Genomic DNA, 288358 nt, shown 5'->3' on the forward strand with positions numbered 1-288358 from the left:
TATGGAGCCAAATGGCTTGTGGGAAAGTCTTCCATCAGATGTGTAAGTTTTCCAGAGGTGAATTTAGTTCTCATTAATACCTAGAAAAAAAACAGAAGTTGTCTTAAGAATACACTCAATAATGCACCACATATAATTATCAATGCATGATCATTTTTTCTCTCTTGATGGAATTTGTGTGAAATTTATCCAAATGTCTATATTACGGCACAAAACCTGTAGCAATATTGAAGATACAGTACACCTGGGTGCGAAATCATGTTTTATGCATCCCAACATACCGCATCTCATTATCAGTAACAAGTTGTGAAACTGACGTTTTTTTAAAAAACTATCAGTACCATAACAAATTTCATCAGCCATCTTTCAGGCTGAATTATGTTTCTGTTACCTCTTTAGAGACAATATATCACAAAATTGTCAATATGAAGAACTGTTCACAGGTTAGGCAAACTAAGAAGAAGAAGTATAGTATATGTCAGGCAATTAGTAGAAATATGGTGTTTATATCGATTTTGTGATGTCTATATCGGCTTTGAAAAGTTTGTAATTTATTATAATTTTGTTTCTCATTCAATATACTCACTTCTCCAACAAATTTTGTAGTAATACTTTAGTGCTTCTTTTTCTCTTAAAGAGCACCCTCCCTGAATTGTATAAACCTCAAAACTCATAAAACTTGACTCTGCCTGTACGGTGAGTTAATGCAGGATAGAACAGTTTTTCCAGAAAGGGACATTAGTTCACTCCTAACACTGCTGAGAGCTTCCAGTTAATCACTAAACTCGAATGAATCATACCACAGACGGGGCTACTCTCAGAAATTGACTTCTTTTCTTTTACTACCTAGCTACAGTCTCTTAATTCTCCATAATTGATCAGCTGCATCCTGGAGCAGATGTTGGCCAAAGCCTTTGGGCATCCTTGCGCTTAATGACTTTCTCTTTCAAATTAACATGAAACCTCTGAAGTCTTGTTTCCTCCCAGCAAAATGGGGCAGCCAGGACACAGGATCTAGAGATACCAAAGAAAAGTTTGTGATGTTTCTGTTATTGCTCTAGGTAGAGAATTTCTTAATTTCTCTCTTCCTTTTTTTTTTTTTTTTTTTTTAATGAAGGCTAAACCTGGGAAATCCTCTTTATGTCTTACAAATCAGAAACTGGGCTTGAATTGTTTCTGAGATAAAAGTAGCTGCCTTTGTGCAGTGATTAGAAAACGAAATATTAATGTTGTGGATACTAAATTCAACTTTCATCTTTATCAAGGCTGAAACTATCAGTCTTTTTATTTTTTTAAAATATTTTTATTTTATTTATTTGAGAGAGAGAGAGAGCACAAGTGGGTGAGGGGCAGAGGGAGAAGCAGGCTCTTTGCTGAGCAGGGAGCCTGATGTGGGGCTCGATCCCGGGACTCGGGGATCATGACCTGAGCCGAAGGCAGCCTTTTAACCAACTGAGCAACCCAGCTGCTCCACCATCAGTCTTTTTAATAAGAAGATCTATGCCCTGGTTTCTCAACTCTGAAAACAAGCATGTTGAACCAACTTCGTGAGCTAGAAACCATGGGAATGAAAATACAGCAGAGCAAACATAAAGCTGCAGCATTTTGTTAATCTGTAAATTAAACAGTCCTCACATGGTCTATCTTCCTTCTGCCTGGATCAGACATCTGCTTGTTTGCTTTTTCCAATCAGGCAGTGTTTCATTTCTTCCCTTCCTCTCCAAAATGTTTATTTTCAGATTTGTAGAAAGGGCTTTACATAATGGCTATATTTATTCCTTTTGTAGCTCTTGGAATAAAATGTATCTCTGTATCTCATCTACGTTTAAGTTTAGTGATTTCCTGTCTTCTTGGTCAATGTTTGTATCTCAGGGTATTGAGTTTGTTTTATGAAAAAGATGTTGAGAACCTCTTTCCAAAATTATCTCAGATTAAGTGACCTACTTAGAGTCTTAAGACCTATATTTTTTAGCTGATCCACTCCTCTTCCTTTTCCCTCGATTTCCCTATTCTTTCTTCCTTTCCCTGGCCCCTTTATCATTCAAGGAAGGCTGGGAGAGCAAGAAGTTACTTGCTGGTTCTCATACTCTCTCCTGGGACGTGAAGAGGACTCGGTGCACCTTGACAAGATGACTGCTGATGACATCAGGCAAGAGAGCAGTTTCTTCCTAGAGACCATTTGGATCTGAGACTGGGTTGCAACCATTGGTGAAATCAGAACATCACACAAGCAAAGGACACTCTGTAAGCCACGGATAGAAGTGATTGTGCATTTAGGGAAGTGTTTCTCAGAATTGTGAAATGAAGTTTTAACTTTCTGCTTCTGGGAGAACTGCCACCCCAATCCTGCTTACGATGTCATTTTGAGAAAATGTTCACTCAGGGTACAAAAAAAACCTTTAGAAACTTTGGATTAAATTGTATGTCTCGCCAACCCCCTGAACTCAAGGTCCAAACTGCATTTGTATTTATGTTTAATCCACCTTCTTCACTTAGTCCCCAGTGTTCTCCTTAATAATTTGTCTCTTACATCTTCTGTCCTTATTCCAACCACAAGGGAAACATTTTCAGAGATCCAAGTGGCAACAAAAATGTGTGTATCTTGACTCCTTGATTACAGTATACTCACTGACCTGCACTACCTCTTATGTGACTATCTGAAATCAAGGCTTAATTTTTCCAGCCATGTACCACTACTATTTACATCTTCCATTTCCCCTGGATAAGGACGATCACCAACTATTTGAGCTACAATTATTTTTGTTCTGAACCTTATATAAATAAACTTAATACTACAGAAAAAAAAAATTAAGCATGCACAAAACTTAAGAAAAGAGCAAGAGAGGGGCGCCTGGGTGGCTCAGTCGTTAAGCGTCTGCCTTCGGCTCAGGTCATGATCCCAGGGTCCTGGGATCGAGCCCCGCATCGGGCTCCCTGGTCAGTGGGAAGCCTGCTTCTCCCTCTCCCACTCCCCCTGCTTGCGTTCCCTCTCTTTCTGTGTCTCTCTCTGTCAAATAAATAAATAAAATCTTTTCGAAAAAAAAAAAAGAAAAGAGCAAGAGAAAACACAACAACCATTAAATGTCAATACATTTTTGAGATTCTATTTAGCCAAGGCAAAAAGCGAAAGCTGATGAATTAACATTATCCCATAAAAGGAAATGTACCAATTCCTCCGATGACATCTTTTTCTAAATGTTGACTTGTTAATGCAACTGATCATATTACAACATCCCAATAATACCAGCACCTCCCATGTTTAAGACTCCCACATACATTCAAATCTGTAAAATGGCAACAGCAATAGTAACTATTAGAAATCACCATTTTTATAGGTCAGAATAGTTAAATATTGACAATTTCATATGGCATAACCCATATCTCATTAGCTTGTTAAAATTAGTAATATAGGGAAAATTGTTCCCATCCCTATCTCCATCCAAACCCATAGCTCCTTTTAATGGTAATTTTGTTTTCATCCAGAATATCTTTACATCAGTATAAGCAAAAACAAAAACAAAAACCAACATATTTTTTATTTTCCCTTTTTTTGCAAAAAAAAAAAAACATACTCAGTTATACGCTTTGCTTTAAAAAAAAAAAAAAAACACCACCATAATTTATGTATCAGTAGCTTATTGTCTTCCTCACCTCTCCTTTTTTTTAAAAAAAACAAGTATATAAATATTCCATTATAAGAATGTAATATGACTTATTTTATCACCCCCAATTAATAGATTTTTCAGGTTGGTGGTATTTTTAAGATGACTGTTGATATCATCATGCTAATCCTTTGCTATTATAAACAATGTTGTAGTAAATAACACTGACATTACATCCTATGTGTGCAGATGTGGGATTAAATACATTCTCAGAAATGGAGGTGGTGGGTCCAATTGTAAACATATTTGCACTTTGGGTAAACACCATCACATTGCTTCTACAGAGGCAGTTTCTGTTCCTACCAAGCAATGAATAAAAAAGCCATTTCCCTGAATCTTTGCCAACATAATATATCATTAAATGGTTGACATTTTTGCCTATATGATAGGAGGAAAATAGCATTTGTTTGGTTTTAATTTATATTTCTATTACTATGAATACAGCTTAGTTTTTTTTTCATTCAAGGAACTCTCCTCATCCCCCGCCTGGAAAGAGGCTATTCATGTCCCTTCTCCCTTTGCTGTTAAGTTATGGCTCTTATTCTTATCATTTTCTAGAAGCTCTTTATATATTAAGAAGATTGGCACTATACTTCTAATATAAACTATAAATACTTTCCCCAGTTAATTACTTATATTTTGATGTTGCTTATAGTTTTTTTAGCTGAGTAGTTTTTATTTTTACAGAGGGGAGTGTATCTATTTATTTATCTTTTCTTTAATAGCTTCTAGATTTTGAATCATAGAAACGCTCCAAGTTAGTAAAGGAATTTGCTCGATAATACTTGAAAACGTTTTTTAGACAATTATTTGATTCATGTGGAATTTATCATATTATAAAACGGAAGATTTGAACCAACATTTTTTTTTAGATGGCTATCTAGCTCTTCCAACATTATTTATTGAAAAGTCCATCTTGTCCCCTGTCATTTCAGATGCACTTTTATATAGGTCTATCTCCAGACATTTTTTTGTTCCATATTTATCTTGTTCCATTGTCTATTCTTGCACCTATACCACACTGGTTTCATTATGCAAAATTCATTATCTCCTTTAACATCTGATAGTTTTAGTTCCTTGTCAGTGCTCCTCTTTTTCAGAATTCTCCATGTTATTTTTCTTGTTTATTTTTCCATATAAGCTTTAGAATAATTTTTTTTTTTTTTTTTTTTTTTTTTTAGTTCTTGAAAGTGTCCTGTTTATACTTTTGAGATTGCAGTACATTTTAAAATTAATTTGGGGAGAACTAACATCTTGTTTTTCCCCCTAGATAAGCTATACCTTTTTTTTGTTGCAATTAGAAATGGGATTTCTTTCTATTACATTTTGTAACTTGTTTCCGTTGTATATGAAATCTATTGATTTGTGAATACTAATTTTCTACTCTACTACCTTATTGAATTCTCTTGTTGGTTCTAGCAGTTTTCAAGTTAATTTTATTTTCCAAGTATATAATCATATCATCTGCAAATAGTGACAGTTTTATGCCCTCCTTCCCATTTTATATAAGCAAAATATGAATATATTATTCATTGTATAAAAAAATCAAGCAATACAGAAATATTTTGAATCACACACAGGAATCCTTTTTAACTTCCCCAACCAACCATTTTTTTTCAAATGCAACCCACTGTTCATCTGAAGTTTTTTCTGCATATTTTCACAGGTTTCTATGTAAAACTATGCACAGTTTTGTTTTTCTATTTTCATATTTATAATGTACTTTATATACTATTTTACATAGTTGTCTTTAAGAATAATTTTTTAAAACAATCACAGATGTAGAAGTTTGCAGGTACAGAACAAAGACTTACTTTCCTGAATCATTTGAGAGAAAGTTACTGACCTGATAATACATAATCCTAAATACTTCAGTGTAAATTTCCTACATACTAGGATGTTATCCAAGAGAATCATCAAAATCAACATTAATACATTAAAGCCATCTAATATGAGACTCCATTCACATTTCACCAGTTGTCTCAGTAATGTTCTTTAATTTTTTTTTTTTAAGATTTTATTTATTTGACAGAGAGAGACACAGTGAGAGAGGGAATACAAGCAGGAGGGAGTGGGAGGGGGAGAAGCAGGCTTCCTGCTGAATAGGAATACCGATGCGGGGCTTGATCCCAGGACCCTGGGATCATGACCTGAGCCAAAGGCAGACGCTTAACGACTAAGCCACCCAGGTGCCCCTGTCTCAGTAATGTTCTTTATGGCAAAAGAATCCAACTCAGCCTCACTAACTGTTACATTTAGTTGTAATGTCTTTAGTCTCCTTCAGTTTTTCCTTGACTTTCAGGATCTTGACTTCTATGAAGATTACTGGCCAATCATTTTGTAGAATGTCCTTCAGTTTGGTTTAGTTTGATTTTTTTCTCCTGATTAAGTTCAGGTTACACACAGGACCACACTAGCAGGAATATCACAGAAGTAAATCTGTGTTATTATTGTGTCTTATCTGGTGGTATGTAACTCTCGTTTGTCCCATTACTGATTATATTCCTTTGATCATTTAATTAAGGTGCTGCCTGCCAGGCTTTTCCACTGTGATGTTACTCTTTTATACTTTCGTAAATAGGTATGCATTTTGTGAGGAGTTACTTTGAAACCAAGTACATATCCCATTCTTCATCATTTTTTTTTACTTATTTGTTTATGTATGTATTTATATCCATATGAACATGCATGCTTTTCTATTTTTTTCAGTGGTTTATAACCCATTACTATCATTATTTCTTTTGATGGTCAAATTGTCCCTGATCTGGCCAGTGAGGGCTTCATTAGGGTAACTTCTGTATTTTTTTGGCCAGGTCTCCTGGAATCAGCCATTTCTTCAATAACCCCAGTTCCTTTTGGTGGAGAGTGGTATTTAGAAGTCAGGATCTAGGTACTTTGTATGCTTATTGCTACTAGAGTATCTGTTCCCAGATCCTTTTCATGGAGAGCTAGAGAATATATATTTATGTATATGTATGTATATATGTATATGTGTGTACATTTATATACTTACATCTTTTTTCTATACTTATTCTATGCCCATCTGTATATTGAAAACCACAGGCTGACATCAATACTTCCAAATCCAATACCAAACCACATGATTCATTTTAGTGTTCTCCCTTTCGTAGCTATAGACCCCTTCTTTGCTAGTGATAAAACTGTCTTACATTATCCTTAATAGGTCTAGTTATTTCGTCAGTTGTCCTGAGTGCAATCAATCTCCTATCTGCACCACCCCCCCACCCCCCAAGTTTACACGGGCATCCTTTTCACCCTGTTCAGACTCTGACATCCCTCTCTGGGACACTGCAGTTTCTCCTTTCTCTGGTGTGGTCACCTATCTTGTTCTACCCACATAATGACTGTAGAATTGAAGTTGTTCAGGAAGGAGTAGGGGAATAGGAAGTATAGCTAGATATCTTTTAAAAATTGTTTTGTTGTAAAATAACCCAAACATCAATTTTGAAATCAAAACCAGTCTTTATTTTAATTTGCTTTGTATTTTACTTAACGCCTGCACTGGAAATCTTTCAGTGTGTATATACATATAACCACCTTATTCTTTTTAAATTTCCTTGATTAATTCTATAATATGGTTATACTATAGTTTGTCAATAGGATGATAAAGTATACATTTGGTTTCTTGAATTTTTAACTTTATACACACACACAATGGCTATTTTGTACATATTGCCTCTTTGTGTATATTTCCTTTTTTTTTTAAAGATTTTATTTATTTATTTGACTCACACACAGAAAGAGAGAGAGAGGCAGGCAGAGGGAGAGGGAGAAGCAGGCTCCCTGCTGAGCAGAGAGCCCTACATGGGGCTTGATCCCAGGACCGTGGGATCATGACCTGAGCCGAAGGCAGACGCTACCTACTGAGCCACCCAGGAGCCCCATTGTGTATATTTCCATGTAGAAAATACAAAGTGGAATTTCTGGATTGAAGGATATTATTGGTATTTTATTTTACTCAGCATTTTTGCTAAATTTTCTTTTGAACTGCTTATGTTTTTCTTACTAATTTGAAAGAAATTCTGTGTATTAAGACTATTAAAACTGTTTCATAAGTTGCAACTCTTTTTATTTTTGGTCTGCAATTTGTTTTTTCATTCTTTGATGGTGTCTTTAAGCAATATATATATATATAATATGTATATATTATATATATATAATACATATATATAAGAATTTTAAGATTAATCTATCCATCTTTTTCTGTAGCTCTCATTGATTTTTTAATTTTCTTTAGAAATTCCTTCTAGCTTTTTTTTTCAGATAGCTTCTCTTTTCCTCTGATATTTTTAACTGGATATAACTTACATAAAACAAAATGCATGGATCTTAAATGTACAGTTTAATGAGCTTATTTTTTTTAAAGATTTTATTTATTTATTTGACAGAAACAGGCACAGTGAGAGAGGGAACACAGCAGACGGAGGGAGAAGCAGGCTTCCCGCGGGAGCAGGGAGCCCGATTCGGGGTTCGGTGCAGGGCTCCATCCCAGGACCCTGGGATCATGACCTGAGCTGAAGGCAGACGCTTAACGACTGAGCCACCTAGGCGCCCCTTAATGAGCTTTTCTTATTGTCAACCTACCCCAATCATATTGAACATTTCCATTACCCCAGAAAATTTCCTCATACCCATCTGCAGCCAATCCTCTTGCTCCAGAGGCAACACCACTAATTTCTATCACCATAGACTAGTTTTGCCTGCTCTTGGCCTTCATATTAATGAACTTAGACAGTATGCGCTTTTATGTCTGGCTTCTTTCACTCAACATAATGCTATGGAGATTTATTAATATGTTGTGTGTATCAGTAGTTAATTTTTTAAATTTCTAAGCTGTAGTCTATGTTTATATAACAATTTATTAATTCTTCTGTTGATGCACATTTGAATTGTTTCCATTTAAGAACCATTATGGGGCGCCTGGGTGGCTCAGTTGGTTAAGTGACTGCCTTCGGCTCAGGTCATGATCCTGGAGTCCCGGGATCGAGTCCCGCATCGGGCTCCCTGCTCGGCAGGGAGTCTGCTTCTCCCTCTGACCCTCCTCCCTCTCATGCTCTCTGTCTCTCATTCTCTCTCTCTCAAATAAATAAATAAAATCTAAAAAAAAAAAAAAATAAGAACCATTATGAATGACACTACTATGAACATTGTTGACAAGTTTTTGTTTTGTAAGTTTGGAATATTTTCATTTCTTTTGAATAAATACCTATGAGTGGAATTAATGGATTCTAGGATCTGTGTGTGTTTAACTTTACAAGACACTAACCCACAGTTTTCCCAAGTGGTTGTACTTTTTTACATTCCTACAGCAAACTTTGAGAGTTATGGTTATTCCACATTCTTGCCCACATTTTTTAATTATTACCATTCCATTGTGTGTGAAGTGATATCTTTGTGATTTAATTGTTAAATTAATGACATTGAACAGTAACTATTGTTGGTCATCCATATCTTCTTTTGTGAAGTGTTCAAGAGTTTTGCCCACTTTAAGATTTTTTTTATTATTTATTTTATTTTATTTATTTTTAATACAATTTAATTAATGTATTATTTATTTATCATTAATTTTATTATTGATTTTTAGTTCTTTGTGTATTCTAGATACAAATCCTTTGCCAAATATATGTGTTTTTTTCATTTTAGTTTATGGTTTGTTTCTTCATTTTCTTTTAAAGGTTTTGGTTTTTTAATAAAGATTTTATTTATTTATTTGACAGAGAGCACAAGCAGGGGGAGTGGCAGGCAGAGGGAGAGAGAGAAGCAGGCTCCCTGCTCAGCTCATGCGGGGCTGGATCCCAGGACCCCAGGATCATGACCAGAGCCCAAGGCAGATGCTTAACTAACTGAGCCACCCAGAGGCCCCTCTTTTAAAGGTTTTTTATTTGTTTATATGACAGACAGAGAGAGAGAGCACAAGCAGGGGGACCTGCAGAGGGAGAAGGAGAAGCAGGCTCCCCACTGATGTGGGGCTTGATCCCAGGACCCTGGTATCATGACCTGAGCCTAAGGCAGATGCTTAACCGACTGAGCCACCCAGGCACCTATGTTTCTTCATTTCCTTAATGGGGACTCTCAGTGAGCAAAAAAATTTACATTTTGGTGAAATACCATTTTTCTATCTTTTAAAAGGTTAGTGCTTTTTGTTTCCTGTCAAAGAAAATTTTTTTGCCTGCCCCAAGCTCACAGAGACATTTTTTTCTTTTTTCTTCTAAAACATTTGGAATTAACTTATACAGACAGATTTATGATTCATTTTGAATTGATTTTTGTGAATGGCATGAGGTAAATGGTCAAGGTTCTTTTTTTTTTTTTAATTTCAACTGAATATCCTGTTGTTCAAGTGCTATTGTGCTGAAAAGACTTTCCATTACCCCACTGAGCACACTTGATGCTCTTTTGTTGCTGTTGTTAAAGTGAAATTTGCATAATATAAAATTAACCATTTTAAGTGTATAATTCAGAGGCATTTAGTACATTCACAATGTTGTGCAACCATCACTTCCATCTAGTTTCAAAACCTTTTCATCACTCCCAAAGGAGACCCATAACCATGGTTGCCCCCCACCCCCAGCCACTCCCTGAATACTTTTCTTAAAATTCAAATCATCAGCGAACTGACCAATATGTTCAGGTCTTGATTCTGTTCTGTTGAAGTATGTATCTATCTGTATGCCAATACCCCGATTCTGTGTGTGTGTTGTTATTGTAGCTTTATAGCAAAACTTGCAATCATGTGAAAGTTTTCCAGTTTTGTTCAGTTTGAAGATTGTCTTGACTAAGTCCTTTGTTTCAGTATAAATCTTGGCATTAGTTGTCATTTTCCATTGAAATAAAGCCTGGTAATATTTTGAGTGAGATTTCACTGAATCTATAAATAAATTTGAGGAACACTGACATCTTAACAATATTGAGCCTTCAAATTCCATGCATATGGTATATTTATTCACTTTTTAAGGCTTCTTTAATTTTTCCCAACAATGTTTTCTATTTTCAGTGTAGTGGTCTCTTATTATCTTTATTCCTAGTTGTTTGATCTTTTTTTTTTTTTGATGCTAAGATAAATGGTATTTTAAAAAATTAATTTAGAATTGCTTGTTGTTGTATTTAGAAATGCAATTGATTTTTGTAATTTGACCTTAAATCCTGTGACCTTGTCAAATAAACTTACTAATTCAAATAGGTTTCTGTAGCTCCATTAGGGTTTTCTTATCTGTATAATCATATCATCTGCAAATAACAATTTTTCTTCTTCCTTTTCAATCTTAATACAATTACTACACTTCCCTTGCTCTAATACCCTGGCAGAGACCTCCAGGACAACATAGAATATCAGTGGTGGGAGTTACATCCTTGCCTTAGCCCTGATCTGAGAGGAAAAGCATTCAATATTCATCATTAAGTTTGATATTAACAGACTTTTCATACATACCATTTATCAGATGGAGGAAGTTCATGTGTGTTCCTGGTTTCCAGCGTTTTTAATTATTATTATTATTCATTGGTGATTTATTTGATTTTCAAATATTAGAGATATTTATATATGCTTAAGAGGAATGTTGTTTTGTAATTTGCTCATCTTGTAATACCTTTGTCATATTTTGGAATTAGGGTTATGCTGGCCTCAGAAAACAGATTAGAAAATGTTCCTACTCCTCTATTTTCTGAGAGTTTGCATATCATTGTTTTCTTCCTTTCTTAAATGTTTGATAAAGTCATTTAGGCCTAGAATTTTCTTTGTGGGATTATTTTTAATTATCCACAATTTAAAAAATAAATATAAAGCTACACATTTTTTTTATTCCTTTAGTACACTTTGGTAAGTTGTGTTTTTTAAGGTATTTGTCCTTTTCACCTAGTTTATTCAATTTATTGGTATTATGTTGTTTATAATATCCTTTTAAAAATCTCTTTATGCCTGTAAGCTCACCTCCCCTTTGGTAATTGGTAGTTTGTATTTTATCTCATTTCATCTCAATCCAGTTTTACTCAATGATTATCCATTTTATTAACCTTTTCTAAGAATGAACTTCTGGTTTTATTGTTTTTTTTTTATTGTTTTTTTTTTTTTCTATTTCATTGATTTTGATTTTATCCATATTATTTTCTTTCCTCTACTTACTTTAGGTTCAATTTCCTCTACTTTTCATAACTTCTTTTTTCTTTTTCTTTTTTTTTTACTCTGGAACAATTTTTTTTTAAAGATTTTATTGATTTATTTGACACAGAGAGATAGTGAGAGAGAGTGCACAGAGAGAGAAACAGGCTCCCCACTGAGCAAGGAGCTCCATGTGGGGCCCAATCCCAGGACCCCGGGATCATGACCTGAGCTGAAAGCAGCCGCTTAACCGACTGAGCCACCCAGGTGCCCCATGCTTTTCATAACTTCATAAGGTGGAAGTTTACATCATTTATTTTATGTTTATGTCATTTTCAGATAATAAGCATTTAATTAACACTATAAATTTCTCTCCAAACACTATTTTAGTTGCCTCATAAGATTTGATTATGTTTTTATCATTTAACTTGAAATATTTTCTAATTTCCTTTATGATTTATTGTTTGAATCATGGATTATTTGGAAATGGGTTGTTGAATTAGCAAGTACTTAGGAACTTTCTAGACATTTTATTGTTACTGATTTCCAACTTAATTCCACTGTCACCGATGAACATACTCTGTGTAATTTCTTTTGGAATTTATCCAGACTTGTTTTATAGTGTAGCACATGTTCTGTCTTGGTGAGTATTCCATGTGTACTTTGCATTTGTTGAATGTAGTGTTCTAGTCTGGGTGTCACGTTCAATAAAACAAAATGTCAATTCTTGTGAAAGGAAAATTTTCCACAGACAATTTACTAGTAAACTTTTATTCAGCTATGTGTGAATCAGACAATACCCAATCTTAGCAGATAGGAAGGAGCTCTGAAGAGCTGCACAAGGCAAGGGATTTTTATAGAACAAAGTGAGGAGGGAACAAAGAAGTTATACTGGACATCTGCTGATTGGTTAAAACAGAATTGCTTTCCTCATGTGGAGCAAAGGGAAGTCCAGAAGCAGGTCCGGTAAGTTGTGCTAAGCAGACAAGCTGTTATTGGTTGACTTGAGCCTCCCTATTCTGGGTGAGCTGAGCATAGAAACTTAGTATTTGCTTTGCTCACATGGGGCTTAGCACAAGCAACTCAGTCTTGGGCCTACTTTAGATATCTTTAACAGTCTATTCCTGAGATACATATAAATTTTATTTGTGAATGTATGAAGAGGTAGGGATCTAATTTTTTTCTTGGTAATTGTTTCAATACCTATCATAGTTGATTTAAAATGCTGCCTTTTACATATCAGTAACTATTCTTGGCTGCTATATTACTTCCTGGGATCAGGTACACAATTACCTTATATGAGACCTGACATACGCAATTAATTCCACCAATTATTGACTGGAGGAAATATTTTTTTGCATAGATGTAATTCATGAACACAATTATAGTTCTTCTTTGTCTCTCTATAGCATCCTAGCCTATTTTTATATATATTCTACTTTATATATATATATTCTAAATATAAAATGACTACATATGTTTAGGGTGATATTTAAAATCCTTCCACAGCAACCTGGCTATGCAACAAATCACTAAGAGATAGCAGTCGGGGACTGTGCACTCTTAGAGAACTCATGACTTGTACTAAATAAACGCTCAACCTGTATCACATAATATGAAGTGGCTTGACTTGCTGGTATTTTTTATTAACTCCTGCAAATAATACTACTTGGGGTGCTAGCATCTTTCTGTAATTTAACTGTTAAGTTGTGACATGTTCCCTTGGAAGACTGTCTCATGAGAGAGGTGGTATGAGTGGTGGTGTTAGTTGGTCAGGGAAGGATGTGAGGCATATGGTAGTTAAGCTGACAAGTGTTTACTCTAGCTGTTTCTTCTTCTTCTTCTTTTTGACTTTTCCTATGCTGCCTTGGCTAGAATTAATTTTTTGCTCTTAGAATGCTTAGAGCTTCTCTCTTAGGATGTTGATCACATATTGATTTGCACTATTATTCAGAGACATGGCCTACTTGATCTATAAAAATGTTTCTCCTGAATATACTCACACACATACAACAATGGAATTCTTTATCCATTCATCTGTTGACAGACATTTGGGTTGTTTCCATATCTTAGGTACTATGAATAATGCTGCAATGTACTTGGGAGTACAAATATCTCTTTGAGATAATTGATTCTGTTTCCTTTGGATATGTACCCTGATGTGGGATTGCTGGATCATATGACAATTCTATTTTTAATTTTTTGAGGAACGTCTATACTGTTTTCCACAGTGGCTGTGAAAATTTATATTCTCACCAAAAGTGTACAAGGGATCTCTTTTTCCATACCTTCGGGAACCTAAAAACATTGAACTTGTAGAACCAGAGAATAGAATGGTGATTGACAGGAGTTAGCGGGGGGAGGCTAATGGGGAGATGTTGGTCAAAGGGTACACACTTTCAGTTAAAAGATAAGTTCTGAAGTTCTAATGTACAGAATGGTGATTATAGTTAATAATCCTGTACTGAATACTTGCAATTTGTTAAGAGAAGAGATCTTAAGGGTTTTCAACACCCCCACCCCACACACAAACAGTAACTATGTGAAGTGATGGGTGTGTTAATTAAGTTGATTGTGGTAATCATTTCACAATGTATATATATATTAAAATTATCATCTTGTACACCTGAAAAAATCACATTGTACAACCCAAATACATACAATTTTTATTTGTCAATCATACCTCAATAAACCTGGCAGAAAAAAATTAAAAACCATGATACTAATGCAAGTTTTATCATTATCATTTCTAAGCCTAAATGAACCAAAATTCAAATTTAATTTGTGATTAATTGAGGGTTTTGTTTTTGTGGAAGAAAAAGTTATAGGCAGTATGTCATAGTAAAGATTTGTGCAGAGATAAATATTTATGGAAAAATGATTTTTTATTTATTTAACCACCAATAGCTAGATGCCTTAAACAGATTTATATAAACACCATTTGAATATAGGTAGAAATGGTTTAGCTACAGAGTTCCAAATATACTCCCTTAAATAAAACCATCTCTCATGGCAGAAAAAGTCATGTATTATCTTGGTATGAATATGAATTAGTAATGTTCGAAGGCAACTTGGCAATTTCCATCAAAATGCTAAAAATAAGTATACTTTGCAAACTAGCAATTCAAATCCTATTTATCAATTCTTCAAAATCAATGTACATGCCAGTTTGTGTGTATAAGACTAGTCAATGAAACACTTTTGGAATGGCAAAAAATATAAATGGTATAAATTCCAGTTGATAGAGGGACAGTGAAAATGCTAGTCATTGAAAATAATATGGTAGATCTAGTGATACAGATGTAAAATATTTAATGTGTAAAAATAGCTTTAATATAAAAATAGCTATGTTTCAAAAAGGTCAGTCACAAACAATACCTAGTTCCTGACTTAATTGTTGTGAAAGGAAACCATATATGTGCCTATGTACATTTAGCTACATCCTGTGGTTACTTGGGAAGAAGAAAAGGGTCCTGGTGGAAAGTAAAAAAGGACCTTAGGTTTTTGCTACATACAGTTTTATGTTTCTTGAATATTTTAACATGAGAATGTTGTCTTTTGTGTAATTATTTTCATTTTAAGAATTAAAACATAGAGAAAAAATAGAGTAATGATTAATGTTGTCTTGCCCTGTTAAATTAAAGTCATGTACTATAGTGGATAAGAACATGAACTTTATAGTCAGACTAATCTGTGATCTGAATCTGATTCTAATACTTACCAGCTGTGACTCTGTATAAGTTATAATTTCTCTGGGTCTTTTGTTTTTTATCTGTAAAATAGCAATATCCAAATGAGATACTACGTATACAGCATAGACCACAATGTTTGGTGCATAGTAATTCTTTGATAAATAGTAGCTTCCTTTTTCCCACTTTTCCTCCTTTTTATTATTATTAGTATCATAGCATTAAAAACGATTTCAATTTAAATCATCCACATTCATGGACTATTTAAAGTCAGGGTATAGTGTGTATATGTGTCTATGTGCACATGCTGTTTAGATGTCCTAGTTTATGAATGTGATTGTCATGGCCACTTCTGTCTGTCAGGTCCCTATAATAATGAGCCAGTGAGCCAGCCAGCTAAGCTGAATGGAATTCCAGGGCACTGATGAATGCAGTATTGCCCTTATACCTGGGCAAGAAGGCTCTTTGGCTCTGAGCCTTCTATGTTATAGTACCCATATATCAGGTTCCTGAGATACCAATTTTCTTATACTATATCTCTGAAAGAATAGTTGATTGTGAAAATTTGGGGTTTGAGTCACTGCCAGCTTTGGAGACAGACACCAATTTGGAGTTTGAGGAAGACTTGGATTTGAAGAGCATTTAGATAAAAGAAAAGGTGAATAAATTCATTTGTCCTATCTTCCCTCTCTGATAGCATAAATGTCCTAGATTTTGCCTACCAAAATGTCTTTGCCTAGTAGTGCCCAGCATTCGTTTTCTTGTTTCTTCTTTTTTTTAAATATTATTTACTTATTTATAAGTAAATAAGAGAGAGAGGACCCTGGGATCATGACCTGAGTTGAAGGCAGACGCTTAACTGACTGAGCCACCCAGGCACCCCTATTTTCTTGTTTCTCTTTCTGTTCCAATTTGTGGTCAGGAGGGATTCATGAATTAGCACTGAATCAACCTCAGTTCACATAGTGACAGATACATATTTTGTTATATAAAATAATTTATACATAAATATTTTATGCATATGCACGTGCATATACATGTGTATTTAAACTATAGGATATATTTTTATAATCAAAAGAAACCACATGTGAGTTACACAACGAAAGTTACATGTCAATAAAATAGAAGAAAATTAATCAGAAATTAAAAACAAAAATGACTTCAAGGAGAAGCAAATAATATATGCAAATAATCCTGAAACTAATGTTTAAGAGGAGTATTCTCTGGGGGCACTTGACTGACTCAGTCGGTAGAGCATGTGACTTGATCTCAGGGTTGTAAGTTCGAGCCCCATGTTGGGTGTAGAGATTACTTAAAGATAAAATCTTAAAAAAAAGAAAGATTGTTCTCTGGCTATTATAGATTAAGATAGAGTCCTGTTTGAAGAGAGATCTGAGCAAATCTTACAAGATAATACAACTATTTTCAGGTTTCTTTGTAAATATCCCAATATTGAAATAGTTGAAATAAGAACTAAAGAAATATGAAATGGCTCTAAATATTGCTTTAAATAATGGCCAAAACTGTGATATATAAGTGACAACAATTTTAATAATGAAATTAAATATATTATAACTTTTTTCTGTGATAATGATAATTTTTCATATGTAAATGACTTATGTTTGAACATGATGTATAAAATTCATGGTCATGTCTGAATCTAGGCATTGTTTTAAGCATTTTGTTGAAAATATCAGTTGCTCTTGCCTCAGCAGAGCAATTTCTCAAGATTAAAATTCACAGAAGCTACCTAAGAACAATAATCACTTAAGAAATTTGGTCTAATTTGGCAATCCTGTCAATAAAACACAAATTATGTGAAAAGCTTGATAACAACAAATTAGTACATTTTCTGAAATTAAGGCAAGAAAAATAAATTCCATGGGATAAATATATGATAATTTATGGATTATGTATGTCTTTATTTTATTACTCATCCTAACATCACCAGTCCTTCAACAGAACACCCAGGTGTATCATCTTTGACACTTTGCTAACTTTCAGTTAAATCAAAACCATAGCTTTCCAATTCCTTTTACAATTTTGTAGTAATGATAGTATATTTGTCAAAACAAAAGAAGAGAACATATTTTATTTAACAATTTGTGGCATGAAATATAACTTTGAAATAATTAAACATATGTGATACGGGTCTTTGTATTCTTATCCTGAGCCCTGCAAATGTCAGGGGCAAGCTAGTGTGTTGTGATTACATTAGTGACCTCTCTACATATGCAGTGAATGAGTAGCTCTATGTGCCAGAGGTCTCACTACAGAGGATCAGGTCTGCTGGGAGTGAAGAGTGAGGGAGGGGAGCCGAGCCTATGGCACTGCTTGTTTTTGTGCACAAGTTATCATGGTGTTTCAAGCCTGACTCATGGTATTATTTCTACCAGAAATACCCGCTCCTCTATATTCATTTAGATGCTTCCTATTTATTCTTCATGTGCCAATGTTGTAGGTTGAATTGTGTCCCCCGAAAAGATATGTTGAGTCCCAACACCTGGTACATGTGAGTATGACCTTATTTGGCAATAGGGTAATTGCAGATATAATCCAGGTAAGAGGAGGAGGTCATACTGAGTTAGGGTAAGCCCTAGATCCAATGATTGGTGTCCTTCTAAGAAGACCATGAGAGACACAGTGAAGAAGGCCATGTGATGGCAGAGAGAAGCTAAGGAATATCAAGAACCACCAGAAGTTGGACGAGGAAAGGAAGGGTATGGTGTTTTCAAGCCTGTGGGCTGAACTTATGAGATTCTTCCTTGGAGAAATAACCTGTCCTCTTTGTTCATTTGGACACTTCTTATTCATCCTTCATGTACCACTCACTGCTTCCAACTTTGTTGGACTTTGATGACAGCCCAGGGCAGGTTTGGCTTTATGCCAAAGTAGAAGTGGCCAAGTAGAAGATGATGCTTCTTCTTCTAACTTTGCATCATATTATTGTTTCCCCTGCAATTGGGAAGAACCATGCACAGTCTTATGGCAGACACCAGTCTCCCTAATATGTTCTCGGTATCAAACTGTCTAACAAATCGGACTGGCATGGCCTTGGTTGATTCTTTCCACCTCCACCTTTTGTGAAGAGGCAACCTTGGCCAGTAGCTGCTCATGCTCTAGGAAGGACAGCTATCTTAGCGTTCATTCATCTGGGCAAAAAAAAACCCAGGCTTTTGCTCTGCAGATAATTCCACCAGATGCAATGGCTGAGCTTCTGTGTCTGAGCCCCTGTGTCTGAAGTCTTCAGTGCCACCTACCTGGCATTTAAGTCAGGAGCCGCATTTTCCAAAGGACCCTGGTGTCAGCAGCCGCTTGCGTGGGTAACACTAGCTGTAATCATCCACTTATGCTCTCAGATTAAGAGTTGATTAGGCCAATTGTATCCAGATCATTTTTCCCCTATGAACAATGGCAGCTGCAGAGCACGTTTTCAAGAAATCTAGTCCAAAATATGAAAAAAAGATATTGGTTTTTTTTTCCTTAGAAATAAAATAGACTGTACTTACCTCCTGAATTTTATTTTATTTCTCCCTGGGTTTTTATAGCAAGTCTATTATAGCTGTATTAGAAAAGAAGCATTTTAATCTGGAGGGAAGAGTTTGCCCTCTCAACAAATCAACATTTTCTTCTCTGAAAAACATGGAGCTTGAATATGCAAATGATCCTCTAGTAGGAATTATCATTAGTCATTCTTTCACAAAGAAATAATTGAAGAACATTGTAGTATATAACAGACAGCATTAAGATTCATCAAGTTCCAATTCTTGGAATCTGTCAGCTTGTCAAAAAGCAGATGTCTGATTTTGTGGCCCTGCTGGTGAAACATTGGACTGTTTCTCTTAGTGCACAATAGTCAGTTCCTATAATTTTCTTTGAAATGAATAAGATCTGGCGTGGTACATCTTCTATCTAATGGGCGATATTACAAACAAGATTAAAAGAAATGGCTATAAAGTTGTTGTCTTTGCAAATTGAATTTGGCAAGATATTACTGCAGGCAACTAATAAGCTTACTAGATACATTATCTGGACTGATCACCAAACTCAGGAATGGCATAGTTTTCTTCACAGGCCTTAGTAAATTTTGGGGGGAGTTTGTCATTCAAACACTAACAGTTAGAAAGAAATCTAGGTTGGATTCCAGCAAGAGAACCTGTAGTTCAATTTTAGATGCAAAGGAAGGAAAAAGAGATCATTATTCAGCATAACTTTTATTGTTAACTTGGATCTTTGAGATAAAGTTGAGGAATCTGTAAATTTGAAAAGTTATACTATTAATGTTGATAAGAGTTACTGAGTGGTTAATATACAGCAGCTATTGTATTTAGTGCTTTCCATCTAATCTTCATAGTGATAAAAGGAGGTAAGCAGCACTCATTCTCATTACCTAATGAGTAACATGAAGGTTTTATACATTAACTTGCCCAAGATCAACAGCTAGAAAAGGGCAGGGTCAGAATTCCATCTATGCCCATCTGATTCTAGAGCCTGCACTTTTTAGTCACTGGGTTAAATATCTCTGAGCCAAAGAAGACCATTCTATTATTGAGAACTTCTATTTATGAAGCCAACTGAGTCACCTGATTGCTTTGGGTGTGTAACCTAGATCTACAGGAAGCACAGCCTGAGGAAGTGGCCCAATGAGCACTTGGCTCTTAGGACAGATGTAACTTCTTCCCAGTTTTTGCTCTCTCTGAGCAAATAGACATTTTGTACCTATGGAAGCACTTCAACTTCTCAAATGGGAGGCTTTAGGAGTGTGGTATTGTGATTTATAATAAGAAATATATATTTGGTCTTTGTCCCCATTCCTGGCACAGAGCTCCTAAAACCCTTGGAATTTCCTAAGTGATAAGAGTGATAAAGGTGTCTTCATATTCATAATGAACTCCTTTCAACCACATCTGAGTTAATGTGAATAAGTTGACTTTTGCAAAGCGCATAAGGATGGGGGCTGGTTGCCAGAGGAGCCAACTATGTGACTGGTGGGTTGGAACTTTTCAATCCCAGCCGCCTGACCTCTGGGGAGGAGGGTGGGGCATGAGATTGAATCAACTGCTAATGGCTAATGATTTAATCAATCACGTCTGTGTAATGATGCCTCATAAAACCCCAAAAGGATGGGGTTTGGAGAGGTTCCAGGTTGGTGAACACGTGGAGGTTTGGGGAGTGTGGCGCACTTAGAGAGAGCATGGCACCTCCACGCCCCTTCCACATACCTTACCCTACACATCTATTCCATCTGGCTGTACCTGAGTTATATCCTTTTATAATAAAAGAGTAATCTAGTAAGTAAAATATTTCTGAATTCTGTGAGCCACTCTAGCAAATTAATCAAACCCAAAGAGGGGGACCAATCTATAGCCAGTCAGTCAGAAGTGCGGGAGATAACCTGGATTTGTGATTAACAGGTGAAGTGGTGGAGGAGGGATCAGTCTTGTGGGACTCAACCCTTAACCTGTGGGATCTTATGCTATTTCCAGGTAGATGGTGTCAGAATTGTGTTATAGGAAATCCAGCTGGTGTCAGGGAATTTTGGTGTGGGAAAAAACCCCATGCGTTAGATTTGGTCCCAGATTGTAGGTGTATTGATTAATGTGACTTTAATTCAAAGCTTTCTGTGGCAGAAATTTTAAATGACCTTCAACCCAAATATTTCCTCTTTTCTTGCCACTTGCTGACCTCCAGACAGACACTCTATTTTCCAGTCTCTCTTGAGCTAGGTGAGGCCATACAACCTACTTCTAGCCCATGAGAAATAAGTGCAAGTCTTTTGGGAGTACATTCTGGGAAAGTTTGTGCTCTCCTGATAAAGGGGGAAGATGAGACTATTGATTCTTGAACCAAGCCTACCCTAGATTTGTTCTATGAGAAAAATAAACCCAACTCCTAAAGTTACTGTGAGTTGAGCTGTTTCTTTTGCTCAGTTACACTAGTAACAGCTACAGCTCCCAATATTTAACTATATTAAATTTTTTTTCTTATTTAGTTTAATTATGTCAATAGTCACATACAACAAATAACATGATATTATCTCCATTTTGAAGATAAGGATAACACTGTCTATGGTGATAAAGCTCCTGGTACAAGAGCTGGAGCTGCAAGCCAGGCCCTCCAATACCTGCCTGGTGCCCTTTAAACACTCAGTGAAGAAGCTGTGAGTGCCGTGGGGTCTTTCCCGATCTTTACATTAGAAGTATTGAGGGGCTTCAACACCATTGCAGGATGATTTAAAATGGAGAAGAGGAAAAATTTTATTAGAAACAGTCTTCAGGAGATGAAAGGAGTCACTTATGGAATAGAGAGAAGTAGATTGCGAATGTAATGAATATGAGAGAGATTTCTTCAGAAAGAAGCAGAGGGGGGCACTTGAGTGGCTCAGTCGTTAAGCGTCTGCCTTCAGCTCAGGTCATGATCCCAGGGTCCTAGGTTTGAGCCCCTCATCGAGCTCCCTGCTCAGCAGGAAGCCTGCTTCTCCCTCTCCCACTCCCCCTGCTTGTGTTCCCTCTCTCGCTGTGTCTCTCTCTGTCAAGTAAATAAATAATATCTTAAAAAAAAAAAAGAAAGAAGCAGAGGATGGAGGAAAATGAATACAAACTTCCATTATGGTAGTGAATCAGCTGAGGATTTGCACAGAACAGGACAAGAGATTTATCTAAGTATTTTAGTGTGCTTCCTTTATTCAAATCTAAGCAAAAAGTTTTGATTAATGAATCAATTAATATGTGGAGAGAGAAAAGAAATGAGAAAGAGAGAAAGAGAGATGAGAATATGAGCTATCTCTAAGCTGGAGCAACCATGTAAGCTCCTCAGCTGAACAAACCATGCCATGGCTTGCCTAACACAGATAACCACCTTCTCTTCCTCCTATCCAGTACTCTATACTGAGCCTTCAGAAAGGATCCTTTTTCAATCTTCCCACTGGCTTTGGAGAAAGTTGAATGGTATTCTACATTAATGGTTGTAGGCAGTCACCTTGATGATATAGATGGAGGTTTCCCTTGGTGAACACATCAACTCCACAAAACCTAATATTCTGATTGACTCTGGCCCAAGGCATTGAAGGTTCTTTTTAAAAAGCAAATTATTCGAGAGGCAAAAGCCATTGTCACTCGGTGATATACCAAGTCAGAATGCATCACAGATGTATAAGTCAAAAGATGGATAGAGAATGAAGAGTTTGGGTCTGCATGCAGTGACACAGCTTTAGAGTCTGAGTGCCTGATTATCAAGCCTCACTGGAGTGCCATAAAAGGAGGAGCTAAAGATATTAAGATGAGATAAACTACCTGGGCCAGAGACAGAAGGATGGTTAGAGAAATTTTGTCCAGCCTTATCCTAAGTGGATGTGTTCAAAAATTTCATAGGAGTATAATCCTTGGGAGGTCTCATCTATACCATGGTTATAATTACCATCTACAGGTCAGTGACTCAAATTTAAGTCTCTTGTCTGGTCCTTTTCTTTGGCAATATTCCTTGGTTTTTGATGCATAACTTCAAAAGCTCACAGATCTTCAGATCAGCTAAGCAAGGCCCTTGCCTTGCCGGGCTCTGGGTGGCCCCCAGGCCAATGGCATAGCTATAGCCCAACCCCAACCTCATGTGGATTCACCTTTTTATGCCCTTGACTGAGACCTGCTGGAAGTGGGGCCTCAGTGCCTCTCTGGTCCCTGCTCAGGATGGGGCACTCAGGCTGTGTCTGATGCCTGCCAGAGCCACTGGGATGTGTCAGGAACTGCCTTTCAACAAGTGGGCACAACCCCCATTTCTGCGTGCCCCCATGAGCTTGGACCCGAAGGACCACTTTCTGCCAAGGTTCATCTAACCCACACCCCGTGAGCCCCACAGGTGGGCAGTTGCCAGGCTGGGGAAACTGGCCTGATCAATAAATCGCTACTTCTGCAGCCCTTAAAGAAAAAAATTAAAATTTTTTTTAAAAAAGGGGGGACATTGGAGGGAAAGGGGAGGAAATCGGAGAGAAAGGGGGGATATTGAGGGAGAGATGAACCAGGAGAGACTATGGACTCTGAGTAACAAACTGAGGGTTTTAGAGAGGAGGGGGGTGGGGGATGGGTTAGCCCAGTGATGGGTATTAAGGAGGGCACGTACTGCATGGAGCACTGGGTGTGATATGAAAACAATGAATCGTGGATCATTACATCAAAAACCAATGATGTAATGTATGGTGACTAACATAACATAATAAAAGAAAATAAAATTTAAAAAAAAAGGTCAGGCTGGACCTAGGCTTCAGGTTGTTCAGGTCAGCTCCATGTGTCTTCATTCTGGAGCTTAGACTGGAGGGCCAGGGGCTACCTAAAACATACTCTTCTCACAGAAGATCAAAAGAGCTGAATAAATCAAACATGAAAGCATATTTAAAGTCTCTTTTTACATCTCATCCACTAACATTATACTGATCAAAGAAGGTTACATGGCCAAAGCCAAGATCAATAGGAAGAAACGTCCCTCCCACGGGTGAGAGTCACTGTAAAATTACATGGCCAAGGGTGTGGGTGTAAAATTCTATTACAGGAGACTGAAGAATTGGGAATAAAAATCCAACCTGCCACAGAGCTCTAGCCTCATCTATCCAGCTGCCTACCAGAGACAAATGCATTTGGATACTGCTAAGGCACTTGAAATTCAACGTGAACAAAACTGAACCTGTAATCTATCTCCTCCTTACCCCATTCATGCACATGCAACCCATTGCTTCTCCAGTGTTTCCTTTGTTGGTGAATGGCAGCACTATCCATCCATCCACCTGTGTAAGCTCAACTCCAGAAGTCATCCTTGGCATCTCCATCACCCCTCCCTAACTAATCAATCACCAAGTCCTATTGACTTACCTCCTAAATATCTCTCAAGTCCATCCACTTTTCTTTGTTTCTAATACTGTCCTTTGCTGGAGTTACCATCATCTTTTGCCTGAGCTATTGTGGTACATCCTAACTGGTCTCTTCACATCCATTCTCACCTGTTTTCCTTTTCTTTTCTTTTCTTTTCTTTTCTTTTCTTTTCTTTTCTTTTTTTAAAGAGAGACTTTATTTTCTTTCATTTATTTTAGAGGGGGCAGGGAGAAACTTTAGCAGATTCTGTGTGGAGCCGGACACAGGGCTTGATCTCATGCCCTTGAGGTCAGGACCTGAGCTGAAACCAAGAGTTGGATGCTTAACTGACTACACCACCCAGGCGCCCCCATTCTCACCTATTTCTATTGTATCTTTGCCCTATAGATAGAATGATCATTTAAAAATGCATATCATCTTAGTTTTTTGCTTTAAGTTCTTGTTTCTTCCCATTGTCTTTATAATAGCTACAGAAAGCCTTAACATGGCCCACTATAGGGCCTACATGGTCCAATCTTTTCCTGACTCTGTTGCCCTGTTCTATGAGACATTCCCCTCTTGCCCCTGTACTCAGGAACCACTGCCTCAGTTTGTTTCTCAGAGTCCATAGTCTCTCATGGTTCATCTCTCCCTCTGATTCCCCCCCCTTCATTTTTCCCTTCCTTCTCCTAATGTCCTCCATGCTATTCCTTATGTTCCACCAATAAGTGAAACCATATGATAATTGACTTTCTCTGCTTGACTTATTTCACTTAGCATAATCTCCTCCAGTCCCATCCATGTTGATGTAAAAGTTGGGTATTCATCCTTTCTGATGGCTGAGTAATATTCCATTGTATATATGGACCACATCTTCTTTATCCATTCATCTGTAATTGACAAAGCAAGAAACAACAAATGTTGGAGAGGTTGTGGAGAAAGAGGAACCCTCTTACATTGCTGGTGGGAATGTAAGTTGGTACAGCCACTTTGGAAAACAGTGTGGAGATGCCTCAGAAAGTTAAAAATAGAGCTACCCTATGACCCAGCAATTGTCCTACTGGGTATTTACCCCAAAGACACAGATGTAGTGAAAAGAAGGGCCATATGCACCCCGATGTTCAGAGCAGCAGTGTCTGTTTAACTTTGACTCAGCCTTCATAGCTCAGCTCAAATGTTACCTCCTCAGAAAAGCTTCCTCTGACCATTAATATTACAACAGAGTCCTCATTATAAACTTTCTAGGTACAACATACTTTTCTCTTTTAGCCCTCATCACAGTTTTTATTATTATGTGAAAATTAATGAAGGGAACTGGTTATAAAGGTGCTGGGCTTGTGGGAAGCAAGTGTTGATGAAAACCACTACCATCCCTGGGGCTGGAGGGATGATGCGGAGAGAAAATATTATCAGAGCCCAAAAGTTGTGGATGCCTTCTGGGTGCTGGAATCTTTGGGGAGAAGCCACATAGTGGGAGTTAGAGCCACAGCCAGGACTGTCCAAAGGAGACATAGTGAGGGAGGGGAAATATCTCGTGGCTTTCCCCCTCTACAACCCTCCAATTCTGACAGTGTCTTCTGTTGGCTGAACTTCTCAAGAAACCAGAAGGCAAAGGAAATGCAATAGATCAGGGGAAGAGCAGAAAATACTCTGAGAGCAAACAAACATGGGCCCACAACTGGCAAGTTATATATTTGTTTATGTGATTATTTATATACTACTTGTCTCCCATCTAGACTGAGCTTCTTGAGCAAGGGCTGTGTTAATTTTACTGACCATTGATTCCTCAGTGTTTTTCATTCCTCAGTTAAGGACTAACACCAGTCCTTAATATTTGTTGAATGAATGACATCCAAGAGCACCTAAGAATGGAAAAAAATGATCTGTCATATTTTGGTAAGCATTAGCTTGAGACTGGCCATGCTTTCCTCCATCTCTTCCATTATGCTAATCTACTTCCCTTTCCAGAAGTTTCCAGTGAAGTCTTACTACTCTAATCTGGTGGTATGTTGCTGGGAGAATTGACAAAAAAGAAGAGACTTTGATGCTAATTGTCGACACTTACACACACACACTCACACATACATACACATGCATGCACACACAGACACATGTCCGTGCACACAGTTTCTTTCCCTTCCCTCAGCCACAGGAACAAGCCCCTGAGGAGGGTGTTTTGTCCTTTGCAGAGCCTATTCCTGTCACAGCAGAATCTGTGAAAAACTGGGCAGTTGTCAGGCTCCCATTTTCCAAGAAGAATATTAAATAATGGAGTCCAATCCCTCTGAATTTGAGCAACATGTAAAATCTGATAAAAATCAAAGTGCTTATCTCACAAACTGAGTGAAATAGATTATTTGCAAACATGTTTTTGGTCCTATTTCCAAAACTTGTCACAAAAGTATTTTGAACTGTTTTTGGGAAACGCTGATATTTTGGGTGAGCTGTTTTGGAAATTACAACTTCCAGGAGAGGTTACGGTAACCATAGCCACGGATAGCAGGTGGCAGTGGCAAAATCTGGAGGAAAGTGAGATACATGTCCAGGTGTCCTTTCTAACTAATTCTACCTGTTGTGAAAAATTGTATCTGAACCTCCCTGTGTTGGCATTGGTAGTACTGTAAGACAGGCAAAGACCAAGCTCCCTGGACCCATGATCATCCCTTTCATTCTGTGTTCTTTCCTTGATATCCTCATAAACAGTGTTGGAGAGAGAAGTGTTGGGCAAACATTCTGGTTGCTGTCCCACTTTTTCCAGCATCCTCACAGGTAGGCAGGGTTACCTGATTGGTTCTGGCTAATGGGCTGTGGTTGGGAATGATATGTGTTATTTCCAGCCCAAGGTATAGACAAGCTGCCACAGCACCTGATTTGGACTCATGTTGAGATGCCCAACTTGGTCACTGAGTCACACAAGGAGGAAAGTTCTCTCAAGAGTTATATGGACCCACAGTAGACTTTTTGTGAACAAGAAAGAAAACTCTGTTATGTTAAATTACTGAGATTTTGTTCATCAGTGTATCTCTAGAGCCTAAAGAATGCCTGGCACAGAGTAGATGCTTAATAGTGTATTTGTTAAATGAATGAATAGGAGAGAAGTTCTCTGTCCATGTTCATGGGTGGAACCCAAGGCTGGATAGGAATTGAGTTCTGCCTGGAGCATCATGAGAACTACGGGAGTCTGGAGGCCTGGCTGATTGGGAAGGTGGGAGCATGTTCTCAAAGAAAACATGTGGAAGTGGATAAGGAAAGCCTGACACCGCCACCCACCCCACCCACCCCCCACTGTGCCTTAGAGCCAGTGCTAGAAGTCTGACACTGGTTAAGTGGCTAAGAAATCCCTGGAATCTCCTGGTTAGCACTCTCTAGCAGGTCACCTTTCCTGATCAAGGGCACACAAAACCTATGGATGCAGAGCATAACACAGGGAAAACTCGGTTTTCAAATGTGGTCCCAAAAAAGCATTTCCTGAGACTTTGCAATATTTCTAAATATTTCAGAAGCTGTATGGTATTTTGGGTGCTCTGTCCATAGGACCTACAAGAATTAATAAGTGCACTATTTTGGATTGCCTGTTGACTATATTGTTATAAGAAGTGACAGAGAAAATAAATGCAAATGAATTACATTTTTGCAAAATAAAATAATCCCTAAAGTAAATATGAAGTCTGAGCTGCTACTGCTTAGGCACCATTTAGGAACCTTGCAGCCTTCCACTGGGGATTTGGGTGCTTGCTTGGCCCCAGGATCTGCTGCAGCTCACCCTGACTTCACACAGGTGCAGTCTGACAGCGCTCAGCCCCAGCGGGGGGCGGGAGGGCAGGGAGGGGCATGTGTCCTGGTTGCAGTGGGAGGTACTTGGGAGGTGCTTGGAATACTCAAGCACAATCTGCAGGTATGGGGGAGCAAACCTGGGAGGCAAGCCTTTGGCCAATGAGAAATGGAAGTAGAGAAGCAATACACCCCCCCCCCCTTTTCTCCCCCAGACAGCAGGCCACCCAGAGTCTCAGTCATTTACAAGGCTTTTTAAAAGAGTGTCCCTTGAGATCCAGTCTCTGGCAGCCATCTTGGTGACCCTTGTCTGTCTCACTTTTCTCTCTATTCCTGCCACCTGGGAATTGTATTCTCTGATAAATATTAGCATACACATTTTGCCTCAGGCTCTGTCCCCTGGGAATGCAGGATAAAACACTGTCTAAATATTGTCTCCCAGGAATTACCATAAACATCAAAAGAAAAATAGGACTTGGAGGTTAAATATTTATTGTGTGCACATTTGTTTTTCACATTTATACCAAATAACATAAAGAAAGGCCAGATGCTTTGAGGATCCTATGAAAATTCAGTTAAAATAAAAGTCCGAATTCCTGCCAGCACAAGTGTTCTTTCCCATGAACTAGAGTAGGCAGACCATATGAATTAATACTTTCATTAGCAAGCTCTTTATAATTTCAAGAATTTTTCAGATTACCATCTCTTTATACCTTTGTATTCATATTACTTTTACATAAGGGGAAATGGAAAGTAGGAGGTTTAATTGACATGTTCAAAGACAAACAGTAAGAAGGGCCCCAAACAGGGTGTAAATGATCTAAGTTTTCTCCTCTTCAACCCAGGTTCCTCCCCTTATACTTCCCTGTTTGCTTTTCCGGACCCAAGTCTGTTGAAAAGCACACAGAGAGATGCACACGAGTACCTGGAGGCAAAAAGCGAGCACACTGGCTGACATGGGTAGAAAAATTCAAATAATTTTTCACTTAGTAACTTTAATGTAAAAAAACCTCAAATTTCAAATATGATCCTGCTACCTGGAAGCTAACGTAGGTGTTCCATTTGAGCTGTTTCTGTTCAGAATGCTTTGTCCTATGACATAACATTAATAGCTTGGCTTGAAATGTATGGGGGTAACAAAAGAGTGCAGGTACCTTGTGCCAAATTATTGCAAGCAAAATCTGAGAACCAAGAAAAAGAAAAATATTAATTTAGAACATGAAGAGAAGGAAGAACCAGTAAAGACATCTACAGTTATTTCAAGATCAGGAGTCATGAGTCCAGAATTTTATTTTGCCATTTAAAGCGTTGTTCAAAAGATAGCACTTTCAGGTATATTCCTTGTGGGGGTGTTTGGTTGGCATTCACACTGAAAGCAAGAGAGTGATTTAGGGGTCACTGGTTAGAATGGGGAGGATGTGCCCGAGGGTACCCCTGGGGGACTTAGTATCTGAGCCCAGAGTCCTTCTGGCATCCTTGGATAGAAAGGACAAGTTGGAGACATAGAGGAGGTTTGTTGACTGCTTTCCTGGTGGGAAATACAAGGGTCCCAGGGGTCATCTTCGGGGGAACAGAGCTTCTCCCCAGCAAAGAAAGCAGGGTTTCCCCTAGCTCACACTAAGGTGCATCTTTGCATGAATTAGAAAAAAACATAATCCCTCCCAAGGGGCTCTGTTGCTGTTACCCTCATGTGATGGCTATTTTGCTAGTCCCAGCTCTCCTCTGACAGGAGACCACTCCTGAAATCCCCACTGGCCTTAGGAGAACCCACAGTGCTCTTGGTAACCCTCCCAGCACAGCTGAGACACACTGTGATGGGACTTCTAGATAGACTTGGCTGTAAAGGAAAATAGAAGCACGGCGCAGACTGAGCTTAACGACTGCTACTGCAAGGACTAATCTTAGCTTCCAGAGAGTCAGTCTAACTGAAATGTGCTTTGAATGGGTCCTTGTCACTTAGGTCCCGACTTGCAGCCCTGTGGCAGAGACCACTCAAAATGCTCCCTCCCCAGAAAACACCCAAACCCCCACTTTCCTTGGGATTTTGGCCTAACCATCTTCCCCAATATCGAAGTACTTGCAATCCAAGGGGGAGAGAGAGAGAGAGAGAGAGAACTTCCCAGACTAGCCTCTTGGAAGGATACTTGACAGATGATTTACTCCACTTGGAGAAGGCAGATCACCCCCTTACTCTCAAGGTGGGATCTGGCCCACACACAATTCCTTTCACTGAGCCATGCAGCACACCTGTGGAGACCACCCATCCAGTGTCAGGAGCAGGGTGCCAAGGGCAGCCTCCATCAGCACCAGTTTTCTCCAGCAAGAAGAAGAGAAAGCAAGTCTGTACTCATCTCCTGAAGCAACCCTGGTCTTGGTGCTCATTTCTTTTTCTTTTTTTTTTAAAGATTTTATTTATTTATTTGACAGAGAGAGACACAGTGAGAGAGGGAACACAAGCAGGGGGAGTGGGAGAGGGAGAAGCAAGCCTCCCACGGAGCAGGGAGCCCGATGCGGGGCTCGATCCCAGGACCCTGGGATCATGACCTGAGCCGAAGGCAGACGCTTAATGACTGAGCCATCCAGGCGCCCCAAGTGCTCATTTCTTATAAATAATTGTTGAGTTGAGAATTTACATGCCTCTCTTAGGAAAGTCACATGTTTCAAGCACAGGACAATCGATTCCTGTTTGAGTGTGAAGAATTTAACAATTCGGGGATACACTTTGCTAAAACTTCCAATTTACATTGCTATGCAGTTTGCTTGGTATTTCAGTCTTAAATATTTGCTACACACAAGGCTTTCCTGAGGGCAGTATCTGGGTGCTTACCTTACATTCGCAGGACTGAAAAGGGTTATTTCCAGAACAAAAAGGTAGGTCAAAAAGATAAATTATGATTTCTGGAGCAGAACACCAGAAACTGCAAAGAACCGCATTATAACAGGTTTCCAGCTTTAAAACACTGTATCCTCAGTTCCTTCTGGAATAATTCACATTTATCCAAAGAGAGCATTGGGGAAAGCCTTCTTCAGGGGTGTCTCCGAGGAATTGCTCCCTTTCTTTCCTGTCAGACCCTCAGTCTTGCTTCTTGATGTTTGGTGATTATTTTTGGCGTACACCCTGGTCCATATTTCACACTTTTAAGGACCTAAATATGTACTTGTGATATTCCAGGTGTAGGGAATTTTCTGTCTAATTCTGACACAAAGTGCAGAGTATATGTCAACTCTTTATACCTCCCTCCTTATTTCCCTGCTCTTGTATCAGGTGCGGCTGTGTGAGTTGCTTTGGCTAATGAAATGGGAATGTCCTGTGACATCTCCAAGCAGAGGCTGTAAGGGCCTGCATGCAGTTTTCTTTCTTTCTTTTTAGCTACCATTGTCTGTGTGTGTATCGTGAGAACACTTAAGATTTACTCTGGGGGCACCTGGGTGGCTCAGTCTTTAAGCGTCTGCCTTCAGCTCAGGTCATGATCCCAGGGTCCTGGGATCGAGCCCCGCATTGGGCTCCCTGCTCAGTGAGGAGGCTGCTTCTCCCTCTCCCACTCCCCCTGCTTGTGTTCCCTCTCTCGCTGTGTCTCTCTCTGTTAAATAAATAAATAAAATCTTTAAAAATAAAACAAAACAAAAAAACAAACAAAGATTTACTGTGTTAGCAATTTTCAAGTGTATAATGCAGTATTAGTTATAGTCAGATCCCCAGAACTTATTCATCTTATAACTGAAAATTTGTATCCTTAACCAACAACATCTCTCCTTTTCTCTACCTCCTAGCTCCTGCCAACAATTGTTCTACTCTCTGTTGCTAGGAGTCTCACTTTTTTAGATTCCACATTTAAGTGGAATCATACAGTATTTGTCTTTCTCTGTTTGGCTTATTTCACTTGGCCTCATGCCCTTCAGGTTCATCCATGTTGCAGATCACATGTGGTTTTCTAACTTGTCTTTCCCTTTGTCGAAAGACCTGCGGTGTTCCAGGTAGGAAGAAGGTGTACTATTAGTAGGTCCTTGAGTGAAGCCAAGTGGAGCTGAGCTGAGTCTATTGTATCAGACAGGTAGAAAAAAGGAGAGACAAATGAGTACTCCCTGTTGTAAGCCCCTACAATTCTGAGATTGTTTGCAATCCTTCTTTATCCTGGCTGATCATTCAGAAACACACTCATGAAAATGTTGCTTTCCATTAGCTACAGAATAAAAGCATAACGTCCTTAGCATGATATACAAGGACCTTCAAAGTTGGTCCAGTGATCTGCTCCTCAATCTACTTCTCCTGTCAGTCTGTACTGAGACAGTCTCTGTATAATCAACACAGAAAACTTTAACATCAGAACATCTCTCTGAAGCCCTAGCTCCACCTCTCAGAGATCCTGTGTGTCCTTAGCACCTGACTTACGGAGAAACAGCAATCTCTTCTGACTCTAGTGAGTTTAAGGTAGGACTTAGAGCTGACTGTTAAGTGGTTTACAGAACTACTGGAAGGACTAAGGGAACCAAGTAGCAGAGCTTCCTCGGAAGAAGGTCACACCCCAGAACTGGCTGACAGGGGGGCTGCTGCTGCCATTACATTCACAGAACTGCCTTTCCTTGTGGAGGCAGCCCCTCCAGCTGCCTGCACGCCCCTTCTGTGACCGCTGACACTGGCGACACTGGGCCCTTCGCTACACGCAGCTCCCCCCTCAAGCCTCTCATGTGCGCATGTGGTTGGCGAAGTACAAATCACACCCACAACCGCCAGCTGCAAGGTCATCTGAGAAATGTTGTTTTTAACTTCCAGGCCTGCAATCCAGAAAGGCATCCTAGAAAGAGGTTAGAGTAAATGCTGATTGGATCATTCCTCCATGGTGGGATTAGTGCTCTTATAAAAGGAGGAAGAGACCAGAGCTCACTCGCTCTCTCTCTCTCTCCCCCCACTCTGAGGATACAATGAGAAGGTGGCCACCTGCAAGTCAGGAGGAGAGCTCTTACCAGGAACTGAATCGGCTGACACCTTGATCTTGGACTTTCCAGCCTGCAGAACTGTGAGAAGTAAATGCCTGTTGTTCAAGCCCCCTACCCTGCTCCAGCCAAGGTATTCTGTGATGGTAGCTCAAGCTGAGTAAGACAACCCTCAATAAAGAACCTTCATGCATCTTGTCTCCTGAAGACCCCTTGAGATGTGTAGAACATTGATTCTTATTCCCATCTCTGAGATGAGAAATCTGAGACTCGGGCTCATCACATGGGGAAGCCAGGACCCAAACTCAGGTTTGCTAGCTGCTCGTCCAGTGCCCCTCCCAGCATGCCTAGGAATCTCAGGTTTTCTAAGTGTGAGGCCCTGAGACTTTGAAAATCTAGGGTGACAACTGCAGCTGAGGCTGTTTAGGGGCATAAGGCAGCACTATCAGGGGTGTGGAGAGCTCCCCCAGGAAAAGCCCGCCCTCCGACGGGGTGGGAGAGTCAGCTGCCAGGGAAAATAATTAATCCTTAGTCCTCTGATTCCTATTAGGATAGTGTCTCTCTCATTTGTTATCTTTAAATGAAGTGAAGTGGGCACTATCAGAAAAGTGGTGCTTCCTCCTTGGCTTGTTGGGAAGCTGGGGGAAAGCAAAAATATTTTCCACATTTTGATTTTCACTGGAAATTTTCACCGGAAGAGATAAGTCTTTGTGGGCCATTCATATGCCTAGAAAATTCAATTTGCTGTTATACAAATCTAACCAGAAAAGAGAATTATTGATTTTCCTAGGAAATAATGAAAAGTCATTAATGCATTTACGCCTAGGTGCATTTAGGCTTTCGGAGTGAGAACGCTATTATAATGTTTTCAGTGGCATTTCTAGAAAATGATTCACTCCCAGGCCAAAGAAGAAATAAATTTTAAAATTCAAGAGTCTGAAATATTAATTTCATAGCCTCTAAATCTAGAAATTATTAAATCCTAGAATGTTAGAGCCAGAGGAAATCTCAGAAATGATTGCTCTAGTGGAATTTAACCGAATTTAAAGCAAGAAAACTCTTTGTTCAAATAAGATTTTATGGAGAACGCCCAACCAGATAAGACCAACACTGTTCTGAATGACGTGAGGCTAGATGGTCAAGTCTGATGCATGTGGCCACATGCTCACAATGCTCCCACCCACCCCAAGTCTCCAAGGAAACCCAGGCTTCAAAAAACTCAGTTCCAAAGGCACAGAGATTGTCCAGCTCAAGGCGATATAGGTAGTACAAGCACGGGAACCTGGACCTACGCCTTCTGATTTTTGTTCTTTCCTTGAAAAATCCCTGGGACAATATATTCTTTGGTGACTTCTGCCGAGCTCCCTTTGCCCCATGTTCCAAGCACTCACACCCACTTCTCTCTGTAGCTTGAGTCATCCGTTTTTGCTAGTAGATCTGCTGGGATTCCTCTGTTCCTGTGGGTCTTACCTTCTAGGCCCAGCCACTGTGCAAGGGACTCAGGATACATGGGTGACAAGATATTGTCCCTGACCATAAGGGGTGGGGGGTGGGGTACAGTGGGTTGTTGAAAGGGGGAAACCCACAGACAACCAGAGGAATGAAAAGATAAAGACACGGTCTTTAGAGCAAATTCTAATTAATCTCGAACAACTCCTGGAACATGCTTTTTGTCGTCAGCTCGCCGTCTTCTTCTAGGATTGGGCTAGTTAAAGAGATGGAGTCAGGAAAAACCATCCTTTCTCTACCCAAGCTCTGCTCCAAATCCTTCAAGGCAATGGCATAAAAATAGTTAACTGATAGAATTTTCTCAAATTAAAGTTTATCTCCCAAAATATTTCTTAACTTGTGGTGTTTACTACTGCTTGTCTGTCACTGAGAGCTAACAGATGGCAAAATTAATGAACAAATAGCAAAGGAATATTTATGCAAACGTAGAAGCAACTGATCCTGCTCAGGTTAGCAGATTGTTTCTTTGCGACCGACCCATGGGATCATGGTTTTATGCTACATCCATCCGTCCAGTACAGGCTGTCCTATGTTCAGTGAAGATACTTGTTAATTCATATGATAATGAGAATATCAGTTTTTATCCTTACAGATGCTTAGGCTATCTCTGCATCATTGCCCAGAAGCTGGTGACAGTGGTAGTGTCTGAAAAGATAATAGGTGTTGGAATAGAATTGGGAGAGAGACTTCATTGCATATACTTGTTTATATGTAGACATTTTTACCATGTGCGTCTTTTCAGTTTTCAAAGGAATTAAAATTGAAATACATGTGCTTGAAACATACGATGCTGAGGTCTTACCTTACAGATTGTTTTTTTTTTTTAAGACAACTGCTTTTTTTTTTTTAAGATTTTTTATTTATTTATTTGACAGAGAGAGACACAGCGAGAGAGGGAACACAAGCAGGGGGAGTGGGAGAGGGAGAAGCAGGCTTCCCACCGAGCCGGGAGCCCGATGTGGGGCTCACATGACCTGAGCAGAAGGCAGACGCTCAACGACTGAGCCACCCAGGCGCCCCTTACCTTGCAGATTCTGAGTGTGACCTGGGCATTGGGGATTTTCAAGGCTCCCCAGGTAATGGGAACATGCAGCCAAGATCAAGAACCACTGTTCTCAGCTATTATCAGAAACTCTTTTACTATCACATACTGATAATTGTAAATTAAAAAATTGCTTTTTTTGAGCAAGGAAGGGCTCCTTGAATGTCAAAAACTTTCACAGCCTCTCACACCACAGTTGACATATTTTTGGTATGTGTTGATTGCAAAAAGATCGAATGTCCAAAGTTACTAACAATTAATTTCAATGAAATTGAACATATATTTGAAAAATAGTAGAAGGTATATAAATATAGGTGAGAAGCAATGCCTACGCTCTTTATGGGTAATTCTACATTTTTACATCTTCTCATCTACGAGTTGCGTATCTATACGTACAAAATCTCCTTGCAAAATTCCTGGTTCTTTAGAGGTCCACGGTGTACAAAGTAGGAATCACTGAATTTAGGAAATGCTTTTCCTGGACAAGACTGTAGGGAGACATTTTGACCTCTTAGGTAGTAAACAGCAAACAGCAGGTGTTTCCGTAGCGTTGACTTGAGATCTGCTTGTTTTTTGTTATTGCTTTATTTAAATTTCTACCCACCACGTTCCAATATTCTCTAGAATACAAACTTTGCCTTGCAATCCTATTTACAAGCTTTGCCTAAATATGCAACAGGCTTTTCTCTGTCAGTAAGTTTGCTGGGGACATTTGCCTTGCTTGGAATGAAATCCTCCTACGCCTCCTCCACCATGATAATGCCCCTGCTCAACCTACCTTTTCATCAAAACCCCTCTTTACACCCTTCCTTAACACTGTGAGGCAACTAGCCCTTTACCTGTTCGAAGCCAGTCTGACTTTTCTCTTTGAAGGTCTCCTGGTCCCCTTGAATTAGATGTCAATGGAAATGTACGGTGAAGATTTTTCCGGGCTACTGGCTGCTTTAGGGAGCCCAGGGAACCTTTGGACCTCCTCTGTAGAATGACAGTTTGATTATGAGAGGTTCATCAGAAGCTCATTAAAAGTGGCCAAAAATGGCCAATCCTGAATGCGCCATGCTATGTTACCCCCGGTTTTGCAGTTATGAATTACATTTACTCTTTTTCATTTCCAGTCAACCATCAAGTTTCATTCAACCAAAATTAACATATGCTAATCTAAGAACTATTCTATATATTGGATTTTCTTAGATATATTACCACACCATGGTACTTGGCATGATTTTTACTAAGCCTTACACATTTTCCTGTCAGTTCTGAAAACTATGGATTTTTTTTCTCCCTTGTGCATATCTGACTCTACCTTAAAGTTAAAAATCATTAAGAAACAGAAAAGCATTTCACCCCTTGAATGTGCAATATATACATAGTTCAACTTGTACTCACTTTGCAAGCAAGCAAGATTCCAGCCATCCATCAACTTGTAGTAACTTTTATTTAATTGTATTTTAAAGGCATATCAGGTGACAGTAGTAGCTGAAAAAAAGCCTAAAGAGCCACATCACAGTTAACTAATAGTGCCAAAAGGTTCACCAGAATTTGCTTCTAAGTCCTCGAGAAGAATGGCTTGTTCTTTTATAGATTTTCTTCTTTGGCTGTTCCTCAGCCGACCCTATGAAATTGTTTTATAATGAAGTTTCTCCCTCTTTATTTCTTTATTTTTTTTATATGATCATAAAAGTAATACCTGTCTATTATGGCGTATTTTGAAAAAGATATGCATTTAAAAAAATCCTTAAAATCCCCATTATAATTTACCATTCAGAGATAAGCGTTAACTTTGGTTGCATTTCCTTTTCTCCTTTTTCTGTGTAAATGTGTGTGTATGTTTATACATATACACACGCAAATGTATAAACAAAATAGGAGCATATAGTATACATATACATTTTTGTGTTCTGTTTTTTTCTCTTAAAATCTGTTATTAGCATTTGTTTCCCCATCCTCCATGTCCTCTATTCTCCCATTCATTCCCCCAATGCCTGATCTCATTTCCTACCAGCCCCCCGACTCAGAGTTTTCTCAGTCCTTACCTTGCTGCCCCCCAGTCTATCCCCAATGCTGTAACCAAAGGCATTTTTCTCCAGTATGGTCCCAATCACTTCACTCCCCTATTTTAAAGCCTTTGACATGTTGCCTCTTTGCTCACAAGGTAAATGCAAGTTCCCTTTAGTGTCCTGCATGACTTTCACTTCCTGACTCAGGCTTCTTTTTCAGTCATAGCCAGTTGCTCTCTCCCTCCATATATTCTGTGCTATTGTAGCATTTCTCAAAGTGTGACCCACAGGCTACCTGCTTTAACATACCACAGGAACTTTTAAACAATGTGGAGTCTGAGGTGACACTCTATTTTTAATTAGGTCTCTAAGTGATTTTTGAAGACCCTACAACATGGAAATTTCTTTGCTAAGACCAACTAATAGAAAAAGTTAAAATCAATCATTTAAAGGCATTTCTCATCCATTCCATACCTCATTTGATCCTCATTGCATTGCTCTGAAGTTGGTTTTATCATCATTATAGTCATTCCACAGATGAGGAAACATACTGATGAATTGAAGACGTGAAATTTGTCCAATCCACACAACCAGTAAGGTCTGCAGGTAATATAACATGCAAGTGTGTTCTTTCCAAATCCAAATCCTATGAGCTTTCCACTGTATATTACCAGCTTCCCACTTTGACCTGTAAAGAGAGAGACTTTGTTCTATGTGCCTTTAGTAAAGGTACTCATCCTTCAAAACCCTGGTAGACATTGCAGGTGCTCTCACTGTAGCCCCAAACACTCACCTTCCCAGTACACACGGTTGGTTGGCCTTCTACTGCAAGCACCTAAGATTCTCTGTTTAACATCTTTCTCTTGACCTGAGCAAGAGGTAGACTCAAAATGCCAGGGACTCAGAGCCCCCAGGAGCCAATGGCAGATGGGAGCTAGAGGTAAATACTCTAGGCTTGCCACTTGGGGTGTGGTGAAGGGACTTTGAGATGTGTTCTACAGCGGCCCCCAGAGATGTTCATGTGGTGCATGGCTTCACAAAGCTTCCTTTTATCCCCTCCCGTGTCTCTCCCATCTCACATTCTCATTCTGCCTTGGTACTTTCTGGGGATCACCTGCCAACTAAACTACTTGAACTCACATCTTGTCTCACTGTCTGCTTCAGGAACCCAACTTAGGACAAAGACCCAGCTTACACGCAAGGGATATATGCACCCCTATGTTTATTGAAGCATTATTTACAATAGCCAAATTATGGAAGCAGCCCAAGTGTCCATCAATAAATGAATGGATAAAGAAGATATGTATAAAAAAATGAAACCTTGCCATTTGCAACAATATGGATGGAGTTAAAAGAGTATAATGCTAAGTGAAATAAGTCAGTCAGAGAAAGACAAATACCCTATGACTTCACTCACATATGGAATTTTAGAAACAAAACAAAGGAGCAAAGGGAACAAAAAAGAGACAGAAAGAGACAAACCAAGAAATAGACTCTTAATTATAGAGAACCAACAGGTGGTTACCAGAGGGGAGGTGGGTAGGGGGATGAGGGAAATAGGTGATGGGGATTATGAGTACACTTATCGTGATGAGCACTGAGTAATATATAAAATTGTTGAATCATATATTGTACACCTGAAATGAATAAAACACTATATGAATATGGTATGTGTTGATTGCAAAAAGATCGAATGTCCAAAGTTACTAACAATTAATTTCAATGAAATTGAACATATATTTGAAAAATAGTAGAAGGTATATAAATATAGGTGAGAAGCAATGCCTACGCTCTTTATGGGTAATTCTACATTTTTACATCTTCTCATCTACGAGTTGCGTATCTATACGTATAAAATCTCCTTGCAAAATAAATTAATTGGGAATTAAAATAAAAAGATTAATAAAATTAATCTTTTGGGAATTAAAATAAAAAGATTAATAAAATAAAATAAAACACAATACAATTAAATTAAATAAGTAGGTACTCACTGCTCGTGACCACTTCAACAGAATCAGCCACATCTCTCTGATGGCATGATCTGTTCAATGGTTGATCCTGCTGCTAGTTTGGCCACATGGTTAGCAGCCCAGTCCTCTGCTGATGGGGACTGTTGTACCCTACCTGTAAGACTCTTTTTTTTTTTTTTAAAGATTTTATTTATTTATTTGACAGAGAGAGACACAGTGAGAGCAGGATCACAAGCAGGCGGAGTGGGAGAGGGAGAAGCAGGCTTCCTGCTGAGCAGGGAGCCCAATGCGGGGCTCGATCCCAGGACCCTGGGATCATGACCTGAGCCGAAGGCAGACGCTTAACGACTGAGCCACCCAGGCGCCCCAAGACTCTTGCTCATAGTCTCCTCCATACTATCCAGGCACCCACAACTTGAGCATATTTGGGAACTGGGGAGCTGGGATCTCTCCTCATCAGGATGGTAGCGGAAACTGTTCTCACTGAAGAGATTATTCCAGCAAAAAGATTTCAACCTAGTGCTCCCTCCTCTTGAGATGTAGAATTCTCTACATGAGGGCCAGAATTGCTCAAATTGTCCCATCCCCTCAAGACCTCACTGCCCATCTTCTTCCTGCCTTTGAACTCAGTATTTAGCCCAGGGTTCCGCAGAAAACTCTGCACTGATTTCATTAACAGGGATAACAACTGACACTTTGCATTAAGCTGATCTCCCCTGTGGAAGTAAGCATCCCTTATCCATGGGATTGCTTCCTGGGCCACACATCCAGGGCCACCAAGCAGCCCAGTGCCCTAAGCACTCTACTGAGCACAGGGAGAAGACAATCAGTTACCTAGGGCTCTCCATGACAAGTCCTGCTGCCCATCTTCTTTCTCAAAGGCAACTGCATTTCCTAGAATCTACCATCTTTTTTTTTTTTTTTTTTTTTAAAGGTTTTATTTATTTGACAGAGAGAAAGACAGCCAGAGAGGGAACACAAGCAGGGGGAGTGGGAGAGGGAGAAGCAGGCTTCCCGCGGAGCAGGGAGCCCGATGTGGGGCTCAATCCCAGGACTCTGGGATCATGACCTGAGCCGAAGGCAGACGCTTAACGACTGAGCCACCCAGGCGCCCCTAGAATCTACCATCTTTTGAGAACTCTGTTTAGTTTTCTTGGACATATAGTGAGTGAGAATATTTTTTAAAATTAATGGTATTTTTATATCTTAGGAGCCAATAGTCAAATTAAATTTAAGAAAATAATGTCATTTACAATAACATAGAAAAATATGAAATCCTTACAAATCCAGACAAAAGCTGGGTGAGACCAATACCCTAAAAACTAAACATTACTGAGACAAAGTAAAGACCTAAGTACATGGAGATGCGTAGCGCACTTATGGATTGGAAGACTCATTGTTGAGGAGTCCATTCTCATATCTATAGACCCAGCACAGTCCTTTTCAAAACTCTAACAGGTTTGTTTGCAGAAATTTAAAAGCTGATTCTAGGGTGCCTGGGTGGCTCAGTCAGTTAAGCGTCTGCCTTCAGCTCAGCTCATAGTCCAGTGTCCTGGGATCAAGTCCTGCATCGGGCTCCCTGCTCAGCGGGGAGTCTGCTTCTCCCTCTCCCCCTCCACCCTGATTATGCTTTCTCTCTCTCTCAAATATATAAATAAAATTTAAAAAAAAGAAATTTAAAAGCCCATTCTAAAATTCATATTGAAATACAAATGACCTCGAATGGCCAAAAGAACTTTGCAAAAGAGAACCAAATCAGAGAACTCAAACTTTTTGACTGCGAGTTATTATAAAGCTGCTGTAATGGGGGCTGTGTGTGGTATTGGCTTCCTAATAGGCAAATTAATCAATGGAACAAAATGGAGAGTAAAAAAATAGACCTATATACATATGATCAATTGATTGTTAATAAAAGTGCAAAGGCAATTCAGTGGAAAAAAGATACTCTAACAAATGGTGCTGGGACAATTAGATATCCATATGCAAAAAAATAAAATATGAATTTCCATGCATGCCTCACACTATATACAAAAGTTAACTTAAAATGGTTCATAAGCCAAAATGTAAAATCTAAAATTATAAAATTTATAGAAGAAAACATAGGTGATAATCTTTGTGGCTTTGAGTTATGGATTCCTTAGATACACCACTAAAAGCATGATCCGTAAAGTGAAAAATAAGTTGGTCTTCATAAAAATTAAAAACGTCTAGTCTTTGGAAGATACCATTAAGAGAATGAAAAGTCACACCTCTGTAGGAGAAAATATTTGCATTTGAAAAGCATATATCTGATAAAGGACCTGTATTTATATACATATACGAATTATTATATATAATATATAACATGTTTATATATATATAATATAATAACATGGATAAACCTCAACATAATTATGCAAAGTAAAAGTAGCCAGATTAAAAACTGGTATATACTTTTGATTCTAATTATATAAATTTCTAAAAAATGAATACTAACGTATGGTATTGAAAGCAGAGCCATGGTTATCTGGGGTTAGGGGATGGGGTGGAGGGGAAGGAATGGAGGTCAGGAGGGAGGGATCAAAGTAGCATGAGAAAATCTTTGGAGGTGATGGGTATGTTCATGTCAAAAGTTATCATACTGTGCACTTTAAACATGTGCAGTTTAGAGGCGCATGGGTGGCTCAGTTGATTAAGCAGCCAACTCTTGATTTCAGCTCAGGTCATGATCTCTGGGTTATGAGATTGAGCCCCGGGTTGGGCTCCACACTCAGTGGGGAGTCTGCTTGAGGATTCTCTCTCTCTCCCTCTCTCTCTTCCCCCAACTCGTTTGCACTTTCTCGCTCTCTCTGAAGTAAATAAATAAATCTTAAAAAAAAAATAAGCATGGGACACCTGGGTGGCTCAGTCGGTTAAGTGTCTGCCTTTGGCTCAGATCATGATCTCAGGGTCCTTGGATCGAGTCCTGCATCTAGCTCCCTGCTCAACGGGAGTCTCCTTCTCCCTCTCCCCCTGCCCATCCCCCATCCCCCCAGGCTCTCTCTCTCCTTCAAATAAATAAATAAAATCTTAAAAAAAATAAGCATGTGCAGTTGATTTTATGTCAGTTTAACTTCAGCAAAACTGTTTAAAACAAAACACACACACAGCACCCATCTTAGGATATTATAAAACAGACCCCTCTCTGCTTTTCCAAGGTTTTGATATAACATACATACTATTAACACCCCAAGGTCCCTTGGATCATGACCTGAGCCGAAGGCAGCCGCTTGACCAACTGACCCACCCAGGTGTCCCTTCTGTTCATTTTTTAAATATTGCATTTTGAGGATGTATCAATTCACAACCACTTGAAAATTAGAAAAACAAAACAAAGTGTAAGACACAAAACTGGACCTTTACCACAGATAGTTTGAGGGACGCTGACTTAATGGTGCTTGTTTATCTTTTCCATACATCTGTAAACTGAGCCACAAGAATGTTCAATGACTTGCTCAAAGGCTAACACGTGGCTAGATCATAGGACCGGCAGATCATAGGACTGACAGATCCCTGGACCTGGGCCTTGTGTTATTCACTCCCCTCTTGCTATGGAATCACTTGCCGTTAGCTCCATAATACATTGAGCTTCTTAGATCATTCAAACGTGTGAGTTGTTAAACTCTGGCTCACGGGGGGACCAACAGCGTGCCCTTACTCTGAATGTTTCCCCAGATCACTGTGACGGATGACACCCCAGAAGCTGTGCAGCAACAGCGGGGTTCTAGCCCTGACTGGCTGGCGAGCAAGGCCTGGAGTTTCATTAGTACTGGATTCGCCTTACTAAGTAAACATGCTTATTTGGTTTTAATATATTAGGCTTTGCTATTCAGAACTAGATTAAACTGTCAATCATCTCCCCCATATTTCATATTGTTTCCTCTGGGCAGGGACATGCGTGATGTTACACATGTCTCGCCAATAAAACAGCCCTCTGGATTGAAATCTGTTCAGGACTTATAGCAAGATGTCAAATTAATTGTACCGAAATAATGAGTTAGCACCAAATGCTAATTAAATATTGATGAAAGTCATACTTTCAATTATCTTCATTATGGCCCCATGTTTTATGTAGGCATTAAATGCTTGCAGTACGCCTAGGTCTGGTAATTAGCTCTGCACTGTTAAAAAAAAAAAAAGCTCGAGTTATTGCCCTCCATATTAAAAGCACTTAGAAACCACTTGGAAAATGGAAACTCTGAAAAGACGCAGTACTTTTTTTCTGAAAATGTTTGAAGTTCTCTGAATTCTGTACTTCCTGTTCATAGTAATGGATACTCTTTTTTTTTTTTTTTTTAACTTGGGCAGATTAGAAGTCAGAAGGTCCTTCAGAGTCCCCACTGAACTCTGCTGAGTCATGGCTTTTTCCACTCTGGTTAACTTCTGGAAGCCTCTCTTTTTAACCACCTACACTGCCTTTTACCCTTTTCCTGCCTGGAGGTACAATGGCTCCCTCTGGCAAATATGACCACTGCTCCCATTTATGGAGTCGTGATTCAGCTGTTCCTTAGAGCACAGTCCTGGTGCTGTGAGCATTAGAGTCACCGGGGTTAATATTTAACATGTAGACTCCCCAGCCCCCCACAGGGGACCCAACACAGAGGAGCAGGCCAGGGATGTGGAGGGTACAGTTTGATAACTCATACATCCCAGCATTTTCCATCTTGGCTGCATAGTTGAATAAACCTGGGGTCTTTTAATAGCGACTTCACCGATCTTACTAAGGGCCACGTAAATATGTATATGTGTGAACGTATGCGCGCACACAAACACATCTTACATGATTCTAATGTGTGGTTAGGGTGGGGAACCAGTATAATGGGTCCTTAAATAGTGTGTATACTCTGCAATCCTTTCTGCTTGGAAGGTTCTTCCCACTTCTATGCTTGAAGATTTCTCTTTCCATTCACTGTTAGTGATGCACTTTTTTTGGAAATGTGAACATACTCTGCACTGGTTGGTCATTGCCTGTCTGTTTTCAGAACCACTCCTTTCAATATAAAACACCCTCAGGGGGAGAATCAGGTGCCACCAGGACATCTTATCACAGAGCCATGGAAGCAAGCTTTGGGCACAGGCGGGGAATCCTGACTCTACCATTTATTGGCTGTGTGACCTTACATAAGTTATTTAACTTCTCTGACCCTCAGTTTCCTGATCTGGGAAAGGGAGGTAATAAAATCCACTTCCTCGGTTGACATGAGCACCAAATGAGATACTGTACAAGTGCGTGAGCCAGGTGGTTGATCTCCAGCTAAGGTGTAATGCAAGGAGGCTGCTATCTGAACCACTTGACATGTGTGAAAGGGCCTGGAAGAGATTCATAGTAAATACTCCATAAATGTCACTTAAAAAAATTAATTGGATTCTACAGCTGTTCTATATTCATTCAGTTGGGATAGAAATAGGGGGGAAAAAAGAGCATTAGAGAGAGCTGGTTTTGTTGATGAAGACTTCTGCTTCTGGCACAGCTAAAACATTCTGTCCTGTAGAACATGGCTCTTGCCACTCCCCAGCTCACAGTCCTCCAGTAGCTTCCGTGTGAAAACCAAAGTCCTCACCGTGTATGGTCCAACCCTGGCCACTTGTTTAGCATCAGCTCCACCAGGCTCCACTTGCTCACTGGTTTCAAGCCACACAGGTCTTTGTGCTGCTCCTAGAACAAGCCAAGCAAAGGCCTCTCAGGGTCTTTATGATTTTCGGTCCCTTCTACCTGGACCCCTCTTCGCCATCATTGCATTTATGGCTGGCTTCCTCTTTTCATTCCGGTCTGCACGTAACTGTCACCACCCCAGAGAGACTTCCTTGGCCATCTCTCCTCCTTACCCTGCCCTATTCGTCACTCATGTATCTAGAAGACTGCTCAGCAGGGATGGAATGAATTAATGACTGAAGGCTGGAGATGAGAAGGGAAAGCGAAGTACCAATCCTGAGCATCTGCAGGCTTTATAATCATTCTTCAGGATAGTCATGTTCTCACCATCGCACACATGGGCTAAAGACTCACAGGCAAGAAGTGGCTGCCACTGCAAAGTCACAATGTCCAAAGTCACGAGTATGATCTTTCCCCTCAGCCTGCCCTGCTCCCAGTGGATCCTATCTCAGTGAATGGTGGCAACATCTTCCCCATTGCCCAAATTAGAAAGCCAGGAGTCTAAAAACAAAAAAAAAAAAACAAATTTAAAAAACCCCAAAAACCCAAACCAGGAGTCTTGCTGGGGGCACTCCCCTCCCTCACTGCCTATGTCCAATTCATCAGGAGACTTAGTGACTTGCCTCCCAAATATCTCTCAAGTCCATCTGCTTCTCACCATCTTTAATAACATTAGCTCTAGTCCAAGAAATCATTACTTTTTTCTTGGATCTTATAGTGTTTTCTACCTGGTTGACCCTCTTTCCCAGGCTTGTTCTCCAACACCCCATCCTCTTCACAAAGACCTGAGCAATCATTACAAAATGCAGAACTGATTATGTCCTGTTGTCCTTCCCTTGCTTAAATATTTCAATGATTTCCCATTGTTCTTAGCACCCTACTGAAGTCCTAAATTTGGCCTGCAGTTTTGGAACCATCTTGCCCTTGCTTCCTTTCCACTGGTTTCCACTCTGCTCACTGTGTACTGGCCACTCTGGCCTTGGGCCATATTTCTAAATAATCCAGGCACCTTCCTAGCTCAACCTGCATACTCCTATCACCCTCCTGCCTTGTCGCCTGGTTTTGAATAATTAAGCTCTCATCCTTTAAGTTTCAGCCCAGTTATATTTCAGAAACGTTTTCTGATCCCACAGGCTATGGACCGAAGTGAACCTTCACAGAGCAAGTGGCTTCTTCATCAGGGAGTTTACTACGGTTGCAACCAAGAGCTTGTGAACTTATGCCTGTCTCTCTTACTAGATTATAAACTCCTAGAGGCATACTACACATTTATCTTGTGGGTGTTATTCCATCACTTAATATAGAGTTGTGCATAGAAAGCACTCAATAAATATTGTTGAATTAATTAATATGACCTCACTTTGAGTGGTGGACCTGCTGGGGTTAGAACTTGGCTTTGAACCTCAGGCTGTCCAACTCTTAACTACACTAATGTTCTTTCAACCAAGGGGCCAGAGAGAAGTGGGGGATTGGAAAGTCTGCCTGGAAGCTAGGGCTGGGAAGCATCTACCATGGGGGCCTGTCTCAGCCCAGGTGTTTGGAGGCTGCTTGCTGTGTTCTTCTTCATCCCTGTCAGACTCCCAGACTGCTTAGAGTCTCTCTTAGAGTTTACCTTTGCTTTTTCACTTCTCTCAACTTTTAAAGCCATGAGAGAATATCACCTTTCAGGAGGCACACTGCCTCATTTGGAGCTGGTAAGATAAGGGAAGAGAAAGCTTAATTGATGGAGAGTGACGAGGTAGATGCTCCTGTGTATCTGAAAATGAGGTGTGTGAGCCGAAATTGGATTTGCGGGGTTAGTAGCAGCTGAAACAGGGCCACGCTGCTAAAGAGCAGCTAAAATTCGCTCGTTCACTCATTCACTCATTCAGTCACTCCTTCAGGTAGTGATAGAGCTCCTATTATGTATGAGGCACTGATCTAGCATGAAATACACAGCAATGAAAAAAAAGAGAAAAAAAACGGCTGGCACTGTCCTCATGGATTTTATATTGTAGTGTGAGAAAGACAATAAACACATAAAAATTAAGTATCTTACAATATTAGGTGATGGTAAGCACTTTGAGGAAAATTAGTGTAAGGTAAGGAGATAATAGAGAGGGAAATGGGGCTAGATTAGTTTATATTTATTTATTTATTTAGGTGAGTTTAGATGAGTAGTCGGAGAAGGCCTCTTGGAGGAGGTGACATTTAAGCAAAGATCTAGTGAAATAGGTCACACGAATACAGAAAGGATTTTCCAAGCAGAGGAGGTAGGTGATATAAGAAAAAGTTTGGCTCACACTTTAGTTAGGGGAGGATAAATGTTTTAACAAATGTTGGAGGAGGTCACAGAGAGTATACGAACACTAGATAACCTTGGAACTGGGCCCCAGCAGTCAGAGACTCCTCACTCCCTTCCCTATCCTTGAAATGTGCGTTCTGCTTGCCCTCTCCAGTCCTGGAAACTGTCCAGGGACACAGCCTCAAGACGACGATGTGATGCTGAGACTATCTGGATGGTATACATGACTGAACCCAGTTAAGACCGCTATGTAAACTTCTAAGATTTGACAAGTGGATGCAGAGACCTACTTGTCATGTGGCCACCCAAGACAAACCTCGTAAATAAGTTCCCTGCTTATTAAACCTGCCACCTACCTCTCTGGAGTGACCTGCCTCTCTCTTTGGCCTCTCCTTGCCCTACACATGGGCTGGTTTTAGATTATACTGGGGAAGTTCCTGAAGAGATTAGGACCTATACGAATACCACCTGTGCCCATCATGGAAACTCAGTGGTTTCACACAGAAGGTGCTTATTTCTTGCTCATTGCAGAGGCCAGTGTGGGTCTAGGAGATGTGCTTCCCCATATTATTTCTGGGACCCAGGACCCTTCCCCTGGGGGCTCTACCACCCTCTAGCATCCTGAGTCCTCTGTATCCCATTGGCAGGTGATGGAAATGGGTTATATGGGAGGTTTCTACTGGCCAGGTCTGAAAATGGCACGTATCACTCATTTTCTTGTTTCATCAGCAAGAACCCACATGCCACTTCTACCAGCACAGGAGGCTGGGAAATACAACTTAGCTGTGTGTTTGGGAAGAAGAGGATCCAGGTTTGGGAAGCAGTTGCCCATCTCGTTCCAGCATACATAAAGGACATAGAGGAGCCAGAGTGACTGTTGCTGAGGGAAGATGATATTTGAGAGGTGGGCACGTGCTAAAGCAGGTACGGCTTCAAGTCATAGAATGGACTTTGTGTTATTTTCCGGAGTATGTTGGCATGATACCGAAGGATTTTAAACAAGGGAGTGATATGCTTGGATTTCAATTTTCAAAAAGAACTTGAAAGCTCTTCGGAGACCATAAAGTAGGGACAAGAAAGGCTATGATAATAATTCATGGGAGAGGGGCTGAGAGCGGGGACTCAGTCATGGCTGTGGTAAAGTGCTGAAAATGGTCTGACTGAACAATTTTGAAGGAAAAGCAAACAGGAGTTACTGTTAAATTGAATGTGGAGCCTGACAGAAAGAGAGGAATCAATAAAGTTTGCTCAATGTTTTGTCTGAGAAACTAGGTAAATCGTTTTGTCCTTTACTGAGATGGCAGAGACTGGAGAAGGAGGAGGGGACAGAAATGGAGACTTCTCTTCCAGACATTGTGTTTGTAACGCCTGTTGAACAGCCAAATGAGGCTATCAAGCAGGCAATTGCAGATGGGAAGCTCATGGTGGGAGGAAAGGGTGGATAGGGGCTGGAGATATAAAATTTGGGGTTATCAGGGGGTTGGTATATGAAACCATTAGGAGGTCCCTAATGTCAGTAAAGAAGAAAGAATTTTGAGGACCAAGCTCAGGAGCATTTCAATATCTAAAGCTCAAGTCACAGACTCATGGACTCAGAAATAAAAAAGCTCTAAGTAGTTAATAGGTCAAACCTCTCATTTTTTCAGGGAAGAGACTAAGCTTGAATGATTCCATTGCTTACCTAAGATCACATCATTTGTGTTCACGGAATTCAGCTACAATCCAGATGCTAATGGCGACTTACTCACTGCTTCCTCATCTATCTCATAATCAAAATATTAATTCCTGTGGTGAAAGATAAGAGAGGGGACTCAGTGAGATGCTAGAAAAAAGGAGGGAAATAAAATGTGCTGGAGAATATACTTGCCCCCCCCATCCTGCTCTTCATTGTTCTAATCACTGTAGAACACATTTTATGTAAAGGATAAAGTATTAGGTCACTTTCATATTATTTCAACTCTGAAGAGACTGAGAGAGTACCGAACAGTAACCAATCCTGAAATACATTTCGGATGAAAGGGGGGAAAATATGATGAGCTATTGGAAGAAAAAAAAAAGGGAAAACTGCATCCATTGTCCTTATATAGAAAGCAGAAGTTAATCAGTTTTGCCTTTTTTTCTGAGAGTTCTGGATTTGGGCTGTGGTTGGGGATTTAGGATGAAGGAAGGGAAGGCAGGCCAGACACGTGATGGAAGTGGTGGGGGAGCCCAAAGAAGTAGCATAGTCTCAAGGGGCCGGCCCCATTTAACCATACTGGGAAGGAGTCAAATTAGGGGACTGAAAAATAATACAGATGATAGTGAAAGCATAGATGGTCCAAGAAGACGATATCCAGAATGATAAAGAAACTACATATAGTGAAGAGAAAGATGAACCTTGCCAAGGAAGAGAGGAAGAATAACTCCATCTATCTGCTGTCTCTTTACCATAGTGGTTGAACCGTGCAATGTTGAATGGTCATTTTCTGACTCCATCATCCCTTCTAGATTTGCTAATTGGCAATCTACTGTAAGGTGAAACTTTCCCTTCTTCTTTTATTTATTCATTTCTATCGGCATGTACTCATGGCCTCCTATTTTACTCAAGGGGTTGCAGCATGTTACAATGATTCTTTATTTTCATATTCAAATTGTCCTGGGCTATACCAATGGGAGCCCCTTTAAACTGATTTGTGTGGCCTTTTGATGTCTCCATCATTCTTGAGTGTTTCATTACTTTCTGGCACAAAAAGTTTTAGTTTTACTTTGTATTTTTCTTGTCCTAGTCCTGGAGAGAGCCATTTCTTCAAGAAGCCCTGGTTCCTTTTAATGGAGAATGGTATTAAGAAATCTAGATCTAACCTTCAGAATGTTCTTGCTCCTAGAGCCTCTCATAGGGCAGCACTAGGAAATCTATATATATATGTAGACATATACATCTGCATCTCTTTATCTCTTTGTCTATCTATCTATCTATCTATCTAGTACAAGGCGGTTCAATTTAGCACTATAACATTTATTAGCATTCCCCTCTCCTTAATTGTAACTTCCTTATCTGGCAATAAAATACCTGGCTTCCATTATTCTCAATGTGTTTATTTATATGCTCAAACTCCTGACCATACCAGGTGAAAATTTGACCCTAGACACATTGCCCCTCCTATCATACCTCAAGCCCCACTGAGCACAGTACCCCAAAGCTTGGACTCAAAGAAGGGGAAGAAGGAAGTCCCCTGTGTCTTCTAAGAAAGGAGTCATTGAAGGGGTTTCTCAGATTTGTTGTCAGCTTTACTGACACATATCTACTATATGTTGTCAGTTGCCCTACTTACCCTCTGTGGTTCCTCCTCTATTACCCACTTTCACTGTCTGCAGATCCACCTGCCAAGGCCTCACTGTTACAACTGCCACAGGGTGCACAAGAGCTTGCCTGTCAGGAGCCAATGTTGCTCAGTGAGCCCCCTGCAACCATGGGGCATGGTGCCCACCTGCACTTCTCTGCCTTGGTTCACCACTCAGCCCAAGGCCACTCAGCTTAAGCTCAGAGGTGCAGGGTTCCATCAGCTTCTGGCTCTCACCAATGCCCTGATGACTTTTCAATGTTCTCATTAAATAACAAACACTAACAAAGACAGTTCTGTCTGTTCTTGCCTTTACATTTTTGTTGTAGACTCAAGTGTAGCTTACTGGCTGAATGGGGAATGATGTCCTTCTGCTCCTGGTTTTCTAACTTACCCCTCAGGTTCCCCCATCCATTCCCACTCTTAATAACATTCAAATTCTCCTGTCTTTTCTGAATAAGAAAATATGTGCCAAGTATATTGATGAATGTGAACAGGTCCTGGAAGAAAGAGGTTGGAGACACATCTGGTCTAGAGCTCGGCCAATCCCCAGTTAGGTCCCCATCTCCTTGATCTGATAATCTCTTCTACTTTTAATACTCAAAGGACAGGCTAACAACAGCTCCTAAAGAATGGACTGGGTAGCTTCTTATAACTGGCTGGGTTCCGTGGAACTCTCAAGAGAAACATTCCTCTCCAGAGCTGTGCCAACCGTACGTGACTCACACACTAGAACCAGGCTGAATGGAACAACAGAGGTGTGGGGATTGATGGATCATCCTTGGATCATACTATGATGGTGGTCAGCTTCCATATTTTTTTCACTTAAAGCATAGCTCTGCGTATGTCCTACATTTCAGACAGTGCTAAGTAATGAGGTTACAGAGTTGAATATTTATACTACCACTATTAATAAATCATCCTTTTCCTCAATAATAATTCACTGCCTAGTTTAAGAGACAAACAAATGAACAAATGATTGCAATGCATTATACCTGGTGAGGTGCCAGGAGTATGATAGAAATGTAGAACAAATAGGAGCTGGCAGAGACGGGTGAGGAATTGCTTTCAAGATGAGGTCATGAGCATTGGGAGGACAGCAGAATTAGTCAATATAAAATAGAAATAAATAGAATACATACCATATAATGGAATATAAAAAGTATATAATAGAAATAAATAGAAAAATAGAAATAGAAATAGATAATAAAGGTGACAGAGAACTTGACACCTGGAGGCGAGGGTGTTAATTAGCAAGAATGTCAAGAAACAGCACAGTCATACACTAAGGATCTGTTGTACAGTATAAATTGGTACACTCTTCCTGGAGGGCAAGTCGTATTTCAACAGTCTTGGCCTGTGACCCAACCAATTCTACCATTATGAATATATCCTAGGAAAATAATCAGAGAGGTAGAAAAATATGCACAAAGATGTTTATCTCATTATTATTTTTAATAGCTATTTATAATAGATAAAGTGCATAAAGTGAAGAGAGATGTTGGGATATTTCTTTCTCTGTTTCCTTCTGCTCCAGGCTAAGACTCTGGTGTGTCTTCATCCCTTTGTGGTTCTAGCTCTTATTTAAAACATCTCTTCTTCTGTAGTAGTTCCAACTCACTGGGTTTGTGTAACACTGTTCCCTTTCCTTCCCCTTCGGGCCGAAGAATAGTAGGCATTTCCCACCGATGCCTTCTCTGGGTACCTCAATATCACTTGGTAGCAGCTCTCCCCTTGCAACACCTCCAAAAATAGTCCTTTTATTAAATTTTCTTCAAAATACCTCCTCAGGGTATCTTCTGTTTCCTGCTGGAATACTGACTAATAGATACATCACCTAGGCTCTTAAAGAACCATTTTGAAAGGTAGACTTTTAATAATTCTAAGATTATCGTCCTAAACGGATGGACCCAAAAGGTAGTCCCTCTTATTCTCAATTGAATATAACACAAGTAAGTGAGCCTACCAGGGGTCGGGAGCTTTTCTAAGTGATAGGGAAGAACAATGAACAAGAACAACGAAGAAAATATCCGTGGTCCGAACAAGTTGACAGTCTAGTCACAAGGACAGTGCTTTGCTTATACAAATTATTTATCCCTTCTTTACCATTGCATCCACATTGTACCCTGGCCAGATATCATGTAACTAAGGTTGCATCTCAAGACAACATCTATTAACAAGCACATGGTCTCTAGACACAGCTATTGTGCTATAGATTGTGTTATTCATTACCACCTCATAGAAAATCAAGTAAAAATAATATTTGATGATTTGTAGTTTCATAGACCTGTCCTTGGACTAAGGTGCTAATATTCAGTGTGGGATCTTCTATGTTGATACTCAGACAGGATCTATGTATGAATCAGTTGGGAAGTTTGGGGATGAAAGAGTTAAAAATTTTCAGTGGGGGAAACACCAGGATGTGTTTTGAAATGTTTTATCCTTCACTTGTTTATTACACACATATTATTTGTGAGTGAGTTAATTGCATTTTGTCTTTTTTCTCCTCACCTCTCACTGCAGTGAAGAGAAAGGTGACCATTCTTTTTTTTTTTTTTTTTTTTTTTAGATTTCTTTATTTGAGAGAGAGAGAGCAGGGGGAGGGGCAGAGGGAAAGGGGGAGAGAGAATCTCAAGCAGTGTCCACACCCAGCATGGATCCCGACACAGAGCTCAATTTCACAACCCTGAAATCATGACCTAAGCCCAAATCAAGAGCAGGACGATCAACCAACCGAGCCACCTAGGCGTCCCAAGGTGACTATTCTTTCATTTGCAGCTGATAGAATTTTATTATATTGAGTTAGAAAAGACCTGAAGAAACAACTGTTTCTTGATTTTTGCCAGAAAGAAGGCTACAGTTTATTTCTTAACTAAAGTTGTCATTTTTGGTAAATGTCCTCCGTGAGTAAAAATGCTTTATTGTGATATATTGAAATATGATAGCATTAAACTGGAACCTTGGGGCCAAAACATATGGAACCTTGGGGCCAAAGCAAATGGAACTCTGCATGTTTAGGATGAGAGATATATGAAAGTATTGAGGGTTTGTGTTGATAGTAAACCTACATGATTTGTGTTGGGGTTTGTGTTGATACTAAACCTACATGATTACTAAGAAAATTGGTGTGATCTTGGGTGACATTAACTCAAGAAGAGCATTGAAGATGACTGCTATGGGGTAACTTTTAAAAGAGAAGCACAAATGCATTGTACTGCATTTGAGGAGAGGCATGGGAATGGATGAGGAGGCCTGAGAGTATGAAACACGGGGAACATGTGTTTTGGCTGCTCCTTCCCTCGTTTGGTCCTCTGCAGAGTTTCTCCTTGCCTGCAGTGGGGGGTGTTTGGACGTTGTCCACCACCCTATGGCAAGTTTTAACTAGGCGTGTTTGGTCTGCTTGTTAAAAGAAGCTAGACCTTATTTCCCCTAGAGCTGAAGTTTTGCAGCACTCTATGACCAGTAGACTTGGTGTGTGCCAGGGGTTTGTGCTGGTCTTCTGGGGGAGGGGCCGGCTGCGCAGATTTTAGGTGGCCCTGCCCTAGTGGAGATAAACCCGCAGGGTGCAGGGGCGTTGTGGCTTAGTGTAAGTGGCTCCAGCCTCCACTGGGGGGATGCCGTGTTGCTCACTGAAGTGGGTCAGTGGGGAACATGTGAAGGACAAGCAGAAAAGACAAGAGAGGGCAAATAAGAGAGAGGTTTTTGAGTTTCGTAAAGGTGGTCATGTTGACGAGTCTGCAGATGTGTAGTGTGGAAAGCAAGCACCATGACTACTGGGTGAGGGCTAAAGACAGGCAGAGAGGGGAAAAAAAGATGCCTTATTGCAAATAACTTTATTTCCCTTGGCATACATTTTGAAAATAGTTCGTTTTGTAGACTACATCAAAAAAGAGCATTGCCAAAAAGTGGACAATCGGTTCTTTATTGAAAGTTTGTTTGGTGAAGTTCAGCTGTCTGATTTCCTCTGCTTTAGAATCAATGATTTTGAGGTTCAAACTATTGCAACCACGCTTGTGGAATAAAATGTTGAGGATCCCAAAGCTCACCATTTTATGTATTGAAAAGAATTAAAAATAACCTTTGTAAGCTACTGTTCACCTGCCTTTGATGAACTTGTCCCAACAGGATCTTCTTTCATATCATCATTTTAGATGATTACACAAAATCCTATTGCATACATGTGCCTCATTTTTCTTAACCAGTGTCCTATCTGAAAATCTCAGTTGTTTTAGTATTTCATATTAGTAATGGTGCTCCAGTGAATATCCTTGTTGCTCAGTCTTTGCTCTTATCTATGACTTGCTCCTAAGCAGTCCACTAGCAGGGTCAAAGAATAAGCAAAACCGTAAAGGCTTTGAAGATATTGCCAAATTGCCTTCAGGAAAGGCAGACTATGCATAGTTTTCTTTCCTGTATACCTTTTAACTTGAATATCAAAATCTGTTTTTAAATTTCCAATTTGTTATGTGAAAAAAAATACCTTAGCTTGTATTAATTTGATTAATGATGAGAAAGAAAACTGTTTTCACATACTTATTGTCATTTTTCTTTCTAACCTTCCTCCTGCCATCCCTCTTAAGTTTTTTTCTCCTTCTTCCATCCATCCCTTCCTTCCTGGTCCCTGTTGGCAAGATTACATCATACTGCTTCCATAATAGCCCAGATCACTTACCTCCAGATTTATATTACATGAGAAAAATAAAACCTCTATTTCCTTAAGCCATTATAAGTTGGGTTTTCTATTAGGTGCAGCTGATAATATTCTCTATCCATATTTAATTGTGAAGACCATAATTTGGTTATTGATCTAGAAGAGGTCTTTAGACTTAAAGGGTGTGAATGCCTATTTAATAAGTTTTGTTAATCAATGATACTGTAATAGAGCTATAATGGGACAGATGGTGACTATGCTTGTGGTGAACATAGCATGATGTATAAACTTGTCAAATCATTAAGGTGTATACACCTGAAACTAATGTACCATTGTGTGTCAACTATACTCACATTAAAAAAAAGTATTGTCAAATATTTTTATCTTTTTTGGGGGGTCTGTTTCAATTAGCAATAATCGCGCCTTGGATAAACCTCATTGGCTACGATACTGCTACTGCGCAAAGCTGGGTGGTCTGTTTCAATATGAAAAAATTCAATTATCAATTTTACCAGTCTTTCTTTATGGTTTCTGCCTTGGTGTCATATTTGGGAAGACCTTTAGCACATAATCATTTACTTATATTTTCATTTGAAGCTTGGCTTCATTTTCTGCATTAAAAAACTAGGATGGCATATCCATATTTTCCCCTCCCACACTCACGGCAGACACTGCTAACTGAATGTACCACTCATTCTTTATTTGTCATTTTATTAGCCATTAGACCTATCTGGGCCTCTTCTACCAAACAATAAAGTTTCATGTAGCATAAAACTCATTTGCTATTCTTGATTTATAGTAGTTTATATTGTTAAAAAATCCATTCCTGTAAGCCACCTTAAATAATTTCTTTTTTTTTTTTTTAAAGATTTTATTTATTTATTTGACAGAGAGAGAGATAGCGAGAGCAGGAACACAAGCAGGGGGAGTGGGAGAGGGAGAAGCAGGCTTCCCGCTGAGCAGGGAGCCCGATATGGGGCTCGATCCCAGGACCCTGGGATCATGACCTGAGCCGAAGGCAGACGCTTAACGACTGAGCCACCCAGGCGCCCCAATAATTTCTTGGACAAGTTGGAGCATCAGTAAATTGAGAGATAGACTGATCTACTAGTATATTAACAACATTGGTCAGGCATCACTAAGAGCAGATGACTGCTATTAATATTTCATAGACCAGAAAAGAAACTGAGAAGAAATTTTTTTTTTTAATTGAGTAGCTTCCAGTTTAACAAGAAAGTCAGTACAATTCAAATGATGATATCTCTCAAATGACAAAATCACTCTTCCATCTAAGGGAATCAAAAGCAATTATTTAGACAGACGCATTTTCTTTTGGCCTCTTGCTTCTACTGTATATGCTAGTGTTTGGGTATTCTAAGGCTTTGTGGAGGAGTCTGAACACCTGGGTATTCAGAACCATGCCAAACTTATGGGAGGATATAAAGGGGAGATGAGCCTCTCTGCATAATAGTTCAGAAATAGGAAGCAATGATTCATGAATTAGAAACAGTAAGTACAAACCTTTAGGGAGCAATAAGTTCTTCAGCAGGATTCAAGAAACTAAAACTAAAGGAAACAGTGTCCATGGACCCTAGAAGTAAATTATCAGGATTATGGCATTTGTGAGTCACGGAGATTTTTCTTTGACCTTCAGTTTGGCTCATTCTTTTCCTTCTTCCTCTTGTAACCTACCAACCTCCTATTTAACATACAATATGCTCATGCTTATTAGATTTTCCTTCTTGCTTTTCTTAGAATGGCAAACAAATGGGCAATGTAGTTGTGGATAGACATAAAATGTAAAGGAAATACTTTTTTAAAATATGCATTCTATAGTTATTTTCAAGGTTTAATTTATATTACTGGGTCCTGAAAGGAAATGCCTAGAAAACCTCTAAAAGCTTCTCTCTAGCTAGGATCTGCCACTGTGCTGCTAACCGAAGATGAGTGGCTGGCTGGTCTGATGTTATCGATGGTGATACCACAGCATAAAGTAGGAAGAAATAAATGGGACTGGGCTTCATTGGTTTAACCTCTAGAAGAATCATGGAGCTAAGAAGAGAGGTTGTGGGAGGGGATCAATAGTTGACAAATGAAAAGAGTCTCGGTCAGTTGGAAAGGACATTTATTTTCCCATGACGTAGCAGAATAAATCACTAGTAGAATCCCACATCTCAGGATTGTCTTTTGCAAAATAACGCTCTCTGTTTTTCTTTACCTGAAATCTTTGAGTACTACAGTACAAAGTTTTTTCCTATGTTGAATAATCAGGGAAAATAGAAATAAACCACCTAAATTGATGCTGGAAGGGAAGCAAATCTATCATCACCGTCATTGTCCTGATCAAGTACTTATGTAACATATAAAGTGTGTGGAACAATGCTAGGGATCATGGAATCTGCTTAATACAATGTGATTCCTGTTCCCATCAAGTTGTTTTCCCCCAGTAAGGTAGCTGATAGCCCAGGGGTAACATGTGGTCTCTATGTTCTTTTCTATGGAGAGATTTATCTGAAATCATTATGTTTCTCTCATGTATTCTTTATGTAAGTCAAATTTATCTTTCACATTAAGAGGACTCTTGGTTGCATATAGTATAAATCTATTTGAGCTATTTCTTGGTTTATTCTGCACTTGCCATTCACACTGTCTATCAACCCAAAGTCATTTTGGTTAGTGGTTAGTGGCTGCCATTGTGTTTCTCTATGCTCTGGGATGCTGAGCCCTGGGGACTCATTCTCTTGGACTATCTTGTTGATCGACTTCTGGTTGGGTTCGGCAATGGGAGGCGCTGTCAGATATGAAGGAGGGCAAGAAGAGAGTGAGATCTGGATGTTCATTTCTTCCCTCTGTTCTTCTTTGAGTTGGTAGCTGCATTCTTTTCACCACCACACCCACCAGGCTACACGCAGCCCTTTCTTTACTACTCCAGCTCCGGCTGGCAATCAGCATACTATTTCTTTCCTTATTTCTTTAACCTAATGATGGTGATGGCTTCTAGCTGTTGTGCATCTATCACGATATTTGTCAGCTTTTAATGTGTTAACAAACAATGGCAAAATTACAGCAGCTTATAATGAAAGACTTTGTTTTTTTGCTCATGTAACATGAGGGCTCTGGGTCAGCTGTGGCTCAGATCCTGGGTGTCTTTTCATTCTAGATCCCTGGCTGAAAGGATATGATGTTTTCATGATAAAGGGCAGAAACTCAAGGAAGAGCCCAACCCAAACCCCACAATTACATGTAAAACTTCTGTTTGGCAAAAGTCAAGTCTACTCACATCTGAGTGCCCAAAGCATGTAACTTGACTAAGCTTAAAGTCAAACAAATGGGGACATATGCTTTTCCCACAGGATTCTTAGACTGAGTGATCTCTGTTTTCCGCTGGGACTCTGACTAATACAGTTATCTCTAGGGGGAAAAAAAGGACATTTATTACAATGATATATAGAGTAGACTTACTGAACCCAAAGGCAGAGATTGCAGTCTGCCCTGGAAATAAACCAGAATGAGAGACTTAAGTACTCTCAGGACTTGCCTTTTCTCTTCTCTGTTCCTTTCTGTTTGCTTCTCTCTTTCTCTTTCTATAGGATAACTTCATTTGCTTCTTTACCTGTATGTTAGAAAACATCATGGCCAACAGTCTTTAAGGGTAATATTCCACAATGAACTGTCTCTTGGTCCCAACTCTAAATTCCTAGAGAAGTCTTCTGACTGGCCTAGTAGGCAAAAGATGCTCATTCCCAGTGCTACTGAAACAATCCAATGGGCAAGGTCATATTGTACAAAATAGCTGCTGGGATCCAGCAATGTCACTAGGTCGATTATACCAAAATAAAATTGTTAGGAAAAGAAGGGCTGGCAAGATCATCCACTAGGTGCCCACTACATCTGGACATCATTTTAGTTAAAAGTTTTCCTTTTGTGATGATTATTTTGTTAAATAGCTTTTATTCATTAAATAAAATTAGTTTACTTCTGTTTAGGGCAATATCGAGTCTCTACTTAAAATAAATCTGGGCTTTATATTATGAATATTGTGAAGACAATTATCTCTTGTTTTTAAAATCTTTGATTTTCTTTATACAAGACACTATGTCTACATTTACATTTTTTTCTCAAATACAGAAAGAAAGAATACATCTTAAGTAGACATCTCTCTGCAGACACCTGAGAAGTCCAACTACCAGTCTACCTGCATATACAGTTTTGAGCCTCGTAATAAGGATGTTTTCACTGATACCAGGTAAGTTTGGAGATGGATTTTGAATAAAAAACAATGAAGTCTAATCATTTGCACTGACTTTGGCATATCCACAAGGTATAAAAGTATTGGTAGCAAAAAAAAAAAAAAAAATCATAAAAAAAGTGTTGTGCTTTAAAGTTCTTGTCATCCCTTACTGTTCACAATCTATGTGATACTTACTTTAACCTCAACACCACTATAAGCCAGGCATATAACTTCATTTTGTAGATTAAAAAAAAAAACCCAAGCTCAGAGAGGTTGAGTAATTGGTTCAAGTTCACACAGCTATGTGTGAATTTGCTAGTGGCAAATTCAAGTCATAAATCCAGGTTACGCTAACTCTGAACTCTGTGCTTATTTGTAAAGTATCTAGGATTGTACTGGACCCATAGCAGGCATTGATAGACATTAGCTCTCTTTCTCTGTGAAGACTCTCCCTTCTATAATACTATGATTTGCATGGTTCTTTCAGAAAATGAGTGGGGTGGGACTGTCATAATGACAGGCTCCACTTGCCATGTTAGATGCCACAGGGGCTCTGAGAGTGAGTTGGCTTCCTGGATTCTACTGTGAGTGGGATCCTCTTAATTAAGCTTTGTAATATATTCTTTGACACAGCAAGTTCTGCAGAACTGTTTTATGTTTCAGGGACTAGAATGCTTCTACACTCTATTTGTCATAGGGTAGAAGACAAAAAGAGAGAAGGCAGAGGGCTTCCCATTACATGCTTAGTCCCAGTGTATCCCATTTTTGAGTTCACATTAAGCCACACACTAATTCCTACATGGTTTGTTCAGGAAATGTTCTTAGTGTCTTTTTATTCCAGCCAAGAGTTTTTATAGATAAGATATAATGCTTTATTTATTAATTACCATGCTGGACATAATTACAACTACATAAAAGCTATTCACATATATTCACACATACCCATATATGTGGATAAAGATGAGAAGGAAAATAGAAGAATAGATTTATCAGTGATGGAATTATGGATAACATTTTTAATTTTAAAAATTTGGGTATTTGGAAGTGATTTATGAAATTAAAAAGGAAACAATAGCAAAGAAATGCATCATAATGCTTCAGCTAACCAGAATACACACCAAAGGGAGCATCATGGAAAACTGAAGAAAACATTTGTAATCATTTAAAACACTCCAAAACATATTAATATATCTCTGCCAAGATACACAAATAGTTTATACTATGATTTTCCTCTCGAGATGGGAAAGGCTGGCTATAGAAAAGGGGTAGGAGAGAGGTCTTACACTGTCTACTGTGTCGATAAACTGGGAATTATAAATCCATGTAAGTGGATTACTAACAAAAAATAAAATAGAAAAGAAAACAGACTTCTTCCCTGTCTCAGTGGGTGAAGTAGAATTAGCATGACCCTTAAATTGTTTCATTCTCTTTTAAGAATTTTCCATCACTATTTTATGTGGGTCATTCTTAACACCAATTTTTCAAGTAAATAACTTCCTATGTTATCTTTGAATGCAACTTATCATGTATATACCACTTAAAAGGCTTTATCTGGGCATTGTGGGACATTCAAATTAAGTACAAAATGTAATCTCTGGCTTTCCCAGAAGATTTTCTTTCTAGGACACATGAAGAAGTACAAATAATAAGACAAGCTAAAACTGTGTGTACACAATTATTACTGCAATGCCTAGCATAGACTGAAAGACACAATTTAAACAGATGGAGATCAGAATGGGCTCGAGTCCACAGAGAAGATTTTATGCAGTGTTTGTATTCGTTAGGTCAAGCTGAGGTGCAGTAACAAATCCAGCCTAATAATTCAGTGACTTCAAGGGGGATATATTGGTTTCTTTCTTTTTTTTTCTTTAAAGAATTTATTTATTTATTTATTTGAGAGAGAGAACGTGAGAGAGATAGAGAGAGCGAGCACGCGCACAAGAGGGGGGAGGGTCAGAGAGAGAGGGAGAAGCAGGCTCCCCGCTGAGCAGGGAACCTGACGCGACGTGGGACTGGATCCCAGGCCCCTGAGATCATGACTCAAGCCGAAGATAGACACTTAACCGACTGAGTGAGCCACCCAGGTGCCCCTATATTGGTTTAAGTCTTACGTCGCAGTCCAGGGTGGGCTTTTTGTTAGCTGGGTGGCTCTATTCCATGGTCAGAAGGGCACTCAGACTGGCAGTTGCTTTGCCTCCTTCACTCTTCAGTATCTCAGGACCCTCAGGTCATCTCTCTGAGGCAGCCAAAGGGCAGAGGGCACAGAGACGCCTGAGTGCACTGTTATTTGAGTCTATTCCTGGAATGAGCACATCCCTTCCCTTCCTCCCATATTCCATTAACTGTAGCTCACTGCATGAGAGGCAGGGGCACACAATCTAGCTGGCCAGACACAGACTTGACCTCCTAGTGCAATGGGACAAGGAGGAAGGTCCATTCTGGTGGGCAGCTGACAGTCTCTGTCACAAATGTGGGGAACATGGATATTGGGAAAAATAAAAAAGAATGAATGGCTTTAGCCAGGCAGGAAGGACAATAACAACCATGCTGTTAAACCTCATCAGGCCTCCATTTCTTTATCTAAGAAACAAAACGTATTCCAGATGATTTCTAAAATTGTTTCCAGCTTTTATGTTTCTGTGGTTCTGGGAGCTGGCTAGCATTCAATGGGCATTGCGTTCAGCTGGAGCAATGTGTTCATGTTAGAAACGGTGCACGATAACTCTTGCTTTATGTGGATAGAGTGGGTCTTGACTAATCCTTATATTGCGCTTGAAATTTTTTTAAAAATCAAGTGACAGATATTGATCAAGTAACCACTCTATACCAGCTAGGTGCTGTGGAGGACACAAAAGAGTTAATTCAGTCTTTTTGAGAATAGATTACATACTATTTATGAAGGAGCTGAGCTGGATGAAGAAAGGGGAGGATTAAAAATGAAGCAGAAGGTGGGGCGCCTGGGTGGCTCAGTCATTGGGTGTCTGCTTTCGGCTCGGGTCATGGTCCCAGGGTCCTGGGATCAAGCCCCACATCGGGCTCCCTGCTCTGTGGGAGGCCTGCTTCTCCCTCTTTCACTCCCCCTGCTTGTGTTCCCTCTCTTGCTGCGTCTTTCTGTCAAATAAATAAATAAAATCTTTAAAAAAAAAATGAAGCAGAAGAGGTTACATGCCTAGGATTCCGGACCTCACCATATGGGGTAGGAGATGAAGATAAATATAAAATGACCCTTTACCTTCTATAAGATTTTTGTGAAGAAACACATCTCTAATGAGACCTTGTTTCCCTATGATTTGTCTCTTACAATTGCACATATTACATTTCCATTCATTGAAAGTTCTGATTAATTAAACTGGGGTTAACTGTTTTTACTGCAACTAAAAATGCATGACTCTATTCTCTATTTTATAGACCAATTAATTTAACATTCTTTATAAGGTAAAATTGGACCTTCAAGCAATTAAAGTATTTCACACAATTTACCTAGTTCTATGAAAATATATTTTCAGGTGTTATAATCACTGGAAAATTCTGCCAAATGTGGCGTTTTACTGCTGTTAATTCTTAGCCAGTCATACCTCTAATATATCCCAGGACTCTTATCTTTGGATATAATCGCTCTATCCTGACTTTATTTTTCTATAGTGGTTAGTTTTTAAAAATTTTATGTTCATAGGGAAATTAAAACCCTGACGGTTTTGGAGGGTGAACATTTCATTTGCCTCCTGCATTGTGTCTTGTTATACATTCACTGCAGTTATTTTCGTTTTGTCTTGAATATCAGTTTCAATTACTTTTTTTATGTATCAAAACCTGAGATTAGGAGTCAGGAGACCCTCACTTCAGTTGGGTCTGCTACTGGGCATATTCTTTACTATGATGTGCCTCGGTCTCCTTGTCTGTCAAATGAGGGAGCTGAACTACAAGATAGGCGGGTTGCACTCTCTTTGAAATATTACTCTTCTATATCTTAATATTAGGTTGATCACTTTTTATTTGATTATCAATCTATTACTTTAATTTTTGTTGTTAAAAGGGTCTGTTCCTTTATTTATTCATTTATTTATTTTTTGGGAAGTATTTTCAGAAGCTTACTTGAACCAGCATAACCTAGGATGCTTATTAAGATGCAGATTCCTGGGTGCCTGGGTGGCTCAGTCGGTTAAGCATCTGCCTTCAGCTCAGGTCATGATCCCAGGGTTCTGGAATCGAGCCCCACATCAGGCTCCCTGCTCGGCAGGGAGTTTGCTTCTCCTCTCCCTCTCCCCTTCCTCCCTGCTCGTTCTCTCTCTCCCTCTCAAATAAACATAAAAAAAAATCTTAAAAAAAAAAAAAAGAGGTAGATTCCTATAGTCAATGATATTGTAATAGCATTGCGTGGTGACAGATGGTAGCTACACTCATGGTGAGCATAACATAATGTATAGAGAAGTTGAATCACTATGTTGTACATCTGAAACTAATGTAACATTGTGTGTCAACTATACTTAAAAAAAATTTAAAGGTTAAAAAAAAAGATGTAGATTTTCTATAAAAAGTATATGATCCCTGTAGCACATTCACTAAATCAGACTTTCTAGGGAAATACTTCTCTTAGTTGTTAAATGTATATACAAGTCACATGCAGATCTTGTTAAAAAGGAAAACTCCTAATTCAGTGTGTCGGGGGCTAGGACCTGACATTCTGCATTTCTAACAAGCTTAGAGGTCACACTGCGGATCTGCCCACCGCACTCTGAATAGCAGGGCTCGCTCTGGGAGCTGTTACTGCAGCTCCAATCCAGCAGAACCATGTCTTGAATGAAGACAGAATTAGCCAGATTGTGGAATGTTTAAAATGTAGCAATCATGCCTAAAATGTAGCACCTAGCATCTGAGTCATATAAAGTAAAGAAGAAAGGTGTTGCAGAATGAAGATTAAAGACTATCATGCAATATGTATCAGGTGCTCTTATGGGTGGTCATATCAGAGAACTACATCCTTTGTTGCTGTTATTCTAATCGTGAGAATGTATCCCAATCCAAGTACCGAGCAGTAAGAAGAAAATTGTTCCCTTTTTACTGATTGCTGCTTTGCTGCGTGCTGTCCACAGGCTCTTTCTCTCATTTCCCTTCCATAGATCTTATAGAGTCTGTGGCTGGTGTGATCACATTGTTCTTAGTCATGGAAATATGGTCTCTCTCTTGATTCAGTGTGGTGAGTAAAAAGATTGTTTCTGCTGAGGGTGAAAAGGTCTTCAAACTAGTTTGCTTTCTAGTAAGCAGCAAGCCTGGAGAGCCCCTGGAAAGACGCCCGACATCTCCCTGAAGATTAAATTTCTGCTGTTTTTTTTTTAACTTAAAAATTTTTTTATTGAAGTATAATTGACATGTAACATTATGGTAGTTTCAGGTGTACAATGATTAAATTTTCGTTTTTAAAAGCATCTATTCTTTAACTTTTGAAGAATTCGTAATTGAGTGTAAAGTTAGCTTACATGAATGTCCTTTCCCTCAATTGCAATATTCAAAGGCAAAAATGGTTTTTGTAGAAATGTATGCATTTGCATGTTTAAATGGGATCTGATTTATATTGTGCCAAGTACCATTACTGACAATTATGTAGTCTTTGAAATGAAATTATGACTTAAAAATGTATGTGGCATATGTTCTACTCCAATTAAAAAATATGCCTAGGGAAACTTTCTTTTTTTTTTTAATTCCACAAACCCTGCTAAAATCTAAGAATTGTGTAAACGGTGATCTCCATTTTTACCCTTTGCATGGATATGTTTATATCACTCAACATTTGAACATCAGAGAGTTCTTAATCATATTTCATGTTGTAATAATAATATTAATTAATATCAATCATAATAAAAGCTCACACTCGTAGAGTTCTCACCAGGTGCCAGGCTATATGCCAAGTACTTTATATGAATTATCCTTTTACTCTACATTAACATCTTCATAGCCAAGGTGCTTTGTTTGATATATACATAAGGAAAATCTTTTTTTTTTTTTTTAAAGATTTATTTATTTATTTGAGAGAGCGAGAATGAGAGAGAGAAAGAGTACATGAGAGGGGGGAGGGTTAGAGGGAGAAGCAGGCTCCTTGCCAAGCAGGGAGCCCGATGCGGGACTCGATCCAGGGACTCCAGGATCATGACCTGAGCCGAAGGCAGTTGCTTAACCAACTGAGCCACCCAGGTGCCCCTGATATATACATAAGGAAAATCTTAATGCTCACTTGGTGTTTTACACACATACACAAAAAACCCTTGTGAGAATGAAACCAAGAAGAGTCTTAGAAAAAAACACCCTGAAGTCATGTGACAGATTTAGCAAATTCCTTTTATTTACATAGAAATGTGTACACATACTTTCTCTGTACACAGAAAATTCCAAGTATATATACATATATGGTTCCCACATATTTTACAATAAATAGTATTTTAATCCTGTTTCTAGATGAAAATAAAAAGATGCCTTAAAATATTTCACACCAACCACAAAATTACAAAAGCACCTATGAACTCAGAGCAAAAACTGCAAGCCTGTGCTACCACACACTAAGCCTAGTACATTTTTTACAAAAGACAAAATCAAACACTGTACAGAGATCACCAGTAAACAGAAAGGAATGGAGATGCAGAATAGAGCTGTTGGCTCTTCAAACAGTGTAGTAAGAGCATTTTTGTTGGTTAGACTGGTCTTCTTTTAGTTTAATGTTTTACTTCAACTGATATTTTACAAATAAGGGGGCAAAAGTGAACACCTACTGTAAAAACAGTAACCACTCCTTGAGTCTTAAGAGTTCTAGAAACCTTATTAATGGCCAGCCAGACCCTCTTTCTGTGCTGATGCAAAGATCATCCAGTTCTACGTCACAGGATGCCTGTTCACCGCCCCCCCCCCCCAACCCCCTCCAGAGAAGATGATAAGGACTCCAACTGTGAAGCCACATTAATTTGGAAGTGATTTCAAAAGCCTGGTGAGTCAGGTATCTTGGTTGTTAGCACTTAATAATCAGTCATGTTTAAATATACTCTTTATTTCCACATAGAATTTGATCCCTCACTCAAAGAATTAACTAAACGCAAAGAGGATTTAATCTGGGAGGCTAGAAATAAGGAAACCATTATCCTGGAATTTTGTCAGGCCACTTCCAATTTTTTCCCCCCTGTCCTTGCCTAGGGAAGAATCACTTTCTCTCAATTTCAGAGATGTTCTCTGTGTGTATATAAACTCACATTATCAAATGAATAGAATGAGGTTACAGGTTATAGGGTAGAATACAGATCTTACGGTATTTTTGGCAATCTCACGGCATTGAATTTGGCAAAAGAATCTAAAAGCATCATGATCTTCATGATTGCGGGACTGACTTAAAATATATCCAGATTCGCTTTCCCAATGCGTCAATATTACTACTCGGATGAGAATCCTAAAGATGGTGACCCACACAGGGCTAAGTGTCTAAGTCACGCCCCAGCCTCACTCAGGTAACAATGTGTTTAGTTCGACTGTGGCACTGCAACTGCGCACATGAGTTTTGAAACAAATTTACCCCTTCATCTCTCATATCAATAACAGCACAGATGTGGGGGGAGAGACAGCGATAAAAAAAGAATTTGATGGCAGAAATGTGATTCATCTATCAAATGCAATCTTTTCAGTTACTTTACTGAATCTGCTATTTTTAAGGTAACCTTCCAAAACATATTTCAAAGCCAGGCTCATTTCAAGAGCAATGTTTATCACATGCATAATTTGGTTCTTTCTCATTACATGTTGCTAGCATTGATGCTGCTTTTAGAGAAACAACAATATTTCTAGGACTTAGCCATCCTACATGAAAGAGATGGCTTCACACACAGTTTGACTTTTTGGATTAAGGTACAATCGAAACAAACACATTTCACATTTAAAGGTGTTTCTTTCTCTTTTTCTTTCTTTTCTTTCTTTTTTTTTTTTCTTTTTTTAAATTTGAAAACCTAATAGGGAACTAAGGTTCACTGCCAGAAACAAAAGGGATCCTTTACCATGAAGAGTTGGGTTTGGTTCTTGGTCATTCTAATTAAATATATATTCACCTCTCATTTATATCACTGTGGAAAGATTCAGCCAGAAGATAAATATGGAGTCTCACTATGGTAATTGTAGTCAGGACAGACTTTTTGCACAAGTTTATAATCAACACTGTAAAAGGCAATGTAAATGCAAATGACCTTGAAGGGTTTGGAGCACAACCAAGACACATGGCTCTGAGTCTGCTCCTGGTAGCAGATCTTCGATGGGTCAAAGTTGCACAGGGCAGTCTTCTTCGCCCGATCTGTTTTTTCATATTCAATGCGACAATTGAAAGATTTGGATTCCTTGGTCTCCAAGGTAGACTGCGGGGAAACTTCAAATTCCACTACTTTGGAGGGGGGTACCAAACTCACTGAAACATTGCCTAGGCCTGTGGAATTATGTCGGAAATAAACACTGAAGGTTCCATTTCCATGGTCAACAATTTTCCCTGTGATGAGGAGGTTGAGTTTAACAGTTTTAATGTTGGAATGGAAGTCACCCCACCCAAACATCTTCTTAAATTTTCCCGTCTTTACTATTGGCCTCCGTTTAGTTCTTGCCAATGGCTCCTGAACCTCCGTGACATTGGCCAGCCAATCCCAAAAGTTTTCCATGCTGTCCGCATACGCCAAGTGTCCAGGCTTTGGGACTGGAGACTGTTTAACAAACAGGCGCAGAGGATTGATGATCCTTGAGTGCACCACGTTTCCGACCAATGTCCCGGGAGCATCTTTGTCTTCCCAGTCCAGCCCCTCTGTGGCATGCACCACCTTCTTACTGTCACAAAATAGCTGTTTGAAAAGAAGAAAGAGAAATAAATTTGAGTTTAGGCTTTGAGCACACATTTTAAAACCAAAGCACAGGAGAAGTGCTTGCAGTATTACTTCAATTCTTGATAAATAGCATTTCACACACACAGCTGGCCTCAACAGTGTAACAAGATGAGCATCTATTCAAGCAGTGTAAAATCGTGAGTGCAAAATTCAAATTAGGAAGAAAATATTGCCTTGTAATGGGTTGATGTGGTTTTAGTCCCTGTTTCCTAATCTTTACAATACTATCATTCCAGATTGGAGGAAGTAATATATTTTGGTATCTCATTTGATAAAAATATTCAATTTGTGAGGTCTTCTCTTTCAGGTAGAAGACAACTCCAGAATGCTGAAGGTTTCTACCAAGAAGCTAGAAACCATCTGAATGTAAAATATTGGTAAGTCTCTTAAGTATACTTGGAAATAGTATTATTATATTCAAAGGCTTATGTCAAATAATTTCACGGCTTTTGATATAACTCCATCTCAAACTCTGTAACAAAAAGAGGAGTGCGAATAGTAATAGAAAGTTCTACAAAAGTTTTAGTTGAAAAAACATAATTTCAAATTTTGTGGTCCTTACAGAAACAGAAACAAATCGGAAACATCTATTTTGAATTAATAACAGACTATAGATTATCCAATAAATTTTATTACAACAGAATTATATACACTGAAAGAATTGCTAAGAAAGAATACAAATGTTTTATGGATTCCACAGAATGTGGTTCGGATCACACCCACTGAACCATAGTACTTTATCTGCATCTGATGTTTCTTTTTATTCTTTCTGTAGTGTAAGAGTCCTCGTAACTTCTAAAAATCATTTAGTTAAGCCAATATTGATTTTGAGGGACAGAATCATTATATATGAAACTGTTGCCTGGAGTGAATATTTATGGATGAGTTATAAAATCCGGAAAATAGAGGTTTCTAGTGAAAACACAGATAGCCTCTTATCTCTAATGGCACAAACCACTCTGGTAATGATTCTCCAGAAAACTGTCAGCATGATGAAAAGGATGAGAGAGAAGTGAAGCTGTATTTATGAACTGTTTCCCCAACCCTTCCAAACTTGGCAAAGCACCTGGTACAACTTGTCTCAGATTATTACAAAAATTATTGCTTTCAATCCAATTTTTGAGAAAAAAAAGAAGACAGCTTGGATTATAAATATTGCACTCGAACATATGGTAGAGCTTAATGACATGAGGTTATCTTCCATAGATCCATGGACAAACGTTTAGGAGTTTAAGTTCTAATACAGCTTTGTGACAACCGTTTTCACCTATACCTCATCCCTAAGACGACGTTAGAGTCAGGAACCAAGGACTTCGATGTATCTGCGGGTTTTTTCTTTTTGTGTACTTTGGGCGGGGAGATGGGGGTGGGGTGGGGTACATAATATATATTTGCCTCTGATTAATTTCCTGAAGGCTCTTCTTAATGCCTAGTATTTTTAAAATTTTTTTCCCCTTAAATTACTAAGATTTGGCAGAAGGGCAAATTGAAATGATGCATTGTCTTACTATTTTGAGAACCTAAATCTGTATCCACCTTCTTAGGGGTTTAGGTATCCTGAGTTGATACTTCTTTCTTCTGCTGATGTCGAAAGGTGAGTATATTCACCAGGAAAGGAAGAATCCTTACTCTGGATTTCTGGCTCAAAATATTCTGGGTATTTTTGACACTGTAACTAGCTTCCTGATTTTGAATAGTCTTTTTTTGTTTTTTTTTAAAGATTTTATTTATTTATTTGAGAGAAAGAGAGAGACAGCATGGGGGGAGGGGCAGAGGGAGAAGGAGAAGCAGACTCCCCGCTGAGCAGGGGGCCTGAGGTGGGGCTTGATCCCTGGACCCTGGGATCATAACCCAAGCCGAAGGCAGACACTTAACTGACGGAGCCACCCAGACGCCCCTGATTTTGAATACTCTTAATTACAATGTGCAAATCTCATTCAAATTCTTTGGTACTAGCCCATGGGGTTCAGTGCTGGCTTCAATTATGACTTGAGTTTCTTAAGAACTGACTGATGAAGTCTGGTCCAACTGACATGGCCAGTCTCTCCCCAGTAAGACGTCCAAGGACACACGGGCAGATAAGAAACCCCTTGCTGATCAAGGTCTAATTTCTCTTTTCTGTGGTTGTGATTCTTGTTGCCCCGAGTCTGCTATCTATTTTCCATCCATTTCCAGTATTTCATGAGATGTGCCTTGCTTGGTCCATGCTGACAGACATACCTTCCACTTGCTGAAAAGCTCATCCACAAGAACCTTACTTCATGATCTCTACTCCTCGACTTGGTACAACTTGCAAACTTCTTTCCTCACTCCTGCCTTCCTTCCACTCCGGCATTTTCCCCTTCTAAATTGTTTTTTAAAAAAATCTCAGATCTTACCCTTATACACAGTGCTGCCGATCAATGCTTTATTAGCAGGACTAAGACCTATTTTCCATTCAAAAATATTTTTTTGCTCAGAAGTATGAGAACATTCTTTGTTCCCAGCAGCAACATGATCTCCCCCTGCCCCCCAAAAATGTTTGTTTTACATTATACATTTTCCTGAATTTTTTCTACCTGGATCATTTTTCCTCATTTAGTGCTTGGCCTGATTTTCTCCTAACTTTTCCATTATTGAAAACCTATAAACAGTGAACCCATCATTCAATGACAAATAAGTTTGCAAGTTAACTGGTATTGGCCTTTTACTCATTGTAGATGCCATTATGAGACAGATGTTAGAAATCCTCTTATCTCTGGGACTTCTGCTGAGCTGGTTCTGAGATTACTCAATGATAATAACAAAAACAAGAAGAATAATACTAAATGATTGTTTATTGAATGTTAAAGAAATATGAAGACTTTCTTTGTAGTAATTTATGTCATAACAATTTGACCCAAACATACGTGACTACCCTAAGAAATTAAAGTGTAAAAAAAAAAAAAAATTTTTATCAAACATAACTTAGATGCAATTATTTGCTTTTAGAAAGGCTCTTCAACTCTTCAGAAAAGATTTTCCATATGAGAATTTAAAATGTAATCTGATTTCTAAAAAATATATTCTAACACAATACTCTACTTGTTCAAACCCGTTCAAGGAGCTCTTGATTTTAAGGTAGGCTTATATAAAAAATAGTAAAATTTAACTAATAGCACAGACCTATAATTGGTCCCTGCTCTAAGGAAAATACTAACAGTATTTTATTTATTTTATTCTATTATTATTATTATTTTTAAAGATTTTATTTATTTATTTGACAGAAAGAGAGAGTACAAGTAGGCAGAGTGGTAGGCAAAAGGAGAGGGAGAAGCAGGCTCCCCACTGAGCAGGGAGCCCGATGTGGGGCTCAATCCCAGGACCTTGGGATCATGACCTGAGCCCAAGGCAGACGCTTAACCGACTGAGCCACCCAGGTGCCCCAGTTTTTTAGATAATAGACATTTTTAGATAAAAAGTAGATGTACATATATTTTAATTTTTTGCTTTGCCCTAGATCATCACATTTCTAACTTACTTTGACAACAATATTAAACAAGTTGAGAAAAGCTGTGTATAAGTTCATCTGTTTATTATTTTATTTTTTTAAAGATTTTATTTATTTATTTGAGAAAGAGAGAGAGTATGAGGGGGGGAGGAGGCAGAGGAACAAGCAGACTCCCCACTGAGCAGGGAGCCCAAAGCAGGGTTTAATCCCAAAACCCTGAGATCATGACCTGAACTGAAGTCAGACGTTTAACCAACTGAGCCACCCAGGCACCCCTCCCTGTTTATTACTTTAAAATACATGACAGTTATCATGAATACTGATTTCCAAATCTAAACCCGAATCTCAGAAAGTTATCAGATAATGAGAAGAGTGTAATTAAATGGGTAAATATTTTGCTAATTGTCCTAAAAAAGCTGACAATTATACCTCCTCTCCCAACTCACTCTCCCTTTGGTTTAACTTGTTCAGACTTCCCCCTGGAATATTTTGTTATGATGACTGCATCACTGCTCAGAGGGTACCCTCTCCTAGACCAGGTCTGCAAAGATGGTTGTATGATCTAAGTCCCCAAGGCTCATGCTTAACCTCAAAGACCTAATCAGGGATGACTAGGGGTTGGATGACCTATAACCCTGCTCCACACTCATCCCTACACTCCCAGTATGGAAGCAGCATGGTAGAAAAGGCACAAGGATCCGGTGCCTGATGACCTCACATCCCTCACTTGAGTGTTTGACGCGAGCCCATTTTCTCACCTATATCTTCCTTGCTGATTGATTGTAAGGACCAAATAAAAGAATGGATGGAAATTACTGAGCCCAATCTCTGGCAAAAGGCATTCAGTGACTGATGGCTCTTGCATGGTCCAGTGGATAGCACCATGTTTCCTATTCAAGAACTGTCTTCAAAGGGTTGTATGAACTCTCGGGCCTCCAGGAAACTGATTAATGGTTAATCAAGCAGCTTGTTCAGTGCCATATGATAAATTAGTGACCGAGTAGAAAACACCTTTCTCAACCTCAGAACATCAATCAATCGTTTCCTCATATGTCCAGTCTCACTGGCATCTGAGTCATAGCCAGATCACAGGCACAGGTGAGCTCTCTTTGCCAACAGAATGTGTTTGTCGATCTTTGATTCCAACCTACTGAATGAGTCAGCAAAAGGACACGCTGGGAGAGACTGGATGTGGTTCTGAACCTGTTGACAAACCACTCTGTCCAAGTCAGCGTTGTGAGATGTTATTGACAAAACACATGGCTGTATCTCTTTGGTTATTTTTGTATTCGCTGGGGCTTTCGATGGCTATCACCACTGCCATTGGTCCCATCGTATTACAGTAATAATGCAAAAACATTTAACTGCAAGCACAAAATGGAGTTTCAAAAAGGGAGAAAAAAGAGGAATTGCTGTGCTTTATCTGTTTGAACATTCCTTGATTTCCACCCATTTATCAAAGTTTAAGTAATTTATGTCTTGGCAGGGTGTACCAGTTTCACAAAGCACACACATTAGCGAGATACAATGATATCATATTAGCTTTTTCTGCATCTTTGAGAGGCGCTCAAAAAGATTAACAAAAACTCAAACCTTCATCAATTAAGTGAAGCAGGTGGAAGGAAGGGAGTAGAGGAAGAAGACTGTATTTCATTTCAGCTCTTTGTTTTTAGGGGGGAAAAAAGCTGACAGGTTCAAATCATTCATCATAACAAGCTGGAGTTGAATTTCGCTGATAATTAAATGCATTTTTTCCCAAGAGGCAGAGAAGCTGCAATGAATTTTATAGTAGCAGATGTGAGAACTGTCACGAATTATGGAAATAATTTATAAACTAAAAAGCATCTTCCTCTGCAAATACTATATCAGAAGATCCTTTTAAAAATTATATCTGTCATATATTTTCAGTAAACATTTTATTTTAGAGTAATTTTAGTTTATAGAAAAATTGTGTAATACAGAGAGTTACCGTATACCCTGCACCCCATTTCCTCTACTGCTAACGTTCTAGCACACTTGTCACAACTAATGAACTAATACTGACAGAGGACTATGAATGAAGTCCATACTTTACTCAGATTTCCTTTGTTTTTCCTTCCTGTCCTTTATCTACTCGAGGATCCCATCTAGAATCCCACATTATGGTCATCATGAATTCTTAGGCTTGTCTTGGCTGTGACAGTTTCTCAGTCTTTCCTTTTTTTTTTTTTTTTTTTTTAAGATTTATTTATTTATTTGAGAGATAGCAGGGGGGAAGGGAGGGAGAAAGAACCTCAAGCAGACTCCAGACCAAGCATGTAGCCTGACGTGAGGCTCCATCCCTTGACCCTGAGATCAGGACCTGAGCTGAAACCAAGAGTCCGATGCTTAACCGACTGAGCCACCCAGGAGCCCTGGTCTTTCCTTGTTTTTAATGAAACTGTATGTTTTGAAGAGTACTGGTTAACGGCATTTTGTAGAATGTTCTTCAATTTGACTTTGTCTGATTTTTGTCTCATGATTGCAGGTCTGGGGAGGAAGGGCCATTTTCATCACTTCAGCTCAAGGGCACATGTTGGCAGCACACTTCATTACTGTTGATGTTACTCTTTGTATTCTGGCGTAGGGAGAGAAGATCCTTTCTTTAAAGTTTTCCTTTCAGGATTTTCACAAGGCTTGTTCATTTTTGTTATCATAAGCTTAGTTTAATTCACATTTAGTTCAATGGCACTTGGTTTAGGTTTATTATTATTATTTTTTTAAGTCAGGAATTCTCAAGACTTTCAATTTATAACTATTGCATCACTGAATTATAAAATAAACTCAGAGTTGTTTAGGAAGTCATATGCTCCTTATGAAGTATTTCAGCAATATTGCATGCTATACATTTGTCTGTCCTCATTATTAGTTATTTTGTATTTATTTAATACTAATTTCTTAAACACTGGGTCCATTTCAGTAACTGCTAGCTCAGTCAGAAGAGCTTATTCTATCAATATCTTATAGAGAATGAGACGCTGACTGTATTAGATTCAAATGTCCCTTTTCTCAGGTTTGGAGCGAGCCCACCATACTTGACTTTACACACCCAGTGAGTCAGTACCAACTTTTAGATGGGGCTTTCTTCGCGCCTGTTTAGCAAGGGGCATGGAGCTAATGAAAGAAAGCCTCACAAAATAGCGTTCTATATTCGTGGTACTCTGGATGCTACAGGATCATGAACATAGCACTATGTCCTCTCCCTTGGGATCTGGGGACAGTGAGACCTGTGCCATAATTTTCTATATGTCCATCATTGTGACAGCTTTGTTTTTTCTCCCTAGCTGCACTATATAGGGCTGGGGAGTGGGGAAGAGGGGAGATTTCTTGACACACAGTGAATAACAGAAAGGAAGTGAAGGGCATTTAAAGCTTTGAGCTTCTGGGGTTCAAATTCCATTCAATATATACCACGCCATTATCAGTCCAGGTAGCTCTATCTTATAGCACCTCTAACAGATGGTGTTTTCATTTGAAGAAATGCCGACGGAGGAGATATGTCCACCAGCCTCGCTGTCCCAGTCCGGTGTTTAACAATTATAACTGATACGCTCATGTAGCACCCATGACTCTTCACTGATGTGACCCCAGGGGAGGAGGAAAGGCTTGAATTTCTTAAGTAATTGAAGCTTAGCACTTGAAGCTTGCTACCTCTATATGTAGTTCTCCTGACTTTGCAAGACCAGACTGGATGACATTAACACACCTTGTTTAAGAAAGGAAGAAGCGTGAAACAGCTTGGAAATATTTCCACAAAAATTATTTTACTTTTGCAGGAGTAAATTTATTTCCTCACTGACTTTTGCCTATCCCTGCGGTCAGATGAATGCGACTGGACTCCCACATTGCATTTGCAAATGACTGGACTGGGAGAAAAAAATGGGGAGTCCCAAACAAGTCCATGCATTGCAGAAAAGAATCTGTTGGCACATCATCCAGCAGCTGATTTTGCCCGAACTTTGCATCCAAGAGTGATGGAATGAATGAAAGAGGCAGGTACAAGGAATTCAATCAGAATAGGTTACAAATCGCAGGAGGAAAGAACGAGGCACAGAAATAGCCGTGCTTTGATTTGCTGGAAGGAGTTGGGGTCAGAGCACTGGGATGGCAATCTGGCACTGTCACTTACGGTCCCGGCATCCTGGGCCAGTCAAGACCATTTTCTCAATGGTAAAACAGTCGGGCGGGGGTGGGGGAGTAGGTTGGAGTTGCACTTGGGAGAGAAAAAGGAGGTCGTGAGGTAGAAAGTGAATCAGAGTGAGGCCGCTCTGTGGGCAGGGCACTTGTAATGAGGTGAGTTCTGTAGTCCAGAGGATTGAGGTGACACAGAACCGTGGCCGGAGATGCATGCGTTCATCTTTAATCACTGACTCAACACCTATTGATCGAATGCCTTCCAGGTGTAGCATTTATGCTCTAGGTATTGGGAGCACATTGCTCAAGGGGCAGATAGTTTCTGCCTTCATGGGATTTGTAGAAGAGCAGGAAAAAGAAGCATCAATCATACATAAATAGCTCACTTATTTATAGTTGTCAGAAGGGCCTGGAAATTTATCTCTATCTCTATATCTGTATCTGTGTCTATATATCTACACATATCAGCACAGCAGGCAGTAGAGAGTGCTGGTCCTCAACAGGGAGAGCAACAGTGCAGGGAGTGAATAGAATTGGCTAATTAATACCTTTATTCTGATGAGAGAAATGAAATCCAAGGTTTACCAGTTGATGGTTGATAATGAATCAATCAGTGACAAGAAAACGAATCGATCTTGGTATTTATACTCCTTTTTTCCTGCTCCAAAATGTGTATTGATTTGTTTATAATTACTAATGAGAATGTGATAACATTATAAGACAACAGTTATATTTCTTCAAGTGAAAGGTTAATTTTTTTCGTTTTCTTCCCTCCCCAGCTTTACTGAGGTATAATTGACAAACAAAATTGTAATATATTTGAAGTCTTCCATGTGATGATTTGATACATGTTTACAGTGTGAAAGGATCCCCGGCATCCAGTTAATTAACACATCCATCACCTCGCAGTTACCTTTTTGGGGGGGAGGCGGGTGAAGACCCTTAAGAAAGGGTTCTTCGCAAATTTCAATTATACAACACAGTACTATCAATTACAGTCACCAAGCTGTACATTAGACCCAAAGAACTTATTCATCTTATAACTGAAAGTACATGACCACTTCTGTTAACCATAAGTGGACTCCAACGTTCAGTCGGTGCTGAATGCCTGATTAGGAGGTCTAGTGCTCGTAGGTGGCAACCCTAGCGGGCCTTGTCTTTCACCCTTAAACCTGAAGGTTTATAATACCATTGACAATGGAACAACAGGGTTTGAACTCTGCGGGTCCATTTATATGCAGATATTTTTTGATAAATACCGTAGAGGACTGTAATTATGAATTTCCTCTTCCTTATGATTTCCTTAACAACATTTTCTTTCCTCTAGCTTACTTTATTGTAAGAATACAGTATATAAGACATATAACATACAAAATATGTGTTAATCAACTGCTTATGTTATGGGTAAGTCATCCAGTCAATAGGCTATTAGTAGTTCAGTTTTAGGGGAGTTAAAAGTTGTATGTGGATTTTTGACTGCATGGAGGTCAGTGCCCCTAAACCCCCCTGCTGTTCAAGGGTCAACTGTATATATTCTTGGGTTCTGGGAGAGTCAGACTGTTGCCATGATTATGTTATAACCCTTTCCTATAATACTATACAATTAATACAATATATATCAATGCTGATTGATAATGAACTAAGTATGTTCTGGATAAATAACAATATTCTGAAATAATGTAGGTTTGTCTTTATGTTTCTAGGTGTGTGAGAAGATGCTAATAGACACCAAATTTGGCTGATATCTATGATTTTCATAAGAAATAATGAATGTTCTAAATAAAAGGTAAAACAAAGCAAATAAGTTTTCTTTTTCCATAATCATAGCACTGAAGAGACATCTATACCTCAAGATGTTTTCAGTTTTCTGTGTTTACACTGAATATAAAATATTTACAGCCTATCCGGCTTTACCATGAAACACTTGCCATAATATATATAACACACAATGCACAGATTGAATAGATCATCTACCATTAACAGGGAAGGCCATACCCTTAACTGTTTTTTTTTTTTTTAAAGATTTATTTATTTATTTATTTGAGAGAGAATGAGAGAGAGCAAGCACATGAGAGGGGGGAGGGTCAGAGGGAGAAGCAGACTCCCTGCCGAGCAGGGAGCCCGATGTGGGACTCGATCCTGGGACTCCAGGATCATGACCTGAGCTGAAGGCAGTCGCTTAACCAACTGAGCCTCCCAGGCGCCCACCCTTAACTGTTTTATACTGCACTAAACATATGTCGTCCTCTGTCCATTAAAGGAAAAATAAATTACGACTTTCCAGGATCAGGCAGAATGAACTGAATGCCCCAAACTTGTGGATTTGTCCCAAGCTGGGAGGATTGGCTTTTCCTTCATAACAGGAGTGGCATATGCTACAAGAGAGAAATTGATACCGATCTGTACAAATATTTTTTAAAGGCAGCTGGCTTGCCCCCCTTGGACATCCTGGAAGCATTCATTCATGTTCTTTTCAAGTGACAATCATTGATAAGTGCCAGTTTGGGAGGAGAACTGGTTTGTTTAGTAGATCTGTTTATAATGTTGTTCAAGATGGAATCCACGTAGTTGGCCATTAATTATTTTACTTGGGGTATGAGTTTAAGCCAAGAACCCCCAAAGTGACCACTGTTAAACAACCTAGAGGTGGCCTGCAGATCCCATTATAGAGCCAATAACGAAGGTGGTCTAAAGCCTCATCTTTGTTGCATCGATATAGCTTATATAATTGGATTGCTTTAACAATTCTGTCCTGTATCCTGTAGTTAAAACTAAAATGACAACCTGCTCAGCAGGAAAAAAAAAAAAAAAAATCCCTGTCATGATCAAACTCAGCATCCCATTAAATTTTTTGCTTGTAAAGGAATCTTGGAAAGCATTTTCTCTGAGTAGAAATTTTACAGATTATTGTGGTTGCCGACGAAATAGGAGCACGTATCTGATGGACAACACACAATGCTATATTGATGATTAGTAGTCTGGCTGGCCCTAAAGTCATATTTCTGGGGCTCCATTACTGAACTGTCATAGCAGATTAAAAGAAGAATGACATAAAGGGAATGAAGGATGGTAGAATCAAACCTGTATCAATATACTAATTGTGCCTATTAATATTTTGTGGCAATAATGTGGCATTGTTTCAAAATTCATTTTGCAAGTTGGAAAACAAATGATTGCTTAGGAGAAGAAAGCTAAACAGTGGACATCTTTCCTTTCTGCTGAGAGTAGCAAATTCATTTTACCTTCCAGATATCTTTTAATAGCTACCCTTTACATTTTTCTAAATTGATACAGGAACTAACAGGAAACATAAATGTGAAGACAGAAATCTTAGCAGTAAGAGCTAAAAAGCTAGATTGCAATGCTTGGCAGTAGTTTTATTGCTAAGATTAAATATGGCAATTCCTATTTTATCTTGATGACAGTAATCTGGAAAATCAATGACACAACTTCTGCAAAAAAATGTACACACACACACACACACACACACACTCTGATACACAGAAATATCACGTGTATAAACACATGTGTGCATGCACATACCATAATTTCTGTAAACATTTAGGGGAAATGATGTGATAGGAAACTTAGATTTCATTTTGTATTAGCAAGCTGAATAAAAGGGGCTCTTAAACAAGCATGAACAGGCTAGAAACGAATGTTGAGGATGCCTCATGGAAGGGGGTTCCTAAGTGTCATGATATGACCATGTTCCCAGAGGGAAACGGGGTCAGATGTAGTCTCATTTACTGCAAGTTTTGCAAAGTCAAACAAGGTTTTTTTTAATAATCTAAGAGAAGAAAAGTAGTCCTTTTGCAGTTAAGGAATAAATGCCTTGGCATGCTAAGTGGTACTGTTTTCACCCATGTGTCCTTATAAACCTCACCCAAGTTTTTAATGAGAGAGAAGAGCTTCACGTGATAGGAAAACAAATACTTCTCAAATATAATGCCTGGGAGAAACAACATGAATCTGTGTGTGTGTGTGTTTTAAGATTTTATTTATTTATTTGAACGAGAGAAAGAGAGAAAGCACAAGCAGAGGGAGCGGCAGGCAGATGGAGAGGGGGAAGCAGGCTCCCCGCCAAGCAGAGAGCCCGACTCAGGGCTCAATTCCAGGACCCTGAGATCATGACCTGAACTGACTGAGCCACCCAGGTGCCCCATGAATCTGTGTCTTGACCTCTAAAAGTTGACATTTGAAAAGGAAAGTTACAACAGAGGTAAAAACAGTCAAATGAGGAGTGGAAATGCCAGATATTGTTATTTCTATCCTTTTTGGCAGAGCTTCAATGCGGGGCGAGGAAACATGGTGGGGGGAGGGGTGCAGAGAGAGACAGGAGATGGGGGTTAGAAGTGCCCTTGTGCAGGGCTGTGTACTTTACCATCAAATCCATTTGATATTTCAGTCTTCAGGTACCATTAGTCTGGCAATTAGCATATACTGCCTGTGATGGTTAGTTTTAAAATTTCTTATTTATTTTTATTTTTTTAAGTAATCTCTACACCCAGTGTGGGGCTCCAACTCATGACCTGGAGATTAAGAGTCACATCCTCCATGGACTGAGCCAGCCAGGTGGCCCATGATGGTTAGTTTTAAGTGTCAACTCGGCTAGGTAATAGTGCTCAGTTATTCAAACACTAATCTAGGTATTGCTGTGAAGGTATAATGTCGATGTGGTTAAATCCACAATTAGTTGACCTTCTCTTTTTCAGTTCAAAATGTTCAGTGCTTATTGGTTACCTTCTTTCAACAAACATGACATTTATTCATTTAAAATAAAGCTTCAAATGGTTTTAGATACATAGTATGTTATTTGACTTAAATGCAAACATTCACAGTCTATTGGAGATTTTACATGATCCTACATAAATGTGCTGCTTTATTATGACCCAATATAAATGTTTTATAAAATCACTGATAATTTCCATATGATAAAATACCTATTTAATAAAGAACACAAATGCATATTACTTGTGTATATGAAACTGATAATAATGTTAAAATTATTTTTTGCAATAATCATTCCTAACATTTATACTGAGAATTACGGTCTTTATAAATAACCTCATTTGATTCTTACACTTACTTTGTGAGGTGTGGAGGGTAGGAAATAGCCTTAGAGAGCTTAGGAGGGCTTGTCTACGGTCCAAGTATTGAAAGGCAGCAATAAATCTAGAAATCAAGTCTTTTTTTATCAAATCACTGTTTTTTCCACACTAATACTCTAATGGGTCTGACACCAAAAAACTTGCTCAATACAGTGCAAATAATATGATATAATATAACATATTTACCTTACAAATAAAAAATTTCTTTTCATTACGAAATGAGGTTTATTCTAGAAAATGAAACTAAGAAAACTGAAGAAAATTAAAGTCAGGTAACTGAATATTTTAATGTGTATTTATATTTTCTCCCTATGTAATATAGATAATACATCTTTTGTATAGTATCTTTAATTGCTTTTAAGAAAATATATTATATTCAGTTGCATAACAGTTTAAATGCTTTAGAAGAAAAATATCTCGCTATTACTAAGAGTAAAATCTAAATTCAAATCTGGGTCAATTTTCTCTAGACCTCCTCCCTAAATCTTCAACACTTTGCTGTTCCATCAGTTGTCACCCAAGTCCAAATCAGAATTATTTGGATCATTTTGGGCAGGAGCACACTCGCTGTCCTCTGGGGTGGCCTCACGCGTGAAGCCCAAGGAGGTCTTGTGGGCTCTGGTCTTTGCATCCATGGCTCTGCCCTCAGAGTCATTCTTTCTTCATCTTGTCCCTTCCCTCTCCTGTACCTTTCAGTCCAAGCTGGTGACATTTCTGGTGGTATGAATCTCTTAAAACCTCATCAGTTTCCTGTGTCATTCACTGGGGTGCAAGCCATTAACAAGAGTGCCCTCCACACATCTTTTCTGGATAACTCTATCTCTATTGGTTTCTGCTGAGATAGTTTATTGGATCCACAAGTCATACACCCAATGTCTTTAGTAAAAGTTGTCCAGCCACACCTTCGGTGTTTTCTCCAGAGCACATCAGTTTGACTCTAAGTAAAGGAGATTATTCTTGTTGGTGTGAGTGGGCATTAACCAATCAGTTGAAATGTCTTAAAAACAAAACTGTGGTTTGCCCGAGGAAGAAGAAATTCTGCCTCAAAACTGCAGCATTAACTCTTGCGTGGAAGTTTCTGGGGTCTGCCCTCAAATGTCGGACTTGCCAGCCCCCACATTTGCAAGAAGCAATCCCTTGAAATACAGCTTTTTAGGTTTCCATTTATCTACCCACCCATATATCTTTTATTTATCATCTATCTATCCTGTAGATTCTGTATCTCTGGAGAACTCCAATACACTACCTTTTAATTTTAATAATTATGTGCATGTGTGAATAACTTATTTTCATGACTCATTTATGCCTCTTGCTTTCTTATATTGTCCATAGAACCTAATAGAGGGGATACTTGATTGTGATTTCATCACAAGTTCAGATTTAGTGTCAAGTGTCTCCATGGTCTTCCAACAGTAAACTGTAAATCACTTCACACCTATCATGTTGTTTGTTATTATCATTATTATTTATTTTTTACTTGACTCTTCCTCCTGTAGACTCCTTGAAGGCAGCTACTCTATTTTGCCTGCCAATATGTCTCCAGTGCTTATCACAGTGCTGATTCATAATAAGTGCCCAATAAAAGCTGAGTATATAAATCTGACTGGCAGTGTGTAACATCCTGGACCTTTCACAACTTTTTATTTCCTTAGGCTTTATTCTTAGGCCACTTTGGAAAATGTTCCAAATCCTAAATAAAATGGAGTCGACAAAGTAGTCAAGTAGAAAAAACAGTGGAGATGGGGAAAGAGGAGCTATACTTTAGGAATATGGAACTGAATAAGCAGTAATGATAATGTGATAGAGGAAGTATGAAAACTAAATAGAAAAAAATTTCAAAATAGTATTTGAAAGAGTTGGCAGTAATTATTGAAAAACTTAATTTACAGAGTATTATAAAAAAAAGACTGAATTCTATTACTCTCAAGGGGTAATCATTACCGTGACTTTGTCCTCCACCTAGAAGCTGAGATTCACTCGCAGATCTCTACCTTTAGCCCTAACTTTACCTGGAGTTCAAGATCTATGGATCTAGCTTTCTAACAGACAGGTTCACTTTAAAAGTTTTTTTTTTTTTTTTTAAAGGTTTTATTTATTTCACAGAGAGAAAGACAGCCAGAGAGGGAACACAAGCAGGGGGAGTGGGAGAGGGAGAAGCAGGCTTCCCGCAGAGCAGGGAGCCTGATGTGGGGCTCGATCCCAGGACTCTGGGATCATGACTTGAGCCGAAGGCAGACGCTTAACGACTGAGCCACCCAGGCGCCCCAGACAGGTTCACTTTAAAGAAGGATAGTCAGAAGAAAAGCAGGCAGGGACATGGGGCCCCGTCCTAAGAGGAAAACTACCCTTAAAAGGAAAAAGACCGCATCCTGTTATTCTAGGCTTTACTCCATGCCCCAGCTTTAAGTTTTCCTACTGGGAGGACTTAGAACATGTATTTAACAGTATGGAAGGGAATGGTCTTGGGTGTTTTAACCCAGGCCCAGGGGCCAGCTCAACAGCCAGTGGGATATTTAAACAAAGAGCTTGATCTGGTGGCCCGTGGCTGGAAGGCATGCCTTAGGGCAGTGGCGGCCACTACCCTTTTGATCCCCAAGGCTAGGAAACACCACCTTGGAAGGAGCCCTCCACCCTGTCCCACGTGAACAACTACCTGATAGGTAGATGAGCTCGGGGACAAAAACCTGACTGGGTGACAGGTGCAGGGAGTGTTAATCAGATTAAAACAGCCCACACCAAAGAACCCATAAAACCCCCTAGATTTAAACACCAAATTGGCAACCCTCTCGGTCCCCTCCCTCTTCGGGAGCTTTGTACTCTCAATAAACTTTGCTTTGTTGCTCACCATTCTTCTTGTCTGGTCTACCTCTTCATTCTTCTAAGCGGCCTGACCAAGAACCGGGGGCACTAAAGGAAAAGAAATCCTGCAACAACTTTAACCATGGAAAATATACACCAGTTTCCCACTTTGTTTTTTTTTTTTTTTTTTAAGATTTTATTTATTTATTTGAGAGAGAGAGAATGAGAGAGAGCGAGTACATGAGAGGGGGGAGGGTCAGAGGGAGAAGCAGACTCCCCGCCGAGCAGGGAGCCCGATGCGGGACTCGATCCAGGGACTCCAGGATCATGACCTGAGCCGAAGGCAGTCGCTTAACCAACTGAGCCACCCAGGCGCCCACAGCAGTTTCCCACTTTGTAAAACATAGTATTCCTCTGTGATGGTGTAAGTAGCAGTTAAAAATGAGGATAGAAGGTATTTTTTAATGGGGGGGTAGGGAAGCTCTTTGTTACAACTCAAATGATTACAATGTTGCTTCATGTAGTCTCTACTGGGCAAAAGTTGTGCTCACAGGGCCCCATGGGCTTTGTACCTTGTGACAACTGGCACAGCTATGGACACCTAGGGAGCTGTCTTTCAGTCATCTGATAACAGCTAAGATCAGTCATGGCTTCTTTCTCAGTGTCTGCAATCATTTGCAAATAGGATCAAATCCAAGTCTTTTCTGTCTCTCTGGCAAATTCTTGAGTAGGCCTCTCCTCCGTTCTCTCCACCCCCTTCTCCCAACACATGGTTCAGAAGTCGTGGGGAAGGTCGAACAGGACTGTCCTGGGATGAGGAGCTGGTTTGGGCCCACAGGCAGTGGCCCTGGCTCCTTCTTGCCAACACTTCCAGTCAAGCCAGACCCATCAGGCATCTGGCCTAGTGCATTTTCTAAGATCTACTGTGATCTGATTGTGAGCCTTTAAAAAGCTCCCTGTTACCTAGGGCAATGTCTTCACAATTACAAAGCAATGGAGGGGCGCCTGGGTGGCTCAGTCGTTAAGCGTCTGCCTTCCGCTCAGGTCATGATCCCAGGGTCCTGGGATCGAGCCCCACATCGGGCTCCCTGCTCAGCGGGGAGCCTGCTTCTCCCTCTCCCACTCCCCCTGCTTGTGTTCCCTCTCTCACTGTGTCTCTGTCTGTCAAATAAATAAATAAAATCTTTAAAAAAAAAAAAAAAGCAATGGAGTCTTTTTTTGCCTCAAAGTAAGCTTTTGCAGAATTTTAATACATACAAGAGACACCAGTGTTATTTATTAATGCACAATTATATGTGAGTTCAAATGTGTAACAATTATTATAAGCTTCATGAATGAGAGTAATAAGGATCTTAAAACAAACATAAAACTTGAAATCAGAGGTAGTAGATGATTGTTGCAGTCATATTGGCCTCAAAATAGTTCATGGCAACATCTCCACCATAGAGTGTCTTTGACAATCTAATGGACTTGGTCATTCTGAGTAAGGGACAGGTGGTGCTAGGTAGGGAGAGACAGATAAGGACCTATGTGATCAGGCTCACTGAAATCCCCAGAATGTGGAGGTGTGGGGAAACCAGAGATAAGGGAACAAACCGGACCACCCTGCCCTAAGCATGTGGGATGGGTGTCTTTTTTATGATAATCACCTGTGACCAACAAAGAATAATCAGACCCTAAAAAGGACGTAAGCCATTGAAGGTGTTATCACTAGTCCTTGCTCAATGGTGATACCAATAGAGATGTTAAAAGGATTTAAGTTCCCTGGTTAGCTTTCTGTAAAAGACCAACCCTAAAGGGCCCTCGTTGGCAACCCTGTTGGGACCCCTCACTCTTGAGAGCTTTTTCTGTATCTTCACTTAATAAACTTCTATCACTTTACTCACTCTCCGTTGTCCATGAGATTCATTCTTTGACTCTGTGAGTCAAGAACCTAGCTCTCCAGCTTCAATTTCCCACCTCTTGGTGGGCACACCATTATACTCCTATGAGAGCACCTGAGTTGGTTGGTGTCCCTTCATTAGGCTGAATTATTTTGAGATACAGACATTTTCTTATCCTTCGTTATATTCTCAAGGCCCAGCATTTATTTTATGTCTAAAGTACACATGTGTAGTAAGCATACATTGCTGAAAAAGTGTAACCCTTCCCATAAAGTGCCAGTATAATTTCAATATTAACTGAATGACTTGGTTAAATTTTTTCAGGAGATTTCATATATTGTAAAATCATCCCTGGATTGTACCCAAATGACCATATCACATTTTTAGATTACTGGGGATCAAATTCAAAAAGTTTAACTGTTGTTTTTGTAGGGAACCTGGAAAGAAAAGCCATACTTGAGGAAGGAACAAAATGGGATGCTACAAACAATTTCTGATGGGATCCTGGCTACTCTGGGCCTTGGAGACTTAAGCATAATCCCAGCCTCTGGGATCCAGAAGACAAGGGTTGTTAGGTTTAGTTGAGGAGTACTGTCAGATTCAGGAAGGGATCTGCAAAAGGGATGTTGTGGCTTACCCCATTTAAGCAGGGAAAGGGAAAAGACTACTGTGAAGAGTGTCCTCCAGTGACAAGGGGAGAATTGGTGCAACATCCACTGAATTGCTAAGGAGAGAGTATACTTTTCTAGGAGTGGCCATGTCAAAGTAAAGGACCAGGAGAAAAGCTACTTAGATAAGTTACAGTGTTGTGGGGAGATCTGATTTTTTTCAGACTAAAAGTGCTCTGGACCTGAACCACATAGGTAAACGTTCCATTTCTCACTGTACTGCACTTGGCTTTGGTAGACATCTTTAACAATCTATGAAGTAAGCCAGAATACTTAATAACCAGTGGACACCTTCCCGATGTGTTATTGGGAAAGAGGAACAACCAGTGATTCACTAGGTCTTTAAGTACAAGTAAGTATTAAGAAGTAATCAACCTGTTAATTAAACTCGGTTCACATTAGTGCTTATTGAGCAACTATGATGTAAAGACCACTTGGGGAACATTCTCTCATTAAGAATTTGGCAGTGAAATGGATGGGGAGCCTGCAGGTGGTGGCAGAGGGAGGAAGTGGTCAGAAAGCAAATAGCTAGAGACTGAGAAACTTGAAATGTAAACTTATCCTCAACAGTGCCCAACCCTTATGCAATAACTGGACATTTGTGCTTATTTCCTTTCTGATTTCTTTCTTGCAAATGTATTCTCCTCCCTTTGCTGCCTTATCTTTCCCACCTGGTGCATCTCCCTACACCAGTAATTCAACCCAGATCCTTGTGTTATGCTTGAAGCCCTCTCCCATTTTCACCTTCCCCCATCTAATTCATCACTAATTCCTGTATTCTGTTCCCAAATCTATTTTATTTTATTTTGTTATTTTATTTTTTGAGAGAGAGTGCGTACATGTGAGTGGTGGGAGGGGGGCAGAGGAGACAGAGACAGAGAGAGAATCTCAAGCAGATTCCCCGCTGAGCATGGAGCCTGCCTCAGGGCTCAATCTCATGACCTTGAGATCATGACCTGAGCTGAAATCAAGAGTCAGGACACTTAACGGACAGAGCTACCCAGGTGCCCCCCAAATCTATTTTAAATCTGTCTCCCTCTCTTCACCTCTGCTGTCTCCTCCATCAACAAGGTGGTCTCTCTCCTGGACACCTTCAGAATCTCCCATGTCCCATCTTGACCTTTCACTCACTCTCTGCATGGTGACCTTTATACGACAGGGCCATGTCCTGCCACTGCTCAAACTCATCAGCATACTCCACTGCATTAAGAATAAAAGTCAGACTCCTCAAATGGTGAGCAAGGTCGTCCGGCTATGGCTTCTTTTGCCTTTCCAGTGTGCATTCCACTTTCTCCTGGGCAGATGCCTTCTGTGACCGACCTTCTGTCTATTCCTCTTGAAAACCAACAAAGAACTTTCCTCATGGTTATCTTAAGGCACATTAATAGTCTGCTTCATTTTGCCTTCTCTCATTAGATTGCAAGTTTACTTTGGGTCTCCTATAACATCCCTTCCACACACACTTTGGGAGCACCCTGCATTGCAGGCACTGGGCTGGGCAATGAGGTGCAGTGGTAAGACAGTCCATGGCTCCCACTTTCTCGAGTGTTGTGTCTAGTGGGGAAGACCGACAGGAAATTTCTAAACAAATGCATTTACAAAATAAATGCAAACTGTGGGGGAGTGCAGAGAGAAAAACCGACAGAAGATGCACCGGAGAATAGGGTAGGTCACTTTAGAGGGGGTGGCATTTAAGCTCATGTGGACAGAATTCCAGGGACATTGCAGACAGAGTGTTGTGGGCAGACGGGCAGCTTGTGAAAGGCCTCATGGCCAGGTAAAGCTCGGTGAATTCCAGGAATTATAATGAAGGCGGTTAGCGGCAGGAGGAAGGGCATGAGGTGATTTTGGAAGAGCAGGCAGGGGTCAGGTCATTTGGGCATCAAGTTGAGCATCTTACTTGTAAGAAGTGTTTACTAAATATTTGTTGAGTTTTCATGAGATGACTATACACCAACTGCAAAATTCTACAGGTTAAGAAATCGAGACCCTTAGAATTAAAAAAAATCTAGAACTAAGGTCACCTCATTCTCTGTTGAGAGCCTTTTCTGGTATCCTTATAGACTATCAAATATAAATGAAGACCCAGAAGTAGTGTGGAGATGTGATTGCTCAGCCTCTGCCAAGGACAATACCAGCTTCTATCACGCACAGATAGAACGTGACTGACGTGCATGAACCGACAGGCTCTTATCAGAATGTGTGACAGCTACTGATAGTTTTCCTGAGTCTGTCCTCACTCTAAAAGCAAATACTGCTCTCTGCCCGCACGCTCCCGCTTCCCCTAACTCCTTTGGACTCATATGCCCTGTGTTTTCTCTATCAGGAAAGTCTTTCCTCACTATTGGGACCGAGTTACAACTCTCTAATCTATGCACTCTTGGAACCTGAGCAGGCAGGTAACAAGTCAAATTACTGTGCTGGCAAGACTGTGTGTAGACGCTCTGAAATTACATGGTGAGGGCAAGGAGCCCAGTTGAGCCCAAACTTCCAAGGCCCTGTGCACATGAGTAAAGCCATCCTGAGCTCTTCACAGCCATTCCAGTGCCACAGAGTACCTCCAAGTGATCCCAGTAAATGCCACTCAAAGCAAGAGAATCCATCAACTAAGCCCTGTCCAAATCTTGGATCCGCAATATCACGAGATATAATAAAATGGCTGTTGCCTTAGGATTTCCAAATGTTGAGGATAGTTTTTTAAGCAGTCAGTAACGGAAACATGGAGGGCGTGTGTAAGTCTGTGAGGGGACAGAGTACGAGCCACAAGGTGCGAGTGCTAACAAGATAATCGGAACTTTGTCCTGTAGACGAGGTCGTCTGCGTGTGGCGCGAGCTGCAGCATTAACCTGGGTGATTCAGCCCCAAGTCAGTCAGATTTATGGATCCCATACAGAGCCCGAGGGCCTTCCTAAACTCTGCTTCCAGGATTTCACAGTCCTTGCTGAGATGGTTCTGGAAAAGTCCAGACTCAACCCCAGCCTCCCCTGAACATGACCCCCCTGAGTCCAGACTGCTGGTCTGACTTCCACAAGACATGTTTGTACCACCAAGGAACCAAGGCTAGCTCCTCGCCAGCCAGTGCACAGGTCTGGTCAACTTATATGTTTCAAGGATATTCAAAAATGTGTACGGCAAGCTCCAATGCTAAGTAACCATCTCTCTGTTTTCTTTTGCTTAAGAATTCCTAGCTATCTTGGGTCTTAATCAGGCACCTTTTTGCCCTGAAAAGGATTCTTAAAGGTTAATTCTGAATGGATATTTAAATAGAAGAAAATGATCGAGTATGTACTATTAAGCCAGGCCAGCAGAAAGCAGGTGAAATTCAGGATCGTTGGTTTTTATTTATTTAATATACTCACAACAGACATCATTTTTATACAGGGCTTATTTGATCTTTAACATATCTCACTTCTCATCTTGTTATGACCTAATTCTAAAAAGTGGGTGCTTCAGAATACTTGGAGATGTGCAATATTTATGAAGGAATCACATCAATAGAAAACAATAGCAGAGGAGAAAACATTTAGAAGAGGCCTGGTTTCTTGTCAGTTGTCAGAACCTCAAGAAAGTTTTTTCAAGTAAGTTAAAGTTTGTCCCCCTCTTACACAGTGCAAGTAAGTTGCATTTCCATTTCATGCATATTTTTTAAAAGACGAGTCAAGCAAGGAATTAATGATTAATAACATTTAAAAACCTGCCTGTCTCTTTTCCATAGTATCTCCTTTTTACTGTCTTTGGTTGATTTGCTTTCATTGTTTGCCCCGTGAATGTACTTATGCTTCTCATACTTGGTCTCTCAACATAGCTCAAACACGTAGGAGCAGTCACCTGCTCTGGCCACCATGGTCAATGAAAAGGTGGCTAAAAAATAGAAATCACCCACTTCCTCATGACCTATGCACCTGTGGGAGAGAACTCACTGTTACAAACGTGTGGGTGTTTCTCTATGACTGGCTTTTGGTCAAGTTAAAAATGTAAGGTTAAGGTCTATGCCTGTGAGTACGCTGGGTCAGGTATGATAAAGATCAATTCAGATACTCCAATATCATGCAAATCAGCAGAATTTGAGATTACACTCTAAGATAACTGGTGAGGATCAGGAAAAGGATATTGAAAACTCACAAGTCCTATCACCTAGCTTTATTATGTGCACCTCTGAAGTATCTTCTATCAACTGGTGATAAGGGGTTTCCATATAATTTACATATTCTTGATTGTGGCCAATTCTTGATGTCTTTCTTTCTTTCTTTCTTTTTTTTTTTTTTTTTTGCATCAAAGGTGTGACTATCTCTAAACAGTGAGCTATGAGGTTTTTGTACATCTGAAGGGCTGTCCAACAAAAGCCAGGTGAGATTTATAGTGGTTTGCCCTAGGTCTAAGTATGGAGACAAGAGGGAGGCAGACCATGGTTTGGTAAAAGGAAGGGATTTCTAACCAGAGGCCTACCCATTGATAGAACAGCCTGCTCCTATGGGAGTGTTATGGGTTGGATTGTGTCCCCCCAAAGACATGTTTGATATCCTAACCTCCAGTACCTGTGAATAGGATCTTATTGAAATAGGATCTTTGCAGATATAATCAAGTTAATATGAGATCATTAGGGTGAGCCCTAGTCCAACATGACTGGAGTCTTTATGAGAAGAGAAGAAAAAACACACAGGTAAAACTTGGGACGGCAGAGACACACAGATGCAATCTCTCAAGACGGAGGCAGAATTGGAGTTACGCTGCCACCAGCCAAGGAACACCTGAAGCTATCAGAAGCTGAAGCAAGCAAGAAAGCATCCTCCCGTAGAGGCTTCCAAGGGAGCCTACTCTTGCCAACACCCTGGTTTCGGACCTGGAGCCTGCAGAGCGCTACAGAATAAATTCCTGTTGTTCTAAGCCACCCAGTTGGTAGCACTTTTTTACAGACAGTGGATTCCTCTGTCCTCATCACTCCAGATATTAAAGCAGAGTGTCTGAGGTTGTAAGGGAAATTCATAAATTAAGCATTAACTTAGACAACCTTTATATTTTTTTTCCAGTCTCAAATTATCTTCATTTTTAATATACTTTCCTGTGGTCTGTAAATGATACCGGAGGCTTTGAGATTATAGAGCTACTATTACCGTTATTATTTAAAATTGTTGCTGAAGTTCTGACCAATTCAATAAGGCATAAGGAAGATAATTGGAAAAACTCTTGGCAATGAAATGACTATGTACGTTATCACTACCTGCTGAAAAAAATAAGTTGCATAAATAAGGAATGCAAGGGACTCAAATGAAAGGATTCAAAATTGATACTAGTCCAACAAAGTAGCTAAACGATCAATAAATAGCAAAAATAAATAGTTTTTTATATTTTAATATTAAAAGCACTAGAATGTGATTTGAAAACGATGCTGTTCATGGTAGCAACCTAAATTTTGACATATGTAGAAGTGGCTTTAACGGGAAATATCTAGGACTTCTATGGGTAAATTTACAGAACTCTACCAAGAGAAACGAGGGAGGTCTGCACTCAGTGGAGACGTAGCATGTGCTTGACTGGGAAGAACGGATTGTGTGAAGAGATCACTTCTGGCCAAATAAATGTATGTATTTTATGTCATTTGATCTACAAACCCTAATGGGATCTTTTGGAGAACATGAAAAAATGATTTTAAAGTCCATTCAGGGGGCGCCTGGGTGGCTCAGTCGTTAAGCATCTGCCTTCGACCCGGGTCATGATCCCAGGGTCCTGGGATCGAGCCCCACATCAGGCTCCCTGCTCTGCGGGAAGCCTGCTTCTCCCTCTCCCACTCCCCCTGCTTGTGTTCCCTCTCTCGCTGTCTCTCTCTGTCAAATAAATAAATAAAATCTTAAAAAAAAATCATTAAAAAAAGTCCATTCAGAAATAAATATTAAACACCTCTTGATATAAAAAAAGATTAATGAAGTTAAAATACAAGCACAAACTGATAAATTATTTTGAATAAATATGGTAGAAAAGAGATTCATATCTTACCATATAAAGAGATTTTATTTTATTTTTTATTTATTTTTTTAAAGATCTCATTTATTTATTTGTCAGAGAGAGATAGAGAGCACAAGCAGGGAGAACAACAGGCAGAGGGAGAAGCTGAGCAAGGAGCCCGATGCAGGATTCGATCCCAGGGCTCTGGGATCATGACCTGAGCTGAAGGCAGATGGTTAACCGACTGAGCCACCCAGGCGTCCCGAGATTTTAGATACCATTAGGAAAAGAGGTAAGAATCACGATGGCAAGACAAAGGATAAAAACATAAATTTCATAAGAAAAGATATACAAGTAGCCAATGAATATTGGGATAAATAGGTAAATATCCACTTAAAAATAATGAGATAGTGTTTTCCAAAAGTTAAGTTGGCAAAGAGTTTTAAAAGTGACACAATCAACATTGAAGGTTGGGAACATGTCTGGAAAAATAAGATGCCATTTTTCTAGAGAGAAATTTAGGCACATTAACTAACAGCCTTAAAAACTTTGATACCCTCAAGCCCAATATTTCATGTTTAGGAATTTACCCTAAGGCAAAATGATGCCCAAAGCAATGGGACAAAATAGAGAGCGCTGAAATAAACACATATACATATATCTATAGGCAACTGATTTGCAATAGAAGTGCCAAAGTAACTGAATCGGAAAAAAGTAGTCTTTTCAACAGATGGTGCTGAAAAACCTGGATATCCACAAGGAATAAATGAATCTCTTATACCAAACACAATAATTAGATAAATCCAATAATTATTGGATCTAATGGATCTTAGATGTAAATATAAAAGTTAAAACTGTAAGACTTCTAAAAAAAAAAGGAAATAATCTTCAACAACTTGGCATAAGCAAAGGTTTCTTAGGATATAAAAAACAATAAGTATAAAAGAAAAAAATTAAATTGTATGTCACCAAAATTCATATGGTCTGCTCTTAGCAAGATGCTGTTAAGAAAGTGAACGACAAGCCACAGACTGGGAAAACATATTCACAATACATTTATCTTACAGGGTTTGTATCCAAAATATAGCAAAGAACCCATGCAACTCAATAATAAGACAAACCATTCCATTTTTAAAAATGGGAAATGGTTGAGCAAAAGAAGATATATTTCACTACAGAGGTACAAATGGCCAATATGTTCATTACAAAATGCTCCACCTCATTAGTCTTTAGGGAAATTAAAATGAAATCCACAAGAGATAGTACCACATATTCACGAGAATGGCCAAAATGGAAAAGACTGACAGTATCAGATGGTAGCATTAGAATTAGATGTGGATTCACTAAAATTCTTGTACATTGCTGTTGGGAAAGTAAAATGTAAAATGCAGCTTCGGAATGCAATCTGACAGTTTCATATAAAGTTAAAGACATACCTACACTAAGATCCAGCAATTTTACTCCAAAGTATTTATCCAAGAGAAATGAGTATACAGGCATACCTCGCATATATTGTGGGTTTGGTTCCAGACCACTGCAATAAAGCAAATATCGCAATAAAGCAAGTCAAATAAATTATTTGGTTTTCTAGTGCATATAAAAGTTATGTTTGAAAAGAAAAGGTAATGTTTATACTCTACTGTAATCTATTAAGTGTGCAAAAGCATTATGTCCAAAAATAGGTATATACCTTAATTTGAAAATACTTTATTGGTAAAAAATGCTAACCGTGATCTGAACTTTCAGTGAGTTGTAATCTTTTTTTTTTTTTTAAGATTTTATTTATTTATTTGACACAGAGAGAGAGCACAAGCAAGGGGAGCAGCAGGCAGAGGGAGAAGCAGACTCCCCGCTGAGCAGGGAGCCCAATGTGGGACTCGATCCCAGGACCCTGGGATCATGACCTGAGCCGAAGGCAGACACTTAACTGACTGAGCCACCCAGGTGCCCGAGTTGTAATCTTTTTGCTGGTGGAGGGAGAGTGGAGGGAGGGTCTTGCCTTGATGTTGATGGCTGCTGACTGATCAGGGTGGTAGTTGCTGAAGGTTGGGGTGGCTGTGGCCATTTCTTAAAATAAGACAATAGTGAAGTTTGCCATATTGATTGATTATTCCTTTCATGAACAATTTCTCTGTAGCATGCAAGCTGTTTGATGGCATTTTACCCACTGCAGAACTTCTTCCAAAATTGGAGTCAATCCTCTCAAACCCTGTCACTGCTTTTAGCAACTAAGTCTGTGCCATATTCTAAATCCTTTGTTGTCATCTTAGCAATTGCCACAGCATCTTCCGGAGGAGTAGATTCTATCTCAAGAAACCACTTTCTTTGCACATCCATAAGAAGCAACTCCTTACCTGTTAAAGTTTTATCATGAGATGGCAGCAATTCAAATATAATAATAATGAAAAAGTTTGAAATGGTGCAAGAATTACCAAAATGTGACACAGAGACATGAACTGAGCAAATACTGTTGGAGAAATGGTGCTGAGAGATTTGCTCAACACAGGGTTGCCACAAGCCTTCAATTTGTTAAAAAAAAAAAGTGATTATCTGTAAAGTGAAATAAAGGGAAGTACAATAAAACGTGGTATGGTGTGCCTTTATATATCCAGACAAAGACTTTTACACAAATATTTATAGCAGCTTTCTTCATAATAGTCCCAAAGTGAAAACAATCCAAATATCCAAATAATGGACAATCAAATATGAATAATAAATAATGGATAATCAAATGGAAAATAATGGATAATCAAATTGAAAATAAAAACAATAAAACCACTAGATAAAAAAGTAATTCTCCAAAGAAGAATATAAATGGATAATTTCATACAATGAAATACCACTTAGCATAAACAACAAACTACTGATTCAGAAAATAAAAGAGTCTATATATACTGCATGGTTCCATTGATAAGAAATTCTAGAACAGGTAAAACTAATCTATAGGCAGATCAGAGGTTGCCTTTGAGCAAGGGGTTGGTGGTGCTGATTTCAAAGGGACTTGAGAGAAGTGTTCAAAGTGATGGAAAAGTTCTATACCTTGATTGTGGTGGTAGTTACACATGTGTACATATCTGTCAAAACTCTTGGAACTGTCCTCTTAAAATAGTTAAATCTATTATATGTAAATCATACCTCTTAGAAGTTGATTAAAAATTTAAAAGAAGGGGCGCCTGGGTGGCTCAGTCAGTTAGATGTCTGCCTTCAGCTCAGGTCATGGTCTCACGGTCCTGGGATCGAGCCCCACATCAGGCTCCCTGATCAGTGGGAAGCCTGCTTCTCCCTCTCCCACTCCGCCTGCTTGTGTTCCCTCTCTCTCGCTGTGTCTCTCTGTCAAATAAATAAGTAAAATCTGGGCCGCCTGGGTGGCTCAGTCGTTAAGCGTCTGCCTTCGGCTCAGGTCATGATCCCAGGGTCCTGGGATGGAGCCCCGCATCGGGCTCCCTGCTCCGCGGGAAGCCTGCTTCTCCCTCTCCCACTCCCTCTGCTTGTGTTCCCTCTCTCACTGTGTCTCTCTGTCAAATAAATAAAATCTTAAAAAAATAAATAAATAAAAATAAATAAATAAATAAGTAAAATCTTTAAAAAAATTTAAAAGAGGTGATGCACACAATTTATGTACAAGCATATCAATTATAGTATTATTCATAATGGCAATAATATACAGTATATACATTTAATGGAAGCAATAAAATATAATTGATATGAGGCTCCATTAAAGTAATGTAAATAAAGAAAATTTAATAACATGAAAAATGAAATACTACTAAGTGGGAAAAAGCAACACATTTTTGGAAAAAAATAGTTTATATACACATTAAAAATTATTGGCAGGACCAAACAAGACATACAGATGGCCAACAGATACACAAAAAGACACTCAACATCACTCATTATCAGGGGAATGCAAATCAAAACCACAATGAGATATCACTTCATACCTGTTAGAATGGCTAGTATCAAAACATCAAGAAGGAACAAATGCTAGCATGCATGTAGAGAAAAAGGAACCTTCATGCACCATTGGTGGGAATGTAAATTGGTGCAGCCACTGTGGAGAAAAGTATGGCGGTTCCTCAAAAAATTAGAAATAGAACTACCCTACAATCCAGTAATTGCACTGCTGGGTATTTACCCAAAGAAAACAAAAACACTAATTCGAAAAGACATAATGTGCCTCTCTGTTTATCACAGCATTATTTACAACAGCCAAGGTATGAAAGCAACTGAAATGCCCACTGATAGATGAATAGATAAAGAAGATGTGGTATATATGTGCAATAGAATATTACTCAGCCATAAAAAAAAAAGAGTGAAAATCTGGCCATTCACGACAACATGGATGGGCCTAGAGCATATCATGCTAAATGTAAGTCAGACAGAGAAAGACAAATACCATATAATTTCCCTTATATATGGAATCTAAAAAAACAAAACAAATGAACAAATAAAAAAACAGAAATAGATTAATAAATACAGAGAACAAACTGGAGGGGGCGGGGGGATGGGTGAAATAGGTGAAGGGGATTAAGAGGCACAAACGTCCAGTTATAAATAAATCATGAGGATGAAACGTACAGCATAGAGAATATAGTCAATAATACTGTAATAACTTTGTATGGTGACAGATGGTAAGGACACTTATGGTGAGCACTGAATAATGTACAAAATTGTCAATTCACCATATTATATACATTGTACACATATAACATTATATGTCAACTATACTTCAATTAAAAAAAGTTGGCAAGAGTAGAAAAAAAATATTGGCAGGACATATACCAAGACACTAATTGGTTGTCTCAGGATAATGAATTCTTGGTGTTTCTTCTTTGTAGTTACGCTATGTTTCATTTTCTACATTAAATCTGTATTACTTTTCTAATTTGAAAAAATGTAAAATGCTGGTATTGAAGAAAAAATAAAAATTGCAACTGACAAAGTAATTCTCTTTAGACTAAGTATAAATGGATAATATTAACATTTAATAAAGTATTCAACATTATTACTAACGGAACAAGTACAAATTAAACAACAGATGCTTTTGCGACTAACAAATCAGCAAATATAAAATGTATGAAAACAAATTATGCTTTCAGAATGAGAATATCTACTGCTGGAAAGGATATTTTCCCTACTTTGTTATGGCAATATAAATTAATAAAGCATTCCTGGAAAGCAATTTATAATATGAACAAAAAACCTTACAATTCCTTATTCCTTTTGATGTAATAATTGCACTTCTGAAGTACTAGCCTTAGGAAAATTTTTCAAAATACCAACTGTGATGTATGTACAGTGATGTCCACTACAGTGTTATTTATACTATGATAAACTGCACACAACCAAAATCTCTAAAAATTTAAGAAAATTGTTAAGTGATTTTGATACAACTATATAAAAGCTTATTAACTGACATTTAAAAATGATATGGATTTTAATGACATGGGAGAATGCTTACTTCTACAATGTTAGGTTAAAAATGCTACAAAATTGTCTACAGGTATTATTTCAACTACATTATATTAAAAATAAATGGAAAGAGGTTAGAATAAATATCCTAAAACACTTATAGGTTACAACTAGGCAGAAAGGTCACTGATAATTTTCCCCCATTTTTATAAAAAAGATTTTATTTATTTTTGCGAAAGAGAGAGAGCACGAGTGGGGCTGGGGGAGGGGAGGGAGAAGCAGACTCCCCGCTGAGCAGGGAGCCCGATGTGGGACTGGATCCCAGGACTCCGGGATCATGACCTGAGCTGAAGGCAGTCGCTTAACCGACTGAGCCACCCAGGAGCCCAATTTCTCCCCTATTTTTAATGTATTTGTATATTTTGAAAATAATCAACAATAAATATAGGTATAAATATAACTACTCCCAAGTAAAATTCTGGAGTTAAAATATGCCCAGACCAAGGTTAACAGATAGCAAATTGCTATCTAAGGTAGAATCCTTTAGTCTTCCAGAGTCTGGTGAAATGGAAAAAAGTAATAAATTTTAGGAATCGAACTACTTCAGTGCCTAGACAGAAAACAACAAGGCCTTAAACAAAGATTTGTATATATGATGCCTAGCATAATATCTGGGACAAGATGGTTAAATAAGTGTGAGTTACAATGAACAGAAATGAAAAAAAATATTGAAGATGTATATGAATGTGTATGTACATAAATACACACACGATATAAAGCAATCTCCCGAATGAATCAACAGTATGTAAAGGGTTTCAACCCTGTATGTAGAGAAAATTGGAATGAACACAAACCCCTTCCGCAGTTGTCAATGAGGTGCAAGTGTAATCTTTTGTGGGCAGAAGGAGTAAGTGTCTACTGAAATGCAGGCATTGCCCCAAAGCCCTGGCAGGAAGGTGCTTTTCCTCATCCAATCCCACCAGGGAGCTGTTGAAAGTAGAGGAAGTCAAAGAACAATACAACCTAGGTTATCAGTTGACACCTTGTGAACAGTTCATTAGGAAGAATCATCCTTAATAGAGCAGAGGAAGAGAGGGCAAAATATTCCCTTCTTTGCTTTGTGCTTTATCTAATCTAGAAAATACTTCCTGTTCCAACAGCATCCAGTCCCTGGGATGAGAGCTGGCCTAGAAACATGGCAGTGAGAACAGATGAATAGGGTTCAAGATTTAAGTAGGTTAAGGGAGCTAGTCTATAGTGGGGTGAGAGTGAGGACAGATCTTGCTGTGCCCAGCTTCTGAGAGGGCAGATGAAAGATGTCAGCACAAGGGGGCACTTTTGTGCGGGGATGAGACAGAGTCAGAATTTTGGGGGCGCAAGTATCCTACCTGATCCCAGCCAGTCTCCTGCTGAGGTGCAGAGCACGAGCTGGGAAATACATTCATTCTTATTTTTTTGCTCATAGCAACCTTTAATCCAAAATTCTACAGGAGGCCAAAACATATTCAAACATAAATTGAGGCTTTTGTGGCAGATCTCGTCAGTGCACACTCTATGCAAGAATGCCACACCGTTCCACACGTGTTGGATGTGTCCTCGCGCTGGCCGGTGCTGTTGGAGGACGTTACTTATTTCCATTTTCCCTATTTCCCAGTAAGCCATGTAGGCAAATGGTAATAGCCTCATTTTGCAGATGAGAGATCAGGGCACAGAAAGTTTAAGCAACGAATCCAAGTTCTCTAAGCAAGTGAGCCCCGGAAAACAAACAGAACCCTGCTCTTTTTATTGCCCCTACAGGGATGCATCTAATCGTCCATTTTAATCCAGCACTCAAACCATTTTTAACATGATCTATGCCTTTTCTTTTCATTGAATAGGTGGTATAACACCCAAGCCCTTAGTAAAATACGTATTTAGCACTATAAACATTTAAACCTTAACAATTTGACAATCTCTTCCCCTACTAGCATCTGGTTTCTAATATTTCTATTTTGCTGAAACAGTTTATAATATTGCTAACAGTTACTGCTGGGTATCAGGCCGCATAAATATTTAATGATGTCATTAATTTCTGAAAGAGAAAAAGAGAACCTTGACATTAGGCTTAAATGAAGAAGGGATTTATTTCCCTAGATTTTGCACTGATATTTAATTTGAAGTTCTTGGATTGAAGCCTCAGATCTATGATTGATTCGACTTTGACACTGGTCTTTAGGTATTTCTGTTCACCTTTAAATATGGGCTTTTCCCTGCCTTGTGCAGCACATAAAAACTGGAACGTTCAACACTCTTATCAGACCAGCACCTGCTGACCATCCGTCTGTTGGATTTCTTAGTTAACGTCCTCCCTCCTGCTCCTTTCTTGAAAGCCTGGGAGATTTCACTTTACATTTGCTAAGACTGGTTCATTAAAATACTAATTTTAAACTGTAATTATCTGTGGGTTCATATTGGCGATTGAACCGCAGTGGTGCTATCTCCCAACTGCAGGAGAATTTCACATCTGTTCTCATCCCCTGGAGCCTCGAGCAAGAGTTACCTTGGCACTCAAATAAGGAGGCAGTTTGAAAGAGATGTAGAGGACTGTGTTTTAAGAAAAGCAGCAAAGACAGGCAGGAAGAATTGTAAATATGGTAAATAGACTCAGTTGTAAAACTATTAATGATCATACCTTCTGGGGGAAAACAAAACAAAACAAAAGCAATCAAATAGGAAGCATAGCAGGTAATAGTCCTGTTGTCAAGTTGGGAGGATTTTAACTGTGCATCAGCTGATCTAACTCCTGGAGGATTTGCAATCTGCTGGCCCACGTGGGTGGGAAGTGAGGTGGTGTCGGTTATTCCTTGCTTTTGGATAAAAGTCAATGATATCTTTACCCTGGGATGGCATCAACCATCCTAGGAAATGCCCACTGGTTGGCAGAACTGAGTGCAGTTCTCAGAATTATGGTATAAAATATGTGAGAAAGGAAAAAACAAAAAGCAAACTAAGGAAAACAGGTTTTAGAGAAGGGACCAGGAATAAAAGATGGACAGCATAGAGGATGACTGCAAGAGGAAGGAAAAACACGTCCCTAGGAGCTGCTATAGTGTTTTCTGAGCACCCACTACTCACAACTCACTGCAGGTGTCAGACCAGTATGAAGGAGCACTTCCTGAATGTTCATTGTGTGCTTGATTAAGGTCTTTGGGTTAGATGAGAATTACCTGCATGGTACGGATGAGGAAACTGAGGCTTGGGGAGATGAGAATCCGGGTTTAAGACCCTGGTTGTCCAACACCAAATTTTAGGTGTTTTCCATTACGTGATGCTGATTTTCAATCTTTCAGAGAGAAAGAGATGAGTAAGACACAAATCCTTCCTTAAAGATCTCTTGGCCTATAGTACACATCTTTTTTTTTTGTTTTAAGATTTATTATTTTATTTTATGGGGGCGCCTGGGTGGCTCAGTCGGTTAAGCGTCTGCCTTTGGCTCAGGTCATGGTCTCATGGGTCCTGGGATCAAGCCCCACTTCGGGTTCCCTGCTCCACAGGAAGCCTGCTTCTCTCTCTCCCTCTACCCCTCCTTCCGCTTATGCACTCTTTCTTGCTCGCTCTCTCTCTCTCAAATAAATAAATAAAATCTTTAAAAAAATGTGTATTTAAAAAAAGATTTATTTATTTATTTGAGAGAGAGAGTGCACACACGTGTGCTCCTGCAGAGGGGAGGGGCAGAGGGAGAGAAAGAATTCAAGCAGACTTCACACTGAGCATGGAGCCCGAAGCGGGGTTTGATCCCAGGACCCTGAGTTCGTGACCTGAGCCAAAATCAAGAGTGGGATGCTCACCCCACTGAGCCACCCAGGCGCCCCTGTAATACACATCTTAAAGCAGTGTCATCTATATACTACAGAAACTCACCTCACGCAGCTGAGGGCTCTGGCCTGCTTATAGCACCTGTGTTGCGGCATTTAGGGAAATTCGCTAGATAACAATTCACTTCCATGTGAATGCTCACACGCAGGCATCTACAGAGCTAGCTTTGGGAGGGAGTAGGTCCTGCCCGTTGCCCATCACAGGAGAGGAGAGGTGGAGAGGCATGGTCTGTTACTCCGGTTTAGGGCAAGGCTAGTATGCAGGAATATTGAGAGAATTCTCTGCAACGCAGAGGTTACTTTATGATTTTTCAGAGGCAGTTTCTTTATCTTTTAATATATTCCAGACTTAGGTCCTGACTTGAGTAAAATTATAAATTTGGCCTTGGCGTCATATTGTCTCATGGCTCCTACCCACAGCATCCACTCCCAGAAGAATTACAGATGATTCAAAATTTTTCTTGAGTTTCCTTTCTATTCCACCCCCACCTGCCCCCCGTAACCTGAATAAATTAATTTGGGGAGTGAAAACTCATGGTGGAAGCCCAGAAACAATGGGGCCAGAGGGACAGACTACTTTCACAGGGAATATCCAAGGCTTCAAATACAGTGTAAAATGTTGCTGCCTTTGTCCACATATGAGGAGCAAGCTGCCAGGGAACAAGAACAAGAGGCATGAAAGATCTCTGCCCAGACCAGTAAGAACTTTAACAGTGGCCAACTAAAGGTAGGACAGAGAAGCCTAGGAGGGCAAAAGACCTCTCCTCTGTTGCGAGTATAGAATGTAAAGCAAATGAGAGTTAAATCAAGCTTAATGAGAGCTGAATCAAGGAATGTTCTATTGACCAATTAATTTGGAAATCATTCAAGAAAAATTGTGCCTCAGCCCTTATTTATATCTGCCAGAGAGAATGGGCCATGTTCTCTCCCCTGTGTTAGATAACAAGTATTTAACCCAGGAACTAAAAGTCCATTTTTCTTTTATATCTCCAGGACCCAGGGACTTGGTTGTTAATAATTTAGCTAATTGAGTAAAACCTAATGCTTCAAATCTTGAAGCAGGGAAATAGAAATTCAAGATTTCCTGTAGATATGGGATGCATAATATTTAATGCTTCAGAGATCATTAGTAAAAGAAAATATTACAGCCATACACACCCTCTGAGAGTCTAACTAATGAACGTCTCCCAGCTGCCGTTGAAAAATCAGCAGCAGCATCGGTACCAATTTCAGGACAAAGCACAGCCGACAGATGTTTGAAGGGATAAATCAGGCTGTACAAGGATTGAAATAATAAGTCCCCGGCGCCTTTTAAAGGCAGAGGTGCCACAGCAAACTATTCTCAGCCACTTGAGTACAACTGAAAGACCAGGGGTCATTATCCAGCAGCCTGGTCGGCGTGTGAGCAGTATACGACTAAAACCTAGCACAGGCTCTAACCGCACCAAGTTTTAAGTAAGAACAGCTTTTACTGTTACCTCTGTTTTAAGGGAGTCTCAAGGATTCTACTTCAGTTACAGTGTTTGGGATCTGACGTGACAAATGAGAAGAGGGCCGATTAACAAAACACAAATGACAGCGATCCTTCATACACATCGTCATGGGTGCTCAGCATGGTGAGGCAGCTATTGTCCAAAGGGTGGCAAACAACCTCCTAACTGAGAAACACGTGCCTACGGGGGCTCTGCTCTGTGCCTCTGCCTATTTATCATTTAACAAGGTGGGTGAGGGAGACTTTTGGAAAAATACGAATGGTTCGGCTTCATTCGAAACTTATAGAACCCTTGGGAGCTACGGGCCTCTCCTACCACAACACCCTGGATACGACCTCATTGCAACATGTACTCAGTTGTGTTGTGATGGTTCGAATGCATGCTAGCTACATTCCCCTCGCTCATAGCCCAGTTCATGCAGTGAACTGACCGTCGGTGAAACCCAATCAGAGTCACCTTGTGTCTCTCAGAGCCTTAGACAATGCCTGTGATGCAGCATATTTAATAAAGGGCTAGCATTTTGTGTCACAATGCGATGGTTAATTTTATGGTCAACTTGACTGAGCCACAAGGAGCTTAGATATATGGTCAGACATTCTGGGCATTTCCGTAAGAGCGTTTCTGGATAAGATGAGCATTTAAGTTAGTAGACGGAGTAAAGCAGATTTCTCTCCCCAGTGTGAGTGGACCTCATCCAATCCGCTGAATAAAACAAAAAGGCTGACCCTCCCATGAGTAAGAGAGAATTCTTTCCGCCTGATACCCTTTGAACTGGAGCACTGGCTTTTTTCCTGCCTTCAGACTTAGACTGGAATGTTGGCTCTTACTGGGTCTCTAAGGTGCTGGCCTTTGGACTGGAGCAACACCATGGGCTCTCCTGGGTCTCCAACTTGCCGCCCCACCCTGCAGACGTGGGGGCTTGCCAGCATCCACAACCACGTGAGCCAATTCCGATAATAAATGATCCTGACTGAAAAAAATGACTTCGGGCTATTGAAGTGTAAAATACAAGTAGGTACGTAAGAAGTTACATGGAAGGCAATGGCTGGCAGACAAGGCAGGCTCTCTAAACCTGTGGTTCCTTACTCCGGCTTTGGTTAGAATCAGCGCTTCTTAAAGTATGAGCCACAACCTGTTACCAGTCCAAGACAAACACTTCTGTGTTCAGAAACTTTTATAGCCATTTGACATTGCAACAACACTCAGTTGTATGGTTTTTCATTTTACACAAGTATCAGAACTTAAAACAAGCCACAACAAAAACAACCACTGGTCATTTACAAAGATGGTTTGAGAAAACTGACCTAGAAAGCTTATGTCACCTCAGACCGATTAAATCTGAATGAGGGAGATGTGGAGCTGGAGCATCTCCTGGGTATTACCCTTCTCAGGGGATTCTAATGTGGTGCTGCTAAATAGGTCCAACAACTGGTTCGGCACAGTTCCTAACCGGCCAGAACGGAAGCTGGTCAGCACCCACCGATCAGAGCTGACACAGCTGTAAACAATCGCACTACAGTACCGGTACCAGCGGAAGATCAGCCTTTCCTATTACAGGGTCCAAATGGCATGAATCACTTCATGAAGAAGTCTGAGTTAATATGGACAGGTGCAGCCACATGTGATGGGAAGATATTTTTCCAGTCCATATAGATGTGCTTTAAAGGGATTCAAAATTGGAAATTTATAGCTACACACTGGCCTTGAAGTAGAGTAAAACTCCATTATGGCACGGAGCGAAAGATATACTGGGGCTCAAATTATAGCCCTCCAAATGTGACAACCGCCCAGAGTTAAAGACTACCATAATGTAGCTATTGTGTCTTGTCTCCTAATAAAAAAGTAAAGGGATGTCTATGCTTTTAGATTTCTATACTCTGACAGCTGCAACTCTATCAAGTGGATTTTTTTCAACAGAGTAGGACCCATCATAGTTTTCAAAGTAAGCATGATTAAGCATTATCAGACTTATATATTTCTTTTTCAGGTTTGTAAGTCATTTTAAATTCATATAACAGATTCACTTAACATACCTTCATGTAGTGGAGATTTAAAACTACCCTATTCCAGGAAAAGATTATTGTTAATAATATTAATAGGATCTGTGTTTGTTTCTTTTGCTTTGATTTGAGATATGGAATTCTCATACTGAAAGAATATATACACACATAGACTCATACATATGTGTGTATACATATACGCATGTATAGTCTTAGTTATATTTCCAGTATCTTGACACAATAATTATTCTTTTGAAGAGAAGTTTGTTTTCTTTTATAAATTAAGCTAAAGCCCAGTGATGGGTATTAAGGAAGGCACATATTGCATGGAGCCCTGGGTGTTATACGCAAACAATGAATCAGGGAACACTACATCAAAAACTAATGATGTACTGTATGGTGACTAACATAATAAAATAGAAAGTGAAAAAACAAACAAAAATTAAGCTGAATAAGCAATGTAAAAGCCCAAGGAGTGTCTTCTGCTTAATCCTTTTTAGTACAGATTGTCCTGAGTTATGATTTCCTGGCATTGCCATTATGATTTGAGAAGTTACCGTCATCTAATTGAATTTCCCACGCTATCCTGTATTTGTTCTATATCATCGCTGCCAAGATGGTCATTCTGCCTGTGTTTGAACATATCCAGTGACAGATATCTCCAAGACAGCCTGCGTCATCTTTAAATTCTCTATTAAAATTCATACTGGTATGAGCTGAAATTTGTCTGCCTATAACGTTATTTGGTGATCTGTGTTCTCTTGCTCTTTCTTTCTCTCTCTCTCACTCTTTCTCTGGAGTCCTAGAGAAGAAGCTCAATGAGTCTTCCATGTAATAAACACTCCAACAGCTGAGGATATCTGTGAATCAGCCCCTTTTTAGACTAAATGCCTCCACTTGATCAACTATAAGCCGCCCTTCGATTGCCATACCCATCCTGGAGCCTTCCCTCTGATTACGATCCTGTTTCACAGTACCCTGACTGCTCACCCCTTGTGGGCTCTTCTCTGGTACCCACCTACTTCTTTTGAATTGTAGGTGAGACAGCTATTTGTCTCCATCTTGTTTATGCCGGTTATATTGGTCATTTTAATTATGTAATTTAATAAAATATTATATAAGCTGATGAAATATGAGTGAGAAAAGAAAATTATGTAAAAATTAAGTTGAATGCTTAGAGAAACTTTGCGGATGAGTCTCTTAAAATATTGCTGTTAAAATAAGTGAGAGCAAGAGAACTGTAAAAGGAAAAAATGTAAAAACTGTAGAATGATTTGGATTGATTAAAAGATGTCTTTAGGTACGTGCTCCATTAAAAAAAAAAAGCAGCAGCTAGAAATCTTAGATAATTCATTAAGGATGGGGTTTATTTAAATGAGAAAATGAAAACTCGGGGGACCCATATTTAAGGTGATGATATTACAAATACCGTTATAACCAACGAGAACACACACCTAGGGACAGAAGTCCCACCAACTGTAGGCATGGCCATAGCTGTGTGCACCGGCTGAAGGTACGATCCACCTCCAAAGGGAAGGTTTGACCCTACACCAAAAAATCTATGGAAGAATGAACATGCATAGTGTAATTTAAAAAGTTTAATGTACATTTGGTATTTTTATGAATCACTCCTAAAGAGCTTCTACTACACGATGAGCTGGAGATGATATCTGAAAAACGGTTGTCTGATCCCGAAGAGCATGTGCTTGACATCTGTCTATAGTGCCCGCAAAGGCTTTCTGCTCTCGCTGTTCTCTTACTAAATACCATAGTCTATTAATATAGTCTAGGATTGCATAAGCATTCTGGAAAGCTCAAGCACATTTGAAAAGTGTTCACCATATTGATGACTCACAACTTTAGTTTATTTCAGCTAAAACTTTTCCGTACTTGCTAACCATACATCTTTCATCCTCTGGTGGTGGTTCTTTCTGTATCCAAGTACCCGACTTCAAAATGGTCCCTTTAAACTTTCTTCCTTGTGGATTTGCCCCATCATTCTAACCTGCTGAGATCCTTTTGAATCCTGTCAGCTAACACATCCCCCCCCACCCTGCCCCGAGACTCAAGTCATCAGCTAATTTAATAAGTAAGACTTGCGTCTTGTCTGCCCTTTTAAAATCTGACCTTGTCAGAAGGCTCCCTGGGCAGTCAAGATGATTACTATAGATACTTCCTCCATTTCTTCCTCACTGGAATCATTTGTGATTACAGTCACAACTCTGGCTGTCCCAAGATGCCAGGGCTGTCTTCCGGCAGAGGCTCATGCATGGCTCTGTGCTTGTCTCGAGCACGAGTGCATGTAGTCTAAACACAGGGCATTTAATAAGTGTGTTTAAAGCAGAGAACTTAACTCTTTTTCTGGCATAGGATGACAAGGAGGGACTATTTGGAAAAAAAAAAGAAAAACAAAACAGCTGCTACCTTCTCCAGCTGTCATACACACAAACCGCTTTGTGACAATCACCAAAGCCATGAACCTAAACGCGGGAGAAGAATGAGCATAGACTAATTAAGATGTTTTAACAAGTATCTGAGCATGCAATTGAGCCAGCGCTATTTCTTACACCATGACTTGAATATCGTAGAAGACTGTATTGATTGCTTAAATCTAAAAATAATTTCATTAATGGAGGCAGATGTAATATGCAAATTAATGCTGCACTCACTGAAAAATACTAAATCACCCCATTTAGCAATTTGACTGAAATTAACTTATAAAATTCAAGACAACTTTGTTTTGCTTCACAATCTTACTGAAAACTCTTGAAAGACAATAAATGTCTTTATGTTCTGAATATTCTACACAACAGTCTAGAAATAGGCCCAAACTAATGTGAGGTATAGTGCTCATTACTCTTTGAATGTTGTTCTAAATTAAGGAGACAAGTTGTAGAAAAGTTAACTGCTGTGAACTGGAAAACCTCCAATTAAGTGGTTGGATTCCAACCTCTCCTTGACTCAGAGGCTGGAGGGCGAAGGGAAATCAAGACTGAAAACAAGGGCTGGTTTATATAACAAAAACCCCTGATTCACTTTCGCCATGTTGACAAAATATATTCTATGCCCACAAACGTAGGCTGTGTCCACGCACCCACAAACCAATTTGAAACAAAAACAAGTGAGTATTTAAATTTAGACCAATTATGACAGCAAAAGCTGTGTTCTCTGGCATTCTACCAAACAAAAGCTGCGGAAACCAGCACTTCCAATATTCCCCTGGTCCCCATGTGTATTCTAGCAGCAGGGACTGGCAGTGGAGCTAATTGCAATCAAGATGAAGCTATTTAGACCCCACAGGATTGACTCTGGGAGCCGGTGGGGGGAAGTTGGAATGCGGGCTGGTGGTTCCCACTGTGGGTTATGGTGGGACAGAGGGCGCCTCCCGTTCTCTCAGGCAATAGGGGCAACTGTGGAGCCCGGCATCCCTGAGGAGGGCCCCTCAGGAACTGGCAGGCTCAAACTGCATTTTCTCTCTCACTCTTCCCCCTACAAGCAGCCTTTGCAGCTTCTCTTTAAAAAAAAAAAGTTTTTAAATTGCAGTAAAATAGACATAACATAAAATTCACCATTTTAATGATATATAAGTGTATATAATTTAGTTGCATTAAGTACATTTCACGTTTTTGGGCATGGAACCATCACCAGTATGTCCAAAACTTCTTCATCACCCCAAACAGAAATGCTGTCATCTTTAAGCAATGAATCCATACCAAGGCCCTGGTAACCTTCTTCTGGCTCAAAGAATTTGCCTCTTCAAGATATTTTTTATATAAGTGGACGCATACAATATTTGTCCTTTTGGGCCTGGCTTATCTTACTTAGCATAATGCTTTCAAGATTCATCCATGTGGTAGCATACATCAGAACTGTATTCATTTTTATGGCCAAAGAACATTCAACCGTACCTATGTACCATGTGTTGCTTATCCATTCATCTGTCGTGGACACTTGGGTTATTTCTACCCTTGGTTACCGTGAATAGATTTTTCAATGAACGTTGGTATACAAGTATCTGTTTGAGTTCCTGTTCTCAATTCTTTTCAATTTTCTTATTTTTCAATATCTAGAAGTGGAATGCTAGGTCACATGGTAATTCTATGTTTAGTTGTCTGAGGACCGCCAAACTCTTTTCACAGAGAATGCACCATTTCACATTCTCACTAACAATGTACAAGAGTTCCAATTTGCTGCTGATCTTGAGACCCAAGCAGAGTGGTTAGTTCACCCGCGGGTTACTTTGAAGTTACCTGGCATCCTTACTCCACTTCAGACTCTGTAAGATACATTTTACCATAAATTATTATCGTTTACCAGCCCTACACCTACAGTTCTCCCCTGGAGTTCTCCTCACTGAGACCTCCTTTTTTGTGTTTCAGGTCAATCACTGTCCCACTAACACAGCCTTCATTTCCTCACTCTCCATCTGAAGTGTCTAATCCACCTCAGACTCGAATGCATCTAAACCACCCAGGCTCAACACAGATCCAACTTGGGACCCCCTCACCCCTCCTCAGGCTTTGCCTGATCTCCCTTGGGCTACTCAGTGCTTCTTGCTGATATGTTCCCTGCTCCCTAGTTCTATGCATCTTGCTGCCCTCTTCCTAGAGCCAGCTTCTCACCTACTAAAATGAAGTGAGATGCTCCTTTTGACTCTGATATTGCACAATGCTGTCTTATGACTGGCATAATTCTATTTAAAAATCTTAGCCTGAGAAAGAAGGCTGACTAATTAACGAGCACTTCGATAGGAATTTCCTTTGTTTCTTCTAGCATTTAGACTTTCCTTTCAGTCATCCATCCTACTTGAGCCCATAGTTATCTCACAACAACAGCTTCCAAACTTGTCCAAACTTGTCCCTTAGCCTCTAAACTGCACCTCAGTCAGATACATGACCTGAGCTCATGGAGCTGGTGCGTGTGTGTATGTATGTGCACTGCAGAATGTCATTACATGAATTAATTCAGTTGAATCCATCCTGTCGATGGCAATCATAGCATATCTCTTACAACACACATTCTTTTACTCAAACTCTTCAATTGTTCCTTAGTTCCTATTCAGTATGATTCAAACACCTGATTCTAGAGGTTCAGTCCTCCCACCGTGGCCCAACACACCTTTCCCACACTAGCTCCCACTATTTCCTAGCAGCTCCAATCTGCACAGCCCATGCATGTCCCTCTGCATCTGGCTCATGACTTGGCCTTTGGGTTCCCGTTCACCAAAGCCCTTTGCTTAATGAACCTCTACATTTGTTCAAGGGCAGAGCTTCTGTGCTAATTCCAGTTAGAGGAGAGATGTATACCCTTTGCTGGTCTCATGTACTTTGTAGCACTTGGTTTATGTTTTAGCTCGATCTGAAAAGCATCCAGTGAGCTTGGGGTGTCACTACAAAAGGGCAGATGGCTGTCTGCCAAATGGTCTCAATCAGGAGACCTTGGGGCATTCGCCAATGTCAGGGTCTAATCCTCAGTATGGTAGGTGGGGAACCTGACTTTGAACAGTGCATGCTGGGAAGAATTGTTTCTTAGGAATGGATGCACATTACATGAGCTCATGGAACTGGTGTGTGTGTGTGTGTGTGTGCACTGCAGAATGCTATTGCATTATAACCTACATGGATAGAAGCATGTATGTCACATGAGTAGGAAGATTCTCTCCCTAATGGATAGACTTAAACTAGAAGCCAATTTATAATCAGAATATTAAGTGAGTATAGAATCAAAACAAGGTGCTGGTTCACTGAAGGGATTCATTCTTCTGCCTAGGGTCTGAACTGCTCATCTTCTTAGGCCAGTGAGCACTGGATTTTGGAGTTCTCTCCTCTCTGGGCTGACTATCTTCTCTTGATTCAGTTTTACTCTCAACAGCCTAAATACAATTCACCACAATATTACCCCACCTGTCCTCCTCCCACCCTCCACCCTCCATCCTTGAGATATTCAGGCACCGGTGAGTCTTGTTTTACTTTTCCCCAAATCTGCAGCAGTGTACTATCTTTGGTTTATCCTCAAATCAAGTTCAACCTTGTGAATGTGGCTAAGTGTATCTTCCTAGTTTAGCTCCGAGAAAGCAAAGCTTATTTCCCTGTTCTTTATGTTCTTAGGTATTATTTTACTCTTCTGCCATGCACTGATTACTCTGTGCCACTGAGCAGAAAATCCATTGCACTATATGTGCTTGGGTTCAGCCCTTATTTCCATGTATGAATGGAAAACTCCTTGAAGACGAGGTCCATGTCTCATATATCAGTCTACACCCTACATGGCTTACCACACAGCAGGTATCCAGCCAGTACCACTGAGTAAAGGAACCACCGGAGACCATCATAGTAAACACTCTGTGATAAATTCCCTCCAATTTTCCTTCTCTCAGCTATGTCTACCATTACTAATTGTTTTGAGACAGTTTCAAATGTTGGTTGTTCACAAAAAATGCTCCGAATGAAAAATAAATTAAATAAATTATCCAGTGCTTCCAAGCCTTACATAGTTGACTGTGGAGAAACAACTGCTGCTAATTCCAAAAGGGGTTTCCTGCTGGGAGAAAACTGGATTGGGAGGACACTCGGGGTTTGTCTCCACCCTGCAAGGTGGCTCTTCCTTGGAATTGCCGCTGACCTTGACTTCTGCCCTTCTTTTTTTTTAAGATTTTATTTTTTTATTTATTTGAGACAGAGAGAGAAAGCACGCACACGAGCAAGGGGAGGAGCACAGGGAGAGGGATAAGCAGATCTGATGCTGGGTTCGATCCCATGACCCTAAGGACCTGAGCTGAAATCAAGACTCGGACACCCAGCCCACTGAGCCACACAGGCGCCCCGACTGCTGCCCCTCTGATTGGGGTCTGACCTGCCTCAATTCAAGTAGCAAGCCTCAGAAAGTCACAGGAGAGCATGCTGAATGTTCTTGGCTCTATGGCTGGCCCAGTCTGAAGAGGAACCCTTATCCACTGGGAGTAACAGATTAAATTTTATTGTTTCCTCTGCCATCTTTAGAAAAGCCTCCAAATGAAGGGAGACAAAATAAAAATGGAGCTAACTCTGGTCACAGCTTTGCTGCTTAGTGCTGGGTTATCCGGCGTGCTCAGTGCTCATCTCTTGATTTCAGTGAGGGAAAAGGAATGAATCGGAAATGAGAACAAGAGAAATATAAAACCCTTTCTAGAGACTGGTTTAACTGCAAAGTCAACAGTAAAAGCCTTTTTTTTTAAACTTGCAAAATTAGTGCAAGCAAAATCTCCATTTGCCCAGGATCCCAAGAGAAATGGTGCCATGATGTGTGTTCTGTGATTAGTCTGTGGGCCTGGACAATAGGACTGGGACAGGACGGTGGGCACAGGGGATCCTTCCCAGCCTTTTGTTTCGCACAGACTCACAATGTACTCGCCAGGGGAATCCAATGCGTTTCTTATCAAAGCTTTCTGTTTTCAGTGTGAATTACCAAACAATCCTCCAGATACTGATTTTTATCTCCTCACAAGATAAATTTTAGTTCCTACTGGCACATTCCTAGTCAGTGCACCACTCTCAAATTATGTAAAATCAAAACAGAACAAAACAAAAAAGCTACAGTCAGTAGAACAAAATAGGCCAGAAAAATCAGTGAGAAGGGCTTCTTTCTTTTTGTTGTTGTTATAAGAGTATATGAGCTTAAATATATGTCCTAATGCAATAGGTCACTCATTTGGACTATAATTATTGGTTATTTCTGGCCTCAAAATTCACGCTGGAATAAATTAAATTTATTTTCTATCCCTGCTTCTCTTGCTGTGTGTGTGTATGTATACGTGTGGTGGGGTGGGGGCATACTAAATAAAAGAGCAAATAAAAGAGCAAATAAAATCTCACCATGAAATCACTACTAGTAGGATAGTTTTGTATTATTGGTTCTCTATTTTAAAAGAGTCATTCATTTATTTTTTTCATTCATTCAACAAATAATAAATATTAAGTGTCTGTCATGTACCCTACTCCATGCTGAATATGCTCTCATTTAGGTAAAATTCATATCCTGAATTTCTTTGAATTCCCAGAAATGGAGCAACCCTTCTCACATTAATATAAGATTTCCCTATTCCCAGCACTTTAGGAAGAAATTTCAAATCTTTTTGAAGATGATGTGCCGAGAGAATGCTGGACTCTTCTAAATGCAGAGGCAGGAAGCAGGCTGTGTTCACTTCCCCACAAATTGGAAATGGAACACTTTGCTGTTAATGGCCTGATAAAAAATAAGAGGTGAGGTACTGAAGAACTAGGTCCACCTCTGAGATAATGGTGTTAAGTCATTTGGATTCCTTTACTTCCACCATGGGCAAAATAGCACAAGGACAAAGGTCTAGCACCTGAAAGAAATTAGACCATGTGCTAAAACAACCTAACTTCATGCCATATATTATAACATCAAAAGACATATATATATATATAAAATATAGATAGATACATTGGTGGATGCTGATACTTTTCTCTTTTCAAATTGTTGATGTCCATTAGCATAACCTCTATGGTTTTTTTTAACCAGAGAAACACAGAAATCAGAGGAAGCATTACATATGTGCCATAAAGTTACTTGCCACGTTAGTTAAAAGGCTTACTAGCACATTTTTGTCACACTTTTTAATGAAAATCCATAAAACACTGTGGCCAAACAAATTAATTTAGGAATTAATTAGAGATGTTAAAAAAAGAAATGTTGGACTGATACAAAAGAGCTCAGACAGAAAGTTATTTTCACTATATTAATATGATAACCAGCTGATTACAGTTTATCCTAATCACCAAGCACATTCTCCCTTGCTGTGCTCATTTACTTTTGATACAATCATGCTTGGTTCCCCCAGAACACTGCTGAAAATATTTCATAAAGATAACTGCTTCCAGCAATATGGTTGACTGTAATTGTTGGGAGGGACCCTCCTGCTGTAGAAAAGACCCTAGCTGGGGCATGCTTCCTGATGGTCACAAAACCCCAAACCACAAGCCATTGGGAGTGGCAGTGGCAGGGAGGGGCATGGTTGCCCTGAGGTCTTATGCCATAAATTAGATCTTGAGCCTTGGGCCAACACCATAAACAAGCTGAGCCTGAGAATCCTGCTTTGAACTCTGATTCTCAGAGGCACCACATGGTCCCAGGTTGGTGCAGATCCTTAGTTCACAGCAGAAGCAGATATAGGAACTCTCTTCGGGAAAACATCCCCACAGAGGAAGAACAAACAAAAAGCTTAAAATCAAAGAGCACCAAGCACAAGAGAAGGCAAGCTCCAGGAACAAGAGTCAGAGCAAATGACAAGGAACAGAGGTGACCCTTGAGGATTGCGGAGACTGGAACTGTCAGATATAAAATGTAGAACGGTTATGTGTGAACAATTTAAAGAAATAATATAGGAATTAAAAAAAAAAAAGCAAGAAAGAAGGAATTACCAGGAATGACTTTGTAGACTTGTAAAGGAATCAAACAGAAACTCTAAAAATGGCAAATATTTGGGGGAAGAAAAAGGCAAGAGTGCCATTTGGATAGAGCTAAAGAGAGAAACAGGAAGAGACATCTGAAGAAAAGATCAGCATAGAGAGAAAAAAGATGGGAATATGAAAGGTTCAAAAATATGAAGTGAAGAAAAGTTCTAGCGTATGTCTAATTAGAATCTCAGAAGAGGAGGACAGAAAGAATGAGGAGAAGAAACATTTGAAGAGGTAATGACTGAGAATTTCCCAGACCGGATGAAAGACACTAATTTACAGATAATAATTGAAAGGAAATGAGTAAAACAATTCCATGAGTAGACACATCATAGTGGAATTCCCAAATCAATGACAAAGATGTGAAATTTGAAGCAACAAGGCTGTTCCCTCAACTCTATGTACACTCATCCAAACATGCTGAAAAGAGTATTTCATTGTAGGTCCACTATAGTCACTTTGTTTTTAACTAGAGTCTCTGTATTTTGATTATAATTGACTATAAGCTGATAGCTCTCTTGGAACAAAAACACTTATCTATTAAGTAGATTTAGAATTTGATTTTTCACTCTAAACTCAATTTCAAAAGAGCAGAGATTATTTTATGCTAAACACGTACAACTATTCCATTCAGTTGTTTAGAGCAGGATTTCTCAATCCTGGATACAACTTAGAATTACTTGGGGAGCTTTTATGAGGTAAACAATATTGCACAATTTTTTTGTGCACAGCTGGATGAATTCTAACAAAGTGACACACTCCTGGTGCAGGCTGACTTACCAAATGCTTTCTGAATTGGAGGGCAGAATTCACCTGTGACAGTGTTCAGGCATTCTGACAGGCAGGCTTCCCAGTACGGCATGCTGGCCTGGAACGGGCAGGAGGCTGGGAATCCCACAACAGTCAAGGAAGAAGGGCCTTATTCTGATGGTTAGAGGGCTTTCCTGTTCTTATTGATGGGCAGAGCTGCTTCCTTTATACTTCCCTTTCCTCTCTGAAGTAGACAGACATGTATCATAAATCTCCATTTCTGTTCTCTCTCAGGTCCAGTACATGTGCTAAGACCCTTCCCCCATCTCATCAGCCACTTGTTCATTAGAGAATAGGGCTTCCATCTATGGCTGCACCATCCTGAATGTACCTGATCTCGTCTGATCTTGGAAGCTAAGCAGGGTTGAGTCTGGTTAGTACTTGGATGGGAGGATAGGTCTTCAATATTAAGGGCAAAACTTGCCATGCCAGCTCTGGAGTAGCCTCTGTATATTGGGGTGGGGTGAGAGCTAGCAAGGCAGCTGAATTGGCTGTTTCAAATTTAGTTCTTAACTTACAAATCTTGGTGTTTTCCTGATGATCTACTCTTGCCTTTGTCCTAATTAACTTTGTACTTGGAGTTTCCTTGGAAGCTATCTTGAGAAGAATTGCTTTCGTCTCTCGTGTTTCTGGCTATAGTTCTTCCTTTCCTGCTTCTTCTCTCCAAAATTTCCTTAAACTTTCAGGTCCACTGATAACTCCATTTTCATTTTGCTTCGCTTTATCTGCATATCATTTTTGCATTGTCTTCATATGCCTGTATCTGTTTTATTATTTCTGTGAGGCTATGGGGAAAGGGAGGCGGGTATTTAGTCCTTTTCCAGGCACTGATTCATGATATCTTGACTAGGCCCTGATGATCAATCAGTCCCACCAAGTTACCTGACATAGCTAGAGTCCCTGCTTGTAGAACCCAGTGAGAGAAGTGTTATACGGTGGAAGAAATACTGGATCGAATGTCACGAGGTGATGGTTCTGTTCCCCATACCAGCTTAAATATGCTATGTACCTGTTTTTAAGTCACCTCAACTTTCTGGGGATGTTTCCTCATGTTTGTTTGTTTTTTTAAATTTTTTAAAGATGTATTTATTTATTTGAGAGAGAGAGAGAGAGAAATTGCAGGAGAGAGGGGCCGAGGGAGAGGGAGAAAGAGTCTTAAGCAGACTCCTCAGTGACTTGGTGCCTGAGGTGGGGCTCAGTCTCACGACCCTGAGATCACGACCTGAGCCGAAACCAAAAGTCAGATGTTTAACTGACTGAGCCACCCAGGCGCCCCTGTTTCTTCATGTTTAAAACTGAAGGACAATTTGTCAATACTTACCAAAATTAAAAATACATTTTTTAATGTAGATTCTGTCTTTAGAGGATTTATTTTGCAGGTAAAACTGCACATGTACAAAATGACAGTTAGATAAGATTATTCATTGCAGCATTAGAGGAAAGAATTCCTTGCTCTAATATTTGAAAGAACTCAAGTGTTTCAGGTCGATAGGGAAATAATTCAGTAACTATTGTACATCCACACAATGGAATACCATGAAGCTCCAAAAAGGGAGGGATCTTTCCATACATTGATAAGGAAAAATCTGCAGGACATATTATTAGATGAAAGAAGACAAAGTGAAGAAGCATGTACTTAATCTTATACTAAAACTAAAAGGAACAAAGACTATCTAAAACCTCACCGGGATAATGACTGTGAATTTGGAATTCCATACTTAAACTATTATTTATGTAACATTCTCAGTCATACAAATTCTCACAAAGTTTATCACTCTCAAAAGCTCTCCAAAAGCATTACCCAATAAGGCTCTCCAGCAGATCAAACGAAAGAGAAATAATGAAGAAAGAGTATGCCATCAGCCACAAGGGTAGCAGCTGACATGACTTAGAAGAAGAGAAAAAACTCAAAAGAAATTAAGAGAAACCACTAGACCTCCAGGTTTGGGGCATCATCCTTGGAGTGGCTGGCCATTAGTGTCTTAACATTATATTTCTTTCTCTCTAAATCAAACAGCATAATTTGTTCTGTAGTAAATATTGATAGGAGCATGATCTCATCAATGTCTCTTAAATCTAGGTTAAAAGCTTTGCATTGACTGACAGACTAAACAAGTAATACATAATCATGGTCACAGAACAGCAGATGTAAGGAAGTGGAGGAGGTAGGAGACTGAGCAGACACTCAGTAGATGGTATAGTTTTTGTACTAGGAAGGCAAGAGCTACTCCCTAAGGTCAAAACAACAACAACAAACAAACAAACAAAAACAAAAAGCAAAGAAAGAGGAAAATGTCATTTAAGCTGCAATGGTAATCCCAGAACTATAACACAGATCCATTTTGTGTTTATTCCTGGGGAAGAATGTTGGAAATAGAGCCATAGGGAACTTGACTTTTCATTTTTGTTCCTTCTGTATGATTTGACTTCTAACGATATATTAAAGACAACCCTATCGATAAAGGACTACTTAAATAAATTGAAGTTAAAATCATATAATGGAATACTGTCTGTAACCTTTGGAAGGATTGAGATTTGTCAATATATATTTTTGTGGAAAGTCGTCCACAATAATACATGTAATGTAAAAAATATAAAATTTGTGAAATAATATCATGTCATCCTCATTAAGGTAAAAAAAAATGTCCCTTTGCATGTGTATATGTAAATGCATATAAAAATATTAGGGAGGAGAAATTATAAACTGAGGGTACTATAAAAAGGAGTTTTTCAGTATTTACTTTTATAACCTCTGAATTGTTTTAATGTTAGGAACATGTAATATACAATATGCAATATGTAAATATTACTTTTAAAATAAATTCTAATTCTTTTAAATTACAAAGGTAATATGTGTGGTAACAAGTCAAAAATGCAAATTTATAAATGTATAGTGCTATTCTTTCTTTCTTTGGTTAAGACTAAATTATTAAAATTCAAACTATTTTTTGATTTTGATAACCAAATAATGCCAATATTATTTATTAAATAAGCTCTCTATTTCCCCTGGAATGGAAATACTCTCATTATCATATAGTAACTTCCCACATTTACTTATACACGTTTCTAGATTTGATTCTATTCCACTGCTCTATTTGCTTTTTCTTGTGTAAATAGCATTTTTTTTTATTACATTAGCTTTAAAGTAAATTCCAATATCTGGTACTACCTGAACCACCTCATTATTCTCTCTCCCTCTTAGATTCTTGAGAATTCTTGCATTTATTTTTCCATATGAACTTTCAAATCATCTAGTCCCGTACAAAAAATAAATCTATTGAATTTTGGGGGGAATCACAGCAAACATACATTATCAGTTATAAAAAAATTTAAATAAAGAAAGCAGTATGTTTGAATCAACAGAGGTCATTTGAAAGGACAATGCAAAGCAGGTGTGAGGGTGACTGTATGAAGAGTACCAGCAATAAGTATTAGAGAACCCTATCTTCGTACATAAAGCAAAATCCTCAGTAACAGAAAAAAGTATGTCTATAAACTTCCTCATAGGCAGACAAGAGCAAGCATGAGTGTTTATGGATGGCTGTGTTCATAGATCTGTGGTCATCAAAAACTGAATGAGCAAACTTCCGTGAAGTGTGAGCATTTGTTAGCTCTGAATGGGTGGTGAGGGACAAGGCCACACAGTCAAGATGAGGGCTGACTGCCCCAAAGCTGTTGGTGTTCACACGTAATCCCTAGTCACACTCTTTTTCACAGATAATTAATCCTATTTATGCAACTGCAAAGTTGATGACCCTGGTCACTGAGGCACTGTAGCTACAAAGAGAACGAGAAAGCTCTGCCAGGAAGGGGCCTGCAGCGTTAGCAGGAGATGCGGTCATGGGCAGACGCGTGGCACCCAGCATGGAGGAAAGATGACACGCACTGGGGTTGTGGCAAGAAAGCGGGGCTCGGATCCCTGTTCTCCCATTGTTTAGTCATGGGGTCTTGGGCTCTCTGAGCTGCACGTCCTTTATCTGTAAAATATGGGCTAAACATGCTTGTGAGCAGCGCTGTTGTGAGCATGAAACAATATATACATTTATGTATATGGACAAACTCCACCTGATAGACGCCAGTGTTAATGACAACAGACAGAAATTGGGCAGAGAAGGTACTGTTTCAGAGTGTCTAGAGTAGAAGAAAGTGTTGAAATGTGACATTGAATGATGTACGCAGGGCCTTATAAATACTTTTGTGTTGTAAAATTAAAAGTTGCCAGAGGGGGCAAGCCTGGGCAGAGGGCTGTGAGGGACGTGGGATTTCAATTAGCAAGGGCCTCACATGCTAGTGTGCTAGGTCAAGCAATCATGATTGTAGATTATAGCAGGTTTTTTTTTTCCTTTTTCAAAATGGAGTAAAATAATAAGATTCATGTCTTATAAAGACCCTCCTGGCAAGAGTACAGAGGACGTGCTACAGGAATCTGGAGGGAGGGCTTTTCAGCAATATTGCAGGCAGAGGATCATTTATAAGAATAAAACAAAGTAAAAAAAAAAAATAATAATAATAATTCCTAAAATTTGATAGTTGCTCAAAAACTCAAGTTCACGTCCGTCTTCCTTGGGAGTTCCTTAGCCTCTCCAGCTGTTCGTAGTAGAACAGCACAAGGGGCAGAGGGGGAGAAAGAAAGAACAGTATGAAACCCCATATCAATTAGATCTGAGTTTAGATTTTTCACCAGAAGTTCCTCCTCATCAGTAGATGCCCAAATTAAAAATGACACAGAGAAGGGAGAATGAAATAAAGGTGGTGGGGTGGGGGGGAGTGCCATACGGCCCTTCTTTGTTTCTTGAGCTCCTACCTAACTGCTTCCTGTGTCTTTGACTGCTTGTTTTCTGGGTGAAGAAAAATGAAGAGGTTAAACACCACATTATTTAATATCTATCACTAGGGCAAGCAGAGACAAGAACTGCTCGAGACAAGATATTTTCTTTCCCAGAACAACACTGAGGAAATTCATTATAGGCTTTCACATTAAAGCACGGCCAAGGAAAGCAAACAGTGTTTCTCAAGGCTCAAAGCCTTAATCCAAGTGGCTTTAATGAAGCCTTGAAAAGCAACAATTGACAGTGGTAGTGGATTTCGTTCCAGAAGGAATCGATGAAAAAAAGAAACTCTTTGAACATTATAAATACTGGAAAATGGATGGAAAAGCCATGGTTAAGGACTTAGCAGAACACCTGGCATTCAGAAAGAAACCAAACCATTTGGCTCAAACCTGTCCCTAAAATCTAGTTTTCAGTGATTAAACTGTAGGGCCTCTCTTCTCCAAGTGAGGTTTTCATGTTAAGCCAAGTGTTAGGAGCACAGCCTTGGGTCTTAGCATCCTAGCTTTTCCTAGCTGTTTCTCCTTGGAAAACACTGAACCTGGCCCTTTCCTAAGGCATCTAAAAAGGTCCTTAGGTTTTACATCCAAAAAGAAAACCTACATTTACTGGGCATCTGCCTCCTGTCAGGTCCTTGGCATCACTCTCAGCTCTCACAGTGCCGCTCTAGGCTGACTTTCACTATCCCCATTTTTCAGAGGGGGTACTTGAGACTCGCCCCAAGCCTCGCAGCTGTTACACCATGAAGCTGCGGATGGCTGAGCTGACATGGAGCCCAAAACCTCTCCTCTCTGGCCTCACATGTCCTTCTCTCCCCGTGGCTGGTATTTACGCTCCCCAAGCCCCTGGATTCTTTCACCATTCCTCCAAAACCAACACTTCATGGTTTACTAATATTTTTATGAGGCACGACTTCAGGTACGTAAGGACATTTTATCAACTTTAGGGCACGCTGCATCACACTTAGCATGACTGTTTTCCCTCATGTCTTCAGTTTGCAGTGCGTGTCTTGCAGAGCGAGTCACGTGCTCGCGTTGGCCCTAACTTCACCAAACCCCCGCTGTCCGACGGGATGAGTGTAGGTGTGTGTTCTTCCGGACCTGGGATATGGCAGTGTGATGGCTCGGTGGGGTAGAGCTCAGCAGATCATTGCTCGCTGTTCGATACCTGACCCTTCCATCCTGATTGTTTTCCCCCCAAAACTATTTACTGTTATTTCTACCTGTAAGAAAAGCACAGCCTCCCCAGAGAAAGTGGGGGATACAGTGAATAGCTCATAATATGTGACTGCTTCAATACTAAAGGGATTTGGTGAGATGACAAAACTCCACCACTGATAATTGTTTGTGTGCATGTGTGTCTGTTTCTTGTCTAAATTAGTCTGTTAGTGGCTCAAGAAGATGAATATTATAATTGATTAATTAAACAAGCAGCAATGGAGAGCTTATTATGCTGTCTTTGGAACCAGGCACTCAGAACACAATAGGATTACACATAGCTGAAAATCAATCCGTGAATGGAAGAAGCTACACCAGACAGCCCGTTGCTGTGCTTGCTATCACTACTACTGAGCCCTCCCTGCTGGGGTCCCACGTTGTGGAGGCGCCACGATTTTTTTGTGCTAACAAGTGGGAACAGTGAAAGATGAGCTAAGACATAGCGTGGTTATAATACAATTGGTATTTGCTTTGAAAATGTAGTCTGAAAGATAAACATGGATTAGGTCTGTTCCATAACAAAAGAATTGAGAGGACAGTTAATTACTGAATATTTTATCCTACTGTTTTAGACCTCTGCAAGTTTTTAAATGTGCAGGTATTTGAGGCAACTCACTATAAATATTTACTAAGTAGCTGCTTTTTAATTTTTTCATCTGATGCTGTGTTAAATGGACTCTGCATCCCTATAGAGGTAAGACTAACCCATGTATCTACCCATCCTCTGCTCAGATTTTACCATATTTTACTAATGTTCCAATCTGGGAGAGATAGGAGGTCTGTGGGAGGGAATAGAGAAAGGAGATGAATCCAAAAAGCTATGATTTCTCATCTGAGGGTCTGAGTCAGTAAACGTGTGTTGACCTGAAGGCAAATAATTATTAATAGATGTTAAATTGTGACTCTTTGTTTTAGGTAAATTTCATGAAAGCAAGCTTTTTTACATAAATAGTTTTAATTCAAGATCGTAACAAAAGGATATTCTAGGCTTATGTTACATAATATTTGGCATTGTAGATACACTGCTTTCTCTTCTTGAATTTATCCCACATTTATTCCACCAAGCTATGTATATAGTTGCTCTTTGTATTTCAAAATAGTCTCTGACAATGAATTGTATTTTCCAGCTTCAATGATTAGTGGCTTTCTCTGACATTCTCTGTGCTTTTTTTTATTTTCTTGCATTAAAAAACCCATTTACTGTGTGTAAAGAATTTTCAAGCGCACAGGTAAGAAGTATTATCATTGTTCCAGTATGCCTGCTTCTAGTATTTACTGCCACTCACATTATCTACATTTATATTCTTTCATGCATGTATGAGTTTGTCTCATCTGTGCCACAATTTCCTGACTATACCTTGATACTGTAACTATTTGCATATTGACTCTTTCTCTTCAGCACCATTCATAACATCTCCCAAGGTACGGCAAACTAAGAGTTTAATTAACATAATGTTGATATATTGCCCTCTAGATTATTAACCTAGATACAGAAATTGTGTTACTGAAATGGACTATTATTATTACTGCTATACCTTCCTTAGGATTTCTGGAGATTAAAAATATTCAATCCATACTGAAGTAAGTTGCTTTTTTTGCATCAATTGGAAAAAATAAAACACACACACACACACACACACACACACACAAAATATCTTCAACACAGAATGAAAGACCAAATTGATTGGTTGAGTACATGAAACATGTTTTCATGTTATTTGACCTAAATAAATTTTTGCTGATTGCATTGCTTCTAATTTTTGTGTACCTGCCAAGGTTTCTGGAAGACAGAGACAGAGGTTACTACATCAGGCAAAGTGAGTGAACATGTAACACAGAGCTCTACAGTTAGCCTTGCCTGGGTTCTAAATCTGGCTCCCATATTTGCTGGGTATATGACCTTGGATGAGTTTCTTAATATCTCTGTATGGACTGTACTGGGTTCTTCAAAAAACTCACATGTTGAAGCCCTAACCCTCGATGTGACTAAATTTGGAGATAGGATTTTCAAAAAGGCAATTAAGATTAAATGAGGTCATAAGAATGAAGCTCCACTGTGAGGGCACTGGTGTCCTTGTAAGAGGAAGAGACTCCAGAGCTCTGTGAGTCTTAGACGCTCACCCTCTGAGGAAAGGCCACACAAGGACAGAGAGAGAAGATGGCCACCTGCAGGGCCATGTGGAAGAGAGGTCTCACCAGAAACCAACCCTACCTCGATCTAGGACTTCCAGCCTCCAGAACTGTGAGAAATTAATTTCTGTTGTTTAAACCATCCGGCCTGTTGTATTTTCTTATAGAGGCCCTAGCAGACTCACATAATCTCTAAAACGGAGTTTTTAATCCTCTGGATACAAAAATAGCACACACCTGATAAGAACTATTTGGATGAAAAAGAAAGTCATTTCAATTACTTAGCATAGTACCTGACATATAGAAATGTCCCAATAAATATTAGCTATTATTATTTTTAATGAGCAGGTGCTTAATCTAGCAGAAGTCTTTTAACTGAAATACATTTTTCCTTAAGACATAAAATGATGCTTATAAACATAAAGTATAAATAAAAATTCCTATCTGAAAATACCACTGTAACAACAATGTAGACATACTTATTCCCTCATAAAAAATGTCTGCCATTATCTAGACATCAAGCTGTGCATAGTGAACAAAGCCAAAATTATAGATTAAAATGGAAAAAAAATCAGTAAAAAAATCCAGATGTGGTTTTATAAAACATTTTAATCACTTCCGTTTTCATTTTTCAGTCTAAGTGTTGGGAATCATGTAGACACAGTTTTGCTAAAGAGTTTTAGCCATTTCCTTGTAGTTATTATTATTTTATGACTCTCATTAGTTTTCATTAGTTTTCTAGGGTTAAAAAGATCAAAACTTTACTTGTATTTCTTTTTTATATTTCCTTTGATGCATATTGGCCTAAATATTATACTAAATTACCTGCTTTCCAAAGAAAGTCATAGACTGTGTCTGGGTCCATTCTTCTCCCAATGTTCAGAGCTCTCCTTATGTTTTGCTAAGTATTTCATTATTGAACAGGTGATACCTGTTGTTCTTAAGAAGAAAACATCTTAGTTCTTCTTTAAAAAATGAGATTGATATTGAATTCTACTTAGAGTTCTATTCTTTTCTAGATGTATAGAGAGTTCTAATATATTCTGATTATTTTCCTGGACAAATTGGATTTATTTGTTTCTTAAAAAAGTGGTAGTCCTTCTTTTATAAAGTGCGACTGATATTTTTCAACAGGTCTAATCTTTTTTTTTTTTTTTTAAATTAAAAACACAGTTGTTAGTACTTACATACTTGGAGTCCACCTTCAACTGGGGATGAAGGCAGGCAGAGCTCTTAGAAGCTGGAGGTGACATTTGCCTTGGGTAGTTCCAGCTAATTTCTTTCTACTCTACTTATGTTAAAAGAGAGAAACAAGAATAAAATTATGGGGGCTTTTTCACTTTTGGATATTGTTTCCGGGGAGATTTGTTAAATTCCATTTGAAGAAAGTTCAAAAGATACTTTATGTGTCCAAAATAAAGCCTTTAATTTGCATTCACCTTCCTATCCAATCTATCTCATTTTTCCCATCCCAGAAAATAGCATCTTTAGTTTCTCAAGCCGGAAATCTGGTAGGTGATCCTTTGTACTCTCAGTTCCCTGCAAACTCACATCCAGTTCTTCATCAAGTCTTGCCAGTTTTACCTTCAAACCCTCTTTTGTACCTACCTGTTCCTCTCTATCTTCACCACCAGTCCCTTCCTCCAAGCCAACGACTTTGTTCACCTGAACCCCTCAGTTCACGTAATAATCAGTCACTCTGCTTCCAGTTGTCCTCTTCCTGACAGCTGCGTTAGTGCTTTTCAAAAATATAAATCAAAACATCCTTCTCCAGATTAACCTTCTAAAATCCTGCTGTACTTAGAGCACAATCTGAATTCTTTGCCAGGACAAAAAAGTCCTCAAATCGTTGATCCCTGCCTACCTCCTGGCGTTTACTTCTTCCCACATGACGCCTTGCCCACTGTGTCCAAGCTACACTGGCCTTTAGGTCTGCCAACTGCCAAGTTCCTTCCAAAAGGCTGCAGTTTTAAAACACTGCCCCATAACTTTCAACATTGCTGTCATGAAGAAGTGAGGTCCACATCTCCTTGTTTGAATTTCGGTGGCTTTGTGACTGCTCCGACCAAGAGAATACATAAGAAGAAATGCTATGTGATATATCAGTTTGCTAAGACTTTTGTAACAAAGACCACAGACTGGGGGCGCCTGGGTGGCTCGGTCGTTGGGCGTCTGCCTTCAGCTCAGGTCGTGATCTCAGGGTCCTGGGATTGAGCCCCGCATCGGGCTCCCTGCTCCACGGGAGGCCTGCTTCTCCCTCTCCCACTCCCCCTGCTTGTGTTCCCTCTCTCGCTGTGTCTCTCTCTGTCAAATAAATAAATAAATAAATAAATAAATAAATACCACAGACTGGGTGGCTTAACCAACAGAAATTTATTTCCTTGCAGTTCTGGAGGCAGAAAGTCCAGGATCAAGGTGTTCAGAGGGTTGGTTTCTTCTGAGGCCTCTTTCCTTGTCTGTCTACACATGGTCTTACTGTGACCTCACTTGGTTCGTCCCTTGGTCTATGTTGTCTGTGTCCTAATTTCCCCTCATAGAGACACCATTCATAGTGGAAGGCCACTCATATGATCTCATTTTACCTTAATTACGTCTTGAAAAGCTTTATCTCCAAAGCTTTATCTCCATTATCTTCATCTGAAGTACTGGAGCCCAGGATTCAATATATGAATTTGGAGGGACTTAAGTCAGCCCATAACACGTCTGAGGCCAGGTTCTAGAAGGCTAGGCATCATCTGTTGTTTACTCTGAGGCCCTAAGCCACTATGTAAGAAATACGACTCCCCTGGGGCACCACAGGTGGAAGTCCAAGCCATTGGACAGGCCACGCGTAGATGCCCGGGCTCATGGCCCCAGCTCCGCCTAGACCTTGTGTTGTGCCAACACAAGAGCCAGACATGGGAGCAAAGTCCTAAAAACTCCAGCTGATTTCAGCCCCTAGCCATCCAAGTCACCCAGATATTTTAGTCTTCCCAGATGAGGCCCCATACTTTGTGGAGCAGGAACAAGCTATCCTGGCTGCAGCCCATCCAAATTCCTGACCCACAGGACCTACGAACACAGTAAATTGGTTGTTTTATGCCACTAAATTCAGGGTGGTTTGTTACACATCAATAGATAACAGTAACACCATCTCGGGGCTTCACATATGTTCTCTTCTCTCCCTGGAATGCTCTTCCCTCTGCTCTTGGTCATCGTCCTCTCTCTCACCTTAAACATCACCTCCTTAGAGAGGTCTCTTCTGATGGCCAGTATAAAGTGTCCACCCCCTTTCATTTGTCTTAGAGTTCCTTATGCTTCCCATTCAGAGCATCCATAGACACTTAAATGGCATTTAATCATTTATTTTTATCAGTCAGTTTCTGCCTTCTCCATGATACTACTTGCTTTTTAAGAGCAGGAACCACTTTCCATTTTTTTTTTCCCGGATCAGATATGTTGTATGTGCTCATAATCAGAGGCTGTGCAATACTTGTTGAATAGATAGATGACTATCGGTTCAGCATTACTGTTTTTGTTGGAAAAAAATCATTGAAAGTAAACTGATGGTATTTAGGAAGAGGTTTGCTTAAATTTAAGCAGTGCACTTTGACTGAGGACCTGTTCTTGCTGGCTCTAATCTAGGAGCTGACAATGCAGTGACAACCAAAGAAACCCAAATGTCAAATAAATCCACCAGTGGATAGCACTGTGGCAACTCACAAATAGTCTGTTCTTTGGCACAGTCTCCCCAGGCCTTTGGCAACTTACCGTGGGAGTCAAAGTGATGAAAGTACTGGCTCAAAATGCCCATGACGGTCTGCCCTTGGTGGGTGAGGCTGTTTCCAAGTTCTTCCAGAAATACTAGGCTGAGCCTTTAGAAGTCTATGCACACTACGGATGATGAACGATTTAAGCAAATCTGTAGGGAGATCTGTTAGAAATCACAGAGGTCAACCCGAGGAGAGGGCTGGAGTCTTAGGACCCAATGGCAGCATTCTGGTCTTACACAGAGCAGCACCATTAAACCATCACAAGGAGGAGGCAGTATCATGGCCTTGACAGGCCCAGCTTCACGATTCCTAAAACTCACTTCTTTTTGTAATAGTACCTCTTTGTTGTTTTTGGCCAGAAGTTTTGCAGTTGTTTCTAGTTAAGCTTCTTAGGTCTCATGATTTATATATTGCCTCAACCTATGATCTGTGTGTATGCACCTCTGCCAAAATCTGAAAATGATGTCTGCGTAGGCTGTTATGAGTAGGCAGGTGTGGATGGATATGTGGATAAAGAGGAAACAGAAACAAGAAAAATGTGACTAATGAGGCAAAGAAGGTTAAGGAACTAGCTGATTCTTCTAGACATCTTGGTTTACATCCAAAGTATGTCAAATTAGAAATAAATCATGGACTACATTGCTTTCCAAGTCTGCTGATCTCGTACGTGCTGTGTCATAAGGGGGGGTTCTATGATTAGGGATACAATCATCTCAGGCAATCAAAAATGTTTTCAGAATCCTGTAGAGAAATTTGGCCCATGCAAAGTCCTAGAGAAGAGGAGGGGGTTGGGAAGCTCCTTAGGTGACCTGTCATATATATGGCCCTGGAGGAGAGTCAGATGTCTAACTGGACTTTTTAAAAGGCACCCGCATGGTGAGGTAAGGAGAAAAAGTTAAAAAAACTAACTTTGTTAAACTGTCAAGGAGGGAGCTCCTTTCAGGAGAAGGTCTCATCGAAAGTTCTGTCAGTGTCAGACCTGAGGATGTAGACTTCTTTCTAATGAGGGGAGATCCTCAGCTATGCTGACCCAGCCTTTTGAGTCCTGCACTTTAAAGCTTCACTAGGCGGGCTCTGCCCTTCTCCCACGTTGCCATGTTGGCTTTATGAATGTGTGCCGTGATCTCTTTGACCTATCTTTCGGAGCCCATGGTCTTCTCAGTGTTCCTTCTGCTGGTATTCTGGTTTTAGTTTGTGCCCTTAATCTTTTATTTGAAGTCTTAATAACTGGCTCTTCATAATTCTAAATAATATGGCTCTTCCTAGTTCCATTGCTTAGTCTTTTTATTTCACTTGTAGAGGTTTGCTCACTGTCATTGATTACATACATCATGGCATATTTGACATAAAGCCTCCAGATTAAATAGAAAAAACCTGAGGCAAATCACAAATATTTGGTATTGTGCAAAATAGGCTTTCAAGCAATTGACTACATTTCCTCCTTTTCAAAATGCAGCTTCTGTGCTCTTAAATCATCTCTCGTCCTGTTTAACGTGCACAAATCCTTCAAATACCTTACAGGACTTGTTTCTTTTCTCTATTTTTAAGAACTTGAGAAAAGTGAATTTATTGAAATAAGCTGTGTTGTATGTTCTAAAAATTCTTTCTCATTCCCTGTATCAACATGGCCTATAATGAAATGATATGAAGGAGAAATTCCCTTAAAGATGATTTTTCTATTGACTGAAAAATTTCTATGAGATTGTTTAGTAAGAGTGGTCCAGTGATAAGTGCATTTAAAGAAATCAAGATAAACAGAATTTTATCAACTGGGGATAGCTTAGAAAGAAAGAAAGAATGGAAAGTTATAAAGATTTAGAGAGAATATCTGACTTAAAACAGGGGTTGAATAAATATCTAGATATTTTATTTCTGTGTAAATCAAGGGGGAAACCGCTTATCAAATCTGCAGGTGACTCCAAGCTGGGAGAGATTATTAATCCATCAGATTACAGAACCAAGAATCAGAAAGATCTTGAAAGACAAAAAGGAAAGATAATGAAATTAATGGAGAGAAATGTGAAGTCTTTGCACTTAAACCTGGAAAATTTTTCTGTGGAAATTGTTATTTCATGTGAAGAAATATCTGTATGTTTGGTTGTCCTCTAGCTATGCTTAAGCAAGAAGGGGATATAACATCTAAGAAACTGTCCCAACTACTGGCTGCATTATATTTTTTTTTTTTAAAGATTTTTTTTTTATTTATTTATTTGAGAGAGAGAATGAGAGAGAGAGAGACAGCATGAGAGGGGGGAGGGTCAGAAGGAGAAGCAGACTCCCTGCTGAGCAGGGAGCCCGATGCGGGGCTCGATTCTGGGACTCCAGGATCATGACCTGAGCTGAAGGCAGTCGCTTAACCAACTGAGCCACCCAGGCGCCCCCTGGCTGCATTATAGAAGCAGATTATATGGGGCGTTCGAAGGAGGTTACTGTACCCATGGACTTCAGATCATATCTTGATATTCATACTTGGTTCTAAAAGGGGCATTAAGTAATGAGCTGTCTCCAGAAGATGAAGACCAGGATCTGGAAGTTTCCAGAAATTAAAGTCAAGGGTAGTGAAAGGATTTGCAGTTATACATCAGAAAGCAAAAAGACTTCAGAGACAATCAGAATGTTGTTTGTAAATACTAGAGGAAGTGTCAAATAAAGAAGGAGACATTTGGGTAGTTGTAAAGGGTAGGTCTAGAAGAATGCATGGAAGTTACTGAGAAGCAGAACTCAGCTTGGGGATATTTGATTTAATAAAAGCTTAACTACCTATTATGTTCTGAGCATCAGGAATACAAAGCTCAAGAGGGCTCCATCTCTGTTCTCAACTTTGTATTTTAGAAGGGGAGTAAAGTTCTAAGCACCCAATTTCAATGTATGTGGGCTTGTTTTCTCCCCACCAATAAGCAATGCTCTGGCACCAGCTGGGTGTCTTCCAATTTAACTCAAATCTGACACTATTGTGGAATTATATAAAACTTCCGGGCATGAGAGAAAAGCTTCATTTCCCTTTCTAAAACAAATGGCTAATGAACTCTTTGTGAACTGGGCAAAAAGACCTTTGGACTGGGCCAGAAACAGCAAGTATTTTACAAGCAATTGTTTATAAAGTCAACAGGACAATGGGCATTCTGATCATTAGACTGTGGGTTGTAGACTTTTTAAAAACATACTAGCTAAACTAATTAAGGTACACCAGGAGTAGCTTCATTTGTTAGCACCAATAGAATAGTTGATCAATTTGTAACCAAAAGCAGCTCTGCCTGTTAGTACCAACTGACAATTTTTTTCCTCTTTTATCCGAGTCATTAATTGTTCTCCTTCCTTTTTTCTCATAAAAACCCTTGCTTTCACACTGTAGGCAGGACATTTCCTGGTTACAGCTGGAATCCACGCTCTTGAATTACAATTCTGAGATCCCAGAAAAATGCCTTTGTTCTTTTTCAGTTTTGCCTTCTGTATAGGTTGACACTATCCATCCAGAGATAGTTTCACATCCCACAGGTTATGGGGTCAGTCCCAGGAGACTGCCCCCCTCCCCAGTTTGGGATGCCAGTTGCAAGTCCAGGTCACCACCTGTGCTTCTGACCAAGCACCTATAGGTTGGAGGTTCCAATGACCTTTTTTGGGATATATATATACTCCTTATAACTCACAATATCACAGGGAGGCAATGAGATAAAGTAACTATTCAATGTGATTGGTGACAGAGAGGAAGAAATGTCCAAGCTAGGGAAAGCTTTATGAACATGGTTGTGTTTAAGCTAAACCTTGAAAAGTGATTGTGTGCTTGTAGAAGAATGGAATATGGAATAGAGGGAGTGAACACCAGTTAGAAAGATGGCAGTAAAAAGCCAGATGCCAGGAGTGGGGGGGCGCCTGGGTGGCTCAGTCGTTAAGCGTCTGCCTTCAGCTCAGATGCCAGGAGTGGTAGGAGATTTGGACAGGGCAGAATGAATAGGACCTAGTGCTGGTGGGGGTGGCTAAAGGAAGTGAAGGAGAAATGCACCCAGGGTGGTTCTAAGGAATTTGTATTTGGATGCTCGGATGGCTGATGGTACCATTAATGAAGAGAGGCAATATGGTGAGCAGGGGATGTTCAGGGACAAGAAGAGTAAACAGGAAATTCACTGAGTTTGTGGTAGCTCAGCAGCATCTTAATAAAAATGTAGAATCAAGAGATGGAAATCAGAAAAATGGTCAAGGTCAGAGGTATAGATCTAGAAGCCCTCAGTTTGTAAGTGGTAACTAGTCTTGATAGTGGGTGGTATTATCTGGGGTGTGGTAGACAAGATTTTACTAAGTGAGAAAGCCAAGAATAAAATCTTGAGGAAGTCAGTTGTTTGAGGTCAGGTGGGAAAGGAGTTTGTGGCGGGCAAAAAGCCGTGCTTAAACTTAAATATGGTACTATTCTGGAAAATCCATGATATCGGATGTCTGAACTTGGATACTGGTTTTTATTGATCTAAAGGGTCATAAATCTCCTAGGTACTATAAATACCAAAAAAAAGCTGCTGGTTGAGACTGATTTTTGCAGGAGGTTTTAGAGTTAGCATCCCACTATGGTATCCTTGTTTCTTACTTTCCCACGTCACCAATCCCCACACATTTTACTACATATTTCAGAGCCAATCTGTCTCTGGAATGTCTTGGCCTTCCAGGGATATTCTCTCTCAAGGCGAGAGCAATGTGTTGGAATTAGTCAGAACTGGATGGCCCCTCCAGCCCTCGAAATTGCTGGTATCCTAATCAGTATCTGTAAAATACACAACACACAACTTTCAGGCAACTAATGAGGAGAGTGCTTCCTTGACTCATTATGTAGTGTGTCATCCTTTGAAAGACACTGCCAGTCTAATCTGTGGTTAATAATCCAGTGACCAAAACAAAGGAGTTGTTCTACTGTCTGGTTCAACTGAACACCTTCATTCTCATATGCAGACGAAGTCCAGTGTAGTAGAAAGAAAGCAGAGTTTGGATTAGGTTTTGGATTCCAAACCCACTTTATCACTTTCTAAAACTTATTTTCTTTATCTGGAAAATGGTAACGATATGGGGCTTATGGGCTTGTTCTTGTAATTAAATAAAATGATGAAGAAAAAAACACTTGGATAGTGCATGACAATTAATGCCCCCCCCCGCAAATGGTAATCACTATTTCTAATTTTATTTTCATCTTCCCTCACTGTGTGCAAAAATCTTTATCTAACCTTTAGAGATATACCTATTACCTCAGACTACAAGGGATAAAAGACTTTAAAGAAAACAAAACACTGTGGTTATTCAAAGGATTTTCATGGCACTGATAAACGGGTCTTTTGTCCAATATAGATTTCCTCGATCACTTCAATGCTCATTATAGAAGCACCTCTGTTCTATTCTATCTTTTACAGTTTTGTTCCTACAACAAAAGAAATCAAAGCACCCAAGTTCAATGTGATGCAGTGCAACCCTAATCTAACTTCATTGAAACAAAGAGGCAGAACCGAGGGGACTGCCTGAATTTGCTCCCCTTGCTCTGCCCGGTTAGTGCTGCTTGCGGGAAATATGTTATCACACATGCCGTGTGCTGCAGCATCAAAGGGGGCAGGAGCAGGTGAACTGGGCATTTTGTCTCTCATCAGATTCTTTGCGGATGGACACACTTGTGACACCATCCTAACAGACCTTATCTGCCTGCAACCCACAGACTCACTACACAGTACAATGGGGGCCAGCAAACCCTCAAAGGCTTTAAAGGCTTCAAAAATTAACAAACTCTGGGGAAACAGGGTCTAATTTGTTAAGAGGAAAAACTTTTTAAAACAATAGGTTAAAGTTCACACTGGATACAGGATGGTGAATAAGGTAGCAATGATTGCTTCCGTGAGTAATGTTTTATTGCCCGAGGAGCAGAAACTACAAAGCAACTGTATAGGCATACCTCATTTTATTGCACTTCAGTTTATTGCATTTTGCAGATATTCTGGGGTTTTTTTGTTTTTGTTTCTGTTTTTCTACAAACTGAAGGTTCGTGGCAACCCCGCATTGAGCAAGTCTATCGACGCCATTTTTCCAATAGCATTTGCTCATGTCGTGTCTCTGTGTCACATTTTGGTAATTCTCACAATATTTCAAATTTTTTCATTATTACTGTATTTATTATGGTGCTCTGTGATCAGTGATCTTGTGTGTTAATATAGTAATTGTTTTGGAGCACCATCAAACATGCCCACATAAGACAGCAAACAATATATAAATGTGTGTTCTGACTCTTCTACCAACCAGCCAGTCCCTTTTCTCTCTCCTTCCTTTTGGGCCTCCCTACTCCCTGAGACACAACAATATTGAAATTAGACCAGTCAATAACCATACCATAGCCTCTAAGTGTTCAAGTGAAAGGGAGAGTCACATGCCTCTCACTTTAAATCAAAAGCTAGAAATGATTAAGCTCAGAGAGGAAGGCATGTTGAAAGCCAAGACAGGCTGAACGCGAAACCTCTGGTGCCAAATAGCTAGCCAAGTTGCAAATGCAAAAGAGAAGTTCTTGAAGGAAATTAAAAGTGCTACTCCAGTGAACACACGAATGATAAGAAAGGGAAACAGCCTTATTGCTGAAATGGAGGTTTCCTTGGTTTGGATAGAAGATCAAACCAACCACAACATTCCCTTAACCAAAGCCTAATCCAGGGCAAGGTCCTAGCTCTCCTCATTTCTATGAAATCTGAGAGAGGTCAGGAAGCTGCAGAAGAAAAGTTTGAAGCTAGCAGTGTTTGGATCGTCAAGTTTAAGGAAAGAAGCCATTTCCATAATATAAAAATAGAAGGTGAAGCAGGAAGTGCTGATGCAGAAGCTACAACACATTATCCAGAAGATCTAGCTGAGATAATGAATGAAGGTGACAACAGATTTTCAATTTAGTCAAAGCAGCCTTCTACGGGAAGATGCCTTCTCAGACTTTCATAGCTAGAGAGGAGAAGTCAATGCCTGGTTTGAAAGTTTCCAAGGACAGGCTGACTCTCTTGTTTGGGGTGAATGCAGCTGGTGACTTGAAGTTAAAGCCAATGCTCACTTACCATTCTGAATCCTAGGGCCCTTATGAATTATGCCAAATCTACTCGGCCTGTGCTCTATAAATGGAACAACAAAGCCTGGATGACAGCACATCTGTTTACAACACAGTTTACTGAATATTGTAAGCCCACTGTTGAGAGACTTACTGTTCAGAAAAAAAAGATTCAAAATATTACTGCTCAGTGACAATGCACCTGGTCACCCAAAAACTCTGATAGAGAGGGACAATGAGATTAAGGCTGTTTTCATGCTTGCTAACCCAACATCCATTCTGCAGCCCTTTGATATTTTGCAAATATCAAAAATATATTTGCAAAGCTATGGCTGCCCTAAATAATGATTCCTCTGATGGATCTGGGCAAAGTCAATTGGAAACCTTCTGAAAAGGATTCACCTTCCCAGATGCCATTCAGAACATTCATGATTCACGGGAAGAGGTCAAAACATCAAGCATCTACTGGGTTTGGAAGAAGTTGATTCTAACCGTTGTGGATGACTTTGAGGGGTTCAAGACTTCAGTGGAAGAAGTGACTACAGATGGGTTAGAAACAGCTAGAGAACTAAAATTAGAAATGGAGCCTGAAGATGGGACTGAACTGCTGCCATCATGAGAAAACTTTCACGGATGAGGGGTTGCTTCTTATGGATGTGCAAAGAAAGTGGTTTCTTGAGATGGAATCTATTCCTGGTAAAGATGCTGTGAAGATTGTTGAAATGACAACAAAGGATTTAGAATGTTACATAAACTTAGTTGATAAAGCAGTGCCAGGGTTGGAAAGGACTGACTCCAATTTTAAAAGAAGTTCTATTGTGGGTAAAATGCTATCAAACAGTGTCACATGCCACAGAGAAATTGTTCATGAAAGGAAGAGTCAATCAATGTAGCTTATTTTTCTTATTTTAAGAAATTGCCACAACCATCCCAACCTTCAGCAACCACCTCCTTGATCAGTGAGTAGCCATCAACATCTTGCTGAAAGTTCAGATGATGGTTAGCATTTTTTACCAATAAAATATTGCTTAGTTAAGGTATGTACATTTTTTTTAGACGTAATGCTATTGCACACTCAACGGACCACAGTATAGTGTAAACATAATTTTTTTAAGATTTCAGTTTTAAGTCCTCTCTACACCCAGTATAGGGCTTGAACTCACAGCCCTGAGATCAAGAGTTGCACGCTCCACTGACTGAGCCAGTCAGGCAACCCCTAAACATAACTTTTATAGGCACTGGAAAACTAAAAAAATCATTTGACTCGCTTTAATATGATACTTGCTTTACTGCAGGGGTCTGGAACCGAACCCGCAGGATCTCTGAGCTATGTCTGTATCAGTGATAAAAACAAAGTAGCAACAATAATAAGCATAACCACAACGACAGTCATAATAATGTGCTTTAATTTATGCAAAAAGTAATCATAGAATACCATCTCAGGTTCCAGATTCCATTGCCGTACTAGGAGGCATGGGGGTGGGGGTGGGGGGTGGGGAGAGAAGGAGGGCCAGGGAGAGAAGGAGGGCCACAGCACCGGTGTAAATAAAACTAGTAGACACAAACAAACATTCACAATATTTGCCCCCCAAATTTTACACACACATACACACATTCAGAAGAGGGAGAAATAAGCATTGACCCCGATGATCAGAAAAGGCTTCCTAGGGTAAACAGCAATGAAATGTGGTGAGGAGCTACTGTGGAAATAGAATAGGGAATGAGCTAAGGTATGCAGGGCACAAAGGAGGAGGAAGGGAGTGGCCGAGGGAGGAAGGGGCAAGAAGTCCCACATGCCTGTCACCCGCAATGGGGTCATGCTAGGCAAGGCCAGAGGAGTATGGTGGGAGCAGGTTACAGAGGGACATGAACACCAGGTTGAACAAATGTGATTTTTTCCTCTGCAGTTTAGCTGATGAAAAGCCATCTGCTCTCAAGTAGGGAAATGACGTATGATCAAAGATGCAGTGTAAGATTAACCTAGCAGTAGTGAATCTGCCTCAGGAACGAGGCAGGAACTGTGCATATGCATAAAGAAACAAAAAGATATATAATATATATCGGCACTGTACGGAATAGGTTAGAATGTGAAGGGGGAAAAAAACACAAGCAGGGAGAACAGACAGGGAGTAGGGGAGAAGATATAGTTCTGACCCTAGAATTATTAGGATATGTACACTTTGAGTTGCTTTTGTAACAGCTGTGGCAATTTTTCCCTAATCCATCCATATCTGCTCCCTAAAATCCTCTTTTGCTGAAATGGTACAAATTTGCACACCGGTGTTGTTAATCCACAGAAAAGAACCATGCACACTGGGCTCAAGTTCATGCTCAGTTCTTCGCCTTAGGGCCCTGGTGGCATGAAAGGCCTGACCAGCTGGAGATCATGACGCAATCTGCAGTAGGAAAAGGAGGGACAAGTCAGGAGTAGATTTTAGTGACTAGTTCCTGGTTGACTTAGGAAGAGAGGGTCCTAGAACTGCAGACGTCTTTGAGAAAATCTGTCCATTGGAAAACAAAGAGTTAAGAGCTTGAGTTAAAGTATTATTTTTCAACTTTTTGGCTACAGGTACTCTGCTACTCTATTTTTTTTCTCATTTTCTCTATTAATCAACATGCCACATAGGTATCCAATTGTTCTTGAACTTTGCTTGTTTGCCTGCACACCTTTTCAGAAGATTATCAAAGTGTGATGAGGGGTTCTAGTCATCCTGAAATGAATCAGCTAATTAAATTAATTTTATCTCGGGTATATTGCTTTAGTTCAATTAAGTTGCTAAGCCAATCACATCAGAATAAATCAACCATACTGTTACATAATTCTTTTTAATAAACGGAGTTATAATTATATGAAGGCAATTCTGAGGATTCCATATGCTACAAAGCAGGGAACCTAATTTATTTCCTTGATTCGGAGAGACAAACTCACTCATGTGTAATAACTTTTATCATCCAAAATTTTAATTTTTATTGTATTATAAAGTTTAGAGTCTCTTGCTTGCTTTATAAATCGCAGTAAGAATGAGTTCACGATGGGGCTTGTGGGGGAAAGGGAGGCTTTGACACAGATCTGAAATGATGAGCATAAAGCCATGCTGCAAATTCGCTAGGCAGTGTCAGAAACCAGTGCTGGTGCCTCCTGTGCTTTTGAACAGCCAATGTAAGGAGAGAAGTGAGTGGGGGTTGGGTGGGGAAAAAATACGTCTTGAAACAGATCCTTAGAGAGAAGAGCCATGTTGGGACAATCCCCTTGCTTCCCACATCACCCTCCACGTTTTCCTGGCAAGTCATAGGCGTCATTATCAACTCCTGGTGAAAATGACTTATTTTAAAATATAACAAAACAGAAATCCACTTAACAGATCTGAGACCAGGAATGAAAACACCTTTGTTTAACAACTTGGCCTGATTCTCCGCGAATGCTGTTGACGGTTCGGCTTTGTTGTGGATGGGAACGAGTGAAGCTTGCAAGGGGAATCGGTCCATGGTAACATGATGTTCAGAGACAGCTACCGTCTCCAACCAAGATGGTGTTGGCAGAGCGGCAGACACCATTGGCCCAAGGGATGTATGGCCTGCACAGCCGTGCACACACTCATTCTTGCAGCCACTCAGACAGGGATGAGCGCTGGGGAGCTCAGAAAGAATGAAGAAATGGTAGGCCAGGGTCCCTGAGAGCTACCTTTGCTTACCTTCTCTTTGAAGTGATTTTTTGAGAATGTTAGAAAAATAGGCAGTGATCCCCCACTTTTTTGGTTCATATTTCTCACTATTGAAGTTCTGAAATTGTATGATCTAAATCCCAGTTATTTCTGGAAGAGATGAATGAATAACCCAATTTCTCAGTTGGGGATGGCATCTCTTATCATTTAATTTCCCTATGTGCAGAAGTTGTACCACTTGTAAATGAAATGAAATGAAATAACCTAGACACAAATATCCTAATTTCACGAGAAAAAATCTAGGTTAAAGCAACAAAAGTAGCAAAAATTGATGTGAAAGCAAGGCATTTAGTGTATTATATACTTTCTGTAGTGGTTACATTTAATTCCATTCTGGATTACTACTGGAAATGTTTGGATATCAACTACATTTACTTCTGTTTGCTTCCAGCCCTTATATAATTACCTAGATGCCGAACAGAGAGAAGTAGAGGATCCCCAAAGCAGAGAAAGCCCTGTGTTGCACTCGATTTGAGCATTAATGGGTAGAATGTTACCATGGTAAAATGCACTATTGTTAATTCACAGTTACACATTCCACAGAAGCTGGCATATTGCTCTCTATTTATGAGCCTGAAAAGTCAATCCCATGCCATCATTAGCCCATAATTCCAGCCAACTGTCAGCATTCCAAATGAAAGAGAGCAACACAAAATTTGGCTCGAATTGAACCAGTTCATTACTAAGGTATTAACCCCAGGAATAATGAGTCTTGGGCTCAGAATTCAGATTGTTTTATTTATCCTCCACAACCTCAGAGCTGGGTGTCTCACAGCCTCGTAGATATGAGATGTCTCTGAGCTAACACTTGAATCTATCTTCAGGTGCTCCTCTGGGATGAGGAGCTGGAGCCCTGGAGGAGGTGTGGATTTTTTTCTGGAATCTACATAGGTTAAAATACTGAGGAATCCTAGGAGAAAGTGAGTGCTCTCTAACAGAGCATAGTGAGAAAAACAGCAGTTGTTTTTGATAACGAAGAGATGAATTTGGATCCTATGGGAAAGTATCGATGCATTTTTGACAGGAATTTTCTTGCTAATATTTTTGCTGAATATTCATTTCAAAAACACTCTGGTATGGTATTGTAATAGCAGGGTATGATGACAGATGGTAGCTACACTTGCGGTGAGCTGCGCATAGCATAACACATAGACTTGTCAAATCACTATGTTGTATACCTGAAACTAATGTGACATTGTGTGTCACCTATATTTCAATTAAAAAAAAACTCTGGCATTATTATAGAGTCATATAAAATGGGATTAAAGGTTTCTTCCTAAGATTCCCAAAACATCGTAAGTGTCTGCTGACAACAGTCGATGCCATGATGTATGAACGTGACAGGAGTGTGTGTAAGACACCAGCAGGACACACCAATAGCAATGCAGATCCCTCACTTGGCTGAAACTGTATTCACCCCCAGCAAGGAGGCACCACCGCCACCCCGATCCCCACCTTTGCTGGGCCCAGAGCAAGCCAGCTTTATTCCATGAACTCAAAGAAAAGGAAATAGTGACTTTTTAAAATCTCGACTCAAGTTTTGCCATGCCGACAAAGTGTTTTTAAAGTTTAGGTTCCAAAGGTATCCAGGAGCCATACAGACTGATCTGGAACAGAACTGTCTACATCACAATAGAGACAAGAGATATGGTAGTGATTAAAAGTAACAAATATTGCTTGACCTTGGATATGGCAAACACGAACAGCAATAATATTTTTATCATGCCTTTTCACTTCTAAATCAATGTGAATTGGTATAAGTCCATGAGATCATTTCTTATTTGCAAGACTCTCTCTTCTGGTAAATATTGGTAATTCGCATTTCAAAGAGCTGGCCAAAAGAAAGCATTCTCAAATATATTTCAAGGGAGTTACCATAGCGTCAAAGTAGTTCTTTTGATTGCTTGTGACTAAGGCCGTTAAGTCTGTACCCAATGCAGGGAGAAATGGATTTACAAATGCCATGAGGTATCTCTTTGAGATCATAATTATCTGGACAAGATCCACTTCTAATTGAAAAAGACAGCTAATGTCCATCGACTGGTGAATGGATAAACAAATTGTGGTATATCTAGATAATGGAGTATTACTCAGTCATACAAATGGATAAGTACTGATATCTGCTATAACATGGATGAACCTTGAAAACATTATGCTAAGTGAAAAAAGCCAGCCGTAAATGACCAGAAATTATGTGATTCCATTTGTATGAAATGTCCAGAATAGGCACTCCATAAAGAAGTAACTTGAGTTGTCTAGGACTGGAGAGAGTGGGCGATAAAGAGTGACTGCTAATGGGTATAGGATATCTTTTGGAGGTAATGAAAATGTTCTAAAATTAGATAGTGATGGTTGCACAACTCTGTGAATATAATAAAAAAATACTGAACTGTACATTTTTGAAAGGGTGAATTTTATGGTCTGTGAATTACATCTTAATGAAACTGTTATAAAAATGACTAAAGCTAGGGGCGCCTGGGTGGCTCAGTCAGTTGGGTGTCCAACTCTTGATTTTGGCTCAGATCATGATCTCAGGGTCGTGGGACTGAGCCCTGTGTCTTCGGCTCTGTGTTCAGCGGGGAGTCTGCTAGAGATTCTCTCTCCTTCTGCCCCTCCCCCCACTTGCTCTCTCTCAATAAATAAATAAATAAAATCTTAAAAAATGACTGAAGCTATCCTGTTATTTTATTTTTTAAACCATATCTTTGAATATCTTACTCTCTTTATGATCATTACTAGTAGAGGAGTGGCTTGGCCATTAAAAAAGAAAAACTGTATGTTTTCAGTAGGCATAATGTTATGGAATGGCTGTGACTATCAGAATATACTGTTCTAAGGATTTTGTCTCCATACATAAAATAGATGACAGCATTTTTCCCCTAACTAGTACAGACAAATAATCTGTGAATTGGTGACTGACTTAAGAACGGATGTCTTTTCTGTCCAAAGAAAAGAAACTGAAAAAAAAAAAAAAAAAAGGACAAAAAGAAAGGCTCTCTCAGAGGGAAGGAGGGTAGTAATTCATTGTTATCTTTGGCACTGGTCCTACTGTTTCACATTAGTCTTTAGAGGCCTGTATAAACAGGTTGTTCTATCAGTGTCTACCACCCCCTCTTAGACTGAGCTTTGCTTTGATTAGCTCAATGTTTTGGCATTGGCTAGGTGTCCATCTGATCCTCCCTGCAGTTACTGATGCCCTCAATCTGCTACTCCCTGCCGTCATCTTGCCTAGGTCTCCCTCCTTCTGGTGTCCAGACGCCCTTCCTCCTCGTAAGCCTCCCTTCCTTTATGGACCAGCTTGAACCTGTTTCCGGGTTACTCTCTCTTGGGCACAACTCTGGTCCTTTCGGTCTGGCTTTTTCCACTGCCGTGAAGGGAATAGTTCTTCCTGGCTCTAGCCCCACCATGGGAGGACCTATGAGCCAGGCTCATTCTTCCCAGGTTGGGTAGGGATCTCTGAGTGCAGACTACCGCTTCCAGAGACTTCCTCCCATCTCCATGTCCATATACAGTGGACAATTAAGTGGTCACCTGTTCCTCAAGAGTCCAGGACTCTCAGGCATGCAGCCCTTAGGGTGCATATGCAGACACATGCATCCAGCGGCCACTTTTCCATGCGTGGCTGGCAAAGCTACAGAAACAGCTGCATCTGCTACGATGCCTCTCTTTTCTCCAGTTTTAACTTACTCTCTTGCTCTATCCTCGCTCAGACTTGATTCTGCCTCCACGCCGCTAGCTCTTAATCCTCTCACCCCGAGGCCCTCCTTGCTCCTCTCATTGTTTCTAGGTGATGTTCACAGCCTCCCTCTGACATGATATATTTGAGGTTAGGTGACTGGGTTTGGAATCAGATGCCATGGATTCCTTTTGGCCTTGACATTGACCAGGGCAAGTGACTTCATGAAGTCATTCATCCAATGTCGCAGGGATGCTGCTAGGTACCTGCTACCGTACTACATGCTAGTGACCCTGCCGTGTGTCAGGAAGGACGAGGAATGACAAACAATTAGTTTGTTTAACCTCACCAGCCTGTTTCCTCCTCTGTGGCACAGGAACAAAAGGGTTATATCAATCTCAGAGGACTGCTGAGAGGACTGCCAGAAAGTTCTTACTTAGCTTGGTGCTTCAGAGTGAGCCCTCATTAAAAGCTAGCTCAGTGTCATCATTTATGTATCCTTTATAGGTCTGCATGGCATGAGTATCCTGTTGCCCAAGGGCCACTCCCAGGGCTGCCTCCCCATCACGGTCCAGTTGCTGGACGAGAATGACAGAACAAACAACAAAAAGGTGTGCAAACGTTATGGTGTCAGCTAAAAAGATTTATTACTAAAATGCGTAGAGATGAGCTGGAAATGGAAAATGCCTGCATTTGAGATGTATGCTCACATGCGCACACACATACATGATAATACATGTGGAAAATGTATCAGGAGAGGAAGAAGAAATCGCCATATCTAAATAGTGGACATGAAACTTCTACTTACTACTAGATTTGCTTTTAGAAATCAAAGATGGTATCTTACTGCAACCCTAAGAATAAGGGGAGTCAATATACAAAACAGAGCTCGTGGAAAAAGGCAGTTTTTTTAGAAAAGTATGCACTGTGGTCAGCAAGCTTAAGACTTCTCTGTGATTATGTAATAAAATGGAATAAAAGAAATGTAGGTTTGCATTCTTGCTCCTACTTCTTCTCTTACCAAAAGGCTGAAATGTATGACTTCGTTCATTTAGTCCTAATTTTCAGATTTGATTTTGTAAAGTTATTAATAATACTTTATATGTTCCTTTATTTTTATCAAATTACTTTCATATACTTTGCCTTATGTTATCAATAGGCTTTTGTATTTTCTAATGATGGATCCTGAACATATATTCAAAGAATAAACTCTTTATTAAGAAAACAGAAAATCTAAAACAAATTCAAGAATTAGATGTTTCCCTATACCTTACCTTTCATTTGCCTCTTTATCCCAAGCTGAATTCTTAATTTAAAAAGTAAAACAGCAAAAACATTTAAAGTTTTGAGGACAGTTGCTTGAACTACAGGGGAAAAAGTGATAATTTTAAACCACAAATAGTTAAGAGTACAGTTTATAATGTCAGGATGCAATAATAAATTTTACTGACATGAAATATTTCTCTTATGAAAACACCACATTTAAGTTTTGTTCCTCATAAGGATGAATTTAAATGAGCAAACATTCCTCTACCAACTTAATTTAAGACCAGTGTGTTTCCTGATATCTTAAATCAAACCAATAGCAGGGACTGTGTTGCTTCTATAAAGGACTTGTTTTGTTTTTCATTTCAAAAGATGCTTACATGTCAGGTTGAAGCCAGAAACCTAAGGGACAGGTGTCCATTCCCTTTGAATCTCAGGGAAGATAGGGAAATGGTAGGCATTTCAGCTCAAACATTTTTTCCTTTTGGTCTTAAACAGGAAACACACAAGTGATACACACACAATGGGGTGATGTGAGGCTCATAAAGGATGAAAATAATAATGCAATCTTTTGTTGCATCCAAAATGTGGGTCTTATTTTATTCTTCTCTATGGTGATGACTGAAATGTTTCTTTTTATAGTTCACCATTTACTATGTTCAAAAGAAACATTTTGTGAATGTGAAAGTCATCCATGTATTCTGCTTTTAGTATCTCCCACGGAATAAAGATTTCAAAAGCCCCAAACTTGGAATGTATGCAAATGATCTAATTCTAAACATTAATATACAGTCCAAATTCAGCCACTGACATATGCAAATGAAGAATTAAATAATTCGATTTAGGCATTAAAATAAAAGAAGCTCATGAAATAAGAAAAAAATCCATTTGGAATATATTCTAGATATCACCAACATCATGGATTTAGCCCAGCAAGCAGAGCTATAACTGGGTAGCAGCAGAGTGGAGATTCATCCATCTGTCCATTCATTCATTCACCAAACACTTACTGAGGACTGCTACAAGGACAGGAACTATGCTTAGGTACTAGTGACACAAAGGTGAATAAGAACCAGTGTTTACCCATGAAGGCCTTCCAGACAAGTGAATGAATAGATATTGTCCCCAAAATCTATCGGGCAATAGTATGACTTCAAAAATTAAATTAAAGGGAAAAAGAGATGTATGCATAGCCTCAGCCACGTCAAGACAGCCAAAATTAAAAATCTAAATATTACAAGCTATGGTAAAATCAGAAGTGTTGGGGCCCTCATTCCAAGTTACAAATAATAGTGGGGGTTTCTATCGCCAGAGGCTATTTTGTGCCTTCTCACATTGTGTGGGACAGGACAGACCTTTCGGCTGTAGGACCTGGCAAGCCTCACTGAATGAGAACATTCTGTGGCCAAATGCACCCCCTGAACATGATCATACATTTTTAGGTTATTTAAAAAGCATACAGAAGAAACTAACCAAGAGTGAGTTGACTATACTGAGTTAAATTAAACAATTTATTTTACTCAATATTTTCTATCAAATGCTTTGTTACTTTAAAAAGTATAAAATAAACCCCCATGGGAGGCACTCGGCTTAACGCTTAGAACTGTAATAAGTTTGGGAATATATTTACTTGGTGAATGGTGTGTGACATAACCTTAAAGTAATGACATAAAGCTCTTTAGTGCACGGAAATATGCTTCAAAATCCATGGTCCTAAGCTTCTTGCTAGATAAGGCAAGAAGGCCTCATTAAATACTTCTTTCTGCTAACACCTAAACCCCTCTATTGGCCACTCGCAGATTATTTTCCTCATTTTACCCTTTAGTTCAGAGATAATTCCCTGAACATAAATTAAGAGTATAATTAAAATGACCATACATTTTGGTGTTTACAATGGTAAGCCCACGAATTTACTAGATTCCTTCAATACTGCACTTCAGTATTATTCCTAGCTTTCAAAAATTTTATTTTTAATAAGCAGCAAATTTACGTCTCTTGATCCAATATATTTTTTTTAGAAGAAGCAAGTCTGTTCCCATTAATATCTTCCTCATCTTATGGAAAAAATATTCCAAGAAAAATGTAAGTCTATTTACATCTTTCAAGGACACAGTCTCCTGTTTTATTAAACTTCTCTTTCAAAAGCTGCATTGTGATAACACCACCATCATGGGAGGCAAAAAGGCTTTCTGCTGAGCCAGATAATGTTAAAAGGTGCAGTGCCAGAATGAGTCTAAGCATCCTTTGTTTAACATTTATATTTTATTATTTCAACGTTGTTATGCAACTTATTAATGCCTAAAATGGGCAAAAATGAGCAAAATGAGCATCACTGCATCTTCTGTTCCCTCTTTCTGGGAACAGATTCTCTTTTCTCAGGTATTTCCGTGTCTGGCAACTTATTAATGCTTAAAATGGGCAAAAATGAGCAAAATGGGCATCACTGCATCTTCTGTTCCCTCTTTCTGGGAACACATTCTCTTTTCTCAGGTATTTCCAGGTCTGGCTTCTTTATTTCTCTCTGGCCTCGGCTGTAATTTAAGTCAGAGAGGCCTTGGCTTACTACCCTCTATAAAACTTTGCCACCTGCTAAACCCTCCATGCGTCCCCACGGCCACCCCCTCTGTCTCATTACCCTGGGTTTTTTCTTGCACAGCACCTTTTACTGTCTGCCGAAATCCTGAGGGCTTATTTACTTGCTCTCTTCTGTCTCTCTCACTAGAGCACATGCTCACGAGAGCAAGCGTCTGTTGTCAAATGAACCAGGATATCCTGGGACACCGAAGCTACTCTGAAAGAAATATTTGTGCAAGAAATCAATGAGCAGTACAGATCACATAGTAGAGAATATACCATGCTCTCTCTGAGACCTAGCTACTCACAGAAACCCAGATGAGAAAGATAATATTTAGAGAAGATAATTTTAGGAACAAGCTATATATATATATATATATATATATATACACTCTTACTTGTCTAACATATTTTCAAAGTGAATTAGAATTTGGAATCTCCTACACTATACATGGACTACATTACAATATCATCTCAAATAACTATGTGCATTGAATTACCTTTTATTTTTATGACTCCAATCTTTTAGTCAGTTTTTATGAGAAACAACTATATAAATTCTATTTTCATAATGGCTGTGAAACTATTGTGAACAATTCTTTTATTTTACCCCCTCAAAATACCCTAAATAATAAATTCTTTCAGAATCTGAAATAAGGGAAAGTTTTGCCTAAGTATCTGGTATGTTTCCTCTTCAAAGGAGACATATAACTTAATCACATTTCCTTGTTTTTCTTGGCCACCAGATAAAACAGTGGCAGCTTTCATGATGAATTTTAACAACTCTATTAACTTTTATAGCTAAAGTATTTGTTTATCCCCTCATAACTCTGTTCAGGTTTTTCTTAAATTAATTTTACTATATTCTTCTTTCTAGGGTAACTTCAATTCTTATTTGAAAGGTTGTGAGGAATACTGAATTTAAATTGTAATGCTAAATATTAAATTTAATACTCAACACTAAATACTCCATACTAAATTGAGTAACAGACATCATTGAGATTATGGGGTGATAACTTTAGGAATATTTGAGATGCCTAAATTACTTTGTGTTTGGTCTCAAAGATACATTAATGAAATGGAGGCCTGAAGGGATTAAAAAATAAATTTTGAGAATAGAGCAATAAAGTATGATTTAATTCTAGCTAACAACATGGCTTTAAAAGCTTCCTGTATCTAACAGAGTGAAAAGGAAACGTAAAGCGAAAAAGCCCACATATGATTTCTTTTCCACCCAAATCTTATTTGTTAGAAATAGAATTCTGACAAGTCCCCCATTTTCTCTCAGCATCAGACTCCTTATTCGTAGATCTGAAGAAAAACACTCTCCCCACGGTGTCGTGGCGGGGACCGAATAAAATAACAAAAGGAAGTCCTCTAGTAGAATTTCAGGTCCTGAATTAATGGCAGAGCTTTCCGGAGAAGGCCTCTGATCTGATGAGATTAGGCCCTGCCGTTGGCCAGTTTAAAAGAGATGGATGTGGACATTATACATCACAAACACCTTAAACGTTTTTTAAAGAAACTCTTTAGTTTATAAGTTTTTAATTTACAGAAAACTGTGAAGATAGTACAACATTCCCATCTACCCTGTACCTGATTTCCCCTATTATTAACATCTTCCATCAGTATGGCATATTTGTTGTATTTAAGAAGCCAATACTGGTACATTATTATTAACTAAAGCCCCTACTTCGTTCAGATTTCCTAAGTTTTTCCCTAATGTCCTTTGCCTATTCCAGGATTCCATCCAGGATACATGGTATTTTTAGTCATGGTGTCTTAGGCTCCTCTTGACTGTGAGTTCTCGGACTTCCTTTGTTTTTGATAACCTTAGTTTTGAGGAGTACTGAGCAGGTACTTTGTGGGATGTCCCTCCATTCAGATCTGTCGGATGTTTTTCTCACGATGAGACTCTGTTTTTAGGAGGAAGGCTACAGAACTAAAGTGCCATACGCACCCCATTGTATCAAGGAAATACACTAGCAGCATGACATCCATGTTGAGTTTAACTTGATCTGGCTGAGGTGGTATTTGTCAGCTTTTTCCACAGATCAGTTTTCCCCTTTCCATACAGTATTACTTAGAAGGAAGTCACTATGCACAGACCAAGCTTAAGGAGCGGAGCTACGCTTCACCCCTTCTTGAAGGTGGAGTATCTATATAAATCATTTGGAGCCGTTCTGCATGTGAGATTTGTTTATTCAGTAATTTGTATCAATAAAGACTCACTTATTTTAAGCCTTGGGTTACAATCTAATATTAATTTATCTTGTTGCTCACATTACCCAGCTTTAACCACTGGAAGTTCTTTCAGTTGGCTCTTGTGTCCTTTGGACATATGTTATCGTTGAGGATTTCTTTTTTTCTCTTTTTGAGCACTTTCTTAACTCTCTGGCACTACAAGATGCTCCAGATGTGAACTGTATATCTCCTGCCTTAGTTCTAGAATTGGTTGTTTTTCTAAGAACCCCTGGTTCCTTTTACTGAAAAAATGGTATTAGAAACTAAGATGTGGTTGATAGGTGTGCTCATGGCTACTGGCGTGTTGTTGCAGCAAGGTTGTCTCAGCAGGCAGAGCAAGGAAATACATGTGTGTGTGCTAACCTGTGTATGTACACACATCTATAAATATTTCTAAGTACAACCATCTATATTTATACTAAACATGAGCTCATCCTGATGACTCCAATTCTAATCCATTACCACATGGATCATTCTAGCCTCCTCCCCTCCCTTATCTATAGATTCCAGCTCCTAAGTAAGAAATCTAGCTCCCACATGCACCACACATTTACTTAGTTGATTGATTCCAGTGTACATGTATAGTGATGTAAGGACTATTGACTTGGACCTCCAGGGGAAACAACTTTATCAACTAGAGTACAGTGCTTATGAACAGTTTCTTGCCTTTAGTTTTGCAGACCCCACTCATTTGTAGTTACTTAGGTCAGCAACTCCCCCTGACCCCCATTCTCTTCAGTGAGGTCACTTCATACATTTGTAATGCAGTTAGATTGTCATATTCTGCATTCCATCCCAGAATCCCTTGACCTAAACTTTTTTTTTTTTTTTTTACATGCATGAAGATTCACTCTTTGTGCTGCAAAATTGTATGCACTGTAACAAAGGCCTGGTGTCATATATTCACCATTATGGTATCATATTGAATAGCTTCACTGCCCTAAAATTTCTCCTATGTTTTGCCATTTGTATCCTCCCCTGCCCCCCGAACCCTTACCAATCACTAATCTGTTTACATTCTCTGTAATTTTGCTTTTTCTGGACTGTCATGCAATCATAAAGTGTGTGTCCATTTAGCCTGGCTCCTTTCACTTAGCAATATACATTTAAGATTCATCCATATATTTTCCTAACTTAACCACTCATTTTTTTTATTATTGAATAATATTCTATTATACATATGTGCCATTATCTGTTTATCTGCTCACCTACTGAAGGACATCTTGTGTGCTTCCAGTTTTTGGTGATGATGAATAAAGATGTCATAAACATTTACATGCAGGGGTTTGTGTATAAGTTTTTAATTATTGGGTAAATATGTAGAAGCTCAATTGCTGAATCCTATGACAAAACTATGTTTAGCTTTGTAAGAAGCTGCCAAACTGTTTTCCAAAGTGTCTATACCATTTCACATTCTCATCAGCAATGAATGAGAGTTTCTGTTGCTCCACATCCTTGCCAGCAATTGGTATTGGAAGTTATTTGGATTTTAGGTATTTTAATAGGTGTATAGTGGTATCTCATAATTGTTTTAATGTGCAATTTCCTATGACAAATGATACTGAGCATCTTTCCATATGCTTATTTGCCATTTGTAGGTCTTCTATAATGAGATTCAGACCTTTTGCCTATTTTAAAATTGTTTTTATTGTTGTGTTTCAAGAATTCCTTGTATATTCTGGATACAATTCCCTTATCAGATATGCACTCAGCAAACATCTTCTTTCAGTCTGTGGTCTTTCTTTTCATCCTTTTATTAGTGCTTTCACCAAGAAGTTTTAAATTTTAATAAAGACCAAATTATCACTTTTTTCTTTCCTGGATTGTGCTTTTGGTTTTCTATTTAAAAATTCATCAATAGGCCCAAGATCACCCAGACTTTCTCCTGTTTTCTTCCAGAAGTTTTATAGTTTTGCATTTTATATTTAAGTTTATAATTTTGAGTTAGTTTTTATGAAAGATGTAAACTCTGTGTCTAGTTACATATTTTGCATATGCATATCCAATTGTTTCAGCATCATTTGTCGAAAAGACTGTCTTTTCTCTGTTGAATTGCCTTTGCTCTTTTGTTAAAGATTAGCTGACAATATTTGTGCAGGTCTATTTCTAGGCCCTCTATTCTGTTCTACTGATCTGTGTGTCTATTGTTTTACCAATTCCACACTGTCTTGATTACTATGGCCTAATAGTAAGTCCTAAAATTACAGTAGTATGAATCTTCCAACTTTGTTCTTCTTCAGTGTTATGTTGGTTTTCTGGGTCTTTGTCTTTCTATATAAACTTTAAGACCAGTTTGTCAATATCTACGAAATGGCTTGCTGGTTTTTTTCAATGGTATTGCATTAATCTGTAGACCAAGTTAATAAGAAATTACATCTTGGGGCACCTGGGTGGCTCAGTCGTTAAGCGTCTGCCTTCGGCTCAGGTCATGATCCCAGGGTCCTGGGATCGAGCCCCGCATCAGGCTCCCTGCTCGGCGGGAAGCCTACTTCTCCCTCTCCCACTCCCCCTGCTTGTGTTCCCTCTCTCGCTGTGTCTCTCTCTGTCATATAAATAAATAAAATCTTTAAAAAAAAAAGAAATTACATCTTAACAATATTGAGACTTCCAACCCATGAACACAGCATATCTCTCCATTTATTTAGCTCTTTTTTGTTTTCTTTCATCAGTGTTTTATAGTTTTTCACTGATAGATCCTGACATACTTTGTTCGATTTTTTATATAAGTACTTCACTAATTTTGGTGCTGTTCTAATGATATTATTTTTTAAATTTCAAAGTCCAATTATTCTTTGCTGGTATATAAGACAGAAATTGACTTTTGTATATTAACCTTGTATCCTGAGACTTTGCTAAACTCACTTATTAGTACCAGGATTTTTTGCTATTGTTGATTTTTTGGGTTTTCTAGTTATACAATCATATCACCTGTTTTATTCATCCTTTTCTAATATAAACACTACTTATTTTCCTTCTGTTAATGCACTAGCAAGGACTTCTAATATAAACATATTTTTATTTTGATCAAAATGTAAATATGCCAGTCTTTCATTGTAAGATCAAGAACTTTTCTCTGAGAATGGGCCCATGATCGCGGTTACATGTCATATTTCTTATAAAAAAACCACACTTTCTCTTAGATTTACAGTATCAATTCCTTTAAGTACCTCCCAAATGAACATACTCGCAAAGTAATCTGGATGCAGAACCTGCTGAGAGTTTTTAAAAAGTGTTTGCCTTTTTTTCCCAACAATTAGAAAAAATAATTAGCCCTTATTTACTCTTTCAAAGACACCTAACTAAAGTTTTATAAATGAAATTATCTTTCTCTTCAGAAATAATTTTTATCAATTCACAATAATAATTAAGTTACAGAATCACAATAACAATTGAAGGTGGCATGAACAAGCTGTGCAAAAGAAAACAGACTCAACAACAGAAACTCTGTTGTACTACGAAAGTGCTCAGAAAGGTATCTAATGGATTCAAACTCTCACTGTCCCATAGGATTTGTCAGTATGACAGAATTCAAGCCACTGGTTTGGCTGGTGAACCAGTTAAGTGGGTTAAAAGGTAATTTATTAAATTATAGCCTTAAATTTCGATCAATGAATAGTGAACAATGTGTGTGTTTACACACATATATGGCTGGAGAATGGGTATATATATATATATGTATGCATGTATGTATGTGTATCTATCTATCTATCCACTTACCTAATCTCCCATTGGTTCTGCTTGCCTAGTTGAACCCTGACTAATGCACACACCAATGAACTTTCTCCCAGAGTCATATTTCTGAGTGACAAGAGTGGTGGTCCAAGGAATGTCACTGTTATGATGTAGTTTTCAGCGGGCTGTGTGATTAGAAAAGGGAGAGGCACAGGATGAATCAGGGATGACTCTCAGATAGACTCAAGTTTTTAAGGAAATTTCTATCTCCTATATTCCACGACTAGATCTCAAAAAAAGAGACCAAAACCCTTTTAAGACAGAGAACGCCAGAAAAATGAAAAATCATAGTTGAATAGGACTGCCCTTCTTTTGAAAAAAACTGGCCACTAATCTTGAATGTTATCACCTAGGTATAATTGCCAAGGAGCTATTCAGGCACCTAGGAGACCTGTGCTTGAAATCTGCTCTGACCCGAAGGACCTGATCCTTCTGTCCTTGTGAAATTACTGTAGAATCATAGAATTTTAGGTCTGAGCATAACTTTAAAGTTCATGTAATATTTTCAGGGGAAAACACCAAGGTTGAGTGATATGAGTTGCTCAGAATCACACAGCTAGTCAACAAGAAGAATCTAATTTTCAAGTTTAAATTCCTGCCCCCAATCCAGAGTTCCTTACACAATACTCTTTCTGTGCTTGACACATGTCTCTACTTGATTGAGCCCCGTGAACTCCTACATAAGCCTTCTGGTTGAAACACGCCCTGCCTCACTACAAAACATCCTAAGTTTGTTAAGTCACATGCTTGTTTTTCTAAATTCCAGTTCTCAAAATTGAAAGACTCATAATTAGAGGTGCAGTTTGTAGATCTCTTTCTCTGACTGGTTTACCAAGTCTGGAGACTTCTTAGGTACTCAGATTTTGTTTATACCAATTGTACCTCACCAAGAACCCCAGCAAAAAGTTCACTGAAAAGTTGTTCTGGAACATTCCATCCTCAGTCTCCGAGTCTGAGGGGATGAGAGCTGGTCCAGTTCTTACATCATAATACGTTTATGTCATGAAAGCGTTTTCTCTGGCTACTTTATAAGATGTAGAACTCACCATCTCAGATCCTGAGACATTTTGTGGCCACTACCTCAAGTTACAAAGCAATTTACCACCACGTGTGCTATTAAGAGGAACAGATTGTCATTCAAAACTCCTTGTAATTCCTTCTGAATCCCACCAGGCTCTGGTGCATGGTCTGTAAGGACATTTTTCTTCCTTCCTTCCTTTTTTTTTTTTTTTAAAGATTTTATTTATTTATTTGACAGAGACATGGCGAGAGAGGGAACACAAGCAAGGGGAGTGGGAGAGGGAGAAGCAGGCTTCCCGCTGAGCAGGGAGCCCGATGTGGGACTTGATCCCAGGACTCTGGGATCAGGACCTGAGCCGAAGGCAGACGCTTAACGACTGAGCCACCCAGGCGCCCCTTCTTCCTTTCTTTTTAACTAAGGTGTGTCCTGTTCATAATGGTTCACAGCTATCTTTGATAATGGGTATTTTTATTTTTAGATTTTTTTTTAAGATTTTATTTATTTATTTGAGAGAGAGAGTGCATGAGCAAGGGGAGGGGCGGGGGGGGGGAAGAGGCAGACTCCCTGCTGAGCGGAGACAAAGATAATGGGTATTTTTATTAAGGTGGAACATTTCATGAAATGTTTTAGTATCCTGTATCAGTTAGGACAATATGTGGCTTAAATGGGCAGGTACTCAAGAAACAAGAAGTCCTGAGACAGGCAGGCAATGGCTGACACAGATGCTCCACAAAGCCATACAAGACCCAGGGTTTGTCACCATTCCTCTCTGTTGTCCTCAAGATGTAGTTCTCTGACCATGCTTGCTGCCTCATGTTCATAGGATGGCTCCTGCACCCCCGAGCTACAATTGTATAATCCAAGTGGAAAGGGGGTAAAGTGTGAAAGGGCAAAAGGCATTCCAACCAAATCTATCCTTGTTTTAATCAAAAAAAAAAAAAAAAGGTTCCCTGGAAGTAGCACTCAGCAAATTTTTACTTACATGCCACTGGCCATAGCAATGTCTTCTAGGAATTGTAAGAATTTTACAATTCTACCTGTGCCAGAATTTTACAAAGAACAAAGAGGTTGTAGACGGTGATTATGACAGCCAGCCAATAGTGTCTGCCACAGACTCTTATGCCACTATTCTTCTATAAAATGTTTAAATTAACAATCATCCCGAAAAAGGCTTCAAAATCATAACCCATTCTGAACTTTTTTTTTCCAAATCGAAAAGCTAAAGCTCACCTGCAATTTGTTCATTCTCAAAGACAAGTGAGACAATTAACAAGCCCAACCCTATGTTGGATAAATACCGTATGTCTAAGCAAGACAACAGTAAAATAAATGGGCCACCACCACACCAACTACTGGTGAATGATAAACCTATCTGCAAGACGCTCTCCTTTTTGCTCTGTTGCATATTCAGAGTCCGTCCACATACTCAATATCTGCTTAAGTTTTAAGATGACTCAGCCTGACCCTTCAAAACAGAAAGGACTATGTGTTAGAAACATGCTTACCAACAGTGAAATCCTGGGAAGTTATAATGAGTATGGGGAACTACATCTCATCCATTGCAGAGGGTCCCTGCTTTGGAGGACAAATTCTGTCAGGATCCTTAGGTAATGCTCTGTCACTAATGGGCTCTAGAGCAATAGTTTCTAAAACAAAGTAGAACCAGCTCCCTTTAGGCTAGTGTTTCTCCAATTATCTCTAAAACCTGCGTTAGAAACCCCTTAGATGTTGCTTAAAATTCAGGCTCCTGGGCCTCACCTTGCACACCTGGTATCTATCTCGTGGAGCGGCAGCTAAGAACCTGCAGTTTTAGCCATCTTCCCAGGTGGTCGCAAATTAAAAGTCGAGGACCACTCTCTTAGATTAATATGCCAGACTCAGGGACTGAGTGGACAGGCTGACCGAGTTCTCAGTCGGACCAGACCTGGACCTTCTTTCTGAAGCCAAATGCTGAAAGAGCAATAATTTCACTTTTTTACAAGAACCAGGCTGAGGATAAAGTCCTGAGCTCCCTTTGCTAAGCAAACGTCCAGGGCAAGGGCAGACACTAGACTAAACCAGGCGGTGGCACGTATAAGCCTCCAACCGACAAGCACTGCCACCAAGTAAACGCCTGTCCCACGGAGACTTTCAGGGTGCTGGAGCTAGTTCTACCTGAAGCTCAGAGACCCATACGGTCCAAAGCTTTTGTCTTCGTGCCTGACCTACTGCCACTACCTGCCCCAACCCCCCCCCCCATTTGAACCTCTCCAGATCATTCCAGTCTTCCCTGCCTATGCTCTGCCTAACCTCAGTCATTTCACCTGGCTGCCCATGGCTAACCCCCATGCCACACATTTTTTTCTGATCTGTAGTACCTGATCTTACCGCTCACCTATGGCTGCCTGTTGTTCTAGCAATGGGACAACCCTAACACACAGTTCCTTGGCCAGGTCCCCAACAGTCAGGGGCCACAGCATACTCCCAGTCACATTTATGCGTCGGAGCTTTTCAATGTCATGTGGCTGTATTTCTTCATAGTTTTGTAATTTCTGTGATTTACTAATACATCTGCTGTGCCTCCTGTTGGCTCTCAGCAAGAAGCTGAAGTGTGTTCTGTGGCACAGAAATGAAAGCTATTCTGAGAGAGCATACTGGAAATCTGAAGGGGGTTTCCTGTGCCATTTGAAGCTGAGAAAGGAGGATCCTGGCTTGGGCTTTAGTACCCAAGTACATCTTCCTCCACCCCCAAAGTTCACTAAAATAAAGTTGGGAAAGTGGTTTTCTGGCCGCTTGCAGATACAAGAATATTTAACTTTCAAAGATTCTGATTGAAGTACCTATCTAGAGCAAAATATGTTTCGTCGTGTGCATTCAAATGTATGGATTATCTGAAGATAAAAAAGAAGGTTGGCAGATTCAGCTAAAGAGAACCCTAGCAGCCCTGAGATTTAGAAAATTAAAAGCCAGGGATCTGAAGCTAACCTTTTAAGATGCTTGCCAGTGTTCAAGAGGGTGACACGGGAGTCGAGCTAACCACACAAAACGTCGTCCCATTTCCGAGTATAGGGTTACAAAGGTTGAAATCCTAGATTAGGCTTGTTAAAATCCAAAGTAGCGTACAGGTTAGGCACAATTGATATTTAGAAAGCTTTCTTTCCTGACTTAGAGAATTATGGTATATACAGAATTGGGAAATAGCCAGGACCACATGGGTCCCCGGAGAAAGAGCTTAGCAGAAGTTTCTGTTAGAAAGCATATTAAGTAGATTCAAAGCTGAGTGTATGTGAGGCGAGAGAAGGCAACAGATGTAAAGAGAAAAAGCATGACTTTTGCTTCTTTTATAGCACACCCTGTAACCTCTCTCTGACATATCTGGAGACACGAGCCTCGAACTACACTGTATTATGTCATCAACAAGGTCAACTCGAGGTAATGGGAGTCCACAAGCTACGACATGGATTACATCACTAAAGGAACCAGATTTCACACCAATACTGGCACATCTCTCCCCATGATTCACACTTTACCCAGAAGCCTCTAGCACCCCAGAATTCTTCACAAAAACTTTAAGTCTCTCATTAATAACATTCAAAGATGACAGTTTTGCTTCCTGCAGGCACTCATCAACTACCATTCTCCGGCTACAGGCATGTCATTTAATAACCACTTGGATACATTTGATTTGGTTCTACATCTCCCCAGTATAAACCCAAAGACAAACAAATCAAAACCAAATATTATAAAAGGAATTTGCTTAATGATTTGGTCACATGCCTTCACTGAGTCAATTTTGATGTGCTAACTTAAATGTTTTACAACATTTAAAAAGGGCTTCTTATACCATAATATTCTGTTGTTCAGAACCCAGAAGAAAAGCTGTTCCGGAATGAAAATGCAAGAACCTTCCCTGACAGCCTTTATGGGGATGCTGTGGATAAATAGAGGATGCCTTTATCACATGGAGTTGGTGAGCTGTATCCTGCTTAAACCGTAACTATCTACAAATAATACTCAGCTGAAAGTAGATCTGCTCCCTTATCTGCTAGAAATATGCTTGTTTAGTATAATGAGATGAGGCACCATTCTCTACAGAGCCATGCTTGGCTCCTCAGGTCAGGCCATGCCTACTTACACGCGCCATTATGTTACATTACATCTACTTATATACAAGGTGGGAGAATTGGGGCATATCTCATTGTTACAAGAAGGTTACAGTGCTTACTGATAGGTAAGGTGATGATTGTTAAAACCATATGTGGTCTTTGAAATTTTTTAAAAATCTCAATCATGAAATGATCACCTTAATTAACACTAAATAAAAATCTGATACATGGTGATTACAATTTGAAAAGAGGATAAATTAAACTATACTAAGAAAGTGGCCTTAGTATATAAATATCAACAAATTAAGCCTACTATCTCACAAAATAATAAATAAATGAAATAAGGAGATTCATGTGGAAAAGCACTAAAATAGCAGAATTAAAAACCAGATCAGAAAACTTGATCATAAATTTAAAATTGTTGGATGTCTAAATCCTTATTTTCATGATATTTTTTCTATCAAACGATTGATTCTAACCTTTAGAAATAAAAATTTTCCCATATTATCTATTTCTCTAATTATTTAAATACTAATATATTAAAAAGAACAATAGCAAAGCATACTTTACTAAAAACACATGAGTCACTGATAATGATAGGAAGAGATTATAAAGCATTATAAAGTGCATATTTGCAAACGAATGTCAAATTTTAATTGTGCTTATCTATATTTACTTCTAAAAGAGTAAACTATGGAATCAATCAGTTCCTTGGCTATTGAGAGTACCCTTCCTTCTTTCCAGTATAAGATAACAGACAGAGCAAATAAATAAATTTTTGTATGGTGCTGTAACCTAGGTGTATAAATTTTGTCCCAAAGGATCCTTATGATAATACCATTAAGAAAATGTAAGGGCCTTTTCCCATATAAATCCAGAGCTCCAAAACAAAGGGGGTTCAAGTACACTTTGAAGGAGGTCAGTGACACTGACATCTAAGGGCTTAGATTTAATTTGCCACTCAAATGTCTTCCTTGTAGTCTGTCACAGGTGGTTTTCCATTAGCTTTGGAGCATAGCTTAGCAGGGGGGTTACTGAGTGATTTCTCTCAATAGTTCATTCATTCAGTCACCTGAGCATTTATTGGATGCCTACAGGGTGGTTGGCTGTGGCATTAAGGATTGATGTCCACATGCTCTGTGTTTGTAGACTGTGCTAGAGTTGAGTGGAATATACAAAGGTTCACATCCGTAAAGACCGTACCATCACATAAATGCTCTCATGGAGGTGTGCCTCGTGTGCAGGAGCCCAGATAGAAGCACTTCACATGCCTTTGGAGGAAAGGTCTGCAAAAGCTGGGAAAACACCTGGTGTGTGTCCTGAGGGATCTCCTTCCTGTGATGGTGGCAGTGTAATCAGGAGAGCTGCAGCTCCTTCCCTTGGGGCGGGCTTATATTCCACCCACCAGGGGCCACGGCTCCCAACAGCATCATAAATTCATAAAGCCAAAGAACATCTAGGAGACCATCTGGTCCAGGGCTTCCTAAATCTGGCTGGGCTCCAGCAGCACCTGGCGCCTTGGCCCCAACCCAGAGACACTGATGTAACATGCCTGAAGGCTCCAAACTGAATCCAACCACCTCAGTTTTCAGAAGGAAAATTTTCGAGGAAATTCATACCTACGGGAGTGAAAAGACTCCCATCAAATTTCAGGAACGTTAGAACAGCAATGGAGAAACATCTGGCAAAGAAACTTTTAGCACAAATACTTTCAAAAAGTATTTTCAAGACACATGACCTAAACTATATATAATAGGACTGTATGTAAAAGAATAGAAGGTCAAGAACTATATAGTGGGAGAGAAAGACTTGAAGAAAATTGAGTTTAGTAAAGGTACTTGTTGCTATGAGCTGTAAATTAGCTCTGCTCTTCCTGGTAGAAAAAGTTAATAGGAAACACTGAATTGGGGGCACCTGGGTGGCTCAGTTGGTTAAGTGACTGCCTTCGGCTCAGGTCATGATCCTGGAGTCCCGGAATCGAATCCCACATCGGGCTCCCTGCTCAGCGGGGAGTCTGCTTCTCCCTCTGATCCTCCTCCCTCTCATGCTCTCTGTCTCTCATTCTCTCTCTCTCAAATAAATAAAATCTTTAAAAAAAAAAAAAAAGGAAACACTGAATTGAAAATTCTCATTCTTTAAGTAAGGATTTTTCTTTTTTTATATATTTATATATTTATATATTTATATATTTATATATATTTTTCTTTACCAGGAAAAATACTTTTGTCCCTAGGAATATATCCTAAGGAAAAGCTTGGTCTAGTACTATGCCTACAGTAGACCCTTAAACTGGCAAACAAAGCAATGAATGAAAATATGAATATATGTGTTACCAAAAATATGTTTTCCTACGGCTATTTCCTACATTAACCTTTGAGGGAAGCTAAGAGTATATCAGTAAATAATGGCCTGTTTGGGCATTTGTAGAGAGTGATATTAGCACAATATGAGCAGGTCTATAACCGCCAAGGTAGAGACTAAACATCCTCCTGCCAATGAAAAGATACCACTTTTGACTGGCATGATAAATTCAGAGCACTAAATGAGAAAAAATATGCAGCCAAGAATACTATATCCAGCTAGGCTGTCATTGAAAATAGAAGGAGAGATAAAAAGCTTCCAGGACAAACAAAAAATAAGGAATTTGCAAACATGAAACCAGCCCTACAAGAAATATTGAAAGGGGTCCTCTAAGCAAAGAGAGAGCCTAAAAGCAACATAGACCAGAAAGGAACATAGACAGTATACAGTAACAGTCACCTTACAGGCAATACAATGGCACTAAATTCATATCTTTCAATAGTTACCCTGAATGTAAAAGGGCTAAATGCCCCAATCAAAAGACACAGGCTATCAGATTGGATTAAAAAACAAGACCCATCGATATGCTGTCTGCAAGAGACTCATTTTAGACCCAAAGACACCCCTAGATTGAAAGTGAGGGGGTGGAAAACCATTTACCATGCTAATGGACACCAAAAGAAAGCTGGGGTGGCAATCCTTATATCAGACAAATTAGATTTTAAACTGAAGACTGTAATAAGAGATGAGGAAGGACACTATAGCCTACTTAAAGGGTCTATCCAACAAGAAGATCTAACAATTGTAAATATCTATGCCCCTAACATGGGAGCAGCCAATTATATAAGGCAATTAATAACAAAAGCAAAGAAACACACTGACAACAATACAGTAATAGTGGGGGACTTTAACACCCCCCTCACTGAAATGGACAGATGATCTAAGCAAAAGATCAACAAGGAAATAAAGACTTTAAATGACACACTGGACCAAACGGACTTCACAGACATATTCAGAACATTCCATCCTAAAGCAACGGAATACACATTCTTCTCTAGTGCCCATGGAACATTCTCCAGAATCGATCACATCCTAGGTCATAAATCAGGTCTCAACCAGTACCAAAAGATTGGGATCATTCCCTGCCTATTTTCAGACCACAGTGCTTTGAAACTAGAACTCAGTCACAAGAGGAAAGTCGGAAAGAACTCAAATACATGGAGGCTAAAGAGCATCCTACAAAAGAATGAATGGATCAACCAGGAAATTAAAGAAGAATTAAAAAAAAAATCATAGAAACCAATGAAAATGAAAACACAACTGTTCAAAATCTTTGGGATGCAGCAAAGGCAGTCCTAAGAGGAAAGTATATAGCAATACAGGCCTTTCTCAAGAAACAAGAAAGGTCTCAAGTACACAACCTAACCCTACACCTAAAGGAGCTGGAGAAAGAACAGCAAATAAAGCCTAAACCCAGCAGAAGAGAAATAAGAAAGATCAGAGCAGAAATCAATGAAATAGAAACCAAAAGAACAGTAGAACACATCAATGAAACTAGGAGCTGGTTCTCTGAAAGAATTAACAAGATTGATAAACCCCTGGCCAGACTTATCAAAAAGAAAAGAGAAATGACCCAAATCAACAAAATCATGAATGAAAGAGGAGAGATCACAACAAACACCAAAGAAATACAAACAATTATAAGAACATATTATGAGCAACTCTATGCCAGCAAATTAGATAACCTGGAAGAAATGAATACATTCCTAGAGATGTATCAACTACCAAAACTGAACCAGGAAGAAATAGAAAACCTGAACAGACCTATTATCACTAAGGAAATTGAAGTAGTCATCAAAAATCTCCCAACAAACAAAAGCCCAGGGCCAGATGGTTTCCCAGGGGAATTCTACCAAACATTTCAAGAAGAATTAATACCTATTCTTCTGAAACTGTTCCAAAAAATAGAAATGGAAGGAAAACTTCCAAACTTGTTTTATGAGGCCACCATTACCTTGATCCCAAAACCAGGCAAAGACCCCATCAAAAAGGAGAATTACAGACCAATATCTTTGATGAACATGGATGCAAAAATTCTCACCAAAATACTAGCCAACAGGATCCAACAGTACATTAAAAGGATTATTCACCACGACCAAGTGGGATTTATCCCTGGGCTGCAAAGTTGGTTCAACATCCGCAAATCAATCAACGTGATACAATACATTAACAAAAGAAAGAACAAGAATCATATGATCCTCTCAATAGATGCAGAAAAAGCATTTGACAAAGTACAGCATCCTTTCTTGATCAAAACTCTTCAGAGTATAGGGATAGAGGGTACATACCTCAATATCATAAAAGCCATGTATGAAAAACCCACAGCCAATATCATTCTCAATGGGGAAAAACTGAGAGCTTTCCCCCTAAGGTCAGGAACGCGGCAGGGATGTCCACTATCACCACTGCTATTCAACATAGTATTAGAAGTCCTAGTCACAGCAATCAGACAAGAAAAAGAAATAAAAGGCATCCAAAATGGCAAAGAAGAAGTCAAACTCTCACTCTTTGCAGATGATATGATACTTTATGTGGAAAACCCAAAAGACTCCACACCAAAACTGCTAGAACTCATACAGGAATTCAGTAAAGTGGCAGGATATAAAATCAATGCACAGAAATCAGTGGCATTCCTATACACCAACAACAAGACAGAAGAAAGAGAAATTAAGGAGTCAATCCCATTTACAATTGCACCCAAAACCATAAGATACCTAGGAATAAGTCTAACCAAAGAGGCAAAGGATCTGTACTCAGAAAACTATAAAATACTCATGAAAGAAATTGAGGAAGACACAAAGAAATGGAAAAACGTTCCATGCTCATGGATTGGAAGAACAAATATTGTGAAGATATCAATGCTACCTAGAGCAATCTACACATTCAATGCAATCCCCATCAAAATACCATCCACTTTTTTCAAAGAAATGGAACAAATAATCCTAAAATTTGTATGGAACCAGAAAAGACCCCGAATAGCCAGAGGAATGTTGAAAAAGAAAAGTAAAGCTGGCGGCATCACAATTCCAGACTTCCAGCTCTATTACAAAGCTGTCATCATCAAGACAGTATGGTACTGGCACAAAAGCAGACACATAGATCAATGGAACAGAATAGAGAGCCCAGAAATGGACCCTCAACTCTATGGTCAACTCATCTTTGACAAAGCGGAAAGAATGTCCAATGGAAAAAAGACAGTCTCTTCAACAAATGGTGTTGGGAAAATTGGACAGCCACATGCAGAAGAATGAAACTGGACCATTTCCTTACACCACACACAAAAATAGACTCAAAATGGTTGAAAGACCTAAATGTGAGACAGGAGCCATCAAAATCCTAAAGGAGAACACAGGCAGCAACCTCTTCAACCTCAGCCGCAGCAACTTCTTCCTAGAAAGATCGCCAAAGGCAAGGGAAGCAAGGGCAAAAATGAACTATTGGGACTTCATCAAGATAAAAAGCTTTTGCACAGCAAAAGAAACAGTCAAGAAAACCAAAAGACAACCAACAGAATGGAAGAAGATATTTGCAAATGACATATCAGATAAAGGGCTAGTATCTAAAATCTATAAAGAACTTATCAAACTCAACACCCAAAGAACAAAGAATCCAATCAAGAAATGAGCAGAAGACATGAACAGACATTTTTCCAAAGAAGACATCCAAATGGCCAACAGACACATGAAAAAGTGCTCAACGTCGCTCGGCATCAGGGAAATCCATATCAAAACCTCAATGAGATACCACCTCACACCAGTCAGATGGCTAAAATTAACAAGTCAGGAAACGACAGATGTTGGCGGGGATGCGGAGAAAGGGGAACCCTCCTACACTGTTGGTGGGAATGCAAGCTGGTGCAACCACTCTGGAAAACAGTATAGAGGTTCCTCAAAAAGTTGAAAATAGAGCTACCATGTGATCCAGCAATTGCACTACTGGGTATTTACCCCAAAGATACAAATGTAGGGATCCAAAGGGTACATGCACCCCGATGTTTATAGAAGCAATGTCCACAATAGCCAAACTATGGAAAGAGCCAAGATGTCCATCGTCAGATGAATGGATAAAGAAGATGTGGTATATATATACAATGGAATATTATGCAGCCATTGAAAGGAATGAAATCTTGCCATTTGCAACGGCGTGGTTGGAACTGGAGGGTGTTATGCTGAGCGAAATAAGTCAATCAGAGAAAGACATGTATCATATGACCTCACTGATATGAGGAATTCTTAATCTCAGGAAACAAACTGAGGGTTGCTGGAGTGGGGGGGGGTGGGAGGGATGGGGTGGCTGGGTGATAGACATTGGGGAGGGTATGTGCTGTGGTGAGCGCTGTGAATTGTGCAAGACTGTTAAATCACAGATCTGTACCTCTGAAACAAATAATGCAATATATGTTAAGGAAAAAAAAAAAGAAGAAGATAGCAGGAGGCGAAGAATGAAGGGGGGAAATCGGAGGGGGAGATGAACCATGAGAGACGATGGGCTCTGAGAAACAAACTGAGGGTTCTAGAGGGGAGTGGGTGGGAGGATGGGTTAGCCTGGTGATGGGTATTAAAGAGGGCACATTTTGCATGGAGCACTGGGTGTTATGCACAAACAATGAATCATGGAACACTACATCTAAAACTAATGATGTAATGCATGGTGATTAACATAACAATAAAAAATTTAAAAAAAAAGAAAAGATGCTCACCATAAAAAAAAAAAAAAGGAAAAAAAGAAAAGATACCACTTTTGATGTGGTGGGAAAAGTTCAGTAGGAGAGTGTTATCTGTGTACGTGTATGTGTGTGCACGCAAGGGCAGGAGCAAGAACGTACTGGCCTGCCCAGGGTGTCTGCAACACACTCACTCCAGAGCCTATGGGAGCCTTTGCAGACGCTCAGCCACCATAGATAGAAAGGCCTAGAGCATAGTCCACAGTGGTTGTCAGACTTTATCCCAATAAGTAAAGTCATTATTTATACATAGCTATAATTTCATGAAAATATACTGTACTTCAAATTTCAACACCAACAGGGGATCTGTTTACTTGTTTATTACCGTGTTTATCTCTGGGGGAGAAGATGCAACTCTTATAGTATACCTTCATAGATACCTTTTTTTAAAAAATGAGAATTGCCTTAAAGAAGAAATTTAATTAAAAGTGCATTCCAATGTAGAAGAAAGTGATTCATACCATTGATAAAAATAGAGTACCTCAGAGTTTACATTTTGGCAAATTTGAAAATCCCCAATTTTTCCATAAAAAGGAAACACATTCTAGCTCCTAAGAGCTGAATTTAATAGTTTTAAGCTACTTTTTAAAATCTCAAAAACACTGGATCAAATTTTCCATTCAAAAGTGCTACTCTCCAGTTTTGATACGCATAATATAATCTGGGTTTGTGATAAGGTCTTTGAAGACTGTAATCCCACTATGTTTTAATTGTAACAAATACATATATCAAGTGTGATTTAGTTCACATTTTTATTAGCCAACTATTATTGATGATCATCTTTTTCAGTTTTATTTGCTGTCTTTTAACTTCTACAAAGTATTTTTTATCTTATTGCTGCATTTTAAAATATTGAAATTCAAAGGCTTCACTAAAATTCTCTGAGCCAGCCCTATCAACTGGTAAGAGCTGTACCAGAGGCAAAATGAAATATGTGAATTTCTACTAAAGAGGGAAATCTTATCCAGGAGGGCAATATCAGGAGGATCACTCATCCATTTCCCTTAAAAAGGAAAAGTTGTTAAATAGAGATGTGTACCGTAGGCAGAGTGCCTGACAGAGCTACACTCAAAAACATTGTTTGAATTGAACTGAACTGAAGGAAACTGAGACGGGAAAAAAAAAGAAAAAAAGTCTTAAGAAACTAGGTCTATCTGTGCAAAATGCTGACCCCTTCCCAACAATGCAAAGACAAAGTATTTAATTGGAAAAGGCCCAAGAGGTCACTTGGTTCAGCTTCTCACAGCCTGGAATCTCCTATGGCAGTGGGCCTCAGTCTGGCTGTGTTTGCTCCCCAGGGCACATTTGTCAAAGTCTGGAGACATTTTTGGTTGTCACAATTGGGAGAGTGTGCTACTGGCATCTAGTGGGAGAGGCCAGGGACGCTGCTGAACATCCCACAATGCACAGGATGGCCCCTTTATCCCTACCCCTAACCCCTCACTCAAGTAATTACTTGACCCATAATGTCAACAGTGCTGAGATTGGGAAACCCTGCCCTACAGCATGACCCAAGAGATTGCCTCTGCTTACCCTTTTTTTCAGATCACTTTATTGAGGCATGATTGACATACAAAAAGCTATACATTTATCATGTATACACTTGGAGATGAGTATACGCTCATGAAACCATCGCTGCAATCTGTGCCGTTAACATACCCATCACAGCCCAGTGAAGGCAGATGCATGACCTCACAGGCATGCTTTCACAACTGCTGGGAAGCTCCCTCCACTAAGAAGACCTCCCTTATCTTGAAATTCATAGAGTGATAGTATTTGTCAAAAACACTACACAAAAAGAAGAGCACTTATACAAAATCACACTGGAAGGTCAAAATGCCATCTCCACTTTACTATTAAATGTATTCTTCTAATCTGTTTATATGACAGAAAAAGTAAAAGCGCACTGTAAATAAATTTACATGCTGAATTTTTGTTGGTTGTATTATTTTTAATTCTTCTATTGTTTGGTAGCTTTTAAGACTTTAAGTCTATTTCTTAGTTTTTTAACATTCGACAGCTTCTCTTAACTTCTTCCTATGAAAGATGAGGAAACCGGCATGCTTGCCTCTCTTCACCTGTGTATTCCTTTTACCTCCAAATTTTTATTATATTCTATTACTTAAGTTCATTAATATTCAGTATGGTTACATTCCATTCTTAGACTATATTTAAATCATTCATGCTTTGTGTATAAATCCATTCTAAACATTCTAAAACTGGAAGGATTGACATGGAATTCCCTTTAGAACCACAGTGTGACTAAACTAGACAAGGAAACGGAACCCCACACCTTTCCAAGGTCACAGGCTAACAGATCCTTTTCTAGCTTCCTTCACTTCTGAGTCATACTCAGACAGCACTCTATCCCACAGCATCCCCCTGTTCTATCTTTCTTCTTGCTTGGCTGAGGTATATCTTTGAAGATTGTTCCATATGGCATGAGTGGTAACTCCCCTGGGATCCTCACATGCCCCAAATGTCATTTTTTGTTTTCTCTGATTTTCTCTGCTTCTTCCTCCTCCTTTTTCCTTCATACTTAACAATTTGGCCGTTGGTTCAATATCCGTTTCCCCTCAGAACTATGAAGGCATTATTCCATTGCTTCTAACATCCAGTGTGGTTAATGAGATGTGTTTGTGTTTGCCAGTAATCTCTTGTTTCTCTGAAAACTCTTAGGATTTTCTATTTTTTCCTTCGAGTTCAGAAATTTCACCAGATTTTTTTTTTTTAAATCAGCCCTTTCAACACTGTTTTTTTTGTTTGTTTGTTTGTTTTGGTTTCTGTTTTGTTTTGTTTTTTGTTTTTTGTTTTTTTTTACTAGGTTCCCTCCCCTCACAGTCTCTGTTTCTGGAGCTTCTCGCTGGATTTTCTGAATTTGTCGTCTGTGTCTCTTCACTGTTTGCTCCTATTTCCTATTTTGGTCTTTTGGTTCTGTCATGGCAGACTTCCTCTTAAAAGTTCACCAGCATGGGGCACCTGGGTGGCTCAGTTGGTTAAGCGACTGCCTTCGGCTCAGGTCATGATCCTGGAGTCCCGGGATCGAGTCCCGCATCAGGCTCCCTGCTCAATAGGGAGTCTGCTTCTCTCTCTGACCCTCCCCCCTCTCATGCTCTCTCTCTCATTCTCTCAAATAAATAAATAAAATCTTTAAAAAAAATAATAAATAAATAAATAAAAAAAAAGTTCACCAGCATGAACTTTAGCCCTGTTCTTTTCAAACTTCTTCCCAACTTTTAAATTTTGTCAGTTATATATTTCATTTCCAGGAATTCTTTCTCATGACCCAGTTGATCTTTCCTCATAGCAGCCTGTTCTTATTTTCAGGATGCAATATCCTCCTGAGTTTCTGAGAATACTAATTAGGAATCCTTAAAATTGAAATCTATCTCCTATTATTATTTGTTTCCTCCAGGGTAGCTCCTCTTCTTCTCCTCCTCCTCCTTTTTGCCAATGATTTCTCTTAAATGTCTGGTGATCTTTGGTTGTGTAAGTTTATGAGTGAAAAATCACGCTAATTAAGATGAAGAGCTGGAGGGGTTTGGGTCTCTTTCTCTAACAGAGTTCTTCCTTTAGTGGGAGTTCTGATCACAAGCTCTCTAATGGAACACAGAGTGTTGATTCCCTACAATGTGTAGAACAGTTGATCAAAGTATACCACCTTTTTCAAGCCAACCAGATGCTCTCAACCTAAACATGACATCTTAAATGAAGCAAAACAAGGACTGGAGAAAAAAAAGGTTGGCATTTATTCATCCTCTTGCCTAACTGATACTTTCCTGATAGCCAGACCCTTGATTCTGCTCTAGACATGCCTGGTTCTCCAACCTTTTCTGTGAGTCACCCTGTTCTCATGAATTTCTTCTCTGCTTAAGTTTGTCAGAGCTCCTGTTGTTTGCATACCAAGAAGCTAAGATGTTGCAGATGGAAAGGAGCACTGATCTTTGTTAAGCTAATGCTAGGTACTAGGCATTTTACATTTTTTGTATATAATCATCACAACCCTATGAAATAGCTATAATTGACATTATTTTATGAAGAAACTGAAATTGAGTAGATGTATTGGCTTGTCCAAGATGCCAAAGAAAGCACTGAATCCAAGTCATTCTGACATGCAAATCTGGGCTTTCCCTCCACTCGGACATACTCATGGAGTATGAAGGGTACAGACCTGGCTGCAGTTTATAGTATGTGAGGAATATTGGACAAGAGATTTAAGGCTGAAAAACCAGGCAACAAAATGTAGATGCGATGCGTTAAGAAAACGGGAATCACAATCTCATTCTTAAAAGTTGAGCGACATAGTAAATCAAAAGAGGATTTAAGAAAGATGATTCTGTGGCATGTGGAGTGAATTTAGAAGGCTTGTTTTGGAATACAGTAGACCAGCTAGGAGGCTGCTGTAGTGATGAAATGGCAGCAGGTGGAGAGGAAGAGACAGTTTACAGAAGGATTTGGAAGGAAATTTCATAGGATTTTGCGAGTGAATGGATATTGTAGGGGATGAAGAAAAATGAGCCAAAAATGACTAAAAGATTTCCAGTTGCAATGGGGAAAGCTGAGTGAATGTATTTACCTTGCCTCCCTCCCAAATTTCCAATGACATGAACTAGGAATGCAAAAACAAGAATGAATGCATAGTGGTGCTAGAAAGAGGAAAGGATGCCAAGAGTCCACAAGATTTGAGAACCTCTAGAGGAAGGAAGGAAGAGTGAATCAGAATGATGCAAAAACCAGATGTGCTGAGCAGCCTGTAACCAATCAAAGGCAAAGGAGAAAAGCACCTGAGCAGAAGCTAGGGTTTACACCCCCACCCCAACTGAGTACCCTCTTCCCACCACCAAGCTCAGCCTAGGAGGAGCTCGGAGCACATACAGGCACCAGGGCAGCTCCCAGGAGGCTGCAACGTCCTCCAGTGAGCAGAAAGAGGGCTGAGGCTCTGGATGCTCACCTCTTAATGTGAGGCTCCATTCACCTTGGACAGCTTACAGAATTAACTATGGAATCTGCCACAGAAAACTTCTAGTTACAGCTGTAGATCTAGAGAGAGAATGAAGGCAGTCCCCAGCTACTACTGTTCCAAAACATACAAACTTGGGGAGGGGGGGATATGGTGTAAATTCACAGGTATGAAGTAAATTTTTAAAAATTAAAGTAAGAGTATATACTATTTTATGCTCAATAAATTTGAAGATGCACAAAAATGCATCCTTTTCTTTTAAAATTAATAAAATGGAATCAATAAAGGTTGAAAAAAAATCTAATAGCGATGAAATGTTTATAAAAGATCTCTCCTGAAACAAAAAGGCTCAAATGGATTAAAATGATTCCCAACAAACATCCAAGGGAGAAGCAATTCTCAACTATCTTAATTTCTCCCAGAACTGAGGAAAAAAATAGAAGTCTTTCTAATTATGATCCTAGAATAATCCTGATGCAAAACCTGATGTGTTCTACTTTTGCTATATTTTACTTATGAATAATCAATGTTCCTAAATAAAATACTAACAATATAAAAACACATGCACCAGTGTATTAAAATACAGATCATTTAACTTGATTTAAACAGCTTAGTATTAGGAAAATATTAGGAAATATATTAGGAAAATTATGTTTCATAATTCAAAAATATGAAGAGGTTAGCATTTTAAAAATATATGATCATTTTGAAGGATGCTACAACATATCTGAAATCCGGTACCTGGGTGGCTCAGTTGGTTAAGCGACTGCCTTCGGCTCAGGTCATGATCCTGGAGTCCTGGGATTGAGTCCCACATGGGCTCCCTGCTCAGTGGGGAGTCTGCTTCTCCTTCTGACTCTCCCCCTCTCATGCTCTCTCTCTCCCTCTCTCATTCTCTCTCTCAAATAAATAAAATCTTGAAAAAAAAATTTAATAAAAAAATAATAAAAATAAAAAAAACATATCTGAAATCAACCTCTGATCAACAAATTTATTCTAATGTGGAATATAAAAGTATATTCTTGATAGATTATCAGAAGCTAAAAGTAAACATCATATTCAGCAAAGTTTCCATTAAAGTTGGAAATATGAAAACGCTATCTTTCCCAGTATTGATAGTCAACAATATTCTGAAGGTTTTACTCAGTATACTAGGAGAATAGATTTTAATTCAAGAGGCATCAATGTTTAATAGAAAGAGCCAAATATAAGATTATTTATAGATAATATAATTATCTATATATAAAATCTCCCAGGAGAATCAAATTAAAGATCATTAAAAATAATCTAGTTCAGAAATAGAACTCATACAAACATAAATACACTAAAATAAATATCTTTCCTTGTATGCCAGCAAAAAATAATTTTAAAATGTCAGGCCTAGAAACAGTATCCACAACAACGCCATAAAGTATAAAATATCCAGGAATAATAAAATAAACAATTGTGCAAGAGCGATATAAAAAAATATAGAAGTTTAAAGCTGTAGAAAAAAAAGAATGGAAAAATTAAGAAAATTTATAAGAATAAGAAATACAAATGGTTAAATGTGAAAACACACTTCACCTTCCTAATAAACAATGAGGTATTTTACTCTAATAGATCGGCAAAGTTAAAAAGAAGGGAATACACTCTCCAGACAGGGACACAGATATGCAAATACACTGTGTGTGGGTCTGTATTTTGGTATAGTCAATTAGGGGACAATTTATATTTATCAAAAATCATATTGTACATTCCAAACATTGAACCAGTATTTTCAATTCTAGGAATTCATTTTGTATATTCACAAATATATTCAAAAAATTCAAAACAGTCAAAATATTAATAAGGGATTGATCAAATACATTATGGTATGTCAATGCTATAAAATACTATGAATCCTCAAAAATAGAAGTTGTTCTATATTGCATAAAAATGGCCACAATATATTATTGCCTTAAAAATGTTATAGAACATTATGTCGTGTTGATATAATTATGATAAAAGCATACATATCCATAATTTCTGGAAAAATACACATTAAATTATTCATAGTGATTATCTCTTACTGTGAGATGGCAGAATGCAGACAGGGGTGAGAATGGCTATTTTAAAAATTTCTGAATATTAAAAAAAAACATTTAAACAGAAATCTTAGGTTGGTTTCCCCAGAAGCAGACCTTGAGACAAGTGTTTGAATGCAAGTGATTTCTAATGAAGGGGTTCCAGGAAGGTCCGGGAAGAGCATGGGGCCGCAGGTCAGAGAGTGGAAGGAAGCCACGGAAGGGTGTGATCTCAAGCAAAATCCACTTGAGAGTCAACCTGCTGCCTCAAAGGGAACTCTGGAATATTCCACCAAGTCTCAGAGCAAGAAAACCCTGGCACCTGTGAGTCATTTGTTACGAGCTGGCTCAAGAAGGGGAGGGAAGGGACTGGAATGACATTCTGACTCTGAGTGCTTTCTGGCAAGGTGCATCCAACACCCACACCTGGGGGTGCTTCTCTGAAGGAGATTTACAGTTGCCCAGTGTTAGAACAGAAACCAAAAAGTGGAGGGGAGGGGGTTGTCCATAGAAATGTTAAAAAGAGATCCAAGGACATCTGGGTGGAGAGCCCACAAAATCCACTCTGATATACTATCTTTACAAATGTAGGAAAGGGAAGAGAGAACAAGAGGGAGTTTGCTACTGCTAAAGCACAATTATATACGAATGCTAGCAAGTTCCGCACAAGTTTAAGCACCTACTAGGTAGCCCCGCCCCATCCCCCAGGCTCCTTCTCATAGTCCGACCTGCCCCTTAGACAACCGGGATTAACTGGCCTTTAACAGAAATCAAGACCTTTTGCTCTCTTCCTGTTCATCTTTTCAAATCTCATGTGGTGCAGGTTGAGATCCGGAGAAATTAAAAGAACTCTCAAATCTTCTGTTGATCCTAACTGGAACTACATTTACTCGGCCAACAACAGCCCTAAAGCTATATGAAAGCCAAAATACTTGGCAAACTAAACTCTGGGAGGCTAAATTCTAAATGGAACTAGTGGTTAAGGGGCATGATCCAACAATCTGTTCCTTGTGTTTACCTTCTTTGACTTTATGACAAACTTGTTTAAAACTTTCCTAAAATGAATGAGTTGAGGTTTCTACCTCAGCATGGACACTGAACAGAATGAGACGTTCCCTAGAGATGTTCCTTGAGCCTATCGTTCTGGAGGTCAAAGACAGATCTCATGACCTTCTGCTAGAAATGGATGCTGCCCTGACCTAAGAGCTGGACTAGGTAGACAATTCAAGTTTTATCTTTTTCTGGTCTACAGCCCATCTCTGAAACTTCAATGCTTTTGTTCCTTCATCTGTAAAGTGGATGCAGTCACTACTGCTCTGCTTACGTTTCAGAGCTGACGTGAAGATAAAACACGAGATCACATATGTGAAAGAATCTAGTAAACCATGTAGCGCTTTATACCAAGTCACTTGTCTGAACGCAAAGACACCAGACATTAAAAAGGGGGAGGTGGTGACTTTAAAATCTGAACCCATGAATATTAGAAGGCACTTGTTCAGGAAAGATATGTGTGACTTTGAACATGGTGAGTGAGTGTGAGCTGGTAGTAAAACATCCAAGTCAAAATGAACAGGAAACTATGGAGATATGGTCTTGGAGCCTGAACAGCAGGGTAGGGAGTGAGGTACAAATTTGGGAGTCATTGACAAGGGATTAACAGGTGAACTCACGATTATGGAAAACACACCTTTGAAAACTTCACCTCCCTTTTTTTTTTTTATCCCCGTAGCAATATTCTTTACACCGATCCCAATTGTCTTCTGTTTAGATTATCAAAATGTAAAACTTTGTTAATAAAAATTATTGTTATCATTACTACAAAATGTTAAATAGTTGTTTAGAGTCCCTATTCTCTTATTGTATACATTATCCATTCAAAATGTCGTGCAGATTGTTATACTCAATCAACCACTTTCACTGGTTAAGTCTGCACACAAAAATGAGGGATAGAATTCTGGGATGGAAATCCCGTGGACTTTATAGAACCACATAAATTAAACATGTGGTCTCTCCCTACTAATAATCTAGACTATTTCTTAAGTTACTGTTCTGAATGAATAAATACACATGCTATGTAACTTACGGTAAAACTGATAAGATTTTAAAATTGTCAGTATTATTACAATGCTTGAAACTCACAATCTTGCATATTCTTGCATGGAGAATTAAACAAGTGTTTTTATGACCCTAGAGTTACTTTATTTGGCCCTGAACAGCAATATCACAAAGTCAGGGTTCATTTCTAAAGACATTTACATTGTTTAAAGTGTAATTGGAGTGAACCCCAGGACTAGTCCATCTGTTTCAGATGTTTCCTAATGTTAAGACCACTGACATATTCTCCATCTTTGATAGGGTCTCACATGCCAGCTCTTTGTTGGTTGTCTTTTAAAAATTCCGTACCATTTACATCTGAATTCCTGAAACCTTCGTATTTAGTTAAAAATATTTCTGATTTAAATAGGCTAGAGTCTATTGAGGCGTACAAAAGTCACATGATCATTTTCTGGTTGAAGTACAGTATTACACCGTTATGTTGTTTATCTTAATAATTAGAATTTAACTGAGAGTCAATTTACTTTTTATTTAAATTAAAGCAATGACTAGATGTTAGTAGTTTGCAATTTAAAAATAGTAGAGAGGGGAAAAAGCCTGAATACACCATTTTAATTTAAATTTTATTGATTTTGTTGATTATATGGGTTAAATAAATGCTCATCAATTCCCTTTGCCTACTTCCAACAATTTTCTCTTCCCATAAGCAGGGATAACATTAATCAATTTTGCAGTGTTTTAAATCTACTTCTAAATATACATATCATTTGTGATGTGGTTACACAGCATAAACTCCATGTAAAACTTCTATTTAGGGATGCCTGGGTGGCTCAGTCGTTAAGCATCTGCCTTCGGCTCAGGTCATGATCCCAGGGTCCTGGGATCGAGCCCCGCATCGGGCTCCCTGCTCAACTGGGAGCCTGCTTCTCCCTCTGCTTCTCTCTCTCTCTCTCTCTGTCTCTCATGAATAAATAAATAAAATCTTAAAAAAAAAAAAACTTATATTTAAAACAATTGTTTGTATGTAAGACATACCTCAAATTGTATAGTAATTAAAGATGTAATTCATAAAAAGAAAAATCCAGAACACTGTTACCATATAATAAAAAAAAGAAAGTGATGCTAGAAATCACTTTTCATCCGTTTATCATTAATGACTTCATTTATAGATGAGGGGTTGAGGTTGTTAAGTGATTTGCCCAAGACACGTACACACACATATGTGCGCACACATTCACACACACACACTCTCAGACCAGTCCTATTCTGCTTACTGCTATGTCCTCAACATCTGCTATAATCTCGGTGCATAGTCTGGGTCAAAATAGTCAATATTTGTTGAACGCGCAATTTATTTAGAAATGGAACACCAAACGCATTGTTCATTCCAATCTACAAATGGAAACATTTAAAATGTCCTTCTCAATCTTATAGTTTTATATAAGGAGAGAAGAGAACGTGGTAAACTGTATGGAAGAAACTTGAAAACAGTAAGAATATGCAACTCTAAGACAGCATTATTATTGTAGTTTAAGTATACAAAACTTCCCTAGTTCCTTACCATACGTCCATAAATCTAGGACAGACAAAATTTATAAGAACGGTAAGTTTAAAGACACTATTTTAACTTCTTGAATGATCTGGCCAGGAAAAAAGGAAAATACGTTCTATAGCTTTTGGGTTTAAATAATGACATTTTAATTTTTAATGGTCATTCTACAAAGAAACAGAATTCCTTACTACATATTGATCTTACATACATCAACCATACAGTTGTTTGAAGGTTTTTATCGAGATTTTCATAAATTAAAAATAACATAAAATGGAAGTTTTCAATCAATCATATCTTAGAATTCCTTCTATTAATATGAAAATCTATGCTGTAAATTGCTTTAAATCCTTTTTTTACTGAGCAGGGTTTTGAAATAAAGAATGGAGTTGTATTAACACCATTGGTCACTTCAAAAGTAGTAAAAAATTTCAAGTAGATTGTTAGCAAATAAAACTCACAAAAATAATCATTAGGGCATCTGAATTTGGCACAATTAAAAACATTTATGATGAAATAGTGTTTCAAAGTCTTACGATGGTGCAATAAATGGGTTAATTGGGAAAGGATTATTTTTAAATAATTTAAACACTATAACCTCTGTGCCAGACTAATACAGAAATTAGTTTGTTAAGTCATTGTCTTGCATACTGTACGAATACTGAGAGAGTAACCTCACATGGATGAGTGCTCAAAATCATTTGGACCAATTTTTTAAAGCAGCTTTAAAATAATTGACTCCCAAATCAAGATATTAAATGCCAACTTCTTACCGGCAATAACGCTTATGGCTAAGATAGAAATGAGATTCTTTACGGAAACGCTGACACAGCCCTAACTGTAGGCACTTGAGTGTGCAGCTATAATTCTTTTTTCAAATCTTAGCCAGCAATGCTTCAGGTAAAGGAGTCCGCAGAATACGTAAACAGTAAGAGACAGTCTTAGAGCTTTTACAAAATCACAAACCTGTGACACATTTATATTCACTTTTGGTTGCTACTGCTAAAAGTCTAAATCATTCAAAGTGTATTGATTAGCTCTTTAATAGGTAAAAGGTGGGCAACGTATTATAAAATCAACATTTCTTAACTCATTTGATTTGCAAGAGCTACACATTTTAAGCTGACAATGTAAAACCTCTAAAAGGGTTTTCAAAAAGCCTTGTGCCTTATTTAGCATTTTGATCATTAATCAAAAACAATAAAAAAAGAATATTAAAAAAACACAACAAAGATTAAGAAAGCTTTTCTTTTCCATTTGGAAACCTATTAAGCTATAAAATAAGTTCCCAAGAGGGGTCAGTTTCCTATGGGGAAGGCATTTAAAACTGAACCAGATAACATAAATCTCAGAATAGGCCAAGGGAACACAACTTACACTGAGAGGTGAGTGGCTAGCATAGAGGACTTAGCTGTCTAATCCTAATTCTCATTTTTAAGAATGTCTAAGATAATGATGCTTTTAATGAGGAATTAATTTTAATGGCCCGTCAACTCTAAGTCGTAACCATGATATGGTGGTACTTTTACTCCTGTGCGTTGTCATTTCGCCAAGAGACCATTGATCCTACACTAGAAAATACTGCTTTGATGTTTATTGATCAGAACTGTATGAGAGAAATTATGATTTTTGAATGGAAGACAGTCATGAGTTACCACTTTTTGTAAATACGGAGCTGAGAATAAATATATGTTATGAATATCATACTAAACAAATATTAAAATTATTAATTTGTTAAAAGATAAACAAAATACACTTAATAAGTTCATGTGGGATGATACTACACAATGAGGATGAACTCAAAATTGTAACACCTTGCATCACAAGTGTTCTGGTTTTATAGAATTCTAAAAATTCGCTAACTTACATCACTTCTAATTTATATTTTACTTTATAAAATCATTATATCACAGAAAAAAAGTTGAAATGTATAACAAACTTATTTTAAAAATCATCACTCAATTTTATCTTAAACTCAAGCTAATAATCCACTTAAATTCAAATTTAATCTTTTTACAATCTGCATTTTACTTAAAGGCAAAAATCACACTTATTATGAGTTCCAAATTATCATGTAAATCTGTAAGAAGTTGTCATCTGGCGAAGTCTTTACTTTGTATCATGTCAGGAAATAACACTCATTATATTGTAATATTAATTCCAAATGCTAATTTTCTCATCATTAGATGGCAGAAAAGAAATAATGTGCTGTTAATACTGTAATAAAGAATGTGTTGCTGAATAAGGATTTTGGAGAATATAATACATTCAGGATTGATATTTAAATTTTGCAACTGCCTAGTAATCCTATTAATTAGGTAAAGCAAGCTATCTGTTAAAACACTGGACAAAGGAAGGAGAACTGGACAAGGGCAGGTAACACACACACGTACTTCATAGGCTACCTGCAATATTTATCAATTCAGCTGACTGTTTTCTTACAAATTTTAAGTATTACAAAAACAAGTAAAAACATTCTAGTTATTGTACCAGTATGATGTGGTTAGTGACTTATTTGGACCCAACTCCTTGTGACTGTTTTCGATGAAACAGGCAATTTTCTTAAAATTAAATTTCAAAATCCCCAAATGAATCCACTACTGGTTTAAAATATTTAGCATGTTTTAAAAAGTACATTCTTCATGTTGCCAGGGTGGATGAAAAAATAAAATCCAATTCCAGCAATAACCCAACCTTGCCCCCGCCCCTGTTCCCCCAATGGCAGATCTACTAAATACATATGTTTCTAGTTCCTAGAAAATTAAAAGACTAGTTTCTAAATCAAGAAAACGTTTTATTCACTTGCTATTGGGACTTAGCAAATAAGTTCAATATCCGCTTGAAAAAGGTAGAATAAAACTGGGAGCCATCTAAAGGGCCAAATGATGACCTGCCCTCCTTGATACCTGCCAGGGTGGGGTACATGGTGGGATTGGGGAATGTTTTCATTGAGGTCTACCCTCCTCAGCCACTCTGTTTTCCTTTCACATTCTAACCCCCTTGTGTTATATGGCTGGAAACAGCTCTAAGAATGTGGAGAATGTAAACAGCCTTTTATTGTCCAAAATGATGGCGGTGTAAGGAATGTGTGCTTATCACACAGCTGCAGCTCTGACCTCACTTGCCATGATAAAGTGCTCCAGGAAAAAAACATTACAACCCAAGCACAATCCAAAAACGGATTAGAATTTGACATAAGCTTCCTTAAAAATGCATCAATCAATCCATGCTGTAATATTAGAATCTAGCTCTTAAAGAGGGTATATAATCCCTTCAATATGTATTTCCTATTTCCTGTTGACTATGGTGGTGTGAAAAAAAAATGTAACATTTCCAATACGGTGCCCGATAGGAGAACTTTTCCCATCATATGCCCAAATATATTTCCTCATCTTTAAGAGTCTAACACAGTGGAACAGATACACAGTTCATGATCACTGAATGCAAAATTAAATTAACTAAGAGATTCATGAAGATAACCTGAAGATCTTACCTAAGTACCTGATTTCTCCAGGCTTTTGGAGTTTTACTTACACACACCATACAAATGCTGCTGGTTAGACCATATTTTATTGGAATCCAGCTTAAACATTTTAAAAAGCAAGTGATACTAAGGTCTAAGGTGGTATATATGTTGCATGCACAATGCCTTAGATGTAAAATTTATTTTAACATGCAATATTGTATATAGGCAGGATGTGATGGCTCAGCAAAGGACATCTGGGAACATCACTGCATTTTCCTCTTGACGCCACTGAAGAATTTCTTACCTAATGCTGTGCAAGTGAAGCTAATCTCTGTTGTAACCAGAATGGACAAGGCTTTCCTTATCCTCTCCCCTTCACTAAGACCTTTTAGAATTCCCTTCCATCCTCAAAATTTGCAAGTACCTCTGCATCTACAATATCATACATCTCACAGAGAAACTTTCGTAAGTTACTGAATCTCACCCACTTAAAGGAAATAACAGAGATAGAGAAGAGGAGAGGAGAGGAGGAAAGAAAAAAAAAGGAAAGGGAGAGATCATCGTTCTCTAAGTGCTTGGTTTCCTTAACCTTGTTTTAACAGCCCAGAGCTAAGTGAGCAAAATCTTAAGTATAAGGACCAAAGAAACAGTGGAATCTGGAGAAAACCCTCTTAACAGCACTGTATCAAGGTAAGTGCCTGGAGAGCAGGAGAAATCCATGACACAGGCGAAAGCAGTCCCTTTCTCTAATTTTACTTTAAAAGTTGTCTTCTGCAAGATTTTACTTGGGATCGCCCTTAAGTATAATTAACTAACAATACATACAGTATGGAGGTATATTTCGGAAGGAGGAGAGTGCGGCGCCACGCGGGAAAAGCGGGGAGAGAAGATAGTTACAGTGCGAACAGTCGCCCAAAGCCTCGCTGGCGAACCCTGAACCACCTTCTAATACCCTTCATATTCCTCAGAGCCCCCTCGGCCAGATGAGGCAGGAGAGGTCTTTGGTAGCATACTGCTTAAGAGATTCCCGAGAGGGGGCTCCAGCGTGGAGTTGGGCGTGAAAGTTACATCCTGCATCCCCACCGGCACAAAACCCCATCCCAGTCCCCAGCGCCAGACGGAAAACGAAGAGAAATCCAATATGCCCCCCCACCCCATCGGTCTTTTGCCAAAGTTTTCTCCTAGCAAGGAGCTACTAACTGACCCTGAGAACAAGGAAGCACGATGCCAGGGTTTGAAAGGATTGCAGGCATCCGGGCAAAATACCATGTGAAACATAAAAACCACCAAACCCCTCAAACTCTGGGCTGGAGACAAATCTTTCAGACCATCCTCATCCTATCCCTCTACCCTCATCCCCTCTCGCACCTTCTTCCTGGCCACTTTCTGCCTACTTTACCCCAGCCCTCAAGTCCCAATCCTTGCTAAGCCCTTCATCCGCCTCAAGGTCCCCTCTATTAAATTCCGCGATTCTTCCCCTCCAACCCCTAAAGCAACCCCAAACTCCCTGCAATCCGCGCGCTTCCAGCCCCGAGGTCCCATGCAACCCCAGTCTCTGTTTCCGAGTCGGCCACGGACGCGGTTTTCCCGCCGAAACGCGTCCCCAGCGCGCGAGGCGCGCGGCGGGCCGGACACTCACCAGCTGCAGCAAGCCGGGGACCACGACGAGGGGCAGCGGCCGCAAGCGCATGGTGCCGGCTGGCGCGGCGTCTCACGAGCTGCACGCCCTCGCCTGCCTCTCGCGCATCTCCACTTCGAGGGGCAGGACTGAGGACGCCAGGGACACCGCGCGGCGCTTCCCTCCCGGAATCCGAGCGCAGCGCCGCGCCGTGCGGGGCTGGTGGGCGGGAGGGGAAGGGGAAGGGGGAGGGCGGGCTGGCGGGAGGTGCTTCTGGGGCCCCCCGCGCGCCCCTCCTTAGAGGGGGCCTGGAAAAGAGCGTGCGGGGCCGCGCGAGACCCGCACGCCCGGGGCTCCTGCGTTCCGGGGTCGGGGTGAGCTCGGGGGGCGCCCGCGGGCTGGAGGCGGCGGCTCCGGCGCTTTGGTGCCGGGTTCCCGCGCGAGGCTGCTCTAGTGATTCGGCCCCGCCGTGCGGCTGCCGGGCAGAGCGGAGAGCCCCCGGAGCTCGGGGAGGCCCGGAGCCTTCTCTGCCCCCGCCCCCGCCCAGCAGAGAGCCGGTCCGGTGGCTCGGCTGGGCCAGCCGCCCTGCCCACTGACCCGCTCCCGTTTTACTGGGGAGGTAAGGGCGGGGTGGGGGGGTCTCCTTACACGGACGCAAGAAAGAGGGCTCCGGGAGAACACCCAAGGAGTTTGGAGGGAAGGCGACAGCAGGGGTCTGGGCGGGGCGTGGGGGGGCAGCGAACAAGAAAGGCTGATGCGGGGAGGTGGGGCTGGAGCCCGGGACACCCCGGGAGGGCGCCCCACTCCACGTCAGCGCCCAGCTCCAGAGCCCCAAGCGAGGGGTGCAAAGTGTGGCTGGCTCGGCTGGAAGGATTTCTGGAAGTGGAAAATAGTGGGAACCGAGAGGCACCTGGAGGAGGGGTGGCGGCAGAGCCGTGAGAAACCGAGCTAAGTGTGCGGTCCGGGCTTGATCGGGTTTAAAGATAGTATAGACAACTGGGTGGCCCGGAGACCGACAGAGCTGCGCCACACAAACCTGCCAGGACGCGGGATATCTTGGAGAGAGGTATCTGAGCCCGGGCGTGGCTGTAAACCTGCAGCCAGTGAGCCTCACCCCCTTATTAACAGCTCGCCATTGGAGAGATCTTTAACCTTCAACTACCTCTGTGCTGGACGTTCGAGGAGTAAAGTCAAAGGGCAGTGGGCCTCAGACTCTTCCACTGTTTATGGTGGATGAGAATTTAACCATCGCTCATCAACCCATTTATTGAGCAGATGGGAAATTTAAGGTCCAGAGAGGTAAAGCCACTTTTCCAGGGATGAGTCTCTAAGCAGCTGCTTCAAGAGGAATGAGCAAAACAAGCTAATTTCCTACTTCCAGAAACACAAAGCTCTTACTTATGGAAGAAAAACATGTTGAGGCAAGGGAGAAGAATTGCGGTTGATTTCCAATCTTCAAAAAATAAAACAACAAAAAGTGAAGTTTGGGCTGAAATTTTAGGGGAAATTCCTAGGGGAAATTTAGGAAAATCTTTCTCCTCTTACAACCCACCTTCCACCCTAAAATAGAAATGAAGGGGAAGTCTGTAAGCCTTTGAATGGTTCAGGACCACGTTTGAAGCAGAGCGGCCTCCGAAGTAGGTCCCAAGGATAGTAGGATTGACTTGGGTATGGCAAGGTCCCACCTTTTCAGTGGGTATGCCAAGATTCTACAGATGGGGAGAGAGTTTATTCCAAAGTATTCTGGGATCCCAGTGTGACTTAAAAAGCATGTTGTCTCTGAGGCTGCAAGTGGGGTATCTCTCTAGTACAATTCCATTCTGTGTATGGAAGGAAGGGAGGAAGGTAAGTGAGGGCCATGTGTTCTTAACCCCTTGCCAAGCCTGACTGGGAGTTCCAGAACTCTATAGCAAAGGATGCACCAGCTCTGTCCCACTTCTGCTTGTCCTCAGACTCTTACTATTCCTTGCAACAAACTCTTAGACACAATCACTATTTGCATATTTAAATCTATAATTCACCTCCTATAGCTACCCCTGAGGTCCATAAAAATTATCTCTTTACCAAGGCTTAGAGGCCACTTCTAGAAAGTGATTTTATCTTAGAAGCATAAATAAGATCATTTCAAAAATTGGAAGAGATCTCTATGTGTTGATCTCCTTGTCCAACTTTAGGTCCCTGGATAAGGCTGCATGTTATTTACAGACAATCTCTGGGAAACAAGAAGGACTAAATGGGGAAGGGTTTGACAAACATAGAGGCACCCCCTTTTAGAGAGGTGCTGCTAGAAGAGGAAGGGGAGGGCAAAGGACTTTGCAAGATTTAGATTCATTTAGATTTGGTGTCTGAGCTTCAGCTGACTCATCTATAAAACCAGAAGGTGGGCTCCCTTCCTGACTTAGTAGTTTCTAATTCTTTTATCCCTAACTCTCTAAATGATGAGTGGTTGACTTAACACACGATTGAAATAAATAATTAAGTGATTTAATTACTGGAATACTTAACTCTTTAAAGTGGTTCATATTTCTTAGACCATTTCTGTACTTTTGGGACACAGACATAAAATTTTAAAGGGACCTAAACTTGGACATGTGTCCGATTAGTACAAAGTATTCTCACAAAGGAACATGCTGAAAGGTGTCAAATTCCAAGCTAAAAGCTAAGGAACATGAGTGAACTTTTGTGTTCCATTGATAAGGCTGTGTAAGAGAGAAGCACCAAGGGCCTCACTGACTAAGGTCTGGTATTACTGTGTTTTTTATAAGGTGCCTACTGGTAATTTACTGTATTCCCCAAATTTTGCTGTACATACTATGGGAAAGTAGGAGAAAGGAAGGAAGGAAGGAAAAGATAGAAAGGAAAGAAGAAAGGAGGAGAGACAGGCAGAAAGTAGCATTTAATATGTTGCTTTGTCCTTCAGAATATACAGTCTAATCAGGAAACATGCAATAAACAAAACATAATAGACATTACAAGAAAGTATAAGCTTAAGGGCTGCCTAGTACAATTCAAGGGAAGAAAGATCATTCTAAACCAATACAAAGGCTTCGTGACAGAGATGAAATGGGAGCTGGCTCAGTTTCCAAGAATGGCCAAGATGAGTCTATGTGGGAGAAAATGGGAAGAGCTGTTCCATGTGGGAGGAAGAGCATGAGCAAGGGCAAAGTGGAGGGACTTCATATGACATCATTAGAAGATGGACAATAAGTGGATTAGACTGGCTAGAGGAAATGTGTTGAGGAAAAGTGAGAGGAAAGTTAGGTTATGGGCTAGGCAGTAGAGATCTGAGAATGCCAAGCTGAACAGTTTAGCTTGATCTGCAGGAAATAAGGAGTCTTACAACTTTTTGGAGGAGGAAAGTCACACATCAAGTGACATAGATGTACACGCGGGGTGGTCTTGAGGAGGAGGTCGCATGATGAGAGGGTCATGGTCATTGGAAAGACAAGAATGGAGAGACGTGGGTGCATGAGCTGTTGTAAAGGAACAGCGAACTGAACTTGGGGTTGGAATATTTTTAAACTTTCCTGGCATATTGGAGGAATTTTTTTTCTTCACTTTAAACATCACCACTTTCCCTCGTATAGGCAATTTAACAGCTAGAGAATCAGATCATTGCCTTTTCATTTTGCAAGGGTGGTTTTCACAGTGTGAGGGGAGTGAAAATAGTCTTTTCATATAGACAAGTGGCAGAAAGTAGAACCTAACAAATTTTACTGCCATATGACTCCATTGTAGTCTTTCAAACAGGCAACCTACAGGGATGCCAACACTTTGAAAGCAAATTTGTCAACTTTTGCTCAACTGGACCATTAGCTTTCTTCTTATGCTTCTCTGTACTTACTTTCTCACTCTACTGTTCATTAGCATCATCACCAGCATGTGGATAAGAACATTCTACGCAGCGTAGCATTTCAGAGTCTTGGTAGATAGTAGACATTAACCAACTTTCTCCTTTATGTTTAAGGACACAGAAACTCAGTGTTATGTGACTTGCTGCAGGTCATCTGGAGATGTGTAGGCAAATCTGAAACTAGATTCAAGGCCTTCAGCTTCCTATGTGGTGCTCTTTCCAATTCATCACTCTGCCTCAGGTAGTTTTCAACTGGCCGGCAGTTATAAAAGTTTTGATGTAGTGAATGAATGAACCTTTAGCTAATGAGAGTTGTGGGAATGATCTATGGATGCTAAAAGCCCCAGAGTCTATCTTATTATTAGGAAAAGATGTTTGACTGACTGAGCTTGAAGCATTGATCTAGTAACAATTTTAGAAGAGTGAGACATGAGGAGAATTACATGGCATGGGGCTACTCTGCAGCCCTCAGGGAAGTGGGATTCAGGACTCAAGAATATGGCAGTACTTAACCCAAGGAAAGAGGGAATTCTCAGGGAGTCTTTGGAACTCTTAGACCTCTGTAATAAGCTGGTGGGCTTTTAGTAGCAATTCTTAACAACTTAAAATCCTTTTTAGTTGCCACTCTTGTTGAGTAATTGAATATTACTGAGTCACTATTTAATAAAATATGATGCCATATTACATTGTCTTTAAACCCTGACTGCACATGGCATCACTGGGGAATTTAACATCTCTAAAAGTAGGCTTGAGCTCTCGTATTTTTCACCCAGGAAGTTTTATTATATAGTCATGGTTGAGAACTACTGCTCTATCAGAAACTTATTTTTTTTCTTCCTTCCTTCTCCCCTTCCTCCTTCCTCCCTCCCTCCCTCCTTCCTTCCTTCCTTCCTTCCCCTACAGAATTGTAGCCAACCCCCATTTGGAATGTACTGAGGTTTTAATGGAATATCATTTGAACCTATTTACATTCTTAGTTATATAGGACTTGTCAGGAGAGAGCTAGACATTTTCTTTGTAGATATTTGGGCCATGACTGGGGAATTTATAAAAGTTTTATCACATGTACCACTGGCTCCTGGTTCAGACATAAATCGAAGGATTCCTCTGTAGTGAAATGTTTTTCTCTCCACAGTTGGTGGCCACAACTGTATGTCTTCACCATCTCGTCCTTGGATGTTAGAAGGTGCTACCCAGAGTGAGCTGCTGGTTGATGCCACTATCAGCAGTCGAGGGGAGAGGCAGAGGGGAGAGAGGGGGCCTGGGGTTCCCAGGGGGTCCTATGATGAGAGGGTAAAGAGAACATCACTCAAGACTGACAAGGCAGGAGAGAGCTTCTCCCTGAGTTCTAAGACTACATATCTATAAATCAGACTGACGTTTTAAATAAACCTTTCATTATTTTTCCATGTATATTTCCATGCATTGTCCATATATGTGTTTTATTGGACTGAATAATCACCTTTTCTACTTATACTTCAAATATGGTGGGTATCACAACTAGGAAATCATTTAACCTGCTTTGGATGTTGCTTACTAGATGGTGTGAAGGCAGAAGAACAGAGCATAGAAGGTTATAATTATAATATCTTGCTTAACCCCTCAGTTTATAGATAAGGAAACTAAGGCTCAGAGAGGGAAAGTGATATTCCTAAGGTCACACAGCCAGGCCATGGCCAGAGAACACCAGACTCCAGATCAGTTGCTCTTTTGACTTCAACTGTGCTAGGCTTATTCTAGGGTGGGATGGGGTGCCTCCTGCAGATCCAGAATGATTAAGAAAGAGACAGCAAAGGAAAAACACACTTACACAACACTATCTTAGGTAATCAAATGGAAATTTTCCAATTTGAATTGAATGCTTAGGGTTCAGAAATCTGGGATGCAGAAAGTTTGTAGAGGACTCCCTTTCCCCCCCACATATTAACAGGGCACCCTTGGTTGCTAGTGCCCAAACATGGACTCTGAAACAATGACAACAGAAGCACGTAATGGCTCCCATGAATAGGAAGTTCAAAGACTAAAGGTAGTTTCAGGCAATTTGAGGCTAGATTTAGAAACTTTTGAGCAGAGTATTGGGTTGGCCATCTTGAGTGTGTAAGTGCATTAAAGTGGGCTGGGGGTAGCAGTTGCAGAAAGCTTGAAATTGGACGCCTGGAGAGCAGGGAATAAAACCGGTCCTCCCAGGAGCTGACTTTTATAATAGCCTGACACCTCCAACCACCTCCAATTTTCTGCAGAAGGAAACTGAAGTTGTTTCTTTAGTAATCTCACTGATTCTTTTTCAGATGTCTTTTTTTCTTAACATGGTCTTTTCTTGCTCAAAAGTGCCTCCAGTTTTCTTTGATAGATATTTGAATGACTCTCATCTCCTAACTGTTCACACTCCGGGTTTTCTGTATCTGCCTGGACAGCACCTCAGTACCCATCACCTTGTTTATGGGCACAGACCCACACTTGCTATATCAGATGAACCAGGGATGCAACATGTGGAAGATGGTGCAAAATTACAGGAACGGCTAGCTTTACCATTGCCCACCTCTGAAGAACAAGAGTTCCTCCTTACGCACCATGGAAGACGTCACTTACCAAGACGTAGCGTCATCCACACTTACGGGTAGGTTTAACCACGCCAAGGCACTGCCCACTGGCTTCCAGCAATCATGACTGAGTTTTTTGTTTACAGCCAGGTTCTTACTTATTCAAACATTGCATTTGGAAATACACGTAGCTTTTGAACTGTGCCCTTTAGCGGGATGGATGCCTACTAACTATATTTTGAGTCTTTCTGTGAAATGCAACTGCCGTATTCTTTGTGGTCCCTCTGGACCTCAGCATTACTATTCAAGTGCTGCTTTCCTGTTTTATTTCAAGCTGCGTCAAATGAATGGTAGTCTCCTTGCCTTCAAACAGCAATTGTCTTAGGAAACAAGTGGGCTAATTTTCCTACCCTAATAAAGTACAGATTTATATTAAAAGGCTACTGGAATTTGGTACAAAAATCCCAATTTCTAAGCATTTGGAGCCATCTATTCAGCCCCTCCGCTGATCTAAAATGAACTTGTCTAATGTTTCCCAGGCAGTGTTAATAATGGCACCAAGAGCCATTCTCTTCATTTATTGAAATATCTTGAGTGCTATCTACTGGCCAAATGTGGCATTGCCTCATAAAGCATAAGCTGCTGGCAAACTGTCATGACTCAAAAAAGTATAACTTTGTTTAGGGACTGAATACATCCCATATGCTTTAGCACATACCGACACATACTGAGGACCTGCATTACTGAGTGATATCACTGCTAGGGATCACTCATTGTCTTCTAGATCAGGGGATCCCTCAATTAGGAGTCATACAGTTGTAACATAAGTGAAATGTAACAGGAGGGCACCGGCCTTGCTTGTCCCTCCTTTAAATGGCTGACTATCGATAGCTTAAATCTGATTCTCACTTTGCTGAGTAATGTGAATGGATAAAAATAAGCCATTAATTTAAAATCAGGTATACGGAATCAATCAATATTCCCATGTCTTCATGTGTATATAAAGGAAGAACAGAGAAGTTAATAAAAAATCCTTTCCAGTTAATTTGTACTATTACTAGGCAAAAAGCACATGCCCATACTAATAGTATTGATCAGAACATTTGAAAGCTAAGAGATAGCCAATATTTTGTATGAGTTAAAATTCATCTGATTTATGCTAACCAGACCATATTTTCTGTCCAGGGTCTTTCCTTTTTAAGAATCTTATAAATTATCTGGAGAAGTACATTATGCTTTAATCGGGATTGCAGAAAAGAGCATATCATGAGGGAGTGAAAAACAGTGAACAAGTGAGAGTCAATGCCAAGTGATTTGGGAGACACAGCCAAAGAGCCAGGGGATCTTCCTTATTGTAGCAAAATGAATGATTGTCCCATTTAGGACAAATAGCTATAAAGGAAGAACCAAGGACAGGAGATCGCTATTGATTATCAAGTAATAATAAAGAGAAAGCCCTAATGGGTTGACATCAACTTAGGCAAAGATCCAGATCATGAAGCTGTAGTTAGCAGGAAGTCCATGTATATTAACAGAATACAGGGCAATAGAATGTCCTACCTGAATTTTTAAGTTATTAAAATACAACTTGTGCTGCCTCTAACTCAATTATTTTCAATTGTTTATTCAGTAATTTGGAGCTATTCATGTCAGTTCATACCTATGTATTCTGCTTCAAATTATAAGTTAGAAATTGAATATTCTGGATTCTGGGACTGTATGATATATGTAACATATTCAGTTATCTGTATGTTATTAAATAATACATATCAGCATTTTGATTGATAGCAAAAAAGAACATATGTTAAAAATACATAATTATAATTTAAAACCATTCTGTTTCAGCAATTGAATATTTAAAAAATTATATTTGTAGGCACAAGCACGAATTTCACTAATACTTATTTTTAATCATTCCTAAATTGGACTTTCTATTTTTTTTAATCCCAGGTGCTGTACATGTATTATCACGTGTAATTATTGCAACAACCCTGTAAGGCGGGTATTATCCAAAATTTGCAATGACAAAGCTGAGGAATAGAGAGAGGAATTAAGTATTTTGCCCAAGATCATTTAACTCTTATATGACAGGACCCAGGATTTAGACCCAGACGCTCTGGAACTTTCTTTCCTAACCATCACACAACATTATCTCCTACTGTTGTTTACATCTTGTTGGTAAAGTTTCAGATCCGCCCAAACTCTTCATTTTTCTCATTTTAACCAACAGAAATGGGGGAGCATATAGTGTGGTACCACTGAAGAAGTTCTGTGTACGTGTATGCATATGTGCGTGTCAATATCCACCACAATGTCTGACGCTGAGTGGGAATCCCCCCAAAACTTGTTAAATCTGGATGGAGTAAATGCTGTTTTCAACCAAAAAGGAGATGTTTTACTTTTTTCATTTCACTAATAACCCCTGTGATAGGTTGCTCTATTGTTTCCATCAAGCTAAGAACCACATTTCCCAGTGTCTTTTCCCCTGTACAGTTGTATGTTAGAGCTGGCCAAAGAGATCTGTGTCTGCATGAGATCTGGAAGCCCACAGCCATTCCTCTCTCAAGGTCTGTGGTTTTTAACAGAGGGACACAGATTGGACGCAAGGGTTCTAGCCTGTGCTCTCTCTCCTCCATCGTATCCAGCTCTTCCCAAGGGCTCTGCCCTCTGGCCAGTCACTGCCCCAGGTCCCTCTCTAGATGCTTGGTGTGGATCCACAGAGTGATGGTCATACGGACATCTTCCCTAGATCACCTTATGGCTTCCCCTTCATGACCCTACTTGGCTTCTCAGAATAGCCTGATATCCTGACCGAAACTTTTTTTTTTTTTTTTAAGATTTTGTTTTTAAGTAATCTCTACACCCAATGTGGGGCTCGAATTTACAACCCTAAGCTAAGAGTCGCATGCTCTACCAACTGAGAAAGCCAGGCAGCCCATCCTGACGGAAACTTGACTGACATCGTCTCTCAGTTTTATCCTCCTTTTTAAATTTAGCCAGCTGAAAATTGGCCGCAATGGTCACAATTGGTCAATAAGCACCGAGGCCCTCAGTTCCCCTAATGTTGATTGCCTGATTATTTACTGCAAAAAAGTCTTTCTCGGGGTGTACTATGCTCCTCTTTTAGTATTTAATGGAATAAATATTACTACTGAGTATTTCCTGGCTTTTCCTTCCTCTGCCTGCTAAAGAGGGTTCTGCTTGGGCCTGCTGATTGTTTCCCTCTCTCTCCTCCCTTGAAGAAAGTCCTACCTTGCCAGACTCCTTGGACATCAGTGGCAATTCAAGAGTAAATGGTGAGAGAAGCAGAACCGAAGGAGACATGAGGTAGTGAGGTTGAGGGGTTTTCCAGGAGTGGTTAAGAAGAGAGAGCTGGAAGTAGTTTTAGTATATAAATGCAGTGGAAAGGGAAAAAGGGGGATTCTAAAAAATATCACATGGACTAGATAGCTTTTTCATGGTATTCAAAATTTTAAGTTAATATTAAGTAATAGGTTATTAAGTAAAATAAATAAGTTATTAAGTAAATAACTTGACTTATTTTGAAATTAGTTTCAATCCCATGGATTGGGTTCTTTAAACTATGACCCCTCTGTGGGACTGGGCCATGGGGCTGTGGCTTTGTAAGGCTTATATGTATATAAATAGGCTTCATAAATACCACATGGTCTCTAAATCAGCAGTCAAAACAATTCACTCAAATCTTTCAAATTTCTCGAGACCTCAATACTGTTTCTGAATCCAAAATTAATCTTTTAAGTATTATCCAAAGTGCAAAAATGTATTTCAACATCTATGGTGTTTCTCAAAGTATATTTCACTAAACCACCTCCAAGGAAAGTTAATAGATACGAAGAAAAAATTCTGAGTTCAACCAAATTTAGGGAAGATCTGATGAAATAAAGTTAAATAGGTTTATTCAGGGACTATTTAAAGCCCTTAATTTTTTTTTTCTTGAAAGTTTTTGAGTGCCTCCTTTGTGACTACAGTAATCAAAAACATATTTTGAGAGACACAAAGAGAACCACATAATAGCCATGTCTACCTGCACACAAGAGAGATTTAGTGGGTCATGTGCAAAGTCAAATGTGTCTGGATTTTTGTCTCTGCATTGATCATGGAGAAGGAAAAAGTGAGAGCAAAGGTTCTGAGTTAGGCTTATTTATTTGACCTGGTAAGAGCCCAGCTTTTGTAGTATCCAGTTTTATCTCTTAATGATAGTTAGCATATTTCTGCTCTAAGAAAATTAAAATCAGTGTGGAATAGATGTGGATGTTTTTGTTTTTATTTTGCATACAGTAAAACTTCCTTTGTTGTGTATGGTTTCATGGACTTTGGCAAATGCATAGTTTCCATTTTCTCACAAGTTTCCTAGCTATCCCTTTGTACTTAACCCACACTTGCAAACCCTGGCAGCCACTGATTTATTTTCCATCCCAGTGGCTTTCCTTTTTTCTGGAAATCAAAAAATATGTAGCTTTTGGGGTCTGGCTTCTTTCACTTAGCAAAATGCCCACATGGTTCATTCATGTTGTTGCAAGAATAAATAGATAATTTCTGTGTTTCTGTGTTTCTCCTATGGAAGGATATCTAGGTTCTTTCTTGTTTTTGGCAATTATGAATAAAGCTGTGTGAACATTTGCTTTTCAATTTAGCTCGGTATAAATACCTAGTAATGGGATTACTGGGTCATATGTTAAGTGTATAATTAAGTTTAAAAAGGCACCAATAAACTGTTTTCCAGTGTCTGTAGTGTATGACAGTTACATTTGCTCGACATCCTCATCCACATTTGACATTGTCAGATTTTAAAATTTTAAACAATTTTAATAGCTTTGTAGTGAATTCTCATTGTGTTCTTAATTTACATTTCCCTAAAAACTAATGATGATGAGTATGCTTTCGTATGTTTATTTGCATCCATATATCTTCTTCAGTAAAGTGTCTGTTCAAATGTTTTGTCTATTCTCAATACAAAACTTTTACCAGATATATTATTTACAAATACTTTTCCTATTCTGTGGGTTGTCTTTTCATCTTGTTAACAGTGTCTTTCACAGAGCAGAAGTTTAAAATTTTGAGAGTCCAAGTAATCAATGTTTTCTTTTATGTGTTGTGCTTTTGGAGTGGAATCTAAAAACTCTTTGACATACCCAATGTAATACAGATTTCTCCTAGAAGAATTTTTATAATTTTACATGTTACCTTTAGGTCTATGATCATTTTAAGGTTTTTGTTTGTTTGTTTTAAATATAGCAGGGGATATGAGTCAAAGTTGTTGGTTTGTTAGTTTGTTTTTTGCATGGATGTCCAATTATTCTACCACCATTTGTTGAAAACCTTTCTCCATTGACGTGTTTTTGAACATTTGTTAAGAATCAGCTTAGCTGGGATGCCTGGGTGGCTCAGTCAGTGAAACGGCTGCCTTCGGCTCGGGTCATGATCCCAGGCTCCTGGGATCGAGTCCCGCATCTGGCTCCCTGCTCAGCGGGGAGCCTGCTTCTCCCTCTCCCTCTGTACCCCAGCTTGTGCTCTCTCTCTCTCTCTCACTGTCTCTCTATCTCAAATAAATAAATAAAATCTTTAAAAAAAAAAGCATCAGTTTAACTATATTTGTGCCATCTATTTCTAGCTCTCCATTCTGTTTGATCCAGGTGTCTATCCTTTTGACAATACATTGCCTTGATTACTATAGCTTTAGAGTAAATCTTGTAATCCAGTAATGTGAAGCCTCTGACTTTGTTCTTTTCTTTTTCAGAATTTCAGAATTGACTATTCTAGATCCTTTGCCTTTCCATGTAACTTTTAGAACCAGCACGTCAATATCTGCAAAAAAAGCTTTCTGAGATTTATTTTGGGACTGAAATTTGAATCTAAAGATCAAATTGGGGAGAAGAAATGAGGAATATAGTTTTGATAATCATTTTTTGTTTTGGTTTTGAGATATAATTGATATAGAGCACTGTATAAATTTAAGGTGTACGGCATAATGATTTGACTTACGTATGTCATGAAATGATCACCACAATACGTTCAGTTAACATCCATCATCTCCTATAGATAACAAAGGAAAGAAAAAGAAAAAAAAATGTCTTTGTAATGGGAACTCTTAGGATTTACTTCCTAACAATTTTCTTATTATCATACAGCAGTGGTATACTCATCACGCTGTACATTATATCTCTAGTCCTGATTTATCTTATAACTGGAACTTTGTAACTTTTGACCATCTTCATCCAATTCTCCCTCACCCCACCTCTGGTAATCACAAATCTGATCTCTTTTTCTATGAGTTTGGCTTTGTTGTTGTAGTTTAGAGTCCACATATAAGTGAGATCACAGAATATGTCTTTCTCTGACTTATTTCTCGTAGCATAGTATCTCCAAGACCCATCCATGTTGTTACAAATGGCAGTATTTCCACCTTCTTTATGGCTGAGTAATGTTCCTCTGTGTGTGTGTGTGTGTGTGTGTGTACACATATATACATTTACCACAGCTTCTTTATCCATTTATCCATCCGTGGACACCTAGGCTGTTTCCATGTCTCGGCTGTTGTAAATAATGCTGCTACGAACACAGGGATGCAGCTATCTCTTCAACATAGTGTTTTCATTTCCATCAGATATATTCCCAGAAGTGAAATCGCTGGATCTTATGGTGGTTCTATTTGTAATTTTTTGAGAAACCTACTTATTGCTTTCCATAGTGGCTGTATATTTGGTATTTTCTTTATGACTATTGAACAAGTTCCCCCATCTCTGAGCCTCTGTTTGCTTGTCTATAAAGTGGCAGGATAGGGAAGATGATGACTCAAGGGAAGTGTGGGCTACATTGTCAGCAAATTCTCCCTGTTCTGATATTCAGTGGCCTAACGTAATCTTTACAGTGTTTTGCATTTGTTTACTGCTTAGCTGTCAACAAAGCGTGTCTTTCTTTAAATTTTCTTATTAATTACCTCTTAGATCTCTATAAACCCCGTGAGGTAGTCTGGGCAGGAAAGAAACAAGGCTCACATATCAAGTAATTTTCCTAAATCTTAAAGAACAAGATTTTTTCCAAACCTGGAGATTGGAGACTGGCTGTTAGCAATCTGATGTCTCTTTTTGGTTGTCTTGTGAGCTGGACAATCCTTTCTTTGTGTTTACCTACTGAATGGCTATAGCTTCTCCCTTTGAGGGGAGATAAAAATCATGAATGTCCTTAAACCGCTGTTAGGGACCCAGAGGAAACCTTGGTAAAAGATAAGGAACATTTTTGTCAGGAGAGAGTATCTTTAAGCCTATTGATCATCATTTCTTGACTAAGACAATAAACAAACAAAACCCAAACTTTAAAGGCTCCTTCCTATTAGAAAGTGAAACTCAAACACCATAGCCTGAGACTGAAAGTCGTCTATCCTTCAGCAACAACTTATTTTTCTCAGCCTTTATTTTATAACTTTTCAACCTAGGTTCTAGTGCTCTGATGTGCAGTGCTGCCCTCATGCCCATTAATTTATTCCCTTGCCTCTTCCAAAATTCTACCTCCCCCTTTATTTCAAATCCATTTTCAAGGTTAAGTTTTCAACTTAAGTGAAACTTTCTTTGGTTTATGCAACTGGTAGTCATATCTTGGTGTCTGAGTTCTTTCCATAGATATTTGTGAGCACCACTCATTAGATGTTTCTCAAATGTTGTAGTGTCTGCTAGTGTCATTTTTATCTGAGAATACCTTATCAGAAGCTCCACCTGGCAAACTCCCTGAAGGGAGAGACTGTATTTATATTTTTTTCTATCTCTACAGAATGTGAGAGTATGCAGTGTACATGACTGATACCTCTAAGTATTAACTAATTAGAACGAACTAACTTTCAGTGTTTGATACACTACAATAAAATATTAAGACTCCGAATATGACTCCAAATTTAAGTATTTGGCCTGGGAAGTATTAAGATTTGGATAGGGCTGTTTATGCAGTTCATCTCCCTAGTTCTAAATTGTCTCTTTCATTTTCTCCTCATTCCTCTTCATCTCCTTCACTCCCTTGGCATCTGGGTGAATTCACATGGTACTGGGGGGGGGTCCCCTGTGTTAGATCCTCTGTGGAGGGGCCAAATTTCTGAGACTACTTATTTCATTCTTCTGATCAAACATTTCTTCTCAACTTTACCATGTCCCCAAAGGTATCTTCTTTTCTAAGTGATGTGTGTAGATCAGAAAGAGAAAAGGGATTTCTATCTGATGATATACTAACAGAATTCGGGTTAGGAATTTTAGTGAGAAGGGCATGGTTTTCGAAGTCAGATAGTTCTATATTCAAATCCAAACTACTAGTTACATCTTTGTGACCTTGGGTGAATTGTGAAGTTTAACTAAAAACATATATAGTATTTCTAAAACCTGAGAAGCACACTCCACATTAGTTTCCTTGTCCCTGTTTTTCTATAATCCTTTCCTGAGAATACGGTAATGGCTATTATTTATTTAACATTTCCTGTATGCCAGAAACAGTGCTAAGTGATTTATGCACATTTTCACATAATCCTTAAAACAATCTAACTTTCTGGTATTACTATACCATTTTTCATAAGAACAAGCAAAGACTTCATTTAAAGAACATTTTGTAAGGTCATAAGATAGGGAAGTAGTCAACTTGGCATTTGAACCTCAATCTGATTACTTCTAAGACCTGGGCTTTTAGTTATTATACCACATCTCACTGGTTATAAGCTCTGTGTCTCTTTAGAAATGTCACATGTGGAGTCAAGAATGGGGAATATTCAACATCAAGCAAGCTTCTGGGAGATATATTTTAAGTTGCATGGATTTTTCATCTGTCCTTCAGACCATTTACCTGTAACATCTGGTTATAATTTGTAGAGTATATTTTAGTTGGGCAAGATATATTTATATGGTCACAGCATTCTGCTGAACTTTCTCTACCCTGATTCCTTATAGCCAATTAATCAGGAAGCACTGTGCAGTCTTTTATAATAACACCATTGTTGGTGTTATTTCCACGGACACTTCAAATATGATCCAGCTTGACTCACAAGAAGTCCACCTCTCTTCTAGTTATGGTGGAGTGGGAGGTTGTAGGAAAGGACCTGTATTCACAATCAGGGCTACTGCCTGCACCTTCTCAGGGCTCTGTTCCTTTGGGTGACCATTAGAGCTGTGCTTCCCATAGCCCCTTGCAGCTGCTGACCTACCAGCCATCTCTGAAACATCAGCCTCTAGGATCTGGCCCTTCTCGGCCGGCAGGAAAATAATTTTTCCTTCTTGTGACCAACTTTCTCTGGAGATTTTCAGGAAAGTGCAGTGGGGGTTCCTAATGGCGTGGTTCTCTCTCTCCTCTTCCTTTTCCTCCTCCTTAACTTCTTTTAAAATTTAGTTGTTTTTTGTTGTTGCTGTTGTTTTCTTTTGTTTTGTTTTGTTGTGGTTTTTTTTGCTCGCTCTGCTGAGCTCAGCCCCAGTCTCATCCCCACACAGCCCAAATCCTATTAGGGAAGTCATTTTCACATGTGATGTCTTCATTATGACTAGGGTTACCATTTCAGTTCTGGAAATGTGTTTCCCACTTGGCCACATTTGTTTCTTTAAATTATTTTCTATTTTGGGGGGCGGGGAGGGGAACCCATTCTACTGCTGCCCTTTCATTTCTGGTCAATATCTCATTTTCCAAATAATTATACCTTTTGCAATTCTAGCACCTTACTGTATTTATATACTATTTTAGGGATAGGTAACCAATTTTTGTGCATATTGCACAATGTTTAATCTTAAAATTTATTAATATTGCCTAATTATAAAATTGATGTATATTCATTGTAAAACACGAAGTTCAGTGAGGCTAAGCAATTTGCCCAGTCATCCAATTACCTAGTGTCGAATCCAAAATGCTTACTATATCCATGCTATTAACTAGTCTGCTATACTATTTTTTAAAATTTTTTTATTGTTATGTTAATCCCCATACATTACATCATTAGTTTTAGATGTAGTGTTCCATGATTCATTGTTTGTGCATAACACCCAGTGCTCCATGCAGAACGTGCCCTCTTTAATACCCATCACCAGGCTAACCCATCCTCCCACCCCCCTCCCCTCTAGAACCCTCAGTTTGTTTTTCAGAGTCCATCGTCTCTCATGGTTCATCTACCCCTCCGATTTCCCCCCCTTCATTCTTCCCCTCCTGCCATCTTCTTCTTTTTTTTTTTTCTTAACATATATAGTCTGCTATACTATTTTATTAACCTAAGATATCTTTTGCAACAAAAAAACCATGTAAATGCTAATTATACATATCTTATTATACAAAGCCATCTAAATTATTCTCTTTTGGTCTTATTGATATTCAAGTTCCAAGTCTATTATAGTACCAGCCAGCATTTTCTCAGAAGTAGTTAATTTATTTATGAATTAATTCACCATTCAACAGATATTACATAAGCACCTACTGTGTTCCAGATTGTGTTCGATGTTGGGCAATCATTGGTGAGCAAATAAGAATTGTAGGATGAGAAAGTTTTCTTTTTTTCCCCCCTTATTTTATTTGTTTGGTTCAGGGTGAGAAATTCTTGATTTCTCATTTTGGATTTTGCACATCGGTTTATCTTTACTTTTTCTACTCAGGAGAGAGATTCTTGAATGCCAAGAGCTAAGGTCTTTTAGTTCCTTTAGCTATGACACTGAGAGACAATTAGTTTTGTAGTCTCCCCGGTCTTGCAAGCTCATGCGAGGCATTCTACAAGCAGGCTTCATCACCAGCTAGTTCTGGCTTAGGAAATCAAACAGATACCTTAAATCAACAAGTTTTTGGCTGATTCCCACTGTAACAGGACTTCTTCCAAATCATCCTCTGTAGTCACGAGTGAAAAATCAATGAACAACTCACAGGGATATGTAATAGGGGAAAAGACATACGTTGAAAGGACAATGAACAATTAAAAAAAAATTCAAAATTAGGTATCAAAGAAAAGCAACCACCTGCAATGTAATCAGCTATTTTTATTCTCAAATTTATGCACCATCTTGATATTTAAATTACTGCTTCCCCTAAAAAACTAAAATAACAAGATACTTCTGAGTTCAGCAAATTTTGGCCTGAGGACATAAGGAAGTAGGTTTAGTTTGTGTTGTTGCCTTTTTAGTTTTGCCATGGTAGGACAGGGGTTCCTCCAATGGTAAACATGCTCTTTCTTCTGTTACTTGTAAAGGAGTAACACAGAAATGCCTGACTAATTTTTTTTTTTCTTTCTGTTGAACAACTGTGTCAGTGTTATATTTCTCTCACACAACAACATTTGGGGAACTTGGCTTGAAGCAGTCATTTGTAACTGGTTGTGCCTCAGAATCATCCGTGGTGGGTTTGGAAACTTCAGGTGCCTGGGCTCCACTCTGGATATCCTGAAAAGCTTCACATGTGAGTGATTTTGCTGGGCCATTAGGATAGGGAAGCCCTGGGCAGCAGCGTGAGCCTGGAAGGGCATTTCATGCTTGAATGAAGGTGCAAAAGTTAAAAGCATTGTGTGTGGAGATGATATTAAATAAACCAATTTGGCTGGAAGGGGGTTATGTTAAAATATTCAAGAAGAGATAAGATGGTGGATATTTCAGGTAAATTTCAGAGAGCCTTGAGTGCTGGCTCCTTTCCCTGGCCAAGTTTAATGGGTATCAGATTACCCTTTGAAACTGTTTTTTTTTTTTTTTTTTTTAGATTTTATTTATTTGACAGAGAGAGAGACAGTGAGAGAGGGAACACAAGCTGGGGAGTGGGAGAGAGAGAAGCAGGCTTCCCACTGAACAGGGAGCCCGATGCGGGCCTTGATCCCAGGACCCTGGGATCATGACCCCAGCCGAAGGCAGACGTTTAATGACTGAGCCACCCAGGTGCCCCCGAAACTGTTTTAATCAACAACCTCCTCAAACTCTAGAAACCACTAAAAATATAGAAGAAATCTCCCCTAAGGGTTCCCGGCCTTCCTTTCCATTGTAAAACAATTGGTCAAAGTCTGCAGGCAGAGATGTAGAGATGCTGCCTATTTTGTATGGCCTGATGCCACGAAATCTTCCTGCCCAGCTGGGGAGCCCCAGTCAGAACAGATCGCCTTTAAATGCACAAAGCCAGGTCAAATGTTCCAGAACAGACTGAGAAACATGAAGCCAAATATGATGAATTGTGGTGAGTAGCTGGCTGTGAGAGAATTTGGCTCTGTGTGCTTCAACACACATCGTTCAGGGAATGGTTTGCTTGTTGATTGTGGGGTGCATTTTAAAAGCAAAACTCTGTCCCCTCCTACAAATATGGCCAAAAATTCTTCCCTGTATGCTGCGTTACTCCCCAGCTGCCACAAGGGGCCGATTAGCATAAGCATTCGATATTGTCTGGATTGGTCACAATTAGGTGCAACCCAATTTCTGTGATATTAGCTGGAAATAACTCAATTATCCCTTTACCTCCTCTAATTCACTGTTTCAATTTCCTTTGTATTTCTCTGCTGTGATTTGATGTCCGGAGTTTTCTCTTACATACCACATGCTTCCAAAACCTCTTCGTTCTGTATCATCTCTTTTTCACTTTTATTTTTAAATCATAACTTCATTCATATGTCTAAGCACCTAGAGTGGCTCTCCATGTGAGTGGCAGAATGTAATTCTTACGCAGATCATTCTTTCTATTCTATCTAGCGGTCAGTTGGGTTGTTGTGTAGAATATAAGGAACATACTATGTTTAAATTACAGGATACTTCGGCCCCAGTGACATATTCCAGACTGTGCCCTCAAGAAGGATATTTTATTTTGTTGAAAAAAGAAATTATTTTAATCTAAGAATAAGTTGATTTGGGGTACATGAATTCATGAACCCGGCGTCCACCGTTCTCAACAGCTGGGAGATTCTGGCAGGCCTGCACTGGGGTCATCAGAAATATTTAAATAGACAGTGATGCCCGGTCCTGGCTGTGCATCTTTGCCCTTATGCTAATAAATGGATATTTTGGACAGCTGCTCTTTTGATAGTAGGATTAAAAAATTACACAACATTTTAAATGAAGAGACAGAGAAGAATTTAAAATAAAAGAAGAGAGAAAACTTTGAGAACATAGAAACATGTCAGGATTAGGAAAGAAAGGGAATAAACCTCAAAACAGTATTTAGAATACTTATTTATTTATTTATTTTTCTTTTTAGGTATTTATTTTATTTTATTTTATTATGTTATGTTAGTTACCATACATTACATCATTAGTTTTTGATGGAGTGTTCCATGATATTTTTAAAATGAGTATGATACTGTTCGTAGTTTTTTTTTTTCTTTTTAATATCTGTGCTTGTTCTCCGTAGTGATTTTAAAATTTTTCCTACATATATTTCTACATTTTTTTCACATTCTCTACAATAAGATTATATTAAATTACATTTGATTTTATTATTTTTTTTAAAGTTTTACTTATTTAAATAATCTCTACACCCAACATGGGGCTCAAACTCATTACCCTGAGATTGAGATTATAGTTTATAATCAGAAAAATGCAATATTAGGTAAGTCATTAGATCTGTAAAACTTCTGTTAGGGGGCGCCTGGGTGGCTCAGTCGTTAAGCGTCTATCTGCCTTCAGCTCAGGTCATGATCCCAGGCCCGCATTGGGCTCCCTGCTCCGCGGAGAGCCTGTTTCTCCCTCTCCCTCTGGTTGTGCTCTGCCTCTCGCTCTATAGAAAAACAAAAACAAAAACAGAAAAAAACAAAACAAACAACAAAAAAACTTCTGTTAGGTTTGGCAATCTACATTAGCACCATTCCTTACCCATGATGTTGGGGGCTGGAGTGAGGAGTCTCGCCAGGCTAAGACTAATCGTGGTTAGATGACCTCGGGCAAGTCATTTAAACGTCCTGAATGAGAGATTCATCATCCCCAGTCACCTAGAGCTCCACTGTCTAAGACACTAGACACTAGCCACAATGCAGCCAATGAACACTTGAAACGTGGCTAGTCTGAAGTGAGATGTGTTATAAACATGAAATACACGCCTGGTTTCAAAGGCTTAGTACAAAGAAAAGGTAAAATATTTTATCAATAATCGTTTTTATATTGCTTACATATTGAAATTATAATACTTGATATATTGGATTAAGTAATACGTTAAAAATTAATTTCATGTTCTTCTTAGCTTTTTAATATGACTACTGGGAAATTTACATTTGTAAATTGCATTATATTTCCATTGGGCAACATTCATTTAGAGGATGTAGGTGTTTAACTTAATGATCTTTAAAGTCCTTCTAGCTCAACACTTTTATGAATTGAGAAGAGCATATGAACTATGTGTCAATACATCAGAGAGGATCAGGATGGAACATATCATATGTATCATTTTGGGGTTAGTGCAAAAGCAATCCATGAGTTAAGTTTTGGGGGATAGAAATAATGTAACTTTCCTCCCTGAGGAAAGTATTTGAAAAAAATTAAGCAAAATGATGGGAAAAAAGTATAAGAAAAAAAAAAAAAAGAATAGTGATACCTCATATCTAATACAGTAGATGCTCTCTTACCTTACTTTTGTTTAACCAATTAAGTTGTTAACTAACAAGTTTCTCTTTTTCTATGAAACGTATTATATTGGCTGAGGCCCGTAAGTGTAGGACTTACGTATCTCATGGCTAATCAGGTGCTCCGAAGTTATGCACCCATCAACTGAGTCATATACTTACCCGAGGTCAGTCTTGTTGGTTCCTAAGCCTGTTTACGTCCGTTGGAGTTGTTATTGTAATTACATAACTAAGTGATGAAATGTAAGTGTGAAAGAAACCTGTTTCTATGAAAAATCGGTTTAATGCTTTGGAATCTCAATAAAGCCCAGTTGTTAAAACATGATGTCAAGTTATATCTAAAAGTTTCTTGGGGAACTGTAAAAATTTACAAAGATTCTGTACTCACTTTGCTTTACAATGTTATTAAGATCTATGAAAAGCCTGGAAATTATAATGATGTATTTATGAGGTAGTTTATACAAGAAAGAATGAGGAATTCTAACCAATCTTTGTAAAAAGATCATGCATCTATTTACTTTGTTATATATTGAGACACATGCTTAATGCATGTATGTAGCATGTTAGGTAATCCCCGCTATGACCACTTCTTAAAATGTGACTAAGTATTGTTCCTGACCGTTGAGTAAGATGTCTTCTAACTTGAATTGCTCTCCTTCCCCTAGACGCTATTTTTATAAGTGATTACTCCCCACCTCCAATCCTCTTATTCTCCCAGGACGAAATCTGTGGCATTTACCACATCTGGAGGCTGGAATCCATTCTATCAGGATCCAGCCTCAGGCTAACCCTGCAGCCTTATTCCTTTTTAGGATCCCTGTGTTCCAGAGAAACTGAACTAGTCATTGGTACAGAAGTCCTGCAATTTCCTATCTGTACTCATTTAATCATGCTTCTTTTGGCTAGAATATTCTTATCCCTTCTTTCATAATCAGGATTCCACCACTTAACCACTATGTAATTTTGAAAACATTACTTACCGTATCTGGTAGGATTGTTATGGGAAAGAATGAGGTAAAGTGTGTAATTCGCCCAGCACAGTACCCGATAGATAGTGGTGTTTACCAATGTTATCTCCTCCTTTAGAGGAAGGTTTCCTTCCCATTGGAAGGAATTAACCCCTAAAGTCCCTTAGCTTTTTATCTGCACTTCTTTCACGGCCTTTAGATGGTATGTTAATTTTATTTGTTGACATGCAATTTGTAACTCACTGAAAGTGACAGAGATTGTTAGTTTCTGATCCTAACATTTATTCGCCCTTCCCTTCTTTTTTTTTTTTTTTTTTTAGATTTATTTATTTATGAGAGAGAGGGAGAGAGTGAGTGGCAGGAGGGACAGAGACACCCGGCTGAGCACGGAGCCCCACGCGGGGCTTGATCCCACGACCCATGAGATCATGACCAGAGTGGAAACCAAGAGTCGGATGCTCAACCAGTGGACCCACCCAGGCACCCTTCACCCTTCCCTTCTAAGTAATAGAATCCCGCATTAGTGAAAGCCCCCTTTTGCAATCACTGGTCATTTGACTAAGTTCTGTCCAAAGATACATACGCAGAAATGTATGAGACATCTGGGAAACTATATAAAAGCTGGGAGGCAAGCCATTCTTTTCTACTTCATTTGTGCTGTCTGGAATGCAGATAATAGCTGAAATGCACCGGCCATTTTGGGCTGGGAAATGATCTTGAGATCTATTTTGGTTAAAACACAACTATTTTGGTTTTGTTCATAGGCAAACGAACTTTTTCTTAATTGATAGGTCCATTAGACTCTGCTGCAGGAAAATTATTAGTCTAACTTACCTTTGTATACAGAACACTAGTGTTTCTCTAATTAACTATGCTAAAGCACCCACCTCCCCCACCCCCAAGCCATCAGGGTGGGCACTTTCATAAAATAAACTAAAAATTAATTACTAGAATAATGAAATAAAACATACACATGCAAGTCTCAATTCTTTATTATTAGATTTAATAGGCAAAATTACAGTTTAATAAATGTACTTAAGAAAAAACAACATATGAAAAATTTAAAACAATACACATTGTTCTTTCCAAGTGTGAATATAAGATGATTAATATAGAGAATCACTATTATACTCCTATCTTTTGATCATTCTGCAGTATAATTGAACAAAAGATTATGAGTGAATACTGACTTCATATATTAAACTCGTATTTGTTAATTTTGACTGAACACCATGTATATCGATATTTAAAGTTCTTTATATATAATGAATGATCTTGCTTGTTAATTTATTTAATCTAGATTGGATTGATAACATTGCTATTTTCAGGGGATAACATACAGAGGGTTATTGAAGGGAATGGTAGAAGGGATTTTAAAGCACACATTTCACTTCGATTCCCAATCTCTATTTATATATTGGGCAACTTTGCTGTTGCCTGCTTCTTGGTGTAGTTAGAAACATGGGTTCAGGAATTGAGCTCTCTGGATTCATACCTTCGTACACTGTTTACTAAATATCATGCATTAGGCTATTTAAATTATCTGAGTCTTACCTTCCTTGTGAATAAAGTGGGATTTATAATCTGCATCGGGTTGTTGTGAGGGTTAAGTTAATACATAAAGGGTTTCATAAGTCCTCCCCTCCAAAATTGTTTCTACGATTTATCAGAGACTAAAAGCAGGAAATTGTGTTTGATGGCGTCAGAGAAAGGGGCGGGCAGGAGTGAGAAGCTGTTTGTTAATGAAGCACCTCCAGTGTGTTGTAGGCAGGGCAGAGAAGCCTTCCTTCCTTCATCCTTCCCGGCACTTGCTGATCATGGGAGGACCCTGAGGTCAACTGTCTCTCAGTAAAGGGCGGTGGGGGTACTGGGGGTGTTGGTAGACCCTGGCTGAGGTGGCGCTCTCCCCAGCGTCCTTGGCCTGCATCATCTCCAGATGCCATTTAGCTCCAGTTCGCTACACTTACTGAGAAGCCTTCTGGCTTTATTTTGGTTTGCCTGGCACATCTTAAAATATGGTTTACTCTTGACTGAAGTTTAACCACTCTGACCTGTTTTATCAGGACTTTACGTCTTCTGTGTAGATCACTGAGCTCTCTGACAGCTGGTGATAATACACTAAACTCTGGAGCCCTGACAAGTGTTGGTGAATTTCTCATTTCTCTTCCCACCTGGGTGAACTCTCCCCATCTGTCAGGTGTCTGCTTCCGCCATGAGTCCTGGGCTCCTCGCTAGAGCGTGCTGTCAGCCTCAGTCTGAGCCTGAGCTCCTCACCATAGCCTCTTCTCAGCCTTCCATTAAAGGTGCGCATGATGTTTCCTCAGGCTCTGATCTCCTGACAAGTAATAGTAAAGAAACATTCCGGATTTCTCATGTCTGACTGATAAGAAGCCCATTTCTTTCATAGGATGACTTAATTTTAGAAACCTTTGGCAGATTTATGGAGTTGGTTTCTGGGGGGGGTGGGGAGGGTAAATGCTACAAATCCATATTCTTTGACTATCCAGAATAGGCCATGGATTACCCAGGGCTGACACTCACAGAATTTCGGGAAAGGCTCCAGTAGAGTCTTCTTTATGTGCTGGTGTCAGACGGTGGTTGGATCTGAGATTTCTTCCACTCAGGAAACACCTGCAGCTCCTCAAGCCCAAATGACCCAGTATTGGCCAGTGTTCCAGGACCAGTTGCTTCTGGTGTTGCCTTTGGCCTCTATTGCCTATTTAACAGCCATATAATACATGATTATATTCTGATTACCTGGAACTGTATTTATAGACCATGGGAACAAGCCTCTAATTAACTCAGTCCCCGAACTTGGCCACTTTCATGAAAACACATGTCAGCTGAGTTTATCTATTTCCTTCAGATTTCCACTTAGTAAGGATACTTTTCATTTATACAGTGCTTTACATTTTACAAATATATAGTATATATTTGAAACAGATGTGGATAAAATCCAACTTTTTATTTTAGAAATAAGGAAGCTGAGGCTTTGAGAGGCTGTGTGATATACCCAAGTCCACAGACATGTTAATGGCAAGGCCAGGGCAAAATTTATGCTTCTTAGTAATAACAGCTAATATGTGTTAAACAAAGAAAACAGAATAAATATATTCTAGTCTTAGAAGCTAGACCTATATCACAATGGGAGTCATTGAGGCTTAGAGAACTTGAATAATTTGTCCATAGCTGAATGGTTAATGGTGTGGTTCTGAGTTGAAGCCCTTATTGGAGGCTGCAGAGCCCACAGTTGTTAGCAGATTCTGCTGCCTCAGTCTATCTTCTGATGCCTGGTCCTGTGCTACTAGCCTCCTCCAGTCCCCATCGCAGCTCCATAAAGGAAGCAGAGAAGGTCCCATTATTGCAATTTGACAAGTGAAAAAATTGAGGGTCAGAAAAGATGGCCATCAGGGAAAGAGTTTCAAGTGATCCCCAAGTCTCCCTGCAGTGAGACTCCAGGGCTTTTATTATTTCCAGGAAGAAGGATGAGGTTCAGACCTCAAGCATGGTAAGGGGATGAATCTCTGTATCCTTCACTGGCTGGTCAGGCAAGTTTCTGATGGCTGGGGGCCCTGTGTCCTGTCAGCAGCTAACTATCTTTAATCAGTCCTGGTAACAAAGTAATCATCAGGAAGCACTTAGGCTTCTAGTTTGTTTCCCCTAACTGACCAATAAAGAATATTCAAATTCATAAATGTTCTTTTTTACTGCCTTCCAAATGATTCCAGTGAACCAGCCAGCATGTAAGAAGTGTATTTGTTTTCCTTTTATTTGCTATATGCAATATTATAGTTTTCACTCTGAAGACCCATTGGATAGTGCACAAGAAATTTGGGGATGTTATATTTGTCACTTGGGTTGGACTTGGCTCACACACTGAGCTCACATTCTGTATCTGGGACTCACTATTGTTTAACAGTCTTGATTCTGCTCTGCAGAACTGAAGGCACATCCCAGCTGGAACAATAGCTCTATGCTGCCATCTACTGGAACTCCAGAGAATATACTTTCCTTGCCTAGCTCTTAGAAAATGTAAAACGGAATTAACAGAGAGCTGGGAAAACAGAAAGAAAAAGAAACATAACAGATGTTTGTATGCTGGGAAAGAAAGCCTGAGAATATTATTTCAAAACCAAGATGACTGTAAATAGAAGTAATAAAGTTATACTATACTTTCATTTTCTTTTCAACATTTGCTATACTTGCTGTTAGAAGTTTTGGCCTGAAATCAAATACCTGCTGTAGGACTGAATCAGACTGCAGCTGAGCTGTACTCCTGCAGATGTGCAATTTTCTTCTTGGCTAAAACCAATTTAGAAATAAGAAAGGCAATAGGGGAAAAATTCTCTCAAGACTCAGCAGACAAAGATCACAGTAAAAGGAAATTCCTGAGATAAAATGGTGTTTGTAATCCTTAAGAATGGTTCAGAAAACATTGCACTTGCTATGAACTGTGATTATCCTAGAGTTGTCATCTCCTGGACCCACAGACATTTCAGAACGACCCCCAACTGTATCAAGCTCTTTGGAAGCCCCTGTGTCTTAAGGCTCAAATCTCAGACAACTGAAAACTAAGATAATCAGAATTTTATTTTTTTTAATATTTCTTTCTAAAGGAGAATGAAATCGCAAAAAAAGTTTAATAAGAAAAAATCGAGGTATGTACCAGATCCATGAACCGGAAGTCTCAATATTGTAAAGATGGCTAATCTTTTTTTTTTTTTTTTTTTAAGATTTTATTTATTTGAGAGAGAGAGAGAGCGTGCATGAGCAGGGGTGAGGGGCAGGGGCAGAGGGGCTGAGGGAGAAGGACAAGCAGATTCCCAGCTGAGTGGGGCTCGATCCCAGGACCCCGGGATCATGACCTGAGCCGAAGGCAGACGCTTAACTGACTGAGCCACCCAGGTGCCCCTAAAGATGGCTGTTCTGTCCCCCAATTCAGTATGATTCCAATCAGAATCCAAATAAGGAGATTCTAAAACTCAGATGTCAGAATGAAGTGCCAAAAATAACCAAAATTCTCTTTAAAAAAAAAAAACAAAGTTGGGGAACAACCTTTCTAGATAGCATGACTGGTTATAAAACTATAATATTAAGATACTATGTATTGGTCATAAGGCAAGCAAATGGAAATAAAGGGAGGGGGGCAGATTAGAAAGCCCAGGAATGCCTACTGAAACCCGATAAATGACAGAGAAGACATTTCAAATCAATGAGGAAGAATGTTTTCAATACATGATGCTGTGGTGATGGGTGTACTGGCCATAATAAAAAATAAATAAAATAATCTGCTTTATTCACACCAAACAACTCATTAACTGTGGAGCAGTTGTGAATAGCAAACTCCTACAATTTTATTTAAAAATGTACGGAACACCTTTACAACCTGAGAATAAGCTATGATATCTTAAAGCCTAAAGCATACACAATTTAAAGGAGAAGCTTGTTCGTTTTGAGCATGTTAATATTAAAAATCTCTGCACAAGATAAGACCATAAACAGAATGGTAACACCAGAATCAGAGAGATTTGCCGTGTATAGACAAAGGGCTTATCTCTAGAACAGGAGAAGTCGCCCAAATCAATAAGAAAAAGGCAAAGTACAAAATAATGGATGAAGGATATGAATAGGTATATCCAGAAGGGAAAATCCATATGGCCGGTAAATATTTGAATAGATGCTCAGCCTCACAAACAATAAAAAATGCAAATTAAAACAATTACAATATTTGCAAATACATTTTATTAGTAAAGTGTGCTATTTGGATGCAATATTCAACTATGGAAAAAGATACTCTGTTATTCTGTATATTGTAGCTGTTTTTGCAGCTTATATTAAAAATAGTGTAAAATAACAGAAATTTGCTTTAAAAATAATTGTAGGTGCTATTTCTTCTGCTTGGTTTTAGGTTAAACATCAGTTCCTCAAGTAAGCTTTCCCTAACTACCAGCACAGGAATTACAACATCCCCTTGTAATTTGTCAGTTGCTCAGTGCTTTTATAGCATTAAACACAGCTGGCTGTGATTAAATATTTATTTGTGAAATATTGTGTCAATTCCTCCCCTTCCTCTCAGGCATATTTGTTCTCTATGCCTGGCAGAGAATAGAAATGGAATAATTATTTGCTTAATGAATTAATGGCCTTTTGGTGTATGTCCTGGGGTCAGTATTACTCAGCTCCAATCCCTCATACGTTCCTCATCCATATCTACTGACAATTCAAGCGTCTGTGCCAAGTCCCCATCCACTGTTTCAGTGTACTCCTAAAATATATACTAACATGGGAAGCTGACTCGTCCAAGTTCAAAGAATTCCAGTGATAAGAGTTGAAATATCAAGGGCTTTCAGAGAACCCAAAGTCCAATAAACCAAAGCACCCCGTTCCCCGAGTAATTCGGTTTTCAAGGTTGTTAAGCAGATACTCTCTCCCATGCTCAATAAAACAACATCTCGGCCTCAGTGTGAGGCTGCTGTCAGTTTCCAGCGAGAATGACTTGAATTTCCACTTGTCTGCGATGCCGTTCTCCCCTGGGCCCATCATTTGTCATGAAGAATCTTTACCATTTGAGGAAGAGATGTCATTTAAGCAGCATTCAGAGACCCTCTGAAAACCCACAGTGCCAAGAAGACACAACTTCATGGGATAAAACAAGTACAATTAGCTGTCCTTATCAGAGTCAGGGCGTTAAGCTGCCAAAAGCTTTATCCTTCTTCGAAAGGTTTGTGTCTATCCGTCAGGGCAGTGGGGCCCTCCCAGGGGTTCATGCCCAGGTCTCTGTTTTAGGGTGGTCGATCAGGCTCAGTCGGTGTCACTTCTCATTCAGCTTCTGAGTGCATTGCCTTCGGAGAACTGGAAGTACACTGATTGTCGTAGAGCAGTGATTACTTCTGCTTCCGAAGAGCATAACGTGGATATTTGAAACCTTAGGCCCACTGAGGCCCAGAAACCCTGCAACTTTACTCCAAACCCATTCTGATACTTGTTTGGTTTTCCATTTGATTTTTAGGTACTTATTGAAGCGAGCTGGTTGCATTGTTTTCTGAACCTGGCAGGAAAAATAAAATGGAGTTACTTTCTAAATAAACTTTGCTACGGGAACAATCACCACATTTTGACCCTTGTGGTTCTCTACAGGTGACGCCCGTTGATCCTGTCGCCCTGGTGCTATTCTCCGAGTTGGCAGAGCTTGAAGGACACCAGATAGCTTGATTACTTTAAAGACCAAAGTCAGGAGGAGGTTAGGTTATGATTTTGCGAATTTGTACTGAAGACATTGCCTAAGAGAATAAGAAAAATAAAAATGATGCAAGCAGCATAGAATAGTGTTTCGCAGTGGTTTTGTGTGTTCACTCATTTTGGTTTTGTTTTGTTTTCAGGAAGGAAATAATCCCATTTGCCCTGTTAACGGGTGATTGTCTAATAAGTCTTAAGTCACTGGATAGTTGCTTCTCCAATGCAGTTTAGATGACTGGGGTTTGGTCTCATATTGCTGCCTTCTCTTCCAACAGTGTAGCAAAAGCTAGCAGTTCCTTCCTCAAGACCTCTGCTTCTATCTGTTTATCCTGAGGTATCTCCAGTCCTGTGATGGTTAATTTTTTAATTTAAATTTAAAGTTTTTATTTAAATTCCAGTTAGTTAGCATACAGTGTAGTATTCCAGGTGTACAATGTAGTGATTGGACAATCCCATACATCACCTGGTGCTCATCACAAGTGCCCTCCTTAACCCCCATCACCTAGTTCACCCATCCCCCCACCCACCTCCTTTCTGGTAGCCATCAGTTTGTTCTCTAGAGCTAAGGGTCAATTTCTTGGTTTGCCTCTCTCTCTCTTTCTTTTTTTTTATAACAATGTCCAAGGGAGAGGATACTCTGAATCTTCACTCCTAGATTAAGTAGAGAGAAATAGGATGGTGTGGCAGAGGCTGATGGTTTTCCCTTTCTTTCACATTAATATAATGTTAGCTGAGCACATGCTATGTGCATCCAAATATATATATATATATGTTTTTAGCGTCTCTGCACCTAGTTGTGCCACGTGACCAAGTGCTGGCCAGTGGAACAGAAGCGGCAGTGTGGGAGAATTCTGGGCCAACCGTTTAAAAGTAAAGTGCTCACCTAACGCTTGTGCATTTTTCCTCTTCTCACCAGCAGAAAAGCAAGGCTGGTGGTAAGAGCTGGAGCGACCACCTGCACAATTACACAAAAGGAGTCTGTGGAGAAAGGCGTATGGGCTTGTACGTGAAAGGTCTCTGTATAGCAACAGAAGAGAGAGCACCTGCATTCCTGATGATTACGGGGCTGTCCTATCAGCCATGAACCACCCACCTGGACTTCTACATGATGGAGAAATGAAATAACTTGGAAGAACCACGATTTTGAGTCTCTCTGCTCTCTGTTATGGTGTAAATCCAAATTAATAAAAGTGCAGGATATTTTACTAGAGTATCTTATCATATTAGAAATAGGTACTTGGACCTAGAAAGGTAGAATTGTATAGAGGTTAGTGGTGCAAGAAAGATTCATCTTCAAGTTCAGCTCCATCACTTGCTTGATCTGTAAACTTGAGCAAGGTACTGAATTGCTGCACCTCAATTTATTTCATCTGTGAAATGGAGATACAGGAAGTATTTAGTTCGCAGGGTTTACATTGGATCAAATGAAAGAATATGAGAAAACTGTTCCACACATTGTAACCCCCCTCAATTGATACTTGCTATTATTACTGTTTTTCAACTTCTTTTGTAATGTCTGTCAAACAGGCCTTGATATATAATTTGGTCTCTTAAGTACAGTGGCACTCTCCATCTATAACCAATTTCCATTTTGAATGAAAATATTAACATTCTAATATCCAAATCTATCACTTGCGAGTTTGGATATTATGAGACAATTAAGCTTTAGAATCTCCTGCAAAGATGAGGATCAGGTCATAGATTAGGTGTTTTTCTGAAGGTGAACCAATAATACTGTGATTAACAATGCTACAGAAAGATGATGATAAGTAATACAAGTAATAATAATAAATAAAGTTGACAGGATTTTTACATGCTAGATTGTATACTGTCTTTTTAAATGTGTTGTCTCCTACAATCTGCACTATAATTGCAAAACATGGACATTATTATACTCATTTTAAGGACGAGAGAAACCGAGGTTAAGTTAGTTATGTTCCCTGCTCCATAACACATAACCATTAGGGATTAGATGAGGAATTCAAATTCAGTTATTATTATTATTATTTTAATTCCAAAGCCTATTTATTTTCCATTATTTTACCCTGAACTCCTTGAACTCTTGCCTAATGAAGCATTCAGTCAGCATCCATGGTTCCCTTTAATATATTAGGGTAAATATACCAGTTTCCCACTTTCATGTTCATTAGAGATCTAGAGATTGATCCTAGGCTCATTATTTTATCTTATTTATTAAATATACCCAGTTTTGTTTTGTTTTTACAAGAAGGAAGTACTTTAACTCGGGATTCCAGTAAGATAAAGGGAGCCTTATCTTTCTTTAAATCTGGCAGATGACAGGTTGGCTGTTTCTTAGGATATTGTAGCACATATTTAATAAGGCAGGTGGTGTTCTAATAAGCAAACAGAAACATAAGGAAAGTGGCAAGCTACTTCTAAATTCTGGGCCTCAGTTTCCCCACCTGTAAAAGTAAATTTGTTTGGGCCAGATCATCCATCACCAGCTATTCTAATTATAAATATTATTTAAATAGAACCTTTGTCTCTTTCCTCTGTCTCAACTTTCCACCTTCCTTCCTTCCTTCTTTCCCTAAATTAGTCATATTAAAATACTTTACTTAGCTTTAATCACCATAAATGGGCCATCTGCTTCTATAGTTCATCAAAAAGCAGAATTTGATCATCACTGCTATAAAAGAATATTTTCATTATTTATATTATAAGCAAATGAATCTGACGTTTATACCACTGTGGCCCAAATTCTCCTAAATCTTGTCTTATATATGAAATGCGTATGATATGTAGAGTCTTAGAAAGCTCTTAAGAAGGGTTTCACAGTTAAACAAATCTCTTTGATCTTCTCAAGACTAGAAGGCTGCAAGTGTGGAATACATGAATATTTCTGAAGTTCTCAAAATTACAGGTAATTCAAATTTAGTCTCAGGATTTTAATATGATCAATGAGTGAAGGGTATATCAAGTGGATGTCATTTAACTGTTAATGAAATACACTGCATCTACTAAATTAATCCTGTGAATATTTCATTATGATACAGGATTAGAAAAAGACTTCCCATGTAGAGTCAACTTTAGAAAGTATGATAAATGTAAATCTGTTTAGACAACTCACTGTCATTTGAAAAAGGATTGTTTCTTTTTAATGCAATCATTTTAATATATCTACATGATTTCACATGGTAAGTGTGATTCTATTTGGCCTATTTAATACCCCTCACTTAAAGAATAAGAATTTACCAAGAACCAATCTTGAGCAGAAGCTTTTGCAAGATTCTACCTATATTTGTAAATTGGACTGTGAAGCAAGTGGAAAAGGGAAGGGATTGACAAAAAGAATTTGTGGACTCTGTCCTCCAAGTACTTATAGGAGGCAGAGAGAAAAACCATATGGCAAGCAAAATGGCAGAGAAACATTACAAAAAAACATATAAATATGTGCAAAATAAGCATACATATTTTACAGATGTAAATGAATTCACACGTGATTTGAATTTTCAAAAGATGAAGAAAGAAGGAGAGGAAGCGAGAGGGAGGGAGGAAGAGAGGAGGTAAGGAGGAAAGAAGTGAAGAAGGAAGGCAGGCAGGTGGAAGGAGATAGAGACCATTCACACAAAGTCACTGGTCCAAAGTCATACTGCAGTCTTGAGTTGATGGTGCTCCCCGGGGAAACATTCCAGAATGAGGCCCTCATTAAAATGTTACGGAAGACTGAACTTGGGCAGTGGACAGTGATGTCCTTTGATGCACTTTCTTTTTTCTTCCTCCCTTTTCTCCCATTTCTTCATCCTTAGAGTAGACTTTCTATTTATGCTGACATTTATAAATCCATTAATTTCAAATACCCTTTGACCTTATGAAACCAAGGACCAGAAGCATTCTTGATGTGCTGAAAAATATTTGGAAACAAGGTCAGTAAGATATCTAACGGATCCTTAAAAATTTGTTAAAGACATGAATGTATTGATGATTTAGTTTGGGGGTTAATTCACTGCAGGAATCTGTGTGATGGCTGAGACTGAATTGGGAATGTACTTCTGCAGACTGTTGCTTTTTGTTCTTCAGGTTAGTGAGGGAATAAGGACAAGAATGTTGCTGTGTGTGTATGTGTGTGTATGTGTGTGTGTACATGCATGAGGGATCAGTAATATGAACGGGTCCACAACATTGGGCAAAAGGGAGAGGACAGAGCAATCCTGAATTGGTAGCTGAATAGGAGTTGGGCTCATTTTTGAAAGCTTGGTGATATTACTGTTATATATTTTTTCTTTTTATTTGCAGCCACTCTCGTAGATCTTTCTTAGTTTCCAATTTTTTTTCTTTTTTGTGACCTTTAGCCACTCCACTATCAACATTTTTCACATGCTAGCAAGTTAGCACGAGGGAGTGGAAGCTGGTTGGAAGAGCATTTGAACAGTAATTTTCTAGATTAAATATACTTCTGAAAAAAGCTAGAGAGAACTAGTATTTTTAAGTTATTTTTTCGTATTTGATTTTTCTTCCATTTAATCAAACATAGTTTTATCTCCTAGACAGTGGGAATCCCAACAGTGTTTGTTAGATTCTGTCCTAGCAAACATTTCCACTGACCTTCTTCCTAGCATCTGGGTCTTGATATAAAATCTGAGCCCCAGGGGCTGGGAATCAGAAGAAATAGGAGCTGATTTTGTTCAGGTTTTTTTTTTTTTTTTAAACCTCAGCTAAGGTTCAGTTGCACAGTAGATGGTCATTCTGATCTCCTGCACATGCTGAGTTGAAAACATGAGAAAGTGCAAAGGCCCACAGTTGGTGTGTAAGTCATGGATAGGGGTGGACAGGGTGTTCAGAGATTTCAGTTTTCCTCCTTGTGTTGCTTGCACTTTTGAGGGGCACAAGAAACATGACCGAGTTCATGTTAATACAGTAGCCTGCCAAGTCATTCTATACTAGGCAGAATTATTCCCAGTGTTGATGAAATCAGGCTATCGTTGAAAGCACTCAGGCAGTTGATTTTTTTTTTAATTAAATGTTTATTTGCTGCTTATTTCTGCCCTTTGTTTTTTTTGGTTTATTCTACAACTGAATAAAAAGAAAGGAAATATAGTTATATAAATGTTTAAATTATGCTTATAGTGATCAACTCTAAGAATCCCAAAATTTAAATGACTTTCAGTATAACTGATTTTTCCCCCCACTTTATGATGTTTAGTTTTCTATATGCATATCTGATTAACTCTAACAGGTGCCAATGTACTCTTATTTGTAAGTATTATGGACAGAACCCTTGAGAGAAGGGAAAATGGCAATGGGAAAAGAAGATAGAAACATATTTTGGAGGCTACATTTTGACATTTATGTTTCAGTGAAGTTTATGATTATTGACTACTATAATTTATATATAATCCAATGCACTCATTTTAAGTGTATAGCTTAATGAGTTTTGATAAAGGTATATACCCATGTAATAACCAGTGAAATCAAAATGTGGAATGTTTTGATCATTACAAAAGATTCCTTTGCTCTTTCCCAGTCAACTCCCTTAACATCTCAGCTCCTAAGCAAACATGGACCTGCCTCTGTCATTACAGATTAGAATTGTCCTCTCTAGAGTTTCAAGTAACTGTAACAGTCTATTCTCCTTTGAGCCTTGTTTCTTTCATTCTACATAGTGATTGTGAGATTTATTCATGTTGCATGTATTTGTAGTTTGGGCCTTCTTATGGCTGAGCAGTACGCCATTGTATATAGACATGCCACAATTTGTTTATTCAACTGCTGATAGTTGGGTTGTATCCAGTTTGGAGATATTATTATAAAGCTGCTATAAACGTTTGTGTGCAAGACTCTGTGGATAAACAGTTTCAATTCTCTTGGGTAGATACCCAGAAGCAGAATGGCCGGATCATATGGAAGGTGTATGTACAAGTGTTAAAGAAACAGCCAGGCTGTTCTTCACAGTGGTTGGACCATTTCACACTCCCACGAGCAAAGCTTAAGAGTTCCAGTTGCGGGCGCCTGGGTGGCTCAGTTGGTTAAGCGACTGCCTTCAGCTCAGGTCATGATCCTGGAGTTCCGGAATCGAGTCCCGCATCGGGCTTCCTGCTCAGCAGGGAGTCTGCTTCTCCCTCTCCCGCTCCCCCCTCTTGTGCTCTCTCTCTCTCTCTCTCACTCTCTCTCTCAAATAAATAAATAAAATCTTAAAAAAAAAAAAAAAAAGAGTTCCAGTTGCTTCATATCCTTGCCAGCATTTGGTATTGTCAGTCTTTTGAATTTTAGCTATGCATATAGGTACAAAGTGGGAGTTTACTATAGCTAAATTTTGCATTTTCCAGATGAGTGATGAGGGTGAGCAGTTTCACAAGTCTTTACTGGCTGCTCAAATTTCTTACTTTGCGAAGTGTCAATTGGAATCTTTTTTGTGCTTTTAATTAAGTTGTCTACTAATAGGATGGAATAAATTTTAAATACACGTTCTTTGTCATATGTATCTGCGATGAACATTTTCTCACAGTCTATGATTTGCCTTTTCTTTTTTTAATGGTGTCTTTTGAAGAACAAATGTTTCTAATTTTAATCAAATGCAATATGTAATTTTTCTAACATGCTTTGTGCTTTTTTTGTGCCTAAGAAATTCTTGCCTGACTCAAGATCACAATATTTCCAACTAGAAGTTTTATGGTATGCACTGTTACATATAAGTCTATAATCTATTTGAATTAATTTTGTGAATACAGTGAAGTAAAGATTGAGGTTATTTTTTTCAAGTTGTTCTCACTTCCAACATCATTTATGGAAAAGACATTCCCTTTTTTACTGGTAGTTTGTGAAAAATTAATGTGTGTACTTATTTCTGCATGTGTACTTATTTCTGCATTCTCAATTCTGTTCTGTATGTTTATTCTTTCATCAATACAATACTCTCTTGATTATTCTAGCCCTAAAGTAGGACTTGAAATTAAGAGTGTAAGTGCTTCAAAGTTGAAGCTTTGTACTTCTTAAAAAGTTGTTTTGGCTATTCTAGGTCCTTTGCATTTTCTTTCTTCTTCTTTTTTTTTTTTTAAGATTTTATTTATTTGACAGAGAGAGAGAGACAGCGAGAGAAGGAACACAAGCAGGGGGAGTGGGAGAGGGAGAAGCAGGCTTCCGGCAGAGCAGGGAGCCCGATGTGGGGCTCCATCCCAGGACCCTGGGATCATGACCTGAGCCAAAGGCGGACGCTTAATGACTGAGCCACCCAGGTGCCCTGGTCCTTTGCATTTTCAATCAAATTTTGGAGTTGGCTTGTCAATTCGTGCAAAAACATCTGATATGATTTTGATTGGAATTGTATTGATATTTTAACAATATAGACTCATCCAGTCTATGAAATGGTATATCTTTCCATTTATTTAGGTCTTTAAAATTTTTTTTTTAAAGATTTTATTTATTTATTTGACAGAGAGAGACACAGCGAGAGAGGGAACACAAGCAGGGGGAGTGGGAGAGGGAGAAGCAGGCTTCCCGCGGAGCAGGGAGCCTGATGTGGAGCTCGATCCCAGGACCCTGGGATCATGACCCGAGCCAAAGGCAGACGCTTAATGACTGAGCCACCCAGGCTCCCCGGTCTTTAAAATTTTTTAACAATGGTTTGTAGTTTCAGTAGTTCTCACATATTAGTTAAATTTATCTTTAAGTATTTCACATTTTTGGATACCATTATAAATTGAATTATTGATTTAATTTTCATTTCCAAGGGCTTCATATATTGCAATATATACAAATGCAATTAATCTTTGTTTTTGACCTTTTTTCTTGCAACCTTGTTAAACTCACTTATTAGTTCTTGTAGCTTTTGTAGATTTCTTAGGATGCTCTTTATACACTATCATGTTGTCTGATAATAAAGATAGTTTTACTTCTTCCTTTCCAGTATGAACTTTTTAGAAAGTCATGAAATACCAAGGATAACTGTAATGAAATTGACACAGGGCCTTTAAGAAGGACTGGGCATCTTCCAGGGCACCTTTCCATTGTTCATACTGTCTTAACTGCAGGGTGATTCTTCATGAAGTTTGCCATCTTAACATTCTCCAGCACAGACCTGCCTCCAAGACATCTTTCCCCTTCATAGTCAGGAAGCAGAGATTCTCTCTCTGTGGTTTCTCCCTCTCAAGGCCAAGTTTAGGCTGAAGGATGAATTTCTTCCTTCAGGAAGGTGAGGAAATAATGAATGACCTTTTCCTATGGTGAGATGTTCATAGCAGATTCTCATAGCTGGACTTGACAACCCCAAGAGTGATAGTTTTCAAATAAGAATTCATATGCACCACAGATAGCAGAGAGTTAGTTCACTTTCAATGTACCATGAGAAACTCCGGAGTGGAATTTTTTTCAAAATCTTTTCTCTTGTACATAAGAAAATTCAAACTTATTTATTCACTTGCTAGCAGGCAGAATACATGATCTGGATAAGAATGACAAATTATCAGGTTATTTTTTTTTTTTCTCTTAGTGAAGAATGGAGATAGGGAACAGAAGAGTGTCCTGGAAATCCAACAGAGCAGATAGAACAAATACATACTCTTACCTCCCACTGGAGCTTTGTTCTCCCAGCAGGGAGGCCTTCTGAGAACCATCATAACTCAATTCTTTCAGCTATGGTAAAAATCAAGCTCACATTACATCATTTTTGTTTTTTGCTACTTGCATCAGCACATGGGTATGTAATGATACATCTGCAAATAAGCACCATCAGTTTAAATTTGGGAAAAATAAGAAATACTTAGTACCAAATAAAATATTAATATATTTATGAATTATCTCAATAAGAAAAGTTTTCTATCATTGTAAAAAGCTCAATAAAGAAGCTGTCAAGCAATGACTCAGACCAGCTTTGATAAATCAGTTTGCAGAATATTCTCAGCCGAAGTCGGCTCCTAATTGGTCAGGAGTTTATTCATCTGACTTATTTGAAGTTGAAGACAGCAGTACTTAGGGTTTTAATGACCCCTAATGTTTCTCCACATGGAAGCAAGGCCTGTAGCCATCTACAAATGGACCAGGTTTTGTATAGCAGCAAGCACAAAATAGTTTGCAAGGTGATTTTTTTTTTTTAATGGAATGCTAAGAAAGTCTTTCTTTTCATGACACAGCCACTTCATGCAAGGCTCCTACCTCTTTGGTTTATTGTCTATCCCAAGGTTTTGCTCAAGGACTGTTGATTTACATGAACTTCCCATGAATAATAATGATCTAATAGTAAATAGTATTTATAGAACATTTCCTAAGTCTTAAGCACTTCGAATGAGTTGATTTGTTTAATCCTTATAGCAATCCTCTGAAGTATGTACTTTATCATTCCCTCTTCTCAAAACAGGAAATTGAAGCTTAGAGAGGACAAATAACTTACCTATAGACACCCAGCAAGTGGTGGACCCCGGATTTGAACCCAGTGGTCCAACACCAGAGCTTGTGCTCCTAACTGTTATACTACACTGTGTGTGATGAACAACTTTGTCCTGCAGTTCCCAATTCATCTGGAACCAGGATGATCATTATTTCTAAAGCAGTGGAGTAAATTAGTGGAATTATAATGTTTATATACATAAACATACATCTTCATAGAACTAGACATGAAATAATCCTTCCAGGTTAGTCCCTTGGCTTTGTCACTTCCTACAGCCTTTGAGACAATGCCTTTGCATGGACTGGTATCTGTGTCATGAATTTCTTTTGTTCCTTCTGTGTTGAGGTGGTTCATTTCTGTACAGATTTGGGGTTCAGGGTGTCTGGGTGGCTCAGTTGGTTAAGCAACGCCTTTGGCTCAGGTCATGATCCCAGAGTCCCAGGATCGAGTCCCGCATCGGGCTCCCTGCCTGCTTCTCCCTCTGACCTTCCCCCTCTCGTGCTCTCTCTCTTCCTCTCACTCTCTCTCTCAAATAAATAAATAAAATCTTTAAAAAAAAACAGATTTGGGTTTCAGGTAAAGTCCTCTATAAACTTGGGTATAGGTAAGATAAGTGAAGAATGGCTGTTTTCCTCTCTCTAATATATAAAACATTTAAAACTAGGGAGTTTTGAAGTTCGGGCATAAACTGCAAGGTCTCTGTGTAAGGTTTATTAATGGATGAGCCAGCAGCTCTCAATTATTCTCACATCCTCCCCCGCATCCTATTTCTTACAGAGGGTGGGGGACCAACCATCCCAGCTGGGTAAAATTTCTGAAAATAGTGTTTTGTTTTGCTTTTTTTTTTTTAAACCGTAAGTCACACAGAGAGGGTAGTCAAAGGGTAGTATATTTAAAAACTGTTTGGCCTCCCTAATGGTAAAACTTGGTAGTGTTTCTGGATGGTGATGTTTATGAAAAATTTTGTGAAAAATCTCTTGGAGTCAGTCTTGATAAGAGACTGGATTCCCCTGAAGTGGACACTACGTGTCCAGTGAACTCACCAGTATTGTGCCAAACAATAAGCTGGACTTAAGGAGTCACAGCTAGAAGGAAATAGAGAAATGGGCCATAAGAATTACTCAAAAATAGGGGCACCTGGGTGGCTCAGTGAGTTGTGTCCAACTATTGGTTTTGCCTCAGGTCCTGATCTCAGGGTCATGAGATCAGGGTCCGTGCTCTGCGGGGAGTCTACTTGGGATTGTCTCCCTCTGCCCCTAGCCCCACTCATGCTCGCACTCTCTCTCTCTCAAATAAATAAATAAATAAATAAATAAATCTTTTAAAAAATTACACGTGGCTATTCTCTTGGGTGCAAGGTGGAGCCAGTTTTATTCTATTTGTCTATAAGCCATCTCCTCATCCTCTGTAAATATCCCTTCTATGTTGGTCAGGGTTCTCCAGAGAAACTTAACACATAAGACATGCATATATAAGGAGATGTAATATATGGAATTGGCCCATTCCTTATATTTAATTATGGAAGCCTATAAGTCCCAAAGTGCAGGTTAGGCTGGCAGACCAGAAACCCAGGCAAGCCCTTGTTCTACCTTGAGTGTGAAGGCAGTCTGCTGTAGAACCAGGAAGAGCCAATGATGCAGATGAAATCTGAGGGCCAACTGCTGGAGAATTCTCTCTTGTTCTGGGAGGTTGGTCTTTTGTTCTATTCAAGCCTTCAACGGGTAGGATGAGACTCACCCACATTATGGCAGGCAGTTGGCTTTCCTCAAAGTCCCCTGATTTAAACATTGATGGCATCCCGAAACACCCTCAGAGGAACACCCAGAATAATGTTTGACCAAATATCTAGGCACCCTGTGGCCCAGCCAGGTTGACACATAAAGTCAACCATCACACCTAAGGCAGAGGAATGCAATTATCATTTGATAGAATCTTGAACACCAGCCAAACACACAACAGCCATAAAACCGTGGGTTCATACATTTTTTTTCCAAAAGGAAAGTCTTCAGCCAGCCCTACCTGCTGCCTTCTATCTGGGCTCATGTGGTGTCCACCCTGCCTCCCCTGCCCTGTGCAGGATGATACATCAGATTATGATTGGCTGCTCTGCTCTGGGCACTGCCCGTGATGCCCTTTACTGACACTAATCCTCTCTTTCACTTTGTTGTTTTATTTGTCTCTGAGGCCCTAAAGCAGGAGCTTACATTCAAACTCCCCTGATCGAGAATGGCGAGATAGACTGCCTTGAGTGCAGAGAGATTTACTGATGACTTACCAAATGGCTCCCCAGGACCCAAATTCCTTATCATGGGGACATAAGCCGAAGGAGAGTTAGATCTAGCTTCTTGGGACCCTGCCCTTATCAGCACTGCCTCTCCTGCCCTCACTCAGCCAGCATTATAAAGGCAGTTGGCTGGAAGATGGTTACACATGCTAGGTGCAATTGAAAATACAGTTTTTCTCTTCAGTTCCTGTTTCCAGTTCTACATACTCATGTCTGTTGCTCCATCCTGCTTTCCAGCACATCCCTTGTTTGCAGTTCGTTTTCTAGGGTCCCACACTGTGCACCCCAACAGGTGGTGCAGTTCCCAGGCTCCAGACATACCCTCTTCTCTGACTTCATTAACATATATCTGTCCTCTGTGTCATCGCTTCAGAGTATTGTCCCCACCTGGGCCACTAACAAACTGATTCAAAATGAGGTGTTAACAGTATTTATCAGCTCTGCTGCCCATCTTAGATAATACTCACATATAAGGGCTGTCTTTAGCTTGGTTTTGCCTGTTCGCATCTCTATGTTTTTTAATGTTAGAAAGTGTTTTACTTTTGCTTTGAGATAAAATCTCTACCACTTTCCCTTTCATTCAATGTAATTTAGCACATATCTTTTGAGTACCGAAAGCATATCAGCCGTCACCATCCCGAGGGCTCTTTGGGCTCTGAAGGTGAGGACACAAAACCATACCATCAAGACGCTTTCAATTGAAAGGGAAATGCAGACATGTATATACAAATCAGTAACCTAAGGGAAGGTGTCTGTGCCATATTAGAGTTACATACTGCTCTGAGGGCCCTGAGGAAGGAGTAAGTAATTCCAGCTGGGATGAAAGCTTTAGTTTTACATGTTCAATTTACTTATACTTCACGTATGAAAAAATATCTGCTAGATGAAGATATATATGCCTATTGCGGAGCAGCTCCCTTATTACACACTTAATATGCAATTATACTGCATATTGTTGGTTAAGGAACTTGTTTAGAAGACAGTCCTTAGTCCCCAGTGACTGAAAATAGTCCCCCCAGTGTTCTGGGTAAGTGGGACTAGACTATTCAAGTCAAGCCTCCTTGACTTATGCTTAAGCAACATAGACAAAATATTGGCATAATAAAATAAAATTTAAAAAATATTGGGTTAAAGCTACCACCACCAACAAAAACAAAACCCATTTCTTTAAAGATATTGATAAGCTAAAAAGATAGTGGCTAGCTGCCAGACCAGTTTTGGGAAGACAACCTGAATTAGATATGTAAGCAGCATATCCAGGCATCAAAGCCACTTGTCTTGGGGGCATTTGTCCACGCTGTATCCTTACTTTATTTGCAGCCTTTTGGGGCAGGAAGGAGAAAAGTCAAAGCCTGAGGACTGGGGGGACACTATCAGCATAAGTACAACAAGAACTAAACTTATTATTAGGAATGTCAGAATACAGGATGTCTAGTTAAATTTTAATTTCAGCTAAAGAATGAAAAAAAAATCTTAATGTAATTATGCTCCATATAATATCTGGGGAAATACTTATACTTAAAAAATGATTCTTTGTTAATCTGAAATTCAAATTTAACTAGGTATACTTTACTTATAAATATTAAATCTGGACCATGTAGCCATTGCTGACCTCATACTTTGAACTTCAAAGAAAGCTATCCTGCTTTGAGTAGAACCGAAGAAAAACTAATGAAAATCACCTCCTGGATTTTGTGGTCATAGGTTACACATTGCTGGAGTTGGTCAAGGAACTTCTACCTTTGAACTTGGATTAAAAAGGCCACTTGTGGTAGTTTCCCAGTGCCTGGCAGAAGCAGGCACAATATCTTATTGTCAGAGGACAGAGTAAATCCTTGTCCCAGGGAACCCTCACAAATAATTGTCCAAAAGCCATAATCAGCAAACTGTCAAAGACAACTAGGAGCACAAGGAAACAAGGCAACATGAGAAAGAATCAGCAGAAAAAAGAGTGATGTCACCAAGATGGTGAAACATTAGACCCCAGCCTCCATTCCCACCCAACAAAAGTCAACAATGTATGAGCTCTGCAATTGCTCAGTAGATCACTTAAGAAACTTCAGCAGGACAGTGGAACAAAAAAACCCTGAGAATAACTGCACAAAAAGGGAAGGAAGTGCAGCTCTATTATGTCTGCATCATCCCATCCCCCAGGTCAGCACTGCTGGGTGCCAAGAGAGAACTCTCCAAGCAGAAGGAGTTCTTGACTGGAAAAGGAGAGCAGGGTAAATGACCAGCATCTTCAGCCTTTCAGGGCACCTCATTAAGGACCCACATCAGGTTTATTCCACCCAGAAAGCAGCAGAGCTGAGACATATAGAGATAGCTGGGAACAAGGAAGATGAGCAGGGGCTACCAATATCAGCCACACAGCAGGAGTGACCACAGTTCCTGACCTGCTCTGAGAAGGACCCCAGTACCTTCCACCCACTGAAGAAACTGATGGTCAGCACAACTACCATGAACTTCCTGCAGAGTTCATCAGTTTCCACCCCATAGGTATTTGTGTTCACAGATGCCAGCCACCTGAGTCTCACCCCACCTCCCTCCCCAGATTGGTGCCTGGGATCTGCCCAGGCAGCCAGCCAGGCCTCTGCAGCTGAGTGACTGCAAGATGCCAATATAGACATCATGGTGGGTCACCACTGTGTGTGCATTTGGGGCCAGCCCCTCCAGCTGTGCACCTGTATGCTGCTGGCCTGACTCCCCTCATTGGCTTCCACTGCTGTGTGCGTGCCCGTGGGGAGATCCTCATGCCATGTGAGTATATGCTAGCAGCTGAGGCCCCACAACTGCTTGTGGGCCCAGATTTGGCTTTATCTCCACTCACTGGCGTGCACCATTGGACTAGCCTGCAGTTAGTCCCTCCAGCTGTGCACGTGCACCCCCCAGCCTGATTCCCTTCCTCTTGCACTGCCGAGTATGCACCTGTGAGGACACCCTGCAGCCACAGGGGTGCACACCTACAGCCAGAGCCTCTGCAGCTGCCAGCATACCTGTGTTTGGCCCCGGCCCCTCCTGCTGTCCCTGGCCCCCACCACTATGTGTGTGTGTGACCAGTCCCTGCCACCACACAAACATCTGTAATTAGCCCCCACAGAGGGGGTGTGTATACCACCAGCTCCAGCCAACACCGCTGTCTGCCCTGGTCCAGCATCTGGAGATGCTGCTGAGTATCCCAATAGCTCTTGAAGGTACTGTGCACTCCCCAGCCCCCACCCTCACGTGCTACCAAGGACCATGCAGTTATCGATGCTGTGGGCCCCAGCAGCCTGAGCTGATGAGACACCATGTCCCCCACCCCAGACCTAGAGCCACCACACATCCTTGCACTTAATATCCCACATCAGTAGATCCTGGGTCACAGCATGTTCCAGCATGCCCCCACCTACAGGTAGAAGGCCTTTCCTTACTGCAGTCAGTCCATAAAGTCAGGAAAAGGTGACTATTTCTTCAAATATGCAGACACCTACACAAGCTACAGGGTTCATAACAAATCAGGGAAACATCACGCCACCAAAGGAACACAGTAAACTCCATTAACTGACCCCAGAGTAATGGAGATTCAGGAATTGCCCAACAAGGAATTCACTGTAATTGTTTAAAGATGCTCAGAGAGCTGCAAAGGAACATGGATAAGTTTAATAAAATAAGGAAAACAATACAAAAACAACACGAGAAGTTCAACAAAGAGATAGAAAACATAAGAAAGACCTAACAAATTTTGTAGCTAAATATAATGAATGAATTATAAATTTAATAGAGTTTCAATAATAGACTGGACCAAACAGAAGAAAGAGTCAGTCAGCTCGAAGACAGATTATTTGAAATTACCCAATCACAGGAACAAAAAGGAAAAAGAATAAAAAGGAGAAAAAGCTTATGGGATTTATAGACACCATCAAGAAAAATAATCTATGTATCATTGGAGCCCCAGAAAGAGAAGAGAGAAATCTTATTTAAAGAAACAATGTCTAAGAACTTGGGGAGAAACTTGAACATCCAAGTTCAGGAAGCTAATAAGTCACCCCATAATTTCAATCCAAAATGAACTCCAAGATACATTATGATAAAACTGACTAAAATCAGAAATAGACTCTGGAAAACAGTATGGAATTTCCTCAAAAAATTAAAAATAGAACTACCTTATGATCCAGCAATTGCACTACTAGGTATTTATCCAAAGGATACAAACATAGTGATTTGAAGGGGCACATGTACCCCAATGTTTATAGCAGCATTATCAACCATAGCCAAATTATGGAAGGAGCCCACACATCCATCGACAGATGAATGGATGGATAAAGAAGATGTGGTATATATACACAATGGAATAGTACCCAACCATCAAAAAGAATGAAATCTTGCCATTTGCAATGGTGTGGATGGAACTAGAGGGTGTTATGCTAAGCAAAATAAGTCAGTCAGAGAAAGACAAATACCGTATGATTTCACTCAAATGTGGAATTTAAGAAACAAAATGGAAAAACATAGAGGAAGAAGGAATAATAAAATAAGATAAAAACAGAGAAGGAGGCAAACCATAAAAGACTCTTAACTATAGGAAACAAACTCAGGGTTGCTGGAGGGGAGGTGGGTGGGGGGAAGGGGTAATTGGGTGATGGGTATTAAGGAGGGCACTTGATGTAATGAGCACTAGGTGTTATACACAACTGATGAATCACTAAATTCTACCCCTGAAACTAACACAGTATATGTTAACTAAATTGAATTTAAATAAAAACATTACAAAAATAAAAAGTAGATAATTTTTAAAGCAGCAAGAGAAAAAACAAAAAAAAACCAAAAAAATCATACAAAGGGTGCCCTATAAGGCTGTCAGTGGATTTCTCAGCAGAAAGCTTGCAGGCCAGGAATGTGTGGGATGATATATTCAAGTGCTGAAAAGAAAGAAAGAAAAAAACCCTCCAAGAATACTTTTTCCAGCAAAGTTGTCCTTCAGACATGCAAGTGAGAGAAAGACTTTCCCAGACAAACAAAAGCTGAGGGAATTCATCACCACTAGACCTGACCTACAAACAATACTTGGAAGGAGTTCTTCAAGCTAAAGTGAAAGGATGCTAACTAGTAACTGGAACATATATGGAAATACACAACCCGCTGGTACAGGCAAATATATTCCAGATTCAGAATACTCTAATACTGTGATATGGTGGTGTATTAACTGCTTAACTCTAGTATAAAGGTTAAAGGACAAAAGTAGTAAAAATAGCCATAGATACAATAATTTGTTAATGGATACACAATATAAAATATGTAAATTATGGTATCAAAAACATACAATATATGGGGGGGTAAAAGGGTAGAGTTATTTGATGTAACAGAAGTTAAGTTGCTATCAGCTTAAAAAATAGACTGTAGATGATGTTTCAAGTAAGCCTCAGGATAACCACAAAACAAAAACCTATAGTGCATACAGATAAGATGAAGAGAAGGGAATCAAAGTCTACGACTATGGAAAATCACGAATTCACAAAGAAGGAGCAAGAGAGAAAGAGGGAACAAAGGAACTACAAAACAGCCAGAAAACAATCCAAATTCAACAGCACATTAACAAGATCATATACAATGATCAAGTGAGATGTATCTTTCACAGAATGAAAGACAAAAAATATGATCATCTTAATAGATACAGAAAAGCTTTGACAAAATTCAACAACCTTTCATGATAAAAACTCTCAAAAAATTGCATATAAAAGGGATATTTCTCAATGTAATAGTGCCACATATGACAAACCTACAGCTAATATTGTACTCAACAGTGAAAGCTTGAAAAACTTTCCAAGATCATGGTGCCCTGATTATGGGCACCCTTGCCCATAATTACCACTCCTATTCAATACAGTCCTTGAAGTCCTAACCAGAGCAATTAGGCAAAAAAAAAAAAAAAAAAAAAAAAAGCATCTATACCAGAAAGGAGGAACTAAAATTGTGTCTGTTTGCTGATAACATAATCTTGTACGTGGAAAATCCTAAAGACTCCACCAAAAACCTTTTAGAACCAATAAACAAATTCAGTAAAGTTTTAGGATATAAAATCAATGTACAAATACTGGATGTGTTGCTATATACTAGTAATGAACTTATCTGGAAAAAAATTAGGAAAACAATTCCATTTACAATAGCATTAAAGACAGTAAAATATAGAGAAATAAATATATCCAAGGAAATGAAAGATCTATATACTGAAAACTATAATATATTCATGAAAGAAATTGAAGACATAAATAATTGGAAAGTTGTTCCCTGTTCATGGGTAGAAAGAGTTAATATTGTTAAAATGTCCACATTACCTAAATCTATAGATTCAATGCAATACTTATCAAAATTCCAATGGCACTTTTTCACAGAAATAGAAAAAAACAATCCCAAAATTTATATGGGAATACAAAAGACCCTGAATCTCCAAAGCAATCTTGAGAAATGGGAAACTGGATATTTGCATTCAAAAGAATAAGATTGGACCCCTATATTACACCACTCAACAAAATTAACTTGAAATGGATTAAGGACTTAAACACAGATCTGAAACTATAAAACTCCTAGAAGAAAAAATAGGCAGTGAGGCCCTTGACATTTGTCTTGGCAATGATTTTTGGATATGACACCAAAAACATAAGCAATAAAAGCAAAAATCAAAAAGTGGTACTACATTAAACTAAAAAGCTTCTGCAAAGCAAAAGAAGCAATCAATAAAATGAAAAAGCAACACATGGAATGAGAGAAAATATTTGCAAACCACATATTTGATAAAAGGTTAATATTCAAAATACATAAAGAAATCATAGAGCTTAATAGCAAAAAACTTAACCTGATTTAGACATTGGGGAGGGTATGTGCTATGGTGAGCGCTGTGAATTGTGTAAGACTGTTGAATCACAGACCTGTACCTCTGAAACAAATAATACAGTATATGTTAAAAAAAAAAAGAAGAAGAAGAAGAAGAAGATAGCAGGAGGGGAAGAATGAAGCGGGGGGAAATCAGAGGGGGAGACGAACCATGAAAGACTATGGACTCTGAGAAACAAACTGGGGGTTCTGGAGGGGAGGGGGTGGGGGGATGGATTAGCCTGGTGATGGGTATTAAAAAGGGCACGTACTTCATGGAGCACAGGGTGTTATACGCAAACAATGAATCATGGAACACTACATCAAAAACTAATGATGTAATGTATGGTGATTAACATAACATAATAAAAAAAAAGAAAAATAAAAAAAAAAGGGCACGTACTGCATGGAGCACTGGGTGTTATGCACAAACAATGAATCATGGAACACTACATCAAAAACTAATGATGTAATGTATGGTGATTAACATAACATAATAAAAAAAATAAAAATGGTCAGAAGATTTGTGTAAATATATCTCCAAAGAAGAAATACAAATGGCAACAAGTACATAAAACACAAATCATCAGGGAAATACAAATTAAAACCACAGTGACACATCACCTCACACCTGTTAGAAAGGCTATTATCAAAAACACAGGATAACAAATGCTAGTGAGGATATGGAGAAAAGGGAACCCTGGTATACTGATGGTGGGAATGTATACCTAACATGAAACACATTGTGGAGTTTCTCCAAACAATTAAAAGTAGAACTACTATGTGATCCAGTAATCTCACTTCTATGTATATATCCAAAGGAAATTAAATCACTATATTGAAGAGATATTTGCACTCCCATGTGCATTGCAATATTATTCACAATAGTCAAGACATGAAAACAACCTAATGTTCATTGAGAGATAAAGGAATAAATAAAGTGTGGTACACATACACACACATATACCCAATGCAATATTATTCTGCTATTTGTGACAACATGGATGGGACTTGAGGGAATTATGCTAAGTGAAATAAGTCAGAAAAAGACAAATACCGTATGATCTCACTTATATGTGGAATTTAAAAATATCAAACTCTTAGAAACAGAGTAGAATGGTGGCTGCCAGAGTCTGAGAGGTGAGAGAAATGGGGAGATGTTGGTCAAAGGATACAAATTTTGAGTTATGAGTTCATTAAGTTCCTGGGATCTAACTTACACCATTGTGACTATAGTTAGCAATATTGTATCATACACTTGAAAGTTATTTATTTATTTATTTATTTATTTTTTATTTATTTGAGAGAGAGAGAGAGCACAAGAGGGGGTAGGGTCAGAGGGAGGAGCAGACTCCCTGCTGACCAGGGAGCCTGATGTGGGACTCGATTCTGGGACTCCGGGATCATGACCTGAGCCGAAGGCAGTCGCTTAACCAACTGAGCCATCCAGGTGCCCACACTTGAAAGTTATTATAAGAATAGAACTTAAATGTTCTCACCATAACAACCGCAAGAACAAAATGGTAATTATGTAGAGTGAAAGATGTACTAACTAACCTTATTGTGGTAAACATTTCACAATATAAACATGTATCAGATCATCACATTGTACACATTAAATTTACACAATATTATATGTCAATTATATTTCAATAAAGCTGAGAAAAGAACCAGCCGAAATAACAAGCTTTAGAAAAGGCTTGATGTATAATTCAAATGTTGGAATTATCATGCATAGATTTTGAACTCAGCTCACCGTAGTTAAAAATTGATGAGCTTTAACATATTTTCTTTTTTTAAAAGTATTTTATTTTTTTATTTGAGAGAGAGAGAGATAGTGACAGAGATAGCTAGAGAGACACAAGTGTGGAGGAGAGGGAGAAGCAGGCTCTCCGCTGAGCAGGGAGCCCAACACAAGACTGGATCCCAGGACTCCAGGATCATGACCAGAGCCAAAGGCAGACACTTAACTGACTTAGCCCCCCAGGCACCCCATCCATTATATTTTTAATACAAAAAGCAGGTTACCAAACATCATCGATATTAAATAATACTTAAATTTTTTTTTAATACTCTATGCATGAATATCCATGTGTGTAAAAATGTCTAAAGGATATATCTAAAGTAGGGGCGCCTGGGTGGCTCAGTCAGTTAAGCATCTGCCTTCCGCTCAGGTCATGATCCCAGGGTCCTGGGATCGAGTCCCACATTGGACCCCTTCCTCAGCGGGAAGCCTGTTTCTCCCTGTCCTCCCAGCTCCTGTGCTCTTTCTCTCGCTATCTCTGTTTCTATCTCTGTCTCTCTCTCAAATAAATAAATAGAAATCTCAAAAAAAAAAAAAGAATCCGGGATATATCTAAAGTGTTATTAATATTTAAGTAGTGAGATTTTATGTATTTTTTTCTTGTTTTATACTATATTATATGATTCAATTCTTCCCCCTAGCTATCCCACAGTGAACATGTCTTGCTTTTATATTTGGTAGAAAAAAATTTTAAGTTAAATAATAAAGAAGAAGATTAGAATCACATCTTTAGGAGGTAGGCCGTAGTTGTCTGGAAAATTCATATACATGAATTCTTGTTCGTTGACAATGGTTAATTTAATAGAGCATTACTGTGTCTTGTGCATATAGAACCCATTGCTGAAATGAAAAGTAATATAAGGAATATTTATAAGTAAATATCAGATTAATATCTCCCCAAATATTTTTTACCTTTTAGGAAAATCACTTCAATTAAGGACTTCCAAGAACCCTTCCCATATTCTTCTCCTCTAATATATGTAACCTTCTGGTTTGTATCCTATTGAAATATCACCTCTTCACCTAATAAATGAATACATAATACAATGTGTAATAAATTTTCCCACTGCATTCTACGTTGAGGCATTTGCCTTGAAGCTGAAATGTATTGTCCAGGGAAGTTGAAGGTGGATTCCATCCAGAACAAAGCAGCCTCCTTAGTCTTTGAGTTTCAAAGTAGAGTTTTTAAAGTTTTAAAGTCCACGTCTACATAATAGTCTAAAATCAATGCTTTTGATTTTCAATAGCCAAGTTTCACTGGGAGTTGGGTTTATATACTCAAAATCAGAGGGAATGGAACTTAGATATTTTCTAAACATCATAGTATAGGCAGAGCATGATTAGGTATACATTTTTTTTTCTTACCACTTAAAGAGGATTAGAGCCATTCCTGGGTTTGAGGAGGAAAGGAAAACTAATTGGACCCCAATGTCCTGGCTCCTTTCTTTCTTTTTCTAAATTACAAATAGCCGTCATGTGATTTCTTCTTCCTCCTTGAATGGGTTATAGGTAAGCCTGGGACCAGGCTTATAAGTTCCTGATTTTTCTCAGCCTTTGGGAGACTGGCCAGAGACTGCAATGTCAAGGCCCCCAGATATTTTGCCTCTGGTTGTGACAACCTCATCAATTTATCCAGTGTGCTTTAGAAATATGGTTATTCTCAATGAGTGACATGCCCCAAGAAAGATTGGGAAACACTGTCATATAGAAAAATAAATGTGAACCGGGGTAACTAGGTGGTTTACTTCCTTGAAAAGGTTAACCGATCTATCATCCAGTACCTCGCTAATACCTGAATCATGTATGGAACTTATTAAAAAAATTACAGCCTCTTGGTTCCATACAGGGAAGAAAGGAGCGAGATGGGCTGAGTTATTTTGCTTTGAAAACTTCACAGGTGACTGGATGCTCTATCAAGCTCAGTACCCTTGACTTCAGCTACCTAGAAATGAATTTTCACCTGATTACACCCAAGGATGAGATCATTCCCATTTTTTTTTTTATTTGAAAAGAGCCATAGGAATATTCAGAAGGGCATTTTCCAGAGCACTCAAGTGAGCATTTTACTGGAAAGAGCCATTAAACCAAGACCCTCTGCTTTGTGATAGTCTTGTTCAGGAGGGGGTTAAAAGCTATATTCTTTAGAATAAAACCAAACAAAACCCTGGCTTGGGTGGGTGTCTCAGCCAGGAGAGCTGAAGACTGACCAGTGGCCACGCAGATATTCACAGCTGCGTGTGGAATATCACAAGATGCGTAATCGCTACTCTGCTCCCACTACAGATGTTCATTCCTCTGCAAATGTGTCATTCTCAAGACCATAAAAAGCTCTCCTGAAGTTTGGTTTACTGCCACTCTGTGAGTGAATTCATTTATGGCATGGGAAAGTGGGTATCCGTGGATTTCTAATAGCAAAATTAAACAGTTCTTCACTTTTCCAGACTTAGCAGGATACAGGGATCAGTGGTGGAGCTATGGTTTACTGTTTCCTGTGGATAGATACTCTTCCTCAAAATAAGGATTTTAATAGGGTTTAAAATCCATAACATAGGGGCGTCTGGGTGGCTCAGTTGTTAAGTGTCTGCCTTCTGCTCAGGTCATGATCCCAGGGTCCTGGGATCGAGCCCTGCATCGGCCTCCCTGCTCTGCTGGAAACCTGCTTTTCCCTCTCCCACCTCCCCTGCTTGTGTTCCCTCTCTCACTGTGTCTCTCTCTGTCAAATAAATAAATAAAATCTTAAAAAAAATAAAATAAAATCCATAAAACACAAAATTTGCCTCTTCCTCTATTTTGCCTTACTAATCTATGGAGGACTCAACTCAAAACTGTTCCCGTATGTGTCATCTCTGACTTCTTCAGCCCACAGTGATTTCTCCTTATTCCGCACTGGGCAGATCCCTGTGCAGGTTGTACATTGCATATCTCCAGGGGAGCTAATGACATCATATATTTTGTTTATCATCTTTGTATATCTGTGTAATACATATCAGATAGAAGTAAGATGTTCCATGCAAGAGGCACGATTTTCTAATTTGCATAGAGGCAGGATATGGTCTAGTGGTGGTGCTGCCTTATTCTGGCCTTTTATGTTACAATGTGGTTAACAGGATGCTGTAATACATTGTTTATTTTAAATCAGTACATTTGCATGTTTCTCTTTCCAATGAAAGTATGAGTTCTCATGTTAGAAGCTTACATTTCACACCGATTCTCACTTCTAGCCCAAATAAAAGGTAAGGATATAGTGTGTTCTCAATAAAAGATTGTTAATCTGAGTCATGGGCACACGGAATATTACTGGTAGAAAAGATGTCTGTAATTCCCAGGGATCTGGTTGAGGACCTTGTAACTGAGATCAAGCAGAGCGAGAAATTTTTATGACAGCATTTTTTACTTTACTACAATCTGATTTATACTTACAAAACATTGTAGATTTAATTTTTGGACTTTGCTGTTTTTCCCCAAGAATTTAATAAGAAGAATAATGTTTTTCACATTTTGGCCATTCAGAAGGCTGATACATCATTTAGGGATTGTTTTGAGCCCTATAGAGCAGAAATCTCATTGTAGTAGTTTAATAAAATAGGGATCCATTTTTCTCATGTCATAAGGCCTGAGGGGTAGGTAGTTCACGGCTGGCCAGTTGTTTAAGGAATGAGGTTCCTTTCTTATTCCTGCTCTGTCATCTTTAGCATGTGGCTATTGCTCCCATGGTGGCAATATGGCAGTTGCAGCACCAGGTATCATGCTGCGATCCATACAGGAAAATGGCAAAGGAAAGAACACAATGAGTTGGTTCTTTTTGAAAGAATATTCCCAGAAGCCCCTTTCAAAATCTTCCACTTAAATTTCTTTGGCCAGGACTATGTCATATGGCCAACCCTCTTGTGAGAGAGTCTGGAAAGGTGAGGATTTTTAATTAAGTATATAAAAGTTTTGTTGGAAAGAAGAAAGGGAAAATGTATTTTCTGCTACACCTGATAGTATAGTTTTTAAGAGTATTTTTATGGTGTCATTTGGGCTTATCTTTCCAAGTTTGTTTGTTTGTTTGTTTGTTTGTTTGTTTTTAAAGATTTTATTTATTTGACAGGGAGAGAGGCAGTGAGAGAGAGAACACAAGCAGGGGGAGTGGGAGGGGGAGAAGCAAGTCAGACAGTGAGGGGACAAGAGAAAAAAGTGAGCCAAGGCATGGATTGAGTTTGAGGATAGTAATGTAGGTAGTGGGGTCCCTTGGCAGGCCAGTTTAGAGAACTCTCAGGAAATATTGTGTGTCTGTCTGTAATATACTTTTAACTGCTTACTTCATTGATGGGAAGATCTAAATCTGATGTCAATTTCCCATGTCCTGCTTACTTTGCATGCTTAGCCAAGGAAGCCATAGGATATGAAGCTGATGCACAGCTGACCAGTGGGAATCAAGACAGAGTTAAGACTGGTTCCACTGCTTATAAGACATGTAGAATCTCCTTCTACTATATACAAATTTCAATCATTTTAGTTTTACATTGATAAATATTATTTGTCATATTATTTCATTTTATTGGTAACTTTTTGTTATGGAAAATTTCAAACACAAAAGCAGAGGGATAGCACAATAAACCCCATGTGCCCATCACTCAGTATCAATAATTGTTAACACATAGCCAGTCTTGTTTCATTTACAGCAATACCCATTCTTTCTGCAAGATTATTTTGAGGGAAATTTATGAAATCTTATAATTTTTCATAAATATTTTAGTATGTATCTCTAACATTTAAGAATCTTATCCTAGGCTGTATTTAGATTCCCCCATTGTCTAAATTTTGTCCAGGTTTTTAAATGAGGATCCAAATAAGAAATGTACATTGTAATTCATTGCAATGTTTCTCAAATCTCTTAGTCTACAGGGTCCCCTTCCTCTTTCTTTCTCCTTGCAGTTTATTTGCTGACAAGTCCAGGCTGAATAGCATGTTCCCTATTCTGCATTTTGCTGTGCACACCTCCATGGTTATCATTGCACTTGCTTCTCTGGGGCTTGTTTATCCTACAAGCTGATTGTTAGAATGGAAGTCATGGCCAGTTCCAGGTAAAGCGTGATAATTTTTGTTTTTAAGGAATTGAAATTGTTCTTTAAGAATAAATTTAACTGTTATTTTCCTTGTGAAATGTTCCTTGCAGACAACACCTTCTTGACTAAATGTTAAAGAAAAATACTTTGAAGCAAAGGATAATCATCTCAAATCTCAAGCAGTTTGACATTTGAAGTCCACACAGTTTAACTTTGCTGCTGGGTTTAATTTTCTTCTGTGTTATACTCAACAAATATTTTCTAAATAAAACAAACATTATTATGATCAAATGTTCTTTTTCCTATTCTACAATTTAAGGCTTCTTGACTTATTATGGCTGTTAATACCAGGTAATTCTGAGGTTTTCCTGTATGATTATATTATTTAGCTATATATTTTTTCTATTAACTAAGTTAGCCTATATGTATGTATAATTAACTCAGATTGAATTGAAAGGTTACTCTCAGCAATGTAAAAATATTTCTTGTCTTAGACATGTTGACATGTCATTAAATTTTATTTAAACCAACTATACGGATGTGACTCTTTACTAACAATAAATAAGGGCTCATCTCACCTGCTTTAATCAGAATCACTTGTAAGTATCAAACTGTATGCAAAGTTACCTTGAAATTGGGTCACTCTCTTAAACCTTCCTTCTTGACTAGTCAGAACTTTTCTGTGTTGACCTATTTTTCCCCCACATAGTGAAAAGGGCAATGTCATCATGATTTAGGATTACATTACCATAAATGATCAATTTACGAATTCTCAATTCATCCAACTAACATATATTTAGTTGTCTTAAAATGACATGTAATTTTTTTATGCTAGTTATAATTTAAGCTACTTAAATTGTCTGAAAACTTTTTTTAAAGCATGGAATCTATTTTACTTTCTTTTAGGTAAATATTTTGTAAGAAGTCTCTCTAAAAAAATAAATACAGGGGACCAGGTCTATTTGAAGTAGAGGTCAGGGGCCCCCTGCACAATATCTCTTGTTCCTCTATAACTACCCTAAGCATCTTGCATATTTCCTAAAGCTCACTGAGCACCACTGGAAAATAATGCTTTACGGTGTTCCAGGCTCCATATTTCTCCATTATTTATGGAGGGTCTCTGTTGATTATGAAAATAAATAAATAGCACAGTTGAGGTGATGGGGTCCGCCAATGAGACAATAAAGCATTTAGGGCTTTTTGTCCAGTGTTCCTCTCCGACCTGCTCTTCCTAAATGTTTCTTTCACAGGAATAAGTCAACCTCATAGTGATAAATGGTTTCTAACCTCAGCTCCAGAGTTAATCACAAAATGTCAATTTGACCTTGTAAATCTTCTGAAATATTTTACGCAAATTTTAAATTTGGCTGTGATTCCGAAATTCTTGTTTAACAAAATGTTTTGAATGCTGTTTAATGAATCCATCTTGTAACACTCCAGAGAAAATCTCTATAACCTGGTTGTCACTGTGCACTGTGAATTCAAATAGCCGTCAGTCGTCTTTTGGTCAGCAGGCCCAAATTAAATTAAGCGATCTTTCTAATTAAGACAGAAATGCAGAGCACTTTATGTAATCAATGAATTGTAACTGAAGAAAGATAATTAAATCTGGAGTTCATCATCTAAAATTGAACTGGTAAACTTGGATTCCCCACAATTTGAATTTAACACATTTCAGATTCAATGCATTTCCAGAGCTGCTCACCTCCCTCCTCATTTTATATTTCTTATTTGTCTCTCAGATTCTCTTCTCTAATTTATCCAGAATGCTAATTTCTAATAAATTTTACTTTTAGTTAACATATTTATACATAGGATTCCTTTCAGCACCCTAAAGGCAATCAGAGTAAATTTAAGTTCTTGTAAGGCTGTGTCCACTAGCCTGACATACAAATCTTAGCTTCCCTTATCATGGTCCTGCCCTTCAATCTCAGCTGATATTCTTATTGGTCTAGAGGTGATATTCAAATCGCTAAATGGAGATTAGAGATTTAAGAATGCATTTGTGATGAGCACAGGGTGATGTATGGAGGTGTTAGATTACTATATTATATATCTGAAACAGATCTAACACTATATGCTAACTAACTGGAATTAAAATAAATTTTTTTAAAAACCCACAAAAGGATTTATTAAAAAGCAAAAACAAAATGTTTAACAACTGGTATGGCATGAGCACTGATCAGTCAGAACAAACACTAGTCATAAGGTTAGATCATTTTTGGAGGCTAGAGGATGCTGGGGTGGCCCAGGGAGCAGTACAGCGGTTGGTCACACTAGACACAGAAAGAGTATTTCAATGTTTTAGAATCTGGTGTAGTGGAAGCAAATGTTAGCTTCTTTAGGGATTGTCTCAGTTGAAAAGAGCCATCCCTTACTAGGATTGCACACACTCAATGACTGATAGATGACAGAGTTTAAATGTCTGACCTTTTTGCTCCTACTTGGGATTTCTCTGACTGGGAGTTCTAGTCCCGGAGACCCCATGGGATTGGCTAAAGTTGACATTTTGCCTGGATTGCAGCTTTGTTTCTCTTTCTGTCCTATCCTTCTTCCTTTTCTTTTCTTCCTTAAGCGTAACCTCAAGGGCGTTCCCTAGTGAATGACGCACCTGGTAAAACACCATCTCAGATGGTCCAGTTCAAGATGGGGACGTAGGAAGACCCTGAACTTACCTACTCCACAGAGCACACCAAATTATACCTCTTAATAGAACAATTCCTCCTGAAGAAGAACTGAGGCCTGAGTGAACAGCTACTGAACAACCATAGAGACAATGGCAAGAGAATAGCAAGAAAAATGGATGGAGACATGGTAACAAAGCCCCCCCCCCACACACACACACACACTGGAAAGGGCAGTGGGGAGGGATGATACTGAGGGACCAGGAACAGTTTCCTATCCTTGGACACATAAAAAAAGCGCCGCAGTTTAAAAGAGCAGTTAACATATAGAAGAGACAACACTAGAACTCTGCCAAGTGGCAGAGGAGCTGCGGGAAATCTCTCCTGGTCAGAGGTACTGGAGATCAACAGGGTTTATGTTCCCACCCCACCTCACAAGCCTAGACTGGAGCAGGGTCTGGAAGCCATAATAGGCAGATCCAGTTGTCTCAGTGAACTTGTGACTTTAGTGAGCCCAGGCTCCACAGTCCATATCAGACCTAGTCACATGCGGACACAGAAAAAAAGCCATGGTTTAAAAGGGCTGAGGAACTATAGGAGCCCTCTCTCTCCCTCCACCTCAAAAGCTCAGATTGGAGCAGAATTTGGCTGCCATAAAGTCAGGTTCAGACCCCATAATTAGTGGATCCTGATGCCAGGTGGGTCAGATCATCACAGAAAGCTGGCGACCTCAGCAAGCCCATGATCTGCAAGTTCACATGAGCCCCGGTAGTGCTGGGACACAGAAAAATGGTTGCAGTTTTAAAGGGCCGAGGAACTGCCGTAACAGTGCGGTAAGGCTTCCCCACCTCTACCTTAAAAGCCCAGACAAGAGCAGGGTCTGGAAGCCATAAGGGGCAGGTTCAGACACTGTAAGTGGAGGGTCCCAACACCATATCCAGGCACGATAACTAGTGGATTTGGTAGTCACAGGGAACTTGCAACCTCAGTAAACCTAGAGTCATCGTGCTCGCATCAGTCCCAGTCACATTGGGGCACAGAAAAAAAGCCATGGTTTTAAAGGGCAGAAAAACTGTGGGAACATTCTCTCCCCCTCCACCCTAAAAGGCCAGGCTGGAGCAGGATCTGGCTCACAGTGAGCTTGTGACTTCAACCAGCTGAGGGTCCACAAGCCCACACCAGCCTCCCTATGGCACTAGGTCACAGAAAACGATCCATGGTTTTGTGTTTTTTTTTTTTTAACTGTTTAAAATTTTGTCTTATCTTCTTTTGTTTTTATTTTTTTCTTTTGGTTTTGCTCTTTCTTTTTCTCTGTTTTTTTCTTTTTCTTTTTTCTTTTCTTCTCTTATTTTACTATTTTATTTTTTATTTTATTATTATTTTTCTTTGTTCTTTCTATAAATTAGTAACTAGTATGTACAGCCACAGCTCTAGCCAGTCAGCAAAAGTCACCAAGGACACACAGTCTCCATATGGGGCACTATACACAAGACCACTCTTTCAACTTTAGGAGAAGTAGCTATTTCATCTAATCCACAGAAACAAACACAGAAAGTCAAGCAAAATGAAGAGACAGAGGAATATACTCCAAAAGAAAGAAGGAGAGAAAACCTCAGAAAAAGAACTAAATGAAACAGAGAGAAACAATACACCTAATAAAGAATTTAAAGTAATGATTGTAAAGACACTCACAAAGCTAGAGAAAAGAATGGAAGATCTCAGAGGCCTTCAATAAACAGATAGAAAATATTAAACAGAACCAACCCCAGAGTTGAAAAAATACAATAACCAAAACAAAAAATATACTACAGGGAATCAACAATAGATTAGAGGATGCAGAAGAATGTATCAGCGATCTGGAAGACAGAGTAATGAAAAGCACACAAACTGGACAAGGAAGAAAGAGAAAAATTTTTTAAAAATAAAGATAGATTAAGAGATCTCTTGAATAATCAAACAAACAAAGATTTGCTTTGTGGGGGTCTCGGAAAATGGAGGGAGAGAAAAAGGTGTAAAAAACTTATTTGAAGAAAACTTCCCTAACCCGGGGGGGGAAATTGATATCTAATTCCAAGAAGCATAAAGAGTTCCAGACAAGATAAACCCAAGAAGGCACAACATGGCACATAATTAAAATGTCAAAGGTTAAAGATAGAGAATCTTAAAAGGAGCAAGAGAGAAACAAAAAGTTACCTACAAGAGAAAATCTATAAAGTTATTAGATGATTTTTCAGCAGAAACTTTGCAAGCCAGAAGAGAATGTCATGATATATTCAAAGTGCTAAAAGGAAAAACAAAAACAAAAACCGATAACCAAAAGTACTCTCTCCAGCAAGGTTATCATTTGGATTTGAAGGAGAGATAGTTTCCCAGACAAACAAAAGATAAGAGTTTATTGCCACTAAGCCAGTCTTACAAGAAATATTAAAGGGACTTCTTCAAGTGGAAAAGAAATGGTCGTAATTAGATATTGGAAAAATATGAATAAAAATATATAAAATATGACTCATACACCTAAATGTGGAGAAGGGAATAAAAAGATAAGAGAAAGGGAAAAAGAAAAAGAAATAAGTTTTTTTTTTTTTAAAGAATGTGTTTGAACTTAAATGACTGTTCAGTTAATACGGACTGCTATTTATTTAGGATGTTACATATGAACCTCATGGTAACCACAAACCCAAAACCTATGATAGAAACACAGAAAATAAAGGGAAAGAAAGCCAAGCAAAACACTACAGATACTCAATGATCACAAAGAAAGAGATCAAGAGAAGAAGAAAGGAACAAAGAAAAACTACAAAAACAAAAACCACCAGAAAACAAATTTTAAAATTGACAATAAGTATATGCCTATCAATAATAAGTTAAATGTAAATGGCCTAAATGCTCCAATCAAAAGACAGAGAGTGGTGGAATGGTTAAAAAAACAAGTCTCAACTATATACTATTTCTAAGACACTCACCTCAGACCTAAAGATGCATATAAACTAAAAGTGAAGGGATGGAAAAATATTCACCAGACAAATGGAAGTGAAAAAAAGCTGGGGTAGCAATAGTTATATCAGACAAAATAGACTTTAAAACAAAGACTGTAACAAAAGCAAGGAAGGGCATTACATAATGATGAAGGGGTCAATCCAACAAGATGATATAGCAATTTATTTATTTATTTTTTTAATATTTGATTTACTTATTTGAGAGAGAGAGAGAGAGCACAAGCGGGGGGAGCAGCAGATGGATAGGGAGAAGCAAGCTCCCCACCAAGCAGGGAGCCCGATGCAAAGCTTGATCCCAGGATCCCGGGATCATGACCCGAGCCGAAGGCAGATGCTAAACTGCTTGAGCCACCCAGGTGCCCCACAAAATAGCAATTTAAATATCTATGCACCCAACACTGGAGCACCTAAATACATAAAGCAAATAGTAGTGGACACAAAAAGAGAAACTAATGCAAATACAGTAATAGTCAGGGACTTTAACCATCCCACTTACATTAATAGATAGATCCTCCAGACAGAAAATCAATAAGGAAACAATATCTTTGAATAACATATTGGACCAGATGGACATAACAGATATATATAGAACATTCCATCCAAAAACAACAGAATACATATTCTTCTCAAGTGCACATGGGACATTCTACAGATCACATATTAGGCCATAAAACAAACCTCAATAAATTTTTTTAAAGATTTTTATTTATTTATTTATTTGATGGAGTGAGACACAGCGAGAGAGGGAGCACAAGTAGGAGGAGTGAGAGAGGAAGAAGCAGGCTTCCCACCAAGCAGGGAGCCCTATGCAGGGCTCAATCCCAGGACCCTGGGATCATGACCTGAGCCGAAGGCAGACTCTAATGACTGAGCCACCCAGGCACCCCAAGCCTCAATAAATTTAAGAAGATTGAAATCATACCATGCGTCTTTCCCCATCACAATGGTATGAGACTAGAAATAAATCACAAGAAAAAAACCTAGAAAAACACAAACAGATAAAGACTAAATAACCTGCTACTAAACAACCAATGGGTCAATAAAGCAGTCAAAGAAGTAATAAAAAAATACAAGGAGACAAATGAAAATGAAAACACAAAGTCCCCAAATCTCTGGGATACAGCAAAATCAGTTCTAAGAGTCCTGTATAACAATACAGGCCTACCTCAAGAAACAAGAACAAACTCAAATAAACTGACCTTATGCTTAAAGGAACTAGAAAAAATAAGAAAAAACAAAGCCCAGGGGGAGTAGAAGGAAAGAAATAATAAAAGTCAGAGCAGAAATAAATGATATAGAGACAAAAAAAGCAAAGCAAAGAAAAAAAATCAATGAAATCACGAGTTAGGTCTTTGAAAAGGTAAATGAAATTGACAAACTCTTAGCCAGACTCATCAAGAAAAAGGAGAGAGGACCCAAATAAATAAAATCTGAAGCAAGAGAGGAGAATTAACAACTGACACCACAGAAATACAAAGGATTATAAGAAAATATTATGAAAAATTACATGCCAACAAACTGGACAGCATAGAAGAAATAAATTTCTAGAAACATACAATCTTCCAAAACCGAACCAGGAAGAAGTAGAAAATCTAAACAGATTGACTACTACTAACAAAATGGAATTGGTAATCAAAACACTACCAAATATAAAAGTCCAGGACCAAATGGATTCATAAGTGAATTCTACCAGACATTTAAAGAAGAGATAATACCTATTCTCCTCAAGGATTTCCAAAAAATAGAAGAAAGAAAGTTTCCAAATACATTCTATGAGGCCATCATTACCCTGATACTAAAACCAAACAAAGACACCATAAAAAAAAAAAAAAAGAAAGAAAATTACAGACCAATATCTCTGATGAACATAGATGCCAAAATCCTCAACAAAATATTAGCAAACCACAGACAACTATACATTAAAAAGATCATTCACCATGATTAGGTGGGATTTAGTCCTGGGATGCAAGGATGGTTCAATATTCACAAATCAATCGATGTCATACACCACATCAATAAAACAAAGGATAAAAAATCATATCTCAATAGATGCAGAAAAAGTATCTGATAAGATTTAACATCCATTCATGATAAAAACTCTCAATGAAATGGGGTTAAAAGGAACATACCTCAACATAATAAAGGCCATATATGAAAAACCCATAGCTAACATCATCTTCAATGGTGAAAACCGAGAGCTTTCCCTCCAAGGTCAAGTATGAGACAAGGATGCCAACTTTTGCCACTTTTATTTAACATAATACTAGGAGCCCTAGCCACAGCAATTAGGCAAGAAAAAGAAATAAAAGGCATCTATATTGGTAAAGAAAAAAAACTGTCATTATTTGCAGGCAACAAGATACTATATATAGAACATCCTAAAGTCTCTGCCAAAAAGCTGTGAGAAATAATAAATGAATTCAGTGAAGTGGCAGGATACAAAATTAATACCCAGAAATCAGTAACATTTCTGTACACTAACAACAAATTTGCAGAAAGAGAATTAAAAAAAAAAAAACAAGCCTGGGGTACTTGAGAGTCTGCTTCTCCATCTGCTTCTTCCTCTGCCCCTCCCCCCACTCGTGCTTGCGTGCTCTCTCCTTTCTCTCTCTCCCTCAAAAAAATAAATAAAATCTAAAAAGACCCCACTATTTATGATGTCACCAAAAAAGAATAAAATACCTAAGAATAAACTTAAGCAAAGAGGTGAAAGATCTACATTCTGAAAACTATAAAACATTGATTGAAAGAAATTGAAAATGACACAAAAAAATGAAAAGGTATCCCATGCTCATGGATTGGAAGAATTAATGTCTAAATGTCCATATTACCCAAAGCAATCTACAGATTGAATGCAACTCCTATCAAAATACCAACAACATTTTCCACAAACCTAGAACAGATAATACTAAAATTTGTATGGAACCACAGAAGGTCATAAATAGCCAAAGCAATCCTGAGAAAGAAGAACAAAGCTGGAGGTATCACAATTCCAAATTTCAAGATAATACTAAAAAGCTGTAGTAATCAAAACAGTAGAGTACTAGCAGAAAAATAGACACAGATATCAATGGAACAGAATAGAGACTCCAGAAATAAACTGACATTCATATGGCCAAATAATCTATGACAAAGGAGGGAAGAATATACAATGGGGAAAAGATAGTCTTTTCAGTAAATGGTACTGTGAAAACTGGACAGCTACATGTAAAGGAATGAAATTGGACCATTTTCTCATACCATTCACAAAAATAAACTCAAAATTGATTAAAGACATAACCATGAGACCTGAAACCATAAAAATCCTGGAAGAAAGCATAGGCAATAATTTCTTTGACATCAGCCATAGCAACATTTTTCTAGATATGTCTCCTGAGGCAAGGGAAATAAAAGCAAAAGAAACAATTAGGACTGTATCAAAATGAAAAGTTTTTGCACAGCAAAGAAAACCATCAATAAAGCGAAAAGACAACTTACAGAATGAGAGAAAATATTTGTAAATTACATATCCAATAAAGGGTTAATATCCAAAATATATGAAGAACTTATACAACCTAAAACTAAAAACCAAACAATCCAATTAAAAAATGGGCAGATGACCTGAATAGACATTTCTCCAAAGAAGACAACCAGATGGCCAAAAAACTTGTAAAAAGATGCTCAACATCATTAATCATCAGAGAAATGCAGATCAAAACCACAGTAAGATTTCACCTCACACCTGTTAGAATGGCTCAAATCAAGAAGACAAGAAACAACAAGTGTTGAACCAGGATGTGGAGAAAAAGGAACCCTCATGCGCTATTGGTAGGAATGCAAACTGGTGCAGCCACTGTGGAAAACAGTATGGAGTTTCCTCAAAAAATTAAAACAGAAATACCATATGATCCAATAATTTCACTATTGGGTATTTACCAGGGAAAATGAAAACAACTTAAAATGATATATGCACCCCTATGTTTATTGCAGCATTGTTTATAATAGCCAAGACATGAAAGTGACCTAAGTGTCCATGAATAGGTGAATGGATAAGGAAAGTGGTGCACACACACACACACACACACACACACACACACACATACACAGAGGAATATTACACAGCCATCCAAAAGGATGAGATCATGCCATTTGAGACATATATGGACCTAGAGGGTATTATGCCAAGAGAAATAAATCAAGCTGATAAAGACAAATACCATATGAATCACTCATAAGAGGAATCTAAAAAAATGAACAAACAAAAATCAGAATCAGATCTATAAATACAGAGAACAAACTGGTGGGTGTGAGAGGGGAAAGGAGTGGGGGTTTGGGCAAAGACGGGTGAAGGGGAGTGGGAGATACAGGCCTCCAGGAATGGAATGAATCAGTCATGGGAATAAAAGCACAGCATAGGGAATACAATGATATTGTAAGCGATATAATAGGATAGATGGTAGCAATACTTGTGGTGAACATAACATAACATATAAACTTCTGAAATCACAAAGTTGTACACCCGAAACTAATGTGACATTGTGTGTAAACTATACTGAAAAAAAAAGGAAAGAAAACAAAAAGAAGAAAAACACCATCTCTGAAGTTTCTCAAAGTACTTGACTTGAGACAACTGGTGTGATAAGCCATGTCTAGACAATATTTGGGCTATTATCCTGCATATATTTTTTAAAGTAATGAGTAATGTGAAAAATAGGTGCTCAATGAATATTTGTTGAATGAGTCATTTTGGGGCATCTGGGTGGCTCAGTCGGTTAAGTGTCTGCCTTCAGGTCAAGTTATAATCTCCGGGTCCTGCGTTGGGCTCCTGCAGGGAGTCTGCTTCTCCCTCTCCCTCTGCCCCCTGCCCCCCTTGTGCTGTCTCTCTCACACTCTCTCTCTCAAATAAATAAAAAAAAAGAAGGAATCGTCTTTATAACAAAGTGGCTCATCATTTTGCAGCCGGTGACAATTAAGTGTTCTCTCTGCTGATCTTCCTCTTGGTGCTTATAGCAGAAGGCCGTTTAAGAGAAAAAACCTCAGTGGCATGGTTAGATGTGGTTATTCATGGCCAAAGATGGGAGTACTATTTGGGGTAATCAAACCCTTTATTCCTAAGAATCCTTCCAATTCACCTTTGGGGGAACCAGCAATTCTGCCATTTTTGTCGACTCACATTAAGTTCTGTACATTCTGTGATATGGGATATATACATATATATATGTATATATATTCCAGGAGACATCATCATTGGTATTATCAACTTTCTTTTCTAATGTAAAAAAATGGAGTACAATTTGGCCAAATTTCAAGGAAAAAGAGGTTATCCTAAGTAGGAATCTTCTCTGGAGAGTCTGGCCTGGGTGGGATGTTATCAAGAAAGAGTCTGAGCAATCAGGTCAAAGCAAAGAATCACTGACTTCTGGGAGTCACAGGAAGGGGTGCAAGAGGGAGAAGAGAGCTGGAAACAGAAATCACTAGTTATAAATGTGCTGAGGGCCAGCCGAGGATGTGGATATAAAGTGAGCCTCTTATTAGAGAATCCAAAGAAGAAGGAATATGGGATGCAGAGCTGGAAGGATAGATGCCATGAGGGCCACCTTCATGGGCATGTGACTTATGCTGTCACAGAGGTCCCTGACTCAAAAGGGTCTCATGCCAAGAAGGGTTCCATGATCAGAAGGGCCCAATGCTTCATTTAATGCTCATCTCACCTTGAAATTCTTAACACTTTCTTAAAACAAGAGGTCCTACATTTTATTTTGTACTGGGCCCTACAAAGTACCAGGGGTCTTGGGTGTAACATCTGCTCCTCTCTGTCGGAATGAACGGGACTGTGTCCCTATGGACAACGGCCACCAGTCACCCCCACCTACACTCAAACATTGATGGGTACAACAATTAAATGCCTGCTCTAGGAGCTGGAACATCTCCTGCCAAGAGTCTATGTATTATAATTTAGCCCATAATTTGTCATTAGAAAATTGAGATGGCAAATTGCAGAAAGCCTAGCTTTACACCATTTTAAGGTGCTAAAGAAAACAAGAGAAGCTTTAATCCTGGTTGTGAAAACATGGGACTGAATCTCTGTTTCTCTTCTTTAAGCAGAAAATATCACCTTCTTTTGGGACAAGGCCAAATGCATTGCTTTTCACAACTAAAGGCGCAATGTGTTATGCTTATACTATTTCTACACCCCTTTCTCAGAGGGGTGAAAACACACTGCTGCCGTCTTTGGTTGCACTAGGTTATGGGGACATAGTGCTACCAGGGACACTCCTGTTTCTCCGGATGACCCCTGCCCACTGTGGTTGCTTGGCCAGAGCTGCACCCACAGGGAGGGTTTATGATATATTCCTCATGCCTGTCTAGCACGTCAGGTTTACAAAATGTTTTCATGCCAGCTAATAAACGCTTGTTGAATTGAATTGGAACATGTTCATAAACATTTTAGAGTCTGAACTTTCAGCAGAAATTCATCTAAGTTCTGCTCAAACTATAGCCAAGGTCTATAAAGCAGCAAAATTTTCAGACTCTGGGCTCAATTATAATTTGCTATCAGCCTATGAAATAGTGTTTTGATGATTTAAAGCCCATCTGTCTCCTTTTCCTCAGAGCCTTTGAACTTTTAGCAAATGCCTGGAGTTTCTTCACAATGACTTTATACTTCAGTATGGAAAGGCCACTGTTTGGTGTAGGCCCAATACAGAGGGAGAGACTCCACTTCCCATTGGGTCAAGTGCCCCGACATCTTCATCTGGATTTTTTTTTTCCCAGTTGGAGTGATTAGAGAAAACTATCTTTCCATTCGCCAAGGTTCTGTCTTCTTGGAGGCTGCCTGATTACATGATAATCAAGGTAAGGGGAGAAAGGCGGCACTCATTCTTTAAAGAACATGAATGATATTTGTCATTACAAAAATTTAGGTTCCTAACTACTTCTGGTTTGGCACTGCTTGATTTGAATTGATTTGTGCTTAAATAAACTTAACATGTTTAAAATGTCTCAGTTTAAGGGTGCCTGGGTGGCTCAGTCGGTTAAGCGTCGACATTGGGCTCAGGTCATGATACTGGGGTCCTCGGATCGAGTCCCGCTTTGGGCTCCTTGCTCAGCGGGGAGCCTGCCTCTCCCTCTGCCTACTGTTTCCCCTGCTTGTGCTCTCTCTCTCTCTGGTAAATAAATAAAATCTTAAAAAAAAAAAAAAAAAGTCTCAGTTTCTTTTTTAATAGTTCTGGTGTCCGAAGAGGAAACCAAAAGCGAGCCCCAGGGGCCCCCAGCAGCGACAAGCAACCGGGGAAAGGTGCCTGCGGAGCCCCGCGAGCTTGCTGCTTTCTTGCGGGGATGGGTCCATCCCTCGCAGACCCCACCTCCACGGCTCTTGCATTATGAGCTTCCAGATTTTATTTGAACATTTCTTTTTCCAGACTGGGTCCAGAAACTGTCTAGTGTTGGACGGTGTTGGACTTGGAAATGGAGTGGATCCACCGGGTCTGATTTAAGCTGGACTGGGTCCATCCAGTGTGAAGCCTCGGGTGAACAGAATGTTCTTTTAAGGCTGAACAAGCACTTTAACCTTACCAAAGATAATCTTGACTTACAGTGGTCACAGTGGAACAGTTTCAACCTAGATAAGCTTATCGATTTATGAAGTGTCCTGGAGGAAAGGGGTCTCGGCCAAGCCCTCACCATTCAGGGTGGAGGGAAAGTTATTTTTCTTCCTCTATGTTTTCTGGTGACCAGGATGGGATCACTCACTCCAGAGCCTGCAGACAGGGATCCTGGGAAAACTGGCAGAAGCTGGCAAAGGGTGAGAATTCTTACCAACATCAGCTCTCCCATATCCCTATCTGTGGTGCCTGGTAGAGAGGAAGGTAAAATTTCACATTGTCCCTTCAAAAACAAACAAACACACAAAACCTCTCAGCTTTCTGGTTAATATCAAGTGCCGTTAATAAATTTGGAAATAAAGGCCAGAAAAAGAAAATGATTTACTCATAATTCAAGCATCTAGCTGTCTAAACATTGCTGATCTTTTGATGGTTTTGTTTCTAGTCCTTTTTTCCTCAGTATAGCTTTTCCTTTGTATTGCATACTTGTGATTATGCTCTCTCTGTATGATTTTGTATCCTGTTTTCTTTTCATTTTTCAAAATGAAAGCAAAATTATTTCCATATTACAAATTATTTATAAACACATTTTTATATGACTAAATAAGATCTATTAAGTTGGTGTACCAAGGTTATTATCCATATTTTCATGGTTGGGTACTTAAATTATTCTAAACTGTTGCAATTATAAATAATTATGCAACAATATACATTCTTATATACCGCTTTTTTTTGTTCATCTCCATACTTACCAAGTAACTAGCTAGGGATAGATTTCCCAAAATAGGAGTTATTGTGACAAAGGAAATTGGCACTTTATATTCTTTACACTCATTGTTACATTGTCATATTGCTGATATTATATTCCCAACTATAAAATATGAAACTATATCGTTCATATCACACTTTCAATATTGAATATGCTTTTTAATTTTTTGCCAATTTGGTAGGTGAAAAATCAATAAGCAAACAAAAAACTCCCCCAAACCCCACCAAAAATTGCATTATTTTAAAATTTGCAATATATGCAACTTTTCACCACATTATACAACTCAATCTTTTTGGTTTTGAAAACTTCCATCCATCTCTCTGAAGTAAAAAGAATGTGAAAGGAAGTATTGAAGAATGGGCCAATGAGCTGTCAGCGGTCCTCTGTACCTTTTAGGTGGGTACGAAGTAACTTCCTTCTTGCTGTTTCCAGAAAATATCCCAGAACATGGTAGTTATAGCAGCTTGTCTACAAAATGGCGGCCATCAATTCCTTCCTTCCCTGTATGTGCTAACCATTCTCCTCTCAACAGGTGGAATCTAGTCCTCAATCATCTTAAATATGGCTGGTCTGTGACTGCTTTGAACAATATCTCAAAAGTGATGCCAAACCAGTTCCCAGCCTAGGCTCTAAGAGAAGTGGGAGCTCTGCCTGGCTCTCTTGGAATGCACACTATAGTAGAAGGCAGATGCCATGTGAAGAGTGTGAGTACCCTGACTAACCTGCATACTGTGGAGAAGCTCCTACCTGGTAGGTAGGAGAGGCTACACGGAGAGAGAGTTGCTGACCTGTTGCCAACTATTCCAGGCCAGGTACTAGATATGTAAGTGAGGAGCTTTGAATAACTCCAGCCACAGCTACCATCTGAATATCCCTGGATGACAGATACCAAGTGAGAATCTTTCCACAGATATCCATTAACCCTCATAACCATGAGAGATAAGAGCAAAATTACTGCCATTTTAAGCCCCTAGGTTTTGGGACCATTTGTTTGTATTCATAGCTAAGCAGAACAGAAATCAAGGCAAAGTAATCAAAGTGCCCTCAAAGTATTTAAAGTGCCTTCACTCCTAGTAATTTCATGTCATCTCTACCTCTGCTTTGGAGTTTGAACATAAAAAATGCCCATGCCCCTCCTTCAACCCATCAGACTTGCTCTTAGCACTTTGGAACAGAGAGTTTCTATGTCTATAGGTTAAACAGTTCTTGTCTTAGTGATATTTATATTTTAAAAGATATCAAAACCTTAAAATAATGTTTAGTTCTAATGATGTGATGAGTGTCATACACCAGTGAAGGAGTAGGTGATAGGATTGAGGGTGCATTAAAGTCCATTCCTTTAAAGAAATGCTCTACTCCCATTCTGTGTAATTTTGATGGGACTGGTGATCTTAGTATACTATAGGAATGTATATAATGTAGGCTTAGTCAATCACCGAACCTTATCTCCCAGGAAAGAGTGATTGGTCCAGGTGGTAGGCATATCACTCATGCATATCAATCAAAATTCTTTACTTAGATTTGTACATGAACACATGAAGAAAAAAAAAGAACTTTTTTAGAGTTTCTAAATTAAGGTCAGGAAAACCTGAATAATTTTACTACCATCAGTCTTAGCTGCATGGAAAAAATATGTCTCTTTTAGGAAAGAAAATAACGAGTTGGAATTGGCATTGACACATATAGATAAAGAGTCATAATGACAAGATCTGTACACCTGGATCCAGCCATACCTGAAGGTATCACCCCTTGACTTCCAAACTTCATGAGTATTAACTCTTCTTTAACTATATCTTTTCCTGCTTTGAGTTAGTTTCAGCAGTTTCTGTCATTTACAACAAATAAAGTTGATGCTTATACACTCATGCATCTAATTACACCAAAGAGACTCACATTTTTTTTTTTTTTAAAGTGATAAAGCACACATGATGGATGACTTTTCATACTACTCATATTTTGGTAGCAACATTAATTAGATAAGTTTCAGCTTAAGCCAATTTTCTGCCATAACTTCTGTAATTACACACATTTTTCTGCAACCCAAGAAAATAGAATAAAAGAATGTGCAAAATCTGGCATCTGCAATGGGAATAAATTTGCATCTGCCATAATTTAGAAAAAAAGAAAATCATTCACAAATTAATGTATTTTATTAACAAGTGTTTTAGGACACACAGATTAATTGATCTTTCTACACCAGTGTGTTGTGACCTAGCGGTTGAGATACTCTGCGTATGTTGGAGGGCAGCCCAGGGCCTGGGGCTAGTAGCAATTTCTGTCCTGGAGTCAAGGCAGGCACGTCTGTGGGAATTTTCCAACTTCAAATTGATATGGCATTGATCTAATGCTGTAGGGACAAGCTGCTCTAATGTTGAAAATTAATCCGGTTTGCCCTCAGAAGCTCTCCCATTCTTCTGTTTCTGTGGGAGTGTGTGTGTGTGTGTGTGTTCAATTGAATTTTTAAACTTAGTTTTAATTTTTATCCAAGTTATACATGAACATTTTTTTTTTTTTTTTTGGTACGGAACACTTTGGCAATCTCCCAAAACATCTCTCATATTTCCTGCTCTTTAAACACTTAAAAAACTTTTTATCTACCTCTCAAAATATTATCTCTGTCTCTAAATGAGCAACTTCTTAATCTTTCTGTTGCAGGCATTACCTATTGACTTGCTATTGCTAAACAAGTACATTTTCTCACACCTCTCACACACTTTTCTCATATCTCTTACACAACCACACACAAATGTTCACACCCACGTGTGTGCAAACACACATCTGTCATCTATTACCGTCAATAAATTCCCATTATAATTATAATTACACTAATATGCAGGATTTACATCATTAAGATTATGTAAATATGATTCCTAGCTGAGCTCTGTAGTTGATCATGATGACTTTTCCCATCTTGATCAACTTTTATTTCTCTGGGGTGATTGTCTTCTTAGGTTGTTTTTTATTTGTTTAGCTTTTCATCTATGTAGACCAATTTACTCCCAAATTCTCTCCCAGATGTATATTAGCAATTCCGTGTATTCGGTCACCGTCAATATCCTGTCATTTTCATTTTCTGAAGAGCTGTTTCCTGAGATCAAGAGTTGCACCCTCTACCCACTGAGCCAGCCAGGCGCCCTGAGGAGCTGTCTCCTGAGCCTTTTTACCTGCTCTGGTCCGGTCTGTTTCCACTCCTACCTTATATGGTGCTGTTGTCCTGGGATCTCCTCTCTCCATCCTGGAGTCCCCTGTGTTCCTGTTTCCTGGATTTCTCCAGCAGTCCTGAAAAAGAATGCCTGGCAGGTAAATTTTGAGACCTTGCACATCCCAGAACATCTTTTTGATATCATCCTTACGCTGAACTGATAATCTTGCTGAATGTAGAATTCTGTTAGAAATTATTTTCTCTCACAATTTCAAAGACATTGCTCCTCCAGGGCAGTCTAGTTTCTGTGTGTTCATAAGCTCCTTGGGGGTGTCCCTGTGTCATCTTGAACTGTCCGGGGTACACCAGGGACAGGAAGACACCCAATAAAGGGGCAGGCCACTCCAGTTGGTGGCGGCAGTTTTAATAAGCAAAGGGAGCTTACTCATGAGGCTTGTCTTGGGTGGCTTTAGGACGGGTAGATCTCTGCGCCTGCCTGCCAAATCTTAAAAGATGATACTGGGTTCAGTCACGAACACTGTTCGGTGTCAGCACACAGCACTACCTGAAGGCTGTGTCCTTGCGGCAGCTTGGGGGGTGGGTGGGGCTGAGCAGGGTGGGGAAGCTGAGTGGGGGGCTGTGAGGGAGTGAGGGGGTCGCGGGGCGAGGAGACTTCCATTGCCTGAGTTCAGCTCACAGGCCAACCTGAGGTCATGTCTTTTCGATGACCTTTTCCAACAATGTTGCTCAATTCTTTGTAGAGGAGATGTTTATTTCTGGAAGCTTTGAGGATCTTTTCTTTGCCCCCAGGTTGTAAAATGTTGTAAGGATGAGCCACGGTGTGTGCCTGCTTTGGTTTCTTGTGCTGCCCGCAGCATTTGTGTACCCTCTGAGGGGCTCTTCCTTTCTGTGAGCCCAAGACCTGCAGTTCTTGGAAATTAACTTAATTATTTTTTGGAGACAATTTATTCACTCTGTTTTCATTCGTTGCCCTTTCTCAAATTCCTATCATTCAGATATTAGATCTTGAAGGCAGGTAATGTGTTATCCCTTTTTTTTTTTTTCCTTCCCCTCCCCTCCCCTCCCCTCCCCCCTCCCCTTCCCTTCCTTCCATAGTTTCTCATATATATCACCCAAGTATTCTTCTGAGTTTTAAATGTCTTCATCTTATCTTTTAATTTCTAAAAACTCCAATCTATTCTCTGAATATTTGTTTTTATGGTATCCTCTTATGACAGCAATATCTTCTTACCTCTGAGGACAATAAAAAGAATCATTTATATGTGAATCTTTCTTCTGTTTCATACTTTCTATTTTCTCCAAGTTTCCTCTCGCTTTTTGGTATAGGTTCTGTCTTCAATATTCGAGTTCTCCTGAGATGCTAGCCCACTGTTTCATTATACTTAAGAGAGGGTCATAAAAAGCTCCAAATTTTGTGTCCATGCGTGGGGTATTCTGACTATAGTCTTTGCTGTAGGTTGATTTAACCAGCATCTTTCACTGGAGAATCTTCAAATCAGAATATCTAGATTTTTTCTTGAGGGCTGGCCAGATTCCTCAAAGACAGTTCTTCAATAGGCTGTGTGGAAGGCAAATCCTGACTGATGTTTCCCATTAGAGTGTTTCAAATGTCATTTTAATAATATTAATTAAATCTCTGGCTTCAACACAGCATCCCTGACCTTTATTTATTTCACCTACTCCAGATAACAAATTTCTAGTATTCTGTTGGAATTACAAAGACCAGTCTCTTAAAGTATATGTATTTTGTTAAGGTGAAGGTAGTAGAAGAAATGCTTTGTTATGACCTGAATACTGAAAATGATGTACACAGTCAAGGTGAGCATGAATTTACTTTTGGCCAAGACTGGGATTAGAAAAGCCTTAAGGCACAGTTTTAGCTGTCCCAAAGAATGGGTAGGAAGAATGGCAAGGAAAGAACATTAGAGGGAGGTGTGACACTGACAGACCATAGATATAGTTAAAGTCCTTGTATTTTGGATAGACTGTCAGTATGCACTTAGGATAGAATAGAATAGCTAAAAGCATGACTCATTGAGGCAAAGTCTGGAAAGGCACCTGTTTTCAAATGCCAGGTTAAAGGTGCCACTGAATGTTTTTCAGTAAGAAATTTCATGGTAAAATGTATACTTTAGGGAGATTCACCTGGTGGAAATAAGCAGAAAGATGGGATGGTGGAGACAAGAAGGTAAACCAAATGAAGGCTATTTCCTCACCTGCAGTTAGTGACAAGAGCCTCAAGAAGGCTGACAGCAACGGTAAGGGGAAGCTGTGAATGGGACAGTTATAACAAAGGGACAACTGACAAGATTTGGTGAATGATTTCTGATGGGGAGGCACAACCCCTTCGCCTCCTTGCACGGGGAAGCATCATTCTAGACAGATGCCATTCTTGAGTTATTGTGTGCTGGAAGCTGGGTAAATTCCAGCTAGAGGTTAGTTTGTCCTCCATTGGTCTGAGGCAGATTACCAAAAATTAAATTTCATGCTAACCTGCTCCAAACCAGGGACACATCATTAAGCTTCAGGGTTATCTAGTTGATCACACTAAAAAAATCTATTTACACCGTTCCCTTGACAACAGTTGTGAAAATATTTTAATCGCAGTATAAAATCATTTTGCAATATTTCACCAAAGCAATTTTGCACCCTCTAGGATGCAATACTGAAAGAAGCACATGGGATGAAGACATTACTTCTGGGTTAGCAAATGCTCTAATTTCTAGGAATGGCCTTGACGGTGCTACTAAAAACCAGGTCTTTAAGCCAGGTTTGCACAAGCTAAGTGAGGTGGAGAATTGAATTACTTTGGTAGAAAATTAATACTGTCCTCCCTTTCTTGCCCCTGATGTCTACCTCGAGCCTTCAACTTCCAATAAAATTTATACTCTTCTGCAGGGCCAGAAATACTGGAGCCATTATGAGTTCAAATTGTGATACAAAGGTAGACAGAAGAATCAAAGCCTGTGTGTGTGTGTGTGTGTGTGTGCGCGCGCTCACGCGCACGCATGTACCAGGACATAACTAAGAATACAATAGGTAAGCAATAGCTTTGACATTTAATCAGAGATTTAAAAGTTTACCAAGCATTTGTACTGATGTCCAGAATTCAGTATTAAGACTTTGCCTGCAACCCATCCGAAAGATGCGATGGGGAAAATGTGTGAAACTCTTGTAAAACTATACCCCTTGAAGACAAGGACAGTGATTACCAACTGGAGGATCAAGAAATCGAAACTAGCTAATTCAAAAGGAAAAGAGAAAATACATGTTATCTGATGAGGAAGACACCTTGGCAAGATGAAGCTTTTGTATCTGTGTGCCCTCCCGGTGCTGTCATAGATAGGGGTGGCCCTCTGAGGCAGTTAGGCAAGCTCATGTGAACAAATACTAAACGAGTGGACAAATACGGTACATCAGAAGTCAGTTAGCCGCTAAACGACTGTGAATAGTTATTAGAGGCAGTATATCCAGATGTATTAGTCTGCTAGGACTGTCAAAACAAAATTCCACAGGCTAGGTGGCCTAAGCAATAGAAATGTGTATTCTCATAGTTTGGAAGGTTGCAAGTCCAAGAGCAAGGTGTCAGCTTTGGTTTTCTTGGGCTTCTCCTTGGCTGATAGATAGCTGCCTTCTCCTTATGTCCCCATAGGACTTTTTTTCCAGGCACGTTTATCCTTGGTGTCTCTTCCTTTTCTTCCTTTAAGGACACCAGTCAGATTGGATTAGGGCCCCATTTTTATGACCTAATTAATCTTAATTGCCTCTTAAAAGTCTCTATCTCCAAATACAGTCACATTCTAAGATACTGAGAGTTAGCGTTTCACCATATTTTGGAGGGACACAATTCAGTCCATAACACCAGAAATCTTAAATTTTATTCCCCAAACCAGCTATTTCTTAAGCTTCACCATCTTAGTATATGAAATTCCATCCCTCCATTTGCTCAGGCAAAAATCCTAATGTCAACTCTGACCTTACTCTCACATCTCATATCCAAGAGGCAAATCTTGTTAAATTTATCCTCAAAATACATGCAGAATATGATCCCTTCTTACCATTTCCAATGTTTCTAGTCTGATCCATCTCATCGGATGACAGCCTCCTGGGGTGGCAGCCTCCTAAGTCGTCTTTTTGCTTCTCCACTCGCTGCCCTCAGTCTCACCTCCCCGCGCCTTATCTAAAAAGCAGCCACTGACAATATATTACCTCTCTGTAGATCTTGTCCTAGCACTTATCAGTACTGGAAATGTTTGTATGTGTACATAAATACATGCATATTTTGTAGTCCATTTCTCCCCACTAAAACGTAAACTTACAAGAGCAGAGACTTTGCTGTTCTGTTCCCTGACATATTTTCAATGCCTTGAATGGAGTCTGGCAAACTAGAAAAAATCATGCGTAATAAATATCACTTGAATGAATAAATGGACCTGTTTATATCTGCATGTCCTGTTAGCCCTTCTTTGCCTTACCGCTCCCCCTTCTATCTCAGTTGGAATAAAAGGACCATTAGGAAGCACATCAAGTACCTACTGTGTGCCAGAGGCTATGAAAAATAAATATACGATTCTGGTCCAGGAGGGGAGAAAGACATAAAGAAATGAAAGTAAAGGTACGAGAATGCATTAATGTCAAGGAAGTGGAAGAAAGATTAAATACTTGGTCTTCGGGCAAAGGCTACTATTCTGGGTCAGGGAAGATTTCTCAAAAATAGAATCTGGACTGAAGAAGGAAGTCAGATAGGTGAAGGATATTAAAAGTAATAAAAAAAATGCCATGCTTTTATGTCCTTTCCTAGGCGACTAGAACAATGGTTGTTAGTCACTGGTATTTAGAGAGAATTCCCAGGTTCAAGACTGATTTCCCACGTTGGAAGAGACAAATAGCACCTAATCTGTATTGTTTGTAGAAAATCTTTGGAAAAATCCAGTTCAGCTGTCAGTAGTCACATTATTCTCTGTGAAGGGCATTAGATTTTATACTCTTTTTGATTGATTTCAAAGTAAACCCCAGGAAAGGAATCTTCCCTCCCAGTCTATTTTAAGAAAAAAAATTCTGTATAAGTGGAAATAAACTTTCATTGCAGTTACTGCAAACTTATTTTTTTTAAGTTTCCAGAATACATTTACATATACCTAATATAGACAAATCAATGAACCTCGTGCTTTGTCAGAAGAGAAAAAGTCAATACAACTAGTTTCAATAGGTAGATATCCTTTTTTTTTTTTTTAAAGCTACAAATTTAAAAATACCTGAATTGGTACAACTGTACAGAATTACAAGTTTGAAATCAGTCACAATTGATTATAAATGCATATTTGCATGTATCCATAAATATACATAATGGTTTTCTTTATAAATTTGAAGATATTGAAGGTATTTATTTATATAGGAAAATTCAGTAAAACTTTTTAGAAATTAAAGAGATTAAATTATACTGCAGGTATAATTTGCAGGTATTTTGGCTTTTTCAACTTTGAATTTCTGCCAGTTAACACCATGTCTGGCATAAGGTAGATTCCCAATAAATATTAGTGCAATTGAAATTGAGTGGCAGTAGACGTGCTTCTTTAAGTCACCTATGAAAGAAGCATTTTAATATTTGTCTAACAGGCAGTTACATGGCACACATTATTGAGAAGTAGCATTATTGTTTCTGATTTATAAATAAGAAAACAGAAAGAGCAGAATTTATATAGACCATCAACAAATCAACAACAATGATAATATCAAATTTGGGGGGTCTTTTGTTTTTTACAGAGTATCCAGGAACATTTATCCCCACTAATCCTATAGCAAAATAAATTTAACTCCATTTTATAGAGCAGGAGATGAGATCCAAGACAAGAGTCAAAGTCTGGAGACAAACTGATAATTTTTTTTTTAAGATTTTATTTATTTATTTGAAAGAGAGTGAGAGAGAGCACAGGAGCAGGGTGAGGGGCAGAGAGACAGGGAGAAGTAGACTCCACACTGAGCAGGGAGCCCAATGTGGGACTCCATCCCAGGACCCTGGGATCCTGACCTGAGCTGAAGGCAGATGCTTAACCGACTGAGCCACCCAGGTGCCCCGACAAACTGATAATTAATAGAATGAGGTGGGGCTGTGTGGAAGTAGCCTTGTTCTCCTGCTATCAGTTTTACTCGTCTTTCTATTGGAACGTGTGACATCTTTTGACAAATAACATTTTTCCCATCACTCCATCCTCTCTTTTCCAATTCCTAGCAATGAATATTCTACATTTTTGAGGGTGTGGGCCACAGCTAACCAGAGACATATTTACTTTCTTATTGTTAGGCATAAACTAAGCGAAAGCAATGTTGTTGCTCTCCTTCTTTCATCAAGATCAGAGTCATATAAAAGTATAGGTCATCAGAGATTTTCCACAAGTGTGCCAGGACCATTCAGTGAAGAGAAGAGAGTCTTTTCAACCAATGGTGTTAGAAAAACTGGATATCCACATGCAAAAGGATGAAATTGGATTCTTACCTTATACCATATACAAAAATTAACTACAAATGTGTCAAAGACCTAACTTTAAGAACTAAACTATAAAACTCTTAGAAGAAAACATGGGGGAAGGAAACTTTATGATTTTGGATTTGGCAGTGATTCTTGGATATAACACCAAACCATAAGCAACAAAAGAGAAAAATAGAGAAATTGAACTTAATCAAAATAAAAAACTTGGGTGCATTAATGGACACTATCAACAGAATGAAAAGGCATGGGAGAAAATATTTACAAATCATATGTCTGATAAGAGATTAATATTCAGAATATGTAAAGAATTCCCACCACCCAACAACAACAACAACAAAAAACCCCCCAAATAACCATATTTTAAAATGGGCAAAGTACTTGAATAGACATTTATCCAAGGAAGATATACATATGGCTCAAGAGCATACAATAAGATGCAGAACATCACTAGGGAAATGCAAATCAAAACCACAGTGAGATAACACTTCATACCCATCAGGATGGCTATTTAAAATAAACACGGAAAATAACACGTATTGACAAGATGTAGAGAAATTAGAACTTTTGTGCACTGCTGGTGGGAATGTAAAATGGTGCAGCTATTATAGAAAACAGTATGGCGGTTCCCAAAAAAATTAAACATAGGATTACCATGTGATGCAGAAACTCCACATAAGTGAATTGGAAAGCATTGAAGAATAGAACGCAGGGACTTGAATACTTATTTATACCAATGTTCACAGCAACATTATTCACAATAGCCAAAATGTATAAACAACCCAAGTGTCTATTAACTAATGAATGGACAACTAAATGCAGCTATACTGGGATCACATATAATGAAAAGTTTTTCAGTCAAAAAAGAATGAAATCCTAACACATGCAGCAACATGGATGAACCTTGAAGACATTATGCCAAATGAAATAACCCAGCCACAAAAGGACATGTAGTGCATGATTCCATTTATATGAGATAGCCGGGTCAATGTCATAGAGACAGAAAATGGAATGGTGGTTGTTAGGGTTACTGTTTAATGAGTTCAGAGTTTCAGATTGGGAAGATGAAAAAGTTCTGGAGATGGAAGGTGGTGATGGTTGCACTGCAACATGAATGTACCTAATACCAATGAACTGAATGTCTAAAAATGGTTAAAATGGTAAATTTTACATTATGTATATTTTACTACAATGAAAAGTATATGCTGTTATATAGAGGACCTATTTCTATGCTTAGAACTTCATATTTCTGAGACCAAAGGACAAATCTATAAATGCAGAAAAAGTTCCTTTCATAGTCAAACACAAGAATATATCTGCCAAGTGGAGATGGAAAATATTATACAGAGCATGTTCAGTGTCACCTAGCTATTAGTTTCCAGGCTATTTCTGCTATTCAGTGGCCAGTTGGAGGAATTAAAATAGCTTTTCCTCTTCTGTGCATGCAGCTGCGTGTGTGCATGCGGGAGAGATGCTTAGAATTTACTCCTTTCTTACCTGGTTCATTCTTATTTATCTTCCCTTTATTTATTTCCGAATCTCAGCTCCAAGAGTCAAAACGCAACATGTCCCCTTGTCTCCCTCTTCTCAGATTGGGCCTTTGACCAATGCAGGAGTCATTAAACCCCCAGGACATCCTTTGCAATGAAGAGCCTGCAAAGGATCCTTAATAGGGGTTAAATCAATAGTAGGAAGTGGACTTCAACCAATCGTGTGGCTGTAATTTTTTAATCAGGCAGAACTGAGTGAAAGACGATGTTCCTTCCATAGTCATTTTGTTACAGGAAAAAGAATCAGTTTCTTTTGGTTTTATAAACATGACATAAAGTAAAATAATACCTTCAGCTGTCTCTCTTGCAATCTGTTTTCCACATCTCCTTCTACATTCTTTCTAAACTGCATCTTGGATTATGTAATCTTTTCCTTTTTGGTAAATGGAGTCCAAATTCTTTTTATTTTATTTTATTTTATTTTTTTTAAGATTTTATTTATTTGACACAGAGAGAGAGATAGAGAGCACAAGCAGGGGGAGCGGCAGGCAGAGGGAGAGGGAGAAACAGGCTCTCTGCTGAGCAGGGAGCCCGATGCGGGGCTCGATCCCAGGACTCTGGGATCGTGACCTGAGCCGAAGGCAGCTGCTTAACTGACTGAGCCACCCAGGCGCCCATGGAGTCCAAATTCTTTAGTGTAGTCTCTAAAACCTTCCTGACTGGGACTTTTCTTGCCCAGACTAATCTCTCTTAATTGCCACCACAGTGTCCCTATGCTTTAACGATGCCAGATGCAAACATCTCTTTAAAGGTGACTTACAGTAGTTCGCACTTCACCTTTGTAACTGCTATTCCCTTTGCATAGAATCCTTGACTTTCTCTAAAACTAAGTGTCACCTCCTTGGTGAAGCTCATCCGCCCACACCAAGAAGAATCAAATGTATCTTCCCCCATGATTTTTTAGTATCTCGTATATCTTTATTATATCACTGATAATGTTGCTGACGCTTGATATGCCTGTGTTCCCTGGTGGAAAAGAGAGATTTTTCTACGTGTCTCATGAGATACATAGACAGGCACATTTCAATAGTGGTTTCTTTTTGAATGAATAAATGAATAAAAGAATAAATGTCCCATAGCTTTGTTCCTGAACAACAGCAAAACCAACACAGGGGCTTATGGGCATCTCCCAGTCAAACAATAAGAATGAAAACCAAAGATGCTGATCAAAAATGTACTACTTGTAGCTAAAATTTTAAGGTGATGCCATTAGTCATCTTACAACAGGTATTCACGGAGTGTGCTCCTTACTGGTTTGACCAGGCACCCTTTCTGTAGCAGTTGTGCTTCATACATCTACACCAAGTGTAGAACTGAGACAATATAGACTGATTTAAGAATGTATGAAGATTTTGGGATGCCCGGGTAGCTCAACGAGTTGAGTATCTGCCTTCGGCTCAGATGATGATCTCAGGATCCTGGGATCGAGCTCCGTATGGGGTTCCCTGCTCGGCGGGGAGTCTGCTTCTCCCTCTCCCTCTGCCCCTCTCCCCTGCTCCTGCTCTGCTCTCTCTCTCTCAAATGAATAAATAAATAATCCTAAAAAAAATAAAAGAATGTACAAGGTTCTTAAGATTGTAGTAGAAATTCAGGTGATCATCTTACTAAAATAATTATCTGGTTTCCGAAATAGAAGCTTTGAGCAAAAGTGATTTCTCTTCTCAGTTATATGGTTTCAGTATTGAATTGGCTACTTGTGCTCCCAAGGTGATTGCTCAATTATACTAACCTACTCAGTAGGCTCAGATTGACTTTCACTAGCCTGAAACAAATTTTATTACCTTTTCAGACTCCGGTATCACTTCAGTAATTCTGGGAATTTTAGCAACAGGCCCTGCCTGGTTTTGTTTTGGTCAAGTCGGATTTTTTCAGGGCAAAGACTTATAGGAAATTTACAGATTTATATAATGTTAGTGCTGGGAAGAGTTGACTGTGCTTATCTTTAATCAATTATCTCATTTTTAAAGATGGGGACGCTGAGTCCAAGGTGAGTCAAGCGATTTGCTGCGGTTTCCAATGCTAGCTGGTGGCAGGCATGCTTTAGGGTTCTGTTTTTCTGTCTGTGAGGCCAGTGTTATGTTCACCACCCTGTGCTGCCTTCCACAATGAGTTACTGCTTTATGTAACGGTATATGCAAGTGCATATACTGTGCAAGGACATGCCACCATGTGCACATTGAAGGCTTTCGAATTATATTTATAAAATTGAAGTTAGTTTAAGCATAGGCTTTGAATTTATTCGCCATTTAGGAAAATAGATGTATGTGATATTCTCAACCCACTGAACCATAATCTTTCTACAAAATACAAATGAAATACACAGTGTGATCCAGCTTTTCATTTCTCTTCTCCCCCTGAGCACCCTCTTTCCATCTGCAGCACTCCATCTGAAGGCAGTGGCATGCATATAGCCCCTTCTAGATAACCCTCATGACAGAATGTGCAAGACAAAGATCCCTTTGCCATGGGAACATCAACCAAAGGACATAAGAATGAGAATCCATTTCATAGAAGAACTGAAACCAAATGAAAAAAAATAATGCACAGCAGTTTAAAAATTATCTGAATTTCTGGGGCGCCTGGGTGGCTCAGTCGTTAAGCATCTGCCTTCGGCTCAGGTCATGATCCCAGGGTCCTGCGATCGAGCCCCACATCGGACTCCCTGCTCCGCGGGAAGCCTGCTTCTCCCTCTCCCACTTCCGCTGCTTGTGTTCCCTCTCTCGCTGTGTCTCTCTCTGTCCTATAAATAAATAAATAAAATCTTAAAAAAAAAAATTCTCAATTTCTGAAAGAAAATAAACCCCAAAATATGTATAATTTTAGTTGACCCATAAAGTATGAAGCCCACAATGTCTCAATACAAAGGAAAAGATTATAGCTGAGGTTCTGAAAGAATTTTACAGACCAAGGCTCATTGGATTTTGGAGCAGTTTGAGTTTAAGGAGATGGGAAGGGGAAACAATGGTGGATGGGAAGAATGGGGTGGCAAGGAGTTCCCTGCTGGAACTCAGAGCTGGTATTGCTCTCTGTGTGCTGAGCAATCTAAGCCGTCTGGAAGGCTGTACGACTGGTAGCAGAAAGAACAGCTAGCCTGAGTCAGGAGACCTGTGGTTGAGGAAACCACTTTTCCTTTGGCTGTGGATACTCATCTGCAGAATACTGGGGCAGGATCAAACAACCTTATGACTTTTGCATTCTGGGCTTGTGGAGATTTTACCTCTTCGGAGTTCACACTACAAAGAAATGGTAAAAGAAAACGTGCTGGAAGTGTTGCCTCGGTTCATTCCTTGTCTCAGACTGTTCCCTCCATTTAGGCCTTGGCCTGATGAACAGGGATAACTGAAAATCACAGAGGAGGAGTGTGAAGTAGTCCCTCTATTTTTCTCTATTATGAGTGATCTACTGTAGTTTTTCCTAGAATACGCTGTTGAGTTTAGCCAACTAATCCGCTGAGGGCCAGTAGGTCAAGCTGCCTTGACTGGGGTACTGGTACACAGCTTAGTAACTGTGGACCTTGGACAAGTCCTTTTTGGACCTTTAGAGGCAACTAATTCATAATTCTTAAGACTTCTACTTTCACAGATAACTAATGGTCACCTACCAGTAACCAATGCAGAATGTTAATAAGGGTTACCAACATCTCCTCTTAATGTAAAACTACTGCATTGCTAGTGTTTACTGAGACCCAGAATTCAGGACTCTCCTCAAAGCCTTGTTGCAGTTTCTGGGCACAGGGCGTCGGTCTGTTCTCATTGATCTTGGGCGGGGTCCTCTCTGCCTCTTGGACATGAATGTTTGTCTCCTTCCCCAGATAAGGGAAGTTCTCAGCTACGATTTGCTCAAATGTATCTTCTAGACCTCTTTCTCTCTCTCTTCACTCCCTCAGGCATCCCAATAATTCTGACATTGGAACATTTCATGGCATCATTAATCTCTCTCAGTCTGATCTCTTAGGCTTTAATCTGTTTTTTCCAGGCCGCCTCAGTTTCCTTCCTTTCTATCATCTTATCATCTAGTTTACTAATTCGTTCTTCTGCCTTGTTTATCCTGGCAGTCAGAGTATCCAGTTTAGACTGCATTTCATTCATAGCATTTTTAAGTTTGGCCTGATTAGATCTCATTTCTTCCCTTAGAGATTTTATATTGTCGCTAAAATTTTTTTAAGCCTAGATATCGACTTCATGATTGTTACTCTGAAATCTATTTCTGACATCTTGCTTATATCCATATCCATTAGGTCTGTGGCAGAGGCCACAGTCTCTGATTCTTTTCTTTGTTGGGGGTTCCTCCTCTTAGTCATTCTGTTGTGGGTGGTTGAGGGAATGTACAGAGTCCAAAGTATAAACCACGACTGAAGCAAGATGCACCTGTTTTATAGGGACCTTAGGGTTGTAGTCCTCTTGTTCTTCCAGCTTGTCTTCTGGGGGAGGGTCCTTGACCATTCTCTTACACCATACACAAAGATAAACTCTAAATGGATGAAAGACCTCAGTGTGAGACAGGAATCTATCAAAATCCTAAAAAACATAGGCAGTAACCTCTTCGACATCGGCCACAGCAAATTTTTCAATACACATCTCCAAAGGAAGGGAAACAAATGTGAAAATGAACTTTTGGGACTTCATCAAGACAAAAAGCTTCTGCACAGCAGAGGAAACAGTCAACAAAACAAAGAGACAACCCATGGAATGGGGATGATATTTGCAAATGACACTACAGATAAAGGGCTGGTACCCAAGATCTGTAAAGAACTTCTCAAACTCAACACCCAAAAAACAAATAATCAAGTCAAAAAATGGGCAGAAGACATGAATAGACACTTCTCATAGACATATGAATGGCTAACATATGAATGGCTAACAGACACATGAAGAAATGTTTAACATCATTAGCCATCAGGGAAATTCAAATCAAAACTACATTGAGATACCACCTTACACCAGTTATAATGGCAAAAATTAACAAGGCAGGAAACAACAAATGTTGGAGAGGTTGTGGAGAAAGGGGAACCCTCTTACACTGTTGGTGGGAATGCAAGTTGATACAGCCAATTTGGAAAGCTGTGGATGTTCCTCAAAAAATTAAAAAATAGAGGTACCCTATGACCCAGCAATTGCACTCCTGGGTATTTACCCCAAAGACACAGATGTAGTGAAAGAAGGGCCATATGCACCCCAATGTTCATAGCAGCAATGTCCGCAATAGCCAAACTGTGGAAAGAGCTGAGATGTCCTTCAACAGATGAATGGATAAAGAAGATGTGGTCCATATATACAATGGAATATTACTCAGCCATCAGAAAGGATGAATACCCAACTTTTACATCAACATGGATGGAACTGGAGGAGATTATGCTAAGTGAAGGAAGTCAAGCAGAGAAAGTCAATTATCATATGGTTTCACTTATTTGTGGAACATAAGGAATAGCATGGAGGACATTAGAAGAAGGAAGGGAAAAATGAAGGGGGGGAATTGGAGGGAGAGATGAACCATGAGACTATGGACTCTGAGAAACAAACAGGGTTTTAGAGGGGAGGGGGGTGGGGGGATGGGTTAGCGCGGTGATGGGTATTAAGGAGGGCATGTACTACATGGAGCACTGGGTGTTATAAGAAAACAATGGATCATGGATCACCACATCAAAAATTAATGATGTATTGTATGGTGACTAACATAACATAATAAACAAAACAAAACAAAACAAACAAAAAACACCAAAAACCAAAAAACAACTTTATTTACAAAAGCACACTGTGAGCCAGTGTGGTTTATAGATCATAGTTTTGTGACCCTTGTTTTAAAAAGTAAATGATAAGTATTTTGTACGAGGTCCTCTCAGATTCTTTTTCAGGCTGTTCTTTTGCCACTGGAATATGAGACTCAGTTCAGTATTGCATCAGTTAAGTTTGGCCCAATTTAAATCTGCTGTGTTCAAAAATATTTGAGAAGCACGAGGATTCAAAAGGCAAGTTACTGTTATCAATATCTTAAAAAGAGCCAACTTCATTTTTTAACTTTGGTATTGGAGGTTGGCATTTGTAAAACGAACGAGAACCATTTCTTGATGTATTTTTGTGGTAGAGTCTTGAATAGAAGAAATGGGAAGGCAGCAGACTAGGCTAAATAATACTCAAAGCTGAAATATCTGCTTATCAGAATACAGCAGAGCACTCAAAAAGTAATGATAGAATTTCTTAAAGAAGCTGCTTATTAAATAAAAATGAAACTACATCAATTCTGTGGGCAAGAGATTAGATTTAAAACTGATGTGCATCTTTAAGAATAAGACAAAAATATTTATTTTATTAATATAATATGATCTTCAATGGAGAACATTTGTAGTTTGTAACTCATACTTAAGCCTTAAGTATATAAAATTGTAGTTTTTCTACTACATGTATGAAAATATAAATCATATGATATTACTAGTCAGTGATGCTTTAAATGGACATAAATGCAAGCTGCTATATGCTATAACATTAGGCTCTATATTAAACAATGCATAGTATCTGATTTCTCTCAGCATCAAATTGTTTTAAGCTTGAACAACATTTATTTGTATTTGATATAATAAATTAGAAAAGGACTTTTGAAACGTTCCTATGACAGGTTAAAATTAAAAGAACATTAGGAGTCATATTTCTGGCTAAAATGCGAAAAAGAAAGTTAGAATATATGCATTTAAAAGTGAATCATAAAAATAAAAAAATTGTTTTACAGAATAAATTCATTAAAACTCTGACATATTTACAAGCACCTCCCAAGATTCCTTATCATTTTCAGCAATCAGGTAGAAATCTAAATAAGGGTAATTGTGATTTTTCACAATAATTGTCTTTGAAAGAGTATTACAGTTTTGCTAGGTTAGTAAATTACCTTTACAAACCTTACACATTAGTTATATCCCACTGGGATTTCCAGACTGCCAATCAATGGAGAGAATACCAGCCTAGTACATGGATCAATAAAGCTTGGACCCTCTGCAGCTCCAGAAACCAGAGATAAATGACCTCCCCTGGGAGCAGCCCTAACAGACACCTGCTTCAGCCAATTAATGAGATGACATACACAGAACACCCCCCAAATTCTAACCAGTGTGATGGATTCTTACAGAAAGATTCTATCTTATTTTTTATGCAACAAATGTATACCAGTTGCCCAGTCTTTGCTTATGACAGCTATTGCAGAGGACTGGATTTGTTTGAAGTGAAAATTAGTGAATTGATGGTCACCCTAAGAAAAGAATTTGATGTTTTCACAATCTCAACAATCTGCCTGAGGTTTTCTTTATCCTTGATTCTTTGTTTCTTTGAACATCACTTGATCTTGTATTAATAAATGTTTAAGAGGTTCAAGAGTGTAGAAATAGTCTAAAAACAAAGAGAATGCTTAAAAACATGTTTATGCATTTCTCGTAAGCAATTAGAAAATAAAGTGCTAAATGATATGAAGTCAGAATTTAATAATTTAGCTTTTTATCTTCATTTGTTCTTTCCTGTTCAAATAGGTATGTGCAGAAAGTAGCGGATTCTTCACTCTCACATTGTAACTTATGACTGGTGATGTTCCTCTGCCCTGAGTTTCCGTAGCATTGATCTGCAGCAGATACACTTAGGCCTATGTTTTGCCATTGTTCAATATTGTCCAGTTTTGTTTCATGCGCATTAGCTTCATTTCTGCAGTTTAATGGTGAGCTCCTTAAAGCTAAGGATCATGTCTAAGACGTGCTTAGCATCTCTCAGAGCGTTGAGCATTGCGCCAGCCCCGCAGCAAGCATTAAGAGCCTATTTGTTGATTGACAGCAATCTAAACATAGTCAGCATTTCTAGTCCAGGACTGCTTCTGAGTTGCCGGACAAAGATAGATCATCAATTTAACAAAGTATCAAACAGAAATCAGGTTGAGTGACACAATGGGGTTGAATCCAAAATTTTAGATTTGAAAATTTTAACTTCCTCTGCTCCTGCTCATCATGATTCCTCAGGATACATTTAGATTGAAAAGAGCACCTCTTTCCATCCCCTCCCCCCACCCATTTCTTATTCAGAATTAAGTCGAGGCTTAATGGTCGAGGAAAGAACATCCTTTCTCGAATCTTCACTGATAAAATCTCTCCCTTTCTCACTAACAATGGCTAAAAAGAATTGAAGACTTTCGGCCTGTGATGTGTCATAAGTAATTTGGGTTAAAAGAAAGAGGGCGTTATTTTTCACTTTAGCTTATCATTTGCTTATTTTCTTGTTGCTGTGCACATCTGATAATTTGGCAGGTCCAGTAACCCTTACGCTGCTAATAGAGTCCCCCTTTTTATTTGGGAAATGTTATTTCCACATTCTCAAGACTAATTTTTCCTTCCTTTGTACTCCAGAGTCAGGCTCATGACCCCAGCCTGGCCAACCAGAGTCCCGGTGATTGATGAGGCCAAGGGCAGGGCTCTGCCCAGGAACAGGCTGGCTTGAGGCTTCTGCTGGACCTTTGGGAAAGAGGTGATTCCTTTCTGGTCAGGTTGCTGAGGCGGCAGACTATAGGCATTGATTGGCTTGTCACTATCCTCGTCAACACATGGAGAGAGGTTTTCTGAAAAACAAGTTAATACCAAAGAAAGAACTGAGAGATAGCAAAAAACAGATTTTATATGACTTTGAACGCTTTTTCATTATCAGTGATAAACTCCTTTTTCCCAAGGGGGCCTGTTTGATTTGGGTTATTTGCCACCTAAGAGTTCTGTGCAAGTTATTGGCATTGAAAGACAATCTTAGTGTTCTCATAAAAATAGCTTAGTGTGTACATCTGTGCTTTCCCCATCATGTTAAAGGTAACAGATTTATCCTACTCAGCTCTACAGTGGCTAGGACAGAGTCTACGGCATAGTTTTCACAGGACTATGTATTAGGTTTAATATTTCTAGCACTAAGGTGACTGCCACACTATGTGTAACACTTGTTTGATGCTCAGTTTTATTTTCAAAATACCATGAATCAACTTCTTACACTATAAAAGAGTATGAAATCCGTATGTTGTTTTCTCAGTAAAAGATGGGATATTTTTACATGAACATGATTTGTGAGTGTTGCCCTATTGCCTAAATCTGCTCACCCTTCAGTAGAATGCCTGTGAAAATTCCTATCACTTTGAATGGTTGGCTACATGCACTTTAAGTGGATTAGCATTTCTTACTTTCTCAGTGTTACAAGAGCATATGAAAAATGTAAATTGGAGGCAGAGCCTGTGTTTGAGACAGGAGTGATTATACACTGGGTGCTGTTATACTTTCGGCTTTCTGTGTTTTCATTGGACCATATACTTTGCGTCAAAGCAGTGAAGTTAAAATAGATGACACTAAGACTGACAGAAGAACTTTCTAGAAGGAGATTCTGTAGAATGGTGAACATGTAGCAGGGTGCTTAGGGAAGGGCGTTATGGAGAGTAACCAAATGTGAGGGACTGAAATTTATGCAATTCTAAAGAGAGACAAACATAACCAGGTGACAATATAACTGTGCTGTCTGGTAGAAATACAATGTGAGCCATATATGTCATTTAAAATTTTCTAGTATAGTCATGGTAAAAACAGTAAAACTAAATACGTGAAATTAACTTTAACAATATATTTAACCTAATATATCCAAGATGTTATTCTTTCAACAGGAAGTCAATAGAAAACTTATTGAGATATTTCACATTCTTCACTTTAATATTTGGTTGTCACATCTGGTGTGTATTTTTCAGTTTCAGCAAATCACTACCCATGTGTTAAGTGCTCAATAGTCACGTGGGGCTAGTAGCTCACGGGAGAAGACAAAGTTCATCCTGGCTGGTGTCTGAACTTGAAATTTCTAGCTGAGAAAGAAGAACAAGAGGGCACATCCTTATAGCTATTATCTCTTCAACTGTAATCTTTTTTTCCCCAGTTTTATTGAGAAATAATTAACATACATCACCGCATAAGTTTAAGGCACACAGCGTGATGATTTGATTTTCATCTGTCCTGGAATGATGACCACAATAGGTTCAGCTGACATCCCTCTTCTCATACAGATACAATTAAAAGAAAAGGAAGAAGAAAAGAAGAAACAAAAGGAAAAACATTTTTCCTTGTGGTGAGAACTCTCAGGATTTCCTCTCTTAACAACCTTTCTATGTATCCTGCTTAGTGACAGCTATTCCAACTCAAATCTTAACCTGAGCTCTAGCCCAGTTCTTACCTCCATCCGGCCTCACAAAGGAAAAGTAGTCAGTGCCTTTTGGTGAATTATTATGCATCAATTAAAGCATTATCAGGAAACAGGTGGTAGTCAAATGGAGTAAATTAAGGTGAATTTAATAAAAGGGCTATTTACAAAGTTGTGTTAGAAGTAGAGAAACCACACGAGACAGTGTGGTACCCCAGGAATTTAAAATTAGTAAGTCTTTAGCACCCTCAGCCTGAAGGTACAGGGGAAGGAGTTGTTTCCAGGATGTGGAGCAGGAGGGTCCTGTGGAGAGGGTCCCAGGACATGGAGCTCTGCGCTTGGGTCAGAGGAGACTGTCTGTGGTTACCCTGAAGGAGGGAGCAGGGAAAAGAAACCTCAGACCTTCCTATGCCCTCTCCCTCCAATCTCCTGATAGTTGTTCCCCATGGCCAAATGGAATGCCAGAGGGCAAGGCAGCTCACCTGGGCGGTTACTGAAGCACAGAGAAGGTGGGGAAAAGTGCTCTGAAGGGTAAATTAAACACATCCCGTACAATTTCCAACTTGAGGAAATTAATACGAAGTAAAGCAAGACAGGAGATAGAATACATAATTAATGTGGCCTAAAGAGTGAAAAACACAAAGTATGTGTTTTCTTAATCTCTCTGGCATTTGGGTATCTTATATTTTTGTTCCCTGAATTAAATTATGTGTCAAAATCAATGGACCACGCTGTACCCACCTGCAGCGACTAGGCCACAGGCCCCTGTCCTTTGGCCTCAAAGTGAGGTCCTGAAACCTTTTCTGGTGCAGCCTCTTGTAGTGGGAGCATCTCATGGTTCTCTAGGTTATCAAAGTGCAAGACATGCAGTGAGTTAGTGTCTCCTAACCGTTGCACAAAATCTGGTCCCAGCCTCAGCCCATTAATGCCAATACCATTCTAATCAACACGAAACATCCAGCCTATCCTAAACTTTTACCCCTCTCCTGCCCTTAGTCTCCTCCTTTCTCTTAAAATAATTACCATAATAATAATAATAATAATGATGATGATGATGATGGAGATGTACTGAGCACTTATTCCTGTATAGGCTGTGAGCTAAGCATTTTATGTGCAGTATCTATATGTCAAACCGCCCTGTAATTCAGATAGGATTATTATCTTCATTTTACAGCAGAGAAAGCTGAAGCTGAGAGTTGAAGTAACATCCCTAAGGTCACAGCACTGGTAGTGTGAATCCAGCCTCACTCATCCAGGGCTCATATACTCTGCACTCAAGGTTTTTTTGTTTTTTTTCATAAGGTTGTATTTCTATCTTGCATAATTCTTATCCATATGATTGCATGTGTGAGGATTCTCTCTTGCCTTGGTCCATTGAGTTGTCTATTTCTTCTTCTGGTGGTAGAACGGCTCATCTCCTTGAGGGACTCCTCCCACCATGTAGTGCAGGTAAAGCGATCTATCCCAAGCCCCTTACCCTTTGTGGAAGTTGGTCAGGGCATGTGAACTAAGCTAGTTAACGGCAACACTTTTATGGGATATTTGTTGGAATCATTTGTAAGGAAGCTTTTTTTCCTTTGAAGGCTGAGGTTACTAAGACTCATATAATCAGGAGCTGTGGAGGGGTCATTCCTGACATCTTGGGAAGAGTTCAAGTGTAAGAATAAAAGCAAAACAGGAAAATGGATCCAGGACCTTGCCAGAGTCCTGATAATATTGTTTAAGTACCTGTGTTCATCCATCTATGGCAGAATCCAGGTGCATCTAGTTTTGTTGTCAATAAATTCTGTCCCCCTCCTGACACAATTCTTTCTTTTGGCTTATGCTAGTTTGCTGATTTGAAGTTGAAATAACATTAGCATATTCAAACTTTATCCCCCCCCACCTTTTACACTGCCACTAGATTGTGGATTTCTTGAAGGCAGGGACCATGTCTTATTTATTTTAATATTCCAAGTGCTGAGTGTGGATTCTAGCATGCAAATTTGCTCATGTAGTTTGTAGCGAATTAAATAGTTTGGGATCAATACAAAATCCCCAGATTTTGTGGGCAAAACTACCAGGGAAACCAGTGATAACTCATAGTAGGCATTATAGCCTCAATAGGCAGATTTCTTCGACAGGCATACTCAAATGTCTTCTGGCATTGGGGGCATGCTAAATGTACAAAATTTTGAACACATGGATTTGTAGTTTGGTTTCCTGTTAGGCAAGACATTCTTTATTGTCTCTGGGTGGTTTGATGAACACCTCCCTTTCTTTATAATGTGAACCAGCAATGCCAAACCCTCCCTCAGGTGGCCAGGGGACTACAGTGAACTGAGATGGATGGAGTTGCTGTTCTCTTTGGTGACTTGGATTTATGGGACTGGCTGGGTTTTTCTGGAAGAATGATCAATGGCAGCCATATGGTAGAGAATATTATTCCACTTTGTCTCCTCAGTGAGACCTAAAGATTGGTAGGTCTAACATTCCTGGTTTTCATGTGGGTATCCATTGTCAGCATCTTTATTCCTCTGAAAACCTAACCTTCCAGCAATTATAGCTGAGCTGCATGTGTGTGCCTCTTCCATCTGCATCTGGGGGCCCTTTCCCTCCAAATTCTCACTCAGTCGTGTAAGTCAAAGGCACTTAGTTCCTCTTGAGTGCCATTTCCATGTCATATAGAAATAAGTGTACTGCTCAAACTCCAGGCGGCATATGGCAAAATGAGAGTCTGGTCCAGGCTTAGGGAAGGGAGGACTAAGCCAGAGTGGGAGGTACAGAGTGGGAGTAAAAATAGTCTGACCGAGAGTTTTTTCTGGCCTTTCTATTCATATTATTCTCATTCTAAGCTATGGAATTACATGCCTGGTACTGTAGCTGCTGAGGCTATGGAGTGCTGTTCATTTATATATGTCTGTGTATTTATAGCTAGCTCTGCACTCAGGAGACTAAATGACCACTTATGTTAAACGTGCAAAGATAGAGTCAATGTATCCCAATTCTATAGAAACTGTTCTGGATTAATGCCACTATTTCCCTAAAGACTAGTTAATTATGACTCAGTATACTAACTAACAAAGAAAGTGATCGTTTCAATCACTTCCTTAGATCTCGTACAACACCTGGAGCTGTTGATAGGTTGATAGGTTGAACTTGAGATTCTGCCTTAAGAGAAACTTGCAAAGAGAGGTGAATCCAGAAGAGAATTAATCTAGACTATTTCAGATGAAGTCTTGTAGAACAAATAAAACAAAACAAAATAACAAGGACAACAAGAAGAAGTTTTGGAAAAAATGTGTGTTTTCAGGCATCTGAAGGGCAAATGTAAAAAGAGGAATGCTATTTGCTCTCATCAATGCCCTGGGCAGAGCTAGCGACTAGGTAGGAGCATCGTGAAGGCAGATTTCAGGTAGACATGGGAAAAAGTCAGTCTTCTATTAAATTGGTTTGCTTTTGGTTGTGGCAGATTTTCCATCACTGGAGACGATCATCCAGAGCTGGATGACGATTTGGTAGAGGTGTGTTATGGCAGTGATGGCTCAACAATTAACCAGGATCTTTTCTCTTCTTTCTTACTGACAGGATCTGGGATTATTATTTGAGATGAAAAATTACACATCCCTGCTTCCCTTGCGGATAAGTGTGATCAATAAGGAGCAATCATTGGATAGAACTTTCGACAGAGTCTTTTTGTCCTTCCTGTCTCTCTTCTGGCTTCCTGCCTGAAATGCAGATGTGTTGGCGGAAACTCCAGCTGTATTTAGAATGATGGTATGACCTTGAGGATGAAGGAGACACATTCAGTATGGTGGGACAAAAAGACAGAAACAGCCTCAGTTCCTAAGGGCCTTATCAGCCTGGACTGCCTACCTCCTTTTGTTTGTAACCTGAAAACAAAACAAAACAAAACAAAACAAAACAAAACTTCCATCTTTTATAGCCTTTTGCATTTCCCGTCTCTCTTATGAATAGCCAAATGCAATTCCTGTCGGAAACATGTATAGTAAACCATCCAATTTTGTGGTCTTTTTCAATTTTAAGCATCTATGGATATAAAATTCATTACTTCACTTTCACCTATAATCTTTATAAACTATTACATATTACATATGATAATTAAAATATTGAAAGGTATAATGCTAGAATAATATTGAGATATTACACTGATGTATTTCTTTTCTATATTGTCCCCAGTACCTAAATGACATTGATTCAGAGGCAATTATTTATTTATTTGCTTCAGGGAAGCCTAGAACAAAGGGCTTATTGTTCAATGCTAGTTCCCAATTGACATTTTATAGGTCCCAATGAGATAGTGTCTTCAGAGTAAGGCTTTATTGAGAGGGAAGGGGGTTTTCTAAATTCCAAAAGTATCCTTTTTCTAATAAGAACCAAGCCTGGCTGACTCAGATAATAGAGTTTTTATAGAAGTCATAGAATATAAGAGAAGGAACAGTGTATAATGAAACAGAAGTGTTCTTTTCTCCACTAATAAAAGGAAGGTCATCAGCTTCCTGTGCTTGTAGAAGGATCTGTAGAGATGGGAGGGAAGAGAGTGAATGGAGAATGGAGTGCTCCGACTCTCCCATGATGCCAGTTCCCCTAAAATAGGAATAAGGCAGAAAACCAGGTAAGTTAGGCACACTCTGAGAATATCAGGGCTGCTGTGCCCCAGAGAAGACCTCTTTTCTGGCAAGCTGCTGAGACCTTAGAGCACAGGAAGAGAGAGAAAAACTGGCAGAAGGAAGGGTCTAGAGAGGGTTGTGGGTCATGTGCTCAGTTCCCCAAGGGCTCTGCATGCTAATCCAAATGTCCCATGTGCTCTAGGGTGGATAGATACATTGATGCTGAGAGGCCCAGTGTACCGTAAGAGACCTGTAATTTGTACCAGCTAGGTGCCACTGGGGGTGCGTTACCTGCGCCTTGCATTCTGGTTTCATTTTGATGAGAAAGAAATACCTTGACAGTCAAGAGACAACCTTGAACTTTGAACTGAGTATTTGCCCAGAATTTCTTTTTAAACAGGAAGGAATCAAGATACCTTTAATTGTCAAATCTAAGCGTGTCTCAGTGTCTCAGTTGGAGTTTGATCAAGCCTTATGAAATGGTGGGATTAGTCTATGCAAGGCTATTCCCTTCATGCAAGGTGTTGGGCCTGAAGTGACTATGCATTAACTGGGCTGCAATAGAGGACATCAAGATATGAAGTTGGGAAGAGCAAGGACGAACTATTATCTTCAAGGACCAACTAGAATCCACGAGGACAAAGCGGAACCCACATCTGAAGTTCACCATCTCTACTCTTCGTCGTGTGGGCAACTGTAGGAGACGCCAGTGCTTTAGCATGGAAGTGCACACATATTCAGCCTAGGGTTTGGAGAAGTTGGAGGGGGTATGTGGCAGGAGAGGGAGGAGGTACCGAGGGCTGGCTTGTCGCCCCCCCCAACAAGATGAGCTGCAGATCAGTGATGGCACCTATAAGCTATTGCCTTAGGAGCCGACCTCCTGACTGTAAAAATGGCTACTTCTTCAACTCTACCTTCCAACTCTCAGGAATACTTTTCTGTGACAAACCACAACCCAGAACCACACAGGCAAGAATCTACTGGCAAATATAATGCCTACTCAACTAAAAAAGTGCCCAGTATGGAGCCACCACAATTTATAATGATCATTCTAGAGTAAGTTAGTTTTAGGAAAAAAAAAAAAAGTTAGATATTAAGCAAATCTGAGTTGCAAATCAACTCCTTTCCATAGCATGTGTTTAGTAGATTGTTCATGAGATGGTACAGCTCTTAGGGAAGGGTGCACAGGTCAGGAAATTTCTGGTAATTTGAGGAAATGGTAGGAATGTTAGTGTGGTCCTGAATAAGGCTAGATAGGGTGATTATGAAGCTTCCTAATGGAAGGTATCAACAGGGAAAACAATGAGCATGCGGGACAAGATGATGAGAAGAAGGACATTCCAGTGTTCTTTAGGGCAGGCAAAATGTTTGTATGTGAAAACTTGGCCCCATTCTATGCACTGTCTGGGTAAGAGGGATAAATAGGGAGTCGATGACAGCACTCTCTTAAACTTACTATAGAACTAGATGCTGCTCCCAATTCTTTTCCCTGCCCCTGGGAGGAAGAATGGGAGAGGATACATAGCTTTTCATTTAGAATTAAAAAATTTTTTTTCTTGTTGCATTTTTTTATTATGTTATGTTAATCACCATACATTACATCATTAGTTTTTGATGTAGTGTTCCATGATATAATTAAAAAATTTTTTTTAGAACACACATGGCTTTTTCATGAAGGTTCTCATTTATAGAGCTGCAAGGCCCCCTTTCCTTGGTTCATGGGATGACACTTTTTTTAAGAATTCTCACAAAGACTCTTCATACTGACAGACCCATCTAGTTTATCATTATATCAACCTTTTGCTTCCTTAAACAGATTGGGCAAAATTTGGAATTGCACATCTTCTTAAGAATAAGAATAGGAAAAACATCAATAGCGAGTCAGACAAGTTTCCAGTTTGTCTATAGCCCTCTATGATTAAAATGCTGCTTTTTGCTTTTGTGGATGTGACATTGCAATTTATAACAATAAACCTGACTAAGCTCCCAACCTTTGAAATCTAACACTACCCCCAGGTAGATAGTTGTAGAATTGAGTTGAATTGTAGGACAGACACCCTGCTGGTGTCCAAGGATTGCTTGGTGGTATGAGAAAAATTACCCACACATTGGATTTTGTGACTAGAATTGTAGCAGATCCTTGGCAAGACTCTTCTTAAATATTCCTCAGGCTCTATCATGCCAGATAAACACAAAGAACCCCAGCAGTCTTGGTTGTTTCATAATTCATAGAATATTCTGTAGTATTTGGTTTCAGCTTAAAGGTAGTTCTTTTAATGCTTGTGCAAGCATGAGAGGTGTAAGTAAAGTCATAGGAGATGAGGTGTGTGTGCCTGGGGCATTCATGATTCTATGTATGTGTGTTGAATGAGGGTGGGAATAGAGCAGGTATAGGCTGGTCTTTCAACAGAGACTGGCATTAGCTGTGTCCTATCCTTCCAGTTGGAGGTATTTCTGTCCAGGGTGGGCAGAGGCCTTGGTGTCCAGACTGGACACCCAGCCCTCTTTCAACATGATATGGCCTCCTGATGATCTGCCCTCCCCTCCATCTGTCAGGATGGTCCAGGTTCACTCCCCAGCCACTTGGCCCTTTCTCTTTCGACATAGGTGCTAAGCATCAATGAATTTATAAGAAACAGCTCACAGAACCCTACTCATGGCATCCTTTTTTATTCTTTACAGCAAATGCTATGCGGTAGTTCTTTGCCTATTTTTATTTTTCCTTTGCTGTCATGGGTTCAGACTCTGGTTCATTAACTCAGACAACTTTGTCTGGGTTTCCTCCTCCCCCTTCCTCGTTTTTTTTTTGTCTGCTTGGCAAATTGCTACTTGCTCACTGAGAATTATTTCTCCAAGTTATACCTTTCCAACTCTGGTCTCCAAGCTCCTAAAAAGGCTAATGAGCACTGGTGCTTGGATTGTAACACTAGACATTTGCCACAGAGCTAATGCAAAATGCATGGCATGTGTCCAATATCAGAAAGCAAAGGGTTGCAGTGTGAGGGGAAAAAAGAAATGCTTTCTTTATTCTGTGTGACATGGTTATCTGGAGATTTGCTTTTAAAGACACAGTTAAGCCATAGGAAAAACCAGCTGTCAGCGGGATGAACTTGGAGCAGAACTAAATCACGAGCATGTGGTAGTATCTTGGAAATTATGCAGGGATTCATCTATGATCAAGGAAAAATTTTAAAATTAAGTTTACATATATTAGATATAGCATAATTGTTTGGCAGAGAGAGAATCTGTACTACTGCCAAGTTTATAGGTTTTAATTTGTCTTCTTTGAAAGCAAATATTTCACATCCCAGGGAGGAAGATGATGATGAGCATGTGAGCTACCCCACGCCTTTTATTTGGTAACATTTCAAAGTGGACCCGTGCCAGAATATTTCGTTATGCCCCACGTCCTCTCCCCTCTCTCCACCCTCTGATTCTACCAGGCTGATCTGCACAGGCCACATCAATGGACTCCTGTCACCTGTCTGACTTTCAGTTGGGTTTTATCAATGGAGAAGCCCCAAGAGGAGATTAGACAGTGGAGAGAAGAGTTATAGTATTTCTCCAGCTCCTGCCTCAAAGTCGCCTCAAACTGGCTGTGACCTTGACCTCTCACAGTGGCTCACTTTGCAATTCTTTCTCCCTCTTACTTCTAGAAACTGGCCTCCCCTACTTTCTACAGATCCAGGGGATGATATGGACTCAGCTGCTACTAAGGTGCTGGTTAAAACACTATCCCTTGTTCCCCTACACCTTCATTATGTAAATGCTCCCTTTGTAAATACATCCTCTGCAGTTATCCTATTTCCAGTGTGCCATCTGTTTCCTGTTGGGACCTTGACTGACATGTATATTACTCAAAAAGATAAATCCTACAAATAGAAGTTTCATTCACTAGAAATTTTGGTTAGCATAATATTAGAGAGTATAAAATCTATATATCACAAACCATTGCGTTGAAAGGCAGGATAGCATAGTGGTTAAGCATACAGACTTGAGAGCTAGCCTGCCTGGTTGTGACTTGCATGGAGTTGTTGTGAAGATTCAGTTAGGTAATATACATGTCTGGCATTTAGTGAGCACCATATAAATACAAGTTACTATTATCATTATTATTACTACTACTATAAATACTAGGTTTTAAAAGATTAAATGTTCCACAGGGTTAGGAAGAACTGACTGGGAGTTAGTTGGTGCATGTAAATATATTAAGAAAAAGCATCACACAGTTAACAATAGGATACATTGGTTTAGAGTTTACTATGTGTCAGCATTGTGTTAGTAAGTATTCGAGGTATTCAGCAAGTGTATATGCATCCTTATGCCCTCAAGGAACTTCGTTGAATTTGACAAAGTAGAGAATAACATACAAAATAAAAAGACATGAAAGAGGTTAAGATTTGATGAGGGGAGGAGAAGCAGAATCGCAAGGATTCCATCCAGCTGTCATCTATGTATTATCCATCTATTGTATTGATCTATCATCTGTCTATCTCTGGATTTATTACAGTGCTTTGACCTTGAAAAGCCATAGAGACTTGATAAACAGTCATGGGAAGCTATTTCTTCTGTGTCAGGATCCTGAAGTCTGAGGGCAGGCAGTCAGGAAGTGAAGATGGCTGTGAAGTGCGAGATTCGGGAACACACCGGAAGCAGTGAGGATGGGGGAACCCACAGTGTGAGACAAGAACGTGCATTGGTTTCTCACTACCTCCAAGCCTTCATGTTCTATCATGGGAATATCCTTGCAGGAAAAGCAGGCGCCCTTTATTATGAAGCTAAACACACCCTGACTAAGGATTAGAGAAGCTGAAAAAGGATCTAGAAGGAGTTGGAGTTGCTGTGGGCCCAGATGCTGCTCAACACCAACAAAGTGAGGCAGCATGTAAGTGCTATGTGCTTGAGCTGAGAAAGCATCCCTTGTGCTGACTTTCCCCCGTGTAAAGGCACTTGGTCATTCTATCGGTTCTGTCTTCAAACTTTTGCGGAAAATCTCTCATGGCGCCATGTGAATCAGAAGCTGTGCCATGAAGGGAATTCGAGGCAATGGAGTGTCAGCTTAGCTAAGTTCACACAGTAAAAATCCACCAGGAGCAGTTAGATTTATAGAGTTCTGGAATTGGAAGGAATCTAATGCCCCACAATTGGAGGTGAGGAGACTGAAGCCCAAGAACATATCACAGAAAGTCTACTCTAGGGGCACCTGGGTGGCTCAGACGGTTTAAGCATTTGCCTTTGGCTCAGGTCATAATTCTGGGATCCAGCCCCGCAATTCATATTCAGCCTACTTTATTGGATTGTAATCCAGAAACTCTGTCCGTGTTGCTCTACCCCTAAATCAGGAGACTCTCCTCAGGCCCCCACCTGCTCCCTGGTCTTCATTTCATTGCAGCTGACTTATTGCTCAGACTGCCTCACATCCAGTCTGTCTTTTCGGGGCCTCTCATCTCAAGCTTTACTTAGACATGGTACACTGAGGTCTCCATTTTGTTCCTTTCCTGGGTGATCAACAGATAAATCCTCATCACTGGAAGATTTTGTTGGCAAACATTTATGATTGTAGCTAATTCTTAGTGAATTCTTTCTGTGTGCGTGGCTGCTCTAATTTCTACTTTTCACAGCAGACCTATGAGGGTAGATACTATCATACTCTCTATTTTCCTTGTAAGAAAATAGAGAAAATAGAGTCTTGTGGCAACATTGAAAAGCTTAAACTATAGTGTTTAGCCTTTATTTCCCAATTTCTTGGGCAAGAGGTTAATATGGGAGCACCACTAGGATTCTAACTTCACTTTTTATTGTGAAGGGTAAGGATTATTAACATTGATCCTACCCTTTTTGGCCCTATGTTAACAAAGATTATGTCTTTCTCCATAATGGCATTTTTTTCCAGCCTGAAGAATAATAATAAATTCATAAAAATGGCATGCTTCTTTTCTTTAAATGAACAGCTGTATCTCTAAGAATCTCCCATCTCAACCTTGGGTCCTCAGAGAACCCTGGTTTATCTGTGCAACAGTAAACATAGTGCTTCTGGCCATATCTGATTTCAAAATGGCTGGATAGAAACTAGCCATATTATAAGCTTTAATGTGGTATCTGCTACTACTATTAGCAGTAATATTCCATGACCAGAGTCCTACACTTAACAGATGTGTAGGTAAAAAGTACAAATATGATAGAGGAGAAGGCTGCTGATTTAGCCCCTCAGCATATGTGCATCAAGAGAACATACATATCAAATTTGAGAGAAGTGGAAGGTAGTTTGAGGAAAAACTGAATACTGACCTGCAGTCTGAACCTGGTTTGCAAATTCTCTCAGTAGTAACAGTCTGGCAAGAACAAGAAAATACTTTGGATGTTTAAAATATTTGCTAGAGAAGCCAGGACAAATATCAACAAAAGAAAATTAAAGTCTGTACAATAGGAAAAATTAAGCTATTGACAATATGAAGCAAAAGGGCGGACAGATCAACTCAGACTATTGGTGGTCATTTTGGAGGAAAGAAAAAAAGACGTGAAAAGAAACAGTGAAATGGAAACAAAAGAAGTAGGTCAGTAGCACTGAGATGCCTCTGCATGGCTTGACCTGTAAGCATCCCCAGCACTTCATTATGTGGCAAAAGCAAGGCACGGAATATGCATCATTCTAGGAGACGACTTACTGTTGGATGACTTGCTGAATACTCACCACACCCCATAAAGTGGGTGTGATTATTTTGCACGTTTTACAAATGAGGGAAAGGAGACCACACCTTGAATAAGATCACTAAGTAGGAAACAATAGGATAGGATGCTTATTCAGGCAGGCTGGCCCAGGAATTCCTGCTTTTCGTGATGTTTGCTACATTTTTAAGCAAGTATAGTTACAGATACATGGACTATTTCTGAAACTTTATATATGAAAACAGTAATAGATTTTGCCTCTAGATAGAGAAGGACTAGGGGCGAGGGGTCTATGGTAGGAAGGATACTTACTCTTCTCCATATAGTCTTCAGTACTATTGATTTATTTTCATGATTTTCATCATATGCACATATAACTTTTTCAGTAGCAATGTGAAAATAATTAAAAAGAAAGCATAAAAAGGAAAAAAGCTAGAAAGAAAAATCCCGCCTCAAATATGCCGACTTTGTTTTTTATGCCTTCCCTTTGCCCATACCTCTACATTTCATCAGCTCAGTAGACCACAGAGCCTTCCACAAATAGCTTTGAGCCCCAAGGCCAGTCTGACTATTGGTTAATGCAAATAAGCATAGCAAATGTTTCTGCTCTGCCTCAGTAACCACAATCTCATTTGAGACAGAGTTATGTGTTATGGCATTGCTAGGCAGACACCTTCAAGCAAAGCAGGATCTGCATGCAGTTATAGAATGTTCAGATTGGTTTCTCTTTAAATAGAGGTGGGTTTAGGTTTGTTGATCAAATCAATTAGAGTGGTTTTCCCCAGTTCACTCTTAGAATGGGAAATTGCCTTTCCAAAGCATTGGGGAGAATAACAAGGACCCCAGACAAAAGGACTGAAGAGTTTAGAAATGCACATCTGGAAATCAACCTGGGGTCTGTTTGTGCAAACAATATCTACTTATTCTCTCTCTCTCTCTTTCTACCTCTCCAATTTTCAGTCACTTTATTAAAGTATCATTTACTCACAATAAAATGCACATATTGTAAGAGCATGATTGGATGACTTTTGACAAATGAATATGCCCATGTTACAGGTACCTTATTTAAGATACAATATTGCCATCATCCCAAAATGTCTGTGATACCCTCTTTTAGAGGCAATTCCTATACTTTCAATCCTTATTGAAATAGTAGGATTACTATTTTCATAGCTTAGTGTTTCTTCCTCTACATTTTTATAAAAATTAAGTCATATAGTATGTTCTCTTGTGTCCATCTTTACTTAACCTATGTAATGCTTTTGAGATACAACCTTACTATTATGTGTATCAATAGGTTATTCCATTTGTTATTAGTTTTGTTTTGCCATTCACCAATTGATGGGCACCTGGGGTGTTCCCAGTTTGGGGCTATTGTGAATAAAGCTGCTATAAATAGACCTGGATAAGTTTTTGTGTGAACCTATGTTTTTATTTCTCTCAAGGAAATTCCTAGGTGTAGGATTGCTGAGTCATGTGGCAAATGTATGTTTAATGTTCTATATAATAATTGTTAACCATTATTAGAACAATTAACAAGGGGACCATTAGACTGAGGGGACCCTAATGCTATGGTGACAAACCAAAATCTAAGCCTATAAATGCCTCAAGGCTACGAAGTTGAAACTTAAGGACAACCGATCACAAAGAGCCAACTAGGGTTTGAACTGTAGCCAATTAGTAATTGCCTTACTTTGCTTCTGCCTTTTCTCTGTAAAATCTCTCCAGGAGCTCCTAACCACTTCTGCTTTGGCATTGCCAATTTGAATGGATTTTTGCTTAGATAAACCTTTAAAATTTTTAATATGCCTCAGTTTATGTTTTAACACGGTTTTCCAAGGGGAATATACCATTTCCCATGCTTCCCAGAAACACAGTTATGCCACATCTGCTCTAGTACTTGGTACTGTCAGTCTTTCCATTTTTAACCATTTTAGAATGACTGGAGCTTTTTCTCACTGTCTTTTGAATTTGCATATCTCCAGTGACTAATGATTTTGAGCATCTTTTAATATGCTTATTGGCCACTGGAATTTTTTTGTGCAATATCTGTTCAAATTTTTTGCTCATTTTTTAAATGAGTTGTTCAAAATTCATTATTGAAGTCTAGGAGGTTTTTAAAAATATATTTTGGATACAAGTTCTTTGCCATACATATGTATTGAGACTATCTTATCCCAATCTGTGTTTTGTCTTTTGAAGAGCAAAAGTTTTACATTTTGATAAAGTTTATTTTATCAATGTGGTTAGTTTTTGTCTAAGAAATCTTTTCAATTTCTTAACAAAGATAACTTTTTAATGTTTTTCTTCTGTACACTTTATATTTTTAGTCTCCACCTTTAGGTCTTTGATCCTTTTGAAATTAACTTTGGTATATAGTATGAGATACGGATGGGACTCTTATTTTTTTCTAGATGAATAGCCAGTTGTTTTAATAGTATTTGTGGAAAAGACGTTTTTTCCTCAATATCTTGGAAGTTTTGTTGAAATCAATTAAACCACATGTATGTGACTTCAGTTGTAGAGCCAATTCTAGCAGATTGGTCTATTTTTCTATCCATTTGCCTATACCACATGTCTTAATCATTGTAGCTTTATTTTTATTTATTTATTATTATTTTTTAAAGATTTTATTTATTTATTTGACAGAGAGAGAGAGAGCAAGCGTGCAAGCAAGAGAGAAAGAGAAAGAAAGAGAGAGAGAGAGTGCACAAGCAGGGGGGAGGGGCAGAGGGAGAGAGAGAGAAGCAGGCTCTCCATTGATCAGGGAGCCCGATGCGGGACTCGATCCCAGGACCTTGGGATCATGACCTGAGCCGAAGGCAGACGCTTAACTGACTGAGCCACCCAGGTGCCCCTTAATCAGCTCAGGAACACCAACCCCCTTGGCCACCCTGTGTTGTTTGTGTGTACCCACCGGCTTTAGCAGGGAGGCTGGAGAGTGGAGGGGCAGGGCACACTCACTGGCTTTACAAAGGCAGTGGAGAAACGTCTTGACTGTGAGCTCACGGAGGCTCCAGCAGTGCTACGGGAGAGTGCCCTGTTGACACACACATGCAGGCCCCAGGTTGAGGGCAGGAGAGTGTCATGACCACTGGCACTCATCTGCCCCAGCAGGGAGCTGACGATCACTGTAACACCCACGCTTTCTGGCTTCAGCGAGGCAGCGGGACAGTGCCATGACCCTGCGCCTCTGCTTGTCCCGGTGAGGCGGCAGGAGGGTGCTGCATCCAGTGTGCCCCACTGTGCTGACAGGGTAGGTGGAGAGTATAGGGATGGCATCTGTCAGTGCCTCTGTCTTTGGAGAGAGCCCCAACTGTCCCTGTCCCTCTAGCAGATGCCTCCAGACCAGAAGATGAAAGTCTAGGCACTTTTCAAACTTCTGCACTGGATCCTGGAGCAAGTGAGACTGCACGTGAACCCTTTAAAGGGAGAATCTCCGTTTCCTACAGCACTTTAGGTCCCTTGGATATCCTCCCCATTGGCTTTGTAAGCATTGAGGCATTTTTGGAAGCTCATCTCTCATGTCCTCTCCCAAGGACTGAGGTGCCTGATGTGGGGAACCAATCCCTTGCTCGTCTGGGAGAAGTACTGGGCTGGTGAGATCCCTCCCAACTGTGTATCATAGGGCTGTGGGTGAGGTATTTTGCCAAGACTATGGCTCTGCCTCTACTACCCGTCCCGATGTGGTCCTTTTATTCTTTATTCTGGAGAACCTGTTCATCTGGTTTTCAGATCTTTTTCAGAAGGAAATGATACATATGCAACTGCAGATTTGGTGTGTCCATGGGAGGGGGTGAGTTCAGGATCTTCCTATGCTGCCATCTTGGACCCCTTCCCCATATGATTTTTTTCCTGTATTTTGGTTTTATGTCATTTGAGTATGATATTCTTGGGTGTGGTTTTCTTTGTATTTATTACATTTGGTATTTACTAGCCTTCCTGGATCTCTGATTTGATGTTTGTGGTCAATTTTGGAAAGTTTTCAGCCATTATCTTGCCTAATGTTTTTTATGTGTCATTTTCCCCTTCTTTCTTTCTAGGATGCCACTAATATATGTTTGACTGTTTAATACTGCTACACTCTAATCATTATTTTAAGTCTTTTTCTATCTGTGGTTCAGTTTGAGTGATTTCTAATATTCTGTCTTGAAGTGTATTGATTTTTTCCTCTGTCGTGTCCAGTATGTTCTTAAATATATCTAGTCAATATTTTATTTCAAATATTTACATCTTAGTTTCAAGATTTCTATTTTGGTATTTCTTTTAGTTTTTAAATCTTTCCTGAAATATCACATTTCTTTGTTCATCATATTTATAATATCCTGTAGATTCCCATACAAATTTATCAGTAATATTTTTATATTCTTATTTTGTAATTCCAACATTTGAGCTGTCTATTTTTATTAACTGATTTTTCTCTTGATTATTGATCAGGATCATGTTTTCTTGCTTCTTTACATAGCTTGTATTTTTTTTTTTAATATTTTATTTATTTAGTTGACAGAAAGAGAGAGAGCACAAGTAGGCAGAGAGGCAGGCAGAGGGGGAGGGAGAAGCAGGCTTCCCACTGAGCAGGGAGTCCAATGTGGGGCTCCATCCCAGGACCCTGGGATCATGACCTGAGCCGAAGGCAGCTGCTTAACCGACTGAGCCACCCAGCCACCCCCATATCTTATAATTTTTTATTGAAATATGGACACTATGTACAAAGAAAAGTAAAGGCTGAAATGGATTGTGATATTGTAAGACTGCAAGTCCCTTAGACTTTGAAACTGTGAGATAATGATAGCACAAAAACATGAGACTTTCCATATCCTAACTGCCGGTAGAATGCCCATGTAATTTAAAAAATCACAGTATTGAGGCTAATCTGGCCCCAAGATAATGGTCCCTAAAGTTTCTATCGAGGGACAGAATTTCTCTGCACAGTCACCTACAGCAATGTCTAGTGAAGAAGGAACTTTCCTGAGGGAAGAAAGAGTTTACATGAAAAGTTTTGGTGGCTAGACATCTATTAGGGAGTCACAGGAAAAGGAGAGAAAAGGCACTAGAATGCTCTTACAGGCAAACCCCAGGGTGGGTAACCCAGAGGGATGGGATGGAAAAGTGATTCAATGAGAGCTATTGAAATTGTATGTAGTATGACTAGAGATCTTGCACTAAAGTCAGAGCACAAGAAAGTTGATTTTGTGGTTTATAGCATATTGAGAGTATGAACCAAAGGCAAGCACTTCACCTCTGTGGAGCAATTACTATAGCATAATAAAGAAATGTAAGTTCCTAAGTATCTTACAGAACCACAAAAGAGGAAATAGTTGATGTCATGTAGCATATAGAGTATTTTACTAGATCTATTTAGCATGCATGTGAGACACTTGGTGAACCCCTCTGAGTTTGATTGCTCTCAATATACAGAAAAATTATCTGCTTTTCCATATATGTAAAATAGAAGAACTGTGTGCTGTTGTTATTATATTCCTGGTGAGAGATGGGCCAGAGAGTTTTGGTTTGGAAAATGTTACTATGAATTTATTGTATTCCCTGGCTGATATAACCTGGGAGAATAAGGCTTACTGGCCCTTGAGGGAAGGGACTAGATTGCCTTCTGACCACACAGACGTAGCAACTCTTTGTAGTGATTTGCTTCTTGTTCTTGGCTATGTAACTCTTAGAGCAAATAATCAGAACTGCCTAGAGGCATCTCTTGTTTGATGCAAGAAAAGATTTAATTGTGATTCCCTGGAGGGAAGATCAGGAAAGGAAAGGGTCCTTGCAGTAGTGAATAGCATTACTTATGGAGATCAAACGTAAGGTGTTCAAAGTTGGTCACAAGCTCAATGCATGAAATTAAATATTTTGAAGTGAGGGAGTATGTGGAAGCTAAACAACTTGGGAATATGAGAAGCAGGCCATGAGCACCTAGGAGACCGTGGGCAAAGAAGTTCCATCATCCATGTATGTCTACGTGGGCCTTCAACTTTAAAGTATTTAATTGTAACTTCTGTGACAGGTTACTTATTCTTGGGCCACAGAATGTGTCCATCATTATTTTCTGAGGAGGTGGCAAAATTAAGGGATTGACATCTGCCAGTGAGTAACTTCTCCACCTTATGTCTCACAATAAAGACATCTTCTTTGTCTGCTGTTGAGGTGATGGAGACAGAGCGGGGAGGGTAACAGAAAGTGACTGCCTTTAAAAAAAACAAAAAACAAAAAAACCCAAAAAACCTTTATTGATTTATTTGAGAGAGAGAGAGAGAGGAGAGAATGAGCAGGAGGGGCAGCCGTGGCAAAAGCAGAAGCAGACCCTCCACAGAGCAGGAAGCTCCACACGGGGCTCCATCCCAGGACCCCAGGATCAAGACCTGAGCTGAAGGCAGAGGCTTAACTGACTGAGCCATCCAGGTGCCCCAAAGTGACTGCCCTTTGATGCCATATGTTAACTTTTCCTTTATTCCCTCTGAGGTGAATTCACAAAGACTGCCAATAAATTCAAGCAGACTTCCGATTAAGTTCTCTAGTGGTACATCTAATTTGTAAAGAGATCAAAGGAATGGAAAACCCCGTGCCATGAGTGGTGTACCTTATGTCGTATCTCATGTAGTGTAACCTTCTATGGGTACCCATGTGCCTTATGGGGTTCCCGAGCCCATGTGCGCAAGGCTGCATTCCTCTCCCTTATATGATGTCCCCTAGAGCCATTTCACAGCCTAGAGGAGTGGGCTTCTTATAATCACCTTTGCACCAACCATTTTTTAGTCTCTGATCTTCAGACCATGTTTTACATAATAAAGTCCCCTTTTACTAACTTGACATTAAATGGCACCATGATCAATGGTTTCTTTCTAATGCCTGGCTTTCTCCTCCTGATATGAGACATGAGTCTGAGAAGGAAGCTCAGTCCTTCCATATATGCCATATATACCCCTAAGGCATACCTTCTTTTTTGGTACCACTTTATTCTGCAATGTATTTGTCTTGGGTCCAGCCTTGCCAACTCCTGTCAATTGAATTGTATTTGCATATATTTTAGGCCACTCCTAGAGTACCTTGTGTGTTATATGACCTGGCATAAAAGACATGATCTGTGAGCTGCTTTTCTATCACCCTTGAGGACAACATTGAGCTTATCCTTCTATACTTTCTTATTTAGTGACCAAGGCATATATTTACAGGAAATTTACGCAAGATTTAGAGAGTAATTTTTGGTTTTGGTATAATAGTTTTTGGTCCTTTGCAAATACATTCACGAACCACCTTCAATGGGAATTTATTCCACCTGTTTGTCTACTATCTTTCGCATTGTGCTCAGATCTCTTAGACCAACCTGTCCAGGCTTCTCCTTGTAGAGGAATATAGCCCTTATTGAAAGTAATAATGAGGTAATCTAAATGAAAATTATATGAGTGTATACTGTGAAAAGATTCATAATAATATGAATAATAATGAAAATAATCTAAAAGCTTTGTTTCTTCTGGGTACCTGAGTAAGTGAATACTTAATTCATTCTGAATGAGAAAACACAAATTTTATATAGGGATTTTACCTGTGTTGTGCTTAGAATGGGGAGCAATAGCAAGAAGGGTTCAAGTTTATGAATGAAGATAAATACGTC

The 288358-nt window shown here is 39.2% G+C and overlaps 1 protein-coding gene and 1 non-coding gene across 2 annotated transcripts; both read right to left on the reverse strand.

The window, feature by feature from the left end:
* Positions 1 to 55779: 55779 nt before the first annotated feature.
* LOC118551671 (U4 spliceosomal RNA) lies at positions 55780 to 55916 on the reverse strand. Its single transcript, XR_013447451.1, has one exon. It is a non-coding gene; the product is annotated as a U4 spliceosomal RNA (small nuclear RNA).
* An 11675-nt stretch (positions 55917 to 67591) lies between these two features.
* Positions 67592 to 179916, reverse strand: NXPH2 (neurexophilin 2). Its single transcript, XM_036117565.2, has 2 exons — positions 179693 to 179916; positions 67592 to 68522 (listed from the first exon to the last, which is right to left on the reverse strand). The coding sequence occupies exons 1-2, from the start codon at positions 179741 to 179743 to the stop codon at positions 67779 to 67781; spliced, it is 795 nt and encodes a 264-aa protein (XP_035973458.1). The 5' UTR covers positions 179744 to 179916; the 3' UTR covers positions 67592 to 67778.
* Between the last annotated feature and the right edge of the window lie 108442 nt (positions 179917 to 288358).

The sequence above is a fragment of the Halichoerus grypus genome, chromosome 4, assembly GCF_964656455.1.
Source record: "Halichoerus grypus chromosome 4, mHalGry1.hap1.1, whole genome shotgun sequence".
Taxonomy (NCBI): Eukaryota; Metazoa; Chordata; class Mammalia; order Carnivora; family Phocidae; genus Halichoerus; species Halichoerus grypus.

Bases quoted from the DNA above. Each gene is read 5' to 3' on its own strand.
- NXPH2 (XM_036117565.2), bottom strand. From the start codon at position 179,743: ATGCGCTTGCGGCCGCTGCCCCTCGTCGTGGTCCCCGGCTTGCTGCAG. The intron at 68,523-179,692 runs GTGAGTGTCCGG...CTTTTCAAACAG, and splicing joins TCCCCGGCTTGCTGCAGCTG to CTATTTTGTGACAGTAAGAA.